The sequence below is a fragment of the Cupressus sempervirens genome, chromosome 6, assembly GCF_028749045.1.
Source record: "Cupressus sempervirens isolate cs-2001-9-10 chromosome 6, ASM2874904v1, whole genome shotgun sequence".
Taxonomy (NCBI): Eukaryota; Viridiplantae; Streptophyta; class Pinopsida; order Cupressales; family Cupressaceae; genus Cupressus; species Cupressus sempervirens.
In genome coordinates, this window is record NC_143123.1 from 49,468,047 (window position 1) to 49,743,708 (window position 275,662).

The following is a 275,662-nucleotide window of genomic DNA, read 5'->3' on the forward strand; positions in this document are numbered from 1 at the left end:
ATTAATCGATTATCCAATATTCTCATTATTGTTATTATGATCATCCATTATTGGTCCATATTGAGCTAACACTTGAGCTTTTTGATCTTGGCGTCATTTTGCCCCAAGGCAAATTCTTACAATATTAATAGAAGAATAATATTAGTTATATATATATATTTATTTATTTAAATTAATTAAAAAAAAGTGAATTAATTTAATATAAAAAATAATTTATTAAAGTTAATAGAAGAAAAATATTAATTAAATATTAAAATTTATAATTAATTGACTTGACAAATTTTAAGTCTATACAATCTCATATTACACATTACATATATATCACATTCACCAACCCAAAAAAAGGAGTTATTCAAACTTGCAAAGTTGAGGTCTCATATTTTTTTCCATTTTCCTTCTTAGTGATACTTATCGAATTCACTTTTTAGGCAAGGATTTCTCACTTTCATAATACCATATGCAATGGGTGTATCACATTCCACACATTAAAGAATCAAACAACAAAATTCCTTTCCTTAACATTCTTATTCTTAAAATATTAGGTAATTTTCATGGCTATCTAGTGTTTCATTAAGCTACTTACACTAACATTTACTTACTCTCCTCCTCAATTACCATCAGGGAAAATTTTAATGGCAAATATTTTCCAATTGGAGAATGTTCCATGTCACCAACCCAAGTTTTGAAAAATAAAAACTATATATTGGGGTTGTTGTGTCACCTGCACATTTTAAAATTTGGGTCCAATGTTTAGGTCAATCACCAATAATTTTATGTAAGTATTTTTCTATCTTGATTTCACCAAGAAATATAAATTTTCAATCCGACAAATTTGAAAATTTTTCCTACAATTTCCAAGGTTAATCTTAATCAACAATCATAATTTGACAATAATATTATAGACATCTATTTGGAGGAGGTCCCAAAATTGTCTGATAATTTGCAAACATGTGTCTCAAATCATTATGATTTTTCATCAACTCTATTATCATATCTAATTGTTGAACACTTTGAATTGCCTCAAAATTACATAAGATGTGTTGTTATTAAGTGGGATTCACCAAATACTTGTGTACCATATAAAATTCCCACCAAATTTACCAAATAAGAATAAGCATAGATACAATGAAATATTAATTTTATTTTACATTGATTGGTTGGTTATGATCTCTCAATTCATATCAATAACAAAGTTTTAGACCATGAACAACTTTTGTTGCTAAGTGATTAGTGACTACTAGCGATGTAAAGGTAGGTAATGGTAGGATTAATGAGACAAATAATAGTTACATACAAATACAACCAATATCAGAAAAAAATTATAAACCACATAGAAGAGAACACAAAAAACAAAGATTTAACGTGGCTCACCCAATCTCTCGGCTACGTGCATCAACAACGTTATTATCCAATTATTACAACTTGATTACAATCTGTAATCTCTTTTAGCTCAATACTACTGCAAGAACCTACAATCTCATCATACATTTTAAAATCCTTAACCCTAAGCCATTTTATACAAGCTTTTTATCACTTATCAAAATTAGGGCTAGAATAAGTCGTCCAATAGAAAATAATAGTCGTCGCCTTTTACAATAATAAATTAGTAATAATTTGGGGGGAAACCATGTTGAATAAAGTGGGGAAAAATAACCTTTGAGTATGATTAGGCTCCACATCATAACACAAAATTATTATTTTAAAGTGCTATAATATTATTATACATTAATCTCTATTAGTCAAAAATTTTGGTTCATTCTTATTAAGAGGGGACCCATTAGTGGTCACCCAAGAGATGTCACACATGATGACATCTAGATTCTAGATTGTAAGTTGTAGGGACAATGAATAATAAAATCTATTACTACTTCAACAAGTTGATAGTCTTACAATCTTTATTTCATTTGAGATGTCAAATAGGAAGAAGGGTAGGACTCCTACATGTACGAAAGGCCAAAAGAGGCCACGAAAATGCACAAACCTTATCACTACACTTTGGTGGTGAAAATTTGTGGTAAAAATTAGGAACATATATCTTCACCAATAAATTTACAAGTATAAGATTCAAAACCTACACGACATATAGAAGAAGGTGGCAAATCTAATATCTTAGATCATGATGAACTTGAAGAAGATTTTTTGGTAGATACCTAGGATCACTAGAATGATATAATAAACATGGGTGAGAATGTCATAAGCACAAATAATGATGATGTACGAAAGCAAAAAAGAAAATCCAATTTAAAAAGGAAAAGGGAATTAAAAAAGGATCAATAATGGGATTTATTGAGGAAATTTCAAATAAAATGGGCATCAAAGTATCCATTTATTCAATTAGTGGACAATACAATTGAAGGTGAGACTCTAATAGAATGCAAGTGTAAGATTTGCATGAGGATAAATAAGAAGGAAAAAAGGTTACTATTGAAAATTGACACTGTAGAAAAGCATATTGGTAAAATTTATGAAAAACAAACCACAGATGGAGTTGACATATTAGTGATAAGATGGAAAACAAAGGAAGAATTTCAACATCTCAAGAATGATGAATTTTATTTTTTTATTGTAAAAGTACAAATGAAGCATGTTGAAGTTAAAGGTTCTATTGAAGATTTTTCTTGGAAAAGCAATGCAAGTAGAATAGTTGGGAAAAGTTTTAAGTGTTATTTTTTATATATTGAGAGGATGGCATACCATGAAAAACTACCCATAAATGAGTGTTTATTACACCTTTTGAAATTTCCTAACTACCTTAACAGCCACTAGACAATAAATAGTGGATGTAAATGGGCAAGGTAACTTGCAGAGGTTGAAAAAGAAGATGTAAAGGAAAACAAATAAAAGAGTCAAACTATATTTTGTCTTTGGATGAAGTTATTGTGGTAGATAATAATTTGTGGGTGCGCATGCATGTTTCTGTGTACACAAACATGTTTTCTAACCTAATCTACTATATGTTGCTAAAATAAAGGATAGTACAACAATTTGTTTATATATATATATATATATATATATATATTTCAACTAGTAAAGAATTCTTTAATTGAATACAAAGGTGGATTACATGACGATTACCAAAATGTTATTTTGTATTAGAGTAATTTGAGCTTTTGTAATGCAATGTCATAGAAACAACCTTTGCACAAAAATGCAAAGTTATTGTAGAACCTATATTATTGGCACTCACCACATGACCCATAAAATCTAACTTTTGGAATTGTGAGCTATTATGCTCCAATAATTTCATCAAAGAGGTATACCAATACTTTTGTCAAAGCCCCAAATTCTTTACAAAATTTGAACACTTTGTCGAAAGTATAACTAATAAGAACAAGGTTATCAAGGATAATGATATGGAATGGATCTCTTTGGATGGACCAGGGCATCAAGTTATTTTATTTTATTTTTTATTTTTTTCTAGAATATCCATCATTGCTTGGATTGACAAACTCAACTCATGATGAAATTTAAAAACCAAAATTTATTGACCTACTTATGAGGTTAACTAATATAGATACGCTTTTAACTTTACCAACTCTTCCCCTCGTGCTAGAGGAAATGAGGAATATCATGAAAAAATCCCAACGAAGAGCTATGTACATTGCAAAGTATGCTAAGTTTCATAAATTGACATGCATGACCCTTGTTAATATCTACCAATCCCAACCAATATTATGTGATGAAATTTTTTGAGGTGGTGGATAATCATAGATTAGAACAATATTCATAGTCTGTTGAAAATGGGAAGGTATGTGCATGTTTACATGGAGTTGAGATATAAATGCACTATTTTTTCAACGTTGAACCTGAGGAACCAAGAAAGCATCCCAAGAAGCTTGACTTTTATGAGATGGAAGAATAATTTATAAAAATCATTGAGTTTATAACTAATTCTACGAAGTGAAATTCCTATAACCTTTCCTTACAAATTATAATAATTCCTTCCTGACAAACAATCTGAATCAATGTCTACTATATTTCCTCAATATTGTAGTCTCAATAATTCAAATGATATTTAATATAAGATACTGATATAAAGAAATCTTGCAAATCTAAAACATTAAATAGAGTAACTATAAATGAATTTTTAAGTAAAACTATTCTTGGAGAGCAATCAAGCCATTTTTCATCCACTATGATGAAATAATATTAAATTATGGAGAACCCCCTTGAAAGGGGTCAACAATAAGGCTTTGGACAAATCACGTTCAGAGAAAAGTGTTGTTTAGTTCAATATCAAAATAGTTCAAGCTTATTGATTCATATCTTAGCATGATATTGCATTCAATGGATGGTGAGAGAATATTTAGAGCTTTTTGGGTTCCTAAATTCAAAGCTAAGAAAAAACTAGACAAGAAATCATAAAATTGCTTGAGACTCTATACATCTAGGTATGATGTCCACACTTTTCCTTATGATAGAGCACTACAAATTTGGAGGTCTGAATATGAAAGAAGAGGTTTGAAACACTTCAAACCAATTTTTTAGTGTGAAAATTGATTTTGGTATCATTGAGATGCAATTGAATGAAGATGTGAAGACTTCAAGTGAATAATATATAGACAATAATAAAGGAAACTCTGAATTTGTTGAGGAGGAATGACAACTTCAAGGAATTTAGCACTATTAGTTCATAGGTTTTTATTAAATTTTTTACTACATTTCATCATTCATATTATGACAACAGATCACCGTGATTGAAGCTAGTTAATACATTGATTATATTTATGTATCTATCAACTTTTGCAATCAATTAATATTTATTTTCAATTGCACTTTTCAACTTTCTATCTTCAAATAGAAAATAGCAGGATAAAAGAATGTAACATGTTTGTTGGTATAGTGATGTTTATTTAGGCATGTTGAGATTTTCATTAAATCTTTCAAAATATAGAAATTCATATAGCTTATGGTATAATTCATAGATATTTTCATTACTTTACTTAGACATATGATAGAATTCATATGATTCTCCGTGCAAAAGTCAATAATTTTTTTTAGAACCCTTAGCAAATGACCTTGAATTCCCTTTTATAGAAATAAGGGGCAACAATAGCTTCAAGTCAATTTGCAAAATGTGAAGAGTGGAGGGACAACATCAAAACTAGAGTTACAACTTGAGTACAATTGTACAATCCTAAATGTATCAATGACCATCATAGGCCAAATTAGAAAATTAGCAACTTCAACATTTTTCCTATTCAAATATGAGTTATGACTTAATTCAAGACATCACCATGACAATTTGAATATAGAGAATATCATTATAGAATAAACATTGAAATTAATTTTACATACTATGGTTTATGAGATGTTTGTGCTAGTTTTTATAGCATTCTCCACTCCATGCCTAATGGAAGTTCAATTTCTTTTAAATTATGGTAGTCACCTATAGTTTTGTCAATAATCCATATTTGGAAGATTGACTTGAAACCACTATTTGATTCAATGCTACATTCAATTTTGTCAATGGTTTGATGTGATTCACCAAGCTAAGATGAGTTTTATCCTTGGGGAGCTTGTCTAATTTAGACTTCATTTTTATCCTCCAACCTTTTTTTGGGAAGCTTCTCTTACAATGAATTTCAATGATGTCTCAATAACATTCGAGAAACCAAGATTTAACAAATTGATTTGTACTTTTATTCAACTTATTGATCTCTTTATTAGTTTTAACTAAATTTCCCATCCTTCCCTTAGTTTCTCACATTATTGAAAGATAGATGATGCCTGTGTGGATGTTAAATCCCTTGGATGCCAAAAGGTTATTACTGGTTCTATAGACTTTTTGCAAAATATGGTTTTCAATATCCTCTTTTGAATAAAGATGTGTGTTCTTCTCAATGTTCTCTACGAGCTTCCCAAAAATTTATCTTAGACTATCATTAAATTTAAACCATTTATACAACCTTTCACTCCTCTATATTATTTGCACCCCAAAATGTCTTATTTTATTTGCTTTATTTTATCTTCCTAGTTGTCTTGGGAAGTTTAAATTGTATTATTTATATTTTTTAGTTATTGTCTTAATTATGACACAAGTTGTTCACTACTTTTCCTCACTTCCTCTACTTTCTCTTTCCACTATTTTGTGTTTTCTCCCTATTGTCACTATTTTGGTCCCCTATCCTTTTTTCATATCATAGCATGCTAATTCTGAGTCCAAAAATCTTAAGCTTGGGTTGTGAAAATAAGTCAAGCCATTTCTCATTAGGTCTTTGGGTTTTCCCTTCTGCCCTTGCATTTCTAATCATGTTGTGCGAGTTTAGTTTATAGTCAATGCACACAAGCCACATTGGGCATTTCATGTGTTTAGGTGGACAGGACAAGTTATTAGAGAGACCCCTAATGAGAAACAAAGTTTAAGTTAAAAGTATGTCACTCCATGGTTCATGATTTCAAACTTCTCTAGTCTGAGCTACTACTTTGATGGGAAAGTAGAGGAGCAGTTTCACACCCACAAGTGAGCATATTTACATTTCTAGTGGGAGTAGTTTCACCCCCACAGGTGAGCATATTTACATTTTCCACAGTTAAGTCAATTGGTGCATGGGAATATTCTCATGGAGATACCCCACATGCACTTTGTTGTTCAAAAAATATATCAAACAGGTGCACCTCCACAAGCAACGAGTAAAGAAAATGTCATGGGAAGTTGAGTGTGGTGAAGAAAAATATGTCTTTGAAGATTCTCTAAAGAAGCTTCTCAGAAAAGTACCTCTCCTTCTACAACACCATAAGCAAAGAAAAAGTGATGATATCTAAAACTTGTTGAAAAGTGGAAAATAACTTCTCCAAGGCTAACACTTCATTTGAAGGGCTTTAAAAGCATGATTTAGATTTCATCCCAACTAAAGGAGATCCCAAATTATAACCTAAACATAAGGATCAAAAAAGTGAGAAATTCACTAGTGTAATGTTGAAAAAGGAAAGTAAGAGGAAATCCAAATTTCTGAGATATGAAGTGTAAAGTGATGGAACACACTAATGTCATTTTCTAGTCTTTAACCACTAAGAATTAAATTCAAATTTGATTATTAACATAAAAGGGTCACTTCTAATTAAATGCAACACTCCTCATAATGTCGCATGAAGGTCTAGATCCTTAAATCACATAGAAAATCCATATAAGTAGATCTTCTGAGAGTTTTCTTCATCATTGTTTTCAAACAGATATCTTCGATTTCCACAACTAAATAGAGTTGTATTTCTCAACATAAGAAATAGAGATGAAATTTTTAGGCTATGATAATTTGAACAGAATTGATAGTGAGTGGAAGGGGCTAAGTGATACTCAACTCAAGTTTTATACCTGAGAGACCTACATAGGAGGTTGAGGTCCGAGCCCATCCACTCAATTACTCCAAAGTTGAAAGAAAGTGGTCTTATGGAAGCAATAGGATTCTCAATGAGAATCCAAGCTCCTTAGTTGATCCTAAAGTGCATTACACTCATTACGAGCCATCCACACACCAAATCAAGATGCCCAACAATGAAGTGCTACTTGCTATTGACAAAAACACTATGCATTGTTTTATATTGCCTACCCATGAAGTATTTAATGAAATAGAATTTTGTGATTTTGTAGCCAGCTTAGTGAGGAAAGGGGACATGTTGGAAACATGGTTTCTAACACACAAGAGTAGTAAGAGAAAGTTTCTAAAGATGCTCTATGACACTAACTTGAAAAGAGAGATAATGGACATCCTAGTACTACTACACCAGTTGAAAGGGAATGAGGATGCCCTAAATTTTGTTGAACAATATTGCTACCTGGTAAAAGTGGTGTGTGCAGAAGGTGAGCACATAGATTGGGTTCAAATCATGAGCGAACAATTGGTCACATGATTACATACTTCTAAGGTCCAAAGGAAGTTCTTCATGTTATTATTTTTTATTTGTGCATTAGCCACAATTCAGCTATGGCACGAGCTTGCACACATAGAAGACTTCAATAAATACATCTAGGTCTACAATTTCTATCGTTGCCTCCAACTACATAATAGCTATGCAAAATTCATGAAAGTGAATAATACCTTTACCATGAGGTTGTGTTAGGAACTCCAAGAGTGGATAGAGAGAAAACTATCTCTTGAAGCCATCTCCATTGTTACCTAGTTCAGTAGCTACTTCATCTAGTTCCCCTCTTTTACCTACATCAAAATTTATAGGTTTGATGAGTTCCCACGGAAGTTTCCAAGGTACCCTAATGACAGGACCATCTTGATTGAACTTTGCTAACAATTACTGGAGTAAATACCATATGTGCAAATGTAGGGAAGGCAGGGATCCCATTTCCAATTATAGTAGGAGCTTACTCATGTCCATCACGTTTCAACATGAAAAATATGTTAGAACCCTTCGACAAGAAGTATAAAATGGAATCCTATGAAGTGTTGAGACTAAAGTTTGATCTCATGAATTATATTAGGGTTAACTTGCTAGTGGGCTCAATTTTTAGGCATGTCCCCATGCTGAAGGATTACTAGGTCAATTGCACATATGAATTAGTGAGTAGAGAGAGGTTCTACTCAAGACTAGTTGTTCTACAAATAAAGTTGTATGGTGTGAACATCAATATTGAAGAGATTGAAGATAATGGGAAACATGTGCAACCATCCACATATCTGAAGGATTACTAGGCCGATTGCATAGATGAATTGGTGAGTAGAGAGAGGTTCTACTCAAGATTAATTGTTCTACAAATAAAGTTGTATGGTGTCAACATAAATATTGATGGGATTGAAGATAATGAGAAACATATGCAACCATCCACATATCTGAAGGAAATCAAGGGTACTCTGATTGATTCTACCCTGACTTTGGGGTCTAAAACTCAAAATTTGGATGAGCTATTGGCTGACATTATTAAGAGAACGTATAAATGGGTAGAATGGACTAAGGTGAGATGTAGGAGAACGATGCCTCACCTTCAACTTCCAATCACACATAGGCATCCTCTTCCATTGCCACTACCAACTCTACAACCACCATGTCTCTCACATGGAGCCTTGAATAAACTACTAGTAGAGGAGACCAAACCCTAGAAAAGCACATTCCTATCCAACTAACTTGAAGAGGTGTTCTTGTCACAAATATTGGAACAAAAAAGGAAGTGAAGGACAAGGAAGGGGATAAAGGGAAGGAACAAGAGCCATAGAAAGATCTAACCATATATGTGATTAAATCTAGATGACTTTGATAACAACCAACCTTATGATGGAGTTGATGAGAGCTCACAATAAAAAGGAAATGTCATAGAGCCATGGAGACCAAGGTACAGTTCCCATTGCTAGTGTTTTTGCTAAAATCGTTGTTTTTCCTTTCTCTTCCAAACAAAAGCAAACTCCCTTGGTGGTAAGGAAGTTCTTTGATGCAGAATCTCTCTAATCCTCATTTAATGTCCGAGAAACAAAATCATGGTTGAAAAATATGCTAGATAATAAAAGAAAGAGAGTAGAAAAGAGTGCTCCTGCAAAGGACCTAATCAGTTAGGTAACTAATCCACCTCCCCCTATCCAGAAGACTAAGAAGCCACACACTTTGGATGCTCTAAGAAAAGATACTACTAGTCATGTTGTCATGGATATAGACTAGGGCCCAAGGAGGAGACATAACATCCCTCTCCTCCTCGTATTTCAACTTCCAGACACATGATATGGACTCTTCTCAACATGATACCATGGTGGAGATGTAGAAGTTCACCAATTAATAAGTGGAAGAGGAGCTTGAAGAATTAAAGATATCTAAAGCTCGTATAAAGACCTCCAACAAAGAGCTCTCAGAATACATCAGGCAGTTACTCACTCCACTTGCAATCCTCCTGGGAGAATCCTCTACTTTTGAACCATTCAATCCACTAACGGAGGAGAAAAAATATTTGGTTACTAGGTTGCAGGAGGAGAGGCACTTTGGATAGATAGAGTTGTTGGAAGTGGGCCAGCATCCCTCACAGGATTCATGACATGGCTTAACCACTTCCTATGGTTCTATAAAACTATTGGTTGTAACGAGCATTGACAGGTCAATCTTTTGGTGCAACAACAACCCTGGCCTCTCTAACAATTAGTATCAGAGCTTGGTAATAGGTTTGAATCCTACTAGCCACAATGAGTGACGCTAGGAGGGGGATTGTTGGTAGTGGGCCAGCATCCCTCATAGGATTTGTGACATGGCTTAACCACCTCCTATGGTTCTATAAGACTATTGGTTGTATCAAGCATTGATAGGTTGATCTTTTGGTGCAACGACAACCCTAGCCTTTCTAACAAGGGCTAGGTGGAAGACATGAAAGTTTGAGGTTTTCCTATAATTGAAAACTTGGAAATCTCTACAAAGAAGTCCTAAAACTACATGAAGAGATATTCACAAACCACAAGGCCATGAAGATGAGTCTTGACTAATATAAATAATGCACAATTTTGTTGTAGGAGGTCATAAGTTTGAAGGTTGAGAATGCAGACAACCTCAAAATTCTAAAGACATTATAGGAGTCCTTAATGGATGCATTCTCTCGAGTTCAAGAAGGAGAACCTACCCAGGGTTGAGAAGCATTTGAAGAAAGTGTGTGAGATGGTGAAGAAAGAGAAAGGAAAAATGTATAGATACCTCAGTAGTTTGTACACAGAGTCTCATACTAGTAAAAGTGGAGAGGTCATCGACATTAAACATATAAAGATATTGTATCAAGACTACATCAATGATCTAGTACATCCCTTCAATTATCAAGTTTTTAAAATCCACAAGTTAACTACTTTGGATGAGATGTTAGCTAAGGCATCGAATAAGATGCAAGCATGGTCTGATGCACTTGGAAAGATGGCACAAGACCACTAATACTGGATGATTCTCTCAAACAACCTACTCATCCTAAATACAACCAACCTAGCAGCTATCTTGGAGGCTATGAAAGAACATCTGACAAACCAAGAAAAATCCAAAGGATAAGGTGAAGAGAATGTTGGTGATTCAATTTTTTGAATTTTTTAATCATTCCTCTTCCAAGAATGCCAAGTGTCTCCTCTTTCTACTCTCTTTTCTTCTTCCCCGAATTGTAATTTTATAACAATTGAAAGTTAAAGGACCTATATGTATCATTTTAAAATCTAGTAGAAAGGATTAACAAAAGTTTTGGTGTGAACTCTATTAGAAATATAGATGGAGTAACTGAGAGGGGGGTTGAATTAGTTACCGCAAATTTTTTTTAGATCCCTTGGATGTTAACAATAAAATTGATTGCTGTTGTTATTTGGTAAACACATAGAAATGTTGAACTTAGTAAAAGCAGAGTGTGATTTACTTTTAACTGATCTTAAACATTCATAGTGATTAACATGCAAGCATAAAAGAAATAACATGAACACATGAGACACCAAAATTTAACGTGGAAACCCAATATGGGGAAAAACCACCAATGTAACTAGTTATTGTTTTTCACTCTTCTAAAATGAACCCTATTAGGAGCCAACCTAGTTAAAGGTTACAAAATACATTGTTAGGTGTGACCTTATTAGAGGATTTAATCACCCTATTAGGAGTGGCCTTACAAGAGGTCTTAAAATAATTCAATGGAACTGTCACCTTGTTAGAGGATTTACAACTGGCTATTAAACCAACTATGTTAAGATATTTTGGAATCACTGCTACAATGATAAGAAAGTAACAATGAAATGACCTGAATGAGATTCAACTGAATTGCTTATTATAGATCTTTGTTCTGCTTCATACTAGATCCTTCTTGATCAAATGTTACTTTGCTGCTCCACAAGGATATCTGACCATCCTTCAAGTTCACTCACACACTTTCCTTCTCAATCAATCAATACACTTGCATACTTGCACACACACTAGAATCTCAACTTGAGCTTATATTTATACCATCTAGATTATCAAGTCGGCTTAATTACAAATTACAATGACCAATAAACATCACCATAGTCAGCTAGAATCAATACTTGAAATAATTAAACTTCATATCCTAAATCAACAAAATCCTTCATTGGCCAACCCTGCTCAGCAAACACTGGCCCTGACATGATTTCTTGTGTTAACCAGCAAAAGCTTGGTTAACACTACGAACTTGCAAAATCCTTTGGCAACTGAGTGAACTTGGTGAATACTAACTCTGACCAACTTTCCTTCATTAACCATGAGAACTCAGTTAACACTGCTTCCCGCCATAATTTCCTTCAACACCCGAGTGAGCTTGGTAGACACTATCTTCGCAGAGTAATCTCCAAGAATGCTCTGTAGACACAAAAAACTATCTTGCTGACCAGGTGAGCTAGGTAAGCATATGCTAACAACTGATATGACATTTGTGTAACATCAAAGACAATACACAATTAGACAATTGCATCCAACAATCTCCCTCTTTGGCATTGATGGCAACACAACATGTCATAGCACAATGAAATTTGAAAAACAAGACTTTCTCTGATAGAAAGTTTCTCCCTCTTAGATTTTATACCACATGCTTCTCATGCAGTAATCTCCCTGTATGAAAGAATTACATAACTTATTCTCAAAACAAAATTCAAAAAGATATGATAGTAAACTCTCCCTCCTTGATAACACATGCCAAAGACAACACATACCAAATGAGTATCAATGTACCTTGAGTACTGATTCATATGCAATGTTCTCTTGACTGTGCTACATCAACTAATAGATCTTCAACTTGGTTCCTGTTGATGCATCACTAAAACTTTATTTAGTGAGCTTCAGATAGGGGAATGACCCCTAACTTACCTCTTAGATACAAGAATGCATCCGTAGGTAATGACTTGGTAAATATGTCTGCAATCTGTTCTTTTGTATGGACATATTCCAATCTAATTTCTTTGTCCTGCACCAATTCTTTGACAAAATGATATTTTATAGCAATATGTTTGGTTTTGGAATGCATCACTAGATTCTTTGATATGTTAATTTCACTTGTATTATCACAAAACATGACAACTATTTCGTTGATCTCAACCTTCATGCCTTCCAACAACTGTTTAAACCAAACAATGTTAGAACAATTTACTGATGTTGCAACATAATCTGCCTCTTCTATAAATTGGGATGTGTAATTTTTCTTTTTACTTGTCCAACATACCAACCTTTTACCAAGAAAGAATGCTCCACCACTCGTACTTTTTCTGTCATCAACATTTCCTACCCAATCAGCATTAGTAAATACTTTTAGGTCTAGATTTCCTCCAAATTTATACCATAAGCCATAGTCTTCAATACCTTTCAAATATCTGAAGATTCTTTTGATTGCCATCATATGATTTTCTCTGGGTTTTGCCAAGAATCTTGCCACTATACCAACTTCAAGAGCTATATCAGGCCTTGTATGAACTACATACTATAATTTTTCAATCATTGGTCTATATAAGGTCTGATCTACCTCTTTTGAGTCATCATCTTTGGTAAGTTTTAATCCAGTACACATGGGGGTTCCAATTGGTTTTGAATCTTCCATACCAAACTTTTTGAGTATCTCATTGATATACTTAGATTGAGTGATGTAGATACCATTCTTGCTCTTCTATATCTCAAGTCCAACTAAGAACTTAATCTCACCAAATATAGACATTAAAAATTCTTTGTTCATTTGCTCTAAAAATTCTTTGCATAAATCATCATTCTCTGTAAATAAAGTGTCATCCACAAATTTTTTGCCAATACAATCTTGTTATATGGTCCTTCCTTGATATACAAACTACTATTATCATTAGTTCTTTGGAAACCAATCTGTATAAGGTAGTTATGTAACCTCTCATACCATGCTCTAGGAGCTTGTTTTAGACCATACAATGCTTTGTGTAATTTGCAGACCATGTCCCTTTTGTCTGGATCAACAAAATCTTCTGGTTGTTCAATGTAGACTTCATCAAGAATACCATTGAGAAATGCAAATTTAACATCCATCTAATATACCTTAAATCCTTTATGTGTTGCATATGCAAGTAAGGTCCTGACACCTTCCAATCTTGCAACAGGAGCAAAAGTTTCACCATAATCAATGCCTTCTTCTTGAGAGTAGCCTTTACATACCAATCTAGCTTTGTTTGTTGATACCTTACCATCTTCGTTCACTTATTCCTGAATACCCATTTTGTTCCAATCACATTTTTATCTTTAGGCCTAGGTACAAGAGTCCAGGTCTTGTTCTTCTCTATTTCTTCATTCATAGCCTCAATCCAACTTTCATTTTCCAATGCATCTTTAACATTTCTAGGATCAAAATTAGTAAGTAAACATGTACCTTTTAGCTTAATTCTTGTCATAGTACCTTTTGATTTATCTCCAATAATCTAATCTAGTGCATGATGCCTCCTGATAGACTTGGCCAATACAGGTTCCTTGCCTTTTGAATGAATTGCATTGTCATCCTCTTGAACTTCAACTTTTGGTTCTGGTTGCTTAGACTTGGTAGGCATTAGCTCCGTAGCTTTAGAATGTGACTCAGGTCCTTGTGACTCGGTTTGAACTTCTTGCAACTCAGTGACTAAGGAAGACTCAGGAGTAGAAGTCTCCTTATTGATAGATGTGTCTGGCAATGTATCAGGTTTGACGTAAACAAATCTCCTATAATCTTCCGGTTCCTTTTTGCTTTCTTCTTCAGTCCTTTTTGCAAACTCATCAATTCTCACATGTGCACTTTCTATGATTTTGTGAGTAGACAAATTCAAACATCTATATGCCTTACTTTTGCAAGAATAACCTAAGAATATACCTTCATCACCTTTCACATCAAATTTTCCTTTCTAGATTCTTTCAAGATATAACATTTACTTCCAAATACTTTTAGGTAACTTACATTGGGTTTACAACCATACCATAACTCATAGGGAATTTTATATGAGTCCTTCAATTGTACTCGATTTAAGGTATGAACTACAGTGCTGATAGCTTCCTTCTAGTATTTGATATCAATGTTCTTTTCAATCATTAGAGTCCTTGCGCAATCTATGATAGATATGTTTCTCCTTTTAGCTATTCCATTCTACTTGGGAGTACCAAGGGCTAATATCTGTCTTTTGATTCCTCTTTCAATGCAAAAGTTATTGAATTCATTGGAGATGAATTCACCACCTCTGTTTGATCTTAAGCATTTTAGTCTTTTCCCTGTTTCTTTCTCTACTCTTGCTAGATACCATCTGAATTTCTCAAATGCTTTTGAGTTTTCTCTAAGATACATAACAATCATCATTCTTGAATAGTCATCAACAAAAAGAATAAAGAATTTTTCTCCACTATAGCTTTCTATTCCAATGGGTCCACATAAACCAGTATGCACAATTATCAAGATATCTTCAAATTGATAGTTTTTGCTTTTAAAACTAGTCTTTCCCATTTTGCCAATCTGACAATTCTTGCATAGACCAACATTTGGTTTGCCTCTTTCCTAAATTTTCTTATTTTCACCATGTTATCAAAATTTACATGACATAACCTTCTATTCCATAACCAACTTTCTTCAACTTGAGCAATAAAACATGAGCAATCACCAAGATCAAGATAAAACAAGTTACCTTTTGTTTGTTTGCCTAATCCAATCAGTTTTCCTTTGTCATCCAGCAATCTTGCCTTGCCATGCATGAATTCTATCTTGAATCCAATGTTGATTAGTTGTGACACACTTAGTAGATTATGTTTTAGTCCTTCACCCAGAGGGGGTGGGGGAGTTGGGTCACTTTGCCAATCATATGACCTGGACGAATGATCAAGTGTCGGGTCAAGGGTAGGTAGGTCACTCACAATAATCTACCTCGGCATTAATGTACCATAGAATTGATAGGGAGCCCTCCTCTACAAATTATATGGGGCTAACCCCAAACAACTATAGATAGTTGTTGTTATCTACAAATTGTCACATACAAGTTCTTTGGTTAATGAGATTTGGCCTTTCCCTTTTATGCAACAAGGTTCATTGTTTCCAAACCTTACATTACCACCATCATAGTCTTCAAAGTGTTCAAACTCATATTCTTCATCATTAGATTCATCTTTCACAGCAATGTGGACTATTTCATCTTCACAATTATCAGAATCTTTAGCCGTAAAACATGTCTTCTTACCTTTGTCCTTGAATGATTTGTGATTTTTGAAATCCTTTTTGTCATTGCACTTGTGGGTTTTCTTCTCATCCTTGCTTTCTTTATTTGGGCACCTGGCAGCAATATGACCAATTTCTTCACATGAAAAATAGATTAGGGGAACTTTACCTTTATATTTTTCTCTGCCTCTAGAATATTTTCTTGCAAGTAGAGCTTCAACAACTTCAAGATCATTGTCAGAACTTTCCTCTGATTCTTCTTCACTTTGTAATTGAATGTCTTTTATTTTCTTGCCTTTCTCCTTAAGTGAAAGCTTGGCCTCAAATGCAAATTCAATATTCTTGGAAGCTAGAACATAATTGTCAAAGTTATCTAGCTCAAATGCTATCAATCTTCCTACTAAGGTATCCAAAGTTATCTTATGATTTATTTTACAACTTCTTTCTTGAATAGTAGATACTCTAATTGCATAGATAGGAAGCAATGTTCTAAGAACTTTACTTACAACAATTTCTTCCTTGATATCTCCTCTAGAAGCTTTAATTGCACTGACACTTGCTTTGATTCTTTCCACATATTTGGAAATATTTTCATCTTCTCTCATTCTCATCTAATCAAATTGTCCTCTAAGGCTTTCTGCTTTGGCTCTCCTCACATTGTCATCACCACCATTATTGTCCTTTAGCTTATTTCACATTTCAAAAGTGGTTTTACAATCCTTGATATCATCAAATTCCTCATAGCTAAGTGCAGATGCAATATCTATCATCATGGTGTTCTAGTTCTTTTTCTCAGCAATGTCTCCAACAGATAATGTACCAGTGCGAGTTGTGTATTCTTCGTCAAGGTATTTCAATCCTAAATCACCAATGGAAGCCAGATGAAGTCTCATGAGTCCCTACCATGCTAAAAAGTTATCTCTATTAAGCTTTGGAATTTCTCTCTTGTAAGACATCCTGATCTTTAGCTTAGGTCCTTGAAACCTTTCCTGCAAGCACCAAAAGCTCTGACACCAATTGCTGGAAATATAGATGGAGTAATTGAGGGGGGGTTGAATTAGTTATCGCAAAAATATTTCAGATCCCTTGGATGTTAACAATAAAATTGATTGATGTTGTTATTCGATAAACACACAAAAAATGTTGTAACTCGATAAAAGTAGAGTGTGATTTACTTTTAACTAATCTTAAACATTCACAGTAATTAACATGCAAGCATAAAAGAAATAACATGAACAAATGAGACACCAGAATTTGACATGGAAACCCAATATGGGAAAAACCATCAATGTAACTAGTTATTATTTTTCACTCTTCTGAAGTGAGCCCTGTTAGGAGCCAACCTGGTTAAAGGTTACAAAACACATTGTTAGGTGTGCCCTTGTTAGAGGATTTAATCACCCTATTAGGATTGGCCTTGCAAGAGGTCTTAAAACAATTCAATGGAACTGTCACCTTGTTAGAGGATTTACAACTGGCTGTTAAACCAACTATGTTAAGATATTTTGGAATCACTGCTACAATGCTAAGAAAGTAACAATGAAATGACCTGAATGAGATTCAACTGAATTGCTGATTACAGATCTTTGTTCTGCTTCATACTAGATCCTTCCTGATCGAATGTTACTTTGTTGCTCCACAAGGATATCTGACCATCCTTCAAGTTCACTTACACACTTTCCTTCTCAATCAATCAATACACTTGCATACTTGCACATACACCAGAATCTCAACTTGAACTTATATTTATACCATCCAGATTATCAAGTCGGCTTAATTACAAATTACAATGACCAATAAACATCACCATAGTTAGCTAGAATCAACACTTGAAATAATTAAACTTCATATCCCAAATTAACAAAATCCTTCATTGGCTGACCCTATTCGGTAAACACTGGTCTTGACATGATTTCCTATGTTAACCAACAGAAGCTTGGTTAACACTGCGAACTTGCAAAATCCTTTGGCAACAAAGTGAACTCGGTGAATACTGACTCTGACCAACTTTCCTTCGTTAACCATGTGAACTTAGTTAACACTGCTTCCTGCCATAATTTCCTTCGACGCCCAAGTGAGCTCGGTAGACACTATCTTCGCAAAGTAATCTCTAGGAATGCTTGGTAGACATAAAAAACTATCTTGCTGACCAAGTGAGCTTGGTAAGCACAGAATGACAACTGATATGACATTTGTGTAACATCAAAGACAACACACAATTAAACAATGGTATCCAACAAAATCTCCCTCTATTGTTGAGACAACTAAGCAAGTCTTCAGAGTTTTATCAAAAAAAATTGTTCGCTAGTTTAGATATTATTTCATTTTGCATGTGATGAATGGAATGCTAATTGAATTGAATGGTATCAAATTTTGGGTAAATTTGAAGCTTTCTTTAAATCTATAAATTAAGAATTAATCTAATTGTTGTTGTGATTTATTTATCTTTCTATCATTGTCTTGTTGCATATTTAGGATCAATCAATCATGCTATGTGAATCATGTGTGTAGGATCATAATAGTTGCATGTAAAAGTTAGAAAGGGGAATTTAAAGATTTAACTCATTTACAGTTGTGGGTGGGATTTAATTTAGTTGCAAACCAATTTTATGCCTAAGCCTTTTACATATATGGAAGGTTCAATTATTGCCTCTTCTTTTCTTGGGTCAAGAGTACACCTCTGCTAATTAGGAATTGAAACAAATTTGTTGCAAATCATATATTATAAGGGAGTTGTACCTTACAATTTAGAGGGAAGTTAACAATAGCATGGCTAAGGCTTTCCAACTATTGGGAGCATTTGTTTTCTATAATTTGGACATTAGAGTGAAACATAAGCATCTAACAAAGATAATCTATTGACCAACACTCTCTCATTTTTGTAATTTTTTATTTGCCCCAAGAGTATACTCCATGCTTTTGTATATAATTTTTGAAGTAGTTTTTTCATCCTTAATTTTTTTATTACTTTGATATTTTTTTCCCTTAGTTTCTTCATTTCTTCCTCCATTTGTTCTTGTTGTGCAATTGCTTCTATAGAGACAAAAATATATATATCCTTTTTTGTAATTCATTGCAATTTTTATTTATTGCTCTCCTCCTTGATTTTTTATTTTCTAGACCTCACTATAACTTTCTCCAGATTACTTTTTTGTCTCTCCACCTTAAGTAGTGAACTTTAGATCACTTGGTTGGTCCTTTTTACTACATTGATTTTGTCCACATTTTTTACTTCCAAAAAATCCATTTCCACTTTGTAAACAATAAATTCAGAGGGATATATCTGACTCTCCAGTGGATTATTATCTTTAACAGGGGGCATAATAGCCACAAACTCCACCATTTATTTATTTGGGTCATGTGAGAAATATGTTATTGGATGAAGGTTCTTCATTACAAGATTTAAGTGCACTCTTCTTCAATACCTTCTTGTTTTTTCTATTCAATTTTCATTTTTCTTTTCAACTATTATTAAAATCATTGTAATAAAAACCTAGGGTTGTTGAGATAATTAAATGTTTAAAAAGTGAAATGACACTTACAATGATACGCATGCCTCCACCTATACCTATGGATCTAACTAACGCATCTTGAGGACTACAAACACCATTCTCAAGCCTTTTCCACTATCACTAGTAAGTAGAGTTTTTTGGGTTGTTCTAGGGGTTTTATTTTGAATATGTAAATAAAAGATTTGCTATGAAATTGATATAGTTAAAGTTGTACTCACCATTGACATTATTGTACTCATGATTATCATAAATTATTTCTATTTTACAATGCCTTGATTACTCAGATTCTATATAGTATCTACTAATATTGGCATTTTGTGAGAGATATCTTGTTGTTGCAGTTGCACTTGTTGCACTTCTTTGCAACATTGAATATGAGTGATATGTCCATATCCTCCAATAATTCAACAACATAAGCATTCCTTGAACCAAATTTCTTTAAGATCCTACAAGGTCTTGTAATGAATAAAAAGGGATAGACACACAAATATAGGAGGAATACCAAGATTCCTCCATAAGGGAAATCTAATTAGTACAAAGAAGAGTACTAATGCATGATCTTCTCTATTGAAATCTGATTGAAAAAGAGATTGTTAAGAAGGAGATTGTTGAAGAAGATTATGTGTTTCAATCATTGTTTTGTCACTGACGTCAAACCTGCTATTTGCTGGTAAGACAATTCCTTATAAGATTCAAGTACTATCACTTAGTTGATTGATGAGAAGGATTTGATCAATAAGATATAACAAAAGCACCTAGAGGAAAGATTGAGTTATGATTATGTAATGAAGTACAAGGATCAGTTAAGACAATGATGACATGATGAATTTATAACCTACTTAAGGTTACAAATATTGGCTACACTTAGAAAGTTTAGAAGAATAAGTTAAACAAAGTTTGTCTTCCAAGAATGACCGAGTGGATAGTAGGTTCCAAGCAAAGTCAGTGCAAGCCAAGTAGGAAGTTAGTTGGAGCCAAGTAAAAGCAAATTCTAGTGGATGCCAAGCAAAATAGTTGATGCCGAGTAAAGTTTAGTTGATGTCGAGCACTAGTAAACTTTAGTTGATGCTGAGTGATTTCACAGTTGATGTCGAGCAATGCAGTATGTGTCGAGCATCAAAAAATTGATAATGTCAAGCTACAACATTATGATAAAGATCGAAGATTCATTGAATCTAAGCTAACAAGTTTGTTTTCTTGAAACTTGTGAACTAGAAGGAAGATAAGGTTGATGAGCTGGTGGCACAGAATTTGATGTAAACTATTTTTAGGCAAATTCAAAAGGATTCTAGGAGAAGTTTCTAGAAAAGACAAGATATGGGGTAGATACATTTTATCCTACCTAATCCATCTAAAACCCTAATTTGGACAATGGATAATGAGCGGGAAAATATTCTAATTTCCTATTTATAGGAATGTCTGGTCATGAAGCAAAAGGAGGTTTGTGTCATGTGTAAGAACCTAAGGAGGAGAGGAGTTAAGGGTTTTGCTTCATCAAGTGACCCAAGAGAAGAGTCTGCAATGGCATGTTAAGCAAGAAGGCTTAAGGAGATGAATGCTTGATGGGTAAACAAGCCGTCAGAGCTGCAAAGTATGAAAGCCAAGCAAAATTGAAGACTGAACAAAGATTTGTAATCTGTAAGAGAAATTGTAAATTGTATCAGATCAAAGCTCTACTGTTACTCTTTAACAATTGTATCAGTCTAGGGTAAATCCTTTGGAGTAAGGTTGACCTAACAGTCATTTAAAAACCCTTTAACAGGGTGGCATTCCAAGTGAATGACGCAAAATCCTCTAGTAAGGCTCACTTCTAACAGGGTGATTGAAATCCTTTGTCTGGGTCACATTTAACAGTGTGTATTGTAACCTTTAATAGGGTTGGCCTTTCATAGGGCATCACTTCAGAAGAGTGAAAAAGGAGTAGTATGTTACTAGTGGTTTTTCCCAAATTGGGTTTCCACATTAAATCATTATGTCAAGTGTGTTGATGAATGTGTTGTGTTTCATGCTTTACACTTCTACAAATCGATTTGATAGTAACATACAAGTTTTAGTAAATACACAATTGATGCATGCATGGGTATAAATGTTTTATGGGTTCACTGAATTGTGAAAAGTTTTATTTATATATATGGACCTTAGATAACTAATTCACCCCCCCCACCCTCTCAGTTATTCTAAAGTAATTCCAACAATTGGTATCAGAGTCTTATTGCTTAAGAGGACTAGTTTTAAGGTACTAGAAGGAAAAAGATCGAGATATCTAAAAGAGAGGTACCCAAGTTCAATAGAGATAAATTTCCTACATGGAAAAGTTTGATGAAGCTACACCTTGGAGGACTTGTAGATCGTGCACAATCTACCATTACAGTGGAACATGTTGATCTAGTTGGAGCCCTAACTATTGAAGATATGAAGAAGAAGAAAGAACACAATCAGGCGATGTTGGAGATTGCCTCTGCCCTAAGCTATGCCAAATTTGATGATATCAAAAGCTGTGACATTGCAAAGAAAATGTTGGATGCCCTATACACCATCTATGGAGAAGACAAAAATGTTCAAAGAGCCAAATCTAAGAGCCTTGGAGGTAAGTTTGATGATATGAGAATGGAAGGAGGTGAAAATATTGTTCAATATGTTGCTAGGATAAAAGAAGTTGTTAGTGCAATAAGAAGAGCTACTAGCCATATAGATGATGATACTGTGTTGAGTAAAGTCTTGAGAACATTACTGCTTGTTTATGCTATTAGATTTTTTGTAATTCAAGGGTTGAGATGTATTATAGGAAATGATCTAACCCTTGAAGGTTTGGTAGGTAGACTCATTGCTTTTGAGCTATCTAACTTTGACAATTACAAACTAGAGAGTCTTGAGTCTGCTTTCAAAGCTAAGTTGTTATTGAAGAATTATGATGAGGTGAAGTAGAAGAAGAAGAAAAGAAAGATAAATTATGTATCCAGTGACAGTGATACAGATGAGGAAGATGTTGAACAATTGGAAGCATTATGGCAAGAAGATTTCACAGAGGTAAAGGTAAGTTACCTATCATTTGTTTCAATTGCAATGAAGCTGGTCATATTGTTGCAAGATGTACATAGAAGAAGAACTACATAGAAGAAAACAAGTATAAAAATAGAAGAGAAGATGACAATAGAGATTATAAAGACAGAGGCAAGAAGTCATGCTACATTGTTGAAGAAGAAAGTAGGCATGATTCTGATGAACATGATGATGAAGTGGTATATGTTGCAATGAAGGACGAATCTGATGAAGATGAGGGAACTACACTTGTGATTTGTGTGAACAAAAAAGATAGATGGATCATTGACAGTGGATGCTCACATCACATGACTGGAGACAAAAGTAAGTTCATAACCTTAACTTGTTGTGATGGAAATAGTGTAAGATTTGGTAATGATGCACCATGTTTGACAAGAGGAAAAGGTTCTATCAAACTCATAGACAAGATTTCATGTCACAATGCTTACTATGTTGAAGGACTAAATTATAACTTTTTAATTGTGTCACAATTGAATAATCTAGGATGCAAGGTTGAATTTGGAAACAAAACTGCCAAGATATATGACACAAATGGGAAATTGATTGGAAAAGGTGATCAAACTAGAAGTAATATGTTCTATCTAGATATAGAGGATGTTACTTGTTTTGTTGTAAAATTTGATGATGTATGGCTTTGGCACAAGAGATTATGTCATGTTAATTTTGATAACTTGGTTAGTATCAGTAACATGAAGAAAGTTAGAGGCTTGCCTAAGTTGAAGAAACTTGACAATGTAGTATGTAAACAATGTCAGCTGGGCAAAATGACAAAATCAAACTTTAAGAGGAAAGCTTATACCTCTAAAGAAATACTAGAGATTGTTCATATTGACTTTTGTGGACCAACTAAAGTGCAAAGCTATAGAGTAGATAAGTACATAATGTTATTTGTTGATGATTACTCTAGAATGATGATAGTCATGTTTCTAAAATAAAAATTTGATGCTTTTCAAATGTTTAAGTGGTATTCGGCAAGACTTGAGAAAGAGACAAGTAAGAGTCTGAAATGTTTGATATCAAATAGAGGAGAATTCATTTCAAATGAGTTTGAGATGTTATGTAATGATAGAGCAATCAAAAGACAAAACATTTGCACCTAGGACCCCTCCACAAAATGGAATTGCTGAAAGGAGAAACAAATCTATAATGGATTGTGCCAGAACACTCATGATGGAAAAGAATGTTGCTCTAAAATACTCGAGAGAAGCTGTAAGTATTGTTGTATATACCTTGAACCGTGTGCAAATCAAGAAAGGTACTCATTCAACACCTTTTGAACTATGGTATAGATATCCACCCAATGTAAAATAGTTTAAGGTATTTAGGAGTAAATGTTACATTCTTAAAGATGTTAGGAATGAAAAGTTTGATGCAAAAAGTGAAGAAGGTATATTCCTTGGGTACTCCACAAAAAGCAAAGCTCATAAGTGTTTAAATACTAACACTAACAAAATTGTGAAAAGTGCAAATATGAACTTTAATGAATTTATAGAAGTACATAGGCTGAGCCTATGAAAGAACCAGAAGAATACAAATCATTTGTATACTTTAATGAAGGAATGCCTACTGAAGAGGATGCTACAAATCAAGTTAAAAATCAACAACAAGTATCAGTAACTGCTAAGTCACACCCTATGAATGTCGAGTTGCATTCAAGAACCGAGTTGCATTCAAATGTTGAGTTACATAGTGAAGAAGATGGACATTCTAATTTTGAGATTAGTACACATGAAAGAGATGTTGAGAAACCTAAAAAAGATGTACATAGTGACTCTAAAGCTAACAGACAAAATGTAGAAACAAGAGCTGAGCCACGATTGTCTAAATTTGTCAAAAGACATCATCCTGCTAATCAAATCATTGGAAACAAAGATGTTAGGCCAATGACAATAAGTAGATTCATAAGTGAATCATGTTTGTTAAGCATGAAGGAGCCCAAATCAGTAAAAGATGCATTAAAGGATGATGACTAGTATAAGGCCATGGAAGAAGAGATTGAATAGATAGAGAAGAACAACACATGGAGTCTAGTTTCTAGACTAGAAGACAAGAATGTGATTGGCACCAAGTGGGTATTTAGAAACAAGTTAGATGAGAATGGTGAAGTCATAAGAAACAAAGCAAGATTGGTTTGCAAGGGATATGCACAAGAAGAAGGAATTGACTATGGAGAGACTTTTTCTCCTGTTGTAAGAATGGAAGGAGTAAGAACTCTACTTGCTTATGTTTTATACAAAGGTTTCAAAATATATCAGATAGATGTTAAATCTACATTTCTAAATGACATACTAGAAGAAGAAGTTTACATAGAATAGCCAGAAGGATTTGTTGATGATAAAAATAAGAACATCATATGTAGACTACACAGAGCCCTATATGGATTAAAGCAAGCACCAAGAGCATGGTATGAGAGACTTCATACTTATCTTGTGAAGATTGGATTTGAAAGGATTGATGATAACAACAATCTATACATAAAGATAGAAAAGGCAAAGGTATTTTGCTATCTGAAATATTTGTTGATGATATCATATTTGGAGGACAAGATGCTTTATGTAAGGACTTTGCAAATTAGATGAAGCAAGAATTTGAAATGTCTATGTTTGGAGAAATCATTTTTTTGTGGGATTGCAAGTATATCAGATGAAGTATGGTATATACTCACTCAGTCAAAGTATGTCAAAGAGATATTGAAGACATTCAGATTAAAGGATTCTAAACCAATAAAGTACACCTATGGTGATAGGACACAAGCTGTCAAAGAATGATGATTTGGCTGAGGTGAATCAAACATTATACAGGTTTATGATTGACAAATTGCAATATGTAGTATATAGCAGACCTAATATTACATTATCTGCAGGGATAGTCGCAAGATTCTCTACTAACCCTAGGGAGAATCACTTGATGGTTGTGAAGATAATAATGAGATACTTGAAAGGAACATAAGAGTTTGGTCTATACTACAAGAAGAATGAAAGGTTTGGCTTAAGAGTCTGCACTGATGCTGACTGGGTTGGAAACATTGATGATAGAAAGAGCACCAGTGGAGGAGCATTTTTCTTAGGCAAGAGACTAGTTACATGGATAAGCAAGAAACAAAGTTGTACTTCACAATCTATTGCTGAAACAAAATATGTTGTTGCTATTATAAATTGCACAAACATTGTATGGATCAAACAACTACTCAAAGGAATGGAGGAAGAAATTACAGAACCAGTGATACTTTATTGTGATAATACAAGTGCTATCAATATATCAAAGAATCCAGTGATGCACACAAAGACAAAGCACATTGCAATCAAATATCATTATGTAAGAAAATTAGTTCAAGACAAAGAGGTGAAGATGGAATATGTTATCTCAAAGGAGCAAATTGCTGATATCTTCTCAAAACCATTACCTAAGGATGCTCATGAGTATCTAAGAGGTAAATTAAGGGTGATACCCCTATCAAAGGCTATTTAAGAAACATAAGGAGTGCCCTACATCAAACAAGTTGATGTTCATATATTACAAATTGATGCAGTGGATCTTACTTTAGGAACTACCTAAAGTAGTCACGAAGTTGAAAATTCAAATTAGTCACAAGCAAGGTGATAGAGGGAGAAACTAAAGAAATTGTAAATGCTTATATCTGCATTCTTTAAGATGACAATTTTTTTGGTATAGGTCTTTGACATTGTTGTCAAAGAAGGAGAAAATACATTAAACTAATCATCATTAGAAGAAGAGTTTTACTGATCAAGTTTAAGAGATAAGAGGGAGAAAGTTCTAAAGTGATCTGTTGATCAGAGAGGAAACATTGATCAAAGAATTAAGTCAGAACAAAGAGGGAGACATTGATTAGAGAGCTAGAAAGATCATCATTAGAGGCACGTACTCTGCTGATCAATCTAGTATAAAAGAAAGAGGGAGAAATCCTAATCTACCTAGTAAAAGGGAGATATAAGAAGGAACTCAAAGGGAGTTATAAGAAAGAGTTTTTGTAACCTAATTAGAAGATGGAAGTTGCTAATAAAGGGAGAAGTTTCAATACAATTTTTTTTTTGGTATTGTCTTACTATTTTAACATAGTCAGTTTGGTTGAAAAAGATGTTCATCATTTGATTGACTTAGTTGATCAGTATGATTTGCCATCAATGCCAAAGAGGGAGATTGTTGAAATTTGATTGAAAAAGAGATTGTTAAGAAGGAGATTGTTGAAGAAGATTATGTGTTTCAATCATTATTTTGTCACTAATGTCAAACCTACTATTTGCTAGTAAGACAATTGCTTATAAGATTCAAGTACTATCACTTAGTTGATTGATGAGAAGGATTTGATCAATAAGATGTAACAAAAGCACCTAGAGGAAATATTGAGTTATGATTATGTAATGAAGTACAAGGATCAATTAAGATAGTGATAACATGATTAATTAATAATTTACTTAAGGTTACAAATATTGACTAGACTTAGAAAGTTTAAAAGAATAAGTTAAACAAAGTTTGTCTACCAAGCTTGACTGAGTGGATAGTAGGTGCCAAGAAAAGTTAGTGCAAACTGAGCAGAATGTTAGTTGGAGCCAAGTAAAAGAAAATTATAGTGGATGTCGAGAAAAATAGTTGATGCCGATAAAAGTTTAGTTGATATCAAGCACAAGTAAACTATAGTTGATGCTGAGTGATTTCATTGTTGATGCCAAGCAACTCAGTATGTGCCGAGCATCAGAAGATTGATAATGTTGAGCTACTGCATTATGATAAAGATCAAAGATTTGTCAAATCTAAGCTGACAAGTTTATTTTCTTGAAACTTGTGAACTAAGAGGAAGATAACGTTGATGAGCTGGTGGTACAAATTTTGATGTAAACTATTTTTAGGAAAATTCAAAAGGATTCTAGAAGAAGTTTTTAGAAAAGACAAGATATGGGGTAGATACATTGTATCCTACCTAATCCATTAAAAAACCCTAACTTGGATGATGGATAATGAGTGGGACAATATTCTAATTTCCTATTTATAGGAATTTTGGTCATGAAGCAAAAGAAGGTTGGTGTCATGTGCGAGAACCTAATGAGGAGAAGGAATTAAGGGTTTTGCTTCATCAAGTGACCCAAGAGAAGAGTCTGCAATGGCATGTTAAGCAAGAAGGCTTAAGGAGATGAATGCTTGAAGAGTAAACAAGCTATCAGAGCTGCAAAGTATGAAAGCAAAGCAAAATTGAAGACTAAACAGAGATCTATAATCTGCAAGAGAAGTTGTAAGTTGTATTAGATCAAATCTCTACTGTTACTCTAACAATTGTATCAGTCTAGGGTAAATCCTTTGGAGTAAGGTTGATCTAACAGTCATTAAAAAATCCTTTAATAGGGTGGCATTCTAAGTGAATGGCCTAAAGTCCTCTAATAAGGCTCACTTCTAACAAAGTGATTGAAATCCCTTAACCAGGTCACATTTAATAGTGTGTATTGCAACCTTTAACAAGGTTGGCCTTTCACAGGGCATGACTTCAGAAGAGTGAAAAAGGAGTAGCATGTTACTAGTGGTTTTCCCCAAATTGGGTTTCCACGTTAAATCATTGTGTCAAGTGTGCTGATGAATGTGTTGTATTTCATGCTTTACACTTCTACAAATTCTCTTAGGTTTTGTTCCTCTTATAACTATTAGTAGTTATCATTGTACTTCATAAGCATATGAATTTGCTATGTCAAATTTTGGCATTACTATAGTCATTATTGTATGTCAATTATTTTTCAAAATGTCAGTTGGCTGTAGGTATGCATTTCATATCTAGTTTCCATGTATTTGATTGAAAATACAAAAAGAATTGCACTTGCATATTAGTTCCTTGTAAGAGGATATTACATTGGTATCAGAGCTAAATCCTACCATCCTAAGGGTTTAGCAATCACAAGCCACCTGGGGTTGGCTCTCGCAGATCTCTCACTATTAGGCGAGCTTTGTTTGTTAGGGAACAAGATTTTATTAGGCAGCCAGACACCATGGGTGACAAGCAAGAGCATAAACCACCAAGAGACAATAGGAATGAGGATCAGGAAATAAAAGAATTTTTTAGAGCAATAGTTACAAGACAAGAGCGAATGGCTTAGGCTTTGTAGGCACTCACCGCTATGGTTGAGTGCATGAATCCACAAGACGTACAAAATTTGGAACAAGAGAATAACAAGAGTGCAGTGGGATCACCTAGAACTCATTGAACTCTTTCCAGAATAGCAGACAGACCCACACGTCCTACCTTTGTTAGAGAAGAACTAGTACAAGAACCAATGGAGGAAGTTGAGGATGAGACATTTGCAGATATCCTTATGGCTGCAAATGATGAATGGGAATTATTAGCACCAGAGGTTTGAGAGAGGATGACCTTTGAACGCTTTGTAAATTAGAGAAGAGAAAATTACAGGTCACTCAGATAAGATAGGAGGCCTAGGGGTCAAAATAATGAGCTAAAGAGGGCTACATGCAAGCTTACTATGCCTATATTTGATGGGAATGGTAAGATGACAGCTCAAGTTTGGATTCATAAGCTTGACACATTTTTGGCGCTAAGGCTAGTGATACAGATTGAAGCTATCAAATATGCCACTTTGCATTTGGAGGTAGTGGCACATGATTGGTGGTACCATGGTATGATAACAATTTAGCATAATCAGGTGACAAAGTACTAGGACTTTGTGGATAGGTTGGTTGAAAGATTTGACAAGAAAGATCTAGAGGTTTACTTTCAAGAATTAACATAGCTGAAACAAACAGGCAACTTGGAGTATTTCATTGGTGAATTTCAGCAGTTGGCAGTCATGGTGCCAAATATTTCAGGGCATAGATTGATAGTTCTTTTCATTGAAGGCCTATCTAAACCACTAAGAGGTTGGATAAAAGCATTTGATCCTATTTCTTTACAGAAAGCTATGAAAAAGGCATGAAGTATGGAACTTGCAGTCCCAACAAACAAATTTTATTCCAAAGGAGCATCTTCTAGTAAGGATAACACTTTTATAAAAAACCAGAGAGGACTAATTTTAAAAATGATTCTAAAGATAAAACTCTAGCACCTTTTGACAAGGAAACATTAAATGATTTGAGAAAGAAAAAAAAAAGTTTCTATTATAAGGGACCCTATGATGCAAACCATGACTATCCTCTTAGACCAAAGGGCAAAGCTAACAAAGTTATATGGGCATACTATGAGGAATCAAAATTAGATAATTTAGACTAGCAATCTGATATAGAGGAAATAGATGGTGAAAAAAAGGAAGACAAGGCTGAAAACTTGTCTAAAGTGAAGTTCAAGGATGGGGAAGGAGATGGGAAACATAAGGAAGCTCGTCTCACTAGTATTAATCAAGAAGGATCATTTTGAATGAGAGGAGTACTTTTTGGACAACAAGTTATAACTCTGGTTGATACTGGTACTACTCATAATTTTATTCATGCTAGGTTGGTGGGAAGGCGTGGCATACAAATAGAGGAGTTTGGGGGAATTAGAGCGAGGGTAGTTGATGGCTATGTCCTCAATTGTGATCGCAAGATCACTAGACTCCCATTGGAAGTTAATAATTATGCCTTTAAGGCAGATTTATATGTTATGCCTATGGGAGATATAGATATAGTCCTTGGGATGAGTTGATTGCACAATATTGGTGAGCTCACTCTTAATCTCAAGGAGATGGAGATGAGGTTTAAAGTAAATGGGAAGACATAGATTCTTAAGGCAATTAGGAACAATGATTTTAGAATGGTCTCTTTCCAGAGGATGGGTAGATTGATTTGACATGATCAAGTAGAGTGGGCAGCAAAGTGCATGTTAATGCCATCACAGGAGGGGCAACAGAAGACGGAATATCCTCCTGATATTCAAAAGCTTAGAGTTAAACAAGCAAAGGTTTTCAGTGACATTCCACCAGGTAGACCACTAGACAAGGGTATTGACCACATAATTGAGTTAGAGGAGGGGGCTAAGCCCATCATGATTACACCTTACAGGCATCCGAAGAGGTTGAAGGATGAAATTGAAAAAACCATAAAGGAGTTACTTACTATGGGCCACATTAGACCAAGTAAGTCTCCTTTCACTTCTTCAGTGGTGTTGGTAAAGAAGAAAGCTGGAACATTAAGGATGTGCATTGATTATAGGGTGCTTAATAGGAAGACAATTAAAAATAGGTACCCCATTCCTAGGATCGATGAGTTGATAGATGAGCTTCATGGAGCTTGCTTCTTCTCAAAAATAGATTTGAGATTAAGTTATCACAAGATCAAAGTTAGAGAGTAAGACATCGAGAAGACAACCTTTAGATGTCATTATGGTTATTTTGAGTTTGTAGTTATGCCATGTGGACTAACTAATGCACCTGCTACTTTTCAGGCAACAACGAATAGGGTTTTTAATCCTTAGTTGAAAAAAATTGTACTTGTCTTCTTCGATGATATCTTGGTGTACAATAGATCTTGGGAGGAGCACTTGGTTCACCTTGACACAGTGTTGGATATATTGGGAAGAGATTCCTTGTATGCAAAGGAGTCGAAATGTGATTTGGGTATGATATAGTTGTTGTATTTGGGTCACATCATCAGTGTCAAAGGCATAATCATTTATCTTGAAAAGATTTGTGCCATTTTGGAGTGGTCTTCACTGGTGAACCTTACACAATTGAGGGGCTTTCTTGGATTATGTGGTTTGTGGACGGGTATTCCAGGCATGCAACACCCTTGACATATTTGATGAGAAAGGGAGCTTTCTTGTGGACTCCTGAGGCATAGGAGTGTTTTGAGAAATTTAAGGAGTTGATGACTTCCTGTCCAGTGTTAGCATTACCAGATTTCAATAAACCTTTTGAGCTATAATGTGATGCTTCTAGAGAGGGCATTGGAGCAATGCTTATGTAGGAGAAGCACCCTATTTCTTATGAGAGTAGGAAATTAGGAAGGCCAGAGTGGAGCTTTAGCATATATGATAAAGAGATGTTAGCCATTATGCATGCTTTGGCTAAATTCAAGCAAGATGTTAGGAACCTGTGTGTTCCTTCTGTTTATTTTGTTAGAGTAGTGTTGTTGGACGCATATGCTTTGCAAGTCGTCCCGTGAGTATATTTTATTATCCCACATGCATAGGTAGTATTACTTTTCTAGATCGTACCCAGTATATAAGAATAGGTTGAGGCCCTTGATGGGGACGGACGAATTTATTGTATTGAGCTTGCTCAAAGGAGGTTACCCCCTCGAAGTGGCCTGCGATCAGTAGATTCATTCTGAGTTCTGCTATCACTTTGTATTCTGTTATTTCGAGCATTCTCACGATATTGCTATAAGGAGGTTCTTCATATCTGGTATCAGAGCACTCTCTTGGGCTCGCTGGGTGGAAATTACATCAAATTTTTTTTTTTCTGTCATGGCCTTCAGGTTCCTCTCACTTCTAATATCTCTTGTTATTGCAATAACTCTTTTCAGTTGTTCTGTCTGTGAGTGAATTTTCCTAAGTCGACTGTTCAAAAAAAAAAAAAAAAAAAAAAAAAAGAGTAAAAATTTTTCTGTTTTTTAGTCGTAGCTTCCTTGTTTGCTTTCTGTTTCTGCTCATACCTCCGCAGAACGTCTGCAATATCATTTCGCATACTTCCTTCCTTGGCGACCCAACCCCAAATTTTACATATCAAAGCCCTAAATCCCTCATTTATCTAATTTTAGGGTTTGCCCTATCTTTTTCACCTCTCATCCAATCGCCACCAAACTGAGCCACAAGATTCAATTCCTCATTTTGCTCCCTTATCCCTCTTAGACTGTTCGCCTCATTTCACCTCCCTACCCTTGAAACCCTCATTTTTCTTTTTCCCTTGTCCCCAGATAGTCTCCCACCACCCGTCGAACACCCATTTCCTATATGAGTTTTACCCAAATCCAAGTTTGCCGTAACTAAAAAAGTTTTTGTTTCTCATCTTCTACCCATTCCAAAAATTTAAAAAAAAAAAAAAAAAAAAAAAAAAAAAAAAAAAAAAAAAAACCTTGTTTTATGGTTGTTACGCGTACAGGAGCAAAAATCATGGAAGAGGAAATTGCATCCCTCAAAACCAAACTTCAAGATCTGGATGACAAAATTCTGGGTCTTAACTTTCAGCAGTCAGCCATGAGCCGAAACCATTCAGGAGATACTGGGTCCTCTTCTGGCAATTTTCGTGGACCAAAGCTTGATTTTCCACGCTTCGATGGTTCTGATCCGACTGGATGGATCTATAGGGCAGAGCAGTATTTCAGCTTGCATAATACTTTGGATAACCACAAAGTCCCCCTTGCATCTTTTCATTTGGAACATGAAGCTCTTCAATGGTTCCGTTGGTACATCAAGGCTAATGTAGGCCCAACGTGGAGAGAATTGTGCACCCTCATTTTGGAGCGCTTTGGCCCTAGTTCCTTTGATGATTTCACAGGAGCACTCACTAAACTGCGTCAAACAGGCACTGTAAGAGAATACCAGACAGAGTTTGAAAAATTAGCTAATTACACAGAGGGCTTGTCTGATAAATTCTTCCGTAGTTGTTTTGTCAGTGGTCTGAAGGATGCACTTCGCTCAGAAGTCAAAATGTTTCGACCTACTACAATGATGGAAGCCCTTGGGTTGGCTAAGTTAGCAGAAGACAAGATTAGTGCTCTACAACGCTGCAGATCTAATTTTGTTCCACTCAGAAATACAGGTTCTCACAACCCTCCAGTCATACCAGCTCCCAGAACTACTCCGATCAAGCACTTGTCTGAAACAGAGATGCGAGTCAGGCGAGACAAAGGGCTTTGTTATAATTGTGATGAGAAATGGTCTCGGGGCCATAGATGTGTTCAGCAAAAGCTCTATCTCTTGGATGTGGATTCTCCACCGGAACTGGAAGAATATGTAGATGCTCAGGAAACAGTGGATGATGAGGTTGAGCCTCACCAGCCTGAACCTCCTTCACCAGAAGCTCCACCAGAGATATCTGTCCATGCTTTGGCAGGAGTCACTACTCCACAAACCATGCAGGTCCAGGGTTTCTTCAAGAAGATCCCTCTTACTATACTCATTGATTCTGGTAGCACTCATAACTTCATTGATCCACGAATAGCCAAACAGGCTGATTGCTTTATCCATCCCTGCTCTAGCTTTGAAGTCATGATTGCCAATGGGGGCACTTTACCTTGTAAAGGGAAATGTCGCAATGTGCGTCTCTCTATTGGAGATTATAACATGCGCTCTGACATGTTTGCCTTACCCTTAGGTGGCTGTGATGTGGTTTTGGGTGCCCAATGGTTACGCACTCTTGGCCCCATTCTCTGGGATTTTGCTGAACTTTGGATGCAGTTTTCAGCCGAGGGGCACCAACACACTTTGAAAGGCTTACAACCAAGGTCTCTCAGCATCATCAGTTCACACCGTATGGAAAAACTTCTTAAGAAGAATTCACATGGTGTCATCGCTCAGCTCCATTCCATTCAGATGCAGCCATCAGCAGTCTCTAGCACTCCTGCCGATCTCCAACACATTTTGGACAAGTATTCTGGTATATTTGCTGAACCTGTGGGATTACCTCCTTCTCGTCCAGAGGACCACCGTATTCAGCTCCTTCCTGGCAGTGTTCCGCCCAACATCAGGCCCTACCGCTACCCATTTCATCAGAAGACCGAAATCGAGATACTTGTCCGTGACTTACTGAAGCAAGGTATTATTCGCCCTAGTACCAGTTCCTTTTCTTCTCTAGTTCTGCTTGTTCGCAAAAAAGATGGGTCATGGCGACTCTGCATTGATTTCCGAGCACTTAATCATCTCACTATAAAGGACAAGTTTCCCATTCCAGTTGTTGATGAACTTCTTGATGAACTTCATGGGGCTCATTTTTTCTCCAAGTTAGATCTTCGTTCTGGGTATCATCAAATTCGGGTTAATGAGGAGGATATACCTAAAACTGCCTTCCGCACACATGATGGTCACTATGAATTTTTAGTCATGCCCTTTGGCCTCACGAATGCTCCTTCAACATTTCAGGCAGTGATGAATAACATATTTCGACCATACCTCCGGAAATTCATTCTGGTCTTCTTTGATGATATCCTCATATATAGCAAAACTTGGGCTGAGCATCTCCATCATCTGGAGCTTGTCTTGCAACTTCTCTCTGATCATCAACTCTGTGCAAAACTATCTAAATGTGTGTTTGGCCAGGAGGAAGTGGAGTATCTCGGGCATATTGTTGCACACCATGGAGTGCAGGTGGATCCTACAAAAATAGATGCCATGAAAACTTGGCTGCATCCTAAAACTCTCAAGAGCCTTCGGGGTTTTTTGGGGTTGGCTGGCTACTACCGCAAGTTTGTCAAAGATTACGGGAAAATTGCAGCACCATTGACAGCTCTGTTAAAAAAGGATGCCTTCTCCTGGACCCCTGTTGCTGAGACTGCATTTGAACAACTGAAACAGGCTATGTGCAGTACACCTGTTCTCGCGATGCCAGATTTTTCCAAACCCTTCACTATTGAGAGTGATGCTTGCGGCAATGGATTGGGTGCTGTTCTCCTGCAAGATGACCATCCTATTGCGTTCACTAGCAAAGCCCTCTCTGGTAAGAATCTAGCCCTCTCTACTTATGAAAAAGAAATGATGGCTATTTTGCATGCTGTACAGAAGTGGCGGCCATACCTCTTAGGGAGTCATTTTTGCATCAGAACCGATCACCAAAGTCTGAAATACTTCCTGGAACAACGGGTATCCTCTCCTACACAACAGAAATGGGTCAGCAAACTCATGGGGTATGATTATGAGATCACCTACAAGAAGGGTAAGGAGAATATTGTGGCAGATGCTCTTTCTCGCACATTTGATAATCAAGCTTCCCTTTCCGCTATTTCTATGCCCATTCCCAATTGGTTAGCGTCTGTTCAGCAGGGCTATGACAGTGACTCTTCTTTATCTCAAATCATTCACCAGCTCATTCATTCTGAGTTCTGCTATCACTTTGTATTCTGTTATTTCGAGCATTCTCACGATATTGCTATAAGGAGGTTCTTCACACAATATTTGGTAGGAAGCAAATTTTGTATCAAAATTGACCATAACTGTTAGTTTGTGGCGACTAATCAGGAAAGTACTATACATCATAAATTCTTTGGGGCTCGAGGCATCGCCCCAAATTTTTTTTTTGGGTAGTATTCGTAGATTCGCCACTAAAATAATGGCTAATATTTTTCAATTTATGGCCGATATGTAGTAAACCTAAAGCGGTTTAATACTTGTATAAAAGGGCTTAGGTTTAGGGTTGTTTTATAGTGGTGACTGGAAATAGGTTCTTGCAACGATATTGAGTTGTAAGGGATTATGGATTGTAATCAAGTTGTAATCACTGGACTATAATAATATTAGACTTGTTGTTTGGTGGATGTAGCCCAGGGATTGGGTGAACCACGTTAAATCTTGGTGCCTTGTGTTCTTTTCTATGTGCTATGTTATTTTCTATTATTGGTTTTATTTGCATGTAATTGTTATTTTCTATCTGTGGCTTAATCCTAAAAAGTGGTATCAAAGTGAGGTTGTTTTTTCAGTTATCCTCTGCAAGAAAGTCTCACGATTGAGTGGGAGTCTCATGGTTAAGTGGGAGCGATGACAGATGAGGGTAAGCTAAGGGTTGACAAGTTTAATGGGCAAAACTTCCAGTTATGGAAGATGCAAATGGAAGACTATCTTTATTAGAAGGATTTATGAAAGCCGTTAGAAGGAAAAGCCAAGAATCGGGGATCTATGTCAAATGACAAATGAGACCTTTTAGATAGAAAGGCACTCGGAAGCATTTGGTTATGCCAAGCACCATCAGTGACATTTAATATTACAAAAGTGAAGCCGACAAAAGAATTGATGCAAACCCTAGTGAAACTTTATGAAAAGCCCTCTGCTTCAAACAAGGTATTTCTCAAGAAGCGTTTATTCAGTATGAAAATGGCAGAAGGTGGATCTGTTGCAAATCATTTAAATGAGTTTAATACTATTACTAGTCAGTTATCTTCTGTGAGTATTAATTTTGATGAAGAAATTAGGGCTCTCTTGATTTTGTGTTCTTTGCCTGAAAGCTAGAATGGCTTGGTAATGGCTGTAAGTAATTTCGTTCCTGGATCTAGTACCCTAAAATGTGAAGATGTGATTGGTGTTGTTTTGAGTGAGGAAACTCATAGGAAAACCTTAGGTGGATCTACATCAGGAAGTGCCTTGAATGCACAAAGCAAGGGCAAAATGACTGAGAGAGGAAGTAACTCTGGAAATCGTGGGAAATCAAGAGGAAAGTCAAAGGGGAGGAGGTCTCAATTGAGAGGACCCAATGATTGTTGCTATTGTGGGAAACCGGGTCATAAAAATAAAGATTTTTGGAATCGAAAGAAAAATGAAGGAGATAAATCAGATGGAGACAAGAAAGCAAATGTGGTAAATAACAAATCCAAAGAGGATGCTTTGCTTCTATCTTTAGAAAGCGTTGATGATTATGGGTTTTAGATTCCAGTGCTTCATTTCATGCTACACCTCATAGAGGTTATTTTATTGATTATGTATGAGAGGATTTTGGACTTGTTTATTTGAGGGATAGTGAACCTTGTCAGATTATTGGAAAGAGAAAAATTAAGATTAAGTTGCAGAATGGGAATCATTGGCTACTACATGAGGTAAGACATGTTCCAAGGCTGAGTAGGGATTTAATCTCGGTAGGGCAACTTGGTGATGAGGGTTGTGTAGTTACTTTTAATGATAAAAATTGGAAGGTTTCAAAAGGTTCCCTTGTAGTAGAAAAAGGTGTGAAAGTAGGCACCTTATATCTTTGTACAGGTCATATTGTTCCTTCTACTTTAATTGTTTCAGAGAAAAATGAATGTTTACAAACAATTGCTACAGTTAAGCAGGGAGAACAAATAGTTGTTGTAGATTCTGATACAACGTTGTGGCACAATAGACTTGAGCACATGAGTGAGAAAGGTATGAAATTACTTCATTCAAATAAAGTTTTACCAGGTCTGAAATGTGTTAATATGAATTTCTGTGAAAGTTGTGTGTATGGAAAACAAAAGAGAGTGAGTTTTGTGAAGATTGGAAAGGAAAACAAAAAGGAGAAATTAGAGCTTGTGCATACCGATGTATGGGGACTGGCTCAGGTATCTTCCCTTGGTGGCTCTCATTATTATGTTACATTTATTGATGATGCAACTAGAAAAGTATGGGTTTATTTCCTTAGGTAGAAATTTGATGTATTTCAAACTTTTAAGAAATGGAAATGCTTGGTTGAAAATGAGATTGGTAAGAAATTAAAATGTCTTAGATCTGATAATGGTGGTGAGTATTGCAGTCATGAATTTGAAGATTATTGCTCCACTAATGGTATTCATAGATAGAAAACTATTCCAAGGACTCCACAAGAAAATGGAGTAGTTGAACGCATGAATAGGACTATAATGGAACATTAGGTTACATGTTGGGTTGCCCTTACACATGTGGGCGGAGGTTATCAATACTATTGTATATTTGATTAATAAAGGTCCCTCTACTCCTTTGGGTTGTGGTATTCCAGAGGAAGCATGGACTAGTAAGAAGGTGAGTTATTCTTTTCTCAAAACCTTCGGTTGTGAAGCATTTGCTCACATAGATTATGAAAATAGAACCAAGCTAGAAGCTAAGTCAAAGAAATGTGTATTTGTTGGATACAACATTAATGAATTTGGTTATAGGCTTTGGGATTTTGAAAATAAGAAAATTGTAAGAAGCAGGGATGTCATACTCAATGAGAAAGTGTTGTACAAAGATCTATTGTAGCAACATGAGAAGAAAGAAGATGATTATGTAGTGTTGAATGATACTCCAAAAGTTTATGTTCCAGCCATTCCTCATGATGTGCAATAATCACAACAAAAAATACCACACACACTGGTGAATGTTAGATGGTCAACAAGGCAAATTAGACCTTCACAAAGATTTTCTCCCACTTTGTGTTCTATTTTATTTACTGATACTGGTGAACCTGAAAGCTATGATGAAGCTGTGTAGGTGGATACTAAGATTCAGTGGGAGACTACAATGAAAGATGAAATTGACTCTTTGCTGAAGAATAAGACATGGGATTTGTGCAAGTTGCTTGCAGGTAAAAAGGCTTTATAGAATAAGTGGGTTTACCGGTTAAAAGAAGAGGAACGAGGTAAGAAAAGATTTAAAGCTAGGTTAGTTGTAAAAGGATTTGCACAGAAAAAAGGAATTGATTTTGATGAGATATTTTCTCCTGTTGTTAAGATGACTTCTATTCATACTGTCTTAAGTCTTATGACTACTAAAGATTTGCATTTGGAGCAGCTTGATGTTAAAACAACCTTCCTTCATGGTGATTTGGATGAGGAGATATATATGGCTTAGCCACAGGGATTTGCGGTCAAAGGTAAGGAGAACTTAGTGTGCAAATTGAAATTTTTTTTATATGGCTTGAAGCAAGCACCTCGGCAATGGTATCTGAAATTTGACAATTTTATGCATGAGAATAGTTACAGTAGGTGTCATTCAGATCATTGTGTCTACTTTAAGAGGTTGGATGATGATAGCTACATTATTTTATGTTTATATGTTGATGATATGGTTGTAGTTGGGTCTAACATGGATCGCATTAAGGGGATGAAACGCTAATTAGCACATGCATTTTCTATGAAGGATTTGGGGGTAGGAAAACAAATCCTTGGTATGAAGATTTTCTTAGATAAGAAGAATAGAACATTGACGCTATCTCAGGTTGATTATGTTGAAAAGGTGTTGCAACATTTCTCTACGGAGAATGCTAAAGATGTCAACACACCTTTACCTGGTCATTTGAAGTTGACAAAGGAGATGTGTCCTAAGACACAAGAAGAGGAGGATAAGATGTCCAGGGTACCCTATGGTTTAGTTGTAGGAAGCTTGATGTATGCTATCGTATGTACCAAGCCAGATATTGCACATGCAGTGGGAGTTGTTAGCAAGTATATGAGTCATCCAAGAATTGAGCATTGGAATGCAGTCAAATGGATTCTCAGATATTTGAGACAAACATCCAATAAGTGTTTACACTTTGGGGGCTCTACTATTGATTTACAAGGCTATGTTGACTCAGATTTGGCAAGGGATATTGATACTAGGCAGAGTACTACAGGTTATGTCTTTAATGTTGGTGGGGGCAATCGTGAGCTGGGTTTCTAAGTTACAGAAGGTTAATGCTTTATCCACTACAGAGGCAGAGTATGTAGCTACTACAAAGACAACCAAGGAGATGATATGGCTTCAGTTCTTCTTAGAAGAACTGGGACATCCTCAGAAAGATAACTATTTGTTCACAGATAGTTAGAGTGTCATTCATCTTGCAAAGAATTCAGCTCTACATTCAAAGACCAAATACATACAGTTGTGGTACCATTTCATTCAGTCAGTTTTGGAGGATGGACAATTAAAGCTGGAGAAGATACATAAAAATGACAATCCAACAGATATGTTGACAAAGGTCACTAACAAGGGAGAAGTTGAACTCCTCTTCAACTTTGGTTGGTCTTCTAAACTGAACATGAATAAAAGAACAATAGAGTCTAGGGTGGTTTGATCCAGTGGGAGCCTCATGGAGTAGCAAAATTGCTACAGGATCAGTCTCCAAGTGGGAGATTGTTGTTTAGTGTGGTGCTTGATCAATCCCTAAGTGGGAGATTATTAGTTTGTGGTGATTGATTATGAAAGTACTGCACATACTTCATAAATTCTTTGAGGCTTTTTTTGGTACTATTCGTAGACTCGCCACTATAGTAATGGTTAATATTCACCAATTTATGGCTGACATGTAGTAACCCTAAAGTAGTTTAATACTTATATAAAAGGGTTTAGGGTTAGGGTTGTTTTATAGTGGTGATGCAAAATAGGTTCTTGCGGCGGTATTGAGCTGTAAGGGATTACAGATTGTAATAAGGTTGTAATCATTGGACTGTAATAATATCAGACTTGTTATTGGGTGGATGTAGCCCAGGGATTGTGTGAACTACGTTAAATCTTGGTGCCTTGTGTTATTTTCTATGTGATCTATTATTTTATGTTATTGGTTATATTTGCATGTAATTGTTATTTTCTATCTGTTGTTTAATCCTAACAATAATAACCTAAAACACTTTTTGGGGCAGCGAAATCTCAATGATAGGCAACAGAAGTGGGTGAGCAAGTTACAGTCTTATGACTTTGATATTACATATTTTAAAAGGACATAGAATGTAGTTGCTGATACTTTATCACGTAAGCTTCATTTGAGCTTATTGACAGATATATCAGAGGATTGGAGACACCTAATCCTTGTAGAGTATGCAAAGGATGCGTGGACTGCCAGATTCATGGATGGAACTATTTAGGACAATAGATAAACCCTTGTGAATGAGCTCATCATTTACAAAGGGTGAATATTTTTGGTTCTAGGCTCAATAGTGAGGAGGATGGTTCTGAAATCTTTTCATGATTCACCTATGGTAGGACATCTTGGTTTCTACAAGACATACCAACAAATTAGAGAGCACTTCACATGGAAAGGACTCAAAGCAGTACTTCAGTATATTAGGGAGTGTCCCACCTGTCAGTAGAATAAGTAGGAACACTCCTATCAATGTAGTTTACTTTAGCCACTTTCGATTCCTGATAGGAAGTGGGAGTGTTTATCTTCATCATAGGACTGCCTAGAGCCCAAGACAAGGATTGCATATATGTGGTTGTGGATTGCCTTATGAAGTTTGCACACTTCTTTCTGATCACCATTACATACATTGCTACACAGGTAGCAGAGTTGTTCTTCAAGGAGATATTTAGACTACATGGCTTACCTTGGAGCACTACGAGTGATAGAGACAACAGGTTTATGAGTCATTTTTGGCAAGAGCTATTCAGGTTGTGTGTGAAAGAGCTCACTCTAAGTACTAGCTACCACCCTCAAACAGATGCTCAGATAGAAATAGTGAATAAATGGGCAGAGGGGTATCTTAGAAATTATATACCAAGGTAACAGAAGGCGTGGGTAAAGTGGATTTATCTTTGTGAGTATTGCTACTATACCACTTATCACATGTCTATTTAGATGTCACCCTTTATGGCCCTGTATGGGTATGAGGCACCCAATTTTATGGATCTTCTTTTGAGTGACAGTAGAGTGCCTAGTGCAAGTGATTTGTTACAGGAGAGTCAAGACATTGTTAAGACTCTCAAGGATAATATAACTAAGGCACAAAATTAATAGAAGCAGTATGCAGACCAGAAGAGGACAAAGCAAAATTTTGAGGTTGGAGATATGGTGTATCCTATGTTGTAGCCTTACCATCAATTCACTCTCAAGAAGAGTGGTGCCGAGAAAATTAAGCCACGATACTATGGTCCATTCAAGATTATTAGGAAAGTGGGAGAGGTGGCTTATGAGTTAGATTTTCCAGTAGAGAGCAAGGTGCACAACATTTTTCATGTGTCACGCCTTAAGAAGGCACTAGGACATCATATTGTTCCTTCTACAATGCTCCCACCCTTGGATGATGAGGGAAAATTGATATTGGTGCTAGAGGCTATCACTGATTTCAGGGAAAGGAACTTGAGGTGGCACACTATAAGGGAGTATTTGGTGAAATGGAAGGACTTGCTAGTAGAGGATGCGACATGGGAGAATGAGGAGATTTTGCAGCATCTGGACTTGAAGTTGCTTGAGGACAAGCAATTTCAAGGAGGGCAGACTGTAATGTCCCCATCTTTTTAGCATCTTAGTGGAGTTCTTAGCCTTGACATTCTCCGAAAACTAAGTGGAGAAATAAGAAGAATTTGATTAAATTAATTTCTTATAAAGTCATTAAATAAATTAAAATAAAAAGGTGACTTTATATTTAATTAATTTAATTAATTGAGAGTGCATTAATTATTGGAAGTGGAAAACTTCTAGTAATTTAATTTCCTAAAAGCACATTAATTATTGGAAAGGGAGAAACTTCTAGAGAATGCAATTATTAAATATTTTATTTCCTTCTAGAATGGTGAAGGAAAAGTAAAAATAGAGGTGAGGGCTTCATTGTTTATCATCTGATTATTGTGAATTGCATTTGATATTAAGTTGGGAGAAGAAACCAAGGTTTTTGATTTCAGTCAACCATTGGAGAACGTCAACTCTTCAGTGTTGCAACCATTTGAGGTGTTGAAATATCCATTGAATTTGGTATTAAGGAGAGCTTCAATTCAGAAGTTCTATTGTGCTTAAATTGGAGAATAGATTTTGGTTGCTACAGTACACATACATGATGCCGTGCTGCAGTATCTATGTTTGATTCATTTCCATTCTTGGGCATCACTATTATCAAGTTCCTCATGTAACTATTAGTAGTTATCATTGTACTTCATAAGCATATGATTTTGCTATGTCAAATTTTGGCATTACTATAGTCATTATTGTATGTCAATTGTTTGTCAAAATGTCAGTTGGTTGTAGGTATGCATTTCATATCTAGTTTCCATGTATTTGCATTAAAAATACCAAAAGAATTGCACTTGCATATTAGTTCCTTATAAGAGGATATTGCATTAGTATCAAAGCTTACTTGCAAAGAGTTTGACGAAATGTCAAACAATTGAAGTATAAAAGATTTTGGTGTTTGAAGAAGTTATAACCTATTGAGGTTATTACAAATAAGCAGTGAACCTTTTTTTGTAAGCCACCTTAACTAGTGCTCATATATTTGAGAATTAATCTTCTCTGCGATTTTTCTCATAATATGGATTTTCACATAATATGGTATTTCATGTGTTTGATGGTTACTACGCTATTCATGTGTACATCTTTTAGTTATTAAAGAATTAAGTTTTGTAAAATTGATTCAAAGATTTAAGAGTTTAATAAGTTGTACACAAGTGATTCACCCCCTCTCTTAGTTGTCTTACACATTCAAAAAATTATATATGAGATTAAGATTTATGTTTGATATGAGTAAATTTATAAAATATTAAATTTAGCATTGAGATTACAATTAAGCATTTAACTCAATTAACATAAACATTAAGATGAGTTAAAACTAGAATTCAATTAAGATCATTAAGATCTAAAATGAATCAAGATTCAATTATAATTAAAGTTATAAGAATATACATATAAAGCTAAGATTCTAATGGAATTATCTATGACACATAATAATTTTCACTATTTTTTAATACATCTTTAAAAATTTACACTTTTGAGAAATAAACCTACTAAAAGTACGAGCAACATATTCTTAAACCTACTAAAAGTACGAGAAACATATTCATTACACATTAAATACAATTTATAAGTTGAATTCCATTTATTAAGTCTATCACCTAACTGTGGGAAAATGCATATAAACGAAAGCCACCTAATATTCCTGATCACGTGATTTTGATCGAAGCAATTTCATTTCATTTGAAGGGAAAACAAACGGATTCCCATTTTATGCATAGATACGAATTTTCCTAAGAATGCGTACCATTTAAGATCCGAACTTATTCTCAGATAATCAGAGCGGGCGACGTAAATGGCTACGGCGTTTCGTCTCCTCCTCCTCCTCGGCATTTCAGCGTTATTTTCTCCAGTCCTCTCAATTCCCTTTATCGTCTTGCACGGTAAATTACAAATTAAAAAATCCTTTTCAACTATCTAATCTATGTTAAAATTACGCTATAATTTTCACAGAAAGATTGTTCAATGCGTTCATTTTGATCCTTTCCATGTTTGATTTTTGTCCTGCTACCACATTTAGCACAAGAGCTGTCTCAAATTTAGGGTAATCGTTCATAACGGGCTTTGAATATTGTTTTTTGTTTTGAATAAAAGGTGGATAGTCGTTCATTAACGGGCTTTCAAGTTTGTGGTTAATCATGTTTAGTTTGAGTATTGCTGATAATAAGTTGGGTTGGGTTGAGTGTCTGTGTGGATGCTGCTTAGTGATTAGTTTGGCCCTCCACAGAACAGCATATTGAAACATTTCTTAAAATACCCTTCAGTTGTTTACATGTCGATCATTGCTCGTGAACAATTGTGAGAAAGAGATGCGAAATGTTTGGAAAAAGTAGGCTTTAGGGGCATGTCTCGGGTTTATGTTGGAGAATACGAACATCACCCATGATCCTTGTGATGGAATTCTTTCCACATTAATACTGTTCCACTAACTGTATCTAGATTCTAGAAGGGATTTCTTGTCTATCACCACTGAGTTCGGTGTTATTCGTCAACTGATAGCAATTGGGTTTTATTAGAGCGCACACAATGATAAAGGCGATGGTGCCATAGAAGGGAGGCTGTATAATTTATCAGCATGCTAAGGGCATAATACCTCAAGGGCTAAACATTTGGATTCTCTTCGCAAGTAAGGCCCTGGGAAAAGGAAGAAAAATTTGGTTCAAAATCCTTAGAATAATTACAAGCGATTTTCAATATGATTCTTAATTCTGTATCTGTCTTTGCTAATCGGTCTACCATCTATTCTATGCATAGCATATACAATTTATTTTGAACAGCTGAAAATGTAATGTTATCACAGGCATTTCCTCCAAAATCTATTTTGAATTTTTGTTTTTGTTTTGTATAAAAAGTCGGATTCATGTCTTTTAAGTTTGTGGTTAATCATGTTTAATTTAAGTTTTGCTGATAATAAGTTGGGTTGGGTTGAGTGCCTGTGTGGATGTTGCTCAGTGGTTATTTTAGCCCTCCATAGAACAGCATATTGAAGCATTTTCTAAAATACCCTTTAGTTGTTTACACGTTGATCATTGCTTATGGACCAAAGTAATGAGAATCAGAATCAACAAGGCCGAATCGAATCGTGAATCAGCGATGAATCGCCCATGAATTGGTGATGAATCGGCAAATTTGAAAAAACCCTTTAAATTTAGAGATTCTAACAATTTAAAACTTATTTCACGGACTTTTTATTGAATATAACTTAAACACACTATAACATCATCAAATAGAAGTTAGATCTTAACATACATAAACATGGAAGTTTGTGTTTACCGCATGGGGTAAAGAGTTTTTATAAGACAATTGCCTTAGTTATTATAAGACAGCTTCATGTCCAACACCTACTCCAAGTGCTTCAAAGCGTATCACCCCTCTCGAAAGGCTTGCTCTGTTGTTCTCTCCACCACAGACACTCCATGCCTCTAGTAGCTTCAGGTCTCATCAACTGACCAAACTTCCCATGAGTGATACCCGCAGCGACTGGGGGTCTAGGGGGCAACGCCCCCAACGAGGTTGAGGGGTAGCGCCCTACACCAAGACCAAATTAGCACTTTGAAACCCCCACAAAACTGCATGGAACACAGTATTTTTGTGATTTTCTTCTGATCCCACACTCTTTCTGGCAACTGCTGATGTTTTACTACTTGATTATGTCTTTTCCTTCCCTTGGGCATCGTCCGTTATGCATTCTGAACATTTTTTATTTGTTGTCGTTTTTTCTTTTAACTCCCGCTTCCTCAGTATCTTTCTGCTGTACAGATACAACATTTCGTTGCTGAATTACTATGCCGCCAAGATGATGCAAGTCAACTTCCTAGCTGCTGCGGCCGATTCACGACAAAGATTTTGGCGATTAATAATTTTCAAGTCAACTTCCTAGCTACCACAGCCAATTCACAACAAAGATTTTGGCGATTTTTTCCATGAATCGCCTGAATTTTCGATTCACCCAAAAAAATCGGCTCTAACATTTCACGATTCAGAAAAAATCGCCAGGCATGAATCTTATCGCAATTTGGGTGATTTGGACAATTTTTAGGTGATTCTGGGAACTATGTCATGGTCTATTGTGAGAAAGAGGTGCCAAATGGTTTGGAAAACATAGGCTTTTAGGGGCATGTCTTGGGTTTATGTCGGAGTATCCTTGCACATATGTACGAACATCACCCCATTTTTGTATTGGTTTTAATTTTTAAGTGTCATGACCAGTGTGACCTCTCTAGCTTGTTATTGCAATAATGTAAGAGCTATTTACTAGATTGACATATCCTTAGTGATGGAATTCTTTCCACATCAATATTGTCCCACTAACTGTATCTAGACTCTAAAAGGGATTTCTTGTCTATCACCACTCAATTTGGTGTTAATCATCAATTGATAGCAATTGAGTTTTATTAGAGCATACACAATGATAAAGGCAATGGAGCCATAGAAGGTAGGCTGTATAATTTTACCAGCATGCTAAGGGCATAGTACCACAAGGGCTAAACATTTAGACGCTCGTCGCAATAAGGCCTTGGGTAAAGGAAGAAAGATTTGGTTCCAAGTCCTTAGAATTATTACAAACGACTTTCAATACAATTCTTAGTTCTGTATCTGTCTTTGCTAATTAGTCTACCATCTTTTCTTTGCATAGCGTGTACAATTTATTTTGAACAAGTGAAAATATAATGTTATCATGGGCATTTCCTTCACAAGAGCTTCCATTTTCCAATCTCTTGGAATGGCATGAATTTCAGGCTGTAGTAGTTTGCCAAGATTGGAGGAGCACTTTCAATCCAAACAAAGGGAAGCTTTTCTTTCTTTCTCTTGGGCGTTGCTTCATATTAACAGCTTGTGCCAAATTATTTGTTTGACAACCAATCTTTGATAAATCAACTAACCACCTGATATTCTGATTTTTATGATATTGAACAATGCTTCCAGCCTTAGAGCAGTGTAACACGGGGACTCACACCCCCCTTTCAAACTTCAAAGTACCCGTCCCCAAGATGTCCCCACACTAGGAACTTGAGCACCCAAGTACCCCCACCTCTGCCATTTTGCAACCATGCCACCATTGTGATGGGTACTTGAATTTATATTTGAATTTTGATTTTTGATTTTTACTATTGGGTATGTAATATGTTGCTATGTTGAATGTTCAATGGCACTAGTTCATGTTGCCATTTTGCTATGCTCAAGTATTTTAATTTGTTATGTTCTACTGGAACATGATTTCATCACTAGGATTTCAAGTTCTATATGTATGCTATACAACACCCCTTCCTACCCTGTCCTCCCCTTGCTGCGATCCCCCTATCATCCTAAAAACGAGGCCCAGATTCCTCATGTCTTGGAAACTTGTTCGGGTGTCCGAGCATCCCGACATACCCCAATACTAGTGTTACACTGCTTTAGAACCACCATCATTGTTTATTCTATCGTTTAACCTAACCTTCATCTTGTGTATTTTGTTTGTATTGTAAATCAACCTTCTTTGTACTATTTGCAGGGTTCCTGAAAATTTAAGGCACATATTCTTTACTTGTCAATTTGCTAGGATTATATGGAAGTTTTTTGGAATTTCTATAGCTGATCGTGTTCCTGTTTTAGATACCATTCTTGGCAACTTATTTGGTCTTAAAAAGGATGCTAATTTTTTCTGGAACATTCTATCCTCTCACATTCTTTGGTTTATTTGGAAATGTAGAAATGAGGACAAATTTCAAGATATTGGTAGATCCCTTACTTTGTTTCATTTGAAACTCATCCGTTTTAAGATTGTCTCGCAGATTTGTTGCATTATGAAGCTCGAGATGAACAAGCTAAAAAGATTCCTCCATGATGGGCTCGCTAAGATATTCATTTATGAGATGAAGCATGGGATGGAATTGGCCAGCATTCTTGATAACCAGACTGCTTTTGGAAAAGCTCTTAAGGAGCTGCTCAAGGAAATACATGAGAACAAAGGCCCCTTTTCTAATAAACATGACTTCTTTGCTCACACTCTCGAGCGGAAAAAAGTCGTGTGGATGGAAGGAGAGCTGGGATGGACAACTTGGTTCGATGATCATAATGATGTTTTGGAATAGCTTTTCTATCTACTCTTTTTGTTATCTCGCTAGAACTGCTACTTAATGTGTTAGTTGGCTATTTCTAGCTAATTGTTGGACTTTGATCTAGGTGGTTGAGGCTTGCCTCCTCCCCTCTTTTGATACTGTACCTCTTTTTTGTTCTCTCGATTATTTAATTTAAAAAAACCTTCTTTGCTTTCTTCTTATTTGAGAACTGAACTTTCTAGAACAATTATTGAGTTTCTGATAGCACGATTCTAAAGGTTGAATGTTTTACTATTGGGTATGTAATATGTTGCTATGTTGAATGTTCAATGGCACTAGTTCATGTTGCCATTTTGCTATGCTCAAGTATTTTAATTTGTTATGTTCTACTGGAACATGATTTCATCACTAGGATTTCAAGTTCTATATGTATGCTATACAACACCCCTTCCTACCCTATCCTACCCTTGCCGCGATCCCCCTATCGTCCTGAAAATGAGGCCCAGATCCTCATGTCTTGGAAACTTGTCCGGGTGTCCGGGCATCCCGACATACCCCAATACTAGTGTTACACTGCTTTAGAACCGCCATCATTGTTTATTCTATCGTTTAACCTAACCTTCATCTTGTGTATTTTGTTTGTATTGTAAATCAACCTTCTTTGCTTTCTTCTTATTTGAGAACTGAACTTTCTAGAACAATTATTGAGTTTCTGATAGCACGATTCTAAAGGTTTTTTTGGAGACCTCTGATATTGTTTCCAATGTTTCAACTGCCTCAGTAATGTTTTCTATGGCTTCCTTTTTTCTGGTTGTTTCTTAATAAGTTTATACCAATGTTTGTAACATTCTTGAACTGGCCCTTTTCACATTGATACAAATCTGATTGAGGCTTCAGTTGATCATATTCAACCTTTAAAAGTATCATTGAGAGAAAATTTCAAACTTATATGTGAGGCCAAAAGACTAAATAAAACTCACCATCAATTTTGTTGAGTGAAATATCCTCTTCATCATAAAGCCAGTGTAAAACTTGACGTTAATACATTCAGAAGATTAAAGATGCTCAATACGAGCGGGTATTAAATTTTATCTACTTTAACAATTTATCAATGTGCGGGTATCAAATTTTATCTACTTTAACAATTTATCAATGTGCTTGTTTATTTGTTGTGAATCTGGGCTTTTAAAACAGGTAAAACATGAACAACTCGTAAAATGAAGGATCAGTATTTTTCCTTGTGGTGTTACCTCCTTTTGCATTTTAGGGTGCAAGTGCAAGCATTGGTGATAACTTTAGGAAGAAAGGTATACAACTAAAGCATGCCATAAATATTGTTCTAGTTCACATGACATTGTAATGCAAAAACTGGAGTAAACCTTGTATTAGTACATTTATCAGGTTCAGAGATGCTCACTAACAGTGGGTACTAAATCTCTTTATTTAACCGCTAACAAGCATGCTTACTTTCTAAACTGAAGGCTCTCTATTTTTCCTCATAATTTCCCCTACCATGTAATTTTAAGTTGGAAGGAAATTTGCAGGCATTGGTGATAAATGTAGGAACAAAGGTGTTAAAGAATTCACTGAGCTGCTAAGCAATTGGTCTAGCTCTGAAGGAACATGCTTGTAAGTTATCTCTTAGCTGTGGGGAGTTTCATTTGAATGTTACAGCATAACTTGTTTGTCAGGTTTTTATTAGAAAATAAATTATATAAATATTCATTTCTGCCCACTATTTACATGTTAGTGATGTTATATTTGATACCTAGAGAAATTGGAGAGGGGTCAGTGACTTCCTGGATTATGCCTCTAATGGAACAGGTGAAATCAAATACCACATATATGTTATGTGATTATAATAGTATGAGGTGATAAGATGTGTCTGGTGGCAAAATATATAGAATTGGATAAAAAGAATCTGCATGTTTGTTGTAATGTGGACAGATACCTAATTGATTGCCTTGTTTTGTTGCAGACTGAAATTGCATGTGAGAAGGTGAGAAAATGATTGTTGTTTGTGTTTAATCACTTTTTATTTACTAGTGTTTAAGTGTGAAACCAAACCATATACTTCTCACATTGATTAATATTGTCAGGTCAAATCAATGCCAGAATTGGAGGATGGGTACAACATTGTTGGTTTATCTCAGGTGGTTAATAATTTCGGCTTTTACAGTTGGCATAAGTTCCATAGCAGCAAAAACATTCCAGGGGAAGAAATGGCGAACTAAATGTATAAGATTTTTTTGAAAAAGGGGATTTAAACCGGGAAAACTGGATTTAAAAAAAAATGTAGAAAGAGTGTTGAAAGTACTTTTTTTTTTTGAAATTTAAAGGCATTTCCATGGTATAAAGATATAGATAACAAATAAAATAAAGAGTATAGGCCATGAATTGACTAAACAGAAAAATTGTCCAAAATAGCAAAATAGTGTAGCATGTTTAAGCTTTTGCTAATAAATGATTCTTTGGCATTGATTAAGCATTTTCAAAGCTTCAAGATACAATACCAAGTCACATTTAAAAGCTTTTCTATTTAAACCAAACCTTCAGATTTAGTCAATTTACCAACTCATATAAAGTAGAAGTAGAAGATACACACGAAACACATTTTTGTATAGATATGCATAGTTTCAAAATAAGCATACAAAATCACAACGACCAAGATTGAACATCTTGGTGCAATAATGGGTTACATATAAACATCATGCTGATGTTTTCGCGCAGCCAAGGGAATTGTAGAAGGATCAAATCTTATGACTACAAAGACGATGTACACATAATATTACCTCTTCACTTCTAGTAATTGCCAATTGGACTAGGTAAAATACCAAAACTATAGCATTGCCATATTCATCAAGAAAAAAATGATATGAAAAAGAGCCTAAAGTGACATTAAATTCAAGTCACCTAGGAATATGAATCACGTCTTTCTAGAGAACTGATTTCAAGGCCACACTGTAGAAAAAGATAAAGCATCAAATGTTGTTTCCACCAAAAGACCAACCAATCTTTGTATCAACAATTTAGTGGTGCAGAAAATCAAGAATGACGAGGACATTCAATATAGATAAAAAGATGCAAAATTAAACCATATTTGATGGGGTATTGGTACATCTCCCAGCATTTGAATATAACTAAAATTAAACCGTGAAGAAGTAGACACAAAATATGAAGTACGAACAACTAGATGAAATAAGTAAAATACTTTCTCTTTGGATGGAATTCCAATGAAAATAAAATAGATTTAACATTTTTTTAGTAAAGATCCTTTTGATGTGCACGATGATTATTTAATTTAATAGACTATTCATCTATTTGAAAGTATTGGTTGAAGTTTTTGTAAGTACTATTTATTTGCTGTGAAGTTGTAGAATGTATTAGCAGCATTATTACATAAAAATCACCTATTGTTGGCTCAAATTTGTTGCCTCTCAACTCTTATAACAAATTTAGAATTAGTTATGCCCTCTATGCATGTATTGACAGGCACCCACTTTTATGTAAGTCACGCCATAAAAATGTTGCGCGACTGCATTATTTATAATTGGAATATAAAATTGGTTTAAGTTGTCATGTCCCTGTCTTGAACTAGGATTAAATAATAAACAATAATAATTAAATTAATTTTTTTAAAGAATAAAATTAAAAATAATTAAAATCTAGTTATGTTAAACAAATGGTCAAAAGGCATGAATGGAAAAGTTGTGTCTCCCTCAAACATGAGATATAAAAGGGAGAGAAGAGAACTTCATTCGTAATGGAATAAGGAGAAAAGAAGAAGAAAGAAGGGAGCATGGGAACTACAAAAGGATTAATGGAAGAAGATTGGAATAGGAAGACTTGATTATGGGTTGTGACTCTTTCAAAGGTTAGTTACTAAGAAAGTTTGACTCTTTCAAAGGACATGAATGATGAAAGCTTGTGACTTTGTCAAAGGGTGGTTATTAAGAAAGGTTGACTTTTTCATAGGGCATATCCAATGGAGGGTTGTGACTCTCTCAAAAAGCAATGATTGTGAAAGGGTGTGACCATTGCAAAGGGAAGGTGTCATAAAGAGGTGTGACTCTCTCTTCCATTGGAAGATATAAAAGGGAAGAAACATTCATTTGAGGACATCCGAGGGGGATATTTGGAGACTTTATTATTATTTTCAATTGCAAAAATGAGAAGTGGCGACTCAAATTGTATGAAATGTGGTGACCCTTTAACCAAGCAGATATAAAGAACTCATTCCAAGTATTAAAGGATTACTTATCAATCATCACTCATGAATCTAGCAATTATTAGTCCCTCGTGATATCAATCAATCAGCAAGGTCAAGCAAACAATCATTAAACCATATCAATCATGGCTTCATCTTGGGATCAAGGACAGTTCATCAATCAAGCATCAATCTATAGAATCAACAATTACCTAATCGTCACTCACCAAAACCTCAAATCATCAAATCAAAGGAATTCATTCATTCACTCAATCAATTATCAAATTGGAATATGATATTTGTATATAATCTCTCATATATTAAATGTCATGAACCCGCCAAGATTCTGATCAGAAATTGTCTCACAATGTGAGACTTCATAATTTGTGCCATAATAAAACATGCCTTCACATCCCACATCAAGAATCTGAAATTGATTGAAGTATTAATTGCATTGTGAAACTTACCTCATTTCTCACGATCTGTATTGATCAAGTTCACCGACAGAGGGAGTGAGGTTCTGAGATAGACAACAGATATGAGAGGATAAAATCAGATTTATATTTCTACAGATTGTCTTATTAATCATCAAACCTGCACTATAAAACTTTTAGGATCAGAAAACACCACCCATGAGTAGCAGCTGAGTAATAATTTAACAGTGATAAAAGCAATAACAAACATTCATTAATATGTAGCAATTAAGTGCTCTTGAATAAACAGCAGTATTAAGTAAACAAAACACTGAGTGTTTAATACATGCAAACCTTCCTAGAGGTGCCTCAGACTAGGATAACTAGCAATCAGCACAGGACCCCCAATGAAGAGACTCAACTTTTCATAGAAGGACAGCACTCCAAAGGTTACATACATTGAGAAGGATGATAAGATATAAAAACAAGATGGAGAAGACAGCAAGGATCTCCAAAAGGGAAGATAAGACAGCAAGGATCAGCAAAAGGGAAGGAAAGACAGCAAGAAGAAAGAGAAGATTATAATATGAGATGACCCTGACAGGTTATTGCTTACTCCAGCACCAAAAATAACTCTTTATTCTTCAAGGGTTTGACATTTCGTCAAACAATTAGCAATCGAGCTCAGATACCACTGAAATGATCCTAGCTATAAAGGTCACTAAAAAAACCTCTAAAACTGAAGTGTGTAATTACGTCGAACACTTAGCATACTACTGCTGGAGATCAATATGAACTTAAGATATGGTTGTGTAACAACAAGCTGATGTAAAGATACCAAACATGTACTTCAGCCAATACATGAAATCTGTAAGTTTGAATTGCCTCAGCAAGAAAGATACAAGCTAGATTCGGCACTGTTAAAATCTTTCCTACAACATTTAATTCAAACTGAAAACTATCCTCTTTAAATCCAATTGATTAGCAATGACAAAACCTGGGAATGCTGAAGCCAAAAATGACAGTGAATGTCCAAACTGAAGTTCGAACTGCTTGTGAAGAATGCTGGAGTTGATAGCCAAATGTCCCTTCCACCCGAGCGATGCAGTCCTGTAACTGTCAGTGCCAGACCTGCCAAGAAGTGCTGCCACCAAACTGGGCTGTACAGACCAGAGACCAAACCTTCCAGGACACACTTTTTCCCAATCCAGTCTCGGGATCAATTTGGTCGCTGCTGACAAGCTGAAGAGAAACTTTTCTCCCAATCAATTCAGAAAATTCGTCAGCCACAGTTGCACAGTAGTCTGTGAGGTTGAGAAATGCCACCTTCTGCAGTACTACTTCACCATTGATTTCATATTCCTTGAAGGGCTTTTCCGTGACACTCTCAGGCTCAGCAATTCTTGTTTTGGAAATAAGTTTTGTGGCAGCTTTCCTTGAACTCGAAACCCCTCTACGCAGTGAAGGGAGAGAAGAATAACCAGTCTGTGAGATGACCCTTGCGCGGCGGTCTCTGCATTTGCGCGTTCCTCAGTCGTAGTTTGTTATGAATTGAATTCCGCCCGCTGTTAAGAGAGGTAAACCCTTATTGGACTCCAGCCCGTCAATTTAAAGCAATGATGCGCTCAATCGTGAGCTCTAGTAGAGTATCGGGTTGTCTTCTTGCTGGGGTCGTTGTTCGAAATCATGCGGCAGATTATTCCTTTGTCCTGGCCTGAATCTCGCCTTTAGTTCTCCACAATACAGGTTTCAGCAATTCTGTAACCTTGCGATATTGGCTAGGCTTCCATCAATAATGACAATACCATAAGGAAGGACGTTCGGCTCCAAAGGCTCGAAAATCTGCTTGCTTGGAAATAATCGTTGCTCACTTCAAAATTAAACCCCACTGTCTTGTGATCTGAATCGAGTTTTCATCTGATCCCCATTAATTTCTTTCCCTAGCTTCTCTCCTATTATTCTTATAATTCTGCAATAATTTGATGGATAACGACTTATTCTCTTCAATCAATTTATAATGTAAGAATCTCCCATTTTGCAAATAACTTAATCTTCAAATCTCAATCTTCAGAATGGACCTCCAAAATTCGGCCTTAGACCACCCGATTCTGCCCCTGATGAAATGACTGAATGTCACCTCCAATCTGCAATAATTCAGATGATATTTCACACCCTCAAAATTGCGTACCAATTGAGAGTTATCGTTCTCAATGGCCAACTGTGACAATTGCCGAAACCCTAGGTTTCCACAATGCACCTGTGATTGAATCACAATCTGAAAACAAGAGAGATAACACAACTGCTTGATTCGAATGGAGCCCCGGGGTGCCTATTTATTCTTTTTCCTCCATCCTCTCCAGAGACTTCTAGAACCTTTTTGATCTTATCCCTCTAGTGACTTTATTAAATACTCCAAGTCACTTTATTAAATATAAAGTTACTTATTTAATAATTATTTATTTAATTAAAATAACTAATTAGTCGTCCTTGGACAACCATTAATTAAATTAATTAAATCGAACTGTCACCAGAAAATTGGGGACATGACATAATAATTATTAATAATATCCAGATCTGTGATCTTGGGTATGAATATCATGTGATATATGCATTGCATCAGAAATTTATTGATGAGTGTTCTTTATTGAACTATATATGCAGTTCAGGATTATGATATTAGTATGTGATTGTTTATATATAGATAATATATACAGGCGTATGCACAAATAATCTGCACAGCTTTGATTTAATATGCATTTCATTGTTGACTCAGGAATATTTTAATATAGGATTTATTGTGAAATACAATCTATGTTTTGTGACTGCTGTAACCAGCCATGTAGGGGCAATGAGGGATCACAAGTGGGAAAACGGTGATGAGGTCACCTTCTAAGCACCCCACCTCATGGTTTATCACTAGGGAATACAATGGGGCGAAAAGGGGGCATAGGGGATTCCATTTGGGTTTAGAAAGGATGGACTATTTGGGCACGATGTTGTGAATGTTTATCATGATCTCTTTCATGGTAAACAAATGCACAAGGATGCAAGTCATCAGAGTATGATAGAAGTGGCAAGATTTAGGAAAACAGTGATGGGACACCACACTATGTAGTCTACCTCATATGGATGGCATGGGTCACATGAGGCCAAGAGGGATGGTATATCCGCTCTTGGGCCTAGGGTAAGGGGTCAGTAGGGCACCTTATCAAGTTGCCCTACTTTATCACTTGTATGCTTGAGACATCTTAAAATTGATTCAAGTGATCTATTGATTTGATCTACATTTCCAAGGTCTAATTATGAATTATGATTATAAATGATTCCTAACTCGTTCTTAGGGTCTCAATCAAAGTGAAAAGATATCTCTAAACCCTACTTGTTTTGATTAAAAAATTGTAACCTAGGGCACATTTTTTGGTAGTCTAATCCGAGATATTACATAAGCATAATATACCTTATAGATAGTTCATAGTACAATCTTAATAAGCTGAAATCTGAGTGATGCAGAGAGGTTATAGGATCCCTTAACTTATGAGTACTCCTTTCATCTCTTTGTAGGTTTGAATGACAAGTCCTTCATTCCTCAAAATCCAGTTACTCCCTTATAATCCAATCTCCACAACCCCTCTACAATACAAGGATCTTCTTAAGATCATTGACAAGCAAATCAAGCTGTCAGTTTTTCTTATTCCCTAATGAACCGACTAATGTGTAGTTCGTGTAGTTCCAAAATGAGATTTTGCACACCATACTCCTTACCCCTCCAAATGGTAGACCAGACTTGTATTGAACATCTCCATCATGATTGTGTGACATAGAGACCCTTAAATAACAAAAAAATTGGCCCAATCAATCCTTCTGTATTCATACCAATTTACTGCACTCTATCATTTCTAAACCAATTGGACCTGGTTTCTCTGTTTTTTCCCTTCAACATAACAATTTCCCAAACAACCCAATGATCAAAACAGACCACTCACCTGAGTAAGCCTAATAGGAATAATTATGCTTGTTTTACAAAGGAACCCTACTGAATTTTGTTCGTCTATCAAAATTGACATTTGGAACAGTTTTGTCTCTATGTCAAATCTCCAATTCCACCTTTGCTCCTTGTCCAAAACAAGCTTAGACATCTTTGTTATACCAATTTGCATACTTTGTTAACCAGTCACATCCACATGCTTGTTTAGGGCTCAAGCATTCTTCCAATTTCTTCAACCTCCTGTTCTAAAACCAAATGCATTCTAAAGTACATTCAAGATACCCGCTTTCCACCAAAGGCCATAAAATTCCTATGGTCGAAAGTGTACATAATTAGATTTCAAGTTCAAACCCGGGATATGACAGGGTTTTGGAGTTTGAGAGACAAAAATTGCAAAACTTGAAACAGAGATTGATTAGAGCTTCAAACGAATTGCATTAGAGAGCCAACTCACAAATCTAGCAATCCATATGTAATGATCTGGTCTTAACGTGATCAAAATAATTAAGTTTTAACCTGAGGTATTTTGTCAAGTACTTGGCATGTAACCCTGATATTAAGTTCTAACACTGCTGAGAATGGTTCACCCCAGAATATATAACAATATGAGTACGGAGCTTGCATACAATGTAAACAAATTCAGTAAATATGAATCCTGCATTTATATTAATCTTCACATACAGCAGGTACAAACACTACTGGGACTATCTCTGATTATGAATAAAGGTGTACTGAATGAGTTCATACATTTAATTTATGTTTCCAAAACACTAACACATAGCCTTATAGAACGCAGAAATAAAATGAATGAACCTGTTTATGGTAGCTGCTTAGTAACTGGTGTACTCTTTACTGTCCTCCGTCCTGGAACTACCAATGTCAGTCACACCTCTTCCTGTGCTAGCTGCTGACGGCCTGGGTCTCTGCAGAAGAAGTCAGACTGTTTACGGGACCTGGTATCTGCAATGTTGCTGCTGGCTACTCCCTTCAGTGATAGTCACAACCCAAGATCCTCTATCCTTGATGTGTAGCCCAGATAACTACTACAGTGGATGGCATAAAACCCTGTGACCACTGCTGCTGCTGGTGGAACTCCTGTAACGTATTAATCTCAGCCCACAAGTTACACCATTCGTGAATATCTCGATCAATCTTCAAGGACGAGAGGGGAAGAATGCCGGTCATAGCGAGAGCATGAGGTGAGGTTCTGACTGAGATTTAATCCCGACAATCCCTCACTTGGCTGTATGTTATCTCATGTTTGCTGTTGGAAAGTCACACTAGTCCATCCTTCCAGTCTATTCTGGTTGCTCCCATAATCCCTTGGCCGACATAGTTACTGCTCACTGTCCACAGAAGAAAAAAAACAATATGTCTGATTACTAACCTTGATGTACACTTCAACCAATGACTTCTTCCAACCCTGAAATTAATGTCACAGATCTCCTTGTCAATTTCTGCCCGAAACTGCCTTTTGAATCAAGATGAGTTATTGGGGTGACGTCCAACTTCCTCACACAACTCCAGGGGTTTTGTCCTCAGAGTTACCAGTCACATTAAAGTAACCGCTTGAAACAATCTTTAATTCTTATCATATATTCGTTGTAACAATCCCAATGCAAATGCTTTCCTTTATAACTTTGAAATGAGGAGAGACTCGAACAACTTAGCAATGTGGGATAAAAGACTATTTTGTCATTTAGTCACTTAAGTAACCTTATAACTTTATAATATTAAAATATTTAAATAAATCACTTAAGTCACTTGAACTTTAATATTTCTTGAAATACTTGTCTGATTGCCGTGCTGTCTGAAATAGGAATTTCTTCTCATAATTCCCCATGTGACCAAATACACTTTCTAAAAATAGAAAGGGTCCATCTCTATTACCCCTGACTTACTATACATAGTAAGTATGGCAAATGGAGTCCAAATGACATCGAGCGAAGGTCATATCCATAAAGCGCTGAATGTTGGAGATGAATATCCTCAGAAGACCCTCTAACCATTCCTCATTAGCCTACAAGGATCCAATATTTTAGGCTAATTCCTGAAATTCTGATGCTGGCAACCAATGGGGACATTACACCATATCAATTGGATTTGCTGTTAATCTGTAGTATGTACAACTCTGTATAAACACAAAACATTGCTTTTTGAATAGGAAAACTGAATGATTTTATTGCTCTTTTGCCTTCACAAACTTCCAACAACCACTGGAATCCATCCCAAATGGCTTATATTACCATTCCCCAACTATTCCATTTGAAACTAACTGATATCCAACTGGTTAGCTGTTGGATTTCAAAAATGCATCTTTTGAGCAATTTTTTTGCTAAGCAACTTTTGCAATTTCGCAAAGTTGCTCAACTGCTTTTACAACATTTTGACAACATCACATGCCCATTGTCCTAGTGACCCAAACCACCCCAAAATAGATATTATTATATGAATTGAGTCTAAAAACATCAAAAACATCAAAATAGCCCATCCCTTGCCCCTTTGACCAATGTTGACCCAATGGCTTCTTATAGTCGATTGAGGACATTGACCTTACAAAATGGGTCATGATTGATTACAATATATCGTGTTTATTGAATCTACCCAAACAAGACCCTATGGCTCAAGGTGCCCCTGCACCACAGAGGTATATGATGAACTCTTGTTAATCCTATTGAAAATTGAAATATTTGGAAAAAGATCCAAGAGTTTTTGACCATAGTCATTTATCAAAAACATGTAATAGAGGAAATAACTTTCATGGTGGTGATCTACATGCTTAATAGCTTATAAATATGATAATATGTAATCAAATCTTCTCACAGGGCACAATTTAGTTCCAAAAGTAAGTATGGAGTTGTTTTCATCCAAGCTAATGATTGAGGAATTAGGTGGTGTCTATAAAAATGTACTCAATCTTTACTTCTTTTAGGGCAATGTTTAGGTTTCCCTATGCCATTTCTATCACTTGTGTGTGAGGGAAGGGAGGGGGATGGATGTTGTGGAGGAGGGATGTGTGTGTGGTTTTTTTTGGATTTGAGCACGAGCTAGGATGCAATGTCGCCTTTTTATGCTATGACAATAGATTTTTATTATACAAGTAATGGATGATAATCTATGGAATTAGATCAATATAATAACAGGCATTTCTTTCAAAAAACAGATAATTCAATCTGATTCTTGTATTGCACATGTCTAATTATAATGCTGCTATGTAATATAATTGAAGATAGTCCTATGTTGTATCTGATATAACAATATTACTATGCAATGATGAAATCTGTGTGTATAGGTAATTCTTGCAATCTCTCAAGAAGGTAAGTATCTACAATCTCTTGGTAAGGGACTTGATTGCTCGAAGACTGAAGATGCTGTATCTAATGTATTCTTCAATATTATGCAATTATTGACTTCAGTGTATAACTGCTGTTTCTGGACGGTGCAACTATTGACTTCGGTGTATAATGCAATGTTGTTTCTAATATTACAATATATCCTTGCTGTTTGGTGTCGTTTTTTATTAGTCAATTTATGCTTGCAACCTATAGATAGCCTATACAGCTTGTCCATGATTTGAGAAATTCCAATAAGGAAGAAAAATATATAAAATAAAAAGTCTTTGATGATGCTTGAGAGAGTGAATCAACCTCATATTATACTTGTGACCCAAGGATGAGAAGATGTGATGAATAGACATCTTTCTCAAACCGATTCGATTCGTAATTGGTCTAGTTAATATCTTAACTAATTGTTATGGTTAATTTTCTCATGGCAAATAATGGATCTTTGTCTTTGTCCAATTAATATAATAATCAATCTCCATCTTTAATTAATTATTATTAAGCGGTTCATAATTAGCCGATTAATAAAGTAATCAATTCATAGCATTTTATAAGTGCATTTATGAGAAATGGAATGTTGCAAACTTGATTGTGCTTCTCTCTCTCTTTTTATCTCCTTTTGAGTGTTGAAACTTTTTCACACCTGTTAATTTCTATCCAGAAATAAAGATAAACAGTATAAGGAGAGCAAAAGAGACACAAGATTATCCTAGGAAAACCCTTCCTAGAAGGGAAAAACCCAATGACACAATAAAAAAATCACTTTTATTGATAATGAAATGTTCAAGTGTACAATGCTTTTAGCTTGATACAATATAATTATATAAATAAGGAATAGAGATACTTTTCATACATAATTGAAGGTTTCTTCAATTTCAAAATATACAACTCTTCATATCTCCACATGCATGTCTGAACGCATGTCATATGATACATGTCTCATTATATAATATTATTAATTTATTTCTAAGTTACTGATTCAGGTTCGGGGACGGGTTTGGGTTTGGGGTTCGGTTCGTGGGTTCGAGCAATTTTTTTTTTCCCCATTTGGGTTCGTGGGTATATATATATATATATATATATATATATATATGCAAAAAAAAAAAAAACTCACATAGTTGTAAAAGTAAAACTAAGTCATTCCATAGAATGAATATATCAATGTTACTTGATTATTGATCAATGCCAAATGTCAAAGATAAACATTAAATACTCACTCATTAATCTATGCTAATGTTGTAAATAAAATCATACATTGAATACTAAAATGCAAAATGGAATTTCAAAACATAGACTACTTCATCAAATTGATAGATAATAAATTATGACTTAATAAAGTTTGAAACTGTGAAACATAGTGATAAATCATAAAGGACTCAATGAGTCAATGACAAATGTTTAAACATAGTTTATCAAAGATGCAAATGCCCTCCAAGGGTCAAATGGGTCATCAAAATATGAGGGATCAATGTCTTCATCCTCATCTATATCATTGACATTTTCCACATCATTGGAATCCAAACCGGTTCCACTAGCCCCAGATGCAGCCACATCCTCCTCCTCGTCCTCCTCAACATCTAGCAAGGCAATTCTAGATATATCTTGGACAGTCATATCCAAGTCAGAAGTCTCAGGTAGTACATCCCACAACTTCTCTGGTCCCTTCTTATATCCTGGATCCTTGCGTGATAGGAGGTGCCAGTTGTTGTGAATAAATACCAAGTCCTCTGCTTTCTTTGAACCCAATCGGTTACGCTTCACTGAGTGGATAAAGGAGTATGTACTCCAATTCCACTCAGCAGCAGAAGAGCTCGCAACCTAGAGAGACAACCAACAAATTTAAAAAAATTAGCTAAGTAATTTTACAATACAATAGGAATTTAAAAGTGCTAATTCGACAAGCTAAGTGGCCATAAGAAAAGGAAAAAAAACTTAAATACGTACTTGTGACAAGATCTTAATGGCATGAGGTTGGAGGTACATGTAACTTTCCCCATGTAAGTACCACCATCCAATGGCATCCAATCTACTTTGGTCATTGATTGCATTAGGCTCTGCATTTTTGCTTGAGACAAAATCAACAAACTCTCTCCTAGCATTTGATGCCACATTAGGATCACTAAAGAGCCTGTTAAGTGCCCTCTTATACCCAGCAGCAACTTTAGGATCTCTATATGGTGCCACTCTACCAGGAATAGCAAGTATCTCACTGCTATAATATTTAGGAGAAAGTGCATATGCCAGTAGGTGTAAAGGTGTAGTTATCTTGTTCCAACGATGTAGAACAATTTTCTCCACCTTAGTGTACAAAGTATCAAGATCTTGCTCTCTCCTCTGAATGACCTGGGATGTCAAATGATGTACATGTAAGTTATCTTGATGTAGTGTTAATAACTTAATTAAAATCAAAAATCAAAATCTCTCAATAAACAAGGATAAAGTATTGTATACAAATTTAAACTCACTGATTTCATTCTTTCTAGCATGGAGTCCATGGCATCATATCTGTTCCCCAAACAAGGCTCATCCGTGTCGGCATACCGAAGCATAGACATGATGGGCTCGGTGAGTTCTAATGCATATTCCACCCTATTCCAAAAATTATCACTCAAGATCAAATCCTTTCCAATTTTGGCCTTTTCTGTATCAGCTTGCTTCCATCCACCCCATTTGTTGCTAATAACCATTTGACCCAATGCCTCTTTCACCCTCACAAGTCGTCTAAGGACGATCGTGTGTGAAGCAAACCTTGTTTCAGCAACCTATTACCATGTTAATTCAAATTGTAAGTTAATATGATAAGTTGATAATACAAAAATTTAAGAATATGTATTAAATTTTGTAAAGTATGACACAAAAATTAAAATGATAAATGAAGTTAAATAAAGTTTAAAATTTACCTTCAATAATTCCAAGCGGGAGAAAGTTCTGAAAATTGCTTGTGACATATGGTGGTTTGTCACAAACATTTGGATCTGCTCACCCTCCATATACACATTTTTCATCCATTCAATTTGGCTGCCCATTGTTTTCATCACCAAGTTCAAGGTGTGGACAGTGCATGGTGTCCAAAAGATATGCTTATATCGTGCCTCTACCAAAGCACCTGCAGCCTTACAAACTTTAGCATTGTCCGTTATTACTTGGACAACATTGTCAACTCCCACGGACTCTATGGATTCAATGAGAAGTTGGGCAATAAAATTTGCATCCTTTACTTGCCCTTCACAATCAACCACCTTCAAAAACATTGCCCCCTTGGGGCAAACAGAAATCACATTTATTAATGGACGGTTTTTGCAATCTTTCCATCCATCAGAGACAATGCTCACCCCCGTTTGGATCCAAGAATCTCTTATTGGTTTGAGGAGGTTTTCTACATTCTCTCTCCTTATGCAATATGGTGGTTCTCAACTTTTCATATCCAGGGGATTGGTAACCATGAGGTGCATCATTTATTGCTTTCACCATCTCTCACCAATAAGGGAATCTCACTAGATTGAATGAAACACCATTTGTAATGAGGCAATGCCCAAGCTTTATGTCAGCAATTTCTCTCTTGTCATTTTCAAATGCTGTATCTAATGGGCCTCTCTTGCGGGATGCAGGTGTTTCTATTTCATCTTCATCCATAGATGGGGTAGGTAGGAAGGGATGTGGTTTACTAATTGTTTGAGAGGGTGGTGCTGGTGGTATTTGCTTTGACTTATCTTTTTTTGCCTTTGACACCAACCTATCAGCCTCTTCTTGTTCTTTTAACATGCCTGCTATTTGGGGAGCCAACAACTCTTTTTTACCTCCCTCTGGGGGCCCCTCACACATGGAAATCCCTTGACCTGGTGGACCTATCAAATGATGTTTAACCTGGAAATAGGAGCTTCTATATTGGTTTTGGCAAAAATTGCATTTCCATATATACCCTCCCCCACCAGCACATTGCTCAATTCTTGTTGTATACTTCCACAAAGGAGAGTCTTTATCAATTTTAAATCTTTGGGATCCCACCCCACCCATTGAACCCTGACTACTCATTCTTGGATTCTTGCAATCTATAAAAACAAATTTAAAAAAATATTTCAAAACTTATACAAAACTTGATAAAAATTTAGAACAATAAATATAATTTAAAAAAAAAACTAAAAATAAACTATGAAAGAAGCAAAAGGAAGGATCAAATGCATACCAAGAACACTTAGCACTGATTATTTGAAGGATTTGAGACTCCACAAACAATCTCTACAACCTTCTCTTCAAACTTGCAAAATGGCCACACCAAAATGAGAGAGCAAAATGACAAAGCAAATGAGAGATTAGATGAATGAAATGCATCTAATAGGCCTTACTTTAGGGTTTGGCAAAAAAAAAAATGAAAAAACATAATTTTAATGCTTTTTTGGGCCACTTTTTGGCCTCACCTACCGTAGGTCCACCCGGATTCACCTGGGTCCGCGACGGGTCTGGGCAGGGTCCGCATTTTGGCCTGCGGGTCCTCTCGGGTCCCTAGAAGGACCCGTAGGCCAAAATGCGGACCCTGTCGGACCCGTCACGGACCCGAGCTCGAATTTGGACCCGGATGAATCTGGACTCGGACTCGAGCTCCAGGGTGCGAATCCGGCAACATAGATTTATTTCAAATACTGTTACAAATGTCTTCTTTAGCTAAAGATAACCATAACAGTCATAACAATCATAATTCTATTTCATAAAATTAGAGATACAGATCTCTATCATAGCTATAGTCTTCAACACTCCCTCTTAGCAAGAGAGAGATCTTTAGTAAAGCAGGCACACATATTTGCAACCAAAGCTGTTAATGATAATTTTTCCATCATATAGATTCTCATTAAATCATGTTATCATAGCATAACATAATTCACCATTGTTACTTTATAAGCACATAAGATTAAAGTCATGACTTCCACCATGCCTACTTGCAGAGGGTGGTCCAAGGGCTTTCCCTCTTAGCAAATATGAAATTAACTAAATTTATCAGTCATGGACACTCTCAACATGACAATAAACTTATTAATATTCAAGACACATGGAATCACTCAACATGATAGGTTTGCAAGGATCACAACTAACTTACATCATAGACCCTTTCAAAGTGATGCTATCATGGAATTCTCAACATGATAGGTCTGCAAGGATCACAACTAGCTTACATCACATACTCGCTTAACGTGATGCTGTCATGGAATCTCTCAACATGACAAGCCTGCAAGGATCACAACCAACTTACATCACAGACTCTCTCAATGTGATGCTGTCATGGAATCTCTCAACATAACATTCAATTCTCATCACAAATTCTCTCAACATGATGACATCATCGAATCTCTCTACATGATGCTCGCTATGATTTCCCTCATAAGTGAGAGTAATCATAGTTGTCCTTATAACTTTATTAAAATTCATATGAATAAGAACTCATAATCAACAAGAAACAAAATCATAGCTGAGAAAGAGACTCCCAACAAAGACTCCCTCTTAGCAGGGACAACCTTGATCATCAGACTAAGATAGTTGATGTAACCTCCCTCTGGAGCTGAAATATCTCGCTCTGAATATGTATCATCAAGGTAACATTCATCTCTTTGCTTCTTGTTACATCCTGCAACCAAGGGAGATATTAATAAAAATTAGCCTCTCATAAAGAAATATATAGGATCAATACTAAAAAGCATACATTATTTTTAATGGTATAACAACAATCAATGTTCAAGAATAAAAGAAAACTTATCTCATGATTGTCTTTTCAGATTTTGATCTCCATAGAAAATGGCAGGATACTATGTCATGACCCAATATTTCAACTCGCATCCTATATTATGCATATGTTGTAATCGCCTTACAATAACAAACACATTATGTGCATCTTCTATATGCTCGCACTTGGTGTAGCGATTAATAGGAGCATTCTTCTGCAAATGAATTAGAGGTTAATCCAGTCTTTCGTGCTTGGGCATGAACCTTCTTCTCAAATTTTAATTACTTCAGCGAGAAACATGCTGCAAGACCATATTGCTTCCCTTTTTGTAGATATATAAGGACACTAGTCAATGAGCTTGATGTAGGCACGCATACGCCTCTATCTCAACGCATGATTTCTCTAGAGTATCATCTAGAGTCAATAGGTATCTGTACCCTTTCATTTCTCATAAAAAATAGACCTAATGATAATTTGCATTCGCCTGCAAGAAATATGTGTTTCCAATACAAACACTTTAATATCTAAAAGCATAGAAACATAACAAAGAATGGGTTCAATCTCCAATGGAACACCTAAAGTTGCTGCTGAGGCGATTATTGAGAAGGGTGGAGTTTCTTGCAAATGTGTGAAACTAAATTCCATTTGCACGCCCAATCAACCCACACATGTAGTGGGATAGTATCCGGCCTCCCAAGACTTGTCTTTGTATCTTCCAGTTATAGATGAAGTCCGTGGTTATAACGATATCACAAAGATCATGCAAGGGCTAAGAAAAAACAAGGTTCATCACAAAACACTACCAAAGGAGCTCAAAAGACAACTGTTTATATTTTTTGAGCCTGAAAGCCTACCTCTTTGATTATCACCCGATGAATAGAGTGAACGTCGAAATAATCTTATCCCCTACAAAGCTACTCATTCTCTTGGAAATGAATGTTAAATCTAGAGCCCAAAAATCAATGGTGATAAACAACAATAAGGAGCCAAAACTGAACCAATAAACACTAGAAATATCTTGGAAAACACTTCGAGAAGGAAGGGAAAAACCCAGCCACACAACAAAAATATATCTTTATTGATAATGAAATGTTCAAGTTTACAATGTCATTTGCTAGATGCTATATAAATAACGTATGGAGAGACTCTTCACATTACAACCGAAGGTCTCTTCACTTTCCCAAAACATGACTTTATTTTCAAATATGACTCTTCACATTTCCATGTCTCAATGCATGTTGTATGACACACATCTTAATATTTAATATTACAATCTATCATAAATGTCTTTTTCAGGTGAAGATGACCATAACGATATTAATGCTCAGAGATAAAGATCTCTATTGCAGCAACAATCTTCAATACTCCCTCTTAGCCGGAGAGAGATAAAATGTTAATGATAAAATCTAATCACATGGATCCTATAAAATTTTATGGAATCACTCAACATTAAAACCCTGCAAACAACACAAATAGTTTTCATGGAATCTCTCAACATGACACTAAGAGAACAATTTACTCATTGTTAGTAATCATGAAATCACTCAACATGAAAATCCTAGAGAAAACACAAACAGTTCTCAACATGACACTAAGAGAACAATTTACTCATCGGTAATAATCATAAGATCACTCAACATGACAGATTTGTAAGACTCACAGCTAAGCCTTTAATCATAGACTCTCTCAACGTGAATTGTCATGGAATCTCTCAAGATGACATCTAACTCCCCTCACAAAATCTATTTTCTCAACATGATGTTCATTATCGCATAGTGAAAGAGTTATCATAGCTGATCATACAATCTCATTTACTCACACAATAATAAAAATAGGCATATTAAATAAGACTTAGTTCCACTTAAGTCTCAAATGTTACAAATACCACAAGCATCACAAGCATATATGAGAATGATGGAGATTTCGTAAGTACTTCCTCTTAGCTCTCACAAGAAGATAGCTTATGAAGCCTCCCTCTGAAGTTGAGCCTCTCCCTTTGAATTCAAAGCAACCTCATCTCATTGCTTCATCCTGTAACAAATAGAGATCAACCCAATATAGAAAGATGCAAATACTAGTTTATAATCAATTAAAAAATAAATAAAATACTTATTTTTATGATGTTGCCAAATCATAATCCATTAAACAACCTTTGCAGTCATATCTCCTACCATCATCGACATTTCAAGAGCCAAATGTTTCCCCCATTTTTATTACTTGTTTCCTTAGAGATGCCTCGATGCACACAAAATCATTGTAGATGGAAAAGATGTATTATGAGTAGGATAATTCCAGTTCTTTTGGCACGCGATAACTACTTTCCAAAATAATTGACACCACTATCTTTGATCTCCAAAACATGAAAACCAGCCCACTTGATTTAAATCTGATTTATTTATCTCTAGATCACAATTTTATTTACCAGGAAGAAGAGGGTGAGGGTAATTTCCAAGGCATTGAAGTCAATAGATAAGTAGCATGCAAGTATGATATGACACAAAACACGAACCATCAAAAACTGATGTCATAACAAGAGCTAGATATACCACTGAAACAACTTGCGTTTCAAGACTGGGAGATGAGGAAGCTTTCTTTGCTTACCAATATTCCTTTTACGAGGACAAGATAAGACCAGCTATTGACACAAAAATAATAATCCCGTGTACTATAATAACCCTGCTTCTTCCTTTGATAAAAAATGACACTTCTTAATCCCTCTTTGTCATATTCTTTACAATGAGTGTATACACAAATGCGATCACCAGAGTCTGTTGACGGTTATAGGAAAAATCTATGACGACCAACCACTATCTTCTTTCATCACCTGGGTCAAGGAGTTTCTTTCAAACTACCTTAGATTGGGCATGATTATGTGGTGAATTGAAGTATGAAACACTCATCCCAGTTATTACTAATCACTCCGCAAACATACCTGACTAAATATGGAACAATGGTTCCAAAACAAATGAGAGTATTTGAAAATGTTTACCTGGGGGCATCCAAGATTCAGGCTTGCGCAACTAAATTGCACGTATGTGGTAGTCACTGCTATCTTCTAGCTAGTAATCACAGACGAAATAATCTCGACACACATAGAGCTATCGAAGGGATGAGAACGAAGCAATAGTCGAGAAGCTTTGAGTGATGACAATCTTTTCCCTTTCGTTCGTGATGGTGATAAGGAATGATACTCTTGAGACCCTTGATCAAGTACGCAATCACTTTAACCAACATATGATTAGAAGGATAATCGATAGAAGGTGCATCCACGAGACTATTTTATCTTGACTTGAAAACCCATGGATGCGTTGCCAAGGAGGTGTTGGTTCCTCGATACTCATGCAAAAGCATGTCACAATGAATACGTGAGTGAAGAAATGCATAACACATAATAAGCATATCGAATATAATTAAAGAGTATCAATTCTTTCGTCAAATCGATCAAGGATGAAGCTATGTCTTACAAAAAATCACCTATGAAATGTCTCCGAATAATATCAAGGTTGTCTGTCTTGATTATAGCCTGCACAATTCATAATGAGAGAAAACTGTCTCATAAGAGTCAAAACAGCTCGATACACATTTCTTGATGACGGTTCCTCTTGAGAGCTTGAAAAAAAATGTTGTGATCTTTAATCCTGTAGGGCAATGTTTATTTTGCTTTTCCTTGATGATCATCTCTAGATGAAGAAGCTCCTTTAAAAACTCAAGGAGCTCTCTAACAACATAATCCGATATTTAGTGAAGCTCTTTCACTTTGCTCATTAAATCATTGATGTGCGACCTTCACTGCTAGGTACAACCATGATGATTTCGGTTTGCTACTTGTGGAAAGATTTACTTCCACAGTCCAAAATAGATACTCCAAGAAATAAGACATAACTTTATTGCTATTAATAAAAACTTAAAAACTTAGCTTTGATACCATGTTAAATCTATATCCCAGAAATCAATGGTGATAAACAACAATAAGAAGGAACCAAAACTGAACCAATAAACACTAGAAATATCCTGGGAAACTCTTCGAGAAGGAAGGGAAAAACCCAGCAACATAACAAAAATATATCTTTATTGATAATGAAATGTTCAAGTGTACAATGTCATTCACTAGATGCGATATAAATAACATATAGAGAGACTCTTCGCATTGCAACTGAAGGTCTCTTCACTTTCACAAAACATGACACTTAATTTTCAAATATGACTCTTTACATTTCCATGCCTCAACGCATGTTGTATGACACACAACTAAATATTAAATATTTAATATTACAATCTATCATAAATGTCTTTTTTAGTTGAAGGTGACTATAATGGTATTAACACCCAGAGATAAAGATCTTTATCGCATCTACAATCTTCAAAAATGAATTCGGCCAAAATCATGCAATGACGATGTCTGTAATGGACATTACCAATATCATGCAATGACGACGACTATACTAGACATACCAATATCATGCAATGATGATGTTCGTAATGAACATACCAATTATAGAGTGATGAGAAATATACTACAAAATAGAGGAAAAGAGAGTCTGACAATTACAAGACTGCCAAAGATAATAAAGCAATACCCAACATATCTCTCTGGGTTGTCATGCTCCCTTATCAGAATCACATTCTTGACGGGGCCGAATTGATGGAAAAACTTTGCAATCTCACTCTTCTTAATCTAAGATGGTAAATTCCCAACAAGGATTTTTCCTTTTTTCACGTACTGTAGGAGTTGGTAGAATTTCGTCACTAGATGGAGATTTTGCGCTGAATATGGGGCGATTACAAATATTTTATGGAAGTGTTTCCTGACATGCTCAGAGGTTATGGTTCGAGTCTTGCCTTTCAATCAATTTACGAAAGTTATAAAATATATTTTCATTTCCAAAAGGCATAAAGACCATGCAGGTACAAAGAAGATCAACAAACCATGATTTGAGGAGAACAATAGACAAAAATTGACTAAATCAAGAGGGGTTATTCCGGTGTAAGACTCCGCTGTAAGACCACAACCACAATTGAGAACACCGTACAAAAGCTTTAGACGATTGCTCATACATAGAGCATGCACTACTCATTTACAGAACTGAAAATTTCGCTTGGTTTACATACAGAGCCAAAAGCCACAATCTTGCATACACTAGGCATCCGAGAGGGAAAACATGACATACATAAGACTTTACACATAACAAACTCTCACAAAGGAGAATAGATGAGAAGTGTCACTCAAATTAAAAGATTGATGTCTTCATTAATGGTGATGCCTGATAATAAAAACAGCGTATGAAATAAACAACTGTATCTCATATGAATGAGAAAGAAGCAAACTTAGCAGCGAAGACATGAGCCACAGGGCCAGCACAAGGAATATAATAATAAGACTCAAAATAGATACGATCATGACAATAGCTTGAACAACAACCATTAGAGGTAGACTCCCACATTGCTGATATCAACCTTCGCTTTGATGCCATGTTAAGTTCTACCCATAAATAAAGATAAACAGCAATAAGGAAGTGCAAAGGAGACACACAAGATTATCCCGGGAAAGGGAAAAACCAACCACACAACAAAAAAATCATTTTTATTGATAATGAAATGTTCAAGTGCACAATGCTTTTAGCTTGATACAATATAATTATATAAATAAAGAAAAAAGAAACTCTTCATTACATAACTGAAGGTCTCTTCAATTTCCAAATATACAACTCTTCATCTTTCCATAGGCATGCTTCAACCCATGTTGTATGATGCATGTCTCTTTATATAATATTACTAATTTATTTCAAACATTATCACAAATGTCTTCTTCAGCTGAAGATGACTAGAACTGTCATAATTCTATTTCATAAAATTAGAGATAAAGATCTCTATCACAGTTACAATCTTCAACAGCACCCTTTGGTTATTAGAGGATTTGTCTATTTGACAACAAGTCTAACCCTTTTCAGTTATTATTTAATGCTCAATTATCTCTCACTTCTCAAATCTGTCTTTACTGCTTTTCAAATCTGCATGTATCTTATTTAAGATCTGCATATCTTCTCCTTCTGGATCTACACATCTTATTTTCTTCTTTCCTTCTCAATTCTGATTCAGATCCTTCCTTACACTTCTGTACTGAATCTGTTCTAGATCTTCTCTACCCCCTTTCCTCTATTCCATTTGATCCTTCTTCCACTTTATCTCTTCCAATGCGAGGGAGAGGTCACACTTCTTCATCACATCTTACTTTTGGCAAGATCATGATCCTTCTTAATTACAACTCTTTCAAAGAGTTACAGCCTTTCATAATTACAACCCTTTATAGGAGTTACAACACTTGTTGCCCTTTGAAAGTCACTTCCTTGATTTCTTCACATTCCTTTCTTCTTCCATTAATCCTTTTTAGTTCCTATGCTCTCCTCCTTTTCCTTTCTCCATATCCCTTTTCAAATGAACTCTCATACCTTTTATATCTTATCTTAAGGGAGTCACAACTCGTCATTATGTATCCCTTGACTTTTTGTTAACTTAATCAACTTGTATTTGTATCATATGATTATTTATCTATTTATTCGTTTTTATATTTTAATTTTATTATTATTTATCTATTTTTTTTCTTTTTTTCTTTTTAATTTTATTATTATATCATATTGCAAAAAGGGGACTTTACATGATCCCACTACTTCTTAGGATATGCTAAGACACCAACATAACATTCCTACATATTGCACTAGAGACGACAAGTAGACCAGGACTACAACTTCCCTAAGTACACCATTGATGACTATAGCTCAAAAGCAATTCAATTACATCAATTGGTCAAGCATAAGGTTTAATCACACTAGTTTGCATGATGATGAATCCAACACATTTGAAACTATGAAAGTAATCCATTAACATCCACAAAGTAAGATATGATACGATATTCTATGCATGTTGGGCCCCAAAATTAACGTGTGTCAAAAGCAAAAGTAGTTACCTTTTAAATCAAAATATGGAAAATACAATACAAGATGCTCTGCGCATTCAACACCAAATTTAACATGTGCCAAAAGATGCCTTGCTACTTAAATGACAGATTGCAATTTTATATAGATGGATACATGAATGTAATTCTAACATTTCATTTGCTAAAGCAAACATGCTTTACATACTATGGTTTGACAGTCTTAACTCATGTCAACATCCTCACAAGATGAGGTGTGAAAACATCTCAATTGCTGTCATGAACTGTAATTGACTTATAAACAATATTAAATGTGTATATATATATATTTACTGCATATATAATTTACTTTAAATTCAAATATATAATTAATAGTTTATTTAAAATTTCTTAAATAACAATTAATTTTGTATTTAATGAATAAAATATATTAATCGATATTAAAATAATTAATATTAAATTAATATTAATTAATAATCAATATGACATTAATCAACATTAATAATATTAATACTATTAGTCAATAGTCTTAATTGATATTACTCCTTGAAAAAATGACAAATACCTACTAATAGTCATTAATATCGATAGTCCAAGTCAATGTGGGTCATTGATTGGCTACAATCCAAATTAAATTGCACAATGCATATACTAATGTCTCCGGAGCATTGAAACAACGCGGAGCTATAAATTGGAGATATGGCTTAGAAGATTATTATGAGGAATAAGGGAGTGAGACCTATAAATTGGAGATATGGCTTAGAAGATTATTATGAGGAATAAGGGAGTGAGGAAGACAAGAACAAAGAGTACGAGGAGAACAAATTGTGTCTAAGAGACTCAACTATTACTTCTACTGCGTAGGTCAGTAAAGAATACAAAGTTAGGCTTTGAAACCTAAGTTGCTTGTTCAAATTCGGATAGGGATGCAGGTTTGAGAATTAGGTTAAAAATTTGTCAATTTCTTTTTGGGTTGGATTCGGATTCGTTTTGGATTCATTTGTACAAAAGCATATGTTTAAAAAAAAAGTGTGTATATATGAGCAACAACAAATAAGATCATATACCAACATGCTAATAGTAAAGCAACATAGCAAAATACACCACCATATCTATGTGTCAATTCAATAGGATATTAATTGCATCATTTAGCTATACATACAACATGATACACTTGCTTGGTCACATGTATGGAATGTATCACAGGGGCAATTTGAGAATTAAAGGAATCTTCAAAAGATAAATGTAGTCATTTGAATGTTTATTTGTATCGGTTAGAGGATTTCTAACCAAGCTAGATCAAAAGTTGAGATTTAAATTTTAAGCGTTGGATTCAAAGATATCATTGCTTTTTAAAATAAATTCCTCTATAATCATCAATTTGATTTCTTCTATAAGAAAGTTTTCATTTTCATTCACAAATGCATAAATGACATACAAACCATCCTTTTTGGCTTTTTTAGTGGTCAATTTTAGGCTTGGAGGATCGAATAGACCAAATTAGATAAAAAAAGTACTTTTTAAAAAGACAACAAATTGTTTTTGAGACTAAAGTAGACCTGCATTCGGTCACTAGGTGGTAAATTCTTTTAAATTTGCTCCAAATTCTGCATGCGTTCCTTTGAAAGAATATGCAGTGAATTTGTGGCTCTGTAGGCGAATTGGGTAGAATTTGACAAGGACCAGAATGTGTACAAAATCGAACTAGACAGGTCGAATTAATATAGGAGTTGACTATTCCATTAAGTGTTGCATAATTTAAGGGGAAGATAAGATAATATAAATGTATTTGATACTTTATAGGAGAACACACTCTATTATTTCATCGATAAGGATGATAAGTGTAAAGTTTTTGCTAATTCTTAGTTCTTTGGATCAGACTTTTAGTTCAGTCTTGAATTGCTGAGAATGGTCTTCTAAATATTATGAATATTCAGATTGTTGAGGAAGTTAACACTTAATCTTAAATGTAGATCCAATACTCTATAATCGATCTAGATTGAAATTAGAATATCACTGATTTAGAATTCGCTGGATGTAAAATGCTTAGAGGAGCAGACTGCTGTAACTGAGTGTCCTATAAACTGCATTTACAACCTTACTATATATCCTTTCTAAAGGGTATGTCCCTCAAGGGACATAACCCTTTCTAACTTGGCACTATATTCTTCCTAAGTCGGCGATCAAAAAAAAAAACACAGATTAGTTAATGACTAACTAACTAAGTGTTAGTTTATTCAAGCACCAAACAAATGCATTTCCTAGAAATTGCCGGCACCTATAGGAGAAACACACACACACACACATATATTAAATGCCAACATTAGATATATTGCCATTAAGGGGAAGTACGGTCTGTACTATCAGACCTGTAGGTTTATCTTGGTTAATATTCTTAACACTCCTTCTTAACTTGATAATCCTACAGAGAGATATTATATCTAGCAACATCAATATAGATGAGTAAGCCAGAATTAATACTCTATATCTGTCTGTCTCTTCTTAGTATGTGGTATCATAGAACACATGATACAAAGTCATATTACTAAACCTGTGATATGACAAATCACTGCCCCTAGTGATATTATACAGGATAAATCTGAAGAGTAATCTCTTCATTTATCCGAGTTATGATTTCATAGAAATTGGTATTTCCATATCACAACACGATTCTGAGTTTTAAGATCTACCAAGTTTTAAGATCTACCAGAATATAGGATAAACCCGGAGAATACTAAGATTCTTCCTTTATCCAATTTGTGACCCATGAACACAACAATGTCAACATCACAATATGATCTAAAAACTCATCTAGATCTTACAGTAAAATCTACTATGTAGTACATTATCTAAGAGATCGTCATCTCTCATAATGCATTTTACACAAGCGTTCATTATTTCAAAGATCGTCACCTCTTTAAATAATGATTACACATGGTGGAGCCCATAATAGTCAATAGCTTGACAAAAATAAAATTATTTTATTAATAATCAAAAGACTACAAATTGATTACAACTCAACCATACCAAGTCTCCTCCTGAAATGTTCTATCTTTACTCTAGATAGAGGTTTGGTGAGTATGTTTGTTGTCTGATCTGCAGTACAAATGTATTCCAATTTTACAGAATTCCCGTCTACCATATCTCTTACATAATGGTAAGGAATTTCAATATGTTTGGACCTGTCATAGAAAACTTGATTCACTGAGAGCTTGATGGAACTCTAATTATCACAATGAATAATCATAGGATTCATGACTTGCCCAAATAATCCTACAAGTAACTTCCTCAACCAGATTGCTTCACGAGAGGCCATTGCTGCTGCAATGTATTCGGCTTCTGTGGAGCTTTGAGCTACCGAAGACTACGTTCTGCATATCCAAGATATCATAGCTGATCCTAAACTGAAACATCATCCTGAAGTGCTTTCTCTGTCTTTAACACTTCCGCCCCAATCTGAATCGGTGAATCCATGCAAATCTAAAGCAACTTTTTCATATTTGAGTCCAAAATTAAGAGTGCCTTGTAAGTATCTCATAATGTGTTTAACCGCAACTAGGTGAATCTCCTTTGGTTCACACATAAATTGACTTAAGGCATTAACTGCATAGCAAATATCCGGTCTTGTATTTATTAAGTACATAAGGGACCCAATCATCTATCTATAGAGAGTAGAATCTATGGAAGGTGATTCTACTGCTGCTTCTTTAAGTTTATGTAAATTAGTCTGCATTGGAGAAGACATAGATTTGCAATTCCACATTCAAAATCTCTTCAAAATGTCTGATGTGTACTTCCTTTGATTAAGTATGATACTGTCAGAATTCTATCGTACTTTTGATCTTAGGAAGCAATGGAGAAGCCCCAAGTCTTTCATCTCGAATTCTTTAGTTAGATCTTTCTTGCATTGATCTATAAGATGATCGTCACTTGTGATTAATAAATCATCAACATACAATATCAGAATTACCATATCATCTTTATCTCTTTTATAATATAAGTTTGGATCGACTTCATTCTTGGAGAATCCTAAGCCGGTGAGATATTTATCAATTCTTTCATACCAGGTCCTGGGAGCTTGTTTAAGCCCATAGAGAGCTTTCTCGAGCTGCAAACAAAAACGTTAGGATCATGAGTTTCAAATCCTTCCAGTTGCTCCAGATATACTATTTCTGAAATCTTTCCATTTAGGAATGCTGTTTTTATATCCATTTGATGTACCTTCCATTCCTTTGATGCGAGAATTGCTAAGACTGCTCTTACGGAGGTATATCTGGCAACAGGAGCAAAGGTTTCTTCATAATCAATCCCTTCTTTCTGAGAAAATCCTCTGGCTACAAATTTGGCTTTATACTTCTCAATACTACTATCAACAAGTTTTATTTAAATATCCACTTGGAAGAAACAACAAATTTTCCTTTAGGTCGTGGAACAATTTTCCAAACATCATTTTTCATGATAGATTGGTATTCTTCTATCATAGCTTCTTTCCAAGCTGTATGTCCAATAGCATCAGAGGGATTGGTTGGCTTTGTTTTGGATAAGTCACTTATGTTAGCTGTATAACCGGAGAATCTTTTAGGTCTTTCACTTTCTCTGATTGTTCCAGAGGGTGCAGCAAAGTCTTGGGTTGCTTCAACTGTTTTAATGGCCCAAAGTGGTCTTTTCTTTGAATTTTCTTCAAGGTTCATATTTTGAATTTCATCTTCGATTTCTTCTAAGCTCTCCCTCTGGGACCCAGATTCACTATTTCTTTCAGAACTAGATAAAGGAGAAGGTTCATCAGAACTAGATAAAGGAGAAGGTTCATCAGAACTAGATAAAGGAGAAGGTTCATCAAAACTTATGGCTCTCTTGAATGCAAGATCTTCTTCAAAGATTACATCTCTGCTAAGTTCAATAGTTTTTTGTCTAGGTATGAAAATCTTATATGCTTTAGAAGTTTCACTATACCCTACAAAAATACCTCTCCTCCCAGAGGGTTCTAACTTGGTTCGAGGGTTCTAACTTGGTTCTCTTTTCTTTTGGAACATGGATATATACAGGACATCTAAAAATTCTAAGATGACTTATATTGGGTTTTACTTTAGTAAATACTTCTTCAAGGGTTTTATCTTTAAGATAGGAGTGAGGGCTTCTGTTTTGAATATATATAGCAGTACAAGAGGCTTCTGCCCAAAGATAGTATTCTAGATTTTGGTCAAAAATCAAGCCCTAGCCGCTTCTATAATTGTCCTATTCTTTCTTTCTACTACGTTGTTTTGCTCTGGGTTATAAGGAACAGTGTATTCTCTTAATCCCTGATTCTTTACAAAACCTTTTAAACAAGTTTGAGGTATATTCTCCTCCCTTATCAATTCTAAGGGTTTTAATTTTATGTCCTGAAAATTTTTTAGTTAATGCTTTGAATTCTTTAAATCTTTATAGGATTTCTTCTGATTCCTTGCATAAAAAAAGGTAAATCCATGTTTTCCTAGAGAAGTCATTTATGAACAAAATATAATACCAGAAATCCTCCAAGAGAAGGAACAGACATAGGTCCACATAAATTTGAATGAATTAACTCTAGTACATTATTTGTTTTCCTAGTACTATCATGAAAGGGACTTCTGGTGCTTTTACCCAGAGCACACCCTTTGCAAATACTAGGATGGTCTTTATTTAATTTGGGTAATCTAGTAACCATCTTCTCCATAGTTCATAAGGTTTTAAAAGTTAGATGCCCTAATTTTTTGTGCCATATTTCATTTTTATTTGTAGCTTCGTGGACTAGGGCTTGAATGGATCGACTAGATTCTATATTTGATTCATACAAATATCATTTTCTTTGACTAATTAAATTTGCTTTCTTAATAGAAGAGTTCTTAGCCCAAGTTAATACTTTGCCATCCATGAATGCACCATTGTGTTCATCATCTTCAAGTGCTGTAATTGAGATTAGGTTTCTTTTAATCTCTGGTACATAGAGTACACCTTTAAGAAGAAGAGTATTTCCTGATTTTACCTTCAAAGTACAGTTTCCGATTCCTTCAACGGAATGTGCTGAGTTATCACCAATGGTAACTTCACTGTTAACCTTCTTTGATAAAGAATCTAGAGTTTCTTTGTATCTTGTTATATGTCTAGAAGATCCACTATCAATCACCCATGCTTTATTTGAAATTTCATTTGATAGAGAGGAATACAAAACACAATTCTTAGGATCATAAGTATCTTTTTCTCTAATGACATTTGTACAATTTGCCTCCTGTTTGAAATTTTCAGGACAATTAGATCTATAGTGTCCAAATATTTCACATTCGAAACACTTTATTTTAGATAGATCTTTCTTGGGCTTTCCATTCTTTTGATTTCCCTTTTTCTTCTTGAAATGCTTCTTCATGCCCTTATAGGATTTTGCATTAAGAACATGAAGTTCTTCATCTTCTACTTTTGGATTCCCTCCTTTCTTTAGTTTTCTGGATTCCTCTTGAAGACAATCATTTTTGAGTCTGTTAAAGTTTGGAAGCTGATCTCTGGCACTTATTCCTTGTGCGAATGTCTCCCATGAATCTGGCAATGCATCTATAGCCATAAGTGTTAATTCTGTGTCACTAATGATGGTTCCTATGCTTGATAGTTCATCTCTAATGCCGGCAACTCTTAGGAAATAAGAATTTATCGATTCTTCTTTCTTTATCTGAATGTGATTTAGTTGCCTTTTTAGTGCAAGAACCCTGGTTGCATTGTTTACTTCATATGCATTCATCATATCAAAGGCAGTTTGATGTTTTGTAAGCATAGGTACAATATCGTTTTTAGCTCCATCCAAGATGATTTGAATAGCTTTTCTATTTCCTTTGCTCCATATAGATTTGTGAGGTTCAACTGGGGGTTGTTTGGATGCTCCATTAACATTGTTCTCTTCAAGAATCATCAAGATTCTGAATTTCCAGGCTTCAAAGTGTTCTTTCCCATCAAACCTGTCCTTGGGTCTGATTGTGTATGCCATTGAAGATAGGAGAAAGCTACTAAATATATATGAAGTCTGATAACTGAATTTTGTAGAGCCCTAGATCTAATAACTTGGCTCTGATACCATGTAAAGTTTCTGCTAATTCTTAGTTCTTTGGATCAGACTTTTAGTTCAGTCTTGAATTGCTGAGAATGGTCTTCTAAATATTATGAATATTCAGATTGTTGAGGAAGTTAACACTTATCTTAAATGCAGATCCAATACTCTATAATCAATCTTGATTGAAATTAGAATATCACTGATTTAGAATTTGCTGGATGTAAAATGCTTAGAGGAGCAGACTGCTGTAACTGTGTGTCCTATAAACTGCATTTACAACTTACTATATATACTTTCTAAAGGTTATGTCCCTCAAGGGACATAACCCTTTCTAACTTGGCACTATATTCTTCCTAAGTTGGCGATAAAAAAAAAACACAGATTAGTTAATGACTAACTAAGTGTTAGTTTAGTCAAGCACCAAACAAATGCATTTCCTAGAAATCTCTGGCACCTATAGGAGGGACATAACCCTTTCTATCTTGGCACTATATTCTTCCTAAGTCGGCGATAAAAAAAAAACACAGATTAGTTAATGACTAACTAACTACGTGTTAGTTTAGTCAAGCACCAAACAAATGCATTTCCTAGAAATCTCTGGCACCTATAGGAGAAACACACACACATACACACACACACATATATGAAATGCCAACATTAGATATATTGCCATTAAGAGGAAGTACGGTCTGTACTGTCAGACCTGTAGGTTTATCTTGGTTAATATTTTTAACAATAAGGAGGAATGTGAGTCAGCGTATGAATCATATATTCAATGCTGGAAATGATACAGTGGCAGCGAACAGATCACTAGGTTTGAACAGGGAAGTAATATATTTACTTCCGCATTACTTAAGGAAGCCATCAATGATATTATGCTGTGTCTTTATATTACCTTGACAATATAATACACTTGGAATTTAATAAAGGTATCATAAAGAATTATGATAAATATGATTATGATAAATTAAAAGTTGTCTACTATATATGTATACACTCAGGGGTTTATACATTAAGATATATAAATATATGTATGTATGCATAATAATGGGAGACCTATAAATACACACATACACACACACTCAATCCTATTACTATTTTGAATTTGAGGAAGGGAGGAGGGCATGTATAAATCCAAGCAATGGTTATCTATCCCAAGACAGGTTAGGGACCTTGAGCACCTTGCGAGCATAGTCTCAAGATAGGCTAAGGGCTTGGATTTGTTAACTTTAAGGGAGCCCATTGTAGTTGGTATTTAGGCACCTTGGTTGCATGCCTAATCCTTCCTTCATTGAGTTGTAATAGTAATAAAGCAGGCATGGATGATAATAATTTGCATAGATAACTTAAATCTAATAAGATGAATGACTAATCCTATCAAGGGACATTATAATCCAAATCCCAATTTTTAAGTTAAGATAAATTACCTAAGATCCTAATAGGGGGCATTACAAGAGATATTAGAGCATGGTTTTGCAATCCTGCAAGGTAAATCGTGAACACATAATCATTTTAGTGAATGGAAATGAATCTAAATGTATGCATATATTAATAGAAACAAATTATATTACGAATAGACTATGTTCATGATTGCATTTTTTATAATCTCGTAACCAATTGGATTAAATGGAGGAAACAAGTTTGGAATTGCAGTTTACTGGTTCCCCCAAGTTAAGTAGGCCATCCCAAGGGATGAAATTGTCATAGTGGGAGGATCCTGACTCTTGTAGGCAAGGAGGTGAGTTGTCATAATAGGACGCAGCACACTCTTGGGCTTTGTTGGATTGAGCAATTTACCAACGCCCTCTCAACGCTTTCCTATCAAACTAAATCATGATTGATTATGAAAGACACATTAAGCATTTGTTAGATAATAATGAATCTAACAATATGTATTATGTGTATGGGCCGTGTCTTCATGCATCAATGTGTATACTTCATGTATGCTTTGAGACTTCATGCATTAACGTGTATACTTCATGTATGCTGTGTCTTTATGCATCAATGTGTATACTTACTGGTTTCATGCATTAATGTTCATACAACCATACAATGTATTTCATATTTTCAAATGCATGGCCTTAATTTTGATTTATCTAGAACCATTTAGAGTAACAACACTTGTTAGCATTCAAGCATTCAAATGACGATTTTTTTATAGACGCTTTTAAGAAATAGTTTAGATAAGGTCATAATTCACTTACTATGATAATAATTGCTTGAGGATATGCAAATTTGGGAGGGGCAGTCTGTCATGACTCGTAATTGACTTATAAACAATATATACATATATAATTTACTTTAATTACAAATATATAATTAATTTTTTATTTAAGATTCGTTGAACAATAACTAATTATGTATTTAATGAATAAAAGATATTAATTAGTATTAATGCTAATAATAATCAATATTAAAATAATATTAACTAATAATCAATATAACATTAATCAACGTTAACAATCTTAATACTATTAGTCTTGGGTCCCTGGTTTGAAACTCTCTCCAGATTTAACCGGTGGGACTGTAGTGCGAGCTTGTTGCCCTATCCGCAGAGGATTAATCTCGCCCCAACTCGCCTCTTCTGGGCTCCAACTTGTCCGTTTGTAAGACCAAGGTAAAGGCCGGTTTGGGTGCTGGGCTGGGTCGCGGGGATACCTCTGTAGTTAAAAAAAATGCTATTAGTCAATAGTCTTAATTGATAACACTTCTTGAAAAAATGACAAATACCTAATAATAGTCATATTAATAATCGATAGTCCGAGTCACCATGGGTCGTCAACTGGCTACAATCCAAATTAAGCCACACAATGTGTACGGTAATGTCTCCTGAGCAATTAAATGACGCAGAGATATGATTTATAAGATTATTATGGGGAATAAGGGAGTGAACAAAACAAGAAAGAGCAGGTCAAATTAATATAGGAGGTGACTATTCCATTGAGTGCTATATAATTTATGGGGAAGAGAAGAGTATATAAATATATTTGATACTTAATAGGAGAAGACACTATTATTTCATTGATAAGGATGATAAGGAGGAATGTGGCATATGAAACATATATTCAATGCTGGAAATAGTACAGTGGCAGAAAATAGATCACTAGGTCCGAATAGGGAATTAAGATATTTACTTTGGATTACTTAAGGAAGCCAACAATGATATTATGCAATGTCATTATATTACCTTGACAATATACTACACTTAAAACTAAATAAGATATCCTTATGAAATATGATAAATATGATCATGGTAAATTAAAAGTTATGTCTAATATATATATATATATATATATATATATATATAGTTATGTCTAATATATATATATATATATATATATATATATATATATATATATATATATATATATATATATTAGAGTAATGTGAATCGCCGCGATTCGTCAATTCACGTGATTTTGCGATTTGACTTAAGGCATGCGATTCATGGTGAGTCGGTGGATTGGCTTGCCGATTTTTGTCAAAATTTGCTAGAAATTGGCAAAATCGGCCCCAAAAATCGGCAAGTTGGTAAAAATCGCCAAAAATCACCAATTGTAAAATCTATGAATTTCAAGGCTTTTTTCACCTTGCCAATTCATAGCTGATTCATAGGCGATTCATGATTCGAGTAGGCCGATTCCAATCTGATTCCTATTTTTGGTTCTTTGATATATATATATATATATTCGAGGGTTTATACATTAAGATATATAAATATGTGTATATATCCTATATATATGCATACACACTTATTCCTATTACTATTTTTAATTTGAGAAGGAAAGACAGGGATGTGCCCAAGAAGGGGCTTGTATAAATCCAAGCAATGGCTATCTATCCTGAGATAGGGTAGGGATCAGCGACCCTGACCACCTTGCGGGCATAGTCTCATGATAGGCTAAGGGCTTGGATTTGCAAACTTTAAGGGAGCCCATTGCAGTTGGTATCTAGGCACCTTGGTTGCATGCCTAATCCTTCCTTCATGGATGATTATAATTTGCATAGATAACTTAAATCTAATAAGATGAATCACAGTTCAAAATCTCATTCTCTGCCACTTATCAGCAAGGCAACAAATAAAGTTCTCGGCAACTTCTTAGGAAAATATCAGGAATTTAAAAAATGACTTATGTTTAATTAGAAATGCATTTTTTACAAAATTTAATAAGGATGTGCATTTAAAGAGTTAGTAAATGAGTAAACAAAACAAATAAGCTGATCTAGATATATATAAATGTAATATGTAACAAAATTGCATCCTCATGTGGAATGCCAATGGCTGGCAGCCATATTCAGATACTCTGAACTCTAAAGCAAACTAAGAATAGCAAATTGTCTTTGTTAAAAGATGAGCAAATACAAATGTCAAGTACAATATGAAACTAATCTACATCTTTCTCTTCGTTCCCCACTAAAAAGGAAAAGAATTTAGAAAACTTACTTGTGAATCTAGATTTGCTCAAAAAATCTCTTTGAACTTGCTTTGAATCCACTTGTAATCAATCTACAAGGCTGCGAAAGACTATTTCTCTCCACCAAAACCCTTTTCCTCTCTTCCAAACACTTAAAATTGCTTAAAAAAAAATAATGAATGGGCAAGTCGTTGGGCGTCCTAGTTTTATTGGTGCCGCCCAAGAGAAGTAATTAAGTTATTGCAAGGATTTTGTGATTTATTTCAGCGAAGTGGCCAACTTATGGGCAAGAATTTAAGGTCCTCTTGGCTTGAATTTCTCGCCAGAAAACCTTAAGTTTTCTCGTTTTGCAAAAGTTCTCGCGAAAATTAGAAATATTTGCCACTCCTTGGAGAGATTTTAATCTATGAGATGATTGATTAATCCTATCAAGGCACATTACAGTCCAAAACCCAATTGACAATCAAAGTGTCATTCTTGACATTGAAGATTCATAACTCGAGTAAAATTATACAATAATTTACAGCCAAACTCTTATTACAATGTTCAAAAGGATCCAATTTACAATGTTTACAAGATTACAATAGAGAACTAAATGAAGCATAATATTATGAGAGTCCAACATGCTCTCTAGTGAGCATCATCCTATTCTTTTTAGCCCTAGTGGTGGTCTAACACCACCCAACCATGTGGATCCCTCAAGCCATCTCCACTATTCTAGGAGACATTTGAACTGGGTACAAGGTACACTCACACCAAGAAAGGATGCATTACATTAGTCATGCTAATCCAAAACATACAACATTTGTAGTAACTCAAGCTAGTGCAATGTATACACTAATACGATACATATGTATTATGATTACCCCGATATAATGAATCTGAGAGTATACATAGCAACATACACTAATCCAATACACACAAGAGTAACACCCTTTTGAGCACGAGCATAAAAAGAATGCCAATACTATTCATGCATAAGGCTTCTTCGCACCATCAATGCACACAAAGCAATATATGGATATGGAAACCAAATATACATTCATAAGAGTATCCATACCATCTATGCACATAAATCAACATATAAATAAATGGCAACAACCATGAATGTATACATACTATAAATAAATACTCTGATTTCTAAAATTTCAAGTACACCCTTAAATCTACAAAATGCACACCATAATTCATATCTACATGATTTTTTAGGAGGGTTTAGGATCAAATATATCCGTCTTCAAGGCTATCTATATCACTGATAAAGAAGGATCAAATGTGTACATTAAAACTTCAAGAAGACATCATATTGGGAACTACAGTAAGTAATCCATGAATCAACACTGATCAACTATGATTTACTCAGCAAGATATTGTGGGTCTGCATTTAACATTAAGTAATTAACATTGATCATCAAGACCAACAATAAGTGCTGATTAGGGATATTACACCATCAACATATTTTAACTGCAGCCTTCATTGTGTCGAAGGCTAATAATGAATCAAGTCATCATTGTCACATCCTAAGAAGTATGATATTGCACTAAGTAATCGACTGGTGAAAAGAATAACCATGAGCAACCCCAGAAGTACAAGGTAAGAGTAGTAACTAATCACTGATTAATTAATTTTCATGAGGTGGGATCGGTATAATAAGTCAAGTAACACAAGTAAGAGATGGAACTGTTCATCCTTAAGGTCTATTAATTTGGCATTGATAAAATTCCAGGCAGACATTGAACATTTCTTATTTTTATTTCTTATCCAAGTTTTGATGCTCAAGTTTGAGCAGCAGCCATACAAGGGTAGGACACATACAATTAGCAATAAGGATCAGAAACAGTGCCAAGGAATCGCTACTTCAGACATCTATATCAGACAAGCGATCAGATCAGAATCATCAGATTGACTAGCAGAAGTATAATTCACATACATTATAATGAAGATATCACGAACAGCGTATACTCCCAGATCGGTAACAAATATCCTTTGCATAAACACCAAGTGTTCAGTAACAGATATCCTTTGCATATACCAAGTGGTATCAGACCAAAATCGGAGATAACTTGCATTAAAGCAATATCAGATATAGCAATCATTAAGACATTGCCAACTCACAAGACATAAATCTGATAAGTGATTAGGCAGATCAGCAGAAGATCATTTACATAGATTTCCAGAGATATCAGAGAGAGCAACTTATAGAAATATATTTGTATCAATATAACAAGGGTAATTCATACTGTCCTTATCATATCTGCCTTGTACAATTGTATGTATATTGGCGTATTTGGATATCTCTTCTATATTGTTGTATATTACAATCACATTCCACAATATATATCAGATCTGATATTGTGATCAGTCGAGGAATATACAATTGAAATTGGTTGACTGTTTCATACAAGTATTGTTGAATAAAATCATCAAGATAATTGACATTTTGCCACTTCCCCAATTCATTTTGAGTATGAGTTTAATAGAAAGAATTCTTTTGCAATCGAAATAAAAGAAATTAGTCCCAAACCCTGAAAGATCACATACAGGGACATTAAGCAGTCATCTGTTGAATTGATATGCAGAAGAAAGAAACTAAAATCCAATATTTCTAGGGCTGAAGTGGTCATGTTGCTCTACATAGACATTGTCCATCCCACCAACTGTTCAAATGACAGATGTTTCCTCTGAACTCTCAAGACAAGGACTGATTCCCAACATCAAAAATAGCACCATTGACGTAGGAGTGAAAGAAAGTCTATGGGTTCATCTGCAAAGACCACATCAGTATTGTCTAAGAAGAGTTTGTTTAACATCTGTAAGGGAGAGAGTTGGGTTTGAGTTGGAGCTAGGAGCCTTTGAAGTATCTGTAGCCAAATTTGGGGTCAGAAGGGTAAAGGGTTAGGGCTTGCCAGAATAATCTGTTCCTTGCAAGAGGCACTGCATTCATGGAATGACTTTGTGCTATTCTGGCAAGCCTCAAAGGAGAGAGGGACTGGATGGCACATTGGTGCCATTGGGTCTGTGGCATTTGAAGCATGTAGGGCAAGAGGAGGGAGTTTCTTTTGTGCACCACCCGCTGTTGTCCCAAGAGGATCAAAACCTTGGCTAGAGATCAATGACAGACCCATTGCCTTCTTTGAGCCTTTTTTGTTTCAGATCACTGAATATTGCACTGCCTTTCACCATTTTGCCTTTTCTCACCTCCACTCACTTGTTAAAGCTCCTTGCTTTGTGTGACTGTACAGTTCATGTCACAGATGTTGCTTGATGTATTAAATTTGCCTAAGCTATCTCATTTTTTTGTCTAGATTAGAGCCATATAAAAAATAGACCTTAAACAGATACCAGATGTAGCTCATGAGAAAATGTTAGGTTATATAGGTAAAGCTAGCACTTTGTGAATATGTTAAGATAATTGCTTTAAACCTTCAAAGTTCAAAGATTGTTCAGATACATACACACACGACAACCAGTTGAAGACATCTCTTTGAAAGTCAAAATGAATTGAATTAGAGTAAGCTGTAGCCAGGAATTATGCGATAAGGAACTCAAGTCAGTCAGATAGTACAATTTGCCCACACGTTCATTCAGAGGACATGAAGCAGCTTTGTTAGAGCCCATTCAATAGCCAGTTCTGGATCAAGTTGCAAAGGTGGCAATGCAGCCCCCTTATAATCAGTCTAAAAGGGTGGGATATATAGCATTAATAAAATCAGTCTCACCAGAGCAATGATTAAAGACTTTGTAGTTGACCAATTGATCAGATTAATTAAAGGGGGCAAATCTAGTGCCAGTTGCCCAAACAAAAGTAGCAGCAGTAATAGAGGTAAAAGCAGGAGGGAGATGGTAGCCGCCCATAAGTTTCAGTTTGCATTGTTTTATGGTGCACGTTACATTATAAACCATATATCTGTCCGTATGGCCCAATGTAATGCCATGTTCATCTTCTAAATTTTAAATGTTGGTGTTCTAATTTTTGAGTTGAATGTTTATGTATTGAATTTTATACATTTTAATAAGTTTTATGTGCTGTAGTCCTCTAATTCTGCAGTTCTTTGTTGCTAGTTTGTTTCCACTGTTTAGTTTTTTAAAACTTATTAAAACATGGAACTCTTTTTTTCATTTTTATTCAAAATATTTGAAGTTTAAATGCACTTTTTTGTTTTGTTGTAAGTGAAGTTTCAATTTGCTTAAATTTTGGCATATAATAATCAGGGAAATGTAATAGGCCGTGCACTTATTGAGTTTTGTGATGGAGGTCCTCCTGTAAGTTATTTTTTAACCAAGAATGATTAAGATTCAGTATTTATTAATTGTTTTTCCATAAACCTTGTCTTTATGTATAATGATTATGAAAAGTACGGAGATTTTCTTTTGTTAGACAGTTTTGGATTGTTTCAAAACTTCAAAATTAAGTTTTGAATTTTGTATGCTATACTTAGGTTGTCATAGGGTTACATTTTCTTAGATTTAGTTTGACTTAATGAAATTGATAATTTCAACTAAGCATTGTGTAGAGCAAAGGGGATTTATGCATGGCATTTTCTGCTCATTGCTAATAACTTACATAAATTCATAACTAATGTTTATAAGGTATATATAACGAGTTACATATAATGGATTCTTTTTCTTTCAACCATTCTGACACTGTCTTATATGCATGTTAGCATCATATGACAAAGCATGCATTTGAAATGCCAAAAATAACCTTAAACAAATTTTTTACAGAGACACAATGTTATCGTGGCTTAACTACACAATATAATCTCACAGAAAGTTTCAGATGCTATTCAAAGCTGTTCTTATTGGTTAGAAAAAAATGTTAATAGTAAATCACTGTTAATGTTATAGTTTAGTTGGATAAACATTAAGTGTGAATACAAATGAAATATAATATATATCTCTTTGTTATGTATGTATATGAATTGACATTTATATACAGACATACATACATATATATATATATAAATTTATTTCTACCAATTATATATTCACAATCATTAAAAGAAACTAATTTTACAATAATTATTATAAATGTCAAACTTGGCAATTTATAACTATTAAACTCGAGCAATAGTAATAATTAAAAGTGGCCGACACTTAACTTTGTTTATTATAGGGACTGAAAGTCCCATGCTTTGAATGGGACAGCCCGTCCATGAATGGACGTGTCATCCATGTGGGAGACATGTCAATTCATGGGCGGGCCTTCCCACCATACCATACCCTATTTAAATGAGATTGGGGGGTGCATTTAAAATCACCAATGAATCATGCCTTATAGCAGTCTTCAGACATGGTCAAACTGCCACCCAACAACATGGTACAAATAGCTACCTTGGAACATAGTTGACAGTTTTTTTTAAATTAAATACAAAGTGTTCGAGTGCCATACATATATATACTTATAGTTATATAGATAGAACTCTAAATCAATCTATCTAACAATTTAGTGAATTGGACTTGAAATTATAAATTTAAATTTGATCAATATTTTAACATGGTATCAAAGCAGGTCTGAAAAAAAGATTGAGATCAAATTATTGAAAATTATCATAATTATTATTGGAAAATTACCACACTATTTCAAAATGGTTAATGGCATGAGACTCAAAGACAGACTTGAAGACGCTTCAGATTCTGAAGCTTGGAAATTACGAATGTTGCTAATTCTGAAAAAGCATGACCTAATAACTATAGTGGAAAATTCCCCTAAACCTAAGGAAGACAACGAAAAGAGTTAATGGGAAGAAGACAACACTAGAGCAATGGAGTTATTGGTGGACGGAGTATAAAATCATTTACCTACCTATTATCACAAAGTTAGACTCTGCATATGATATGTTAAAAGTCCCAAAAGACATGTTTAAGATTAACAACGCTAGTAGGCTTCTTACTGTAAAGAATCAACTCGCTAATATAAAGATGAATAAAGGAGAGACCATCACCTCATACTTTATGAGGATAATCATAGTTGAAAATCTCAGTCTCAGCAATATCTTGACCAACCCAAAAAAATCCAAAATCTCAGAATCACCAAAAACTCGGCAATAATTTGGCAATTAAAACAAACATTTTAAAATATATAATTTCTTAAAATAATCTTAGAAAAACACACATATATACAAAATTTATAGAATGTATACGGATTTGAGATATCCATTATATATTAATCAAAGTTTTAACATAAATGCATAACAATTTGTCAATTACAACTTGCATATTAACATAGAAATTAGGAATCATTTACCAAAAAATAAGTGCGACATTTAAATATTGAATAAGCATAAGTTCAGTACATATAAAACTTCATGAAACCACAACTTCTGAATACATATTGAGTTTCAAGGTTGATCAAAACTAGAAATAGAAATCATAAATTGCGTCTATGAGTAAAGCTCAAAAGAGATTGCTGCTGCTGGGTGGGTGCTGCTGAAGTAGTTGGAACATCCTCAATAGGTGCCTAACTGTGCTAATGTTCCTCTTCACGTGCTGCCACTTTTGCATCCCAATCATCTGCCTCCATTTGAAACTCAGCTAGTTGCTCGTCAGTCAACAAAGGATCTCCATGCACATCCGCATCATCACCATCAGGAGGAGCTAACCAATCTCTTGCATATGGATCAATGTCATCCAAGTCAAGTGCTTCATATGAAGCTTGCCCTTGCACCCTCTTTTCATGCAATCGAAGGTTGTACTAAACATAAATTAAGTCATTCAAGCGCTTTTGAGTCAACATATTGCACTTCTTTGTGTGTATGTTCTCAAAAGTGCTCCAATTCCGCTTGCAACCAAAAGCACTACTATTCGAATGGCAAACTTTTGAAGATTCAGTGTTGTGGCAACATATAGTTATATACTAATGAGTGAAATCAATGGTATAATAAAACAAAACACATGTTCTTTTTACTTGGTTGTAATGTGTATCTCCTATGTTTGCAATCAAGAGAAGAAAACAATGGCCCCTCTTCCCTCTTGTAGCTCTGTAATTCATCAAGTACAAGGTCTCAAAGGTCCAAATTAGCAACCAATCTTCGAATGCATGTGTCCAGGCCAACTTGAACCTCTGCATTTGCTCGAAAAGTGTCAGAGAAAAAGAATTGGGGTTCAAATAGCAAGCAATTGCATGAATATGTTGGTGGAGTTGTCGATTCCACCTACGATCTATAATGTTCTATATGAGTCTATATTTGGTCTCATTTGACCTATATAAGTGTTGAATGGCCTCTTTGGCCCTATCCATGGCCTCATGTAGACACCCCACACTGGCTTTATCCCCATCCACAATTCTTAGAACCTTCACCTATTGTTGTGACACCTAGACATAAGAAATTATAAAAAAATCATCAAATTGCAATAGTTGAAAATTAAATAATAAATCATCAATCAAAATTTGAAATCTCACGTTGATGATCTCCTCTATTAGCTTGCCGAATCTAGTATCAAACACAACCTTCACAATCTTCTCTGGTTCATGCTTCTTGGCATAAGGACTCTCCAACCATTTCTTACTCAGAAACATATGCTTTAGGTCTAACAATGTTTCCAATATGCTTTCCAAGTTGAGAAAATTAGTAGCAAAGTGTGTGACCCCTGCTTGCACAAGATCCTTGCCACAAGTGTGCTCTCTCATAAGACTCAGGACCCATGTGTGATTGTAGATATACTTTGCAATATTCCTTCCATCTTCAAGCACCTTCTCCACCCAACTCAGTTTCCCTATGTCCTCAAGGAGTAAGTCAAGACAATGGGCAGCACAAAGGCTCCAAAATAATGTGGGATGCCTTTCCATCAAAAGTCTACCGGTTGCTACATATGCAACTGCATTGTCAGTCACAATCTAGATTACATTAGCCACCCCGACTTCCACTACCACCTCATCCAACATGTTGCATAAAATTTCTGCATTCTTCACTTGATCAGAGGCATCAATTGATTTTATAAATGCCAACTGTTCCCCTAAAACAACTATAAAGTTGATGAGCATCCTATTCCTGCCATCTGTCCACCCATCAGATATAATTGTGCAACCCCTATGTTCCCATATTTTTCTTCTCTCTTCCACAAGTTGATGAATGGTTTTTACCATATTGTCTAATAACAGCCCACTCTTTTCAAAATGAGCTGGGGCCTTGAACCCCTTACCAGACATAGAAATTGAAGAGACCACTTGATCCCAATATGGACTATATAAAGCATTGAAGGGAAGATCATTGTAGATCCAAAATCTTGCAACTGCCACCTTTGTCTTCTCATACATCTCTTTGTTCCATGCTATGCCTTTAAATCCAGGCTGAGCACCAGGAGTGTTACGTGGAACCCAAAAGTCTGAAAGATGACCAATCACATTCTCGGATGATGATCCTCGTATCCGTGGCCCAATGGAAGAAGAAGTCTTTGCACCTGTAGAACTAAAATCTCCCATTGGGGCAGCCATGGCATTCGCTGTTCTCTTTTTTGCTATCTTCTTTTGCTCATATGCATTAAGGCTTGTTATATCCTCCCTAGTAGCCTCTTCAGGACACTTATCACATGGTGTGATATCATGGCCTTTTATCTTTCCAATGTGATATTTTAGTCGAGTTATGCCCCCACCCATCAACTTAGGAAAATGGTTACAATTCACATCTCCTTTTTTGCACTCGGTGTTCCATGTAAAGTTTTATATGTTGAAATCTTCTTATTGGTGTAAATCTCAATTTCAATATATGTAGTAAATGAAGAATTAGTATTATTGTGAGGGACTGTTTACACTATAATCTCTTATTATTGATCTTTGAATGAGTCAATAAATTTAGAAAAGAAAATACTGAAATAATAATAATGTCTGATTTTGAATGGTACTATGCAATGGGAGAGTCTGATTGTCGTGGTTATTGATCAAACTTCCATTGCAGATCATATTATATATATGTGGGCACGGGATAGTAGATAGTCGCTTCAATCAAGGAAACCGACCCCTTGAATAGTCACGACAGTCAAAACTTACGTGATTATATCTTATTGCCAATAATAAACAGCTCATGGTGAATACAAGTTGTTGCCGATTAATCTATTCAATATAATTATTATTAATATTACATGATTTAGTTTCTCAACTTAATTATATATATATATATATATATATATATATATATATATATATATATAAAATATTATATGTATATATATAATGAATGAATCAATCATGTAATATAGAATTTGAGTACAGATCTATAGGCACAAAATTTAGATTCAATTTCTCACATAGCTAACATTCTTAACACTCCCTCTTTAGCAAGGGAAATTGAAATAAATTTACCTTACCCAATAAGGTGTAATCATCATAGTGTTTTAAACTAAGAATTAAAAAAACACAATGGATTTTCATGATTTCCGGCAAAATCTGGCCCGAAGAACTATGAAGGTTATCAATGTGTTATATAATAAAGGAATCCTCCTAGAGATGGTGTGGGCATGGGTCCACAAAGGTCTGAGTGGACTAGTTCCAAAACTGATTTTGACTTGTTTTCACTAGAGGGAAAATGTCGTTTTATGATTTTCCCTAGGGCACACCCTTTGCATGTTCCTATATGAGTTGAGTCTAGTTTAGGAGTACCAGAAGTGATCTTATCTAAATTTGGAAGTGAACTAAACCCAATGTGCCCAAGTCGTCTATGGCACAACTCATTAACATTTGATGTTTCATGACTGAGGGCTTGCATTTGAATATTGCTTAATCTATATAATGTTCCAAATCTGGACCCTATGATAATAACACTTTTCATATTTGAGTTATTAGGCCAGTATAGTACTTTGTCTTTGTTGAAGGTGACTTGATATCCATCATCGGTTAGACTTGAGATAGAAATTAGATTTCTCTTTATACCTGGTACAAACAAAACATCTTTAAGATTAAGTGTAGTTCCATCTTATAATTTGATAGAACAAGTCCCAATACCTATTATAGGATAGGTAGAGTTGTTTCCAATTGTAACTCCTTCAGTGATATAAGTTCCAAATGTATCAAACATATCTCTAAATCCAGAGATGTGACGAGATGCACCACTGTCTACGATCCAAGCTTCTTTATTTGAATTTACTTCACTTGAAAGTGCGGAATAGTATAGTTGATTTTCATTTTCTTTTGTTTCAGTAAGGGAGGCTAAAATTTTCTCTCTCTGTGGACAGTTTCTAAAGGTGTGTCCCATCTTCTCACACTTATAACACTTAACTTGAGAGTAATCTTTATTTCTAAAATTCTTTTTATTATTATTGAATTTCCTTTTATTGAATTTTCTCTTTCGTTTATTCGAGACAGTGTGAAGAGCTTGATTTTCTCCCTCTTGATTTGAAGTGATTCCTCTGGAGATTAACGTTGATTCTTCTGATATGCATTCATTTTTCAATTGATCAAAAGTAGGAATTGAAGGTTTGCTTACCACTTGTATGAAGGTATCCCAAGACAGTGGTAGCCCTCTTAGAGCTATTAATGAAAGTTCTTGATCTTCTATTTTGTTTCCAATGGACGATAATTGTTTCTTCATTTCAGAAATTTTCTCGAAATAAGATTGAATAGAATCTCCTTTTTCTATTTTAGTATTTAGTAATTGAGATTTTAAGGTGATCAGTCTACTTGAATTATTTATCTCAAACGTATTTTTTATGATCTTGAATACCTCATATGCCTTTTTGATATCTGATATAGAAGGAAGAATGTGATCCTTTACTGAATCGACAATGATTTTCCTTGCTTTATTATTTCGTCTTTTCTAGGTGAGTCTTTCTGATTCATTTTGAGGTATTGGGATATCTTCTTCAATGTAGGTTTCTAGTTCCGGTTCTTCCAAAATCATAATAATACGAGTTTTCCAAGAGAAAAAATTTGATGCACCTTCAAGTCTATCTTCCACTCTGACATTATTTGTCATTATTTCTTTCCTTTAATTGAAATTTGAGATTTCTTTACCAATTTGGCTTTGATACCATGTCAAGTTTTATATGTTGAAATCTTCTTATTGGTGTAAATCTCAATTTCAATATATGTAGTAATATGAAGAATTAGTATTACTGTGAGGGACTGTTTACACTAATCTCTTATTATTGATCTTTGGATGAGTCAATAAATTTAGAAAAGAAAATACTGAAATAATAATAATGTCTGATTTCAAATGGTAATCTGCAATGGGAGAGTCTGATTGGCGTGGTTATTGATCAAACTTCCATTGCAGATCATATTATATATATGTGGGCATGGGATAGTAGACAGTCACTTCAATCAAGGAAACCGATCCCTTGAACAGTCATGACAGTCAGAACTTACGTGATTATATCTTATTGCCAATAATAAACAACTCATGGTGAATAAAAGTTGCTGCCGATTAATCTATTCAATATAATTAATATTAATATTACATGATTTAGTTTCTCAACTTAATTTTATTATATGTATATATATAATCAATGAATCAATCATGTAATATAGAATTTGAGTATAGATCTATAGGCACAAAATTTAGATTCAATTTCTCACATAGCTAACATTCTTAACATTCCATGTTTCCAAAAGGGATCCTTGGTTTTGCCATCGGCCATTCTCCAAGTATAGATATTGATTCTGTTACCCGTGACTGTAAGTCTGTAAAAACAAGAATAAAACATAAGTTTTGATTCAAAATATTTCTATATTATTGTATTTTAAATAAGTATTTGATTCAAAAGAAGAAGTCTTTGTATAAGTTTTGATTATATCATTATACACATTTATTTAGAAGTTTAAAAAAGTATAAATTTATATATATTTCAGGTAAATTTATCCAGAAAGTGAGAAATAATATAGAAACTAGTTAACTGTTATATCATAATTAAAATTTACGTATTCAAAATATATAATTTTTTTACATACATATGGAGAAAATGTGATATATCATATTATTATGTGCATAGAATATTGTATATTCTGGAAAATTGGAAATCCAAAATATACAATATGAATATGAATATACATAAATTAATAACACATTATTATATAACACTATATAACAGTGTAAATATAAATATTGGTATACTTCCATATTATTATATAAAATTATAAATCATAAAACAATATATTATTCGACTAACATAATGATAAACCATAAAATAGTATATAAATCATAAAACTGTTGGACTAATTGCTAGCCTTCCCCTTTAGGATTTGTGACATGGCTTAACCGCCCCCTGTGTTGTATAAGTCTAGTGGTTGTACCGGGCATTAATAGATTGATCTTTTGGTGCAATGACAACTCTAGCTTGGAACAAGTGGTATCAGAGCTCGGTCACAGGTTTGAATCTCCTCGGGTAATGTTGAGGGGGGAATTGTTGGACTAACGCCTACCTTCCCCTTCGGAATTCATGACATGGCTTAACCGCCTGTTGTGTTGTATAAGTCTAGTGGTTGTATCAGGCATAATAGGTCGATCTTTTGGTGCAACAACAACTCTAGCTTGTAACAAAAACATTAAAAAAAATAGTGACTAACTTGTGTCTTGTCTCTGAATGGCCATTGACTTATGATTTCTCACTTTAAGGTTTGAATGGATTGCAATTAGATGCCTCTCAATGGTCGACTGTTTGTCTCTGGTTGCAAAACTCTGAAAAATCACTTGCAAAAAGACTTTCCAATGACAATTGTCGGCATTATCAATACTTTCCAATGTTCACACGCATATGATGAAAACAATGATAACTATTTTTGTTTTGGCGTGGGCTTATTTCACCCTAAAATATGACTTTTGCGTTGACATTTTCAACCCTAAAAAGCAACTTTTATTTAGGCATTGCCGTTTCCTACTGACGGGGCATTTTTTTGTTTTTTCTGCTGACTAGAAGTGATATTTGAGAAGGTATATCGCATTTTTTCACCCCATTTTATGCTGTGACAAACTCATTATATCACTCCTGATATAAACTTTGATTTTATCGTTTCCCTTTGCATGTGGCGATATATCGTGCTATGTGCGATATAATTGCGTTATTTTCAACTACGAGGATAATGGAATTAAGAAACCAACTCTTAACAATTGGTCTCATCTATGATAGTAAAGATTTAACCATGGTAGCATTAAATTGACTCCCTATTTCATGGGAAAACTTTAGACAAGGAATATGTGCTCATTCCCAACTCCCCAAATTTGATCGACTAAAGGTTGTCTGCATTCAAGAAGAGTGTAATCTAATATCTAGAGGAATCAACATGGAATCCAGAAAAGGAGACATTCAGATTCTCACCACAATTTAAGAAGGAAAAAGGGCAAGTACACAGAGTAAACAATCGTTCAAGAAACAAAGGGACTACTCTAAAGTGCAATGTTATAGATGCGACAACTATGGGCATGGTGCAACAAAATGTCTTCACAGACTTAAACATCAAGCTTCTTTCGTTGAAGTCAGTAATCTAAACTTGGATTTAGAGAAATTTGCATTCTAAAGAACTTCAAAATATCCATAAAATTTGAGGAATATTGGATTAAGAGGGAGTTCACTTTTTGTTATCATCCTCGCCAAAACCTCTTTCTAAATAAAGGTGAAACACATTCGAGGTAAACTTGATATAAAATTGTAATTATTGAGAAAGAATCTCAACTCATTCGTTTATTATAATAATGAAAATATTTATGTTATTTCATGACTATTTGAACCTTGTGTACATTGTAATGTTCCGATGTCTACCTAAGCTTAGACCAAGGTGTACAAAGGCAGTGAAGTGATTGTACGGCTGAAAGGCAATAGGGAAGTCTGTAGTTTGGAGCCAATAGCCCGTATGGAGGTGGTAGAGTGCCGTACACTAATGGCACATAGTCTGTATAATACACCCAGTGAAGGCTAGTCCCTACGGTGAGGTGAGCAGGTAGTTCCATACGGGATGGAGTGGAGTACAGTGGGATGATGGAGTAGGGTCTGTACGGTGTGCATAGTCAGAGGGGACAATGTCATATGGTAGCAGAATGTGTTCATACGGTAACACCATATGTTTGAATAGGGGTCCCTACAGGCCATACAACATAATGAACTGAGCAAGTATTTGTCTATTAACCATAGGAAAATATAAATAGCAAATGCACAAAATGTATGCCACACACAAGGATCTAGAGTATGCTAAGTAATGAATTGAATGCAATTTTAGCCAAATATATAGAATGCATTCGGATATAGATAATAGCAATTTCAATCACAAATATACTCCAAACAAAGGTGGTGCTCTAGATGTGCCAGACTTGAAGCAAAGTAGAACACAACGGAATAGGATGAGGGTTGAATACCACTGAAATTGAAAGCCAAATAGGGAAGATCTCTCACTTTTGAAATGGTGAACAATACTGAATTTGAACGGGGATTTGTAGTACAAAGAAAATAATCCAAATCGCATACCTAGACAACTCAACCTCACGGACATAAATACTTAGTCGAGGGAGAAACTAAGTGCTGATAGGAGGTACGACAAACAACTACTGAAACAATTAAATAAAGATGGGTTCGAGATATGCTTAATCGATCGACCCATAATAAAGGCTTTGATAATTTATTTATTAAATATTTTATGAAGGGAACATTATAGTCCTCCCATCCCACAATTTGCTTCTCATCAAGCGAATGCAACACCAGATGCTCAAGAATGTGTTCACCTCCCAAGTGGCGTTGTCGAGCGGCAAGTGCTTCTAGCGTACCAAGTATTTCTTGATGGTACGTTTCCGTAGTGTCTTCTCCCATATGTCAATGATTTCAACCGATTCCAGCACAAGTTTCCCTTCTTCATTGAGAGGTGGAAGATCTGTGGTTACGGTGATGCTCTCTCCCACAGCTTCCTTCAGGTAGGATACATGAAAGACATTGTCGATGTGGCTTCCCTTTGGTAGTTCAAGCTCATAGAAAACTTCACCGATGCAACGAGATACACGATAAGGGCAGTAAAAGCGTGGCCTAAATTTTTGCTTTCCTTTTGCCTTTAAGGATGATTGTCTGGAGTCTAAGATAGACCAAGTCACCCACCTCAAAAATTTGTTCGATCTGATATCTGTCGACATAGATCTTTTGCTGATTCTGTGCCCTCTGCAAATTTTCCTTCAAGAATCTCAGAATGTTGTGTCCTTCGTATAGCCAGTCTTTTACTTTAGATGTGCGACTGTCACCCAAAATCATGTCCACAAATGAAAAGGGCTCATACTCGTAGAGTCTTGTGAAGTGTTGTGTCCTTTGTATAGCCAGTCTTTTACTCTAGATGTGCGACTGTCACCCAAAATCATGTCCACAAATGAAAAGGGCTCATACTCGTAGAGTGTTGTGAAGTGAGCCATCCCGATCGACATGTGGTATGTCAACAATATTCTTCAAGGTGCAACCATTTGAGCCATGCCTATTGTTGTGTAGAGACAGTTCTGTAGGTAGCCTTCCAACCATTTGTTTACAATCTCTGTTTGTCCATTAGTTTGGGGGTGGTAGCTGGTACTTGGTGATAATTTTGTTCCCGCTAATCGAAATTGTTTTGTCCAAAAGATATTCAGAAAACGACCATCCTTGTCAATCACAATGTTTTGAGGAAGCCCGTGCAAGCGGATAACTTCTTTGAAGAATAAGTAGGCAACCTATGCGGCTTGGAACTTTGTGGGGATGGTAAAAAAAGTGTGCGTACTTTGTTAACTAATCAACAACCACGAAGATGCAAGCCCTTCCATTTACCCTCCAAAGTTTGGTGATGAAATCCATAGAGGTGCTGCTCCACTTCTCTTCTGGTATTTGCAAGGGTTGTAATAGTCCAGCAACTAAGGTGCGCTCGAATTTGTTTTGCTGGCATATCACACATTCTTGCACGTATTGCAATTCGTCATCCTTGAGTCCTTTCCATGAGAACCTCTCTCCGAGCTATTTCTAGGGTGTTCGACCAATGGTGAGGCATGTATTTCCTTCAGGATTCTCTGCTTCAGTTTGGACTCTGGTACTAAGTAAATCCGGTTCTTGTAGTAGATGATGTCATCAACCACCTTATATTGGTCGTCCTAAACGTCGCCATCCATTAACTCTCATGCAAATGTGTTTTTGGAATATTCCACCATAAGTGTGTTTTCCAATTGGCTGAAATTTGAGATAATGAACAGATGGCCGGTTTTCCTGACAGAGCATCTGCTATCACATTATTGTTTCCCTTCACATATTTAATATCAAAGTCAAAAGCATGAATCTTACTTACCCATATTTGTTGCCTCTCATTCATATCCTGTTGCTTCAAAAAATACCTCAAGCTATTATGATTGGTATGGATGACGAACTTGGCATCCACTAGATATTGCCGAAACTTGGTCAAGGTATGCACAATGGCCAACATCTCTTTGTCATAGATGGAATATAGGCATTCAACTTGTGCAAGTTTTCAACTCTCATAGGCTATAGGGTGCCTTTCCTACATTTGTATAGTGGCAATTCCTTCTCCAGACACATCACACTCCAGGATGAAAGGTTGAGTGAAGTTAGGTAACTGGACAAGTGCTCACACTTCTTTAACTTGTCAAAAGTGTGTTGTGCCTTTTCATTCCATTGGAAAGAACCTTTCTTCATCAGATCGGTTAAAGGTGCGTTGAGCTGAGAGAAACCTCTTACAAACCTCCTGTAGTAGTTGCAGAACCCAAAGAAACCTCGCAACTCGGAGAGTGATCTTGGCTGAGGCCAATCAAGGATAGCTTGAATCTTCTCTTGGTGGACTTGCACTCCATATTTACTAACAACATGTCCTAGGTATTTGCACTCCATATTTACTAACAACATGTCTCAACACTAGATATTTGGGAGTCAATTTACTCTATCTTCACATCCGGATAGATTAATAACATTATTGAACAGGATGCCTATCAGTCACAAAGGGGAGTTTAATTTAATTTAATTTAATTTACTTCACTTCAGAACCTTATAAAGTGAGTGGACTTAAGTCATTTTAATGTTAAAGAGTTATTTACTTTATAAAATGGCTTTAAGTGACTACAGGACGAAAATGAAGTTTAATCCCACATTCATTGCTCCTTGTGTTTTTCCCTCACTTCGAGGCTATAAAGGAGGGCCTGCATTGGGATTAACAACATAAGAATATTTATGAAAAGAAAGCTCTTTAATCCTGGTTGCTTATTGTGACTGGTTTAAGATTGGGAGGACGAAACCCCTCTAAGTTTGGAAACATTCTAATGAGTTGGACGTTACCCCAGCTCCCTTCTTTCAAGTTTTACAGTGGTATTGGGCAGGAAAATCGGCAACTAAGTAAGTGCATTTGTGTTTTTTTTAAGAAATAAGAACATAGTGAATATACAGTGGAAGAAATTTGCCTAGTTGACTGTACAGGCGGATTTGGGCAGAAAAAATACTATTAGTCGGGTTGGGCTCTAAGTTCAGAGATTTTAAGAATACTCTCCCAGTTTGCATGAGTTTTTCAGAACTTACAAAGGCGTCCTTCCATTCGTGCGTTGCCAGAGTTTGCCCTAGCGACTAGTACACAAACGTGTTGTTGGAAGTGGCATCCTAGCCATTCTTACAGTCGGCAGCGAATTGGAAAGGTGAATTGCGTGAAGGGAGGTCTGCACAATTTGACATTAGTGAAATGCATGAACAAAGGTAGGCTGCGACCACACCAGGCTTATTAACTCCAAAACAGGTGTAAACTCCATGCTAGGGTTGTGTTAGGGAACAGTCGGCATTTTCAAAGAGGTCGTGCATCACAGATAAATGAATACCTCAGCCATTGCAAATAACAGAGTTCCTCATCCGCATTGATTTGGGTCTGTTCGCACACCATTCTCTCTTAATACTGAAAACGTGTTTGACTGTTGTTCTTTCAGCATACGTAGGGTTGGTTTACTTAATGTTGTGTTTGCAAAGTTTGGTTCTACCAAGATTTTAATCTCAGAATATTGGTTTGGTTAATTTTTCATATTATTGTACTCCAAGATAGCCCAAAAATCAAAGGTAATAACCAACAAATAGAAAGAGAAAAGCTGAAACAAAGAACACCAGAAATATCCTGGGAAAACCCTTTGAGAATGAAGGGAAAAACCTAGCCACACAACAAAATATATCTTTATTGATAATAAAAGTTCAAGTGTACAATGTCCTTTCCTTGATGCGAATATATAACAATAGGAAAGACTTTTCACATTATAAGGGAAGGATCTCTTGAGATTCCTATAACTCTTATAATTAATTATGACTCTTCGAATATTCATGCCTCAATGCATGAGAATGACACACGTCATTTACATTTAATATTACAAATTAGAACTTAAGTGTCTTTTTCAGCTGAACATAACAATAACGGTAATAACGTTCATATTTCCAAAGATAAAGATCTCTATCACAGCTACCATCTTCAACACTCCCTCTTAGCCAGAGAGAGATCTTTAACTGAACAATCACACAAGATTGCAACCAAAATGTTAATGATGAAATTTTATCCCATATTTCCTATTAGGTTCATGAAAAACTATAACAATCAATCATATTCATGGAATCGCTCAACATGAAACCTTGTAACAATTAATCACATTCATGGAATTTCTCAACGTGAAAACTTGCAACAATTAATCACATTCATGGAATCTCTCAACATGAAAACCTGCAACAATCAATCATATTCATGGAATCACTCAACATGAAAAGATTAGTAAGACTCACAGCTAAGCCTTTATTCACAGACTCTCTCAACATGAATTGTCATGAAATCTCTCAACATGACATCCAACTCCCATCACAGAATCTCTCAACGTGATGACATCATGGACTCTCTCAACATGATGTTCACTATCGCATAGTGAAAGAGTTATCATAGCTGATCTTACAATCTCATTTATTCAGACAAGAATAGAAATATGCATAAAAACAAGACTTAGTTCCATTAAGTCTCAAATTTTACAAATACCACAAGCATCACAAGCATATATGAGAGTGATGGGGATTCCATAAGTACTCCCTCTTAATTATGAAGCCTCCCTTCGAAGCTAAAATCTCCCTCTCAAGCTCAACATCTCCCTCTAAATCACATTTTGGTATATAATCTTTTTCTGAAGCATAATCTGCATAACTTTGCATGTAATATTCACATTGCTTCTCAATAGAATCAACCTATCATAAAGAGAAACATAGAGATAAATGCTAATATTATTCTCATTAACATACTAAAATTCATGATCTATGCTCAAGGTTATAATAATAATGCATAAAATATCATCCACATAAAAAACAATAAAGCTTATCTGATCTAGTTTCTCAATTCAGACCAGTTTTGTCCCATCAGAGCATATGCATAAATCTGCAAACTGTGTACTGACCTGCAAAAAGTTATGAAAACTCATACTTGCCATAAAAGTCAAAATGCTCTTCACAAAAACCAAATGCTCTCAGACTAGTTGTAGAATACACGATACTCTTCATCATTACTCGACATTTCCAGTTTTGAGGCAAGATTTGTGGTGCAACTCAGAATCTGAAAAGTTCTTAGAGCTCTTGACATCTCTGAAATATATTCATGCAATTGCTGCCAGACTAGTCGATGGCAGAGCACGAATAATTCAACTTCTTTTGATTACCACCAATATTGAAAACGAAGAGCAAAGTCGTCGATGACTTGGAATAAAAGAAAAAATAAAGGTTTTCCAACTTTGATGCCACATAGGCATCACTGAAGAAGTCCAAGCAAAGGAAAGAGACGTTAGTTACAAGAATCATCCAATTTTCTTGACAACTTTTACCTAGACCACTTCATGCAAATACGGTAAATAAAAAACTGAACATACGATGTGATGAGCAGTACAAAGAACATCAAATGGAAATTAACAATTTGTCTAGTTGCAGAGTGAGACTGCGTGTGATCACTGCCGGTGACTTTGTCGACAACCTCTCTATTAATGCAAGCACCATGTCTTTGCTCAAATAGATCCCTCCTCGACAACAGTATGGCTGCTAGTTCTCATCTTAGAGATGTCTCGTTGGAACCATGGTGATCTCGATCAAATACCAATCTCTGGAAAGTTGCGCCTTGACACAAAAGGCTCCATCCCATTGACTTTGTAGGGATTGATCATTTAGATCTCTGTAGCAATCGATGTATTGAATGTATCCCGTTGACATCAATGAAGACAGTGTTCGGGTTTCTCTCTAAGATTTCTTCTGTAGCTCCACATCGATTCTCAATCTTGCTGCTTAGACTTTGATCTCAAAAACTCTTTTTTTATTATGCAATCGGTCTTCGTTAACTGCAAATGAACTAAGACAGCGACATCTCTAGATACATATGGCGTCTTTTCGGCTGACCCAACAATGATATATGATTTGGTAGATGGTAGAAGAATAAGGAGTCGATATATTGTAGTCGAGCTATATTTTCGTATGGAATGGACTTACTACAGCCACTAAACTGTAACTACCACAAATTAACTAATGCAAAACAACAGACATGTGATGGTAATATATAGATCTACAACTCATGAAAAGAAAATTATATCCGTTATAATCAAAGAAAAATATATCCTGCAAACTTTAAAGGATAAAAAAAAATGTATCTGAGCATGGCACTGATGCTATTAAATAATGATTGGGAGAAGTATCGACATTATTCTTTTAAACTTCTATACCTTTGATACACAATCCGTGATTGACTCCTGAGACCTCAATCTTTCTGACTCGATTAATTTCGGCATGAGCTTGGGCAATCTGGATCTTCAAATTGGCTTGCACAGTGCCTACAATTATCGGTGATTTTCTTCTCCACTTTGTGTGGTAAATCACGCCAAAGACCAGACATGATCCTTTTCTCGAAGGGAGACAAAGATTAAATCACTGCCTTCATGCATATTCCAAAACCCTTCGCCATTTTCATACCTTCAAATCCAGTGTTCTGGCTTACCCGGATGGTAAAATAATCCCAGAAAGTTTTTCCTCTCACACGATGATTAGATGTATATAATAGGAATCAAGATCGATGGCCAAAACAATGATTACGACAGATAAATCATAATGCCAATAAATGTTCTGAGCAATATATGCACAAAAGATTGCTATTTTTCACCAAGCTCTGATACCATTTTGAAACTATAGCCCAGAAATCAAAGATAATAACCAGCAAATAGAAAGAGAAAAACTGAAACAAAGAACACTAGAAATATCCTGGGAAAACCCTTCGAGAATGAAGGGAAAAAGCCAGCCACACAACAAAATATATCTTTATTGATAATAAAAGTTCAAGTGTACAATGTCCTTTGCTTGATGCGAATATATAACAATAGAAAAGACTCTTCACATTATAATGGAAAGGTCTCTTGAGATTCCTATAACTCCTATAATTAATTATGACCCTTCGAATATACATGCCTCAATGCATGAGAATGACACATCATTTACATTTAATATTACAAATTAAAAATTAAGTATCTTTTTCAGCTAAACATAACAATAACGGTAATAATGTTCATATTTCCAAAGATAAAGATCTCTATCGCAGCTACCATCTTCAACAAATTTATACTGCCATAATTATTCTGAGTTTTCTCTATAACCATTGTTATCAAAATTTTCAAGTGGATTGGATTTTAGAGTTCAGAATTTGGCAAAATCTACATACAGTGGTAATAGGTCTGCTATAGGAAGACAGAGAACTGTTTTACAAAATTACATCATATTCATTCAGTCACACGTGGGTTAAAAAAAAAATCACGTCTCAGCTTATTGTAGTGGTATCAGAGCCACAAGACTTGCCATCTTGTGGGAAACAATTAAATTTTTTTTTTGCAGAACATTTTCATCCTAAAAATGACAGTTAGGAATGAGTAGAAGGCAACATAAATTCAGTCACCTACAACCGGAACAAGCGGATTCCTCAGTACACGTTGACATTGAAGATAGCTTCTCGGTTGATGAGAAAATAATTTTGGAAACAGGTGAACAAGCTGATATTACTCAACAGGTTGATCGTTTGGGACAGGTTGAGCTAGAAAACAATAATCAAATGGCAAATAACGGAGATGAATAGGATAGGGAAGTACGGGAAACTTTACGGGCTATTAGAGATGGACAAAACAACATTGCAAATGCTATTCAATATTTAGCAGGTACTATGCAGCAGTTGCTTCCAGTCCAAAGAAGGACCCCTAGTCATCATAGTGGAGGTGGAAGTATAGCTGGGTCTCCTCGAGCAGCTAGAGCTCCCACACATAATAGAGACAAACCTTTGATGCCGGTTTTTAATGCTGAAGAAGAGGAAGTTGTACCACCTGCAGCCCCAAATTTGTTACTAGATAATGTTATGGCAACCTTTGATGAGTGGAACTTGTTTCCGGATCAAGTTAAACAAAATTTGACCTTTGTGCAGTATTTAAATCAGAGAAGAGAGGCTGATGGGCAGTAGCAAAACCAGAGACCGAGAGCACCTAACAGGGACTTAAAACATGTAATGAACAAGCTTACTCTTCCCACCTTTGATGGTAGTGGTTAGACTTCCGCTAGAGCTTGGATTCACAAGCTAGATACTTATTTGACACTTAAACCCATGGCTGAAGTGGAAGCTATCAGATTTGCGACTATGCATTTAGAGGGAGCCGCATACGATTGGTGGCATCATGGGTTAGTTAAGCAAAATCATGGCCTAATAACTTCATATGAGATTTTCAGCTCTAAGCTGATCATCCGCTTTGACAGGAAGGATGTTGAAGTCTATTACAGGGACTTGGCTCAGTTACGTCAGAGTGGATAATTAGATAAGTACATTCACGAGTTTCAGCGTATATCAGTTATGGTGCCAGACATGACAGAACAATGGAGAGTGATGCTATTCACAAAGGGTTTACATGATAGATTTAGGGGTTTGTTTAAGGTTCTTAAACCAAACACTCTAGATGATGCAATCAAGATAGCTCATGACTTGGATTCACCCTCATCTATATTACAACCTTCGAAAAAACCGTACAGGGGATCTACATCAAGTCAAGGAAATAAAAACCAGTAGAAAACCACTCCTACGAGGTTGGATTTCGAAACACAGAATGAGCTCAGAAGGAAGAAATTGTGCTTTACCTGTAGGGAGCCATGGACCTCAGATTACAGATGCCTTGGGAAAGGCGAGATACATTATGTAGAGGTTCTATTCGAGGATGAAGGGGAGCAACAGGAAGGTGAAGAGGGTGAGGACAGTGAAGAGGAAGAAGTTGAAGAGCAGGCCCTAAAAGATAAGAAGAAGAAGAACGTTATAGAACAGCCTCCAGTCATAGCCACTCTGTCTAGTGATCTGGTATGTCATCCTTTCAGAGTGAAAGGCGTGGTTAAGGGGCAACGCATCATATGTCTTTTGGATACAGGAGCTTCACATAACTTCATCAACACACAGATGGTAGCTAGGAGGAGTTTATCGATAGTTGACATTCCTACGTTTGAGGTGAAGGTAGTAGTCGGTGAAGTTTTGGGGTGTACAGGGAAGGTAGCTGGTCTTTAGATACAATTTGATGATTATCTTTTGGAGATTGATTTCTCCATTGTTGACTTGGATGGGTTGGATGCCATTTTGGGTAGACAGTGGTTAAGGACTCTCCGTAGATACACCTTTGACCATGAGACTATGCAGTTGGAGTTCTTACAGGGTGATCGATTGGTAGTCCTCAAAGCCATACCTGATAGTGGACCCACATTGATTATAGCTCACAGGATGGAGGCCATATTGAGACATGACGATATAGAGTGGACCACCCAGTGTTTCATCTCCTTAAAGGAGACACAGGATCGTGGGCAGCGATATCATTGTGACATTCAAACTGTTATAAATAAGCATAGGAGAGTGTTTGAGGATATATCTCCTGGGAGTCCGCCAGATAGAGGGTTTGAGCATATTATTGAGCTTGAGGAGGAGCCAAACCCGTTATTACTAACCCTTATCGTCACCCCAGGCATTACAAGCAGGAAATAGAGAAGACGATAAAGGAGCTTTTGGATATGGGGCATATCAAGCCCAACTCTAGTCCCTTTGCATCTTCAGTAGTGTTGGTTAAGAAGAAGGATGGCACCCTTCGGATGTGTATCGACTACCGCGCACTGAACAAGAGGACCATCAAGAATAGGTATCCGATTCCCCGCATTGATGAGTTATTGGATGAGCTTCACGGGGTAGTTTATTTCTTGAAGATAGACCTTCGATCAGGATACCACTAGATTCGAGTCCTTGAGGAGGACGCGCACAAGACAACTTTCAGATGCCATTACAGACACTATGAGTTTCTAGTGATGCCATTTGGGCTCACTAACTCACCTGCCAATTTTCAGTTATGCATGAAACATATTTTCAAGAAACAACTAAGGAAAAGTGTACTAGTCTTCTTTGATGACATTTTAGTTTTCAGCAGGACTTGGGAAGAACATTTACAGCATTTGGATGAGGTCCTTAATCTCATGGAGGAGCAGTCCTTATTTGCAAAAGAGTCCAAATGCGAGTTTGGGCTAACAAAGATTCTCTACTTGTGGCATGTGATTGGTGCCAAAGGGGTTAAGGTGCATTACGAGAAGATACAGGAAATTTTGGATTGGCCACCACTGAGGGATGTATCGGAGTTAAAGGGGTTTCCTTGGTCTCTGTTCCTATTATCGACGTTTCACAAAGGGGTTTTCACAGGTAGCAAATCCTCTTACCGATTTGACACAGAAAGGGGCATTTTCTTGGATAGAGGATGCTGAGGCAGCATTTGATTGGCTGAAATAGGTGATGAGTTCGTGTCCAGTGCTAGCACTTCCTGATTTTTTTAGGCCCTTTGTTTTAGAGTGCGATGCTTCAGGAAGCGGGATAGGGGCAGTATTGATGTGGGACTATTATCCCATTGCTTTCGAGAGCAGGAAACTTAAGGGTGGCGAGTTGTTATATTCCACCCATAATAAGGAGATGCTAGCTATCATGCATGCCTTAGCCAAATTTAGGCAGTACTTGTGTAATGACCCTTACTATAAAGGCCACTGAAACCCTCAAACTGGACTTAGGAATTTTGTCAAACAGTTGGCATGTAACCGAATAAGGCTGCAATATTACTAATTGTTGTACAACAAAACCTCAATATATGATGCCAATAATGTATGAAAAACAATTCCAGATTATAACACTACCAATCTAAGAGATAGATGACAATATGAAACTCAAATATGAAGTCCAATGCAATTCTGATTTTATGACAGCAAATAGAACTGATTACAATGAGAGACTGTCACAACTATGCACTTCTAACACATCAAGCTCTTGACAATGCAATGTTATGACATGAACAATAAACCAGTTCAGATTTGGAATGCAAATGACGAAACTTTTACAACAGTTATTAATGATTGGAAATAATTATTTATGCAATGACAGTGCTGACTGTTCTAATCCAGAACATGCAATATTTTGGCAATCAAAACTTTAGTTTGTGCACCTGGAATAGCTTCAATTTTGCCGGATATGAATGCTGAATTAATGCCACACGAAGACCTCACAATCTGCCCCAAACCAACTCACAAAATTGCTGCTGCTGCCTAACTGACAGGGCCGTACAGGTACGGCCTGGTACGGCTGCTAGATAAAAATATTGCAGCGGTTTTTGTCACTCCAAAAGCAATAAATCTGGGTGCCTAGGGTTTCTGAATAACCCCTTAAAATATGAAATTCATCCGTCAAGCCAATTAGGAGTTATGAGCAAAAACGTGGGTCCAAACCCTGGACTGACAGTTTGAAAATAATGCACAACTGTGTCTACAAACCCTGTTAATCAATCTACAAATGCTAGGGCACAATTGAAACCCTTATTCCAACCAAAGTAAACCCTTATAACTGAATCTCAATGAAGTCCAAATGAGATGGCTGAATTACCAACTCCTCAAATGCAACAATTCAGGTGATATTTCACACCCTCAAAGTCGCCAATCCAAGGGAGTGATTCATTCCCAAAGATCAAATAATTTGCAGACCCAAGAGACTACAAATTTGCTCCACAATGGAAGAAGTAGAAGAAATCTCAAATCCAAGCATGTCCAAAATGAGAGGCCCAGCCCTCTATTTATTCACTTTTCTAAGAAGTTGCTAGAACTTCTAGAAACATCCTTTATAAAATCTCATTATAATGCACTTTTTCTAGAACTTCTAGAAACATCATTTATAAAATCTCATTATAATGCACTTTTTATAATAAAATAATTTTATAAAATAAAAAGTGCAACTCAACTTAAAATTATAACATGTAGGCCCCAATAACACATAATAATAAAATATAACCTCTTAACACTTCTTTAAGAGCAAGATATGACCATCTGATCCGCAGAATTGACTCTCTCTCCACACCATTTGCCTACGAGAGTCTGGAATAGGCAAAATCCATGATCAATGTCATGTCGAACTAAAGAGGGGACATTACAGTCCGCCCCTCCTGAAATTGCTTGGCCTCAAGCAATCTCAACGCCGGGTGCTGCAAAATAGCTTCCCTCTCCCAAGTAGCATCCTCAACAGGTAGATCTTTCCACTTAACCAAGTATTCTCTAATCACTCTTCTGCGAAGCTGCTTTTCTCTGCTCTCCAGGATGGATTCTGGCACTAAAATCAATTTTCCCTCATCGTCTAAAGGAGGTAATACTGTGGAAGGTACCACATTCTGACCCAACGCCTTCTTGAGGCGGGACACATGAAACACATTGTGCACCCTGCTGTCTGCCGGAAGCTCCAACTCATAAGCCACCTCACCAACTCCCCTGATAACCCTGAATGGTCCGTAATAGCATGGCTTGAGTTTCTCTGCACCACTCTTCTTAAGAGTAGATTGCCTGTATGGATGCAACATGAGGTAAACCATATCATCCACCTCAAAACTACGCTCAGTCCTCTTCTGGTCGGCATACTGCTTCTGCTGGTTCTGAGCTCTCGCAATATTATCTTTCAGAGTAGCAACTATATCCTTACTCTCCTGTAATAATTCTCCTGCACTGGGTACCCGGCTGTCGCCCAACAACAAATCCAAGAAACTAGGTGCTTCATAACTGTAAAGTGCCATGAAGGGTGTCATCTGTATAGTGATGTGATATGTAGTATTGTAACAATACTCAAAGAGATATATCCATCTGACGCAAGCTCGCTGCTGAGCTGCCACATAATTCCTTAAATACCCTTCCACCCATTTGTTCACAATCTCCGTCTGACCATCGGTTTGTGGGTGATAGCTAGTGCTGGGTGTAAGCTCCGTGCCACATAACCGGAATACCTCCTGCCAAAAATGACTCATGAAACGGCTATCCTTGTCACTCACAATGTTCCGAGGCAATCCGTGCAATCTGAAAACCTCCCGAAAGAAAACCTCTGCCACCTGAGCTGCTGAGTGGGTAGTAGTGATAGGAAAGAAATGAGCATATTTTGTTAATCTATCTACCACCACATAAATACAATCCCGTCCTTGTACCTTGGGCAAACCTGTGATAAAGTCCATGGAGATGCACTCCCACTTCCTGTCAGGGATCGGAAGTGGCTGTAGGAACCCTGCCGGATAGGTGTGTTCTTGTTTGTTTTGCTGGCAAACAAGACACTCTCGAACGTACTGCAAAACATCAGCTTTCAGCCCCTTCCAAGTGAACCGCTCTCGAACTGACCTGTAAGTCTTGAAGTACCCGGGATGGCCTGCTGTCGGTGAGTCGTGAAATGCTCTCAAAATCAGTTGCTTAACCTTCGATCCTGGGACTAGGTAAATCCTGTTCTTGTAAATGATTAAATCATCTACAAGTGTGTATCTGGTATCAATCACTGTTCCCTCCACTATATCGGAGGCCCATGTATCCCTGGCATACTCTGCTATAATCAAGTGTCGCTAATCCTCTGATATTTGAACCATAAGAGTGAGGTGTGGCCTTCGAGAAAGAGCATCTGCAACAACATTCTGAGTTCCCTTGACATATGAGATGTCAAAATCATATGCCTGCAACTTACTTACCCACTTTTGTTGGCGATCATTCAGGTCCCGCTGTCCCAAGAAATGCCTCAAACTATTATGATCAGTTTTAATACAAAACTTGCTACCCACAAGATATTGTCTGAATTTGGCCAAAGCATGCATGATGGCCAACATCTCCTTATCATATATACTGAATGAACGCTCGGGGCCTCTGAGCTTCCTGCTCTCATAAGCTATGGGGTGCTTATTCTGCATAAGTACAGCACCTACTCCCTCTCCAGATGCATCACATTGAAGCTCAAATGGCTTCGTGAAATCAGGTAATGCTAGAATTGGGCACGTAGTCATTATCTCCTTAAATCTCATAAAACAGTCCTGTGCCTTCTGAGTCCACACAAATTCCCCTTTTTTCAGTAGATCTGTCATGGGAGCTGCATGTCGTGAGTAGCCACTGACAAACCTACGATAGAAACCACATAAACCAAGGAACCCCCTCAACTGTGTAAGGTTCTCTGGTGGAGGCCAATCAACAATAGCGCGAATCTTTTCAGGATCCATCCGCACTCCATCTGCACTAATAATGTGTCCCAAATATAACAGCTCGGTCATCCCTAAGTCACATTTGGACTCTCTTGCATACAAGGACTCCTTCTGTAAAATGCTCAACACTGTCTCCAAATGCTCTAGATGCTCCTGCCATGATCGGCTATAGATCAAAATGTCATCAAAAAACACCAGCACGAATTTCCTCAACTGATGGTGGAAAACTCTGTTCATAGTGGACTGGAAAGTGGCAGGTGCATTGGTCAGACCAAAAGGCATGACTACAAACTCAAAGTGCCCACAATGACATCTGAAAGCAGTTTTCTCAATATCTTGTTCACGGACTCTGATCTGGTGATATCCTGTTCTCAAATCAATTTTCGTGAAATAACAAGCCCCATGCAATTCATCTATCAACTCATCAATGCGAGAAATGGGATACCTGTTCTTAATGGTTCTCTTATTTAATTCCCTGTAATCAACACACATCCGAAGAGTTCCATCCTTCTTTTTTACCAAAACAACAGAAGATGCAAAAGGTGACTTACTTGGTCGGATGTGCCCCATAGCTAGCAACTCCTCGATGGTCCTTTCGATCTCATCTTTGAGTCGCTTTGGGTGTCGATATGGTGTGATCATGATAGGCTTAGCACCTTCCTCCAGCTCAATAACATGCTCAATGCCTCTGTCCGGTGGCCTGCCTGGTGGAATCTCACTGAATACCTTTTCGTACTTAATCCTCAATTTTTGAATATCAGGATGATATTCCATCTTATGTTGCTCCTCCTGTGTAGGTGTCAAAGTACAAACTGCTGCCCACTCTATATCATTATGCCTAGTTAATCTCTCCAGCCGCCTAAATGAGATGGTCCTGATGTCTGCATTACGGATAGCCTTAAGCACATGAGTCCTACCATTCACTTCGAATTGTATCTCCATATCCTCTAGTCTCAGGGTAACCACCTTCAATGAATGTAGCCACTGCATTCCAAGTACTATATCCATGTCACCCATGTTGACCACATGATAGTCCGCCTTAAACTCATAGTTGTTCAGGGGCAAAGGTAGGTCTCGTACCATCCTGTTACAACGAAGAGTGTATCCATCAGCTACCTTGACTCTTAGTCCCACGAACTCCTCAGTAATGAGTCCACGCTTCTCCACGAATCGTGCATCAATGAAATTATGTGTGGCACCTGTGTCCAATAATGTAATAACCTTCTGCCCAGCCAAAACTCCCCGAAGTCTGAAAGATCCCTCTCTCTGGATACTAGACAGTCGTGCTTCCTGTAAATGTAGCTCTGTTCCCCGCTGTTTCCCTGCACTGTCTATCTCCTGCTCTCCCTCTGCTTCATCAGGATCCTCATCATGATGTTCTGAACTATCTGAATCTGAACCTTCGTAATAAGCCCACATTGCTCGGTTGGTCTTCCCTTTTGGCCTCATAGGACAGTCATGGCCATACTCATAAGGGCCTTTGCAATAGAAGCATAGCTTCTTCCTACGCAAGTCATTAAGTGTCTCCTTGTCCAACCTCTTACTTTCCTCCTTACGTAGCTGTGTCTCTCTATGAAAGGGTTTCCTGTCCCTATCTTTTCCTGAAGGGAAACTCTTTGCCTGGAATTTATTTTTAGAAGTTGAAGAGGAATCCATGTCACGAGCTTTCTTAATGGCTTCCTGCAAAGTGGGAGGGTTGAGAGCTTTAATCCACCCTCTCAACGGATCAACTAGCCCATCCATAAATAAAACCAATAGCCTCCGTTCAGATACATCTGTTACTAACACTGCAAGTTTCTGAAACTCTGAAATGTATGTTTCCAATGATCCCCATTGTTTAAGCTGAGCTAACTCCTTGAAATGGAGTTCTGGATCCTTCTTATCAAAACGTTCAATCAGTCTCTCCGTAAACTCCACATATGAGGTAATGTGTGCATGACCCATATTGATCATAACATGATGCCACCACTCGTGTGCTAACCCATCCAGGTGAATTGCTGCATACTTAATAGCTTCTTCCTCAGACATAGGGTTCAATTGAAAGTATGTGTCAAGTTTTTGAACCCAAGCTCTTGCTGTAGACTTCCCCGAGCCATCATAATATGGTAACTGAAGTTTTCGTACTTTCTTTCATAACTCATAGCTCTGAGTCCTATCATGTCCATGGGGCATATGCTTCATCCGCACATCCATATACTCTCTAAAGTTGATTGCAGCTGTAAAATCTGGACCTCCTGCTTCCCAATCTCTCCTCAATTGATCCCGTATGTCAATGATCTGGGGTTCTGGTACTGGCTGCTCTGGAGCTCTAGGAAGGAACGTGGGAATCATAGGTCTCGAACTCACTGTCCTAGCTTGCTGGGGTGCATGACCGAAATTGTTCCCAATTTGTTCGCCTCCATTATGTATCCCATCCTGATTATTCCCATTCTGATTGTTACCATTCTGATTATTTCCTCCACCTATGTTAGCGTTCAACCCCATTTGACGAGCCATCATCTACATCATAAGCTCCATTCTCTGATTCTGTTCCTGTGCTCTTTGTTCGGCTAATTGCTGTCCCTGTGCCAAGGTGTCTAATAACTGTAAAAATCTTTCCTCTTGCTGATCTGGACCGGCATTCCCGCCTCTCCATATTGCAGTCGTAGTCTTGATCAAAGAATACCTCCCCTGTGTCTGTATGACTGGATTCTATATCCACCTGTACAGATGAGCTAGACTGTTCGCTCTGCAGGTCTGAAATCCTATCTTGTCTTGCTTTGGTATTGCGGAAATTATAAAGCCTCTGTCGCATGCTCATAAATGTTCTGATTTTAGTGTTTTGACATTTCGTCAAACACTTTCCCTCCTATCCAGCTGTTCCAAATTCCCTATAAGACCTCCACAGGATGGCAGGACTTATAGCTCTGATACCACTGTAATGACCCTTACTATAAAGGCCACTGAAACCCTCAAACTGGACTTAGGAATTTTGTCAAACAGTTGGCATGTAACCGAATAAGGCTGCAATATTACTAATTGTTGTACAACAAAACCTCAACATATGATGACAATAATGTATGAACAACAATTCCAGATTATAACACTACCAATCTAAGAGATAGATGACAATATGAAACTCAAATATGAAGTCCAATGCAATTCTGATTTTATGACAGCAAATAGAACTGATTACAATGAGAGACTGTCACAACTATGCACTTCTAACACATCAAGCTCTTGACAATGCAATGTTATGACATGAACAATAACCCAGTTCAGATTTGGAATGCAAATGACGAAACTTTTACAACAGTTATTACTGACTGGAAATAACTATTTATGCAATGACAGTGCTGACTGTTCTAATCCAGAACATGCAATATTTTGGCAATCAAAACTTCAGTTTGTGCACCTGGAATAGCTCCAATTTTGCCGGATATGAATGCTGAATTAATGCCACACGAAGACCTCACAATCTGCCCCAAACCAACTCACAAAATTGCTGCTGCTGCCTAACTGACAGGGCCGTACAGGTACGGCTGCTAGATAAAAATATTGCAGCATTTTTTGTCACTCCAAAAGCAATAAATCTGGGCGCCTAGGGTTGCTGAATAACCCCTTAAAATATGAAATTCATCCGTCAAGCCAATTAGGAGTTATGAGCAAAAACGTGGGTCCAAACCTTGGACTAGCAGTCTGAAAATAATGCACAACTGTGTCTACAAACCCTGTTAATCAATCCACAAATGCTAGGGCACAATTGAAACCCTTATTCCAACCAAAGTAAACCCTTATAACTGAATCTCAATGAAGTCCAAATGAGATGGTTGAATTACCAACTCCTCAAATGCAACAATTCAGGTGATATTTCACACCCTCAAAGTCGCCAATCCAAGGGAGTGATTCGTTCCCAAAGATCAAATAATTTGCAGACCCAAGAGACTACAAATTTGCTCCACAATGGAAGAAGTAGAAGAAATCTGAAATCCAAGCATGTCCAAAATGAGAGGCCCAGCCCTCTATTTATTCACTTTTCTAAGAAGTTGCTAGAACTTCTAGAAACATCCTTTATAAAATCTCATTATAATGCACTTTTTCTAGAACTTCTAGAAACATCCTTTATAAAATCTCATTATAATGCAATTTTTATAATAAAGTAATTTTATAAAATAAAAAGTGCAACTCAACTTAAAATTATAACATGTAGGCCCCAATAACACATAATAATAAAATATAACCTCTTAACACTTCTTCAAGAGCAAGATATGACCATCTGATCTGCAGAATTGACTCTCTCTCCACACCATTTGCCTACGAGAGTCTGGAATAGGCAAAATCCATGATTAATGTTATGTCGAACTAAAGAGGGGACATTACAACTTGGTGGGAAGTAAATTTATAGTTAAGACGAATCATAACAGTTTGCGTTACTTCCTGGAGCAGGAGGAGTTGAAAAAAAGGCAACAGAAATGGGTCAGTAAGATACAGGCTTCAATTTTGACATTGAATATGCCTTAATTGCGTCAGTTCTTTAAAATTAAGTTCCAGATCTTTTCCATCAAACTGCTCTATCAACCTTTCAGTGAATTTTGCATAAGTGTTTACTTGGTCATGTCCCAACGTAATGATGCCATGATGCAACCATTCATGTGCCTCTCCCTCCAAGTGGAGTGCTGCAAATTTAATTGCTTCCTCTTTTGGCATAGGGTTGAGCTAGAAGTAGGTGTCAACCTTTATTACCAATGCCTGAAGATATGGATCCGGATCCATCAGATGGTGATAGATTCACTTTACTCAACTTCCTTTTGAGATCATTGTTAAAATATCCTTGGTTTCTGCCTCCAAAATATTGCATTCTCAATTTCGTGTAATCTTTGTAGGATATATTCTCTTCTAAGTTTACCTTCTTCCAGTCTTATTTCAATTGTTCTTGAACTTCCTCAAGGGTTTGTTGCCTTCCTTTGTGTGGTACCTCCGTTAGTGGAGGGAAAGTTGGCATAAGGTCAAGAGTGTGTGGGATGAGGATTTGCCTTTCTCGAAACCGAATCGGTGCTATGACCATTTTGTTCACCAGATATCTTATTTTCCGCTAGTTTTTGGAGAGTTTCTTCTATAAGTCGTTGAGTATTGTTGATCTGTGCATGATTCCTTGAAAGATCCCTCACGAGTGCCATGACTTCAGCAGGAGTGGGTTCTTGCGAATCTACCATTCTATCAAATGAGTGGGATCTCTGTCATTTTCGACTATAAACATTCATTCACTGCCCACAAGCTAGCAGGATCACTCGCTCTGATACAATTGTAATATTCCGATGTCTACCTGAGCTTAGACCAAGGTGTATAGAGGTAGTGAAGTGACTGTACGATTGAAAGGCAATAGCCAAGACTGTACGTATGGAGCCAATAGGCTGTATGGTGGTGGTAGAGTGTCGTATGGTGATGGCACACAATCCGTAGAATGCCTCTAGTGAAGGTAAGTCTGTACGCTAAGGTGAGAACGGGTAGTGCTGTATGGGATGGAGTGGAGTACGATGAGGTGATGGAGTAGGGTCAGTACGATGTTTAGAGTCAGAGGGAAAAATGTTGTATGGTAGCAGAATGTGTTCATATGGTTTTCATACGGTGACACCAAATGTTTGGATAGGGGTCCCTACAAGCCGTACGACATAATGAACTGAGCAAGTATTTGTCTATTAACCAAAGGAAAATATAACTAGCGGATGCACATAATGTACACCATGCACAAGGATCCAAAATATACTAAGTAATGAATTGAATGAAAACTTTAGCCAAAAATAAAGATAATTGCAGTTTCAATCACAAATATACTACAAACAAAGATGGTGTTATAGATGTGCCAGATTCGAAGCAAAGTAGAACACAACGAAATAGGGTGAGGGTTGAATCCAAAGTAATGAGACTTGGACCTGACTTTGACTCGGCAAGGGCAATTCGATTCGTGACTCAGCTCGGACTCGGTCATGACTCGGTAGTGACTCGGCGAGTTAGGGTATATTAATAGAAATACCTTAGAGAAATAAAAAATATTTGATGACTTGGCGGGTCAGGGTCACGGGTCATTTTGACGTGATATGGGTAACCTGACTCGCCAACTCGGGTGACTCGCGACAAGTCTCGTTACTATGGTTGAATCCCATCGAAACTAGAAGCTAAACATAGAAGATCTCTCTTCCGAAATTACGAGCAATACTGAACTCCAACAAAAATTTGCAGTACAAAGAAAATAATCCAAATCGCATACCTAAACAACTCAGCCTCACAGACATAAATACCCCATCTAGGGAGAAACTAAGTGCTGATAGGAGACACAACAAACACTTTTGAAACAATTAAATAAAAATGGATCTGAGATATGCTAAATCAATCAACCCATAAACAAAGGATTTGATAGTTTATTTATATTATGATGGGAACATTACTTACATCATGAGGAAGTGACTACTTCAAAATGATTATCTCTTGTATTTGTCAAAGTTATTGGAAGGTGACGGTCTTTTAATCACTTAACCTTCTATTATGATGGACAGCTTATGATGTCCAAACAGATCATGATAGATGATAACTTGCAGGGTGGATTAAGTTCCTTAAATAGACTATGGCCTTCTATTGTGATGCACATCTTATGATGTCTAAGCAGATCCAGTAGATGATAACTTGCGTGGTGGATTAAGTTTCTTAAATAGACCATGGCCTTCTATTGTGATGGACATCTTATGATGTCCAAATAGATCACAATAGATGATAACTTACATGGTGGATTAAGTTCCTTAAATGATAACTTACATGGTGGATTAAGTTCCTTAAAAAGACCATGGCATTCTATTGTGGATATCTTATGATGTGGAAACAAATAACAATAGATGATAACTTGCATGGTGGATTAAGTTCCTTAAATAGACCATGGCCTTCTATTGTGATGGACATCTTATGATGTCTAAACAAATCATGATAGATGATATCTTGCACGGTGGATTAAGTTCCTTAAACAGACCATGGCCATTCCTGATATTACGTTGAGGTAATATCTATTCATGTGTTTATGCTTCTTAACTAAGAGGGAGTGTTAATGCTATAGTTTAGTCAGATAAACATTAACTGTGAATACAAATGAAATATAATATATATGGCTATTTGTTATGTATGTATATGAATTGACATATATATATATAAAATTACTAATTATATATTCACAATCATTAAAAGAATTTAAAAATAATTATTATAAATATCAAACTTGGCACTTTATAAATATTAAACTTGAAGCATTATTAATAATTAAAAGTGGTGGACACTTCACTTTGTTTATTACAGCGACTGAAAGTCACACGCTTTGAATGGGACGACCCGTCCATGAATGGACGTGTCATCCACATGGGAGGCACGTCCATTCATGGGCGGGTCTTCCCACAATACCATACCCTAGCTAAATGAGATCGGTGGGGGGGGGGGGGGGGGGCGCAATTAAAATCACTGATGAATTATACCTTATAGCAGTCTTCGAACGTGGTCAAACTGCCACTCAACAGTATAGTGCAAACGACTGCCTTGCAACATAGTTGACAGTTTTATATATATTAAATACAAAGTGTTATTTCTATTCAAGTGCCATCTAGATAGATAGATAGATAGAACTCTAAATCAATCTATCTAACAATTTAGTGAATTGGACTCGAAATTATAAATTTAAATCTGATGAATATTTTAACAATTACCAACTGTAGAAATGGGAAAAACAAGTGGTTTTAAACCATATTTGACAAGCTCAGCCTAATTCCTCCTCAAAAATTATGTTGCTATTTGTAAACAGATGGATGGTTTGCCCCACTTTCTCACACCAGTATTCTTAGAAATAAAACAGCTAATTTATGCAAACTTTCAGTTTTAAACCAGCAATGTAACAGCAAATAATAATCTCTGAAAACTATTTAGTTCCACTTTCAGCAGTACAAATAAAATACCAGCAGCAATAGTTTTTTCCAAAATGAATATTACCATCAAACCTTTTAGTAAAATAACATTCAGCTCCAGTTGTAATCACATAAAATAACAGTCAGATTGGAGAATAAGAGATAAAATGTAAGCACAAGTGAAAAGCACGAAATGATGTCTCCTACGGGCAATGGGTTCTTGTCCACTGTCTTCTGGCTCAAGGGGTCCTGTCCTCAAAGCTGGTTGAAGTTGAGCTTCCGGTTTTTTAAGAGAAGAAATCTGAAAACAAACCAATATGCAAGCATGCTGAAAGTGAATTAGCTCTCTTCTTTTAATGCTCAAAGATGTGACCCTTCAACTTCCTTCTCCTATCCTTCTTCTTATTCCTCCTGTCTTCGTCTTACCACCCCTTTGTCACCTTTTAGCTCCTTTAATATTAAATTGACCTTTTTTTTCATAAATTTACATTACGCTCTCAAAAAATAAATTTAATATTACATGAATTTGGCCAAAAAATTTCTGATGTCCCAAAAAGGGGACATTACAATCCTCCTTCCTTGAGATTGCTTTCCCTCAAACAATTATGGATCTATAAATCGATACCAAGATCTCATATCAATCTGCAAGCCACTCCAGATCTTGTACTGGTAATCCTGAGACCAGAAAACGTCACGCTGTGAAACCAAAAACAAGGATGTACATCATCCGTCAGTGAGATCCCTGGATCCCAAGTCAACCTGCTGCTTTTGTCTGCTGCGGTACTCTGAGCCAAAGTGCTCCGTGCCTTAAACAGTTAACCAACTCAATCCACAAAATGCAAGATACTCATCCTGTCAACTCCTGGATCCCAAATCAGCCTGTTGACATGATCTTAGTTGTAGGAATAGATGTTTGACAATCGACCAATCTCTTGAATCAGATAACTGAATAAGTAGATGCCAAACAACCCCCCCGATATGTATGAAAATCAACTCATCAGTTCTCCAAATGCCGTTGCTATAACTTAGATCAGCAACAAGAATGTTAATAATGTCGTCATTGTGCGACTGAACTGGAAAGGTAAACATCTCATATGGTATATATTGGAACCTGTGATGTCCCAACGCACCTGCCTGTAGGCCAAACCAAATCTGAAAATGTACTATCACTGATAACTGTAGAAAATCACCAACCGATAGATTAACAATTGCCATATCATAAGGACCTAGGAACAAGTCTCTAAATGAATGGTAAAAGTTTTCATTATGCATTAATGACAACTTCGGAATTTCTGATTGACCATAAATCTTACCTATCAAATCTTCCCCTTCATCCACAAAAAGTTCACCATCAAGTGAAAGTTGTAAACTAATTTCACTTGGTCTCTCTTTAACTTCATGGTGTAGTGAACATCTATCAGTGCTGACGCAAAAATCCAAACTCTAATTTCACTTGGTTCCTCTTTAACTTCATGGTGTAGTGAAGGTATATCAGTGCTGACGCAAAAATCCAAACTCTCGTAGCTAATTTCTTGCTGGTCCTTTAGATCTTCTTTCACATAGTGTGTGTCATATAGATAAGGTGAAGTGTATATACTGTGTTCATCTTCATTTTCACCAAGTTTATGAAGCCCTTTTATAATTTGTATGATCTCCTTAGTCCTAAGTTCATAACCATCATCTTTGTGACTGTCCGTCCTAAAACTCTGATTTTCAGCTTGATGTAATTAGTATTGTGACATACTTAGTTGAAGACATAGCTCATCTATATCCTTCTCCTTATCTTCTGCATGTTTGATAGCCATATCTCTATCTTTGAGCGACTCCAAGTAATCTGATTTCATTCTTTGCAATGCTCTCTTAAGAGTGTGAAGGTATGCACTATTAATTCTATTCATTATTCCCTTCTCCTTTTCATCACTTTTAACTTCACATAAAGTTTCTTCAATGTTTTTATGGGTGTCGTCAAAATGTACTAAGGTTGCAATGATCATATCATCTGATACTTTCAGCTTGTCTTCCAAATTATATGCTCCGAAATCATCACCTTGACGTAGATTTCCTGATTGGTCCTTAAAATCAGCCCTTATAGTAACTTCATCTTGCTCTAGCTCTTGAATTCTAGATCGGGCATCCCCTAGGTTGGAAGAATTTACCTCCATTTTGAAATGCATTGTCTCATCAACTATGAAATCTTTTTTAAAAAAAATAATTCATCGTCTTGGAAGGATTCATTTTCATCTTTGGAAATGTCTTGTAGATAAACACTCTCATGAAAGGACTTGGCAATAACCAATTCTAAGTGACCAAGTAAGATGCTGGAATAATCCTTACTCTCATCCATAGCTAGTTCCTTCTCATGGCTTCCATTATGTTGGAACAGGACTATAGAGTTCTCGACTAACTCAACGCCGATCTGCACTTCTTGGGCTGACTCATCATCCTTGTTGACCTCACAAAGTTGACCAAGTGACCAAGCTTGTTGGCAAGTGAACCAAAGTTTCTCTTTCCTCATTTGATTCTTGCTCATTTTTTGGTGATCCTGCAACCTGTTTGTCCATAGAAATTAGATCACTGCCCGTCATGTGATCCTGAAACTTTTCTATTGTTTTTATGCAAGATCTCACGATGTTTAAAAGATGTTTGCTAAACTCTCTTAAGAAACATTGAAACAATTGTCGAATCATCATTTCACAACCGAGATCCAACATGAGAATAAAGAACTTGGTTTTTGCCATTAGTTATAAGATGTTTATCTTCTTACAAAAAGTAAGGTCCTTGTTATCATGTAGCCCACCTAGGTTATCCACAAGCAGCTGTAATCCCCTTCTTAATATGTTGTCATAGTAAGGCGTGATTGGTGTTCTTATTCTGATAATCTCACTAACACAAGTGGCAACTGTTATTCTCATGTCTTCTCTTGAATATTCTAGTAACTTGTGCTATGCTAAGGCAACCATTGAGGGCTGCAAGGACCAATTTAAGAGCCTCCATTCAGACTGGTCTATTTTGGATAAACATAAATCCAATTCCTCTAGTTTTGCAAGGACACCATCCATGTGTTGCATTGACTCCAACTACCATCCAATGATATACATTTCTGTTCCTATTTCCTTTTCCTTTTGCAAGTCTTGTAGTTGATTACTTTGGAATTTATCATTAAATTCTTTTGAGAAAAGATAAAATTTGAGATTTTCCATTGTCTTTTTATTTTGTCTAATGCCTTGAAAAACCACCCTTGTTTCCATTGGAATTTTGTTGCTATCTACTTTATGGCTGATGTTTCTAAATGCAGTGCCACCACTATGAACACTGGAAGATCCGTGGTTAATCACTCACCTAGTTTTTTTTTCTTTTGAAAATATTTAATGAACCAGCTGAGATTGAGGGATTGAATGGTTAATTTCTAGTGACTCTTAGGAATGTATCATCAAATTCTTTTGAGAAAAGATAAAATTTCAGATTTTGCGTTGTCTTTTTATTTTGTCTAATGCCTTGAAAAACCACCCTTGTTTCCATTGGAATTTTGCTGCAATCTACTTTATGGCTGATGTTTCTAAATGCAGTGTCACCACTATGAACACTGGAATACTTTGGAATAGAAAAGATAAAATTTCAGCTTTTCCATTGTCTTTTTATTTTGTCTAATGCCTTGAAAAACCACCCTTGTTTCCATTGGAATTTTATTGCAATCTACTTTATTGCTGATGTTTCCAAATGCAGTGCCACCACTATGAACACTGGAAGATCCATGGTTAATCACTCAACTAGTGGTTTTTCTCTTGAAAATATTTAATGAACCAGCTGAGATTGAGGGATTGAATGGTTAATTTCTAGTGACTCTTAGGTTCAGAATCACTGAAAAATATTGCCCTCTTCAATATGATCAATTTCTGCTGTTCCTCTACATGCAAGAGATGGTTTGGAAATGTGCTCACAAGTTGTATTCACAACAATAATCAGGTAGTCTAAGTTTCACCCAACAAAATATAAACGAGAGCACTGTGATATTTTAATGAATCTCAACACAGTTCTGAGAAAGATGCAGGCCGAGAGTAGTCACAAATCTCAACAATTTTCTCGTTACAGAATCTACAAGTGGAATTATCTGCATGAAATAAGAAGATGAGCAGTCTGTTAAGGTCACTGCACCTGGTAGTTACTTGACACCATACAAAGATAAACTTGAGCTCAAGTAGTTCAGATTGGTGCAGGAGATGATCCCTGTTACTACCAAATTTCAAAGCTGAAGACCTTGGAGGTTCTTCTGATTATATGATCTGTAAACTAGGATTTACAAGTTCTATAACTTTATCCAAATTACACATTTAATTCCCTGATCCAGGTGGTAATTGTGTGGCTATGTGTTTTTAACCGTTGAAATTGAATCATGCAAATCCTTTTTTAACATCATTGATTGAAGACTTGATTCTGCTTGCACCTGATCCTAACTAGCTGCTGCAAACATGAGAGTCAGTTTACTACTTGCATTTACAATCCTTTTCAAATGTCCCGTTTTTATAATTGATCCTTCATTGTTCATATGATGAGATTTTACAATGGATCCAATTCCATCCTTAAACAAATGATACTTGTTATGTTCCTTGTAGAAGATAGTTTTTCTGTCATATAAGTATGGTCTACCTAACACAATTCGGCATATGTCTAGTGGTACCACATCAAAATCAACCTTATCTATGTACTTAGATGTTATTGCAAATTTTAACTTACATTGTTTTGTTACTCGCAATCTGTTATCATTATGATATTGCTATCAGGATTTAACTATGTGATTTTTGAGTCAAACTCATTGACCCACATTTCATGAGTAGTGGTTCACCGAACCCATCTCTCATGAGAATGAATAGAACACTTAGCACTCATTGGATCTAGGTGATGCTCACAAAGGTCAAGCAACTGGACTTCCCGGAGGAAACTTCGTAGTTAAGCGTGCTCAAGCTGGAGTAGTACTGGGATGGGTGACCTCCCGAGAAGTCCTGGTGCTTCACCTTTGTGAGCATCACCTAGATCCAATGAGTGCGAAGTGTTCCATTCATTCTCATGAGAGATGGGTTGGATGAACCACTACTCATGAAATATGGGTTAATGAGTTTGACTCAAAAATCACATAGTTAAATCTTGATAGCAATATCACAATTTGACTTGCTGTGGAAAATATCTCCTACTTATCATCTGTTATTATTGTACACCTAGCCTAATGGATAAGGTCTCTTATGTGGCTTAGTTTTCAGTCCCAACTGTTTAACAACTTCCTTTGAAATTATATTAGTGTGGGATCCACTATTTATCAGTGTGGTGATTTTTGTGTTCTTTGAGATTACCCTTATATGAAACAATTCATGTCTTTTACTATCTTTAGGAACATCACGTTTGGAAGTAGAACATGAAACATTAGTGGTAGGATCATTACCAATGAAAGCTTTACCTTTCAAACCCATAACTGATATCTTTGTTTCATCTTTAGAATCTGAACCTAGGTCTTGAACAACTACAGTCTTCTGGTTTTCTTTGCGATACTTCTTAAACCAGTTCGGTTTTCATTTCTGGATGCAATTTGCAACATCTTTCATCCTCGTGCCCTTTCTGGTGGCAATGTGAACATGTAGGTTTTTCACCTTCCTCTTTCTTCACCATGGTTGCTTTCTTACCCTTCTTGTTGCCTACAAGAGGAACAAATTCCTTCTTTGAACTAAAACTTGTGTTTCCTCCAAAGTAACGAGAATCGGAATCGGCGAGGCCGAATCGAATCATGAATCGACGATGAATCGACAAATTCGAAAAAACCCTTTAAATTTAGAGATTTTAACAATTTAAAACTTATTTCATGCACCCTTTATTGAATATAACTTGAAACACACTATAACATCCTCAAATAGAAGTTAAAACTTAACATACATAAACATGGAAGTTTGTGTTTACCGCATGGGGTAAAGAGTTTTTATAAGACAATTGCCTTAGTTATTATAAGATAGCTTCATGTCCAACACGTACTCCAAGTGCTTCAAAGCATATCACCCCTCTCGAAAGGCTTGCTCTATTGTTCTCTCCACCACAAACACTCCATGCTTGCAGCAGCTTTAGGTCTCATCAACTAGTCAGACTTCCCACGAGTGATAACCGCAGCGACTGGGGGGCTAGGGGGCAACACCCCGAGCGGGGTCGATGGGTAGCGCCCCCACGAGGTCTGCGCGCTTCCTGTCACGATACAGGGCGGGGTTGAGGGGTAGCGCCCCCACCACCAAGACCAAATTAACACTCTGAAACCCACACAAAATTGCATGGAACACAGTATTTTTGTGATTTTCTTCTGATCCCACACTCTTTCTGGCAACCGCTAATGTTTTACTACCTGATTATGTCTTTCCCTTCCCTTGGGCATTGTCCGTTATGCATTCTAAACATTTTTTATTTGTCGTCATTTTTGTTTTGTTTTTACTCCTGCTTCCTCAATATCTTTCTATTGTACAGATACAACATTTCCTTGCTAAATTACTATGTCGCCAAGATGGTCCAAGTCAACTTCAAAGCTACTGCAGCCGATTCATGGCAAAGATTTTGGCGATCAATAATTTTCAAGTCAACTTCCTATCTGCCGCAGCCGATTCACAGCAAAGATTCTGGCGATTTTTGCCATGAATCGCCTAAATTGTCAATTCACCCAAAAAAATCGGCTCTAACGATTCACGATTCAAAAAAAATCCCCAGGCATGAATCTTATCATGATTTGGATGATTTTTAGGTGATTCTGGGAACTATGGTTTTCTCCACCTGCTTCAATATGGGTTGCTTGAACACATACTTCATCAAAGTTAGAAGGACTAAACATCAATATTGTGTGTTTCAAATATGAGTTCATTCCGCCTAAATACTTTAACAAAGTATCTTGCATATAAAGAGGGTTTCCTAAAGTTAGTGCTTTCTTTCTAAACACCTGTGTACTCTTGCACAAAATGTCCTCTACCTGTGTTGAGATTTTGCCAATCCATAATGGGTTGTTGCATATAACTCGAAGGATAAACTTGTTTCTTAAAAGCAGAAGTAAACTCATACCAAGATGAAATGATTTTACCATGTGTAGCAAGACCATCTTGGATCTTACTCTCTCATAAGACCAACACAACACCTTCCATTCCTAGAGTAGTTAAGTGCGCTTGAGTTGGAGTAGTACTGGGATGGGTGACCTCCCAGGAAGTCTCGGTGCTTCACCTCTGTGAGCATCACCTAGATCCAATGAGTGCTAAGTGTTCCATTCATTCTCATGAGAGATGGGTTCAGTGAACCACTACTCATGAAATATGGGTCAACGAGTTTGACTCAAAAATTGCACAGTTAAATCCTAATAGCAATATCACAATTTGACTTGCTGTGGAAAATATCTCCTTCTTATCATCTGTTATCATTGTACACCTAGCCTAATGGATAAGGTCTCTTATGTGGCTTAGTTTTCAGTGCCAACTGTTTAACAATTTCCTTTGAAATTATATTAGTTTGGGATCCACTATCTATCAGTGTGGCAATTTTTGTGTTCTTTGAGATTACCCTTATATGAAACAATTCACATCTTTTACTATCTTCAGGAACATCACTTTTGGAAGTAGAACATGAAACATTAGTGGTAGGTCATTGAAAGCTTTACCTTTCAGACCCACAATTGATATCTTTGTTTCATCTTTAGAATCCTGTTGCCAACTTTCAGTCTATCCCTTGTAAATTTGTACTGGTTGGTATTCCTTGCAATTTTGTTCAGATTGCTTGTCGAGGTAGCCCTTAGGTGACTCACTTCTCATCGAAGTTCCCAAGACTCCCACTTTGCATCTTTTTTCGGGTCTCCCTTGCTTTATCTTCCTTAATTCCGCCATGTGGGATTCTTGTCATTTCAATTCATTCGAGGCTTAGGTGATTTAGGTTTGGTTGGGATGTGTTTTAAGCGTATTCCCAATGAGAAGTTAGTCCTCCTTGTTTCCGTGACTTCTTTCTTACTCCAACATTCTCATTTTCGTCGGATTCTGAGTAATCCGACTAGCTATTCAACTTGGGGAACTTCATCAAGCATGGGCTTGAAGAACCATTGTAGTATTCACAGATGTACACTTGCTTGACTTATGATCGAAAGATCTAGAAAAGTGCAGGTCAGAGCTAAGAAGGTCTCAAGTCAAAGTTCCAAGGTAAAAATCCATTCCTATGGAGAGAAGTGGGTCTGCGGGTTTTTAGTTGCTTGCCGATGGAAATGAAAGCATTATGTTCTGTTTCCGAATCCAACATGGCCAGTGCTCTATTCAAAGTTTTTATGCATTGACGGGACCCATGCGTGATACTGAAAAAGGACTTAATTTTAGCCCATGATGAGTCCATGCTCGAAATCTCATCTTAAGGTATCTGATCAAAGCAAGGGGAAAATGCTTTAGACTGTTTCTTCTCTCGGAAAGCGTGGCTCTCAGAGGTGTTTTCTGTTCTACGGAAATATAAAATGGCTACTTCCTTGAGAGACTTGAGAAATAAAGAACTACGCGAGTATAGTATGAGAATATTCTATGGAGATGCTTAAAAGATGCTTTCGGCAAAGTCAGTTGTAGAGGTGCAATTCTGATATAAAGGAGATTTAAGTGTTCGAATGCTTGATGCGGGGAAATAGAAAATGAAGTGCCCGAGGTATCGAAGGATCATTTCTCGCACTACGATCCCGAATCAAAGGAAAGATAAGCTTATAGAAAGATGGATCTATGCTCTCCCCTACAGTTAGCGTGTGAATCCTTATTCTGGATGCTAAAGTAAACAAGGGACTTTCCGTTAAACTAAAATCCCTTGGTTCGGTAAGTGGCTTTCCACGATACTATAACACTTTAAGTGAAGTAATATTGGCTTTCGGATTTGTGAATCTTTATATGCATAGAAACAAAAAGTTTTAAATAGCTGTTGATTATCAAATTTATTGCAAATCCTATTGTTATGATCGTTGGTTGCACTTAATTTCATTCGTGTGGTGCCAACTTTCGGATTTCTGCATCTATTTCATCGAGATTGCTTCAAACTTGCTTCCTCATAGTTTTAACAACTATTTATCGAGCAGTTGCCTCCTCTTTGAAGTCATAAGCAAATGGCAATCAAAGCAGCAGGTTATGATCAACTTATAGGCTTGGCAAGTGAATTATAGGATCTCACTAATACTTATTCAAGTTCTACAACTTAGGTGATCTTCACAAAAGGCTTAATTCTCAGCCCATCCACCCGATTATCTAGAAATTGAAAGAAATTGGATTGGTGGAAGTTGTCGGGTTTCTCATGGCTGTGCAGGCTCCAGAGCTAGTTAGGGAATGCATCAAGCGATATAATCTGGAAACACAGCAAATCTTGCTTCCTGATCAGTCTATCCTTCTCTCAATAAATAAGGCCTTAATGCAATCTGCATTCGGCGTGTCAGTAAAGGAAGAATATTGTGATATTGATTTCGGCTCCTCTACATCTATGTTTAATGAAAATAAAACCTTGAGAAGAGAGGGTATGCAAAGAACCTGGTTCCAAGAAGAGCAAAATGCCAAAAACTCTTTTTGGAACCAATTTGAAAAGAGAGATCGTCGACATCCTAGCGCTACTGCTAAGATTAAAAGGAAAGGAAGAAATTCTAGATTTCATTGGGCATCACTTCTTCCTTGTGCAAGCCATATGTGTCGAGGGATTTCAAATCGAGTGGGTTGAAATCAATTCAGCTAGGGGATTCAAGAAGTTTTATATGTCCTCATATTCAATCTATGCCTTAGCCACGCATTACCTATGGCCAGGCCTTCCCAACATTGAAGACTACGATGAGAATATGAGGGTGCATGAGTTCTACCCACACCTTAAGCTATAGCGGAGTTTTGAGGAGTACGTGAAAGTAAATGATGCCTTTACTATGAGATTGTGCTGGGAATTGCAAGGCTTGTTAGAGTAAATAATTAATTTATTAATTATTTATTCTATTTACTTAAGCTTACTTAGGTAAATGTATTTATTTATTAGTTGTAGTCTAGGAGTTAGTTATAAGTTGTTGACAATACGGGAGTTTGTTCTCTCCTAAGTCATACTTATCCTCTCACATTGTTCGAGGACTTTCCACCTCAAGTGGATGTATGCTTAGTTGTCACACTTATCTCCTAGCATCTTCTAGCTTGTTCTAGAAGATTCCTTGAGCTCTTTATATACGGGCTCTCTCTTTGTATATCATATCACTTATTGTATATTGTAAATGCATTTTCTCTTGTGTTTGCGTACTTGTGGTCTCTCATGTCCGTTTAGGGTTTTTCCCTTGCTCCATGCTCTTCCTCTTCTTGGCTTCTCTTTGACAGGTTCTCGCATGCAGGTGATCTTGGGCGTCTTCGGAGTTGGCTTTCATCAACTCCAACATGGTATCAGAGCCTTCTTGCTGTTGCTTCGTTGAAGGATTTTTGAAGCCGTGATTGGAAGTCACAAACCCTAGTTTGTTTGTGCATTTTTTCTTCAAATCAGGGGATCAACGAATTTTCGGAGCATTTTCAGCCCAAACGGACATCACCATTGGATCCAGAAGGTCGTTTGCAGTCACGATTCAAATAAAACTTTTCGATTTTGGAGACAGAGCTCCGGGAGGCAAATTTTTTTTTTAGCCCTAAAGGCTGTCGTACGGACTGTATGGACGCAGGGTTGAAAAAAATTTAAAAAAATATACTGTGCAAAGTGCGCCACCACGGCTCCGCCCCCCGGCCACCGCGGGGCCGCCCGTGCTCTGCTAGCTCCCTGCTTCGCCCAGTAGCGCCTCCTTCCCGGCGGCTCAGTTTCTGGCCGCCGCTCGACACCTCCTCCACAAGCAGCTCTGCTTCTAGTTCTTTGGCCTCGGCTCCTCCTATTTGCACTCCTCCGCCGGGGCAGAGCTTCTTCCCGCCACCTCAGCCTAGCTTTCCGCCGCTCTGCAGAGTCATCAGCCCATGTGGCAGTTTGTGCAGACTCAGCGTGACAGTTTTGCCACTTGGCACCGCGTGGAGGTGACACGTGGCCAGCATGCGATGTGGCATCTTGCCACGTGGCCAGTGCCATGTCATCTTTTCTACCACGTGGCACCTTTTTTTTTTCTGCGACGGCTGACGGGCCGTCAAATTTTTTCCATTGAAATGTTGACGTCAGCACTGCATCAGCCTTGCTTACACTCTCCTTCTAGGTCCTTTTTGACTTACCTTCGGTTTTTTGGCCATAACTTGAGCATACGGAGATATTTTTTCAATCCGAAAGAAGCGTCGGAAAGCTGGTTCCGAGACGGAGACATTGGTGCAGGTATTTTTTTGGTTTTGATGCTTTTTTATAGCCCATTTTTTTAGTTGAAGTCTGAAGTCCTGTTTTTTACTCTGGCAAGCATATCTTTTGCGTCCCATGCCCGTTTTTTGAAAACTTTATATTTTTGGAAAGCTGGTTTTGTCACCTTTTTAGAAATGTGGTCATTTTTCTTAGTTTTTGGCCCATGCTCTTTCTATCATAGTTTTGGCATTTTGCTATATGGTGGATATCTTGAGTGTTTTAGTCCCGAGGATCGTTTTCCTGGCATGGTTTCTCTTGTTTTAGGCTGTACTTTGTTTTGTTGCAGTTTGTTTCTAGTTTTGATTATTGTAGCTATCATTTTGAAGCACTTTTTTGTATCGCACTGAGATAAAGTGCCACTTTTGCATTCCGGGGATCATGAACGTTGTTTTGAGTCAGTTGTACATGCACTATTTTCATAAAGCACCATGGGGGGGATAGTTGTTTGCTGTTTTAGGCATTCTCCCTTTGTTAAGTGAGTGTGCCTTCCATGATATTAGCCCCATGCAGAGTCAGTTTGACGATGTCTTTATAGGTGTCTGTACCTCTCTTCCTCTCTCGTCGTTCTTGGTTCGTTTGTAGGAGACTTTGGCCCACCTTCTTAGTTGCCTGCCATCTCACCCCGTCTGCATTAAGGGGGGGTTATGCTATTGTTCTAATGCATCTGTGGTTCGATGGTTCGTTAGTGTGAACTATGTATTCAGTGGTTGATCCTATGTACAAGGCGATTGCAGTGGCTGGCTACCTATGCATTTCGGTGAGATGGATCATCTACCATATATACATGCTCGGTTCGTGCCTTCTTCTTCAATGGAGGTTTTTTAGATCAGCAGTTTGACAGATTTGCAGCTTCTTCATGTTTCAGTGATGCTCTTCGTGATCACTCCTTGTTCCTGTTTTAGGGGACAATTTCCCTAGTTGGAGGCTTCTTCAGTTCTTCACTAGGTTCTTACCTCTTTTTGGGGGAGGGTTTTTCCCACATGGTTTTCTCTCTTTCCCCGTTTTACAGAGGTTGCATTTTCTTGCATTGTTCATGGGTACCTAACATGGCCTCGTTGCCGGGACCCATTCATGCATTCATCTTAGTTTTGTGAGCTTAAGGCATTTCCCTAAGTTGCACTTAAGGGGGGTTGTTAGAGTAAATAATTAATTTATTAATTATTTATTCTATTTACTTAAGCTTACTTAAGTAAATGCATTTATTTATTAGTTGTAGTCTAGGAGTTAGTTATAAGTTGTTGACAATACAGGAGTTTGTTCTCTCCTAAGTCATACTTATCCTCTCACATTGTTCAAGGAGTTTCCACCTCAAGTGGATGTATGCTTAGTTGTCACACTTATCTCCTAGCATCTTCTAGCTTGTTCTAGAAGATTCCTTGAGCTCTTTATATATGGGCTCTCTCTTTGTATATCATATCACTTATTGTATATTGTAAATACATTTTCTCTTGTGTTTGCATACTTGTGGTCTCTCATGTCTGTTTAGGGTTTTTCCCTTGCTCCATGCTCTTCCTCTTCTTGGCTTCTCTTTGACAGGTTCTCGCATCCAGGTGATCTTGGGCATCTTCGGAGTTGGCTTTCATCAACTCCAACAAGGCTGCCTCAAGCGAAGATTTTCACCTAAGGCTATTTTGGCAATAGGCTAGTCCGAATGCTCTTTCATGCAATTCCCGAGTTTCTCTTGCCTACAGATTAGTGCTTTTGATGGTTTTCCCAAAAGGCTTCCTAGATACCCTGAGGACAAGGTTGTTCTTGTCGAATTGTGTCGACAAATATTAGAAGTCAACACCTTGTGTTCAAATGTAAAGAAGATATCCTGGATTTCCTTCCCAGTAGTGGTTGGACCCTATTCCTGTGCCTCTAGATTTGATGCTCGGAATCTAGTTAGAAGTTTTGAGAGTAAGATCAAGTTGGTTAACTATGAAGTTCTCTAGCCTCGTTACAACCTAGTGAACTTTGTGAGAGATTATTTGAAGTTGGGATATTGTTACAGACATGTTCCAGAAATTGAAGATTTTTGGGTTGAATGTCACAATGAATACCAAATCTGGGAGAGCTATTGATCCAGGATCACAATTGATGAAATTAAGTTGTATAATGGCTCTGTTGATGTTTCTAATCTTGCAGATGATGGCTCCTATATGCATCCTTCATCCTTCGAGCAGATGAAGGGAACTCCCATTGTGTCTTCTCCACCTGAGGGTCCTATTGTAATGACCCCTTTCTCCATCCATGTTTGATAAGATAAATTTGAGTCCGGAATGATATATTTTGTTCCATATGTCCTTGAAATGAATTTGAGTTTCATTTTATATACAGTCCATGGGAGTGGTTACTTCCAAATGGACACATCTCTTCTTTAGTTACACCTCCTCATGATTAATTATAGAAAGTATTATTTCGTTTATTCTTGTATTATATTAGTGTTATAACATATTAATTATGTAACATTAATTATTTTTATATTGTTAGTTAAATATTGAATAACATACATCATATAATTATTCCTCTATTTACTTTTTATTATATTTATCATTCCAATTTTTAAAATTGACTATCTAATTCATTTTTTAATATTTTAATATTATTAACATATTTTAATATAATTATATTATTTAATATATTGTAATTAAATTATTCTTATTTATTTATAGTTTGACAAGGATATCTTAGTCCTCCCTTCTCGAATTTGCTTGTCCTCAAGTAATTGATTTGATTCTCATTAATTCATAGTCTAGGTTCATTTTTTTTCCCTGCATATGTGTTTAACACTTGCAAAGTAAACATGTTAGTATATAATACCCTATACAAGAACATATGAATGAAGACACAAAGTAGACACATTAATGCATGAAGACACAATGCAAACATGAGGTAGACACACGAATGCAAGAAGATACGAAGAAGACACAAAGCAAACACATTGATGCATGAAGACACGATGTAGACACATAGTATACATGTTAGAATCTTGCTTACAAATTGAAATAAGAAAAGGTAAAGAAATGTTTTACCACTTTCATTGTGAATGTCGTGCTCCTTTCTCCTATCTCAAAATCAAAAGTTCTTGAAGATGCATATTTTTTAACAACTTTTCTATAGCTAGTACTATAATAGTGTGTATAATTCCATAGTTGATGGTAGGTTTATTGCTGCTCGAGTTTGGACACGCTTAGCTTGGAGCTCCCTGAGATTTTTATCCATATTGAGATTCTCCTGCCCCAATGCGATCGATTTATTCCTCGCCTTGTGCACACTCCCTACCCACTAGGAACATGTGTAATTTTTATGCGGATGGTAGATTTACTGCTTCTCGAGTTTGAACACACTTAGCTTGGGGCTCCCTCAGATCTTAATCCATATTGAGATTCTATTGCTCCAGCGCGACCGATTTACTCCTCACCCTCTACACACTCCCTACCAACTAGGAACATGTTTAATTTTGATGTGGATGGTAGATTTACTGCTTCTCGAGGTTGGACATGCTGAGCGTGGGGCCTCAGATCTTTATCTATATTGGGATTTTCTTGTCCCAACGCGACTGATTTACTCCTCCCCCGTGCACACTCCCTATCCACTAATACACTAATACCAAAATATATATCATTGACATAAATATGCTTCATATCAAATAACTTTTGAGATAATCTTATTGAACAATTATACTTAATAAGAATATTAGAAAGTTACATCAAATGTGAGAGTTAATTCGACTCTCAATATTAATCTTATTTACATAATTGAATTTAAATATTGAAAATTGCATTTCAAATATTATAAATTATAATAATAATTAGGATTAATTATTTTCCTTTAAGAGACAGTATTGATTTCTATAAAAAAAAGTACCTAATCTCATTTAGATATCATAAATCCACTCTCTATATAAATTACTCATATATATTTCAAATTCATAATATCTATTTCTAGATGTAAATGAAATGGAAGATGAGAATAAGACATACCTTATATGTTTTCTTTCAACATACCTTTCCAAACCACCATCAATCATAAAATATGTTCATACATTATTCATATGGTAAATGTGAGAGTTACTTATCTTTCGTAGTACTTCTCAATATTATGTGTCGCTTCGCATAGTGTTGAGCCAAACCATGCCACAGTGTATGGTATTTGACCTTTTTTATTCAATTATTATCCTTTTGTTCTTTCTTCCCAACATGTTATCCTTGTCTCTTTGTTTCTTATCTTACTGTGGTTATTTTTGTTTGGGTATGTAGCCCCTTAACTTCCGCCAAACTATCCATGCTACGCTTCTGCCAAAATATCCATTCTACACCAGTCATAAATCTTCTAGATTAGTCTCCTATTTTTAGTTTGGCTTGCATGAGCAATATTCTAATGATGCCTTATCCTTGTAACTAAATCTTGACAAATGGTATGATTTGATATTCATATGATTTAGTGTATATTTCACGCATATGAATTGATTGGAACTTCTTCTCCAACCTATGGTAATCGCAACACTTTTCACATGTCTCCCTTTTATATTTGTTTAGCTTCTCCTTAATCATTATCTTATAGTCGCATTAAGGAAAATGATTCCTTACTACACAATGATAGGTGTGAATCCATTTTATTAGTCCCGATGCCTGTTCATTGATGTTATTCTTCTTTGAATGAAGTTTCACCTGTATTAGATGGTGCCTATATGATATACAACCATTGTTAGTGATATTGAGCATAGATCTATGTAACACCTTTGTCAACAGAGGTGACATCGATGGTAGTGGCAATGGGTTGATCTCGAGATATATATTGTTATGATGATACCCTTATAACAATAACTCAATCCTTATACGTTGAAAGGAATACAGCATGATATTCTATAGCACATTAGATGATTGCCTTACATATTAGAGCATCTTCAATGTTTGACCAAAATTTAAAGTATACTTCTAATGATGATTCCTTTTGTATGCTCTTCGGCGCATTGCAACATGTGCTCTTTATCTTTCTTATATTTTTTTCTATGAATGTTGTACATTTTACATATAAGCCATGGTAGATGAATGTAATTGTAGTGATGTAATGTGAAGTTTGCAGTGATGATAATATTTCTTTGTAGTTGATCCCTGGTCATGTTGAGTTGAAGTAATTGGTTGCGATTATTAATACACTACTCCCCTTCATTATTATCATTCTCTATAAATAGTGGCAATGGGTTGATCTCGAGATATATATTGTTATGATGATACCCTTATAACAATAACTCAATCCTTATACGTTGAAAGGAATAAGTCATGATATTCTATAACACATTAGATGATTGCCTTGCATATTAGAGCATCTTCAATGTTTGACCAAAATTTAAAGTATACTTCTAATGATGATTCCTTTTGTATGCTCTTCAGTGCATTGCAACATGTGCTCTTTATCTTTCTTAGATTTTTTTCTATGAATGCTTTACATTTTACATATAAGCCATGGTAGATGAATGTAATTGTAGCGATGTAATGTGAAGTTTGCAGCGATGATAATATTTCTTTGTAGTTGATCCTTGGTCATGTTGAGTTGAAGTAATTGGTTGCGATTATTAATACACTACTCCCCTTCATTATTATCATTCTCTATAAATTTTTTTCTGTAATATAAAAAACGTGCTAAGATTGCACAAATAGTGAAGGTATAAACTCTACATCCTTTTCAACTACGATCAACATAGATCCTTTTATGTTTTCTTCTCATTCGTTAATGATTAATGACCCATGAATATTAATGAAGGATTATACATGCAATCTCAGTGGACTGACTACGACTTTAGAAATGCTTGCTTGATGAGATGTTTTGACAGAAATATTCAGATGGAATCTTCTGAACAAAATCTATGTTACCCGACTCCTTCAATTTATCATAATACTTGTTCAGGCTTATACCTGCCACATCGTTTAGCTATTTCTCTACGTTTGATACAATTATTTGAAATATGATTTTTCTTAATTTTGTCTATTGATGTTCTTCCCATCAGGATGGCAGAAAAATCTGCTTTGATACCAATTGTAATGACCCCTTTCTCCATCTGTGTTTGATAAGATAAATTTGAGTCCAAAATGATATATTTTGTTCCGTATGTCCTTGAAATGAATTTGAGTTTCATTTTATATACAGTCCATGGGAGTGGTTACTTCCAAATGGACACATCTCTTCTTTAATTACACCTCCTTATGATTAATTATAGATAGTATTATTTCATTTATTCTTCTATTATGTTAGTATAGTAACATATTAATTATGCAACATTAATTATTAGTTCCTGCCAAGGCAGGATACTATAGCATTCATTGAAATGCAACTGTTTCATTTAATTGTTCAATAAGATTTGAGTATTTTTTGACAACTTTTTAGATTTCTAAAGTTTTAATATATATTGAAATTTTTAGAATTATAGAGAAAACATTTATCTTCAATATGATTGGCTTCTTTTTGCTACAGTAGTGTTTTTGGCTCACTTAGGAACTTTATACATTCCAATGTGGAAAAAAAGAGAGAAATAAATAAAGTTGAAAAAGCACCATAAATATCTTGTACTTATTCTAAAGACAATAATAAATGAATTTTTAAAAGTATCATAAATAGTTTGTACTCATTTGAGAACAATAACAATCTTGAAATTTATTTATTTATTTATTTTCTACATTCCACAATATTGTTGAAGTATTTTTATTTCAATTTAAAACAAAATTGGCACATAGTGACAAAAATTGTACCACAAGATAGATCAATGTAATTATCCAAACAAAATGAACCTACCTCTACATTATTTTTCAAAAACTATTATTTGTCTTGCTCATCATTAATTGCTTAATACAAAGTAGACATTCTCTTGGTCACATATGATTTAAATGTATTTCTATATTTTTCTTTTACCACAACAAAATCAATATACGTTATGTATCAATGACATTTCATTTTTTAAATTTTGTATTAGCTTATTAGTCAATGTTGTATTTGCATATACAAGTATAATACAATTTATTTTTTAACTCAAATTTTTTTACGAACTAATTGTATGACTAATGCAATAACAAATTATACATCGGCAGGAACTAGACGCTATGCGTCCTTGTTTTTATTGTGAGTTAAATAATGAATAACATACATTATATTTTTATTCCTCTATTTACTTTTTATTATATTTATCATTCCAATTTTTATAATAATTCGTTTTTTTATATTTATTATTATTATTATTATATGATTAACATATTTTAGTATAATTATATTATTTAATATATTGTAGTTAAATTATTCTAATTTTTTAATATTTTGACAGTTATATCACACCTATCATTGATACAATGGAGGTCCTAATGCATGGGATCATTAAAAGAATGGACAAATGGGTGGAGTGGACCAGAGTGAGAAAGAAAAGAATGAGGAGTACAGGCTCTACTGGTGGAGTTGCTTCTGGAATTGCTTAGTCAACTGCAACTACCTCCACCATTGCCGCCACTTCAACATTAGCAGGCCTAGCCTACTCCATCAGCCAAGGAGGAGATCAACCTTCGGAGAAGATTGTTCAGATTACCCCTACTACTGGAGGAGGATCTCTTCCAGATACAGGAAAAGTTGGGAACAAGGAGAAGGATAAAGAGCAAGGGCAAGAGAAGTCGGTGGCCAAGCCTTCCTTCCCTGTCCAAGTCATCAATCTTGATGGTGACACCAATCCCATGGATGGTCAAGAGTAGGATGCATCTCAGTAGGGAGATACCTTGGCGCTCTCAGTTATTAAAGTGACTGCTTTCCTCATTGCTACTTTGAGCAAGCGGACACCCCTAGTGGCAAGGAAGCTCTTCGATCCCACAACCCTTCAATCAATGATCAATGTCCTCTCAACCAAATCATTGTTGGAAGAGACCATTGATTGGAAAAAACAAAGATATGAGGAAGCTGCCTCATCGAAGGACCTCATCACACAAGCAACCTTCTAAGCCACAATCGCAGAAGACAAAGAAGCAGAAGCCTATGGCAGCATTGGCCACTGATCCCTCGACTGGTCCCATGTTAGTGGAGATAGCAGAGCCTCAAAAGGAGGGCAAGTTCCATGACCTCACTGCCAATGACTTTCAGATCAGAACGGTCAACATTGGTATTCTTGTGCATGATTCTATGGTTAATATATGGAAGTCTAGCAATGAAAAGATAGAGGACAAACTAGAGGAGTTGAGGGCGGAAAAAGAGTTACTGAAGGCCTTAAACAAAGAACTGATGGATTACATTAGAACTGCACTTGTAAGCACTTCAGCCAGTACATTTTATCCAAATGCAGAAGAGAAGAAGAACTTGCACTTGAAGTTGCAACAAAAAAGGTAGTTCGGTCAAATTGGCCAATCTTGGATTGATCAAATGAAGACTCAAGATCCCCCACTCATCGAGAATTTGGGGAATTTCCTATTAGATGTTGACAAGCTGAGGGAGGCAGTGTCTAGTCATCAAATCACCATACACAAAGCATCAGATAGATTGACGAAGCAATTGGCATTATTGCAAGAGGTGGTCGATATGAAGACTAACATCACCATCGCCCACGGGATCCTCAAATTAGTTAAAGAGCCATTGTTTCATTGGAAGCAATCTTTAGAGTTCATAGTGGAAAGCTCTGTAAGATTTGCAAACGAGCTTAAATATGTACATGATATAGTGTAGAAGGTCATGGAGAAGATTTTTGCATGCTTAAAAGTGCTACACACAGAATCATATGTATCTAGCAATGGCCGATTGGTGGACATTGAGGGAATGGAAGCCAAATTCATAGCTTTTGTTGGTAAGGCTATTGATCCAGTCAACTTCCAGGTGTCGAAGATCTAGGAGCTTTCATTAGCAGATTCCATCTTGAGATGAGCATTGGAAAAGTTCCAATCAAAGATTGCTAGACTGGAAGAGTTGACAGAGATGCACGGCTACTGGATGATTCGAGCTGATAACATCATAATTCTAGGGGTCGATGAACTGGATAAAGTAACAGATCCAATGAAAGCATATAGAGCTAAGGTCGTGACGCCTAAGAAATCATGATGCTCTGATATTCTTTTAGAGATTTGTCACCCTCTCTTCTTTCTCAATTCTCTTTTGTAGCCATTTTTGGCATTTCCTCAGTAGGCTTAGACTTTGTATGGACGATGATCAGTCAAGTCCTATTTTTAGCTTCCTCTGTTCAAAGATTCTCTGCAATGCAATCATCGAATTTAACCGGCCATTTTGAAGAGGCCTATATATGTAACTTTTTGAGAAATTAATAAGATCGGCAAATTATTTTGTGGGCAAACCCCTGTAGCTGGGACTACTGTGTGTGACTCTGAGTCAACATTTTAATTTTGCTATTCATTTAGTAACTGTATAATACTTGGGATGAATGTGTCGTAACTGAAAATTGAAAGATTGCAAGTAAACTTGATTTTATTTCTTTCATCTCAGCGGATTGTAAGCTTTACTTTCCTTAGCATAAGAATTTTTCTTTTACCTTGTGTTGTGTACGATAGTTCGTGTGTTTTATTGATTGTATGAGAGGTCTGGAATTTGATTAATGAAGTAGCTGAAAAGGGGACAATCTGGGTATTGTCAAATCTCAATTAATTCAGCAATTTGGGAATTGCCCAATTAGTCATTCTTTCTCCTCTCATATTGTCGTAGGTAGGGTTGCATGTTTTTCATGTTATAGAAAAGAAGATTGATATAAGCACTCCCGATGTGAACTAAGCAATCCACCCTGGATCATAAGTATACTAGAAGTGTTCGTGGCAAAGGGAAGACTGGCCCAGTGTTCGAAGAACTAAAGAAAGTAGATTTCCCAATATTGGAAGATCCTCTAAGAAGAGGAAGAACCTGCTCACGGGATCCAGTGTTTCAAGGCATCTGTGGAGCTATGTTTCTGCCACCCCGCTTTGTTTCTTGGAGACGCAGTCATTCCTCTTCCCCTCCTATATTTCGCACTCAGATCCCATCACTGTGTAACGCTCTCACCCGTCACGGAGTGGTAGCCCCTATTGCTGTCACCTTTCAGCCAATACTAGTAATTCTTCCCGCTTTAGTGGTTGTGCCCTGGGGAAATGTTGTTGGCACCCTTCGGCTTGCTACTAATAATGACCTACCAAGAGCTTCTTGAAAGAACTTCCCCAAATTCAATGGCGATGGGAAAACCTTTGCTGATGAGCACATTGCTGCTTTCTTTGCTGCATGTAGCACTATTTGTCCTCAGCATGAGGATATAGCGGTAAGGATGTTCATAGAGGCTTGTTGAAAATGCAGCTGATTGGTTTCAACATCTTCCGGTTTGATGTATTACAACCTTGGACGACATGCAAAATTGATTCGAGGTGCGCTACAAGAGTACAAAAGATGAACATAGTTTGTTGTCTCACCCTACACAAGTTAAGAAGGAACCTAGTATTCCCATGAGAGATCTCATCGCAAGGTTCAATAAATTGGTCAACCGGATTCCTGCTATGAGTAGACCAACTGTAGATAATCAGAAGATGTTTTTCATTAGTTCGATGCCTCTAGATATCAATTTTCAAATCAGAAGAGCACATGTGGCTAACTTGCAAGCTGCTCAGACCTTGCGATAGAATTGGAGGATGACCTTATAGTAGCCGAAAAATGGAAGAGAGAGCTTTAGAGCAGAACTTCAACAAATTTTGCTGCTGGTACAACCAGTAACACAGAAGCAATGCTTCAAAAATTATCAAATGAGATGATTTCCATGAAAAGGCAAATGGGGAAAATAGATCCTTCCTTCCAACAACTTTGCTAGGACATCCCTAGAAGGCAACATGAAGGGAAACCATTACAATTACCATCTGCTCAACATAAGCTTGCCATAGAGGCAGCTTCCAAGAAGCAAAATATGTGCATATTTCATAAGAGCGGATCATGATGATGACTCTTGTTCGAAGATAAATAGATACAAGCAGCTCAGTGCTAGTAATAAGCTAACGGTTGAATATCCTGAAAGCAAAGATGATTCTGCTCCCCCTGGCGACTCTAGAAAGGTGCTTCCTGCATGGATGGTTCCCGAGTTTGTGCAGGTCTTGGAGGAGATATGATCATGACTTCTCCTTCTTCCTCATTTTCTTCCTCCTCAGATTCTTCTTTTGACTCATTATCTTGTTTAGGGGTTTGAGATGATTTAAATCCCTTTCCACCTTTTAATTTGAATGAGGGATTTCTTTATATTAGAGGAAGATGCTCCATCTTTACTGGCAATTTCTAATTGCGACTTTCTTCTAGGAGGACCAAAACCTGCACAAACCAAACCCAGCTTTGGATTGACCCTTTTAAGACCTTTGATTTTCAAGCACTTGTTGGTGTTTGCCAGAATGGATTAAAATCTATCAAGAATAGAAGTATCTTCCTTTTGCTGCCATTGGATAGGGAAAGGGCATCATTTTTCAAAACCAATCCGATGATATTTTGGGTCAAGAATATTACCATCATCTTCAACTTGGAAATCAGATGGGATCTCGAGCATATTAAGATCAATGATCTGCTACAAAGTCATCCTGCAGTAGTCCATTTTCATTATATCCAACTCTGTCCGCATGTCAATCCAAATATCTTTTATACGATGGACATGAGTAAATGCTCTCTTGATTTTTCAATTCATCTTTCTGTAATCAAAATCAAATCTGGCTTTGAACTTCTTCAATGTAACCAACTGAAGTTCTGCTTCCATGACCTTTGCTTTGTGTACATAATCTATCATGTAATGACCAATCACCAAGGGCTTAGCAGAAGAAATACCAAAACTTGGTCTATGTAGAGCATGTTGATCAGATTGAACCTCCATGAGTTGTCTGGCCAATTCCATTAAAATGATCCGATCAGTAGCATACGTAGGTAAGGTATATGGTTATCCTTTGAAGTATCCAACTCTTAAATAAGTAAAAGTTGAAAACTGAATAAAGATGCAACCATACTAATTAACCTTGTCCCAAGCCACATCTGACACTCTTTTGACAAATAACTGCTTATCAAACAAGCACTGAAAATGCCCAAAGAAAGCATCCTGAACTCTTTTGTAATGGTATTTACCATTAGTCAGAGTAATCTGATCATAGTACTCCCAAACTGGAATTTGAAGACGGTCTTCTTTGGTTGAAAGTCCAGAAAAATATCCCATAACAACAACAATATAGACAAGATAGGAATTCATGTAAAACGGTGCCTACGTCCCTACATAGAGCAACTGCTCACAAAGTGCAGTGCTGATTAGTTCTCCCCAAAAGATATGTTCGTTATTATCAATGATTTGGAAAATGAACTTATACATCCATGGTTCAAAATCTCATTAGAATCTTTGAGACTGCATCTTCTGCTAAGAAGGATAATTAGGTCTTTGTATTCCGACTTGAAACTAGATCTGTGAATGGTTTTTGGCCATCTTGAGAAATTGTTAATTTTGGAATCCAACCAATATAGATCAACATACTTCTAATAATTTCCCTTATTTGCATTCCATATCTCCAAAGATGTGTCTTTGGTCAAATCTACACACTCTGCACTTTGCGGCACTTTGAAAATCTGCTCAATAACCTTAGGATTAGGGCTTATAATAACATTACTATCAACATCCTTGATGGTTTTTGATGTCGAACTGAAACACTTTGCACATCTGAGGACAAATTTTGGTTCTAGGTCAGGCAAAGGAAAAGTGGACACCAAATGAATATTACCTTTCTTGATGTGTTTCATTTCATGATTAGCAGGAGCTTCTATCCTTCACAAGAAATTGGTCATATCTACATGCCCGATCTCTGAATCTGAGACACTATCAATAATAGATGTAACCTGGGATGGAGTTGTGTGAGCCAACTCTTTATCATATTTGTATTTCATTTTGCCTTCCGATCTTGCAAATGGGGGCATTCCTTGTGCTTGTACTGCAACATGAAAATCCCAAAATGTGAACACATCATCACATGATATTGCTTCCATAAAAGCGTCGGTTCTTGATTAACAACAAAACTTCGGAGTATGGATTAGACACTTCAAAGATCTAATGTGATGTTCTTGAAAAGAGACATGCATATGTGAAGGCTGGAGTACGGTTTGAGAGGATGAAAATATGAGTTGGAAGTGAGCTTTTATGAATATGCTTTAAGACATGAAAGTGGGATGCATGGGAATGCATGTTAATGGATTTTTTTGACTTCTAAAAAGTGTCTTCAAGTAAAAAATGGGTTTTCCAGATGTCATTGCATGAAAAGTGAATTACATGTATATGTGACATACAATTGGGACTGCAAAGTGAGTTTGGATGTAAATGCGGATGAAATGTGAGTTTACATGTAATTGCATGCAAAAGATGAGATGTAATGTGTTATGACATGAAATGAGAAATTACATGTAGTTGTGCATGAAGTGTAATGGCAGATAAGGAAGGAATAAATACAATTTGCCTTGGCATGTAATGATGGAGGTGGAATGAAAAGATGCACTTGCATTCGTTGATAGAAGATGGAGTGAAACATGATCAAGTTCTTGGGAAAGAACTTGCAACTTTTTCCAAATGAAGAAAAACAAGAAAACAAGCAACCAAACAAGAAAACAAACACGTACCTTCAAACATGTCAATAAGCAAGATACCTCAACATACAAACTCAAATTTGGAATTTGTGAAAAAACTGAAAGAATTAAAATAAGACTTTTCATCATTTTTAAAGAGAAAATGCACTTTTCATGGCATCTATATCAACAAATGTGAAACATCAAGCTAAAACATGCATTAAATCAGCAAGAAGCATGAATTAATCAGCTAAATGGGAAAATGTCCACTTACTCAAAGATTAAAATGCTAAATATGAAGGGAATGAAGTTCCAATTTTGACAAATTCTCAAACAAACTTGGACCTCATTAAACTTTCAATGACAAATAACCAATGAGCAGCAAATGAGGTGTTTTTCATGCCCAATCTGAAAAACGTGGTCAACAATGTTCAATGCATGTAGCTTTTTTGGTAAAATGCATATGCTAAACACCATTTTGGTAAAAATCATGGTTTCCCAAGGGCATCACATGCAATATTTTTGTCTTTGGAATGCAAAAACGTGGCCCACAATGCATCTATTACACCATAGGAAGCCAAAACAACCCTCCTTGGAGCCAAAACGTGGATTCAAATGCCCAAATATGGATTTTTTGGTAAAAAACGTGGTTTCCCAAGCTCAAAACGAAAAATTTTTGGGCAAGAGAAGTCAACGCCTAAAGCATGAGAATGCTTGGATTTGCAAAAATGCCCCTAGAGGAAAAGATTTCAAGACATCTCATGAACAAATCTGGGCAAGATCACCAAAAACCGTGTTCTTGGACATCATAAACATGGATGTTTTGCCCTTGAAATGCAATAACGGGTTCTCAAGATGCAATTGCATGTGTCTTGTAAGAAAATCACACCTTTTTGGTGCAAAGAAATGTTTTAAAAATGACATAAAAGGAAAAACACACATTTTAGGTGCAATGACATGTTTGCAATTAGAGGCATAAGCAAAACGCACCTTTTGGGTGCAATGACATGTTTTGAAAATATATTCTTCAAGGCAAAACACACCTTTTTGGTGCTATTACATGTTTGCAATTACACAAAAATGTGTCTTATGGGCAAAAACACACCTTTTAGGTGCCTTTGCAAATTTAAAAACATAAGTAATTACATGTTTTTTGTGTTTTAGCTTGACATTTCCATTCAAATCTGCACCTTTTAAGTGCAATTGCATATTTTGAATTAAAATGTGCTTGTAGACATGTTTGCACAACTTAAGTGATGATTCTGATGAATTAAGCACATGTCAGTTTAATTTTTGAATAAATATTACTCAAATGGGACATAATAATATTTAAATTTTATACTATATAGTGTATGCAAATATTATATTAAAAGTAATATTTACTAGAGCATTTGATTTAAAACAAAAAAAATAAATCAAACTAAGTTAATATAATTGAAATGATAAAGTAACTTAAAAACATTACATAAAATGAATGTCAACTAAAAAATATAACATGATATTTTTAATTTGTGCAGTTGCACCTCAAAGGTCCACTTTTTGGGCACTAAAACAGTCATATCTTTTGATTGCCAACTCCGATTAAGCCCTAAGATAGATCAAATCGGAGGGAAAATTGAAAACAATGACTTGAGTAAAACCAAAAGACCAAAAGCCAACAAACACACACCCAAAAATGAGAAAAAAGACGTTGAAGGCTTAAAAAATCAAGCATAGGCTTAATAAACAGAAAAACGGAAAAGACTTGACGAAAGCCTTCAGTAAAAGGATTCATTACATCAATTGGAATTGATTGGTTGATCAATACTAACCAATTAAATAACGAACTAAACTTAGAGAAATGGGAAACTAAGTTGAAGAAGTTTCGTAATGTTATCTACATTTTGTGGTGACAAAATGCTAGACAATAGGCATGATCTATTATGTTTGTTATTTTAAAACAAACAAAATCTGCTTTTAATAGTCCATGTATTGGTGGATGGCTCAGGTTCCACATCCTATACGAATGGTTTTTGCCTTATCTGCCCTTGAACATAACAAAACCAAACTGCTGCTATCCATATTTAAAACCCATGTTTGGTACATTTGTAGAGGGGGCAAGTGTGAAGTAACAGGTTATGTGCTCGGACCTCATTGCAGAATTTTGTTTGCAGCACAAACAAGCAATGTCGATAAGAACGCCACCTAAGTGCCAAGTAGGGCGAGGACACATGTCATCACTTGATTTAAGCTGATCAGAGATCTGTATAATACCATGTCACCCAGTCTTGCCCTGTCATCATGACACATGTCCTGCCATGTCATCTGACATGTGTCACATTTAATTGACTGTGCTGATTTCATGTTGATGTCATCCGGTCAACCCTTTTCTTGGATAACTTTGACTGGCCATAACTTTTGCATACGGACTCCATTTTTGAAACCAAAAATAGTTCTGGAATCAGCGCGATGAGCACTACAACTAGGTATAATTTTTACTTGAATTTCGGACAATCCATTTTCACCTTTTTTCAGTCAACCTATGGTTCATCAGTTTGACCAGACCTTTGACCGAGCATAACTTCTGTATATGAGTTCTTCTTGCTCCTGTTCAAATTGGGTTGGGTCCAGTTTTATGAGATCTTTGCAACAATGTTGAATTTGAGAGATCCTAAGATTGGGATTTTTTGGGCTTTTCTAGATCCACCTGGATCATTATATATCTGTGCAATTTACTTCATATGTAATCTGCCTCTGTCTTTTATGACGTTGAATGATACACAAGGAAATCCTTCTGATTATGACAGGCGCAAACTTCCAAAAGTTCACTCCTTGCAATCACAATTGCCCCATATGTTCCTAGAAAGATTCATTTTCCAGGGTATGACATTTGATTTGAATGAATAATATCGAACAATCCTGCTGCTAAATTGGTGCAATCTGGAATCTACTACAGTAACAGAGACTCACATATATTTGGTCTGTTCCAACATGTGATGAATCATCCACTCAAATGTACCTAAGCCTTAAAATTGTCCAAATATGTAGTTCTGATTCTTGTAATTCAATAGCAATAAATAAGTTGTGGTCAATCTCTTTTTGGATTTTCACAATCTCCCACAACAAAGCCAGTAATATACTCCACAGTCAATATGAGTTCCTCTCAAACTAAGTTGCCAAACTTTAAAAAAAGTTCTAGATATTCATACGCTCCAGCAGACATTCCCCGCAAAGATTACTTATTAGAATTGCTTGAATTTCTGCAGCGGCTGCATGTTACGAAATAGAACTCGGTAACACCTTGCTTCAATAGTGCTGTCCGTGCACAAAATAACTCCCTTCCCTGATGGTTCACTTCCCAACAAGAGAAAAAAGATTTCGTTCCCCTTTGCAACTGTCGAACAAAAACTCATGACAGTATCTAATTCCCAACACTTATAAAACTGCCGTTAGTTATAAGAAAACATTATGTCTAAAGAGTCCTTACTTTGGTTCATGCTATAATAAGACAACTTGCCTTGTCTTTATATCAACTCCCATCGGCAATTCCTAGGATTACTCACAAGAGCATAATCAAACCAAATAGGAAAATGACAAAAAAATAATATTTTTTTAATTCAAAGCTTCTGAAACTTTCAAATGTCTCAGTGCAAAGGTTTTTCCTGTTCAGGCATTGACGACTTCCCTTCTTAAGCGATTCAGATGTTACTATGTCACTGCCGTTTCAAGAAATTGTTCCACAAATTGAACTTAAACTCCTAAAACAATATTCTTCACAGAGATATTGCCATCTGCTACGTCCAGGAGAATGTGAACCATTTCTTCTCTTGCATCTGTTTCTAGTAAATACGTCGTTATAATGCTCTCTGTTGTAGTGCACAGTTCCTTAGTCTTTAAATATCCACACTGTTCCAAGCAAATACATGGTCCTATACCAAGTGCTATCTATCTTAACTCTAGCTTTTAGGGTCTGGTGATACATTTATCGACACCAGTGGGCTTGAGTTCTCCACAAGCAACTGTTCACAACAATGCTTCAGAATGTAAAACAGCTTCTTGAAATAACTTCCTGAATGTTTCTTCCTAACTTGACAAGCCTGGATGCCAGACACTGAATCATTGCCGTTATTTTGGAGTGATGTGTTAATATGCAACTTGCAGTGATTAATCCCTTCTGCAATGAAAGTCTGCAATATTTAAGGAAATCCTTTGTTTCTTCCCGAAATATTAAAAAACTTTAAGAATTAGATCTTGTTCTCGACACTTAATTTAATTTCTTTCAAGTGCACCATAAAGTTAGAACCCTGTTAAAAATTAAAATCATCCATTGTGGATTTAAGGAGAGGAATATAACCTGTGCGATCAATAAATCTCCAACCTTATGTTTCTTCAAAATATTTACCCTATCCATAAGTTGAATTATTTAATTGTTGAGACGCACAACAAATATCCCACCCAAACTATAGAGGAACTAATAAAATTCCCCATACTGTATACAAATTAATAATTTCATTCCTCTCCGTAGTTGTTGCTTGAAACCAAATAGTTTGTCTTATAATTTGATCAAATTGGAGCTGCAAGTATGAAATACAACATCTGTAGGAAATATTCTTGAGTGAATTACTTTAAATGAACCAGTAATATATGAATTTCCACTGGAAAAAATAGTCTCTGATTAAAATATTTGACTCAGCTTTTATAGTTTTCAAGACTAATAAAACCAGTGTAACTTGAAGACTCACATCCCCCTCCCAAACCTTGAAGTACTTGTCCCCTAGACGTTCCTGCACCAGGTGCTTGAGTACACAAGCACCCCCACCTCCGTCATTCCGCAACCATGCCGCAGTTGGAATGTGTACTTGAATTTCTATTTGAATTTTGATTTTTGAATGTTACTATTGGGTACGTAATACGTTACTATGTTGAATGTCAATGGTTCTAATTCATGTTGCAATTTTGCTATGTTCGAGTATTTTAATTTGGTATGTTCTAGTGAACTACTGAAATATCATTTCATATTTAGCATTTCAAGTTCTATTTGTATACTATACAACACCCCTCTTTGGTCCGTCCTCCCCTTGCTGCCGTCCCCTGGCTGTCCCCCTGCTGTCCCGAAAATGAGGCCCATTTTCCCTATGTCCTGGAAACCCATCCCGGCGTCCTGCCATCCTGAAGTACCCTCATATTGGTGTAACACTGAATAAAATGCAAAGTATTATAAACTTTATTCTGATGTAGCCATTCTGAATCCTTTCCAAAATTTGTCTTTGGTAAATCTTCAGACTGGCAGGAAAATCACCATACCACTGTAATATCACAGATGGATATTTTTCCCTACTTTCACACACCAGTATTCTCATAAATACAACAGCTAATTTATGCAAACTTTCAGTTTTAAACCAGCAATGTACCAACAAATAATGATCTCTGTAGACTATTTAGTTCCGCTTTCAGCAGTACAAATAAAACACAAGCAGCAATAAGTTTTAAAAAATGAATATTACCATCAAACCTTTCAGTAAAATAACATTCAGCCCCAATTGTTATCGCACAAAATAACAGTCAGATTGGAGAATAAGAGATAAAATGTAAGCACAAGTGAGACACCTGAAATGACGTCTACTACAGACAATGGGTTCTTGTCCACTGTCTTCCGGCTCAGGGGGTTTTGTCCTCAAAGCTAGTTGAAGCAGAGCTTCCAATTGTTTAAAAGAAGAATGTAATGTTCCTGTTATAAAATAAATTATGTATCAAACTATTTTTAATGGGCCGATTGATTTAATATATCTCAGACCCATTTTTATTTTTGTTTCTGTAGTTGTGTTGCCGTTGACTATATTTGTACACCCTCAGAAAGTTTCCCTAACGGGTGTTTAAGCACAACTTGTAGGTAGTCTTTAGGTGTGCAATTTGGATTATTTCATGTACTGCAAATTCCAGTTGGGATTCTCTGTTGTTCGCCATTTTGGAAGTGAAAGATCTTCCCTATCTAGTTTTTTCGGTTTCGGTGGGATTTGACCCTCACCCTATTTCGTCGCCTGTAAAACTTCTCTCGGATCTGGCAAATCGAAGCACCATCATTTTACGAATTGGACAAGTCACTGTGTTTAATTTGATCAATTATCTATTGTGTAAGTGGGTAATTCAATCTTTGTGTTATCTGCATTTTAACTCTCTTTGTTTCACCACCATTACCCCTAATCTATTGCCTTCATTCCATCCATCACCTGTACGACCCAGACATCCTCCTTCAGGTTGTATGACCCCCCTTCCATCATCATACAACCTTGTATCATTGTACGGCCAAGGCTGCCATCGTACGTCATGTGAAATCTCCACCGTACGACATACATTGGCACTAACAACATACTATACAGACTGTCCTATGACCTTCCGCACACCAACATTTGGCACCCATACATATCGTACGACCTTCCATTTGTCATCCGTACGCTGGCAATTGGTAAACGTACACCATCTCACTCCACTATGCCAGGCTCCAGTTCACTATACGTACTCCATCTGGTTGCCAAAAGAATCTCAGGAAAGATTGTTATGCATCATGTTCAGAATCAGAACATTATAGTGGTATCAGAGCTTCGATCCTGCTAGCCTGTGGACAATGAATAAGAGGTTATAGCCGGAAGAGAAGGACACATTCCGTTGATAGAATGGTTGTCGAATCAGAACCAAAAGCTACCAAACTTGTGGCATTACTCAGAGAACTTGCCAAGAACTAGGCCCAGATCACTGATACTCAACGATTCATGGAAGAGACTCTCAAGAAGATGACAGAAAATAAAATATCCGAAGAACAGAATGGTCACATCGCGGACTTGGTGTTGGGTAAATCAAACCCTCATCCAACATGCTCTCGACCTTCCATGCCGTCTTTTCCCCCATGGACGGAGGCACCACGCAGAAGGAAACAACCCACCTTTGAAGAGATGCAAGAACAACTAAGGGAAGATTGGAAGAGTGCAAATTTTGAGGAAGATATATCCTACAAAGATTACACGGATCTGAGAATGAGATATTGGGGAGTCGAAAACCGAGGATATTGTAATGATGATCTCGGAAGAAAGTTAAGTAAATCTGTCTCCATTTGACGGATCCAGATCCAGATCCATATCTGCGCAAGCATGGGTAATGAAGGTCGATACTTACTTCCAACTTAATCCCATGCCAAAAGAAGAAGCAATTAAATTTGTGGTGTTGCATTGGAAGGAGTTGCGCATAAATGGTGGCATCACGACACCATCACACTGGGGCATGATCAAATAAATACTTGTGTAATTCATTGAGAGATTGATAGATCGATTTGATGGTAAAGATCCAGAACTCAATTTCAAAGATTTAGCACAACTGAGACAAACTAGATTGGTCGACCAGTACATTGCGGAATTTCAGAAACTCTCTATTTTGGTCACGGACATTTTTGAAAGAAGACGAGTAGTGCTCTTCATAGATGGATAGACAAAACTATTGAAAAGTTGGGTAAAGGGGTTCAATCCTACCACCTTGTTGAAGGCCATTAAGAAGGCACAGAGTATGGCATCATCATCAATGTCATCCTCTTGAAGTTACATCTCAAACCGCCAACGTTTTTGAGGGACAAAGATAATAAACCTATGCCTAGGAAGTTGTCATTAGACGAAGCTACCAGACAGGAACTCCGAAGGAAGAAATTATGTTTCAACTCAGGGGACCTTGGGAATCTGTTCACAGATGCCTTGGAAAAGAAAAAATACACTACATTGAGGTCGTGTCCGATGATGAGGACGAACAGGAAGAAACTCTCCGAAGACAACCAACATCACGACGACACCAACATGGTTAGTCTGAATTGTACGGAAAGGATTGCAGCATTGGTACGACGCGGAAGGACTATCGCTTTGGCTAGTAGCCTAAGGTGCATAGTTTTTCGTGTACGGGGAACCCTTCAAGGACAAAGCTTCATGGTGATGCTTGACAGCGGAGCCACTCTAAACTTCACAAACTCATCTCTGGTGACGCATAGAGGTCTACCTACGAAGACGCACGTAGGATTTTAGGTCAAGGTTGCTAGAGGGACTCTTCCCTGAACACACCTTGTTTCTCAGCTAAGTATCCCAATGGCGAATCACATGGTGACCGAGGATTTCTTCATAGTGGACCTTGATGACATGGAGATTATTTTGGGCACATAGTGGATGGAGACACTTGATGAATACACTCAAAGCTTCAAACGGATGGATTTCACTTTTGTTGTTGATGGAAAGAAGGTTGTTCTCCGCGGAATGGCAAATGAGTGTCTGAAGGAAGTTTCTGTGCATCGGATGGAGGCAATTTTTTGACGTGATGACGTTGCGTGGGGTGCACATTATTTTGTCTTGGCAGAATCTATAAAAGGGCAACAGACACCTCCATAGGATGATGACCTCCAGGATGTTTTGAGTAAACAGGATAAAGTTTTCATTGACATTCCTCCTGGCAATATGCCTTATCAAGGGTTTGAACATACTACTGAGTTGGAAGTAGGAGCCAAGTTGGTCATAAGCACACCGTATTGCCATCCTAAGAAATTCAAAGATGAGATCGAAAAGACGATTCAGGAACTGCTAGAGAAAGGATGGATCCGTCCTAGTTCTAGCCCTTTCGCGTCATTTGTGGTATTGGTCAAAAAGGAGGACGAGACGATGCGCATGTGTGTGGACTACTGTGTGTTGAACAAAAAAACAATAAAGAATAGATATCCCATTCTAAGGATAGATGAGGAGTTGGATGAATTGCATGGCGCAGTCTATTTTTCGAAAATAGATCCCTGTTCCGGATACCATTAGATCCGCATGAGGGAGGAAGACGTAGAAAAGACGGCCTTCCGTTGTCACTACAGGCATTATGAGTTTCTAGTCATGCCGTTCGGATTGACAAATGCACCTACTACATTCCAATCATGCATGAATCACATTTTCTTATTGGGTTTTTTTGATGATCTTATTTATAGCAGGACATGGAAAGAGCACTTGAAGTATTTGGAGGAAGTCATAAGGATCATGGAGGAACAATCTTTGTTCACCAAGCAATCCAAATGTGAATTCGGTATGACAAAAATATTGTACCTGGGGCGTATTGTCAGTAAATATGGAGTTCAAGTTCATCAGGAGAAGATTTAGGCTATCCTTGATTGGCCTCCTCCAAAATCACTCTTGAAATTGTGAGGATTTTTCAGACTGTGCAGTTATTACCAGAGTTTCGTTAAAGGATTCTCTTAGCTCAGCATGCCCTTAACAGATCTTACAAGGAAGGGTTCTTTCCAGTTGAACAAAAAGGCACAACTCACTTTTGATAAACTGAAAGAGGCAATGAGCACTTGTCTTGTACTTGCATTACTTGATTTCAATCGACAATTCATTTTGGAGTGCGACGCATTTGGAGAAGGCATTGGCACGGTATCGATGCAGGATAGACACCCCATAGCTTATGAAAGCAAGAAGCTTGCACAAACAAAACGCTTATATTCCATCTACAACAAATAAATGTTAGCCATTGCACATGCACTAACCAAGTTTCGGCAGTATCTGGTGGGTGCCAAGTTTGTCGTCCGTACGGATCACAACGGTTCGAGATATTTTCTAGAGCAACAAGACTTGAACGAGAGGCAACAAAAATAGGTAAGCAAGGTTCAAGCTTTTGATTTTGACATTGAATATGTGAAAGGAAAGAACAATGTGGTTGTAGATGCCTTGTCCAGGAAACCCGCCATTTGCTCACTAAATCAGATTTCAACTGACTGGAAGGCACATTTGTTGGTAGAATATTCCAAAAACACATTTTCTTGTGAGCTAATGGATGGCAACACCTAGGATGATCGACACAAAGTGGTGGATGACATTATCTACTATAAGAATCGGATATTTTTAGTGCCGGAATCCAAATTGAAGCAGAAAATCTTGAAGGAAGTACACAACTCACCCTTGGCAGAAAACCTGAGTTTCCTCAAAACTTACAAAACTCTCCGGGAGAGGTTTTCATGGAAAGGACTTAAAGGGGACGTGTTGCAGTATGTAAGAGCGCGGTCTGCCCGCAGAACAAATCCCAACATACTCTACCTATCGGGTTACTGCAACCTTTGCCAATTCCAGAACATAAGTGGGAAAGTATCTCGATGGATTTCATAACAGGGCTTCCCAAGGTGAACGAAAAGGATTATATTTTTTGTGGTGGTTGACAGATTGACAAAGTACGCACATCTCTTCGCTATCTCTTCAAATTTTCAGGCCGCACAAGTTGCCGATCTATTTTTTAGAGAAGTCTTTTGTATGCATAGGTTACCCTGAAAAATTATCCATGATCGGGATGGGCGATTCATCAATATCTTCTGGACAGAACTGTTTCAGATGATAGGGACAGAATTGTCACCAAGTACTAGTTACCACCCGCAGACAGACGGACAAACAAAGATTGTGAAGTGGCTCGAAGGTTACCTTCAAAACTATGTTTTGGCACAACAATGGGCGTGGGTCAAATGGATGCGTCTAGGGGAATATTGCTACAATACCACGTACCACATGTCCATTAGAATGACACCATTCAAAGCTCTGTATGGGTATGAACCCCTTTTCTTCATCGACACAGTTTTGGGTGACAGTCACGCACCAAGGACGAGGGACTAGCTTCAAGAGGGACCACACATATTGAGATGCTTAAAGGAAAACTTACAACGGGCACAAAATCAACAAAAGATGTACGTCGACAGACACAGAATGGAGAAGAGTTTCGACATAGGGGACTTGCTCTATCTTTGGCTCCAGCCATATCGACAATCCTCATTGAAAGAAAAGTGAAAAGAAAAATTGAGGCCACAATTTTATGTCCCTATCATGTAGTTCGTCAAATTGGTGAAGTTGCGTAAGAGCTGGAACTTCCGAAGGGAAGCCGTATTCATAACGTTTTTCATGTTTCATGCTTGAAGGTCGTAGGGCAGAACGTCACTGTAGCTATAGACCTTCCACCACTTAATGAAGAAGGAAAGCTCATATTGAAACCAACTGAGATCATCCAAGTACGTGAGAAGACTTTGCGGAATTGCACGGTGAAGGAATATTTGGTGCATTGGAAACACTTGCCATTGGATGACGTGACGTGGGAGGGCGAGCACATTCTCCAGCACTCGGCATAGCATTTGGTTGAGGACAAGCAAAATTTGGGATGGGAGGACAGTAATGTTCCTGTTATAAAATAAATTATGTATCAAACTATTGTTAATAGGCTGATTGACTTAATATATCTTGGACCCATTTTTATTTTTGTTTTTGTAGTTGTGTCGTTGTCTGCTATCTTTGTACACCCTCAGAAAGTTATCCCACGGGTATTTAAGCACGGCTTGTAGGTAGTCTTTAGGTATGCAATTTGGATTATTTCTTGTACTGCAAATTCCAGTTGGGATTCTCCGTTGTTCGCCATTTTGGAAGTGAAAGATCTTTCCTATTTGGTCTTTTCAGTTTTGGTGGGATTCAGCCTTCACCCTATTCTGTCCCCTGTAAAACTTTGCTCGGATCTAGCAAATCGAAGCACCATCATTTTGCGAATTGGAGAATTCACTATGTTTAATTTGATCAATTATCTATTGTGTAATTGGGTAATTCAATCTCTGTGTTATTTGCATTTTAACTCTCTTTGTTTCACCACCCTCACCCCTAATCCATTGCCTTCATTCTGTCCATCACCCATACGGCCCAGACATCCTCCTTCAGGCACACTACGTACGACCTTCATTAGTGTATGACCAACTCATCAAACCATCGTATGACCCACTTAATATTCATCTCATACGACCTTCTTGTTTAGTTGTACAACCCCCCTTCCATCACCGTACGACCTTGTATCATTGTACAGCCAAGGCTGCCACCGTACGTCATTTGAAATCTCCATCGTACAGCATACATTGGCACCAACAGCATACTGTATGGGCTTCTTTTGTACACCAACATTTGGCACCCATACATACCGTACGACCTTCCATTTGTTGTCCATACATTGGCGATTGGTATACGTACGCCATCTCACTCCACTATGCTAGCCTCCAGTTCACTGTACGTACTCCATCTAGTTGCCAAAAGTATCTGGAGAAAGATTGTTGTGCATCGTGTTCGGAAGCGGAACATTACAAAGAAATCTGAAAACAAACCAATATCTAAGCATGCCAAAAATGAACAAGCTTTTTTTCTTTTAATGCTCAAAGATGTGACCCTTGAACTTCCTTCTCTCGTCCTTTTGTTTTATTCCTCCCTTGTGACCTTTTAACTCCTTTAATATGATATTGACTCTTTTTTATAAATTTACGTTAAGCTCTCAAAAACCAAATTTAATATTACATGAATTTGGCCTTAAATTTCCTAATGTGCTCGAAAGGGGACATTGCACTTTTCTAGTGCATATATTTGAAATAGATTTCCTGATGTCTCTCCAGAGAAATATTAGAGAAGGAGAAGAGGATGCATGGATGACAAACTGATCAAGAACACCAAATACATAATTTCTGTGGGAGGGAACAGGTTTTGGAACCAAATTTGAAAGAAGGATTTTTCTTTTTGAAAGGTTTATTGGTTTAGTGATGTCTCAAGCACTAAATAGTTGATAGAAATGTAATACATTAATACATTGTCCTAATTGAATGTTACTTCAAATTGATAGAGATATAATGTAAATTCTGCTAGAATTACTCTTCTTAAAGTCATTGGAAGGAAACAAGTACTACAATTTCATAAAAAAGATGTGAAAACAACCACGTACAACCACCATACATATGAAATGAAGATTTTAACTTGTACACTCAGCTATAGGGGATGCCATCTAAAAGTGGCTACTCAAACCAAATTTGATCATAAGAATGTTAGTACATTTGACTCACAAAAGCACTGCTTTCTTTCTCTAGTTAAAAAACTAATCAGGTAACTTGAAACATTCTCAAAACAATCTTAATTGTTGATCATAGGAGCTTATGTAAGTATTTACAAAGGTTACATACAGTTGTTTTCATGTCACCTTTTTTATTTATTCGTCATATGAGGACTTACGAGCCCATTTTTCAACTTTCCCAGTGGGCAAGGGGTAAGTGTTAGGGAAATATTTCATAATAAAGAGTGTTTTTGTTATTTTATACCTTAGGTGTATTAGAGTAAAATCTCTCTAATTTTGTTTCTCGCTCTTCTGTAGATTATCTTCTGTTTCTAATGGTCACTCTTCTTCTATGCTTCCATATTCTCTCTTTGTTCATTATGGAAACTCTCTTTCTCTCTTCAGAATGTTTCTATTTCTCTCTTTGTTCGTTATGGAAACATTCTCGTGTGTATTTGTATATATAGATCATTTATGATCTCTATTAATAACACATTCATTATTTTACCATAATATGGTATTAGAGCAAATTCTTGGCCTCTTTGAAAATTTTTAATTTCTTTTTTTTGAAATAATTAGTTCAAAATCTTCGAAATATTTGCTCGAGTGTGTTCAAAATTTGCATCATTTTTTTTTCCTCGAGACCTGACTAGGAATTTGGCGTCCAATTTGTTTTTGCAATTTTCTTTGTGCAAAATCACTGGTTAGTAAAATCGCATTTTTTCCTCAAGATTGTGGGCATCTTCCTCCTGTTGCAGATGCATTGTTGACTTCTAGTCTCATTTTTCTTTTTTCTTATCAACGGCTTAGGTGTTTTCTGGCCTCCTACAACCTCTTTTTATTCACCCATAGTCCCTTTTTTCTGGAAAATGCGTGAGTTTTGTTGCCATTTTTAGTGTTTTTTTGTGACGTTTTTGCTCAAACGCGATGCTTCTTTGACATTTCTCGTGATTTCTACCTCCATCTTTTGCATTCTTCAGCTAACACGACCCATTGCATGGATTAAGATCTGCCTTTTTTTCAAATCTGCCCCTTGTTCAAAAACTCTTGCAAATTTTTTGAAGTTTTTAAAATCCAAGGTTTTTTTGAAAACCCTCGACTCGTGTGTCATATTAATAGTTTTTTTGCTTATTCTTGGTGGGTTTTTGCACATCTCAACTAAGTTAGTCTTGCTTTTTTTGGGTGCATCATTTTTTGTGCCTCGATTTTCAAGCCAGCGGAATCAAATTTGACAGAAGATTCTATTTGCGGTTTTTGAGCTATAATCTGGGTGCCTCTTTGAATTTGTGGTTCTTTTGTCAATTTGCTTCATAGTTCGTGCTATTTATGATATTCACTTTTTTTTGCATCAAAAAATGTGTCATGGCATCTCTCACCAATCTTCTCTTAGAAGGCTCTCAGCGACTCAATGTAAAGAACTACAACCCCTGAAAGCAAAGAATGATGAAAATCTTTGAGTACCATTACCTTGAGGCGCTTCTTGTGGGTATCGAGACTCATCCTACCACAGTTGATGCTACTCAAGAGAAGTTTGATGAGCATAATCGTGAAGTGGTTTTTCTTATTAAGCTTTCAGTTACTGATGATTAGCTGCCTCAAGTGTCGTCTGGCAAGATAGCTGGAGAGATCAGGGAAACATTGAAAAATAAAAGCAGAGCCTTCTTTCTAAAGAATCAACTATTCTCTATTATTATGGATGGGCACATGTCCTTACAGGAAAATCTTCTAAAGATTAAGGATATTAGAGATCAACTTGAGGCCATTGGTCGTATAGTGGAGGAAGAGGATATGGTGGTCATTACTTTGAAAAGTCTACCACCATCCTATGAGCACTTTATTCAGATGCTCAACATTACTGCAACTAATGTTGACCTCACATTTCCAGATTTGTGCACCAAACTTCTATAGTAGGACTGTTGGAAACAACAGTTTGGTAGTAGTACTCCTTCATCCTCCTCAGAACAAGCATTTTCAGCCCAATTATTTCACAAGGATAAAGGCCTTGCTACTCAATTTTTACACATGTTCAAATGGAGTAAAGCATACACGTTTATCACTTTCAAGTTATACTCAGAATTGCAAAAAGAAGCATTTTTAATTCATATTGAAATAATATACAATGTCGTTGTATTATTCACCATGATGGTACAATTGATGTTTACAAGTGTGAATAAAGATGCTGAAAGTAAATATCTTTGACACGAAATGACCTCAACAATAGTCCCTTTGCTGATATACATTCCTAGTCTATAAAAAATTGCATAACATGAAAGAAGAGGATAGATCAGAGGAAACGTCATGGGCACCAGTCATTGCCCTTAATGACTGGTAATGCTACATCCATTTGATTCTGCCCATTCGCTGCTTCACCCCGCATCTTCTCCAAGCTTTCCAACCCTGCATTCAAAAGAAAGATATGTTAGATCCAATGGATCTAGGCGATGCTAGTGTCTCACTTCATCTCAACTTTCATGCTCCTGTCATGCTACATATTTTTTCATAAAACAAGAATATCTACCAGCAAAAGGAAAACAATCACGACATATGTTTTACTATTAACATGTTTGTTTCTTGCTTTAAGCGTGGTCATAACCTGTTGAATTCATGGCTGATTCATAACAAAATAGCAAAGGCAAAACTTTTTATTTTTAATATATCAGAAAAAAGTCAAACATTAAAGGGACAAGTCAAAGAGGCTTGAAACCTTTTGTTTCAAATAGAATAACAGAGCTGAAAGCATCAAGTTGCTGAAAGAGAGCAAATACAAGTGTGCTAAATGAGAGATTGAAAATCAAACAGAGTAGCAAAGTACAACGATGATAGATTCCGACAAGGGTGACTTGGAAAATAGAAGTGTATGAAATCAAGCAATGTGTTGTGTAAATTAGCATCAGAACTATCAGAAATGGAAGGATGAAAGTTCTAGATATCATCAGAAACAAAGTATCACATGAATTCAAGCGTGTACAACAGAAAGTAAAAGGTGTTTGAATCTCAGATTTCATAGCAAAGGAAATCAGAAGAGGGATATATTAAATCATATAGATCTGCTGTTAGTATACCAGAATCTCTACATTTCCTCAATACAACAAGCCTAGAAAGTTTCAGATTTATCGACAATAAAGGAAGAAGCACAAAGGAGTTACAACCAGCTGAAACTCTCAAATTTCTACAAAAAACTGCAGATAGAAACATAAGACGGAAAGCAAAAAGTCATGTTTTACATGAATGTCTCAGATTTTCAAATGCCTAGAGATACTAGTATGCAGCAACATCTATCAAAAGAAACTAGGTAAGGCAGATTTCTTCTCTTATATCAAAACTATAAGAGATTTATTACCCAGTAATGGCAGTATAATGGTACAATAAATTCTCAAATACCAAGAGTATACAATGCTATAAAACCAAATACCCAATTTGGGTTTTGATCTTAGAACAAAGAAGAGCAAAATAGGTGTCATTTTCTATGTTCTTACCTTGTATAGCAGGCTTCCAGCAACTATTAGATTTCAAAGCAAACATGCCCCAAGAAAACCATCAGAAACAACCATCGAAAGTGCAGAAAAAAAGCATCTCTCCAGTCATGGCAAGGCATTTCTAAATGCCAGTAAGAAGACAGCCACAAATTTCTCATGTCATAGCACAACAGCTCCAACAAATGGCTGCAAGATTTTAAAGGAAAACAAAATCTTCCAAGTGGTGGCTGTATAGTAGTAGAGCAAAGACATCAACTACAGCAGTCACTGCAAGAAGGGCAAATAAATACACCAGCAGTCATAGCTTTAAGACCCAGCAAGCCGTAGATATGGTGGCTGAATAACAATGATTTCTCAGCAAATGTGAAGCTGTGGCAGGAAAGAGCAAGTGAAAGAGCACCAATGGTTCATGGCTACAAGTGAATCGTAGCAGTCGTATCCAAAAAAAAAAACTTAGCGAGCTGTAGCCGGCCATGGTTCCTAGCCAAGAGAAGGAGAAAGATAGAAGACATTTCACGGCAGGAGAGCATGAAGATATGAAAACAGAACTATGCAAAAAACCCAGTCACGAACAACAAGGAGAAAGACATTCATGGCACGAAATGAAGTAGAGCCACGAAACGATGAAGTCAAGTCACGGCTATGAACAACAACATAAACAAAGCAATCAAAGAGCCAGGACTGTAGATAAAGAAATACAAAATTCTTCACACCCAACAAGTCTAGTCACGACAACATATTAACCAGATACAAGTCAGGAATGGAGTAACCAACAATAGATAGTCCAAGAAATCGCAGAGAGAAAACCAAAATTTCATGCCTCATGGCTAGGGTTTTCCCAAACCCTCATACTCCTTCCTCTTCATGCAAATCGACAAAGTGCAAATGAAGGAGATATTTTGCCTTTTTTCTTTGTAAAGGATGGCAATGATTATGTTGGAATTTAAAAAATTTCGGGTCCATTCATAAGAGTTTGGAGTTTAAAACATTATAATGATTGATTTATTAACACAGGCTATATGACTTTAATTATATGAATTATGTATATGTTAATAAATAAATTATTACGTTGTTTTAAATTTTGAATATAAACTTATTATTATATTAATTGGTGCTTAACAAAATCAATTAATTAAGAATAATTTTTTATTTAAACAAAATAATTTATTTTTTATTATTGCATTTTGTAAAAAAAGTACAAAATTATTATTTTTAGTTGATAAATTATAAATCAACTAGTTAATAATAATAAATCAAAATGCAATAAATAATTGTAAATGCAAAATTAGATTTGACTAAGGGAAAAGGGAGAGTTTGCATTCATAAATGCCTAAATTCGAGGGTAAGGTTCCAGTTGCTATTTTTAGACTCGCAGATCAGACTCATGACTTTGGAGTCAATTATGGAGCAGTTTTTGACATTTATAGAGTCTTCTTGGAGTTGTCTACATGCGTATTTGGTCAAGGCACAATTTAGAGTGCATGTGGCATTTTTTTGGAGTTTTTAGGCTATTTTTGTAAACAAATTTCCCTAGATTTGGACCCTCACTTCCTATTCTTGTGGGAAAGGTGGTGCTGTTTCGTTATTGTTATATACCCCTCTTTGTTATAAAGAAGGGGTTCAGATTTTTAAAGGAGAGAGATGTGCATGTGGTATTCATCCTTGGCATCTTTTTCTTGAGTTTTTCTGAGGTATTATGCAGAGATATTGTTATTTGGGCCTTTGATCGCAATACAATTTTCATTGGATTCGGCTTTTGGAGTAAAGGATTTGGTTGTATGTGTTGTGGTGATTGATGTTATCTAGTTGTGTTTTATTGATAAACCTGTTGGGTAATGTCTTGTTTTGCATCTTTCATGCCTGATCTCTGTTATTCATAGGTTTTGAGTTGTGTTTCCTTCGTGATATATTCGATTGTGATTTATTTCCTTTCGTATGTTCATATTATAACCTTCTCTTAAAATATTTGTGGATTAATAGTTCTTTCAAGCTGTGTTTTTCGTGATTATCTGTTGAAATCGTTCATTGTGTTGCAAGTATAACAGTAATTTGGATTATTAATTCTGGTGTATCACCTAGTTTTCATCATTTAGGTTTTCCATTTTCAGGTTTACATCTTTACCCTGTTCCATACAAATTTCACGTCTTCATTAGCATAGGTGAGATATCAGATATATCAAATAGGAACCGGCCTAGAATTTGGAGGTTCAATCAGGTCATGGGTTACCCACAACCTCTAGTTAATCCAATGTTTCTCCAAAATTGTTGAGGGTTTTAGGGCTTAGAGCAATTAGGGTGCAAATTTTGGAGATAACAGGCCCATCTCAATCATCTGCTCAGTCTCCAAAAAGCTCCAAGAAGAAAAACTGGTGCAACTATTGCCACAAGTTTGGTCATGTGATCCAAGAATGTAGGACTCGCATTGCTTCTGACCAACGGATGCAGGGAGGGTCTCAGCCATAGGCCAATATTGCAGAACATGCAAAACTTGCTGATCAACCTGAGTCTACCTTTACGCCTTTTAAGGATCCTCTTGCAAATTTTTTGTTTTGAAGTTAGATTGACCATTAAGGGAGGGTATTAGAGTAAAATCTCTCTAATTTTGCTTCTCTCTCTTCCATTGATTTACTACTATTTCTAATGGTCACTCTTCTTCTATGTTTTCATATTCAATCTATTAATGCCTTCTCCACTATATGTTACCATACAATGCCAACATGTCACAACTCCTTTCTTATGCCCAGGAATAACATGTTTCCAAGCCCTATCCCTTGCTACTGCACTAGGGTCAGCATCAAGGTAAGTTGTAGGGCTAGTTTCACTACCCTCAGGTTGAGACATGATGTTGTTGCTGCTGCAATATACAATAAATTATAAAAATAACATTTATAATATAGAAAGTCTAATTTACAAACCCCAGGGATGCTTGGTTTTCAAGTTTTTCATCACCATAAAATGGAACAAATCTAAAGAGCCCCGACTCCAAAGTTCAAACACATGCAAATAAAAAAAGATTCCTGAATGTAAAAGAATTTTGTGAAATAACAAGAAAAAATGTATCTCACCTCAACAAATTTTCTCTAGAAATGGAAATCTAACCCAAGTTTGAAGAAGCCTCTTCCAAATGCTTCTATTAACTCCTCTCAATGCTCAAATATAAGCTACAAAGTGGCACAAATAGTCAACAACCAATAGATGAGAGCCAACCGATTTGCTAATTTATCTCTGAAAACCCCAATAGTCTTCCCTCAACTCTTTGTTCTCTATTCTTTGTATTTGCAAGTGATTGACCTTTTTAGGTCTAACTTATGCTTTAGAATGTTTACATACCAAAAAAAAATAAAAAAATAAAAAACAAATTTTTTTTGGTCCTTTTCAAATGTTGACTACTGGCTGAGTCTGCTTGACAGGACTTGGCAAGTTAGCCTTGACTCGGCTAGGATTTGGCTGAATCCAAGGCAAGAGGCCATTGGCCTTGTTTTGCCTGGCTCGCCTTAGGACTTGCCGAGTCTGGCAAGGACTTGTCGAGTCCTGTAACACTGCTATGTACTCCACCCATAGTTGGACTTGGCAAGTGTTACCTATCTTAAGACTTTGTAGTCGACAAATCAAAAAATGCCAAGAAATTCAGAGATTTTTAAGGATTTAAAACTTGTTTCATCCACCCTATATTAAGTAACCTTAAACATACAATAACATCATCGAATAAAAGCTAATTTGATCACATACACAAGTATACATCAATCATAAATGCAAATTGAGCTTAAGGAAATAGAAACATTAAATATATAAAATTATGAATACTGTCACATGAAATCAAATGTTCTAAAAATTTATCATAAAAAAACAAGTTTGGCTCAAAGGAGCCTGCATCCCTCCTACGAAGGCGTCTAAGGTAGGTCGTGAATGAATCAACAACCATTGCCTTCTCTCATGGCATGCCCATTTATTAACATCAGCTATGCTTGTGTCTATTCGTACTCCATCTTGCTCTTTTGTAATGATCCCCTTGTAACACCTTGATCTATATATCATTAATAGTGCCAATTAGGGTTATCTAGTTAGGAAATCATTTTCAATAGCTAAACATACTAACCATATTATTCAATTAAGAAGTGTAAAACAAGAGTGTCAAATGTATACAAAACTCATGGAATATGAAATCGATAAAATCAAATGCTTATCGTAACAAAACAAGTTTGGCTCAAAGGAGCTTGCGTCCCTCCTATGAAGGCGTCTTAGGTAGGTTGTGAATGAATCAACAACCATTGCTTTTGCTCGTGACATGCCACTCATTAACATCAGCTACGCTCGTGTCTATTCATACTCCATCTTGCTCTTTTGTAATCCCTTTTTTACAGCTTGATCTATATATTATTAATAATGCCAATTAGGGTTATCGAGTTAGGAAATCATTTTCAATAGCTAAACATACTAACCATATTATTCAATTAAGAAGTGTAAAACAAGAGTGTTGTGCTATTAATCATGATTTAATTTAATTTTACCATCTAGAGATCTTTGTTATATGAAATTGCATTGCTTTCCCCATTGCCAAGGTTATTCTTAAGATGGTAGAATTATTGTGCGAAGATTGTGTGAAATAGACTACAAGCAGTGTCCCTGAAGGCGTAACCTTGGTATTGGGATAATCTATCATGTGCCCGAAGTTACTCCACCTCTCTATTCCACAAACTCCCTACCCTAAGATACCCTAGTAATGGCTGGAAGATGGGATTTGATGTCTATACAAATATAATTTCAATTTTTTTAATACATTCACAAATTAAAATTTTGTGAAATACACACATACATACATACATACATACATACATACATACATACATATATATATATATATATATATATATATATATATATATATCTAATTTCTTAATAATATGAATATATTTCATATTCACTATACTAATAAGCCATTTAACTCATGTTTTATCCCTATATATCTTCTCATTGGTGTCTTAGAAAAAAAATGTAAATAATATACACACTAAGAATAAATTGCTCACCTTTTACGAGAAGGAAGATCCCTTCATTAAATAATTTTATTTGCAACCTTACCTCCCATGTGAGCTTTTTTTTTTGGTTCTTATTTCCTTAATGTTTTCACCTTTTCGTAATACTTTTTCCACCATGAGCCTTAGTAATGAAAAAGACATCAAATTCAAATATTTAATGATAGATGATTATTCACCTATGTGGTTCGTAGTCGAATGGTAGGTAGTTTTAAATTTTATTACTTATCACCACTATATCCTCTGAGCCACTGTTTCTATGCAATCACGTTTTGGCTCTATATAGGCATATTAGGGGAATGATTCGGCAAGTCAATCCACCCACAAACATATCAATTATTACATTTTGTTTGTAATTATTTCCATTAACTACTTCCCTTAGTCGATAATATTAAATGGAGGTAATTTATATTGTGTTATGTAGCTCATTTAGGATTATTTTTATATTATATTATATTATATAGAAATTAATTTCATTTAGACCACTTTTATATCCTTCTTAGAATCATATTAACATTTTTTTTGATAGATAAACAGCCTATGCCTTAATAAATCATAAAGTACATAGATACATCCGAATAATCAACTTTAGTCCCAAGGTACATTTTTTCGCATTCCTTCTACATTGTTCCTTGTCCTTCCCTTCTTTTGCCTCCAATCAAGATTTGTATATAATCTAAGCACTACATCTTGCACTTATGTTAAGGATAAAGCTATGAAAAGTCATGAAACATGAATACAAAAAGGGCATAGAAACAAAATGTAAAGTGATAAAACTTTTTTCTTACTCAAAATAAATTATACATCTAATTCATCAAAAAATACGTCCAATAGAGCGAAGTAGTCATTCCTTAGCTGAGAAAACATATCCTAAGCAGTGTGATTATCAGTTTGTTACTGAAGGGTGTTTTGCTAGCTTAGTTACATAAAAATACAATAGTAATAAACCTATGTTACTTTACTAGCATAAAAGGGGGGGAAGAGGCTCCTTGTCATTTTGAATGTCCATCGAGTCCAAACTGGATGATTTCAAAACCTCCAAATTCACCTTAGAGTCATTTTCTCAAGCTCCAACACCTTCCACATTTTCTTAGGCTCCAACACCTTCCACAACGAATTTGTCTATCCAATCATATTGTCTTGGGATGCAAGATGTAGAGAATGGGTAAAAGCTAATGAAAGACCCTTGAATCTTCCCCGAGATAATGAGATGTAAACCATAGTTGAAATTTTAAAAATACTTAACCATCCTTAATTTAGATGGAGTCCCTATTGTGAAATTTTGACTTTTTATGTTTGACCTTAAATACCTATATTAGCTAATTCATTTGCTCTTTGATTGCCCTCCTGGTATATATATGATTGATTGTGATCTTGTCAAAGGTCCTACATAGTGAGAGGGCTTTAGATAAAATTGAGTCAAACCTCCAATTAATGCGGGATCCTTGTTAAGATTATAGCTACAATCGGATTGATTTAATCTTAACATACAATGTTGATATAATATATTATATATATAATATTATAATTATACTATATATATATTGCATATATACTATATAATACATATGTTATATTGTGATTTATATTGTTAGTATATTAACTAACAATGGTTAATTATAGATACATGTCTCCTACTCTTATATTTAGTATCTGCATTTGGAACTCACCTATAACAATGGCAGTGTAAATACATTTGCTGAAACTATACTTACAACATTAACATGGTGGCAGAGCCAAATGCAAATGTATGAAATCCTTACTTAATATCTTACAAATAGAAAATAATAAATTGGGGTGAGAGACATGGAAAAGAGAGAGTGTATCAACTAGAACTTGAAGCAAGCAGATGAGGATATTAGGACATATTCAAAATTGAAATTTCAAGGGTTCTAAATTGTATGACGTTTTTTCAAAATCTAATGAACATTAGTTGTAATTTGACAGAGACGACAATCTACAGGAATCATGTAAATCTGCATTTTGAAAGAAAAATATCATGAATCTCCCTCATTATATAAACCATCTATAATTTATTTTACCGATTTCAGGATCTATCGTGGCAACAAATTTGACTTGGATTTCAGGAAGAAAATATGGGTTGCCAACCGATATCCAATTGTCAGAAAGAGTTGCTCCCGATTTATACAAACAACAAACAAAACTCTGGAAAATTAAAAGTATTCAATCTTCAAAAGAAAATTTGGTCGCCCCATACTATGGCATGGTGAACAAAAGAAGCACTATCCATTCGGTTCTAATTTCAAATCTTTCCACATATTTCCCTCCCAATCATATTCTTGTATTTTAATCCATGTAATCTTTATGAGTTGTCTAATTTCCTGTAGACATATTGTTCAAGATCTTATTCCCTATTGTTGTCCATGCCCTTTTGTTGTGATCAAATCTTTGGCATCCCTGATTAAAAATACCAATGACATAAAATATTCCTTTAATAAAATAAATAAAAAAACCCCGAACAAGAGCTATTTTCTTCATGCATATTAGGAAGAAGCTCCCACTTGTCTTCATCCACTTTATAAATTTCTGCCTCACGTAGGTCATCATCCCTTCCTCCGTGTCTGGGAGATCCTCCAAGAATGTAAATCAATCTTTTGAGTGAGGCACAACATGCAAAGTTAGTTCTGGATCTGGTAGTGGTCTGTTATGGGATCTATTTGGTACAAAATCTGTTTATTTGGGTCAAATAAATAATACCCCTGTTGAGCATTTTACTAATGGTGATTGAGATTGATGAAAGTTTAGAAGATTGATGAAAGTTCAGAATTACCAAAGGCAAGTGTGTGAAATATAATCAAACACAATTGGCTAAAAATGAATTTTTTTGCAGGAGGTAAAATTGACTTAAGAAATACCACATAGTAGCTTTGCTCACTTGTTTGTAATTGTTTGCAAGATGGAATACATGCAAGACAATCGATTTCAGCTTACTTGGATTATCGCTGCAGTATGTAACATCATCATGCCCATTTCTAATGATTTGGAAATTGATTTAACATGGAAATAAAAACATATTGTGGACGGAGAACTTCTTTCCAATCGTGTATGACCTGGACTGTGTATTGTGTCATCCAATGGTGCAATGTCAGGTTGTTCATTTAGATCATTTAATATATGATCGAGGGTGGCTGTGTTTAGACGATTCTTCTTCAGAAACGGAAATGGCTATGGAAAAGATTCGTGCAACATGTAGCAAATGATTGTTTGTTTCTTTTTTCCTTAAAGTGAATGGATTCTCGAAACTATTGGCCATGGAAGTAGTTCCTAATGTGGATAGCGATGAACTAGCAAATTTTAAAGGAAAAGGGAACAAAATCGATAAATTTTGAAAATTGATCATTATTTGTATTCTTGATCAACATATTCGTAAGACAAGCAAATAAGGTTTGTACATTATGAGGTATGGATGGAGGGTAGTGATTTGGATGGAGGCATGTGGTGTCCCTTGTTAAGCATGAGAAAGGCATTTATTCATATTGAAGTGGTTACGACAATTTATCCAACTTTGAATGAATGCAAATATCAAGATGGAGGTCAGTGTTCTGGTTGATATTTACACAGATCCTAGCATACACAAGTCTAGTTCTAGCTGTCATCATGGGATATATAGATAGTAATTCCCCAAAGGATCCATATAACCCTTTTAAGATATCCTCATTCCAGTATTCTAATGGTAGATTAGGGAGTCTAATCCAGATAGGGGCCGACGCAAAGATATGTATTATGAAGGAAGTTTGAATGCAATAATTTCCATGAATAATCATTGTAGAAAATATTAGTAAAACTTTGTTTAATATGGATTGTTGGAGATTTAAATATTTTCTTGAATAGGAAGCTTCTATATTTTACCTGAAGGGATTATGATTGCTATGTGTTGAAATAGAACTCATACTTCACTACAAAGTAATGGTGGTTGAGCATAAATATTATTGAATAGCTCCATGCATACATAGTCTATATGACCCCAAAACAACATCTTGGGTATTCCTGAGCATCTGTAGAAGAATGTGAAAGATAAAATTAAGTGCCTTGATATTACTTGAAAATGAATTAGAGTTGATAGTGGATTGTCAAGATGACTACTTGTAAGAGAATGCAATATTGAGATCAGATATTAATCATATGAAAACTATTGGGTATACAAGTGAACTATATGAAACTATTATTACTTTCCTATGATTATCAGTAACGCCCATTTTGGATTCATAAGATCAATCTCAAGCGGTAATTAAGACGAAGTCTAGAGTGATTGAGATTACAATAATTGTCCCTATCTATGTTAAAGTTGAGTTCTTCTTATAGTGTAAATTATAAAATCATTGAAGTTGGGTGTTTTCTACTTTATCGGAAATTGAGGTTGTGAGTCCCCAAGTGGTTTGAGGAGCTTCATTTCATGTGGAGTCTGAATTATAACATATTTGCCACGACAACAAATGAAATTGTAGGAGGATAAAGGTTTGAAAATCAAAATATTAACCTTGTGAACTCTTGGAGAAAAGGTAGAAGCTAAGATAGGGATTTACATCAAAATGATTTTGGTTGGTCATATCTTGTCCCTCTCAAAGTGCAATTAGACTAAGGTTCTAAGATATATTAAAAAGAATGAAGGTTGCCATATTTGAAGAGATCCAATAAGAGTGGGAATTTTACATTGTGGGGGGGTGAAGAATCATCTTAACCAATGTTTCATTCCCCATTGGAGGCATTTTCTTGTATCAAGAACGTTAATATGCAGATAAGTATTCATTATCTTTGAGTATTATATTTACTTATTATTTGTAATTCTACACATACTATAAGAGTTATTTGCCTTGATCTTTTCCCTTGTGTTTGAGGATGTTCTTGCAAGAAAAGAAGGTTGGTACTTTACCAAATATAGCGTAGACTCAATCGAAGAGGGATAATGACACTTCTTCGAAGGTTGGTACTTTATGAATATCCTTCTACATTAAGAGGGAGTATGACACTTCTTCGAAGGCAATGTAGGAGCTTAGAAGATTAATACTCAGAGGGAGTCTAGAAATACATGTGTGTGACTACATGATTTTGATGGGCCTACTCTTGAGTGCATCATGAGGAAGTATTGACTTATCACTAGAAAATTGAAAGACTGATATCAGATTCAGAGTGAGTGTGACAAGAATCAATGGGGGAAGAGAGCCTCTAAGGAAGTAACTACTAGACTTGACTTCCTAGGATCATTGTTTAGAGGGAGATTTTTTGAGGTGCAATTTTTTGTGAAGGATATCTTCTCTGTGAGGAGAAGTTCTAAGTTAAACTCCGTGTAATGCATTCTTCTTTGTGAGAGAAAATTAAGGTGAAAGCCCTTGTACCACCCTTTGACTGGGTTCATGGTAGTTACTATTTCACATATTGTATGTAATCAAAGGTGATGATCTTTCATTGACATATAAACAGAAGGTAACAATTGTAAGTTGACGATCTTATAAATGGTAGACCTATTATCATGACAAACTTCATTAAGTTGGTGTCCCAGAGAGTTGGAAGTCATTATAACAAACATATCAACTAGAAGGTAACCATTGTAAGGTGATGACCTTATCAATAGTCAGTCTATGTCCTAACACCAAAATGTGTTGGAGCAAGTGTTATCATGGTTCTTCGGGCCAGATTTTTCTGGATACCTTGATAACCAACTCATCATGGTTCTTTGGACCGGATTTTGCCGGACACCATGAAAATCAATTTGTTATGATTCTTCGGGCCGGATCTTGTCGGACACCATAACTTAAATCTATCATAGACCACACTTAAGGTGGTGTTCAAATCTTGTATTATAATTGCTTTAATTCTCTCTTTGCTAAAGAGGGAGTGTTGAGAAATTTAGCCTCATAGTGAATTGAAGCAAATTCCATTTGTAATATATGTTAATATATATATGTGTGTGTGTGTGTTTGTTGATGGATTTATGTTGATATCCTTAAATATACCATTCCAAGAATATCATACTGAGATGATATCTCTTCATATACTTAAGAGCATAGTGCGTTCTATATCAATCCTCTCTAACTAAGAGGGAGTGTTAAGATTATAGCTACAGTCAGATTGATTTAATCTTAACATACAATGTTGATATATATATATATATATATATATATATATATTATATTACATATATTATATTTTACATATATATTACATTTTACATATACTATATATAATACATATGTTATATTGTTATTTATATTGTTAATATATTAACTAATAATGTTAATCATAGAGACATGTCTCCTACTCTTATATTTATAACAGATTGGACCTGCATTTGGAACTCACGTATAACAATGGCAGTGTAAATACATTTGCAGAAACGATCCTTACAACATTAACAATCCTTTCCTTATAACATTTATTATAATTGCAAAATCTCCTTCAATCTCTATATTCTTGCAACCAAGAGATTTACACAGTTCTAGTCCTTCAACTAAAGTCAGTATTCCCGCCCAATTATTAGTTTATGTTACTATATATCTTGCTAACATTGCTATCTCCATGCCTTGTAAGTTATGGATACTACAACCAATGCCAACTCTGCTTGGATTCTCTCTTGAAGCAATGTCAAAATTGAGTTTAAACTATCCCTCCTTGGGTGGTTTCCATTGGCTCGTCTCTCGTTTGCTTTTTGAAGCTCCCCCTTTGTTCCTCTAAAGGGGGGTGATTTTAGACCTATGCACTTGTCTTTCATTTTCTCATCCCAATGATACATTATAACCTTCTTTTGTTTATTCAAAATTTGACTGTTGGTAAGTTCAATGGAAAAAGTCTCAATTTTAGTTAGAAGTTGTTTTTGTTTATTTTATATCATGCAACTCTGATATCATACTGATCTGAATCTGCAGATTGAACAGATCAGTCTATGCATGAAATCCCTTAGGTAAGACAAGCTTGTATAATTGTTATTTCCTTTGACAATGATCGGCGTCTCTTTGAGGCAATATTGTTGATGACTAAATTGATAAACTAGGTTAGTTTAGTTACTAACTAATTGCCATCCATGTATAGCCGCCGATTTCTTGAAATGGAATTAAAGCTGACCTAGAGAGGGACATGTCCTTTCAAGGACATGCCCCTTGGTTGTTATATTTATGTAGGGTGTAAATGTGGATAAAGGACACACATTGAAACACAAGTCTGCTCCTTTAGCATCTATAGCCTCAGACGATTTATAGCAGAAATAAATATTACATTACAAAACTATACATCATAGCAAGAACATTCAATAGACCATTTGGTATTGATAAAAACCATCTTCAGTAAGGATAAAGGCATTATATCAGAATTTACAGAAAACTTTACATCGTACCAAAGCCTCTTTAGTCGAACCTTGGCTCTGCAAATTAGTAATCATATTTAATACATATCTATCATCATTCTTCTACCCTCAATGGTTGCAACAACTAATGCAATCAGACCCGAAGATAGATTTGATGGAAAACACCATTGCATTGCATGAAAATTTAGAATTATGATGGCTCTTGACAAAAATGATGTATCACAGTGCATTGATAAGGAATCCAAGCAACCTAATATTGAACCTAGTCAACCTATTCAAGCCTTAATTCATGAAGCTACTGATGTAAACGGAATATGGCATAGAAGGTTAGGACCTCTAAATTTCAAAACCTTATCTACTATGGAGAAGATGGTTACTGGTTTACCTAAGTTGAATGAAGATCATTCGAGCATATGCAAAGGATGCTTTAGGTAAGAACACCAAAAATCCATTTCAAGATAGCCCTAGAAAAACTAACAATGTTTTAGAATTAGTCCATTCAAATTTATGTGGACCTATGTCTGTTCCTTTCCTTGGAGGATTCTAGTACTATATACTTTTTATAGATGATCTCTCTAGGAAAAAATGGATTTACTTCTTAAAATGTAAAGAATTAGAAGAAATCCTTAAGAGATTCAAAGAATTCAAATTCTTAACTGAAAACCTATCAGAATATAGAATTAAAAATTTTAGGTCTGACAATGGAGGGGAATACACTTCAGATTTGTTTAAAGATTTTTGTAAAGAACCAGGAATTAAGAGGGAGTATACTGTTCATTATAACCCACAACAAAACGAGGTAGCAAAAAGGAAGAATAGAACAATTATAGAAGCAACAAGAGCTATGATGCTTGATCAAAATTTAGAGTATTATCTTTGGGCAAAAGCCTCCTGTATTGCTATCTATATTTAAATAAGAAGTCCTCACTCCTACCTTAGAGATAAAACTCCTGAAGAAGTCTTTTCTAAGATTAAAGCAAATATAAATCGTCTTAGGATATTTGGGTGCCCTATATACATACATGTTCCAAAAAAAAAGAGAACTAAGTTAGAACCCTCGGGAGGAACGGTATTCTTGTCGGGTATAGTGAAACATCTAAAGCATATAGAGTTTACATACCTGGGCAGAAAAACACTGAACTTAATAGGGATGTAATATTTGAAAAAGATTTAGTATTCAAAAGAGCCCTAAGTTTTGAATATCCTACACATACCTAGTTCTGAAGAAAATCATGAGTCTGAGTTTTAGAGGGAGAACATTGAAGAAATTGAAGATGAAATTCAAAATCTTAATCTTGAGGAAACTCAAAATCCTAAGAAAAAACTACTTTGGGCTATTAAGACTATAGAGGAAGCACAAGACTATGTTGCACCATTTGGAACCTTCAGAGAAAGCAAAAGACCCAAAAGATTTTCTAGCTATGCAACAAACATGAGTGATATATTTAAATCAGAACCAACCAATGTTTCAGATGCTATTAAACATACAACTTGGAAGGATGCTATGACAGAAGAATACCAATTTATTATTGAGAATGATGTTTGAGAAATTTTTCCAAGGCCTGAAGGAAAATCTGTTGTTTCTTTTAAGTGGATATTTAAAATCAAGCATGCTGCTGATGGTAGCATTGAAAAATATAAAGCCAGATTCGTAGCCAGAGGTTTCTCTCAGAAGGAGAGAATCGATTATGAAGAAACCTTTGCTCTAGTTGCCAGATACACCTCTATAAGAGTAGTGCTAGCTATTGTAGCATCGAAGGGATGGAAAGTACATCCGATAGATGTGAAAACAACATTTCTGAATGGAAAGATTATAGAAGAGGTATATTTGGAACAACTTGAAAGATTGGAAACTCATAATCCTAAAATCTTTGTCTACAGACTCAAGAAAGCTTTGTATGGGCTTAGACAGGCTCTCAAGGCATGGTATGAAAGAATCGATTCATATCTCACCAGTTTAGGTTTCTCTAAAAATGAAGTTGATCCAAATCTCTATTATAAAAGGAATAAAGATGATATGATAATCTTGATACTATATGTTGATGATTTACTAATAACAGGTGATGATCATCTTATAGATCAATGCAAGAAAGATCTAATCAAAGAATTTGAAATGAAAGATTTAGGACTCCTTCATTACTTCTTAGGACTGGAAGTGTGGTAGAACTCTGATAGCATCATATTTAAACAAGGAAAGTATACATTAGACATCTTGAAAAGATTTGGAATGTGGTACTCCAAACCTATGTCTTCCTCAATAGAGACTAATCTACACAATTTTAAGGAAGTAGTAGCAGAATCACCTTCCATAGATTCTCTTCTTTACAGACAAATGATTGGGTCCCTTATATACTTGGTAAATACAAGACCTGATATTTGCTATGTTGTTAATGTCTCAAGTCAGTTTATGTGTGAGCCAAAAGAGATTCACCTAGTTGCAGTCAAACACATTATGAGATACTTACAAGGCACTCTTAACCTTGGGCTCAAATATGATAAAGTTGACTTGGACTTACATGGATTCACAAACTCAGAGTGGGGTGGAAGTGTTAATGATAGGAAAAACACTTCAGTATGTTGTTTCAGTTTAGGCTCAGCAATGATATCTTGGATATGCAAAAAGCAGGCATCAATTGCACAGAGTTCCACAAAAGTTGAATAGATTACAACAACAATGGCCTCTCGGGAAGCAATTTGGCTTAGAAAGTTACTTGTGGGATTATTTGGTCAACCCATGAATCCCACTATCATTCACTGTGATAATTAGAGTTCCATCAAGCTTTCTATAAATCCAATTTTTTCATGACAGATCCAAGCATATTGAAATTCCTTACCATTATGTAAGAGATATGGTTGACAGGAAAATTGTCAAATTAGAATACGTTTGCACTGTAGATCAGACAACAGATATTCTTACCAAACCTTTCTCTCAAGTGAAGTTAAATCACTTCAGAAAAAGACTTGGTATGACTGAATCATAATACATGTTTATTTTTAATTATTAATGAAATAATTTTGTGTTAAAATTATTATTGTCAGGCTATTGACTGTTATCTAAGAGGTGAAGATCACTGAGATAATGAACACTTGTATAAAAGACATTATGAGAGATGACGATCTCTGAGATAATGTACTAAACAATAGAGAACTACTGTTAGATCTGGATGAGTTCAAGATCACATTGTAATATAGACATTTCTATGCCTATGAATCACAACTTGGATAAAAAGAAGAATTTAATTATTCTCCGTACTTTATCCTGTGTACTGGCAGATCTTAACTCAGGATCATATTGTGATATAGGCCTATCAGTACCTATGAGTCACAACTTGGATAGAGAGAGAATTTAATCACTCTCCGGGTTTTATCCTATATATTGCATTTCATGCAATATTGTTATCACAAGTATAAGTGATAAGTCATATCACAGGTATAGTAATATGACATAGTATCATGTGTTCAATGATACCACATGCTTAGAAGATTCAGATAGATATAGAGTATCAATCTATGCTTATTCATCTTAATTGATGGGACTAGGTATGTTGTCTCTTAGTATGATTATCGAGTTAAGAGGGAGTGTTAATTTTATATCATGAAACTTTAATATCATACTGATCTGAATTTGCAGATTGAATAGATCAGTCTATGCATGAAATCCCTTAGGGCCTGTTTGGTGAGCGGAATAGGAATACGTATTCCAGAATACGTATTCTGGAATAAAACATATTCCTGTTCTCCGTTTGGTTCAGCGAATATTTGATGGGAATTCGCGGACCCAAAAATTTATGTTTTCTAAAATAAAAAAAAATGGAATAGGAATACGTATTCCAATACCACCTATTTTGGTGGAATTGCAAAACCCCATTTTTGGGCCAAAAATGGAATATGTATTCCATTTTGGCTTCGTATTCCAATCCCGTTTTGGTGCATCCAAACAAGGAATTCACAATTTTTGGAATACGTATTCCAGAATACGTATTCCTATTCCGCTCACCAAACGGGCCCTTAGGTAAAACAGGCCTATATAATTGTTATTTGCTTTGACAATGATTGGCGTCTCTTTGAGGCAATATTGTTAATGACTAAATTGGTAAACTAGGTTAGTTTAGTTACTAACTAGTTGTCATCCATGAATAGTCGCCGATTTCTTGAAATTGGAATTAAGGCCGACCTAGAGAGGGACATGTCCTTTGAAGTACATGCCCCTTGGTTGTTATATTTATGTAGGGTGTAAATGTGGATAAAGGACACACATTGAAACACAAGTATGCTCCTTTAGCATCTACAGCCTCATACGATTTATAGTAGAATAAATATTACGTTACAAAACTATACATCATAGCAAGAACATTCAATAGACCATCTGGTATTGATAAAGACCATCTTTAGTAAGGGTAAAGGCTTAATATTTAGAATTGATCAATCAAAATTTGTAGAAAACTTTACAGTTCTACATTCATCTTCTTATCCTAAAAATTTCTTTGGTTGCGTTTCTTCCATAATTTCCATAGCACTATGGAAGGTGTAGATATCCATAGAGAGCTATAGATACTATCCTTTCTAAGGAGGGGCCAAGCGTGCAACATATCCATTATAACTCTATTCTTTCCATTTTAATATTCTTGCTTTTAACCGATTAACAGTTGGCATGATAAATCGATTTAATACTTTGTATTCGAATTGACATATGTTATATAACCAGCGGAAGCCAAGAAGGCACGACCTTCCTTTAACTTAAGCCGTCTATGAAGTTCGGCATTTATTATTTATGCTCGATGGCTTTAACGTTGAGTCTCTTTCATTGAATGATATTCCGCATATCTCAACTTGACTTTTTACTGCATTTCTTATTTTATATTACCATCAGCATTCCATTTCTACTGCGTTCATTGCTCTTTTAACATCTTCAGCATTGAATCCACATAATCCCGTGAGCCGAAATTCCTTTTATTTACTTTCAGTCTATGCATCCAATTGCAATAGTAATTCTGCTGTAAGAACTCAGACCTTGGAGTAAGTCTGCATTAATATGTCAGCAACAAAAGAGGAGTAGATTCCAATTCGAAATTGCAGGGTGTTCAAGCATATCTAGTGATTACATCAGGTCATGTTATGACATTACCATATTATTTTATTACTTTCCAAAGCGGCCAGTTAGGCATCTAAGATATTTATCATTTCAGATTTATTTTCAAGAATCAATATGAGATGCTACTTATTCAATGTCCTTATTATCAGTCCTTTTTCCTTAAACTTTCGTAATAATTAGATACAACCCTTATGGAAGCTTATTTCCAAATGCATTAAAATCTGGAATGAAATATACTATCCAATGATATTTTCCAAATAGTCTCAAGAACATAACCTTTTGGACACAGTTTTGATAAGCATACTAAGCAGCGAATCTATGCATAGAGCAGATTGCAGCAAGTTTCAGTATTTATCATGATGATATCTTGTTTGAATTTATAGATTGAACTTCTTTAAATTAGCCTTGTTCATGGCAGGTGATAACAAGTAACCATAGTATGGATCCTTATGCCAATGGCTATTAAAATTAAACAATCAATTCTGAAATCTTTAAAGAATATAATCTCTCAAATCACAGATTGTGATAAGCTGGGATATATGTTAATTATGAAATAGTTGAGAATCAACAGAAAGAACCGGTTGTTTTGAGAATTTCGAACACTTGGGACTCACTTGGCTTTGTAGCCAAGGAAATGGGTGATGACATGAGAGAAAAGAATCTGCAATAACATGAAACAAAATCAGATATGACATAACAATGTTTATCATTTTTAGTTTGAATTATTTAATAGCTCATGCATGATCTTGTTAATTGTATCCTCCTCCTGTCAAGTCAAATGGTGTGTTTAAATACCAAGATGCTCAGTAGATGACAGATGTTCCAAGTCTAATTCCGAGTAAGGAGGGTCTTTCTCGTTAAAGATTGTGTGGGGATAAGTTATGGTTTGAGGTTGGGTGGTTAAGCCTTTGACAATGTTTCACCTCTCCACAAGTTGTTGGAAGTGCAATAGACAAACATTAAGCGAATTCAAATGTTTGTTGGAAATGGGTAAATTTGCTTTTATGATGTATAGGCAAGACTAAGGTAAGATTAATTGAGGTATGTCATCGTTACAGTTATTTTACATTTAGTTGCGAGAGACAGATTTATCTGATGAATTGTTATATCAACCTTTCATTTATATGAATAATAAATAGAAGAATATCTTCTAATCTTATGTTATTGCCACAGAAGGCATTGGAAGGAAAGGAATGATACACTGGTATCTAGAGCCCTAAATGATACAGTGACATCTGAAGCCCTAAATGATACAGTGACATCTGAAGCCCTAATTGATACAATGGTATCTGATGCCCTAAATGATCCAATGGTAATCAATGCCCTAATTGATACAGTGGTATGAGATGCCCTAATTTTATACAGTGGTATTTAATGATAATTGTCATTTGATTTTTGATATAGGAGTATTGGATGGAAGTCGTTATATGATATTGTTATAGTACTATTTGTGGATTAATTTGGGTGATTGCAGAAGCATCCCTATAATGATTTCTTGGTTCAAATTCCATGGTATGTGGATTTTAAATTCCATAGAAAATTCATTTATGGTATTTCAATTCTTAGTTATGAAATTTTGTTTAATTGATTTTAACTGTCAATCTCTTTCATATGAACGAAACTGATTTAACGGTCTTTCTATGAAAATGAAGTAATATTTGTATTTCTTTGAGTATGTTAGTTGTTAATTAAGACCTAGGAAAATTGGTTGTTACATAAAGGACATCCACTTGGGCCTTGGCATCCCATTTTCTTAAATCTTTCTCAGGTAAGGACCTTTTGATCTCAAACTAGATTGGTGGAAAATCCTACCTTAGGCAAACATGCTTTATTCCAACATATTGTTGTAGGGAGGGAGCACTTTGTGCACATTTGGAGAGATCTGAGGAATTTATGGCCCTCCTTTGAGTTGTATTCCCCGCTCTTGCTTCTATTCCACATCAATTTGTCCTTGCCAAAGTTGAAAGTTACTTTCTTGCTTGATAAGGTTCTTTTTAGATCTTCCACTTCCTTAGGTGGGAGGTTCATGTCCGTAAACTCCTTACATTTCCAACCTTTTCGTCCATCCTCAAAGATCACATAATCTATAAATCCTTTTTTGTGATAGCCCAATTACAATAAATATTGATAAAATTATCTAAATGATTGTAATAAAATAATTATTTAATTATTTATAAATGACTTGATAGAATATATTAGTAATTCAAATAATTACTAAAGAATAAATAATCAATCCATATACTAATGATTTATGAAACTATAAACATATATATCAAACCCAATAATAAATTTAAATATTAAGTAAACTATGTATTTAACCAAACTAAATATAAGAACGCTAAAGGGTGCGATGAATCAAAGGATGCACTCATGTACTAAAAGTACAATCGGGTGTCAAGGCAAAGAGGTACGAAAATGGTCTAAGAATATGGACTTTCATCCTGCTTAATATAATCCACGTAGACCTGTTGATAGGAAGTTTACCGACATCAAAAACAACGAAGGTTTACAAGGGAATCATCAATTTTTAAAAGAATCTTGCGAGCATAGGACAAGTATGGTCTAGTCAGTAGGCCTATAGAGTGTGACGTCGAAGAAGGAAGGAAACGCGTGCATGAAATATGAAGGACAAATCAACATATAATTGGAGGGTTTGCGAATCATAATTACCACTCACGTGGCATCCATTTATCAACGAATACAGTGAGCATTGACACTATCATAAGTTAATAAAGGCAATGACATTAGGGAGGACGTGGACCCCATCAAAGGTGAAGGTATATTTTAAAGATATGTTTATAAATTTAATTATTGTTGTTAATATCAATTTTGTAATTATCATATGTATCATTGTATGTAATTAATTATATAAATTTTCATTTATATAAACTTATGAGAATGGTATTATGTTCGTTGATATATAGAGTTGATATACAATATAATAAATGAATATAATTCTTATGGAAAATAATCGATCCAAACAATGTTTCATTGTGAATGTCATGTAATGATCCAAGTTTATTGCTTCACGTATTTTTGTATTAGAGATGGGTTCGTTCCCATTTGGCAATTACGATGAAGTAAATGGCAAACTCTTAGTGTTAGTATGAGAGATAGGTATTACTCCCTGTTTGGTTGACACAACAGAGATGGATGTAAGTGTTGTTATCAGAGATGGGTGTAACACCCATTTGACCAAACACTACCTAATAGATACAACCTCTATAATGTTGGTATGCGAGAATTATCTCCATCCGACCAACATGCTTGAGTAAGTGTAATGACATGAATATTCTAATGGTGTCAACATATGCATATGTGAACCTTAAAGGGTACACTCTAGAAAAGACAGTTGAATAACTAAGGGTTAGGTAACCCGATCTAGAGATGTCTTTAAGGTTGGGTTAGGATAGAGGGTAGAATAGTGAGATGCATTTTTATTATTGTATATATTCTAACATGGGTTTTGCAGGTATTAATGCCCTAGTTAGTGGGGACATTACATTTTCCCCATCTATCTTCAAGAGTCAACCTTAATTGGGCTAGTTCAGCATCCTTTTCCAAAGCACCATATCCTCCCCAAGAGTCTTGCTAGAAGAGAGCTTCTTTCCCCATCCCCAAGTTAAATGTTAGTCTATCCTAGATGGAGGATCTACAATCCATCATGAAGTTGTAGATTCTTGATCCTCTAGGCAGTGATTTCTCTGTGAAAATGCTGATTGGATCAGTATTGCTCAAATTTTTGTTTAATAGGATCTTTGCTTGCTTGAGGTGTGGATTCTTATACATTCTCCATATTAGTTCAGCTCCTAAAGCTTTACCTTGGATTTTGATATCCCTGATCCCTACACTTCCCTCATCTTTCACTCTACATACCTTGTCCCAAGCTAATAGGGAAATTTTTTCCTTATCCCCTATTCCATACCAAAAGAAAGTCCTAAGGAGACTATTGATTTCTTCCCTATTTTTTTCGAGAAAATCAATACAAGATAATTGATAAATAGGTTGTGCTGAAAGGGCATATTCTATCATCATTGCTCTACCCGCAAAGGAGAGCCATTTTCCTTTCCAAGAATTCATTTTTCTTTTGATCTTTTTTGTTATTTGATCCCATAATTTTGTCGAATGTGCCCCTTTGTCTAAAGGGAGACCCAAGTATTAACAAGGTAAAAGAAAATCCCTCCATTAATTTATTTGATTTCCTGACTTACCTCACATGTGAGCTATTTTTTGGGTTCTTGTTTCCTTAATTTTTGTACTTTTTCCATCGTAAGCCTTAGTAATGAAAAAGACATCAAATTCGAATCTTTAATGATAGTTGACCATTAACCTATGTGGTTTGCAGTCCAATGATAGTTTTAATGTTTATTTCTTATCACTTTCTTATACGCCAAGCCCTTGTTTCTAAGCACTCACATTTTGGCTTTATATAGGTGTTATCCAAATTTTCACCAAGCCTCAATTCAGATGCAAATCACGGAAAGATAGTTTATGAGTGTCATGAGCCCGTGCTTGAACCTCATAAAATGTTCTTTCGAATATTATAGAAAGAGATTACTCAGCATCCAGGGGCTGTTTCAACTTGCTGCAGGAAGTTTTTGACTTGCTGCAGGAAGGTTGTGACATGTTGCAGGAAAGTTACGACTCATTGTAGGAAGGTTTTATGACTTGCTGCAGGAAGGTTATACGTGGAAAGCAAAAACACTTTTTTCACCTTTTGCTCAATACTTAGTGTTTTTTAAATTTTTTTTGCAAAGATTATATTTTTATTTAATTCTTTTAAAGGGTTTAAAATTAAACATTTTTTCTTGCAAAAATAACTTATTATAATATAATTTATTTTTGTTATTTTAAGTAAATATTAATTATTCTGATAAAATGTTAAGTGATTAAATATTATCACTTAATATTTTATATAAAATAATTAATATTTATAAAACAAAAAGAATAAACTATATTATAATAAATTATTATTTAATAAATATTAAATGCCTTATATTTTGTTTACGGAATATAAATCATTTAATAATTATTATTGTGCAAAGAAATAAATGTTTACTTTTCTTTTAAAAGGTTAAAAACAGATATTTTGCAAATCATTATGACTAAGTGTTGAGTCAAAAAGGTTAAAACAGATATTTTGCTGAGTCAAAAAGGTTAAAACAGATATTTTGCTGAGTCAGAAAGTTAAAAGCAGATATTTTGCAAATCATTATGACTGAGTGTTGAGTCATAAGGGTGATGATTTTTGTCTTTAAAGTGGAGTTATTGCAATTTGGAGATCTTTTGGAGTCTGCTGGGAGATGTGATTGCATTTATAAGGGGCAGTTGTGAAGATATTTCAAGCCATGCCTTTTGGGGGATTTTGTACACCTTTTGGAGTCTTTTCAAAGACTGAATTTTGGCCTTTGGGGCTTAATCCGACCCAACATTTATGGCTTTCAAAATGCAGTTGGGTGAAAGGTGGATAAGTATGAGTTGAAGGCTCATTTTGTAGAGGTTCTTCTTTTTCTCTGTCTTGCTGTTTTGTGAGTTTTCAGACTTCCTGACAGTAGTAGAGATCTCTTTGTAACCCATTATTCGGAGAGATATACAGATTTGCAGCACTTTTGGATAGTGATTTTAGCTTGTGCCTTTTTTTTTTCTGTATTTGTGTGTCATGTTGATGCCTTCTACAGGATTTTTTCAGTCTTTTGCAGGTTGAAAGTTGTGTTACAGAGCAGTTTTAGATCGTGAGTAATTTATTCTCCTTTAGAAACTGTTATTTTAGCCTTCTTATCAGTTATTGCTGCAAGGATTCTGATTATTGAGTCGTGCAAAGGAGTTTCGTTGTTACCGTTTTACTATGTGCTGGTTATATGTTAGATCTCAAAGGATACTTTTCTGGTGCATCACCCTTAGGATTTAGAATTTTTATTTACTGTTATCCTTCTTCCCTTTTCCTCCATAAAAAGAATAAATTTCAGGCAGTGTAAAGTGATTTACCAGATAGGAAGCCAGCCTAGAATCCGGAGATTCATTCCATCCACGGTTCACCCACAACCTTGGAATGTTTCCATGTTACTCCAAAAGGTTAAATTTTCTGCAAACTTAACAGGGTGCAATTTTGGTAGATAACAATAGGCATATTAGGGGGATGGTTGGGCAGGCCAATTCACTACGGACATGTCAATTCCTACATTCTATTTTCTAATTCTTTCCATCAACCACTTCCCTTAGTCGATAATATTAAATGGAAGTAATTTATTTTGTGTTATGTAACTTATTTATGATTATTTTCATATTATATTATATAGAAATTAACTTCATTTAGTCCACTTTTAGATTGTCCTTAGAATCATATTAACATTTAATTATTTAGAATGTGTACTATTTAATTTTCATTTATATTTTATTAACAATAATAATCACTGATTATTATTTTTCATTTGTTTATTGAATATTATCAAATATCATTTATTTACTATGTACAGTTGTTTACTAACAATATTGGTTAACATTATTGACTAGTATATATATTTTTAGAGATAGGGAATGTATCCATCTTTTTTATATTAATTCTGGATCATGACATCTTCTGCCACGGCTACCTCAACCTCTCTATTTACTTGGTTGATCAACTCAAGGTCCTGATTACCAAAGACAAGATCTGCAGCCTTAGTGATCCTACCATATTCTGGATTGGCCTTCTCTAGTGTGATTGGAGTGGTGTCACTAGCCAAAATCTGTCTCTGTCTAAAATGAAGGTTGTAGTGAACAAGTACTATGTACAGTTGTTTACTAACAATATTGATTAACATTATTGGCTAGGATATGTATTTTTAGAGATAGGAGATGATTTCAATTCAAGCAGTTCATGTGCATCTATTTTATACTAATTTTGGATCATGACATCTTCTGCCATGGCTATCTCAACCTCTCTATTTACTTGGTTAATCTACTCAAGGTGCTCGTTACTAAAGACAAAATCTGCAGCCTCAGTGATCGAATCATATTCTGGATTGGCCTCCTCTAGTGGGTTGTGGTGGTGTCACTATCCAAAATCCATCTCTATCTAAGATGAAGGTTGTAGTGAACAAATACTAAATTACTCACCTCTCCACAGACAATCTATTGCGCCTCTTGGAGCGTATGTACTCAAACATAGTCGATTTGTGCTTGCAACCCAAAGCATTGCGTGACTGGCTCAATATGCAGATGGCAATCCTCTGAAGGTTTGGTGTTTTAGCGCCAAATATTCGCCACCTTATAGCTAAGATAAGAAAAAGAGAGAAAATCAATCTCATTTCCAACTTTAAGACTTCTAGTTATAAGATTGAATGATGCACTTAAATATAGTTTTGCCTGGTTGCAATTCTGTTTGCTCGGTTTTGCACATTTGATGAGAGGAGCTCCCTGTGTGCATCATCAAAGACCTCTATCCCATGGATGATAGCGCTGATATAAGTATCAGGGACACATCTTCCAATGAAATGAATGACACTTATTATTAACATCATTTTTTGCTGTGTCAAGAAGGAAAAGTGCCTTCTATTATAAATATAACAAATTGGACTTTGTATCTGCTGTTATTTAATTCACGTTGTGCTTCTTCCTTTATTCATTCATATAAGCAATATTTGATGTTGTGACAGGTTATAAATATGATCTCATTGGGTGGACCACATGCTGGAACTGCATCAGTGCCTCTTTGTGGGGTAAGCTTTTTCACATTTGCACTTAACTTTGAATAGTTAGTAAATGCATCGATTGTGTGAAAATTTTGTCTATAGTGATATGTCTATGAGTCAATTCATATCATGGATGTTGAAATGGCTTACTAACATAGTTATTATGACATGTGACATGTAGCCGTTGCACCAACTCACTGGTTGAGAGTTATAAACTGAATAATAATACAATTCCTGTTAAGTTGCTATGGTAGTGGTGGTTTCCAGTGTGCTGATCGATTTTGCTCTATAATGTCTTGCTCATGTACTTGCACATATTTTACATATCTAGGTTCAGAATCTAAGATGTCTCTAAATTAAGTGATTATCATTTTATGTGCTCGTTTTAAGGATAAAAATTATGGGAGTATATATAGTGAGTTTTAATGTGAATTAATTGCCGTGTTTTCCATTATCATTTATTTTTATTGAAATCAATCTATTTCAGAACCAGCTGAAGCTCTCTGTTACAGATCTTTTACAAGCTGTGCATCATGCCTGCAATAATCACATAACAGTGAGCAATATACCATGACAATATCTACGTGAAAAATAACTATCTGCAAAAGAAACTTTGAATGTTGAGAATGAATTTAATTAAAGCAGAAATGTGCTTGGAGTAAAATGCTTTTTTCATTTAGACAACTTTAAGGAATAAATTCTCAAGCAACGACGAGGAAAAAATCTTCTATTTCACTTATGAATTAGCCTTCAGGAATTCAAATCCCAAATTGTACTATTAGTACCATCATCATCAATATGGTCACATAATTAGTAGGTTATACAGACAGAGTTTATGATGATAGGTATGGATATGCAACAAAACTTTGGATCGCTTGTAATGCTAAGTAATTGGTGTATATCTGCATTTAGTATTTATGTCATTTATGTAATTATATCTATATAAATTACAAAAATAAAATTCAATTTTTTTTTTACCAATAATTATAACATGATTAATTTTTGGTCGCTGATTTGCTAGTAGTGTTTGGATTTTCTGGACCTTGGACTAGCTAAAGTTTAAATTTTGTACTATAGGTAACGGCAATTATATTATATCAGGATGTCAGGAGAATATTCTTCCTCATGAAAATACTTGGGCATTTATCAAGCCCAAATGACATCATCATCAGCTCATACAAACTTTCCTTTGTCTTGAATGTAGTCTTCTGCTTATTTCCTTTGGTTTTGAGATGATGATAGCTGCTTTTGAGATCAGCCATTGAAAAGTATGTAGCTCCATTCAAAAAAATTATGAAATCAACCTTTGAAAATATTTGGCTCCATTTGAACAATATACGAGATCATCCATCCATTGAATCAAAAGGGGGTACTCAATGGTAATTTTATCTATTACACTAGAGTTAGTGTACATTTTCCTTTCACCATCTTTCTTCAGTGCATGTATTTCGCAAGGACTTATACTTTCTTTGATCAAACTTCCTTCACTCATGTTTGGGCTTATTCCATACAGTGCCTTATGTGCAAATCGGATTATGGCATCAAATCACTACAATGTAAGATCCTTCATAATGGCTAAAATCCACGACCAATGACCATTGTGTGCTTCTTGAATAATGGCACAATTCTTTGTTCTTTTGAGACGCTTAACAACTTCTGGTTTTGGCTTGAATACTACTACATTGGATTCCACGATCCTTCACTTCATTACTAACTTCTTGTATACCAACATTACCTAACTTCTTGTGAGATTATATTCTACCTTCCCAAGAAATACCTTAAACATTTGCCATCATTTGTAATGGTGAAAGTGTTCTTCCACCCATTATGTCCTGTATTTTTGTTGCATTACCATGGCCTATTAAGCAACTCATGGCATCCATCTATCAGGATTACATTGTACCATACCTCAGTAACATATCTTCCAATGCGGACTGCAACCTTGCATTGTTTTTTTAGAGTGATTTGTTGTTGTTTTGGCAACAAACAGATTATATGGTCTGGGGTGTGTGATAATTTTCTTCCCAGTTTCTAAACTGTTTCTATTAACACCAAGTTATTTGTGCTTCCATCATCAATTATATACTTATAACAATCATTCATTTACTTTTACTTGGTGTGGAAGATGCTCTTTTTAACCTTGTTCAGTCATCTTATTTTTTTGATTTCAGTAATTCTTTGCATGCCATCAGTTTTTCTCCATTCTTTATAGTTGTGCTTTTTACCTCATTCTTCTACCCTACAGCTTCTATAAGTGCACTTTCTATTTTCAGTGACCCTTTTCTCACTCAACTTATAGAAACTCAAATGCCTAATGGCATGTTTATTTGCAGTAGGTCCTTTTGAAGCTACCTCCTTTGTGACCTTCCTCTATGGCTTGAAGTTTGCTCAGATGTAGGGTTCTGCACACATGTTATACAACTTCTTTCTGTGTGTAGATCTATCTTTCAGATCCTTATTTCCCTTTTTCTGTGCTCTGTTGTCTATGGGACAAGCTATCTACTCAGAGCATTGTTTAGTAGGGCTCTTCTATGAATGTATATGAAGAAAAACCCTTTTATCTTGAATGTTTTGACACAATCCATTGATGCTCCAAGAGACCTTTTGTATTTCATTTTCTATGTGACCAACTTAGAAGCTAAGTCTATACAACTCCATATAATCTTTAACATATGTCTCGTTTTGCATAAACTTTGGAGCTTTTGGAATAGATTTGTTGTGTGACTTTGTAGCAAAAGCTTTCCCTTGAGCTTCTTGACCATTGGTCCCAATCTACTATCTTCCTTATATTCAGCTTAATGCATTCATTTTGCACAAAGTCTTAATATGACATGTCCTTTCAACTTTTGTGCTTCTATATTTGGTGCCTTGGGGTTCCTCAATTGATTCAAATTCAAAATGATTTTGAAGCTTTCTATTCCAATCTATCAACTTCTTTGGATTCAAGCTTTTTGAATAGATTTGAGAGACTGAACATTTGCTTTCAATTTTCAATATGGCTCTTGCAAACTTGTTTCTTGTGGTGACTTCCTTCTCAACTTTTTCGGCATTGCCTTTCACCTTTCAAGGAGGGCTTGGTCTTTTTGTGACTCTCTGTTTAGCCCCTTCTGCCGGTGTTGGTGTAAGCTTGCAGCCTCCTGCCAGGAACTTCATTTGTTTGCCGTTGACAGTTTCTGTGAGCTGTGAGAGTGATGTGGAAATCCCTTCAGTTCTTTCCTGCTGCTCGGCTGCTGCTGGTGTCTGTCTGCCTGTAATAGTGCTAGTTTTCTCCTGGTTTGGTCTTCGTTCTATACAAGCCGGCAGTAGTGCGTAGTCTGTGGCACTCATAGCTGCTTTGTCTGAAGGTGGGTCTGGTTTTGAACCAGTCCCACAGCCTCCAACAACTCCTGTTACATACCAGTGCCTTATTGATTGTATTGCTAATCTGGAAAATGAGAACAAAATCTTCAGAGACAGTTCACACTCTTTCTCTATGGTTTTGATAGAGACGAGTTTGCAGTTAGAATCAAATGCACATGTTGTCCAGGTGATCACAGCCAGGATTGAGTTGGCCCTCTCTGACATTGCCTATCTTAAAACTCAAGCAGACAACAACAAAACACAACTGTCAGAAATCCACACACTAAAGGAAAAACAATCTGAATTGGATAACCATCACAGTCCCTCAAGATTGAAACAGAAGAACAACTGAAGTTGTGGGCCTCTGTTTGTGACAACACCAAACCAGCTCCCCTTTCTGGGATGGTAGAGCTGGTCCAGGCAAAGTTGCCAGATGAACATGTTCGACTAGTTTGGTATCTCAACCTGAGGGTCAGGGGTCTCCCTCCACCTCCTTCTGTTAATGTTAATAGCAAATGTCGGATAACATTGATTTTATTAGAAATATATATTGATGTCATAATATATAATAGTATAAGAATAATATATATATTATATATTAAAATATATTATGATACATTAACATACATATTATTTTTATACTATTTTTACAATGTACTTACCTATCGTAATCCGAATCAATTAAATCTTGGACCTACCATGGTTGATCCATGCTAAGTCATTAGGATAGCACTAATAGCACTAACATAGTGCTATCGGCTGCATTGATACAAGCATAGGTTTCTAAACCTGATCACATTTGCCTTTACCGGGCTTGATGGTTATTTTTTGGGTCGGTAATAAGTTTTTTTTATATATATTATTGAAATATCAACATTACGAAATTACATACAAGCTTCAAAAAAGCCAGCCTTTTCACATACTTCTACTTTACTAGAAACCTTTATAATTTACAAGTAACCTATCCTCTACCCCTCAACCTCTTATCATAATAAAACCACCCCAAATACATCTTAGCCATTAATAATTTGGCTTTATCGGATAAATAAAAAAGAAACAAAAACAAAAAGTTCATCATTTGAGATTTCCCAATTTTCGCTTTTTCCCTAGTGTCGCTTGGCCCTTGCCTTGTCACGACCATCTTCCTACATTCACTTCTCTGCTTCAGTTTACCGGTCGTCCACGGCTTGCCATCACACTATCATTTTATTCTTTTAGTTGATCTGCTTCACTGCCTGGTTCCATTGCCATCCTCAAAATTCCCTTAGCCAATTAAAACACGTCTTCGATTTTCTCCACAAAAATGCTAAACAAAATTGCCATTCTTCCCCTTCTGCTTCATCATTCTTCCACCCTCACCAAGAATTTTACCCTGTCCATCCTCCTTATCCTTCTTGCACCAACACTTCTCCTCTTCCTTAGGTGGTTTATGAAAAAACCTCTAACCCTTTGCCCACTCTCCTCCAGGAAGCATTCAATTTTTGCCACCAATTTTGTCCATGCCACCACAGTAAACGCACTCTCCCTCTTTTCATTCCTTCTTCATAGTCTTCATAGCACTCATTTTAGTCAAAGCCTTTTCCCGGCCAAGCTCATTCTAAAAGGGATTCCATTCCCACAATTAAATCAGCAAGCAACAAGTTTTTCATCACCCATTTCACCTCATCCACTAGGCTTGCAATTTCCAGTCCCCACGCCATCATAATTGCTGCAGTGTCCACGTTGATCTTCCAATGATGTGTGGAATTTTGAAAAAGCTCTCCAACTGTCTCTTTCACAGCTTTCATCACTCCTGCCATTGAGCATTTTAACAACAATTTCAGCCATTTGTCCTGCATTGGTCCAAAAAAGGGCTTTTTGCTGTTGATTTGTTCGAAAGGTAAATGTCGCCTCCATCTGCTATTAAATCCGTCACTCTCCCTTCTTCCAGTTTACTGTTTTAGGTGATTAGACTTACTTTCCTATCATCAATTTATAATGCTTTTTGACTGCCTTCCCCTTGAAGCCAACGTCCCATCATTTCTCCGCACATAACAAATAGGCTGGTTGCCATCTTTTGTCATAATGAAGATCATAATTGTCGATCTTCCAAATCTCTTCCTTTTACTAACAGTCCTTTATGATGTCAGTCATCATTCCTTGCTTTCTCCAAACCCTTCGACATGCCTTAAAAAAGGTCATCATTTAATCAAAAACTAAATTTGTACTACCTCTGGAATTTCCCAACGGTTACAAAATTCAAAACTTGGCTTTCCTTCATCTGCTAAACCTACTGCCCACTTTGACAAAGCATCCACCTCTCTATTTGCTTCTCTAAAAACATGACATATTTTAAACTCCTCAAAATCAATTAACTCCTCCATAATAGATTCCAAAAAAATTTCAAGGTGCCATGCATGGATTGAATTCTTACTCATTGCCTGCACCACCACCATTGAGTCTCCTTCTAAATAATTTTTCTCCCTCCACATCTTTTTATACATTTTAAGGCTAACAATGTAGCTTAGAACTTTGCTTCATTATTTATCCCATCTTTTAGTTTTAATGCTCCGTAAGCCACAATATTCCCTAAATTGTCCTTTATAGTGCATCCTGCACCTGAGCTCCCCGGGTTTCCTTTAGAGGCTCCATCAAAATTTACTTTTAACTAGTCCAATTCAGGAGCTACCCACTCTGCCTCCTCCCTTTTCTTGGCTTTGGAATTTGCTATTCCTATATGTCCAGCCTTTCCAATTTTAATCCCTAGCCACTTATCCTGAATTGCCCTATCAGAGTTTATTAACACACAATTTGATAAATTTTTCCTAAAGACTGCTGCATTTACCGCTTCTTCAATAGAATGATCTATTCGTTTTAAAAGCTGATCTATTGTCTCTAATCTATCTTAAAATATCCTCCTATTTCGTTCCTTCCAAACCTCCCATATCACAACTGAGGGGCAAATTCTCCAAATGCATTCTAAACAATTTCTTTTTCCTCCCCTCGGCCATGAAATGAAAAAGGCCTTGAGAGAGGGGCTCCATGGTCCTATCCAACCCAGTTTTCCCTGCAAGTGACTTCAACATTTTGCTGCTATATCACAGTTTAGCAATAAGCGATCCACATTCTCCTCATACTTCCCACACATAAAACATTTGTAGGGCCTTGAAAACCAAATTTTCGTCTTCTCTCCTTTGTTAAGATTCTTCCTTAAATTCAAGCCAAGCAAATGTGCCAGCCTTTGGGAGAATTTCTTTACTCCAACATATATCCCCTGCCTCAAAACATTCATCCATCCTAGAATCCAAAATTTCATATCCCAGCTTAACTAAGTATTTACCTGAGGCTGCTACACACCAACTAATATTATCTTCCTTATTTAGTATGCAAACCTTTCTACCCTTGAAGGTCTCCTTGAGGGAGTGTTGCTGTCCATCCGAAAGACCCTCTACTCACCAATCTTTCCATTGCCATATTTTCCCGAAAACCCCATCATTTTCCACCATATAATTTCTGACATTCCTGCCCCACATCACATAAAGTCCGTTTCAAGTCTTGATCACCACATTCCTCATCTAAAGATTATTTTCCGTTCCAAGAATCCTCCCAAAATTTTGTCCTATTGCCATTTCCTATGACCCAAGAGATATGGTCAGTAATGACATGTCTGCATGAAAGTATAAAATTCCATATTGCAGAGCCTCTTATCGGACTTTGAATAGTTAAAATTTGTAAATTCTCATTAGAATCTAAATATTTTGCTTTCAGAATCCTCATCCACAATTGCTCAACATCATTTGCCAACTGACGCATCAACTTAGCCCCTAAAGCTATATTCATTGCATTCCAATCTCTAATTTCTGCCCCTCCAAACTTCTTAGGCCTGCAAATTTTCTCCCATTTTAATAAAGGCCGCTTTTTTTCCTCCCTTGGCCAACTCAAGAAGAATTTCTTCATCTGCCTTTCCACTAAATTTATCACCTTCGTTGGAATTTTTAAACACATAATTGAGAAAATTGGCACTGCTGAAACCACAGATTTTAACATCAAAATCCTACCTGCTGAAGTTAGCCATTTACCTTTCCAACCTTCCATTCTCCTTAGACATTTCTCAGCTAATCCCTTCCAAACTTATCCTTTATTTTGTCTTTGGAATAAAGGGATTCCCAAATATTTACTTGGGAGAGATCCTTGCATTATATTTAGAATTCTTCCTATAGTTCTTCTAGGAAGAGGGGTGTTAAAGAAGAAAATTTTGGACTTTGCCCAATTTATTTTTTACCCTGAAACTTTCCCATAAATTTTCAGAGTTTTCTTCATAACTTTAGCTTCCCTCTTTGAGGCTTCTCTCGTAAGGAAGGTGTCATTCACAAACTGTAAATGTGAAATTGGGTCTGCAACCCTTGCAACCTTAACCCCTTTCCATTGGCCCTTAACCCTTCTTTCTGTAATTAGTCTCCCCAGAACTTCAGCCAAAATTATAAATAGGAAGGAGACAGAGGAACTCCCTGTCTTATCCCTTTTTCTAATTCGAAAAAACCATGGGGACTTCCATTGACCAACACTGAGAACCTAACTGAATTTAGACAGCCTTTTATCCAACTAATCCAATCCTCTTTGAAACCAAATTTTTTTAAAACTATAAATAAAAAAATTCTATTTACCTCATCGTAAGCTCTTTTTATATCTAGCTTGACCATCATTTTGCATAATTTGTTTGTTCTGACTGAGTGGATCATTTCATGAGCTATAATCACCCCTTCAAAAATTGATCTTCCTGGAACAAATCCACTTTGTTCTTATGCAAAAAATTACTCCAAAACTCTAATCTACTCCTCTTGAAAAACTCCAATCTACTTCAATAATCTCTACCTCTTCCTCCCTGTAAAAACACAAAATTACCAGGCTTGATGTTTTAATATTGTACAGAATGTTTGTTTTGCTAAAACTTACTATTATGTTCACATTGTTATCGAGCCAATGTTTAGTACATCTGCCCAAATGAAGTGACGCCCCTTTTGACTTGGAGGGGTGAAGATTAAAACTCACAACCCCAACTTGTATGAGATATATAAAGGAGTTATAGAACCTCCTTGTGAATACATAAAAATCATTAAATGCTATTTACAAGGAGTTATAAACTTCGATTATATATAGAATAGTAAATTTTGAATCTTAAAATATTTTATAAATCTAATCGAAATTTAACATGGTATAAGAGCCAGGCTAAGAGACGATCTTGATTGGATTTATTTCTCTAGTGCACTCAAACAGTATTAAACCGTACTTACCTAAATGATGAGCGGAATGAGGATCGAAGACAGATTCGAAGGTGCTTCAAATTTTGAAGCTTGCAAACTACATATGATGATGATACTAAGAAAACAAAAGTTAAACAACAATTGTGGAAAATGCTCCTAAAACTAAGAAGATTGATGAATGAGAAACTGACAACACCAAAGCTATGGAGTTACTAGTAGATGGAGTAAAAGATCATCTACTACCTGTTATCACAAAATTAGACTGTGCATATGATATGTTCAAAGCTCTAGAAGATATGTTCGAGATCAACAACACTAGCAGGATTCTCACTCTAAAAACTCAACTCAATAATATAAAGATGAAGAAAGGAGAGACCATTACCTCATACTTTATGAGGATAATAGAGTTGAGAAACCAACTATTAACAATTGGTCACAACTATGATAACAAAGAGTTAATTATGGTATCTTTAAATGGGCTGCCTTTTTCATGGGAAAATTTTAGACAAGGAGTAGGTTCTCGTTCTGAACTCCCCAAATTCGACTGACTTAAAGCTGACTGCATTCAAGACGAGTGTAATCGAAAAACTAGAGGAATCGACGTGGAGTCTACAAATGAAGACATTCAAGCTCTCACCACAAACTTGAAAAGAAAAAGGAGGAAGAATGATAAACAACTATTCATGAAACATAAAGATCTTTCTAATGTACAATGTTTTAGATGTGACAAATATGGTCACACTGCAGCAAGATGTCCTGACAAACTCAAATGTCAAGCTTCCTTCTTTGAAGTTAGCAATTCAAAACTGGATTCAGAGAAAGATCTATTCCAAAGAACTTCAAATCTAAAATTTTCTGAATTTCTAGATTAAGGAGTTACTTATCATCTGCAGCAAGCCTCTTGCAAAATAAAGGTGGATCGCCTCCAAGATAATAGAGTCAAGAAACCAACTATTAATAGTTGGTCACAACAATGATAGCAAAGAGTTAATTATGGTATCATTAAATGGGCTGCCTTTTTCATTGGAAAATTTTAGACAAGGAATAGGTTCTTGTTCTGAACTCCCCAAATTCGACCGACTAAAAGCTGATTGCATTCAAGAAGAGTGTAATTGAAAACTAGAGGAATCAACATGGAGTCCACAAATGAAGACATTCAAGGTCTTACCACAAACTTGAAAAGAAAGAGGAGGAAGAATGATAAACAACTGTTCACGAAATAGAAAGATCTTTCTAATGTGCAATGTTTTAAATGCGACAAATATGGTCACACTGCAGCAAGATGTCTTGACAGAATCAAACATCAAGCTTCCTTCGCTAAAGTCAGTAATTCAAAACTGGATTGAGAGAAAGATCTATTCTAAAGAACTTGAAATCTAAGATTTTGTGAAATTCTAGATTAAGGAGTTCCTTATCATTTGCACCAAGCCTCTTGGAAAATAAAGGTGGATCACTTCTGAGGTAAACTTGGTATGTTGTAATTATTGAGAAGAGTCTCAGGATATTTGATTATTGTATTAAATGAATTACTTATTAATAAAAGTTGTTTAATATTGGCCCTGTGTACATCATGAGGAAGTGATGAATTCTAAATGATTATTACTTGAACTTGCAGAAGTTATTGAAAGCTGACGATCTTACAATAACTTAATGGTGGATATCTTGCGATGTCTATGCAGATCATGATAGATCTTACTTTGCATGGACAATGTTTGTATGGTACACATTATGAGAATGCATGTGCACATACCTTATAAACATTTTGAGTACATGATGAATGTGATGCAACTTGATGTTCAAGAGGCCATCATTCAAGAGTACTTGGTGAATATCATATGACTTGATGTTCAGGAGGCCATTACTTAAGAGTACTTGGTGAATGTTATGCATCTTAACATTCGGGAGGCCATTACTCAAAGACACCTAGTAATGTCAAATGAGTTGACGTTCAAGAAAACATTTTCAATATTACGCTGAGGTAATATGTTATTCATATTGTCTATGAATCTTGTTTTTCCTCCCTAGCTAGGAGGGAGTGTTAATGTTTATAGCTAATGTAGGATAGCATTTCAATATAATTGATTTTATTAGAAATATATATTGATGTCATAATACATAATGTTAATTCTGTAACTTGTAAACATGCTGATCTGAAAACAGATTGGTCTGATCTGATATTGCATGATAAATACTGTTCTAAGTCTTGGCATTATCCTCTTAAGGATATTGGTGCCAATCCTTGTGTGTTAGGTTAAATCTAACTTAAACTCCTTTAATTTAGTTTGTGTTTAAACTTACTAATTTCATGGAAAGTCGCTGACTTCTAGAGATTAGCCAAAGTAGACTTTGGAATAGACATGTCCTTCTCTTGATTTCTATATTTATTAAGGGTATTGTTGAAGTCTAAGAGCACACAAGAAAACAGTAAAATCTCCTCCTTAGTCAATACTGCCCAAATACAACTTGCAGAAGAAAAGATAGTTCCAGATTTATATTTGTAATTTAATTCAAGACAGTACTTTGAAGTTATTTACAGCAAGTTCAAACGAGGAAAAGAAGGTATAATCTAAGCTCTAATTCAGTCAAAGAATTTGCAGAAATTTTACACGGTATTAGAGCTCTAGTAGTCGAGCCTAGGCTCTGCAAATTAAGTAATCAGACCTTATATATATCTAGCATCATCCTCCTATCTTCAATGGCAGGCACAATCAAACCAAGGACAGGTTTGATGAGAAAGAACACTTTGATGCCTAGAAATTTAGAATCATGATGATTCTTGAAGAAAATGATGTAAAACAATTTGTTGATTCAGCATCCAAACAACCTAATGTTGAACCTCATAAAACTATCTCGAGGAAAGGAAATAGAGAAATCATTCAGATCATATTAGATGGAGTAAATAATAATATTGTATCTATGCTAACAAAACATTAGACATCATTTGATATGATGAATGCATTACTAAATGCATATGAGGTCAACAATGCAACTAGAGTTCTTGCACTGAAAAGACAACTAAATCACATACAAATAAAGAAAGGAGAATCAATGAATTCTTACTTCCTAAGGGTTACCAGCATAAGAGATGAACTTTCAAGTATAGGAATCATCATTAGTGACACAAAACTAATACTAATGGCTATAGATGGATTACTAGATTCATGAGAAACTTTTGCACAAGGAATAAGTGCCAGAGATAAACTTCCCGACTTCAACAGACTTAAGGGAAATTGTCTTCAAGAAGAATCCAGAAAACTAAAGAAAGGAGGAAAACTGAAAACAGAAGATGAAGAACTTCATGTTCTTAACACAAACTCCTATAAGAGCAAGAAGAAGCATTTCAAGAAGAAAAGGGGAAATCAAAAGAATGGCAAACCCAAGAAAGATCTATCCAAAATAAAGTGTTTCCGATGTGAAAAGTTTGGACACTATAGATCTAATTGTCCTGAGCTAAACAACATGTGAACTGTACAAATGTTACTAGGGAAAAAGATAACTATGATCCCAAGAATCGTGTATTGTATTTGTCACTATCAAATGAAATCTCAAGTAAAGCATGGGTAATTGATAGTGGATCTTCTAGTCATATAACAAGATACAAAGAAGCACTAGACTCTATATTAGAAAAGGTTAATAGCGATCCAAATTTATATTATAAAAGAGATAAAGATGATATGGTAATTTTGATACTGTATGTTGATGATTTACTTATAACAGGTGATGATCATCTTATAGATCAATGCAAGAAAGATCTAATTAGAGAATTCGAGATTGAAGACTTGGGACTCCTCTATTACTTCCTAGGACTGGAAGTATGGCAGAATTCTGACAGCATTATACTTAATCAAGGGAAGTATATCTCAGATATTTTGAAGAGATTTGGAATGTGGAATTGCAAGTCTATGTCTTCTCCTATGGAGACTAATCTACATAAGCTTAAAGAAGCAGCAACAAAATCACCTTCCATAGATTCTACTCTCTACAGACAGATGATTGGGTCCCTTATGTATTTGGTAAATACAAGACCTGATATTTGCTATGTTGTTAATGCCTTAAGTTAGTTTATGTGTGAACCAAAGGAGATTCACTTAGTTGTAGTAAAACATATTATGAGATACTTACAAGGCACTCTTAATTTTGGGCTCAAATATGAGAAAGTTGATTTATACTTTCATGGATTCACCGACTCAAATTGGGGTGGAAGTGTTAAAGACAAAAAAAGTACTTCAGGATGTTGTTTCAGTTTAGGATCAGCAATGATATCTTGTATATGCAGACAACAATCTTCAGTAACTCAAAGCTCCACAAAAGTTGAATACATTGCAGCAGTGATGGCCTTTTGAGAAGCAATTTGGCTAAGGAAGTTACTTGTTGGATTATTTGGGCAAGCCATGAATCCTACGATTATTCATTGTGATAATCAAAGTTCCATCAAGCTTTTGGTGAATCCAGTTTTTCATGACATGTCCAAGCATATTGAAATTCCTTATCATTATGTAAGAGATATGGTAGACATGAATACTGTAAAATTAGAATACATTTGCATTGCAAATTAGACAACAAATATTCTCACCAAACCTCTCTCTAGAGTGAAGATAGATCACTTTAGGAAAAGACTTGGTATGGTTGAATTGTAATCCATTTGTATTCTTCTAATTATTAATAAAATAATTTTATTGTCAGGCTATCGACTGTTATGGGCTCTGCCATTCGTCTTTATTATTTAAGAGGTGATGACCTTTGAGATAATGAACACTTGTATAAAAGACATTATGAGAGATAACAATCTCTTAGATAATGTGCTAAACAGTAGAGTTCTACTGTAGGCTCTAGATGAGTTCAAGATCACATTGTGATGTAGACATTGCTATATCTATATATCACAATTTGGATAAAGGAAGAAATTTACTATTCTCCGGAGTTTATCATATGTTGTGGTAGATCGTAACTCAGGATCATGTTGTGATATAGGAATACTAGTATCTATGAGTCACAACTTGGATAAATGAAGAACTTAAATTATTCTTCAGATTTATCATGTATATTGTATTCTTTGCAATACTGTTATCACTAGTAGCAGTGATTTGTCATATCATAGGTTTAGTAATATGACATTGTATCATGTGTTCTATGATACCACATGCTAAGAAGATTCAAATAGATATAGAGTATTAATTCTTGCTTGTTCATCTTTATTGATGTTGCTAGATATGATATCTCTTAATATGATTATCAAGTTAAGAGGGAGTGTTAATTTTGTAACTTGTAAACATGCTGATTTCATAACAGATCGGTCTGATCTGATATTGCGTGATAAATACTGATCTAAGTCTTTGCATTATCCTCTTAAGGATATCGGCACCAATCCTTGTTAGTTTAAATCTAACTTAAACTCCTTTGATTTAGTTTGTGTTGATACTTACTAATTTCATGGAAAGACGCCGACTTCTAGAGATTAGGCAAAGTAGACTTTGGAAGATTTCGATATATATTAAGGGTATGGTTGAAATCTAAGAGCACACGAGAACAATAAAGTTTGCTCCTTAGTCAATACTGCCCAAATACAACTTGCAGAAGAAAAGATAGTTCCAGATTTATATTTCTAATTTAATTCAAGACAGTACTTTGAAGTTATTTGCAGTAAGTTCAAAGGAGGAAATGAAGGTATAATCTAAGCTCTGATTCAATCAAAGAATTTGTAGAAACTTTACATATAATAGTGTAAGAATAATGTATATTATATATTAAAATAGATTATGATACATTAACATAAATATTATTCTTATACTATTTATATTATATCTTACAATGTACTTACCTATCCTAATTTGAATCAATTAAATCTTGGACCCACCATGGTTAATCCATGCTAAGTCATTAGGATAGCACATAGTACTATTGGCTGCATTGGTACAAGAGCATGTTTCTAAACCCAATCACATTTGTCTTTACTGGGCATGATGTTTTTATATCGTGCAGAATGCACTATTATGTTGACGTCATTATTAGGCCAATGTTTGGTATGTCCGCCCAAATGAAGTGATGCCTGATTTGACTTGGAGGGGTGAAGATGAAAAGTCATAACCCCAACTTGTACTAGATATATAAAGGAGTTATAGAACCTTCTTGGGAATACATAAAAATCATTAAGTGTTATTTACAAGGAGTTACAAACTTAGATTATATATATATATATATATATATATATATATATATAATTGTAATTTCGAAATTTTAAAATATTTTATAATTCTAATTGAAATTTAACACCTTCTCCCTTCGAGCCACTTTCTATCGGATACTTCTTCCGTAAGGATCAATTTGATATCACAAAACTCGCGCTCGATAGGGCTTCGGTCGGCCAAGACAGCACACTCTTCCTTCGTTTCCTTTCTCTTGCTAGTCACTTTTGGGTTCTCAGAGCAAGGCGAAACCTTTTCCTCTTCCAACCAAGATTTACCTAGATGAGGATCTTACAAAATCTTAGGTGGAGGAATTGAGGCATTCTTCTCAGGCATATCATTAGGTGGCACCAAGGCACTCCCCACAATATTGTTTTGGCTGAGTTTGGGGAACACCCTTTCAAACTTGGTGCAATCTTTGACTTGGTGTGGTTGCTTCATTGGCTTCGGTGCTTTGTTGATTCGGTCGAGTGGGGACATAGGTACTCTTACTTGGCATATCGCTCCTTGAAGGCAATTGCAGGTGTCGACCCCATTGGTCAGGCCCGATGTTGGTTTGCTCAAGCTTATGCTTTACTAAGGTTTGTGGGGATTGAGATGGACCGTCTTTTCCCCCTTTCTAGTACTCTTTGGATGCACTTTCTCACCTCCTCCCTTCTCGTTAGGAGTTGAATGGGCATGTTAGGATGGACATTTACAAACAATATATCCATATGACTTGGGTCGACCCTTCGAGGGGGTTGTGGCCCAAGATGGCCTTCTACGCCAAGCAGTTTCTTGACCTTCATGATGGGGTGATTGGGCTACCTTCTTACCTTTCTTGGCATTGGTTGCACGTGTTGCACATCTCCCTAGGGTCTTTTAGAGTGGGTTCTGATCGAATTTGTATCTAGATAGGTCCCCAGATATATAGAGAGGATAGGATTTGTCGGCTTTGTGACATGGGGGAACTTGAGATGGAGATCCACTTCATTTTCCAACACCCTCATTACTATGAGATTGGAGGGAGGTTTGACTTCCTATTTAGAGATTGGCAGTCTCTTTCCTTCTTCAAGTTTTAAGATCAGGAGTGCCTGACCCTTTACCTTTAGGAGACCATTAGACTTTGCAACCACACTACTCAAATACTGTCTTCTTCAAGACAAGTCACGGACCAGCTCATCACATCCTTCTTTTCAGTGGTCCCCAATTTCAGGCTACCAAGTGGCCTCTTGGTCCTCATACCTCCAAGCAAGACACCAAATCTATGCAACCTCGGAGTTGTTGGGTGGATATTTTGCAACCGATAGTTTATGCAAATTCAGTCGCAAAATAGGTTGACCAACCACAGCATGAGACAGTCTCTCCAACCCAAAGGGAAGGCTCCCCCTTCTCACCGTTCCTTGGATCAACTCAAGGGAAACAAGAAGTTATGAGATATCGTAAACGGGTGTTATCGATATTCTTTCTTCTTATTTCAAGAGAGAATCCACTTACTCATGGAGGGAGAAATGGGCAAGATTTAATCTCTATGGCTACACTTTTATCCAATAGTTGGAAATAGTGATACCAATACCAAACACCAACTTAAAGGCTGATTTAAAGTGTACCAACTTAGATCCATGTATAGTTTTTCTTTTATATAAGAAAAATCTCTACCATTGGGGTGCACAAACTTCCAGAAGTAGAATATTTCTAGGCTATAATTTTAGTCTAACAATTTGCGTGAATATGAGATAGTAACATAAACTATAGTCAAAGCTTCTAGTCTATGTTACCAAAGTTGATCCCAGTCAAAGCTTCGGCTCCAATTGTTTCTTGTACTCACTATGCTCTAGTAAACATGCAATAATAACATGAATTAAAGATAATAGAAACAAATCACAGTCACAACTTCCAATTTGTTCTGTCACAATTGTTTCCAGTCAAAGCTACGAATCATTTGCTTTTTTTATTCACTTTTCTTTCAAATTTGCACTACATAATCAAAGTTATGCTTGCACAAGTTTGGCAGAGCTCTCTTGCATAAATAAAAGATGATTTTTACAATGAGGGGGCACTCCTTTATATAGGCAAAGGAGTGAGAAGGAAGGAGAAAAAGGTGGGAGAAACTCAACCACCTTGACTCAATCAAAAACTAAGATAGAAGATCTATTGGATTACATGATTGCAGGTTCATGTAATCGGATTGCATGCAAGAGGATTACACGTAATCTATCTTTTGCAACTACAATGCTGAAAATGCTAAAAAACTAAAAGAAAAAGCTGGATAAAGTTGAATCAATCTTAAAGATTGTCAACAAAAGCCTTGTGTTTGGCAATACAATCGTGGAGCATTGGAAGATCCAGAATTTTCATCTTCTGCAAAATGGCATCAACCTTGATTGCATTTGCATTACATATTTTTACAGTCCGGTAGTTCTTTGCAGTGGAATCCCACATGTGTTTGAATGCAGACTTGTATGTTGTGAACTTGTTCATTGTATGTTCGCCAAAATCCTATTGATTTGAATTCAACATTGACCATGTCAATGAATTTTGAAGTCATGTCTTCTTCCATGAACAAATTGTCATCCTCTGTGAGCACCTTGCATCCCATCAGCTTTAGATCACCCATGATCTCAATTTATACAACTCGACAATTTTCGAGGGCTTCTTGTATCTTCGTCAACAACTTTTCCATTACTTGTGGTTTGTGACCTGAGTCCCTAATATTCATAGAACATGTCCAGAGATGGAATGATGTTATATGTGATTAAAATGTCCAAATCAGCTTCTAACATTTGGTCCCATGTGCTCATATCTTCTTTCAGAGTGTTGGTCTCTTGATTGAAGGGGGCAAGCATGTCATGAAGCCTTTCTTCAATACCTCTAATACGTTCAAGTACTTTGCGCACATCTTTTACAAATTGGGCTCCCTTTGTGATAATTTCCCTGAACTAGGCCTTAGTCGCTTCAACCCTCCGATTCACCTATACTAAAAGTGATGTGGTGACTACAGGTTGTGAAGATTGTTGGCGAATGATCTTGTGCAAGCGAGCGTTCTCCAACTTCAACTAAGTCTTCTTGTCCTAGAGTTCTTCATTCCTCTTTGAGAAGGTAGAGACCCCATCCTAGGCATCCTATTGACACCCCAACCGTGATTGTTTTCAAAGTTCAATTTTGGTGAACTTGTAATCAGAGCGATTAAGCTCTTTGATTGGTTTACCCACCAGAGGTTCCACAATTTCAGCGTATTTGGTTTTCTTAGAATCAACAAGGATTCTTGAGACACTTTTGCCCTTTGCACGGGAAGCTTAGATTTCTTCTTCTTCGAAGGAAAATCGTCTGGGGGCAGCTCAATCTTTCTCCTCTTCATGGTAATGTTTTCTAACCATGTGGGCTCGCTGAAATTGGTATGGTGGCTATGGCAGAGATTAATCGTGATTGTATCTTTGTCAACATAGTACACGCCTTTGCACAGTTGGAACCATGGTTGTTTTTTGGGATGACTATCATAAACATCTCAAACCCTATAGCTGAGGTATCAAGTTGGGAAATTTGTCCCTTTGGTATAGCAGGAAAGGAAGAAAAAACCTTAAAGATGTTATTCAAGCTTTCACATTGCTCTGAAGTGAGATTAGGAGGGGTCGCCGAAGAGATACGGGCAAAGCTAACATATTCACCTCTGAAATAGGAATGGTAGGCATAAATATTGTGGAAAAGGAATCCATGTCATTGTCGATGGTAGTCAAGAATGCCTACCAAGAATGGTTCCTTTTGGGTAGACGACGACTCTTGGTTGCTTGGCGGCTGTGGAAGAGATATGATCATTACTTCTACCTCTTCTTCCTCTTCATCCAATTCTTGTGCTTGGAGAGGTGCTTGAGAAGAATGTGACAGTGTAATGACACCTTTTTATCTCCACTTGAGATTTCCTTCCAACTGGTCTGAAATGACTTAGCTTGACTCTATTTAAATTCCTACTTTTCAGCCATGTGTTAGCATTCAACAAGATGGATTGGAATCCATCAAAGATAGAAATTGCTTCTTTCTGCTGCCATTGGATGGGAATGGGAAGAAGTTTCTCCAGGTGGCTGTCGTGGAATTCTTTGTCTAGAATCATCCTATCATCCTCAACCCCTTCTGGAATAGGGACCAAGTCAAGATTAATGATTTGTAGTAGAGTGAGCCTGCAGTGGTCCATTCTGATTGTGTCTACCTCTTTGTGCAGATCAAACCATACATCCTCCATGCGATAAACATGCGTAATTGCCCTCTTCATTTTGGAATGCATACCTCTATAATCAAAGTCAGATTTGGCCTTGAACTTCTTCAGTGTAATGAGTTGAAGTTCAGACTCCATGGCTTTGGCTTTGTGCATAGTGGTTAATGCATACTTATCGATCTGCAAAGATTTTGTGGAGGAGATCCCAAATCCAGGCCTGTGTTGGTTGAGTTGATATGTTTGCAATGTCATGAATTGCCTTGCTAACTCCATGAAGATTATCCTGATAGTAGGATATCTTGGCAAAGTGTATGGTTCTCCTTCGAAGTAACCAAGTCTTATGTAAGTGAAAGTTTGAAATTGTAGGAACATGCATCTGTACTTATATATTTTCTCCCATGCCTCATCCGACACTCTCTTTTTTGCTAACCCCTTGTTGAAACAACACTTGAAATACTCGTAGAATGCATCTTGCATCCTTCTTAGTGGTGTTTGCTCTGTGTGAGAGTGAGTTGGTCATAGTAGTTCTAGATGGGAAACAGGGTCCGGTCTCCCTTGGTAGAGAGTCCTGAGAATGTCTTCATAGTTGCAATGATGTATGCTAAGTATGAATTCATGTGTAAGGAGAATGACGTCTACATGAACCAACTACTCTCATAATGTTGTACTTGTAATTTCACCCCACTAGAGGGGTTCTCTGTGTTCAAGAATCTAATAGATGAATTTTTACATCTATATCTCAAAATGATTGGATTCTTTGAGACCACAAATCCTGCTTAGAAGGGTGATCAAATCATTGATCTCTTGGGAGAAATCATATCTGTGCATTGTCCTTGGCCATCTAGAGAAGTTCGACCTTTTTGTGATCAAACACTTGTTGTTAGTATGCCTTTGATAATTTGTTTTGTTTTGATTCCACAACTGCAAGCATCTTTTTGGGACTGTGAAGATTTTCTCAATCACATCCGGATGCAAGCTGAAAACTACCTTCTTGTTTGCATCTTTAACTGTTTTTGACTTGACATCAAAGTGATTTGTGCATTACCACGCGAACTCGGGTTCAAGAGCTGCCATAGGAAAGGTGGATTGATCCTGCTTAGAAGGGTGATTAGATCATTGACCTCTTGGGAGAAATCATATGTGTATTGTCCTTGGCCATCTGGAGAAGTTTGACCTTTTTTTGATCAAACACTTGTTGTTAGTATGCCTCTGATAATCTATTTTGTTTTGATTCCACAACTGCAAGGATCTTTCTAGGAACATGAAGATTTTCTCAATCACATTGGGATGCAAGCTGAAAACTACCTTCTTGTCTGCATCTTTAACTGTTTTTGACTTGACATCAAAGTGATTTGTGCATTACCACACGAACTCGGGTTCGAGAGCTGCTATAGGAAAGGTGGATACCCAATGGATGTGACTTATTTTGATCCATTGCATATCATGACCGGAAGATGTTTCAACCCCTTGTAAGAAATTATCCATGTCAGCATGACCAATCTCTTTGTCGGAGATCTCATCAAAAGAAGATGAAACTTGTGATGGAGTTGTGTTAGCTAGCTCCTTATCGTAATCATACTTCATTTTTCCTTTGGCTTTTGAAGGTCTAGACATATCTTATGTTGCAACATGGACATATCATTTGATGGGATTGGATCCGTGAAGGCTTTGGAATTTGAGTTGCAATGTCGGATCTATGAAGGATAGGTGTTCAAAGTAAGGATTAGATACTTATTGAACACAGAAGGCTGGAAATGAACAGGACAGCTTGTATTTTGGGCAAAGATGACCAAAAGTGGGTTTTGGAAGGTGGATTACATATAGGCAAGATGGGGCTTTTGTTTTGGATGGCTAAGAATGCAAGTTTGAAGCATATCGATGTGTGTAGGATGAGAGTTTTTATGTTTAAAATGTGAGTTTTTTACCAAAATCGGGTTTTGGAGATGCAATTACATGTGATGAAAAACTCATCATTTTTACTTGGTGCAAAAATGTAATCGAATTTTGGAGATGAAAGCATGGAAAGGTACTTGCATCCTTAATGGAAAATCTCCAACTTTTCATAAAAAATAAACCAAAAACAAGCAACAAAGTATATAGAAAACATGAAAAACAAAAAGAAGAACATACCTCTTGCTTTGACTCAAACTTGATAGGTTCTTAAACTTCACTTTGCAATGTGCATGCAGTTTCATTTTTGAGAAAAAATTGCAAAAAAAAATGGAAGTTTCAAACTTATTAAATAACTTGAAGCTAAAAACTAGGAAAGTGATCAAGAAATACAAGCAAAACCAAAATCTTGCACTTACTTGGAGAGCAAAGAGCAAAGTTTGGAAGAAAAAGAAGTTGGAATGAACGTGTTCTCTCCAAAATTAGGTTCTACATGTGTGTTTACATGCAATGACCAAATGCCTTTGAAAGATTCAAACCTTAGCTTCAAATTGTGGTTTAGAGATGCAAATGCATGTGTGAGATGTGTCAATGTTGTTGAAAATGTCTTCCTAAGTGTAGGTCACACTTCTTGGAGAAGTTTGCATGTTTGAAATGCTCCTCAGTGCAAATTGTGGTTAGAGATTAGTGGTACATGTGCATGAAATGGTGAAGAAACTTGTTGCAAATGCCTTTCCTTGTTCTTTGGCAAATTGGGGTTTGAATGCCCTATTACATATAGTGTTTTTGCATTTAAAGACTCAAATCGGGATTCAAGAGTCCAAATGCATGTTTTAGATATGCAATGCAAATGCTTTGAAACAAGTCCAATCAAAATTGGGCTTAGGAGGATACTTTACATGTACATGCAATATTGCAAAATACATTTAAAAGAGCTTTCCTTTCAATGTCAAAGGCAAAATCGAGTTTTAGAGGACAGATTACATGTCATATTTTTACTTGGAAGAGCAAAATCGGGGTTTGTGAGTCCTATTGCACATAACGCCTCTTCTCCAAGACCAAAATCGGGTTCTCCAAACTCAAATTCGTGTTTTAAAATATGCAAGGCAAATGCATGTGAACCATGTTGCAACAAAAATCGTGGTTCTTGGAGAGGATTACATGTAATGTATTTCCATGGAAAACTCAAATCGTGGTTTAGAAGAGTCTTTACATGCTATATATATGCATGTGTTTGATTAGAACTTCATCCCTTTAGCAAATTGGGGTTTGCTGAAGTGATTGCATGTTCAAAATAGGCAATGCATTTGGACGCCCAAGCCAAAATCGGGTTTAGGAGTCATTGCATATTTTTGTGACTTGCATTTACATGTAAATGAAATCCTTCAGCAAATGGTGGTTACAAAATGCCATTACATGTAATGCGTTTATATGCAAAGAGGAAAATCGGGTTTGAAGATTCATTTACATGTTTTAAAGTGCAAGTAAAACCACCCAGCAAGTTGTTTTATTGAGAAACTAGTTGTTTGCAAGCCAAAAAAACATGGTTTGGAGGAGCAATTATATGTATTTTAAACAAAAACATGTATGGACTTACATTACTAAAGTTTTCTATTTAGCACATGTCTATTTGATTTTCTTAAGCAAATCTCACTTAAAGGGGTCAAATACATATTTACACTATATTATACATATAATATGTAAATATGTTCAAAAAGTGATATTTAACTTTAATGTTGTAAATTAAAACATTAAAGTAAATCTCAACATCAAATTAGACTATAAAGTACACTATAATGACTTTAATCACTTAGCATAAAGTAACTTTAAAACATAACATTAAGTTATTCTAAATTATATTTTTCAAAAAGTGCAACTCAACATTAAAATATAAGGTCAATATTTTTTTTTGATGAATAAGAGCTTTTCCATTAATTAAAATATTAAAGATAAATATTCACAAAAAAGGGGCCAGGGGATACTAGATCACCCCGGGAGTTCAAACGGCCCAAGGCCAAAAATCAACTATTCATCAAAAAAAACATATAAAGGAAAAACATGAAACTTCAAGTTGCAAGAGCAGAACCCGAGAAATCCTTAGGGTCATTGGCTGGCTCAAGAGGAGCCCAACCATCAGCATTAGCAGTATCTTTATCAACCTCTTTGTCTTCTTCAGCCCTGAGAGGAGAAATGGCAAGATCCAGCCGGGGGAAAGCCCACTTGGGGTCACGGTGAGCATAAGGCCAACTTGCATCAGCGATAGCAGGGGGAGCCATCGGGGACCAGCCCGAACCTAGCCACCGAGGAGGCGAGGCCAAGCGCTAACGGCCACAAAAGCCGCCATCGGGAGAGCGGTGATGAGGCTGCGACCTAGGGGTCTGTGAGCAGCGAGTAGAACTGCTCCGGCATCGCTGGCAACCACGAGGAGGAGTGCAGTCATTTGAAAAAGTATCCAGAGGTACTCGGGCAACCATACAAGGGGCATTCCCCAGTGAGCAAGTAGCTCCTATAGGTGAGCCACTTCTAGCATGACTTTGTCAGTTTGTACTTGAATCTGCAACATGACATTACATATACGTGCTTTAGAGTACATTGCAATATGAATATCAAGAAAGCTGTGAGAGAATAAAACAACATTGTGATATTTCTAGATTGGAAACAATATCTCCATTTTGAAAGCATGCTAGATTTGGGCATATCTAAAAGGGAGTCTGGGAGCATCACCCAGAACCACCATATAACAAGTGAAGGCCTCTGGATGAAAAGGCCTCAAAAAGTCATAAATTCAAAGCCAATAATTTTGAGCTCTTTTGCAGAACCAAAAAACATGCAAAAAGCTTTCAGGCTAACCACAAAAAGGGCATCTAGGATCTGGGACTCCCAAATGTAGAAGCTGAGGGCCCAAAGGCAAACCCTGGAAAAGGAGACAATAGGTGAAGTGAGCAATCTTTGGCTCCGTGATGGCACGCCAGACAGTGGCAAATCTATGACTCCAAGTCTTATGCGAAGGATGCAAATGCCAACGCTGGTTGAGAGTATCAACCATTGGAAGATGGGGCACTAGCCTCCGATACCCCAACTTGGGTTTATAATTGGTCATTGGAGTGGCAGGGTACCACTTCCAATCTTTCCACCATGGGCGGGATGAGTGAATTCCAAGCTTGTGTAACAAATTGGGAGGAACCGCAAAAACTAGAAGATCAATTATCCGTCGATCTAGACGGATAAGCTTATACTGGACCTGTAGATCCTCCCATGAGCGAAGGCTCATACTAACCCTAGAGAATAAATCTTTGGGTGTTTTAATACCCCTGCGAAATAATCGCAAAGCACTGGCTCCTTGAATCTTGGCTAAAGGCACACCTTGTGTGGCAAACAAGGGCGACTACCAAAGGTTTTGTTGGTTCATTGTCATGTCCCCTTTTCAAATAATTAAAAAATAATAATCTTTGCTAAGCCAGGTAGGCCCAAAAATGTGAAGTTTGGGCAAAAGGGGCTAATCTTTGGAAACCCATGGACTAATAAATAAAAATTATTATTAAAATATGTTTTATTAACCCCTCTTGGACTTGAGTTAGGGTTATGCCCTCTTTTAAGGGTTTTGGAGGCATTTTGGGCTCATTCCACAACTTGATTTTTGCTCATTGCTTTGTTGTTCTTCAAAGGCTGCCAAACCTGTGGAGAAGGAGACCCAAAGACGGGAGTTTGCAGGTTTCTAGGAAGGCTAAGGACGGGAGTTTAAAGCCATTCCATGTGCAAGCTCATGCAGAGCTTGCCCTTGTGCTGAACAATGCAGATTTGTGAGTTTTCGGGTGTGTTTTTTTGTAAGAGTTTGATGTTTTCGGTTGAGTATTTCATATCAGTTTGGGTTGCTGCTATATTTCAGACTTCTAGATGTTAAAATAGAGTTGAATATATGTATTGGGTCGTGGTTAAACTTCTGTGATAGATTATTAGTGTTTTGTGGTGATTTCAGACTATTTTGTGTTATTTTCGGGAGCCCGATGAGCATTGTTTTTGTCCTCCGTTTGGGAGCTGTTGTCTAAATGTTATACAGATCTGGAAATGTCATTTTGTAGGCTGTTATGCTACTGAAATTTCTGTAAAAATGTCCACTTTCAGATTTATTAATAATATGTGAAGTTGTGAAGTTTTTGGCACTATTTCGGGCATACCCGGTTTGGGGTTTATTGAGAAATTGGTGGATCTTTGTAATATTGGTTGTTTGATTTTAAAAATCTGATTAGAGGCTTGAAATATCATATAAAATCAGAAAAAGGGACATTTCAGTGGTATCAGAGCTATGATCTTGCTAGCCTGAGGGTTTGTAGAAGTCTGCATGCAACTAAGTCAAAGAGAAAAGAGATATTTGCAGTGAGAAAAGAATAAAGAAATTTTGATCAAACCTCTAGTTGAAAGTAAAAGTACAAAATCCAAGAAAGGAAAAAGTATGGCTGATTCAGATGAGATGGCAAAGAAATTCTTCCAAGACATCCAAAATACTCAGAAGCAAACAGTGGATAGTTTGGCAGAAACTAGAGAGGCTTTGCGAATATTGATAGAAAAATTGCAAGGAGTTGCATCTATTAATGAGAAAGGGAGCAATTCAGAGGAGCCAAGAAATCTGAAACCCACACCCTCTAAATCAACCAAAACTATTTTCCTGCCTGCAGATGAGCCACCAGTGCCAATTCCAGCCCTTAATCCCGTGGAAGAGGTTACAGGTAACTTGATTGCATTAAGAGCTACTTACAATGGCTTAGATGATGACTTTCGCAGTTCGGTTCCTTTTAGAGAATATGTGGATATAATGAACACTTTGATGTCCAAGAAAGAGTACAAGAGGGAGCATGACATAAGTGGAAGAGAGCTCAAAAATAAAATAAGCAAGTTTACAGCACCTACTTTTCATGGAACAAATAAAATTTCAGCTAGAGCATGGCTACAAAAATTACAGACCTTCTTCACACTTAACCCCATGAAGGAGAGTGATGCTGTTCAATTTGCAAGTCTACACTTGGAAGATGCAGCCTATGATTGGTGGTATCATGGAATGACTACTCAAGGTCATGATCAGGTAACTACATTTGATGATTTTAGTCAAAGAGTGATAGATAGATTTGACCTCAAGGATGATGAAGAGTATTTTAAAGAATTGTCAAAGTTGAAGCAAACCAAATCAGTTAATGAGTATATAGAAGAGTTTCAAAAAGTGGCTGTTATGGTACCTGATATGAGTGAAAAGAGGATTGTTTATCTTTTTCTTGATGGTTTGGAAGATTCTGTTAAGGGTTTGGTTAAGGCTTTCTCACCCTCAACCTTACAGGAAGCTATCAAAAGAAGCTTGCAATTGGAAACTTGCGGGCCTATGAAACCAGTCACTGATCAAAAACCCCCAAATCTTTGGCAACATAAGGGGAATTTTCAAAAAAAGACTTTTCCAACACTACCACCAAAAGATGTGATAAATGTGGCAAAAAAAAGGTAGATGAAGAGACTAGGAGTGAATTACGAAGGAAAAAGCTATGTTTCACTTGTAGAGAACAATGGGTTCCAGGACACAGATGTTTGAGGAAAGGTCAAGTGCATTATATTGAAGTTGCTTCAGAATCTGATTCAGATGAGCATGAGAAATTTCATGACACTAAGGAGGAGGAAGAAGGAGAGAAAGAAAAAGAAATCAGCAAGGATGGCACTTTAGCAGCATTATCAGGAGTCCCAAGATACCATCCCTTTCGAATTCAAGGGGTACTAGCAGGGCAAAGGTTGACAGTTCTTCTTGATAGTGGGGCAACTCACAATTTTATTGATGAGGGATTTGTCATGAAAAGAGGGCTTAAAGCAGAAGATTTTGAGGGATTCAATGTTACTGTAGCTGATGGATTCACTATGCCTTGCACACGGGTGGTGAAACAACTCAAGATGACCTTAGGAGATAATGAGTTATGTGATGACTTCTATGTTGTTGGCATTGGGGAGACAGATCTTGTATTGGGTGTTCAATGGTTGCACTCTATTGGAGGCAATTACATGAACCATCAAACTATGGAGTTTATATTTCATTCCAATGGGAAAGAAGTCTTATTGAGAGGCTTATCGAATGGAGCACTTAAGGTGGTCTTTGCAAAGAGGATGGAGAGGACTTTTCGAAGAGGACAAGTAGCATGGGCAGCCGGAGTCATAATCCATCCAACAAGCTCTCCAAAGAATCAAGGTAATTTCCATTTTGAAATTCAAAATATTCTTGATAAGCATAGTATAGTTTTCAGTGACTTGCCTCTAGGATTACCACTAGATAGAGGTTTTGAGCATGTTATAGAGTTAGAACAGGGTGCCAAACCAGTTATAACAACCCCATACCGCCATCCAAGAGGTTATAAGGAAGAAATTGAAAAAACTATTAAGGAACTCCTGGACATGGGATTCATAAGGCCTAGCTCTAGTCCATTTGCATCATCTGTGGTACTCGTCAAGAAAAAGGATGGTACAATGAGAATGAGTATAGACTACAGGGCTCTAAATAAGAAGACCATAAAAAATAGGTATCCCATATCACGTATAGATGAACTCATTGATGAGTTACATGCTGCTGTATACTTCTCAAAAATTGACTTAAGATCAAGGTACCATCAAATCCGAATGAGTGAAGATGTGGAAAAGACTACTTTCAGATGTTACTGTGGGCACTTTGAATTTCTTGTTATGCCTTTTGGCCTCACTAATGCACCTGCAATTTTCTAATCTTGTATGAATAAGGTATTCAGTCAGCATCTTCGAAAATTTGTTTTGGTATTTTTTGATGATATCTTGATTTACAGTAAAACATGGGAAGAGCATCTAAAGCACATAGACACTGTTTTGGGAATCTTGGAGCAGTAATCCTTTTATGCTAAGCTATCTGAATGTGAGTTTGGGTTGACAGAGATCCTATACTTGGGACATATTATAAGTTCTAAAGGAGTACAGGCTGATCAACAAAAAATCCAGGCAATTTTGGATTGGCCTCCACCCACTAATCTTACACAGTTGAGAGGTTTCTTCGGGTTGTGTAGCTACTATAGGAGATTTGCCAAGGGATTTTCTCAGCTTGCTGCCCCCTTGACTGATTTGACAAAGAAAGGAGCTTTTGTTTGGACAGAAGAGGAACAAAAAACATTTGATAAGCTTAAGGAGGTAATGAGTTCATGCCTGTGCTTGCAATTCTAGATTTCTCTTTACCTTTTGTTGTTGAATGTGCTGCTTCTGGAGAAGGTATAGGGGCTGTCCTAACTCAAAGGGGACATCCAATAGCATTTGAAAGTAGAAAACTAAATCAATCAAAGAAAGGTTACTCCATCTATGATAAGGAAATGTTGGCAATCATGCATGCACTTCATAAGTTTAGACAATATTTGGTATGTGGGAGATTCATTGTAAAGACATACCATAATAACCTCAGGTTCTTCTTGAACCAAAGGGATTTGAATGATCGTCAACAAAAATGGGTAAGCAAATTGCAAGCTTATGATTTTGATATTGAATACATGAAAGGAAAGAATAATGTGGTTGCTAATGCTCTCTCAAGAAAGCCCACTCTGTGTTCCTTAACATCTATCTCTGCTGATTGGAAAGTCTCCATAATTTTAGAGTATGCTAAAGATCCCTTTGCCGCCAATATTTTGGATAAATTAGTGGATGATAACAGGTACAAGGTTGTTGATGAATTGATTTATTACAAGAATAGGATCTTCTTAGTGCCAGGATCAAAAACTAAGGAGAGGATATTGAGGGCCTTTCATGACACACCTTTGGCTGGTCATCAGGGATACTTCAAGACTTACAGGCAAATTCGAGAGCGGTTTTCATGGAAGGGTGTGAAGGAGGATGTCCTTAAACACATTAAGGAATGTATGGTATGCCAACAAAGCAAGAGTGAGCAAAATTTTTCTGCAGGGTTGTTGCAGCCACTTCCTATTCCTGAACAAAAATGGTAAAGTATTTCCATGGACTTCATCACTGGATTGCCCAAGGTTCAAGGTAAGGATTGCATATATGTGGTGGTAGATAGACTAAGTATGCACATTTCTTTCCTATCACATCTGATTTCAAGGCATCACAAGTTGCCGAATTGTTCTTCAAGGAAATTTTTAGATTACATGGCTTGCCTAGAAACATTGTCAGTGACCGGAACAGTAGATTCCTCAGCTCTTTTTGGAAGGAGCTCTTTCATTTGGTAGGAACTGAACTCACTGCCAATACTAGCTATCACCCTCAAACAGATGGACAAACAGAGATAGTTAATAAATGGATAGAGGGATATTTGAGGAACTATGTTTCAAATCAACAACATGCTTGGGTGAAATGGTTGCACCTAGGGGAGTATTGTTATAATACATCTCATCACATGTCTATTGGTATGCCTCCTTTTCGTGCTCTTTATGGTTATGATGCCCTTTCGTTTGTTGATCTAGTACTTTTAGATAGCAGAGTACTTGCAACAAGTGATTTCGTCAAGCAAAGCCAAGACATAATAAGGTCCCTCAAGGATAATCTACAACATGCACAGAACCAACAAAAGTTGTATGCTGATAGGAAAAGGACCGAAAGATCTTTTGAGGTGGGAGATTTAGTATTTGTTAGGTTGTAGCCATATAAGCAAAGCACCTTGAAGAGGAGTGGGGCAGAGAAACTCAAGCCAAGGTTCTATGGGCCTTATAAGATCGCCAAGAAGGTAGGAGAGGTAGCTTATGAATTGGAGCTCCCACCAAACAGCAAATTACATAATGTTTTCCATGTATCTTGCCTGAAGAAGGTTCTAGGCCAGCAAACCATAGTATCCACAGAATTACCACCTTTTGATGATGAAGGGAAATTAGTTTTGATACCAGAAGAGATTTTGGATACAAGCGAGAAAAGATTGAGAAATAGGAGTATCATAGAGTATTTGGTCAAATGGAAAGGATTACCACTAGAGGATGCAACTTGGGAAGGAGCACATATTCTTGAGCATTCCAACCTTCATTGCTTGAGGAAAAGCAATATTTGGGAGGGGCGGACTTGTCATGTCCCCTTTTCAAATAATTAAAAAAAAAAAATCTTTGCTAAGGTAGGCAGGCCCAAAAAGGTGAAGTTTCAGCAAAAGGGGCTAATCTTTGGAAACCCATGGACTAATAAATGAAAATTATCATTAAAATATGTTTTATTAACCCCTCTTGGACGTGAGTTAGGGTTATGCCCTCTTTTAAGGGTTTTGGAGGCATTTTGGGCTCATTCCAAAACTTGATTTTTGCTCATTGCTTTGTTGTTCTTCAGAGGCTGCCAAACCTGTGGAGAAGGAGACCCAAGGACGGGAGTTTGCAGGTTTCCAGGAAGGCTAAGGACGGGAGTTTAAAGCCATTCCATGTGCAAGCTCATGCAGAGCTTGCCCTTGTGCTGAACAGTGCAGATTTGTGGGTTTTCGGGTGTGTTTTTTTGTAAGAGTTTGATGTTTCCAGTTGAGTATTTCATATCAGTTTGGGTTGCTGCTATATTTCAGACTTCTAGATGTTAAAATAGAGTTGAATATATGTATTGGGTCGTTAAACTTCTGTGATAGATTATTAGTGTTTTGTGGTGATTCCGGGCTATTTTGTGTTATTTTCGGGAGCTCGATGAGCATTGTTTTTGTCCTCCGTTTGGGAGCTGTTGTCTAAATGTTATACAGATCTGGAAATGTCATTTTGTAGGCCGTTATGCTGCTGAAATTTCTGTAAAAATGTCCACTTTCAGATTTATTAATAATATGTGAAGTTGTGAAGTTTTTGGCACTATTTCGGGCATACCCGATTTGGGGTTTATTGAGAAATTGGTGGATCTTTGTAATATTGGTTGTTTGATTTTAAAAATCTGATTAGAGGCTTGAAATATCATATAAAATCAGAAAAAGGGACATTTCATTCATTGAGAGCCCATCTTTGAATCCATTACCAGCCCAACGAAGCCAAGGTTTGAGGGCTTCTTAGGATTTCCAAATGCTCTTAGCAACAAAAGTTCCCTGAATCTGAATAGGTTTAGAGGTCACAAGAAGGGTTTGAAGACCAATCCCCTTCTAGGCCGAACGGTTAACCGAAAAGCCTAAAGAAATGCGGTGTTGCAGCAAAATTTTCCAGGCTTCATCTCCGAAGAGAGCTCGTATGACCCACTTGGCACAGAGGGCTATCCCCTACTTATAGGTGGAAAGCAAACCAAGGCCACGAGAATCTTTGGGGAAACAACAGAAGTCCCAGGCAACTCTGTGAAAGCCATGACGCACAGCATCAGAGGCCTAGAGAAAGTCTTGAGAAGATGTTCGAGCTTAAGGTGCGAGGCTTTAAAAGGAGACCAACAAGAAGAATAATACACGAGTAGCAGCAAGTGCTTTGGAGCATATTTGAAACCTTCCCGCAAGTGAGAGGGGCTTAGTGATCCAATACTCCAACTTCTTCTCAATTCAAGTAAGCACAACATTCCACAACTCTAGAAGGGATGCTTGAAAAGCAAATGGAATGCCCGAAAATTAAAAAATTTCACCATGTTGGACCCATTTCTATCTATACTGTTGCAACCAGTGAGGCTTGGGCAAAAAAGATTGGGTGTAGCAGAGGGTTTTGTGCCATTGGATGGCAGACCCTAAAGCAAGGCAAAAAGTATCCAAACATTGCAAAGCATTGGCAATATTCTCCTCATCCTCAATCAAAGTGAGGAAAGAATCATCTGCAAAATGGCCATTGACCAGCTGAGTGGTCAACTTCGGTAAAGAAATACCACCCACTAGACCTCAGGAAATGGCATTGGCCAGCAGATAGCCAAAGCCATTGGCTGCCAAAACATAGACAGAAGGCGCAAGAGGACAACCTTGACGGATAGATCTGAAGAGCCCAAAAGCTTCAAAATAATGACCATTAATGGTGATGCAAGCAGAGACATCCCCAAAAAGCATTTGCACCAACTGATGAAATATTGGGTTGAAGCCTAGAGCTTGAAGCATAGCTAAAATAAAGGGTCATTCAATTTGGTCATATGCTTTGGCAAAATCAATCTTCAAGAATAGGACCTATTGTTTGGAATGTATAGCCCATTCCATCCCTTCCCAGACAGCAATAATGTTGTCCAAGATATACCAAGACTTAATAAAACCAGTTTGTTCAGGTCGAACAATCTGAGGGATCAAATGCTTAATTTTAAGAGAGAGAGCCTTGGCAATGATCTTGTAGGAGACATTCAACAAGGTGATGGGCCGCCAATTACAAATTTCTTCAGGATCACCAGCTTTAGGTATGAATTTAATATTCCCTTTGTTAATGACGTTACCCAATGAATTTGAGTTTTATGCTTCATCATAAACATGAAGGAAATCGAGGCCATTGTCATCCCAAAGTACCTTGTAGAACTCACAGGGGAAGCCATCATATCCAAGGGCTTTGTCATCAGCCATGGAAAGGATAGCTTCCTTTAAATCTGCAAGCATTAGCTTTTGCTCACAAAAGGCATATTGTTCAGGAGCAAGCCTATTAGGACTAACATCAAGGTAGGCTCGCAATGCTTGATCATGCGCAATAGAGGGCCCTTGAGCTATAAAAACCTGCTCATAATGACGCACAAAAGCTTGGAGAATATTCGGCAGGTTGGTGAAAACTTGTTGATCTTCTCGAATGTGTTTAATACCCTCTGCAGAATGCCAAGCCCTCAAAGCACTAAAAAATTCCTTGGAAACCTGATTGCCGACTTTCAACTAGTGGAGACGGGCCTTGATCTGAGCTCCTCAAGCAGCATCGTTATCTGCAACTTGTTTCTGGTGTCTAAGGTTGGCAAGTTGAACTTGGAGATCCTTATCAAACGGATTCATGGCAAGAGCCTTAGAGGCCGTACACAGATCGAGAGTAGTGGCTTCATAAGATCTTCTGCAATACATAGCTAGTTGTCTACCGTAAATGCAAAGAAACCTCACAGTACGGAGCATAGCATCATTCCATTATTGAATCCATCCAACATGGGTGTGGGGCCGAGGCTCAAGATTCCAAACATGTTGAATGTGAGCAACAGTTGGCGGATGAGCCAGCAAAGAAGTGTTGAGGTAAAACTAGGTTTTACTTGGGCAAGGCTGAGCTATTTGCCAAGTGATAGAAAAGAGAATGGGGGAGTGGTCTAACAACGTCACATCAGGTAGGGGAATGACAGGCAAGGCATGCTTTTGAGAAAAGGAAAAAAAGGACTATGCAAAAATCATAGCCTTGTCAAGTCTTTTTAAAACTCTGTCCGACCCAGCTCAAAAATTGGAGCAAGTGTGCCAAATCCCATGTAGGCGGCAATGAGTAACATTAGGATCATAAAGGCCTAATTTGTTCCGCATGTAAAACTAGGCCTCCCATTCGCCAACTGCCCACCTAAAGGGCAGAAGGCCTTCTTTGTTAGAGGCTTGCTCAACCATGTTGAAGTCCCCACAAAAAACCCATGTTGCAGGAAGCAAATGATTCACCAACCAACGCCACAGATGTGAACGCTCAACAACATCATTGGGAGCATAAATGTTAACAATACCAAAAGAATGATTCTAAAAAGACAGCAGGATCCAAATCACCCTGTGAAAAGGGACAGAGCCATGTGAAACAACAGAGGAAATTAAATGAGGGGAAGGGAGAGTAACAACATCACCTCGACCAGCTTCATGTTGAGAAGCAACAACGGCACTATCCGGCCAAATAACAAGACAAGCTAAGTAGAGAAGAAATCCAGCAACTTTAACTTCTTGGAGATAGAGAACATCAAGATCAAACTGACACTTGGTATCACGAACAAAATATTTTCTAGGGAGGTCTGTCAACCCTCGCACATTCCATGAAAGACAATTCATGGTAAACTAGCTTGCATGTCATCCTCATCCTCCAAAGAGGAGAAACTATTAGGCAAAAAAGAGGGAGCCTCAAAAGAGGGGTCATCAATAGTTATGACCCTTCAAAGTTTCTCCCCATTGTCAAAAAACTCCTCGCGGCCATCTGGGCTGCAAGACTGACATAACTTATTGCTTGGCAATCATCGACACCGCTTGCGGCGCGTGAGTCCAAAGAGGACACGGATCCGAGGTAGGAACCCCCACTGTCTCCTAGCCTCCAAGGTTTGAAACAGGAGGCGGAGGGAGCAATGGAACAGAGGAGTCGATTGGTATCTAGCTTGAGATAGGTTTACCATGATCCATAGGCAAAGAGCTTGCCTTAGCTGTAGTCAAACCCTTCCCTTTTTTCACCACCGTAGTCCATTCATCTTTCTTGGCAGTCGGAGCGAGCTTGGTTTCCGAAGCTGAGGGACGGTTACGGTCCAACAAGGGACAATCCCTAATCTTATGCTCAACTGACTGGCACCAATAGCAAGTATTCAGAAGGTTGAGGTATAGCACCTATCTGTATTTCCACTAAATCTTTCAGGTCTTTAGACAGGTCGACCTCAACACAAACCCTACGTTGGGGACAAGCGTTGAAAAACTTGTCCGGTTCAAGGCACACAACCTTGCCAACAATTTGCACTATAGCGGGTAAAAAAGACTAGCAAGGAATGGGAAGCCCAAGAAACTCCATCCAAACGGGCACCTTAAGCTTCCAATCATCGGAAACAGCAAAATCTCGCGACCAACATTGAAAAACCAAGAGGGATGACCTGATAGTCCAGGGCCCTTACACAAAAACATGTTCAGCTTGGCCAGCATTGCCAAAGCGTAAAAGAAAAAAGCCTTTGGTAAGGCTTTGAATGCCTTTAAGGCGAACAACCTAAGGTGTCCAAACCTTGGAAACCCATTCTCATAGCGTGCTTTCAGAAGGAGTACGACCCACAAAATACCCAATAAGGGTTTGCTGCTCTAACCATGTGCATGCAATATCAAATTCCTTAGCACTCAAAATAATATCAGGAGAGGAATTATCTCATGAAACACCTTGGGAAGAAACTTGCGCGAGCGTTTGGTCGGTGGAGCCATTATCTCCAATAGCAATAGCAACTCCAACACCGACATCAACTGCTGGGCTGGAGAAGGCCGAACTCATTATAAATGAAATCTTATTCCTGCAGTAAATGCGGTGTGACAAACAGTGGTAACCAGCAAGGATTCAGACGGAGGTCGTACAAACCTTAGCAGAGCTCATTTCCTTTGGAAAACTCTCTCTATCAAGGTCAATATTTTAAATATGCAATTGAAGCTGCAACCCCACTTTTTGGGCACTTAATCCTTAATATCTTTTGACTAACAACTCCGATTAAGCCCCAAGACATCTCGAATCGAAGGTATGACCGACAAGAGATTGAAGGAAGCAAAAAGATGAAAACAATCAAAACAAACACTTAAAAATGCAAAAGGGACTTGAAGGTCTCAAAAATTAAGTATAGGTTAACAAACTAGGAAAACGAAAATGACTTGATAAAAACCTTCAGTAAAACATTTCATTATATGGACTGGTGACAATTGTTTGATCAATTTTCGCCAATCAAATAATGAGTTATCTCAGAGAAATGTGAAATTTAATTGGAAAAGTAATGTAGTGCTGCCTCCATTTTGTGATGACAAAATGGAGGACAACAAGAGTTACTCTCGACAACTATCCTCCACTTCTACTAGCACTCAGCAGCGTCATAGGGTTTCTTCTCGATCTTGGCTGTATTCCTCAATTTTGGGTTTCTCTCCACTGCTGGGCCTGTTTAGTCAGTTGCGGGTGTCTACCTCTTGGCTTCTTCTTTTGTTTTCTGTTAGTGTTGTTTCTCTTTCCCCAGGCATCATTTGGTGTTCTTGCTGTTAGCTGGCCTCTGTTGTGTGTTGGCAGTCCCTTTGACCCTCTTTGTCATCTCTTGTTGGACATTAATAAATTTATCTTATCTTTATCTCAAATTGAAAGTCTATCGGTTCCTCTATGGCAACATAAATCCTCTCATCCTCACCAAAATCCTTCACCATCACTGTTTTTCTTTTTGTAATCTCCATGTCGTTGAGCCTTAATTGAAGGGCTCTTAAAATGCCATCAGGTTTGACATTTGTTCTGCCATGTGCTTTGTCATTGTTGTTAATTCCTATTCTTGTTTGTTTTTGTTGATCATGGCCCATCTAGTTCATCTGCAATGTGACACACAAATGCACATTTTTATAGAGCTCAAGCAACTCTCATGATACAACTTGGTACAAACTGCAAGTGGTACAAATGAACCAGTGAATAGGTGCCTAGAGTTGCATGGCAAAGGCATAAAATGAACGAAAGAACAGCGAAGAAACAAGAACTCAGAAAATACACTATTTGTTATTGCAAAATAATTATACATCTTATGGGCTATGCCAAAATTGATCCCAATGAGATACTCAACTTACCTCTGTATTCTTTGTAGCATAATCTACCTCCTTTACACATGCCCAACTATGATTAGGAATCACTTTATTCTCTCTTATAGCACAAGCTCTTCCCCTTTCCAAGCTTCCTATCTTCTTCAACCATTAAAACTACTGGTAGGTGTGACTTGGTCTTTCTCTGGTGTGCAAGTAATCAAAGATTTGTTGGGTAAAGAATCGATCTATCCCACTCGAGTGGCTGTAGCTTCAACAAGTGTGATGTCAAAACCAATCAATTGCTTCATCGCCCCTTCTCTAGCAAACCATGTGCTTCCTTCTTGGCAATTAACCATACTCTTCACTCCCTTCATCTGATTGAATGCTTCACTATCTCTAGTCAATTGTATGCTTCACCATCTGTCCAATTGATTGCACACTTACTCTCTCTTACCTGATCATACATCGTGTTTCTCCCAAAATTTCATTACTACTCGTATGCCTCTTCACAATCTCCCTTGACAACATGATTTTACTCCTTGATGGTGTGGTTCTGCTCCTTGAGAATGGGGATAGGCTTTGTCTTGGCCCTGCTCAGGCCATAGGGATAGATGCATATAAGTTGTTTCACTACTATAGGAATTACACCAGCCTTGGATACTAGAAGATATTTTAGAGGGAGTACTTTGTAGTTTGTTTCCTCTTTGTGCCACCATGCCTTGCTCACTGACTCTTGGCACTTTCGTTGATTATTATTACATTATGTACTAGTCTTTTTGAAATGATTGGCAATGGCATGGACAATGGCATGGGCGATTCTTTCCTTCTGCTGATAAAGATATTTAATGAAAGTTGCACCTTATCCTTGTAGTCTTCTTAACCACTTGCTTTGGGTTCCAATGTTACATTTTATTTTTACTGCTATTGTTTATTTATTTTTCTTCCCTAGGGTGCTCTTTTCCTAGAAGTTTCTGTTGTGAACTAATTTATTCTTGAGTACATTCGTGTACCTTTGGTCACTTGTGGACATTTATACAAGTATTTTTATTCTTATTCTCCATCTAACTGTACACTCGACTCTTCTTCGGCAAGCCATACACTTCAGTCTTTGATAGCTTCTCAAGGATTGTCTTTGTGAAAACTTTTGAAAGTGTTTTTTTCAGGTTGTGTGGTTGTATACAGGAGTGAATACATCTCTGATTCTTTGATGATAAAGCTATAGATTGATCTGGCTCTCAAACACAAACATACATTACCACAAACCAAAACACAAAACTCACACATCTAACCAAAAATAGAATGAGGAGTTCATTGTGTGTGTTGCAAAGACTAAGTTATTGTAGGATGCCTCTAAACCACTTTCAGTTCATTGGTCAACACATGATGATAGCATGGGGTCAAAATAATATATTACAAGCAGTATGAGGTGTTTTTTCTTGGATTGAAGCATAGTTTGCGAACTCTGTGAATACTCTCCAATTTCCGAGCTGTGCAAGTTCTTACATACACAGAAAAAACATAGGTAAAAACACTGACGCTGGTAAAGGCCGGTTAAAACACATTCTTCACACATGTTTTTGCTATAAAACTGTGCATTCTCTCTTTCCAGTTGTCAAATTTCCAATACATTTTGTAATTGAATTTTTTTTTAAAAGAAGTTTTTTAAGAATTTCTTTTTTTCAATTCTTTCTAAGTCGGGTTTTTGCGGAGTAGAAAAGGTTGGGCTTGACAATTACTCTTCAAGTCGGAGTCTGCAAACTATGGGTTGAATTTTCACCTACTGCATAGAAGTTATATGAAGATGGTAGCTTCATCTGTTATGTTGAAATACTTTGAGACCTCTATTTTATAAATAGTTAGTTTTTAATATTTATAAAATTTTCTTCATCATTTAGAATCCTTGGATATGTGAAAACTCATGAGACCAAATTAGATTAAGGGATATGCACTAAGAAGAATTCCAAGTATCTGGAAAATGCAACTTGCATCTTTGGAACAAAATTAAGGACATTTTACGAGGATAAAGGGTTTCTTTACATATGTGGAAACTTGTGATAGCAAATTAGATTAAGGTATATGCACTAAGAAGAATTCTAAGTATCTGGAAAGTGCAACTTGCATCTTTGGAACAAAATTAAGGACGCTATATACCGATAAAATAAAAAAGCTAGGACATTATATGAGGATGAAGGGTTTCATTTTATGTGCAATTTTATTACCCACCATTAAATGTGCTTTGAAAAAATGTTTGCTTCATCTTCGGCAGTTTAGGATACATTTTTGACTTGCAATGATGTTTTTTTTGGTAAGGGTAAATTTCTTTGATTTCATTCAGTTTCCTATGAAATACTTATTATGATTACTGATATTTTATTCAGACATCATTTATCTGCGCACTTGTTGATGCCTTGATAAAGGGTGAACTGTATTCCGAATTTGTACAGGTTTGCTCTTCATTCATTTATCTTTACACTTACAATGCATTTTTGTGGCCCAAAGTCTTTTCTTTTCATGATTGGCTGATTTTTCTGGATATTGTGATGAAACAAAAATTTGAAAGCTACCCTAGAAAGATGAGAATAAGGGATTTGAACTGTTTCATACTTCTTAATGTGTGTTTTCTATGCAGGAACACCTAGCTCCAAGTGGTTATCTCAAAATCCCAACGGTATGTCAAAAGTTGCATAACATGAACAGTAAATTCACATCCAACTCTACCTATGGTTAACTACTAAACATTTCATTAAATTTATAAAATAATAATAGTAATTAAATCTTTGTAAATTGGCAAGGAATGGATAAGCTTGCTGCATGCATATTAATGTCATCATTTCTGTTGACTAGAATGCAAGTCCAACATTCTGAAAAGAGGACATATCTTGGTTTCTATTTTGTATGGTGTCTCGGCTGAGAGATGTCAAATGTGCTAACTGTATATTGACTTTGTTTTCAGGATATATCTAATTACTTAAAAGGTTGCAAATTTCTCCCGAAGCTCAATAATGAGTTGCCTGGTCATAGAAATTCCACATATAAGGAGCGCTTCAGTAGTCTTGAAAAGTTGATCCTGGTCATGGTGAGTATCAGATTTGAGTGAGTGGAGAGTTATCATGAAAAAAATGCCTACATTATGGTTAGCTTAAAAATGAATTGAAAGTATAATCAAGTTAGGAATTTTAGGAGGCATTTATAAAATGTTAAGATGATATATTATGTGCTTGTTTTTGTGATAGTTCGAGCATGATACTGTTTTGATCCCACGAGAAACTGCATGGTTTGGATATTATCCGGATGGTAACTTCAGTGTGATATTACCTGCACAGGAGGTAAATCATCATCCGTCTGGAAAATAGATTGAATTTGTGTGCTTTTTAAGATTGCTGCACTAAACAAAGCATTTCTTGCTTGATTAATTTGCAGACTGCACTATATAAAGAAGATTGGATTGGCTTAAAAGCTTTGGATGATGCTGGAAAAGTGAAATATATCAGTACTCCTGGGAATCACCTTGATATCACTCATGATTGCATGCTAAAGTATATTGTTCCGTACTTAGAAGATGCAAGTGCACATGAATTGGTTGAGCAACCAATTCTAGAGCCATATGGACTGAATATGCAAGACCATACAATGTAAAATCATTTTCCTGCATACAGTAAACTCTACGCATCTCTTACAGAGGAAATCTTTTGATAATCAATCTTGAAAATTTGCAGTGGTGTTTTGTTTCTGTTAGGTTTGATCAAATGACAATTTCTATATTTAAACCTTGAAAAAACATTTTATAGTGGGTGGGTGTAAATCGATTCTTGGGACAGGCCAACGTGTAGGTACCGATACCATGGACAGTAAACCTTCTAGCTTATTTTGGCATAAATATATACACAATCGATCAAAGCTGCTTCACTTGGTGTGGTGGAGCATTTTACTAAGTGATAGCTGGTGTAACCTGAGGACAGATATTTGTGAAATTAATTATTTTAATAGTTCTTGCTTGTCAAAAAGGGTTTTGTTAGAAGCTAATGAAGGTTTTGTGAGTGCTACGTACAACATAAGTATTTTGCATCTTATTTGTCCCAATCTGATTCCATTAAGAAAATGATAAGAAATTGACAATGGAGGCTAGCATGATTTATTAGTTCCTGCAGGATGCTTATAGGTTTGTCGTATAGTTTTTAAGAAAAAGTCAATAATGTGTTTTGTTCTTGGCTGTTGGAAAAAAAAGTAAGGAAAAAATTTAAATTTATTTACAAAAAAATATAAAAATTAGAGGGTCGCTGCCACCATCGCCTCTCTCGACCTGCTCTGTATATATGCAAGGACATTGCTTTCTAATTCCTGCTCTCCTTGCTCCTCCAGCTATATGTGACCATTGTTTGAGTCCCTAGTTCTTGAACTGAAGCTTTTGCTATGCCTGAGGTTGTGTTCAGTAAACCCTATAGTCTCAGTTTGGACATTTTGATATTGTCAAGGAAAGGATTCTTTCTCCCCGGTTGATTTTACGATTTTTGTTGTTTCTATTGAGCTATATCTTGCTCGAATTGAGTTAAGAATTGATATGTTTTGTTTTGTTCTTTTACAACCCTAGAAAAAAGGTCGAGACAGACTTGTGGAAAGACATGAATGCTCAATCTTTGAATATGTCAACTCCTCGGCTGAATGTGAATGTTGATTCATATTCATTCAATGTAAATGACATGCCCTTTGCTCTTGTTCAAAACCCTTATTATAATATTTTACCTCCACAATCAGCTCCCAATGCCTTTTATCCAACAAATCCCATGGATGACCTGCAATTTGTAAACCAATAGAATCCTCCAATAGATGCTAGAAATCCTTATGTTGGGTTTGAGCTCGACTCATATGGTTGCAGCCCCAATATGTAGCCTTTGGTTTGCAGTCGCCAACTTTGCTTTACTGCAATGTGAGGTCAGTGCTTTGAAATTGCATAAGGAAAAATTAAAGCAGTCCTAGCCTTGTAGGCATTAAATCATTGTTGCTTAGGAATAAAACCCACAATCTATTCTGAAATTTCATTGATATGCCTCCCCTTTTATCCATCAGTCAATCTAAAATTCTCAAGAGGTCACCCATCTTACTACTACTCCAGCTCAAGCACATTTAACCACAAAGTTTCTTCCAAGGTGAAGCCCACTTTGCATGCAAGACCTTTACAAGTGTTATGAACCATTTCATATAATGCCCCTTATGCTCATTAATTGATAAGGAGATATTTTCCACAGGTCAAATTGTAATATTGCTATAAAAATTCAACTGTGCAATTTTTGAGTAAATGAAATGGGTGATCTCCTAGGAAGTCTCAGTGCTTCCCCTCTATGAGCATCACCTAGATGCAATGAATGGTAAGTGTTCCAGTTATTTTTACAATCAAAACTGGTAAGTTTGTAAAGGTTAAAAATCATTTTATTTTGAGATTAATTTTCAATTGGCAATTCCTCATTTTTGATTGGCCAGGATCAACAATTTTACCAAGGGTAAAATTAAATTTTTAACACCAAAATTAGAGGAAAAATAAACTCTGGAATGTTCTTCTCTTCTACAACCTTCTACAACTTTCCTATGGGCCTCTAGAGCTTGTTTGCCCAAAACTACACCTTCCTTTCATGCAATCACCCCATGCTTTTCAGACTTCAAAAGAAAATTTGTGCAGAAATAGTATGCCTACCCCTTGTAACCCCACAAAAATCTATGCAAACACACTATCAATTACATCCTAAGAACATTGTAACCCTTGTGGCATTTGAGCAACACAATTTGTTGTCTGGTACAACAAATGCCACTGCTTGAGCAACAGTCAGATGCACTAACAACACTGCATCTACTTCTTATGGATAAGCCAATATTCTCCTCCTCCATGTCATTTCCCTGTACCCTATAAACTAGAATAAGTGTAATAGGCACTTCTAAAACCAAACATGCAAGTTTTGAGCAAAACCACCGTGGTTATCCACCTATGGAGGGAAAATCAAGTACCCATAGGCAAGATATTTAGCCCAAGCCAACGGATTTCAGATCCCAGTTGATTTCAAGTGGACTTGTCAACCATTCCCCTGCAGGTGCTTTCTGCTTCTTTCTTAGGTAGTTCTTGCTCTTAACGGTAAAAAGCCATCCCAGCCATTTACACTGCTCTCAAGCTCCATCTCCCGTAGTTTCTCGGGAAGAAAAGAAAATGAAACATGAAAATGAGGAATATAGAGGAGAAGGTATAAAATTGAATGCGTGCTTTTCTTACCGAATAGTTTACTTTTATGTAGTGCCCATTTGCTTAATAAACTGATGACATGCAATATAATATTTCCACAGATTTATAACATCGTGTTCCAGCAAGCAAGAAAATTTTCCATCCACCTTATGTTGTCGCACCCATGTACATTCGATCCACAGTGTGGGACTTCTACAATATGATGTTGTAAATTTGTAATGAATAGTAGGGACCATATTACGTGTCTCTTAAGAATAAGTTAACTAGTACTCGCAGTCAAAGTAGGTGCAAGGGGTACTTCGATAGAGAAAAAGTGCAAGTTCGCATAAGATGGTTTTATATTTTTTTGTATGTTTAAAATTGTGCCTAACATCATGAGTATTTAGTTTACAACAAACATTAAAGGCATTGAAAGGTTTGAAACTATGTAGGCTATAATTTCTATTGCTTAGAAACCATGTTAGAAATGCATACAAATGAAGGATGACGGTTGATTAAGTAAATCATTCAAATAAAATTAGGAAAAGATAGTCATTTTGATTGCATGTTATAAGTAGTTGCCTCCTTCTAGGTTTCCAATAATTTGGTTTGTATATCCTCGACTGCCTTTAGCTTGTGTAAGACAAAAGTCATCCATTTGAAATAAGATTCATTTTCTAGCTATAGGTTCAAAAGAAGTTCAAGAATATTAAATGAAAGATGTATTCTAGGAGTATCCATTCTACATTCTACTCATAAAACCCTATTTTGAGAACTTGTGGATGAACGCCAAAATACAACATAATTTAAAACTGTAGGAAATAACAATTGCTTTTATGTTGTTTGGCATGGTTTCTTCAGACAAAACAAGTTATATTTAATATGTTCTTATAGCTACAAACATGGTAAGGTTTGTGTAATGCACTATTGCCTACTCGAATAATAAACATAGGTATCATGTGTTATTTTAAGTATATTCTATCATAACTTGTTTCCATTTTCATATATATGCAATGTAGACCAAATGGAAGAGCTAATTTATCATTCGAATCAATATAGTTTCAACATATAAACCTCTATAAGAAAGAAATCAAGTCATGTTTCACTTCTTCAAATTTGGTTTACATTGACTCTTAATGAACTACTTGTTTGATTTTCCTTACATTGTTGTTTGATTTGGAAGCATGTGTTGATCCAATTACTGGATAATCTGGTTTGAAGGATTATGAATCTTAGAATTTGATTCTTACTTTCCTCTTTTTTATTTTACATTATCATTAATATTAAATAAAAATTCAAATAAATGATAATATAATTAGAACATAAAATTTCTAAATATTTACTTTGGTACATGTATTGTAGTTTAGGTTTTGTTAGCTATGAATATCTAATATTATCTATATAAATATATAAATATAATCATACTAAGTTGATAATGCTAAGGGATTAAACTATGGAAGATGAAACATTTTTTCTTTTGAATGAGAAAATTCTAGATGCTTCTTATAGTTATATTGATCCATGTCAAGTTATGAAACTGCTATTAAGATTCAATTGTGTAGTTCTCAAGTCAAATTCATTGGCTCTTCTCTTGTAATTAATGGTTGGGATGAACCCATCTCTCATAAGAATGAATGAACACTTAGCAATTATAAATAATGTTCACAAAGGTGAAGAATTGGATCTTCCCAAAATATCACCTATCCCAACACAATATTAAAACATTGGACATTTACAATGACCACCTCAAAATTCTTAACAATAACCAAAATTTATACTTAACAATTAAATTTCTTCTCTAAATAAAAGCGGTCCTCCAAAAGAAAATATATGAATAGCTACCTTAACCCTTGTTTCATCTAAATTGCCTTGTATTAAATGATGGAAATCTAATTTCTAATCTTACTAAATAGAAAATAGATTTAAAAATTCTTAAAAAGTCATTCAAACTACTATTCAATGTTTTATCAAAAATTATAAAATAAAATGTTCAAGTCATAGACATAAGACGATTATGCATTCCTTTTTGTTTTCAATTTTGATGAAGCAATATACTCTTGAAACTTTGTGGTCTTTGTAAAGTTTTATATTAGATGTTAAAAAATGGAATTTTCATTGATTGTGAGGATCATATGTAAAATTTATTTATTTCTCTAAAATATTTGAGGAAGTCATAAGAGGAGATTTGTGAAATGTTCTCCAAAAATACTTGTAACTGACCAACACAACTGTGCTTAGAATGATATCTTGACTTTTACCGATGAGGTGTATGGTAAGCTAGCATTTGGGATAGACTGTGTTTCCATAGTAGGAGATATTTTCCACATCAAGCCAAATTGTGATATTGCCATCATGATTTAACTATCTAGTTTTTGAGTCCAACTTATTGACCCATTTTTCACAAGTAGCGGTTCACATGAACCCATCTCTTATAAAAATGAATGGAACACTTAGCACTCATTGGATCTAGGTGATGCTCACATAGGTGAAGCACTAGGACTTCCCAAGAGGTCACTCATTCCAATACTACCTCGTCTCAAGCACACTTAACTACTCCATTTACTCAATACTTGGTATCACCTAAAAAATTATTAGTTGTTTTAAGAGACGGACTAGTTTTGAGTGAAATCTCCACCTATAATATTCTATCGACTAATAATTAGTAGATTGATTTAAAGTTTGTTTGTAGGAATAGTTTTGTTGAGTTTTAGTTTCTGGATTTGATTGTGTGTAGTTTTTTACCATCAACGTTTCGAATCATACTACATGATCCATCATCAGGATGCCAGAGAACATGAAGAACAAAAACTACACAACTAATAATTAGTAGATTTTTTGTTCTTCATGTTCTCTGGTATCTTGATGATGGATCATGTAGTATGATCTGAAACGTTGATGGTAAAAAACTACGCACAATCAAATCCATAAACTAAAACTCATATTCATGGATTGTGGAAATCTCATAGATCTGAATAGTTTTGTTATCAATCATTTTTCTCAACTCAAGTTGCTTATGACTTATTGTTAAGGGTTTTTTATTATTTAGTATTTTCTTAAAAATATAAATATTTTAGTATATGTATAAATTAGAAATAATAAATAATAAAATAAGAATTGTAATATATTATAATATATTGTTAAATAAAAATTATAGATTATCTTCTACCGTGTGTCATTTTTTAACACGATCTTTATTAAAAAAAATTCATTATGTCAAATTTAGTGGCATTTAAAGCTATGGACAATATCTCAACTCTTTTTACTAATTTAACCTTTTAATAGTTTTAAACTAATAAAAGAATTTTAGTTTGAACATTATTTTTGCTTAAGTTGCATATTAATATTTTAATTTTATTGTACATTACAGTTATATATTTTTATCATCAAAAGCTTACTTTTTTCAATTATAAGATTTTATTTTTTCGCATAGGAGGCTGTGAGTGGAAGATTGTGGAATCTAGTTCTAAAACAATTGACTGCATTTCTTGGGGTTTTTTGAAAAAAGAGAGTATCAAAAGTTTTGAGATTTTTGAAATTTGTGGATGTTGGATTTCCCTGCGAAGGAACTCTGCATACGGGTGAATGAGCGACTAGGGCACGACAACAAGGTTTTTTTGATATTTTTTGGCAGAAAGTTGAGATTGCTTAGATCTTGGTTCAACATTTGTTTGCTGGGCTCTTATGGCCACGAGCAAGGTCTCCAGGAGTCTCATTCTTACCGGAGCCTCTGGTTGTGATGGATCTTCTCCCAAGGCAAGGTCACAGGAGAAAGAGCCATTTTATGTTAGCGAGCGCCAAAAGTCAAATAAAGTTAATGGTTGTTTTCCATGTAGTCAAGATCGGCCTGTGTTGGTTATTCCTCCATAAGTAGTAATGGAAGATGTGGACTATTTGACCACACATGCATTGATATGCAAGTTTCTTGGTATCCGAATTTTCTTGTTAGTTCTAGAAGCCTGGATTCGTCGTTCATGGCAGGTGGAAGGTGATATGGATATTATGTTGGCTAGTAATAGCTACTTTTTAGTGAATTTCTCTTGCATGTTAGATCGAAACCGGGTCTTTGAGGGAGGACCATATTTTTATGACAGTGTAGGTCTTTTTGTCAAACCCTGGCATATGGGATTCAATTCTGCTGAGGATCTTCCTTCGAGGGTTCTTGTTTGGGTCCACCTGCTGCAGCTTCCTTTGGATTTCTGGCACGAGGATATCCTACGATAGATTATTGTTGTGCTTGGAAAGCTGACTGCCATAGCACATCAATCACTGGACAAAAAGGTTATTTCTTATGCCCGTATTTGTGTTGAAATTGATTTAGATAATCCTTTGCTAGATTCTTTAGAAATTTGCCTAGGCTTTTCTTCTTGGATCCAACAACTAGACTATGAATCTACAAGTAAACTGATAGTACAATTAAAGAGAAAGCTCAAATGAACACTTCAAGTCAGAGGCAAGGGTCATCCAGTACTACCAGTCTTGATAAGGATGGTTTTATCCTGGCTCGAAATCATGCTAAGGGGCGAGGTCAGAAGCGGTCTCATCTAGATCGACAAGTGGACTTAGGATTCAATTGTTTTGAGGTTCTTGACAACATGGTCATAGAAGAAGGTATTCCTGCAGAGGCTCAGTGTGCAGCTATTGGCTCAGAGGAGAGGATTTCTATTCTTAGTGGCAATTAGGATGTTGTAGCTCAGCAGATACCAGAGACTTCTATTGGCCCTGAGTCGGGTGCCCTTGTGGTTTCTCCTACTCCATAGGAAAAGGATGTTCTTCTAGCAGATTTGGTTAAAGATGTGTTTGCCTCTAGTAAAGGAAAAGGATCTTCTCTTGCTTTGGGCCAGATGCAAAGACCATTTAAGAAGGTCTCTTTTGCTACTCCCTCAAGGGTTGGGCGAAAGCAGGATCAGGAAAAAATTTAACTTACAGGAGATTTACTGGTAGAGTTTGGGGTTGTCAGGACCTTGGATGAGCATTTTCCCCACTGTACTCAATGATTATTCTCTCATGGAATGTGAGGGGGTTGAATAGCATCCCCAGACAAAAAGTTATTCACGAGTTGGTGGTTGATCATTCTCTGGATATCCTTTGTATCCAGGAGACCAAGCTTTTAGTGGACTCCATGTTTAGATGTACTCCTAAAATTTGGTTTCTTGGCCAATGTCAATGTGTTGGTGTTTTGGGGAGCTCTAGTGGTCTTACCATTTTCTGGGATCCTAGGAAAGTTACGCCACTTTACTAGGTCTCTTGCCTCTCAGTTCTCTCAATGGTTGCATCCTCTCTAGAAATTGGAGAGATGATTCTTGTTACTAATGTTTATGCTCCTGTTGATCTCCCTGGAAAGTTCAAGCTCTGGGAACATATTAGGCATGTCAGAAGCTATCATCCTTTCTTGCCTTGGATTGTGGTAGGAGATTTCAACCCTGTTCTCGGTTTGGAGGAGAAGAGGGGTGGGCTGGCTTGCTTGGGTCCTTCTGAGCTTCTTCGACAAAATATTATTTTTTACATCTCTCTAATGTCAAACCTATCAATGGGCTCTTTACTTGGAACAATCAAAGGGTTGAAAATGATGCTATCTCATAACGCTTGGACGGGTTCCTTGTTTCTTGCTTTTGGAAATGTGGCTCTCTTTTTCTCTCTCTTCTGAAATTCTTGATTGGAGAGGTTCTGACCACTGGTCTATTAAGCTCACAGCTACTTATGTTGTTGTCCCCAAGAAGCCTCCCTTTAAGTTCCAGTTGATGTGGCTTTGAGACTCTTCTCTTCATGACTTAATGGCTCACTGGTGGAGACAGGGAGGCCCTTGCCTATGGCATTGCTATGTTCTCCTTCTCTAAAAAATTGCAATATGTTAAAAGGAAGTTGAAGCATTGGAATAGGAATTGTTTTGGTAATTTCGACGTTATGAAGAAGAGGGCTCAAGATCGTCTTGATGTTATTACTAGGCAGATTCGGGATATGGGTTTTTTTGAAGCTCTTGGCATAGCAGAATCTCGAGCTTCTACTGATTTAGCTAAGTGGGATCTTAGAGAAGATATTTATCGAAAAAAAAAGGCTCGAGTTGACTGGCTTCAGGAAGGGGACAAGAATACCACATTTTTCCATAAATTTGTGCAGGCTCGACATAAAAGGAGTTACATTTCTTCTCTTGTTAATTCTAATGGGACGTTTCTAACCTCTCAAGCTATATCCAGGGAAGTTATTTAGTTTTACTCTGCTCTCTTTTTAGATGATTTACCTCCAGTGGAGATTGAGGAGAATACAATCCTATCCTATATTCCCTTTTTTGTGACTAGGGAGATGAATGACTCTCTTATGAGGCCAAATAGTATGTCTGACTTGGAGGGGGTGGTCTTCAACTTGCGGAAAGGCAAAGTTTCGGGGCCTGATAGCTTCCTTGTTGAATTCTTTCAAGAATTTTGGGATATTATCAATCATGACCTTTTGGATGTGGTTCAGAAGTCCTGTTCTAACAAAGAAATGCTTTGGGCCTTGAATGCTACTTTCTTAGTCCTTATTCTGAAGAAGGAAGAGACTAATTAGCTGGATTTCTTTAGGTCCATTGCTCTTTGTAATGTGGTCTATAAAATCATTACTGAGCTCCTAGTAGAGAGGCTTAAAGTTTGGCTTCCCATGGTTATCTCTCAAGAACAAGGGGGTTTTGTGGCAGGAAAACAAATTTTGGATGGGGTGGTTATTGCTTCCGAAGCTATTCACTCTATGTGTACTTCCAGGGAATGTGCCATGTTCATTAAGCTTGATATGGCGAAGGCTTATGACAGAGTCAATTGAGATTTCTTGCAGAAAGTTCTTCTGGCATTTGGCTTTAGTCAAGAATGGGTTAGATGGGTTCTTAGTTGTGTTACTACTCCTTCCTTCTTGGTCCTTAATGGTGAACCGTCGGAGCTTTTTGGGGCATCTAGGGGTCTTGGCCAGGGAGATCCCCTCTCTCCTTATTTGTTTATCATTATGGCTAAGGGACTTGGTAGACTTATCAAGTTTCATGTCTCCCAAAATCTAATTCAAGAATGGCAATGGGGAAATGGTTTGTCCACTCTTTCCCACCTCTAGTTTGTTAATGATACAACCCTTGTTGGGAGAGCTCGGATTTGAGAAGCTAAAGCCTTTTGGCTCACCTTGGATACAATTAGTTTAAATAGTGAAATTGTCACTAACATTAGGTAGTAGCTTATGTCATAATAAATCAAGCCTATCTCTCTTGGACATTAGGGTTATATCAAGACAAATATTTAAGAGGACTCTAGCTCCGTCAGAGCTCTTGTTATAGTAAGGTTTTATAAGGTACACTTAATTATGGTATTTATTCATCTTGCATCAAGAATAAAATTCATTTGGATGTCAAAGTACTAATTTCTTTTGATTATGGTATTGATAAGAGATCCATCTCTAACAATGCCTTCAAATATAATATAGGTGTCATCATGGACATGGAGTGATCATGGTACTTTCACCTACAACTATTGAATGTGAAAGTGTGATAAATGTAACAAACGAAACAATATATCAATATATCTCAAGAGCTTATTGTGTGAACCTCATGTGGGTACTAATTAAGCTACCCACACGAGGTGCCTCATGTGAATTCTAATGAACTTCATGTTCGTGCTTATTGGATGAACCTCATGTGGGTACTAATTAAACTACCCACACGAGGTTCCTCAAGTGAGTTCTAATGAACTTCATGTTTGTACTAATTAAGGTACCACTTTATTATGTGATAGGAAAGTTGTATTTCTCTTATGATTATTTAAAACTCACATAATCACATAATAAACTCACATGGATGATCTTTCAAAATAATATTTTCAATTTTATTTTGTAAAAAATATTTCTATTTTTTATTTATATTATTAATTATCTAAGAGAATAAATTATTTTAAGAAACTATTAATATAAAAGTTTCCCTACTGCATGCAAGGAGTTTGTAAAATTAATTCAAATTATTTATTTGAGTGAAAACTTAAGATGCACAGATTGAGATATGCATTTTCCAATTGTTTTACGCAAGTATAATTAAATGTTAATAAACAACTAATCGAAATGAAATGATACGATTTTAATTGTGTATTTAAGATATATGATATATAGAAGGCTGATCCTAATTCATTATAATCTAAATTTCCTCATTTAATTGATATCTCTATATGTTAACAAATAACCCTTAGAAAAGAACTGCTTATTGATATCTCTATATTTAATGAAAGCTACCTTTTAGAAAAATAACTGATTACCAAATAGGAAGAAATATTGTCCAAAGAAGAAATCTTTTCGAGACAAAAGTCTCGAGAACGATGGTTAGGAGAGGGTGATCAGAACACTAAATTTTTTCATAACTCGACTCTTTATAATAGAGCTAAAAGTAAAATAGGAAGCATCAGGAATCATGAGGGCATCATAACTGACAAACCAATTGAAATTGCGGAAATTTTCAAAGAACATTTTCAAAAAACACTAAATAATTATGAAGCGTCTAATAGAGCAACTCGAACTAAATTTCTTGAGGTAATTCCCAAACTGGTCACTATGGAGGATAATAAAGCACTAAACAAACCAATAACTCTAGAAGAAGTTAGAGCGGTGGTCTTCAATATAATTGGTGTAAATAAGTATTTACTATTTACACTTACTTAAGTTTACTTAGGTTAATGCATTATTTTATTATTTATTTAGGTGTGACACTTAGGAGTTTGTGTACTCTCATGAGTTGTCATGTTGACAGCACAGAAGTATGCAACTCTATTTCAGCACATGGTGTCTACAACACTAGAGTTTGCATCATTCACTGAGTTGTCATGTAGGCAACAAAGTTATTTGCACTCTTAATTTAGCACATGTTGTCTACACCACTAATTTGCATGCTACACCATTGTAGGCTTATTCTCACATCATCACACTTCATTCTTAATGGAGAATAACCCATATCTGGTGGACATCTGCCTAGTTGCATGACTTATCATGATGCTGACTTCTATGCATTCTAGAAGCTATTCAAAGGCCTTTATATACAAGCACTCCTAGTGTACTCTAATATAGCATATATGGCATATTGAATGAATATATCGTCATTCTGATCATACTCTCTCTTTGGTCTACTATTGTGCTTGTGTTTGAGTTCCTTAGTCTTGGGTGAATTCTAGCCTAAGCTAAATTCTTACATGGTATCAAAGTTGAGGGAGATTCTCTACACACATTCGTTTGAGATCGTTCATGCTTCAGCACCTCGACCCGAATCTGGAGCATCCACAGAAATTGGGAATGTCTAGAGCCAAATCTGACCTCACCATTGTTTCTGGAACGTCAATTCAATGAAGATCAACTATAAATTTTCCTATACTAGGCTAAAGTTGATCGTGAGGCAAAAAAAATTGCAAATCAGCACCCGGAGGCCCTGATTTGCAATTCGGTTATGGTCATTTAATTGATCTGATTATTTAATTTTCAGATCTGCATTATTTTTATCTCTGCAATTTCTCTACATTTTTCAAATTTATATTTTCGAAAAATTATTCTGCTATTTTCCCCAGGCAGAGAAATTTTTTTTAGCAGAACCAGGCAGTGACACCCCGGCTCTACAATTTCGGAGATTATTTATTATTAATTGTAGGGATTATTTGAATATTAGCAAGCATATAATATCAATTTTTGGCCTCTGCAAATTCCAGCTATACAACACGAAAATTCAACATATATACCTCCATGACCAATTTCCACCGGTGGATCAAGCCTAGCCCTCATCCTCTTTATAATCCGTAGGCTTCTTTATTTACATACTCGCGGCACTGTCTTTTAAACAGTTCGCAGCCCTTTTCACCCACAAATGTGGGATATTTGTATATAAAATTTGGTTGTGTTGTGCAATCATTTTGGCCACCGTTTGGAGAATCCTGACATTCGCTTGATAATCTCCAATGAGTGCTGATTTAAATGCCAAAATCTTCGACGTATGCAAAGGAACCCAACCCACAAAAGGTTTTATCAGCACTCACTGCAAACTCTGGTGCTCGTGTTCTACAGTTTCTTGGCAAAAGCATACACAATGCCCACGCTGAATATTCCTACCATGCGTCATCATTGCCAGGAGCCAAGTGTTGCGACTGCAAGTGACACGTCATACGACAGCACCTGCGACAGTACAGTCAGTGCAGTGACCAATCAGCTCCCCGTTGACAAATAAACTTTTGCCACATGACATTGCCAACTCTGCCCAACTTTTGCCACATCACATATTGATCATACGCCATGTCAGGAACACATAGACTGCCACCTCAACTTATGGTCACTAGTAAATTTAGGCCTAAATTTTGATGCGAAAAGGTCAAAATTTTGACAAGAGTAGGTCGATAAGGCGACCAAGCTTGTTGTCGATCTTTTTTGGTCAATTTTTTGCCACATACATTCTACGTCAAAATTTTGACTTCATAAAGGTGGACTTATCGACGTGAATTTTGTCGATTTCCCTAGTCCAAGTTGAATTGTTATTTCCTCATTTGTGAGTGTCGTTGGTTAAAATTTTGACGTAAACCTACACCAATTTGGCGTCGAAATTGCGACAAAAACACCTTACTTTTCTACGTCGGTGCCATACAAGCGATGTCAAAGGCGACCAATTTGGTGTTGAAATTGCGACCAAAATGCCAATTCTTATTTGCATTTGTGTCGAAATTGAGACCAAGATATGTAGAAATTTCGACGAGCTATTCCAGTTATTTTAAAAGCTTTTCTCTCATACGAGCCTTCTAAACTGCACAAAACTTGATTCTAAAGCGTAATTGCTCGGTGCATGAGAGTCAAGGTATCGTGCACATTTCTACCTCCACACCATTGTTTTGTTCGTCACATGATTTATTTCATACAAAACAATGGGAAGGAGGAAGAAATGTGCACGATATCCTGAGTCTCCACCGAGCAATTATGCTTTACAACTTAAATTTTGTGCAGTTTAAAAGGCTCCTATGAGAGCAAAGCCTTTGCAATAATTGGCACAGTGCGTCTAAATTTTGGTTCCTGCAAGGAAGAATAAAATTAGGAAAGAATTATTTATGAGGAATGAAAGCCAATAATTTCATCTATTTTTCAAATAGATAAACGTGACAAAAAAACTTACAGTCCCAATCACATCATCATAAGAGCACATATATAACTATAACTATAACTATGTCTAAAACCAACATAATTTACAAATATCCACAATTCAAATATTATCCCTTGATGTTTTCTTTAATGCAAAGTTTTAAGTCAACTATGTTATCGCCCTAGATGTAATACCAAACTGTCATTAGGCTAAAGACTGCAACAAGATTTACGATTTACAAATGCAAGGAGAACTACCCAACCAAAGTAGAAAATGACATGAAAAGTTAACAATCTATCAATTAACAATCTAGATTGAACTGTACATTATAGAAACAAAAAATTGCCTTAAAATTGACACCTCACCAGTTGTTCATTTGCATCTGTAATGGCTTCAAAAAAGTTGAAAGCTTACGATTTGTCAAGAACACAAAAGGCACTCGTAGTTCAGTTGCATCAATAAAACTAAAGTAGTTCAGTTGCACGGTGAGGGCAAGAGACTGTCAATATCGATTGTGGAGTTGCAGATAGGTAAGCAATAAACATAAAAAGGTAGTACAAGATTTTAATAGCAATTGTGGCCTTCACAATTTTTCTTAGTAGTTTTGGGTCATTAAATTGGATAGAAAATTGATAGTAAAATGTGAAAGAGAACACACATAATGTCACATCAAAATAAGTTTGCATCCTATGAGTATGCATCAAAACTGAATTTTTACCTCCTCAATCTATCTATATCAATAAAGAAATAAGACGTTTTTGTAATACAAAATTCTTGAACCCTATTCCACTGTAATCTTTCAAACCTGCAAAATAAAACAAAAGCCATAATAACTAAAATAAAAGAATTTATTTCTAACAAACTATCACAGATACCTTAGGACATGATACAAGCTATTTCACAAGCAACACTTAACATTCCAATTTTTTTCTCGTTTACTAAAGTGATGATAAACTATATGCAAAGTAGAAATAGTGTAGCATAATAGATGATTAGTATCTACAATTTTTAATACTGAAAATTATAAAGAATTTAATACCCACAAGTATCGTTGCCTAAGAGAATGCAAACCAAGTTTATCATGATCTCTGCTTCATTCATTGCATTGGGAATATCCTACTTATTTGCAAACACCAGTAACACTACATCTCATAGTTCATCTTGCAAGAACAAGAAACTTAAATGATAAAAAAAATTCTACTGATAACATGAAAATAATTGTTAAAAGAATGAGGCCAATTTTACACATAATAACCAAAGTTGCCATGAGAAAGACATGAAATCTTCTTGATCCATTTTCCAATTGTGTTTATACAATCCTAAAAATTCACTTTGATAGTTCTGACTAATTATTGTTGGAAGGATTTTATTTGCTTCATCAAACGAGTGTATATTGTAGTCTTGGCTTCTTGTATTTTTCAAGATAGTATCATTACTCGTCTAGTATTGTTCAATCTGAAAGGATAATATTGATATGTCATTTTTCTATAACAGTCAAAACAAGGGGTTGTTGACCTTTACAAAAACAAGGGATGAAATCATAAACATAGGGCATCAACAACACAACAAAAAAAACCTCTTCCTATGCACTTGGACAAAAGTCTAAGCAACGCTATTGTTAGGATTGCAACAAAGGAAACCCCACTACAACCTGTCAACAAGGCCCAAGAGTGATTATTTAAGAGTCAACATTATCAATAGAATTTTGTTCAAAATAGAAGTGGGAGCAGTAACTTCAACAACATAGGTCACAAGGCTAGTGGGCATCGCACCTGAAATACGGTCTAACATCCAAAATTGTGACAAGAATAGAAGCGATAGAAGTCTAGTTCAGACCAATAGCATGAGAAGCATCAATATAATCAAAAAAAGTTTCTTCTTAATTAGAAAACAAGTCCTCAAAAGGAAAATCTAAAACATAATCAGAAGCTCTAATTGTCAAATGGTCATTTTTCATGGCCCTCCATCAAGTGACAACACCTATCCAACACAAAATGGCAATCATTAGGCATGTATCCTATAGAGATGCAATCTCTACAACAAAATAGAAAACCCTCATATTCAATGCTTCATCCATGGCCTCTCATCAACCATGATTGAAGTGGAGAGATCTCTATTTCAACTAGAATACAAACATAGAATAGCCCAAAATTGTACTAGATCCATCCAATTTTAGGAACTAGCAAAGGGAATTTCCAATGGCCTCGGGCAAAACAACTCACAAAAGTGAAATGAAGATGAGGAAGGAAAACCCAAACATAACTCACATAGGTATAGCTCAATGTCACCAAACATTAGGGACTTCAAAGAATTAGTCACCCAACAGTGTAAATCTTAGAGGCACTAGAGACTCTAAGAATTTATAGATCATACTTCTGCACTGATAAAAGTCCATGTTATCACCACAAAATAGGACAAACTTTGCATAAGACTTGATAGCCCAAGCATAGCTCCTTCAACCAAGATTTGACAGATAGTTATCTAGAGCATTCAGGGGGTCTAGAACCACCAATAAGAGCAAATATCCTAGCACCTAGAAGCCTAGCTTAGCACTACACCAGGAGAGTCAAACCCCAACAAAAACCATCCAATGGATCTCTTCTGATGGGGTGTGTTACGAGTATATTAAGTTCCCCTCTTTCTCCAGAGTGGAAAACATCATGGATTTTGAGTTTAGATCTACGTTATGTAATACTGCTTTACTCATGTTTAGAGATCCTTACAATATATTTAGAGATACTTATTATATCTACTCTATAATAAATGGCAGTGTAATAGCATACTAGCATCAGAGTTCATAACCCACATCAAAAGTGGTTAGTTAAACAAGAAGAAGCATCCAACATGGGACATGAGAAACAAATTCAATTTGATTTCTCCTCTATTATCAGAGGATCATAGTAAGGCACAACACAAATTCTCAAATATAAATAATAGTCAACTATCATTTTACTTAGATGCCTATGAAAATGTAGCACCGAAATACAATATAAATTGGAATTAGGAATTTGGTTGACAACCAAAATCAATTGAATTGAAATAAGAAACTTCACCAAAGAATCAACTAAATATGTAATTTTAAGCATATTTTGCTACTCAAAATGTTACGACTTCTTCCTTCTTGACCTTAAACTCGTGACATTTTCTAGTTTTACAGGGGGGAACACGATCTCTCCAACTATTAGTTCTAAATGGCCACCTTAGGTGCATAGAGTCTTTGAACTAGATAGATAAAATACACAACCATGCTGAAGACAATGGAAATAGAGGATAACATGGAAAATACCAAACAACAAGTTGGATGATGATGAAGACTATAGTGAAGGTAGAAGATCCTAGACATCATCAAATAATACCAAACTACCAAATGGAGTATACAAACTTGAAAAGATAAGACACACCTTACAACTAAATGAAACTCTAGAAGCTACCATCAAATGGCATGACATTGAATCATTACCAATAAATGAATACAACATAGAGAAGCTACTAGATATGGTATTTCTATTCATTTTTCAAACGAAAGAGTGTAGTAGGTATGCAACCAAAACTAAGGAAAGTGCAATTTCACATTGTTTGCCATGTTGATGTTGAGATACAGACCTGTGCAATCCAATCTCCCAAGGAATAGACAACACCACGTATCGCCATCTTTGCCAAAACAGGATTTATCATAAAGTGATGTTAGAATAGTTACTAAAATGGTCATAAATAATGTTGTTATAGTAAAAGAATACTTTAACTTAAGGAAAAAAATATACAATATTAAGACATGATATCGTGCTTTAAAAACTAAAAAGGTACCTGTAACGAAGAACTTCATTTCGACTTGCTAATTGGTTGTCACTATTAACTATAAGCTTATCTTTAAAGTTTGAGCTTCACTTGGTTTCGAGAATAGTTAAATATTCTCTACTTAACAGGGCCAACCACGTGAAGGTGGAAGCTCATTTTTAAAATATAACATTCAATCATTATAATCACATGATAACATTCATTAACACATAAAATTCATAAACACACAACATTCATAAATAATTCAAGAGTAAGTCATTCATGAATAATTCATTAACACAATATTCATTAACACCCAACATTAATGAATAATATTCATTAACACAATATTCATTAACAATATTCAAGAGTAAGTCATTCATGAATAATCATTTTTTTTTTTTTCTTTCTTGCCGTTTCTTTTTTTCATAAAATTTCTAAGAGGAATATCAATGTCCTCGTCATCCCCATTAACATTTAATAACATTCAATTCATCCATTTTTGAAATATAACATTCAATCATTATAATCACATGATAACATTCATTAACACATAAAATTCATAAACACACAACATTCGTGAATAATTCATTAACACACAACATTCAAGAGTAAGTCATTCATGAATAATTCATTAACACAATATTCATTAACACCCAACATTAATGAATAATATTCAATAACAATATTCATCAACACAATATTCAAGAGTAAGTCATTCATGAATAATCATATCTTTTTTGCTTTCTAGCCGTTTCTTCTTTTCATAAAATTTCTAAGAGGAATATCAATGTCCTCGTCATCCCCCTCCTCTACTGGTTCTAACACATGTCTCCTCCTCATCCGTTCAGGAACATCATGAGGTTGTTGCACCAAAGGGGGGTCCGCTGCAATAAAAAGTACTTCATAAGTTAAATTCACACCATTTTATATTAGTGAATTACGAATTTTTATTTAAGTAAAAGAACTATAAATCAAAAAATTAATTTAAAAGAACAAAACATAGATTTTCTTTACCTGAATGTGTGACATGATCTACCTGCTAATCAGTTTGAACATCCTCCGGCACTCGTTCAACAAAAAGGTTACACCAAGTTCAATTAAAGATGTTAAATTGTATTAATAATTATATAATTAGTGTTAAATAACAAATGAGCACCTCCATCGATAGTACAATGCACATCAGGGGCTTCATGATGCTGCGTATGATCTGTGTCACGATTAACAGGTTGCATTGCAATGTCATGCACATTATTATCAAATAAATTGTTGCTCAAGTATTCAATTTCTAATATATATTTTGGCATATTTACCTGTGCACATGATGCAGGAGACTGTTCGGTTGGGGCAATAGAAGTTTGTTGTAGGCATTCAGCCACCACTGCATAGCCTTGCTTGAAGGCAATTTTTTTGTGTTCTTTTGTGGCCTCCAGATTAAAATCAGTGCCCTACATTTTTTTATTAATTAACAAAATTATTTGCATTTTATAAATAATTTTTCTTTGCAATTCATTTATTGCTACTTACAACGTGTGCTTTGATTTTCGAATATCCCCTAGAGCCAAGTCTGTGCTGCCTAACATTTTTCAGCCTCACCTTTGTTCCCTTTGATGTGTCCTACAACCTATGAAAAGTTTGAAATATGTTAGATGATATAGATATAAAGATTAGTACTAAATAGTGGATTATTATATATTGGTATGAAGGTTTTAGCATAAAGTAGCATGTTCCACCAAAAATATGAAAAAAGAGAAGAAATTATAGCATCATACCTTTAATTGACATGTGTAATCATGTTATTTATCCATGGAGTTCATGCTATTTATCCATATTCTGACATGCCTCTCCATAAAATTACACATCAATTTTGATAGTCTATATTATCCATTGTCACACAAAGTAAACGATAAGCTAAAAGTTCAAACAGCTAGTAGATTTTATAGATCAAATTTTTTTTCCATCAAAGATAAGTCAATTTAGTTGAATGGGATGTGAACATATTTGGTAAATTGTGGGGGGGGGGTGCACTTCATGGAGGAACCACTGGTTCAAACTATAGTTTAGAGTCTATACGCTTAGTGGAAAGGCATGAGTTTGGTAGCATTACCTTGGTATCATTACCTGCTACTTCTTGATGTCCTGCAGAGTATCCATAGGTTCCACACTCAAAGTGTTTTTATCCCCAAGGCTACAACAGGTATAAACTTGAGGGCAAATGTCAGATTTCATATTGTTTTAGTAGCATTCCTTTTTAACCGTAGCTGAAAAGTAAGTATTTTTTTGTTTCCAATTTAAAAGACATCACCTTTGTGCATCAAGTACTTCTTTAGCCTCCACACTGCATGGAACTGATTTTATAAATGGTGGTTGTAACTGAAACAAAATCCCCACTGATTTGCTAAGATAACTAGCAACTAACAAGAACTACCTAGCATTGTTCCAATAGAAGACTCATGACTTAAGACTTGTCTTGATCTATGTTTATTTTGATTGCTTCTAGCAGTGGAGCACCATTCAGAATGTTTGAGAAGATCATAAATGTTACATCATAGTTTGGAGGATGTTTCGTATAGTCTACATCCACAACAAATGATTTCAAAGCTGGCAGTTGGATAGAAAAATGTTTAGATAAGCTTCAACTATTCTTAAAAGTCACACAGTAAAAGAAGAATTAAGGAGGATAGAAAAAAATTAAAAAGTCAACTTTAACACTTTTACTATAGAAATTACAAAGATTAGTATGTGATCATGTTTAAACCATTTGCTTTAATAATGCCACATAATTTTGATCCTATAAATAAGGTCTAAGAATTTAAGAAATAGTAAATTTCATAGAGTGGAAAGAAATAGTAGAAATTATCAGCATTATTTATAAGAATGAAATTTGGTTTAGAGTTTTCCAAAAAAAAAAATCATAACTTTAAATGCTTGCAAACAAATTTTTTCATGCAGATTAAAATAACATAAATGCTTACATTTGTAGGGGACACAGCCAATAATGGAGAATGCACGCACAACTCCTCCAAATAAGGAAAGCATTGTACAACTTTGACATTAGCAAAATCTTCATCATCAGAACAGGTGATTTTCCTGATTGATTTCACTTGTGCAAAATGTTTTAGAAGTTGAGTGTCAGTTTCCAAATAGAGACATTTAGGTAAACAGAAGCTCACCGTTATCTTACTAGGAAAACTGCAATCAATAATTCTAATGCTTTCTAAGAGTGGAAAATTCACATCCAGTGTCATATATATATCATTGACATGTCGGAGGGGTGATACAATCAAAAGATCAAAACTAAGTGCTAATCAGAGCACTATCAATATCTCAAGTCTCAAAATGATACATCAAATATACAATGAATCTCATGATCAATATAAAGATACAAAAGATAGCATGGACCTAACTACAGCCTTCCCCCTCATCACCAAGAGGAGGAGGAGTAACATCTGCACGTGCAGGAGGCACTACACCATTAGAAGCTCAAGCATAATCAAAGAACCTTGAGACATGTTGAGCTAGAGGTACTGCATTTTCATATACTACATAATAATGAGAAGCCTGAGAGGTATGATGACAGGTCTCATCTCGCTCTAACTCTATCTATCTCTTTAGCTCTATGATCTCAGACCATAGATCTACTATCTCACAGTTCCCCTTTTCTAGCTAGTCATGCATCTCTAACTATAACTTGCACCTGTAACTTGCCCACCTACCTCTGAGAAGTCTTCAATCTCTCCCTCACATGTCATAGAGAATCTTGAGTTTGTGCTAATACATCTCCTATGGGTGAAACCTGTGGAGGCTAATTTGGCATGTCATCATCCCCTCCTCCACCCACATCCTATTGTGGTGGCTCCTCTACCCTATGTCTACTGGCATCACCTCCTACTACACCCATGGTGCTCATCTCTTTGTGAGTTCTCATATGAGTATGCCTATGTGCCTATTCATTGTTGCTCGATCTAAGATCCAATCTAACAGTATGAGAAGGAATTGTCACAAGAACTACTAGTGGCCATTATAATGGTCTCTCCTCCCTCAAAGGATGTTCTTGTGGTTGTTGAACATCAGGGTGTGGTGTCTTACTAACTACCCCTATAGGATCAGTTATATGAGGAAATGAATGTGTGGCCAAATGCTCTATGTACTAGGGAGTGACACCATCATTCACTACATCTAGAAAGTAGTCCCACCTATAAATGGTAAGGCCACTAACATCTTCCATACATCTAATTGGGTCCAATCTAGGAGAACAACCTTTCTTTATGTCCTTGGTGAAGCAGGTGTAACTACAGTACTCCTATGATATATTGTATTGATAGTCGAACTGTCTCTAGACATGGGTTAGCGGAAATCTCTCTATCTTCAATGAAGAATGGCCATTTAGTGGCTAAGATACCAACATGAATCCTAGCTAAGAGAAGACATCATCTTATGGCTCTATGCCTAGCCATGGTCTATAGGTAACATACATCATGTCATCCAAATGAAGTCTCAAATAGTTTGTCTTACCTAGTGTAGGCTGGATCATCTCTCCACAATACCAATAAATATAAATCTACAAGGGTTGTTGTCAGTCCTCAAAGATAGGAACGTGATTCTTGTCATTAACTTGTGTTTCTGGCATTGAACGTGATGCTTATTACTTTTAGGAGACTGACCATTAGTAAAATTCTTGCAAAGTTTTTCAAAAAAATTGTACTTGTCATTACAATTACTGAATATCATTTATCACCTATACTGCTAACACATACAACTATGGTACATGTAGTTGAGCATTACTATATTTTCAAGACATAATATAGCTATATGTGAAGTTATAAGTGCACTATTTATATCTTATGTAGGATTTATGCCTAGATTGAGATATATACAGTTGTGTCAGCATTGAGATTGAGATTTACAATTGTGTCAGCATATGAATTTAGGATTTATAAGCAGTTGTGTCAGTTATATCTTATGTAGGATTTATGCCCAGATTGAGATTGAGATTTATAAGCAATTATGTCAGCATATGAATTACATACCTTTCATCAATAGATAGATTAAATTGAGCTAGTTGAAATTGTTGATACTGAAGTTGAACCCTAAATTTTCTCATTAATGTACTAGTAGTTAATACTATTGCATACTTTTTCAAATTTGTTGGTGTACTTTCTTTTGGATGTTCCCCTTTCTCCTTTGCATCCAAAATGAACTCGTTCCAGTCCCTCACTAAAACAAAGGGAGGACACTTGTACTTCGAGTTTAGGACGAGGCTTTTTCTATATGTGTCCCTCACAACCTTAAGATGTCTGGAAACTTTTTGTAACAATTTTTTATGATAAAAAATATTACTACCAAACTTATGCTCTATATCTTTGATGATCTCATCTTTTAATTTTTGATCTTGGTAGTTACACCTTTTAAGAAAAAACATAAAATTGTTAGATATAGCTAGTATAAGAAAAGACCCGAATGAAAGGAAAAATGTTGCACCAATTAATGATATGAAAAAAATAGTGGGATAAAATTAGTTCAGTTATGATGTTCCATCTTTTACGTATGGTGGGCCCGAATCTTCGTAGCGTGAGGTCATAAAGCCTCCTATAAAATGTATCGTTTCCTGCAAAAAATGTCATGGGATAATTAATAGTAAGAACCATTAAAATGAATCATGCAAAGAATACTTTTCATAGTGAATAACAAATACATAAAATGAGATACATTTCATCTTTTTAGTGATTTATTTCAGGGTTGGAGGATCAACTTGACCAAAATTGACCAAAAAAGAAGTTAGTATCTTCTACTGAAAGCATGAAATTGCAATGTACCGAATTACTAAACTAGAGAATTACTAGTATAGACAAAAGGTCATTGATAATTCAGATGATCCTACCAAACCCCTAATAAAAAAGGAATTCCAAAATAATTAAACAACTTGCACAATACGACATACTAAAGAAGGTCATGAGGCATCACTCCACATCAAAAGCCCTTGCATTCACCACTTCCTATCATGTTTACGTCTTGCAAGAAAATCCTTATTACAATATAAAAAATAATTATTTAAAGTACCTGGAATCTTAGGACATTTCAAAGGCATTGATTCATTATCGTCAATCAACAACAATGTCTGCATAGCTCTCGTGCTAGAAATACGGGTAGCTCCAGGAAATGACAGTGAATTATCACCAATACATGTGCTATGATCCGCATTTGGCAGTGTACCAGATGGTGCATCTCCTACCACAAAAAAAAAAATACACTATGTGATGCACCCAAGATTAAAGTACATATTAGCAACTCATAATTAACACAAAACCAAATATAGAAAAACAAGGATTTACCAGCTAGACATCCCCTTGTTGCCGACATTGCAGTCGGCAATTTCGTACGGGCGTCCGTCAACCTCGTAGGAGTCTCCTGCACTGGATGACTTGAACAATACATTGTTAGCAAAGACATTCTGAAATAATAAAAGTAAGAGTTAAGAAGTTTTGAATGTTCGAAATAAAAAATTCCTTTCTAACTTGTCAACTAAAAGATTATTTTACCAGTGGCATTCGAAGATCTGCTACTACCGGCCTCACCACATTGTCCTTGACCAAGTTGTGGATCAGTTGCCAAAGATTCCTATATAACAAGAATTTAGTAGTTAAATTTTCTTACAATTCTTTAAAAAATTTGCATCAATAAAGTATTTTTGAACATATTACATATTTTACTTCACAACATAAGATTATAAAATATAAATATTTATTGAACATTTTTTATAACTAAATATTCATTGGAGCTTACTTCATAACGACGAGCTTGCGCTCTCAAATCTAATAGCCTCTTCATCATCTCCTCGGATTCCATATTTGCCTCATCCAAAATTTTCATTGCTTCTAAATTAATTTTTTTTAAAAATTTCAACATTTTTATGAAATTGGGAGTTACAACAATATCCTCATCAGAAGGCATAGCTAGTGGCTCGGTACTTACTAATGTTGCTTTACCCTTATCCTGGACATCAAATTGTGAGAGGAATATCAATAAAACTATCATAAAAACTAAAAAATTGTAAATAAAATAACGTAATAATATAACATTTTTCAACTATCTAATTTGTACAATTTCAAAAAGGTTTACCCTCACTTAAGAAGGGGTGGGAGTAGCATCCTAGTGACCTCTATCATCTGTCGGATCCATATCGTCCTATCACAAAGATTAAACATAAAAAATTCAGCTAACTGAAAGCAGTAGACAGCAAAAAAAAACTTATTAACAAAATGATAAATAGTACTTACACCGTAAATAAAATAACATAATACTATAACATTTTTCAACTATCTAATTTGTACAATTTCAAAAAGGTTTACCCTCGCTAAAGAAGGGGTGGGAGTAGCATCCTGGTGACCTCTATCATCTGTTGGATCCATATCGTTCTGTCACAAAGATTAAACATAAAAAATTCGGCTAACTGAAAGCAATAGACAGCAAAAAAAAACTTATTAACAAAATGGTAAATAGTACTTACAGCCCTCATGATAGTAACTTTGTTTGTATCTATGTGATTTAAATGGTAATCGATTAGCAGTTCTTCCCCTACACTTATTGATTTTATTGCACAAACAAAAACTTCATTCCCCTCATGCGCCTCAAATATGCAATTGGGTTGCTTACTAGTTGAAGAAGGTCGCGTACTATTTATAAAACCTACAATATTACCTATTGCATTTGGTCTCCCATCAATGTACATAGCAAATATTTTACTTTGATCATTTTCTTTCCATTGTATATAATTAGCTAATACCCCATACCTATGCATACTTTTTTTATATCGAACAATTCACATCCAATTATTGTAATTGTAACATGGACCAACATACTTGAACAATTTGACAACTTTGTTGTAACATACCTTTATCCCATCCATGGAAAATAGGCCCAAACCATGTAATGAGGATGGAGCAATGCGATATATCCTCTCATTAACACAAAAATTTGTGTTAATTGGAGGTAGTTCATTGGGTACCCATTTTTTCTCAATGTGTGAGTACCGAAAGGGCACCTTGATGTCGCCTTTGATCTCATCATCATAAGAACATGACCCCCCATTAGCAAGAAAAAATTGCATGCGTTTATCAAATTTTCTTCTATTCTTTTGACCTCTAGTTGATCTCCCTATTTTAGTCGTACTACATGTAGATCTTTCATCTATTAGTTCCTTATTTCCCTCATTCGATGTAGATAGATCTGACAAGTACCTATTTGGTGGGTCCTGCAATCCATCAAATGGAAAGTGAAAGTGACAAATATAAAATGTAGTAAGTTGAAAGTGATTATACAATTATATTTCTATACGGACCTTCTTTGTCTATATATACATTATATGATTATATAATATGTCTATTTATAACATACGTGCTCAATGATAAACAAGAAGAATATAAGAAAATTATGTCTATTTATTGACTTATACCTGCTGATCCATGTCACTATGCACAATCCATGCCAAATGGGTCAAATTTCATGTAGTCAATTGACTGTTTGCAAAAAGGGTGACAAATAGACGCAATATAAACATTGGTAATTATAAATAACATATGTTGTAATCATTAGAAATGAACACAATAAATATGTAATCAAATTTCCTAAATATGTTAATCATTTACCTTAAGTTAGTTAAAAATTACATGATACACGTTTGCTACAAATAACTTAAAAGACAACATGAACAATAGGCAACATCGCAAACATGAACAAATTTCCCTTATATATGGAATGCAAGATCGTCAACAGAAAGGGTGACGATGTACTTGTAGTCAATTGACTGTTTGCAAAAAGGGTCATAATCAAACACAACATAAACATTAGTAACTATAAATAACATATGTTGTAATCATTAGAAATGAACACAATAAATATGTAATCAAATTTCTTGCATATGTTAATCATTTATCTTAAGTTAGCTAAAAATTACATGATACATGTATGCTACAAATAACTTAGAAGACAACATGAACAATATGCAACATCGTAAACATGAACAAATTTACCTTATATATGGAATGCAAGATCATCAATATAAGGGATGACGACGTTTGTAGTCATTGATTATCTTGTTCTTCTTCATTATCATCATCATCATCATCGTCATCATCACCATCATCATCGCCATCATCATCGCCATCATTGCCATCATCACCATCATCATCGCCATCATCATCGCCATCATCGCCATCATCACCATCGCCATCATCATCATCATCACCATCATCATCATCATCACCATCACCATCATCGTCATCACCATCATCTTGATCTTCATCATCTGCTTCTTCATCATCTTCAATATCTTCTTCTTCCATAACATTATACTTTATCGGCCTTCCTCTTACATCATGTCTAACAACAAATGACCAACCCTATTTATGTGGAACCTCTAAGTAAAACACTTGCTCACATTGGCTTGGAAGAACATAGGGCTCATCTCCAACTAGCTCAAACGACCTTGTATTGATCATTGTAAATCCATTATCATGTTGAATAACCGTTCTATCTGGATCATTTTGATTTAGTCGTAACCTGTACCATTTGACAACGAATAGAACTAATTTGAAGGTGTTAAATTCACACTCAATTATATCATCCAAGATGCCATAGTATTGATTTTGAGATTGTTGAGGATGTATGTCGTTTCTAGATGATATATTGGTGACCTTGAAAACTGCAATTATCCCATAATCACAAGTTTATTTTGTGTCATCCAACCTTTTTATGCGAAATTTGTGGCCATGATAGTACATAGCTTTGTGGTGCTTGACCTACAATTTTTGAAGTTTGTGTAAATTATTTGCATCGTGAGTTGATATGAAACATACGTCGAGTTATGATCATTAATAAATTTCTACGTACCTCTCCACCTCTTAAACCCTTTACTAGATCAACTACCATCGGCATAACATTGGAATCTCCATTATGATGAGCTTCTGTAACCAATGAAGCAACACCTCCCCATGTTAATGAGCAACCATTTTGTTGACATCGTTCAATCCATTCCATCATCCAATCAAGATTGTTCACAATATACAAATGTATTGCATCCCACTCTCGACCACCTGTTTCAAAAAAATACACCAATTAAAAATAACTTATATTGAAGATTTATAAGAATTGATTAACTACAATAACATCTTAGATTTACCTCTCACTTTCCTCGATCTACCTTTTCCCATCAAGTACTCCCCTTCGAATTTGTTAATTGAGTTGGGATCCCAAATACGATCTACATGGATCTTTGCTACAAACTTAGGAAGATATTCGCTAATGTACACCATGGTCTGGTATACCATATATCCCACCACCATAGAACCCTCGGGATGTGCTCTCTGTTGAACCAAGCCTTTCAAAAATTTCAAGTGCCTCTCAACCATCCACATTGACCTGATTGGTACAGGTCCACACAATTCAATCTCCTCAACTTGATGTATGAGGAAGTGTTCTTGTGCAATGGAAAAACTTGGAGGTGACACTTTTGCATTTCATACATCAGAAGAGGAATTTTCTCTTCCAATATTTTATATCTTCTTTATTGATTTCTTTAGATGACATCCACCTCATGTATTTTCCAAGATCATATATAACCTGTTTAACATTGTTGGTGAAGTGGCGTGGGAGAGATAGAGGTAGAACGTACTGCAATATTTGTAAAATGATTTTGTCAATATTTTATAAAAGAATGCAATTGAAACTACATGCAATATATAAATATATAGTGAATACAAAATAACATGAATTACCTTAACAAATGTATGTCAATCGTGTGTTTTCAACCTTGGCCCAAATTCACTTTTATTTGATATGACATTGTTTATGTTCACAGCAAATTTTGTGGGAAATCGTATTTTGTTATGACTTCTTTTATAGCATTGCTCTGCTGCTCTGACAATAACCAAGGGCACTTGTATCAATCTGGTCTCCATTGTTATTTGATTGAATGTCATTTTTCATTGCATGGTTGGATTCTTCAATGTCACTGCAAGTTTTGACAATTTGATCTTTGTCACGCCTTCCATCCAAGATTTTCCATAATGTCTCTGCTACATTCTTTCTAATATGCATAGGATCAAACAAATGCAAAATTGGGAGTTTCTCGTAGTACGACAACCTAGTAAATTGCGTAGGATAAATTTTTAGTCCTTTTGAAATTTGGTCATTGATGTCTTGACGACCTTCACAAGTATCAATCACATCATCAATAAACAAAACACAATATCGAAATATAAATTTGAAACAAAAACCATCAAATGGAATGACATTACCTGGATGATTTATTTTATTGTATGCCAACTTCCATAGGCGAGGTGTCATTCTTTGTGGCTTTGACGTAGTCTCTTCTAGACCATTGAAAAGATATTTTTCGATAATTCGGTACTTATGATTTCTGTGTAGAAAGTGTTTATTCTCATCAAACACCTGCTTTCTTAAACTTTTTGAATGAGGAGATTTCATGTTTGGACCAAAAATTGGACATGCAAATTTACCCTTTGTTTGAAGACCTACGAGATCGTGTATAATTGGATTAAATGTGTTAAATTTGACATACCAAAAAAGAGGTGTCAAGAAGAGAACATACCACAAAAATGTGTTAGCCCAGGGGCATCATGTATTTTCCATACAAGCATTGCATGAAATTGAAATTGTCTTTGTCCTATTGGTCTACAAATGCCATACATAGTAACCCCATTCCATTACACCACCAACTCGTCGATAAGGGGTTCAATATATATGTTGATATCTTTAACTTGGTACTTACATAGTTGAATGAGCAAAAACATTACATAATTATTTTGACCATTTGATGGATTAGCAATAATAAATTAATTTAGATGACCACTAAATCAAAAAATACCTAGAATAATCAGTGTCAGCATTATGTGCTCTCTCTTTATGGACAACCAAGGAGGTATGTTATTGTTGATAACAAAAACAGGCCACATTGAGTAAGTAGATCTCATCTCTCCATAAGGATTGACACCGTTTGCTGCCAATGAAAGCTTGAGATTACAAGGTTCTTCTTTAAAGTGTGGCCATTTTTCTTCTATTTCCCTAAATGCCGAACCATCTGCAGGCATTCGCATAATGTCATCTTGACTTCTATTGTGTGCATGGTAATCCATAAATTGTGCCACGCTATTGCACTTGAATAATCATTGCGGACGTGGAATAATGGGAATATGCCGAAGAACCTTGCGAGGCACCTTTTTTGTTAATCGATCTGATTGATATCTACTGATATGACAAGTAGGGCATTGTGTTGCAAATTCATGTTGTTTATGATATATAATATGATCGTTTGGACATGCATGTATTGTTTGATACTCCATTCCAATATCTTTCATGATGGCAAATAATTCTTAGTATGAGCGAGGTAGAATGTTTGATGGTGGTAACAAACACTCAACTATCAACCTACAACCAAAAAAATAATTTCTTAAGTTAAAGAATATTAATTGCTACACGAACCCAATGTTAATTGTAAGGGAACTACGAGTAAAATAATGAAAGAAGATGGCATACCTTAACATACGTGTCATTGCTACGTTGGATAAACCATTCATAACCTTCAAGTTCACCAATAGCAATACAACAGAAAGAAGAGTTATTTTGGAGCCTTCATATAGGGATTAGTGTGCCTTCTCAAGTAAAGGTACATCAAGCTCTGCATCATCATCATCATCATCATCATCATCATCATCATCATCTTGATCATCATGATCATCTGGATCATCGTGATCTTCATCATCCTAGTCTTCTTCCATGGTATCATTACCTTCTACTTCAATATTCACACCTCCATGTTCCCTCGTTTGGAAATCTGCATTCTCTAAATCGTCATGGTCCATAACATGAAACTCAGGGATGTTGACCTATATGAAAATGATGACCTTATATTAACCATGACCATGATTTCATCATCAAATCATGTCTTATGTAATTTATAAACTATTAAAATACATACCAATGGGCGATACTCATTTCCCCCTTCAATGTGACCATGTTGCCTACAATGTTGCTCAGTTGTTGTGATTAGATATCTTCGAGTATTTAAGCCCTTACACATTTTGCAAGGACAATAACATTTTCCATAACCTTTTCTTTTTAAGTTAGACCATAGTCTAGCAATTGTCTCCCTATTTTTTTGTGCGTTGATATCGTCAGACATGGTCTTTCTTGAATGGAATGACTTGTTTGTGGAAGAAGGATGATTTTTTTGCAACCTGCAGATGGAATAGTAAGAGGAAGACACATATAAAAAGGAGTTAGGTCTCTGAACCAAGTAGGAGTTAGGACATGCTGGAGTGGGTCAGCCCAAGATATTTTGGAATCTTGGTAAAGGGTATCTGGAAAGGTGAAAATAAACAAGTATTTTTACAGCTACAAAGGAGGAATCAAGAGGATTATAAATAATGAAGAAGAAACTTAAATCCATACAACTTCACCTCTATTTACAATTTGACCTTTCTGCAAGTGAAATATGACAATATAAAAAATTTCCAATCACATTTTCACTTTAAAAAGAACACCAAATATACCTTTGCTACAATATCTTCTTCAAATTCTTCGCTATCAGATTCTTCAGAACTGCAAGCTCCTATGCAGAAAAAAGATGAGATGTACTAAGTAATTTTTAATGGGCAATATTTAAACAAATCAACTATCAAAAAAACAATTTATGAAATTCAGTTGCTTTAGTATGTACTGAAGACTTGGCAAGATGTTCCCAAGTCTATCTATAGAATGCCTATCTGCATGGTTGTTTGCAAATAGTCTAGTATGGTGCCGCTTTTGAAAAACAAAAAATGTCACTGGGGCTGGTAATTTGGCTCAAGAGATGCACAAGCCTATTGACACCACATAACTTTTAGTTCATATAGCATTTAGCTATCTTCTTTAACAAAATCCAAACAAAATACAAACAAACTAATGAGCCGTGTCTATCTCAATTGAATAGCAAGTACTATAGTGACTATTAGAAAACTGACCTTGCAAATAGCATCCAGTTCATAAAGTATTAGGAAAGTGACCTTGCTGATTAGTTTAACATAGATTGGTGAACAGAAAATTCATAATAAAGATCTGATTTTTTCCACACTTGTTCAAACCATATAATGAAATGACAAAAAATGAATTGTATACGAGTCACTCCAAATCCTTATCTTTTAATACGCTTCCTAGATGATATTGCATTATATGTTTTGAACAAGATGTGGAAAAAAATCAAATGACATAGATATAAGCATTCTCACACCATGAGTGAAACAACAATTGCATAAAGCTTTATTGCAAAAAAATCGTCAATATTATTTACATTGTACATACTTGTTTATATAATGCTTCAATTCCTAAACTAAGAAACTATAGCTAGTGTTCTAACCATGCATAAAAATAAAATTACAGTGCAAATGTATAAAATTATATGCATAACTACTCCTATACTAGTTTATAACTACTATGGAAGCACAACACTGCAATCACAATACCAAATCCAACTCCATAACTTTATCCCAATCCCACTGCCCACCATCGACTCTCCACTATATCTTTGCTACTACCAACTATAGTCTTATTCCATTCTGCTTGATGCTCTCTGCAACCTGAACCACAACCCAGTGTCGTATTTTCAAGAGGAAACCCATGAAGGTTGGGGTTTCCTAAAAAGGAGGAAGCCTCAAATGTTGTGAATTGTTTTCCCTGTGGTATTAATCCTGACAACATGTTGTTTGAAAGATTCAATACTTCGAGGAAGGTTAGATTTGAAAATTTGAAAGGAATTTTTCCTAACAACTTGTTTTCTGAAAGATCTAGAGACTCCAAATGAGCCATGTTTGCCAAGGATTCAGGAATTGAACCACATAGCTGATTATTTGAGAAGTTGAGAGAAGTAAAACGTTGGAGGACTCCCAATGTTGGAGGAATATTGCTTGAGAGGTTGTTATGTGAGAGATCCATGAACTTATCTCCATAGATTATCTTCTCATATGTTTGAACCCTTCCTTTTATCCAAATTGTTACTTCATCCTCGAACTTTGATTCATAAGGAGAGTCTAGATGTAAATCAGTGACATAAGAGAAGGTAAGTCGTTCATCAATAATTTGAGATTGATTGACCATAGCATATAGATTACTTAGATCTTGAGGGAAACTTTCTGATAAACAATTACTCAATAAGTCTAGAATTTGGAGATTCTGCAACCTCATAAGTTGGGATGGAATTTTACCTTCAAAATTATTAGAGGTTAAGCTCAAAATTTTCAAATCTTTCAGCTTTTCAATCCAAACTGGAATTTTACCTGCAAATTTATTATTTCCCAAATCAAATATTTTGAGACCTGTGCAATTTGAAAGGGATAGAGGAATATTACCTTGAAACCTATTGCCATTGAAATTTAGTGCATGAAGAGCTGTGAGATTTCCCAACTCCTCTGGAATCTCCCCTTCCAAATCATTGTGAGCCAATTTTAAAACCACTAATTGAGAACACGACCTGATAGTTGCAGTGATCTTGCCTGTTAGCTTGTTATTTGACAAGTCCAAAATACCCACTCTATCTGAATTTGTGCAAGTAGAACTTGGAATTTCTCCAGAGAGGTTATTTCCTGACAATGACAGAAAGATCGATGCCCAAATATCTGATGGAGGTCTAATGTTTGGAATCGAGCCGTTAAACATATTATCTGACAAATCTAATAGGAATGAAATAAAATCTAGAGTAGCAAGTGTGCCATACAATCTATTCCCTTGCAAATCCACCACAGAAAATCGATGGGATATCTGCCAGGGTAGAGAACCTTCCAGATTGTTATCTGAAAGAATGAGCGTATCAAGATTAGGAAGATCCCACAACCATGAAGGAATATTTCCCACAATGTTGTTACTTGAAAGATCTAGTTCCTTCAATTGATATTGTTGGGACAAAAATGCAGGGAAAGCACCTTCTATATTGCAAGACCTCAATGCCAAGTACTCCAAATGGTCAAACTGTGGAATCCAACTTGCAGAAATAGTAATAGATAACTGATTTTCAGAAAGGTCCAATCCTCATAAGCAAGTCAGATTTTTGAGCATCTGAAATAAAATGTTGCCTCTTAATCTGTTGGAAGCAAGTGCCAACACTTTCAAACTGGCCATCTTCAAAAGAGAATTTGGAATTGTTCCTGACAGCTGGTTATCGCCCAGATGCAGCTCACTTAATGTTGAAAGCTCACATAGAGAGGGTGGAATCTAGCTAGTCAGATGATTATGGCTGAGTAACAATACTCTTAAACTTGCCAGCTTTGAATTGGAGTCTGGGATTCTTCCTGACAGCTAGTTGTTACTAAGGTCCAGATGTGCAAGGGATAACAAGCTGTCAAAAGAGGACGGCATAGTTCCCTCCAAATTATTATGGGATAGATCCATGGTCTCAAGTTTTGAATAGTTTGCAACAAAGTGGGGAAACTCTCCACTTAAATTGCAGCTAGAAAGAGATAGAGCAACAAGTGAGTTGGAATGGCCTAAAATGAAAGAAAGGTTTCCCTTCAAGTCATTATTACCACTAAGGTCAAGATTTCTCAATTTCGAATGGGGCATGAAATTGGAAGGGATGGAGCCATTTAGATTACTGTAGCTGAGATCAAGTGAAACCAACGAAGACACATTCTCAATCCAAGATGGTAGTTTGGACGGGAATGAATTCCATGATAAATGCAGATGGGACAAAGAGGTTAGATTTGATAGATCTAGAATATTACCTGACAGCCCACAACTAGATAGTTGAATCTGGGTGAGATTGTGAAGACCACTGAGGGCCTCACCCTAGCGCTTCGAGCCCATTGTTAGGTTCGCTTCATTCATTCCTAAGAATTCAAGGCTTCTCAGACCTCTAGCCCATACATCAAACTTACCACCCTTAAATTCCCAATTATATGAAAGATCTAGATGACGCAAGCTTGACATATTTCCCAACACTAGACGAACCTCACCGCCAAATCCAGCATTTGACAAGCTAAGAAATGAAAGCCTCTGCAGTTTTGAGAACTGTGGAGGAATAGAAATACCTTGAAAGTAATTCCAGCTGAAATCCAAGTGCTGCAGGTGCTGCAGATCAAACAGTGATGGATGAATTTCACCACTCAATTGATTGCTTAGATCAAGGGTAATCACATGCGATGTATGATAATCGCAGCCAACACCCTCCCACTGGCAACAATTCAATCCACGCCAAGAGGATAACTAACCCGAGGAAAGATAAAGGCCACCCTTGAAATCTAACAGAGAACTTCTCTCATCTTCAATACATGTTGTTGAAATTGACATATTAAGTTATGGAGTTGGATTTGGTATTGTGATTGCAGTGTTGTGCTTCCACATTTCTGAAAATTACAATGCAGATGTATGAAATTATATGCATAACTACTCCTATACTAGTTTATAACTCCTATATTGTGATTGTTTAACTCCATCACCCAAGAGGATGCCAAACAAGATTAAGTTTTACCAGAGATGTCAAAAAATTACATTTAGAAAAATCTAATTTATAGAAATAACTGCAGCAGGTAAAGCACATTTGAAATATAAAAATAGACAACTTATGTATATAAATCCCAAAATCGTTATGATTCAAAATATTACTTAACTTATAATTAATAATTATGGAAGGTTTTGTTTTCACTGCAGTCAAAATTCGTTAACAGAATGGGTGAAGGTAAGGTAGAGATATACCAAACTCGCACTGTAACGTGGTTCCACATTTATAAAACACAACAAAAATTGGTTCCACATTTATATGACACTTTTGAAATATTAAAAATATATAAGTAGTTCACCATAGTTTTTAACTCTCAAAATATTAAAGAAATGATATTCTATGATGCCAATGTTTTTCCTAAATGCTAGACAAACTACATTAGAGATGTATAGTATTCCATATACTACTACTCAAGAGTTCTAATCATTTCAAATTGTAATAGAATAATTACTATATATTAAATGTACATTTATCTCACATGGCCTTTACCTTATTGTTCACTTGTTGTAATGCTTATTTATGGATCATGTACAAATGTGTTATGAGTTTTGGAAGATATTACCTTATCTCATAGACATCCTTGGTATCAAGACTAGCTTAGTTGTATATATGGAAAGCATATTTTCAACATTTCCATTTAAAAGGATACTTCTACATTTTCCATTATCTCCTCACTAAAACACAAAACACTAATTCTGAGTCATAAGTTTCCATCAATAAAATACATATGTATTGATAAGACACAGATCAATGCAAAACAAAAGAAGAAAAGCTTGGTGAGATAAGGCCACATAATAGAAGGAAAGAAATATAGGAGAAAATTGTTAAATAGGCACACTAAATTGCTCGTGGAGAACATTAAAATAAAGTCAATGAATTGAACTTCTATGATGCCCCCAATCCAGCCAGTCAATGCACCACTATAAGTGATAAACGTGACATTTTTAATTACCCTTACAAATACCCATAACTAGTTGAAAAAGCTAAGATTTGTCCATCTCAAATGCAACTAGAAATTTTTTGCTGACACTATTTTGTAACCCTGCAAATAACATGCAATTAGCGAAAGCACCAAACTTCCATTAAGTTTCAAGCAGATTCCAGTTAATGTAGAAGAAAAGAAATCTCAAACCAGTCAGCATATTAGTTTCCTGATTTCCACCAGTTCTAGAGGGGGCCTATAAGCAAATGAGAGGGAAATTCTCTTAGTGATGTAACATAAACAATTATTGTTCTTGGCTCTCAGTTGAAGAGGTTTCAGTACAAGGCTCGCACTCCCATACCAAGTAACAAAGACGATTGGTGTTCTTCACTACCAATTAAGAATATCCCAATCTAAGGTTTGTGCTCTCATATCAAGTAACAAAAACAATTATGGTTCTTGGTTCTTATCAAAGAGGTTTTTCAAGCTAGGTTGCAGGCTTCCATACCAAGTAGCAAAAATAATTATTGTCCTTGGCACTCAACTGAAAAGGTTTCAGTTTAAGGTTCTTGCTCCCATACAGACTAGAACAAAAACAATTATTGCTCTTAGCTTACAATTGAAGAAGCTCTAATCTAAGACTCATGCTCTCATATCAAACAATAAAAAATTATTATTATTCTTGATTATTTGTCCAATAAATATTATTCTACAACTCATACTCTTATATCCAATAAAAAAAAAAATATCATTCTCAACTGTCAATCCAAAAAGTTTCACTCTAAGAATTCTACTTCCATATCAAATAACAAATATAATTACTGTGTTGCTCCCAATATAAAAAGTTCCAATCTAAAGCTCATGACCCTATATAAAATATTATTAAACAAGCTAAGATTTCTTCAATCCATAATAACTTCTCCAAATACAGAATATTATTCATCAGTTTTACCAATAACCAAAGTAATTGATAGAAAAAAGGTCACAGGCTGCAGATTCAAACCATTGGAGTGTCTAAAAGAAATTGCATTGTACAGCTGACACAAAACGTGAGCCAAATTTTTGCATGAAGCTTAAAATAGTGAAATAGTTGAAGTCAATGAAGTCAATTATAAGGTAGGTTCATAAAATCTAAATGTTTTTGGTAGAACTTGCTCAACACACTGAATTAAGATCTGAATTGTCACTTTTTCAGCTCCCCAAAAATAGGATGCCACAGCAAAAAAATTGCCTTGTCAGGACAGCGTAAATGAATATCTCACCAAGCCACTTTCCACATGAAATCAAAGATTATCTTGGTTAATTTCTTTGTTCAATTCAATGGGCTCAATATAACTTCAATCTCTTTTCATAAGTATTGTTGTTTTCAGCTGTTATATGGTACATAGTATTACAGTTGTTTGAAAGTTTTTGTAATGCACATTCAAAGCCCTTCCAATGGACAGTTTGATGGACCAGAAGTTCCACAAGATGAATACAACACGTGGTTGCAGAAGATCGAGATGCATTAAGCAGTCAGTACTGGAAAAGTAGCACAAGATTAATGCATGGAGTGCTCAAACCACTGATTTTGGAGAAAATGCCGCCAACATGGAGTCCCCAAGCACATTCTTATGAAACCCCTTATAGTGTGGTTGAATTGACACCACATGGCGTAGAAGGGAACACTTTCTACTATTGAATATAGGAGGATAATAAATCATGTAAATCATGTACCAACTAACAATACATAAACAAGGGCTTGAATGCAGAAAAAGGCACGATCCAAGGCTTGATCGTGCATGAGGAGTTGAGTGCTTGGAAGAGGGGACGAAGCCATTCATGGTGAATCTGTGTGGAGTCTGGACAAGATAGAGGGCGAAAAAACTAGACTATGGGAGTTACCACCAAAATTTTATATATTACAACCCTACACAATGTCGTGGTAAAGAAAACCATATAGTGCTAAACTCTTACATGTTACAATGGTCCCTACACAATGTCGAGTCCTCTCTTCCGAAACCCACCCTTGAAAATCTATGCCCTCCTACGAGCGAAATGTTGGAAGTGAAAGAGTTGAAGTGGTGGGTCAATGGAGGTCGACCACCGGCACATCAAGAAGCAACCCTCACGCCAAATGAAATGTGTTATATTTTTGCCCCCTTTTTTTTTTGTTTTATGTTGCGGTGTGTGTCGCAATTGCGACAAAAATAATTTGTCGCAATTGCGACCAACACGGGCATGTTATAAAAAAAAAACAAAAAATTGTTTTATAACTCGACCAACCAACCCATTTAAAATACTTGGTCGCAATTTTTGGTCGCAATTTAGGGTAAAATGCACTAGTGGGTGGACACGCAAGCATCTGACACAGCAGTTCGTACAACATTTTTTTGTCATTTATGTATGTACGATTTCATAGATGCTGACATCATCACAAGGGTGGAAGGTCATTGACGTCATCATTTCACGTGCCTAAATTTGATGGTCATCTAACCATCATTCTAGGGAAAAATAGAACTGATGAGACGGTCGTATGACCATCAAATTTAACCCCATCTTTTGCTAATGCAACCCCTCTCCAGATTGATTTTGAATTTTGTAGTTCGACTTTGGGAGGCCATAACTTGAACATCCGGACTCCAAATCAAGTGCAATTTTTTTTTAAATTGGGTAGAATTTCCTAAAAAATTTAGTGGTGCAGCTCTTTTCTGGTTTGGTGCACAGATTTGTCAAAATTTGCATTTTTTTGCGACTGTACCTACATAATCTTGCATTTTGCAACTTCAAACGCTTCGTATGGGCACATCTGGAGTAAAAAACAAGTTCCATTTTTTTTAAAGTGCATTATTTTTGGTCTACTTTCCAGATCTACTATCAGATTGTAGGGTTATATGAAAAAAAGTGTCACTTTCAGCAATAGGGTCTTTCTTTGCTTTGTAATACTTCAGAATTGTAGCACATGGTAAAGTTCCAGATTTGTAATCCATTAAGAAGTTGTAACAAGCAAAATCAAAAGTCCATGAAGGCCAAAATTGGCAAGTGGCCATGCACTACTAATAAAGTGCCAGAAGCATCTCTTTTGGGGGGGTTTCTTGATTTAATGAAGGTGGGGGGGTGTGTTCTTGGTGTTGTGTTCTCTCTTTTCTGCACTCTTCTTTCATTTTATGCATTATGAAAAATTTTAAGTTTCCAAAATTAACTCCTCATAACTATGCAACATGGTCCATTAAATTGTGGTATCACTTAATGCATAATGGAGTTTCACATTATGTAGATGGTACTCTTCCTAAACCAACAAGTGATAAGGTATCAGAAAGTGATATTTCAGCTTGGGTAGCAATGGATAGGAAAGCCCTAGGTGATATATGTTTGGAGGTTGATGATAAGATCATGTATCAAATTAAGAAGTGTTCTACATCCAAAGAAGCTTGGGATACCCTCGAAAGCCTATATGGTAAAGTGTTTGAAGAGGGTGTGTTCAAAATTGAAGATGAGCTTGTCTCCTTAGATCCTAAGTCATTTGATTCTATACAGGATTTCATCATTAAGGTGAATGAACTAAGGACAAAGCTTACTGATGGTGGGAGTTCTATCAAAGATGGCAGATTGATCTATCTCATACATAACAAGTTGTCATCGGAGTATTCCACATTTGTATCTTCTTTTAACACCTCAAAGACTACCTTAGGGTCTGCCTATAAGAAAGTCACTTTTGATGAATATGTTGATCTGTTGGATACTGAAGAAAAGAAGTTGAAATCAATGGGGATTCTCAAATCACATAAGTCTAAAGCATTGGTGGCCAACAATGAGTGTTCTCAAAATTCAGCTAGACAGTCTTCAAATAAAGGAAAGGGTAAGAAGAAGTGAAAGAACAAATCAGAGGATGCAGAAAAGACAACACCACAATCCAATCAACAAGGCAAGTCCTCGAATTCCAACAAGAAGGGGGACAACAATAAGGAGAATAAAAAGTGTGCCTATTGCAAGAAAATGGGTCATGAAGAACATGAGTGTTATCTTAAAAAGATTGATGAGTTGACCAACATCATGAAGAAACATAATGTTCCATTGCCTAATGCGTATAAGGATAAAGGGTCTTCTTCTGATTCAAAGGGCAAAGGGCAAGCACTCATGGCTAATTCAAATTCTTCAAAGGAATGGATATTTGACTCAGGTGCCTCATATCACATGGGATCTTCAAAGGAGGATTTTTCTTCAATGAAGCAATCCAAGATACCACACATCTTTGTGGGAGATGATACAAAAATGGAAGTTGAAGGAAAAGGCTAAGTTCAAATCTCCTCTCAATTTACCAAATCACTCACCTTGGAGATGGACATAGAGTTGAGTTCCTTCCAGACTCAATACAGGTGCATAATCTTAAAGACGACTCATTGATTGCAGTGGGGAAAGTGAATCATAACAAAAGGTTATACTCTTTCTCTCATTTTGTGCCCAAGTCTCCTTCAAATGCCTTTTTATCTCAATCCAATTATGGCATCAACAGTTTGGTCATCTTGACTTTCGCTACCTTCAGTAACTTTGCACAAACAAAATGGTCAAAGGTCTAACTCAAATCAACTTTTCTCACAGTGAATGTCAAACAAAATTGGTGGATATGCATCTAGAGGGGAAGTTACACATAGGGAAGTCTTCAAGAGCACTTGGTGTTCTACAAATGGTTCACATGGTATTAGTAGGTCTTTTTGTAGTAAGCCAGGGTCGCTACATACTGACTTTTGTTGATGACTTTTCAAGATACACTTGGGTCTACTTTCTTCATAATAAGAATGAAGTGTTGGACAAGTTTCTAGCCTTCAAGACTCATGTAGAACAAAAATCCAGGAAAGCCATCAAAGTTCTAAGAATGGACAATGGAAGCATGTATATGAACAGAAGACTAAAAGATTTTTGCAGACTCGAGGGCATTGATCTTTAGACTCCACCAGCATTTAGTCTGCATAAGACAGATGTTGCAGCTTTGAAGATCCGAACTCTTAAGTCTATGGCAATTTGCATGATACAAGCCAAGTCTCTAGATCCATCACTTGAAGTCAAAGCAATTAGTAGTGCCACTCACATTCTCAACAGGTCTCCTCATCTAGCCTTAGATGGAAAGACTCCTTTTGAGGCATGGTGCGGCAAAAAACCTATTGTGACACACTTCAGAGTCTTTGGTTGTCTTGCATGGGCAAAGATATCTTCCAGGGGTTGCCAGGCACAGTCACCTCAACCTTGTACTTTCATTGGTTATGAGGATGGTGTGAAGGCATACAAACTATTGGATCCTGAGACATATCAGATTTTTGTGGAGAAGGATGTATACTTTGAAGAAAGTTCACCTAGCTTGTCCTCTAATCCTCTCTGCACATCATATCGAGTGGAAACTAATAGTGACACCAGCGATAGTTCTTCAACAAATTCAGACACATGGGGTTCTATCGACAGTTGCAGCGAGAGGTCACTACATCAATTCAGTCCACATGCATATATAGCCACAATGATAAGTCCAGCACAGCAGGGTACATCCAATCTTCCAGGTCCAGCTTCAGTGACAGATTTGGGGGATAGTATTGATGATCTGCCTCTTCTTCTTGATGCAGAATCACCTTCTTCAATTGTCACGAGGGCTCCATTCGACACTCTTGTTCATTCTCTACATGATCGATCGTCACAGGTTGAAGTGATTGTGGATACTTATGATCAGCAGTTGCAGAGGGATTCTTCATTAGTTGAGCAGACAGACAGTTCTTTGAGATAGGTTCTTCAGCCAATTGAGTAGCTTTCAAATACATCAATGGAATTCTTTTCACGCACAACGGAAGCATCTCATTTGTACCTTTGGCATTGTTTCTTCCTAAGGGAAGGAACACCATTCTGCAATCTTGGATCAACTTCTTCATCAGAGCAGTCACTGGTAGGCATTCTTCTTTGGGGGGGGAGCCTATCCTGTCTCTCTTCCTCTTCTCATCATTCTCTTATGTATATATTGGATGTATGTCGTAATGGGGGGGTCTTGATTACTCCATCTATCCATGCATCCTTATTTATCTCTCTTTTTGGGGGGGGGGTTTTTCCATGAGGTTTTCCCTCTTTCTCTGCTTTATGAGAGATTGCATTTGCATTATGTACATGGGTACCTAACATGGCCTAGTAGCTAGGACCTATCATGCATTTCATCCTAGTTCTCGTAAGCTTAAGGGCATTCCCCTAAGTTGCACTTAAGGGGGGGTGTTGGTGTAAATAAGTATTTACTATTTACACTTACTTAAGTTTACTTAGGTTAATGCATTATTTTATTATTTTACATTATTTTATTATTTATTTAGGTGAGACACATAGGATTTTGTGTACTCTCATGACTTGTCATGTTGACAACACAGAAGTATGGAACTCTATTTCAGCACATGGTGTTTATAACATTGGAGTTTGCATCATTCACTGAGTTGTCATGTAGACAACACAGTTATTCGCACTCCTAGTGTAGCACATGTTGTCTACACCACTGATTTGCGTGCTACACCATTGTAGGCTTATCCTCACATCATTGTGTTTACTTCTGTGCTTAATGGAGGATAACCCATATCTAGTGGACATGTGCCTAGTTGTATGACTTATCATGATGTTGACTTCTATGCATTCTAGAAGCTATCTAGAGGCTTTTATATACAGGAACTCCTAGTGTACTCTGATATGGCATATATGGCATATTGAATGAATATATCATCATTCTGATCATACTCTCTCTTTGGTCTACTGTTGTGCTTGTGTTTGAGTTCCTCAATCTTAGGTGAATTCTGGCCTAAGCCAAATTCTTACAAATATGAATCCAGACAAATCACCAGGCTTGGACCGATCCCAGGCCTTTTTCTACCAGAAATGTTGGGATATCATTGGTACAAATCTCTGGGAGGTTATTGAAGCATCAAGGAGAGGTGGATCTTTGTTATTCGAAATTGATTATTCCTTTCTCACTCTAATTCCCAAAAAGTCAGAGCCTGAGGGCCCAGGATATTTTAGGCCTATCGTATTATGTAATACCATTTACCAAATATTCTCAAAAATATTAGCAAATAAACTCAAACCAATTCTTCCAAAGATTATCTCCGAACAAATGGGTTTCATTCCAGGAAGATCTATAATGGATGGGATTCTAATCATTCAAGAGACGATTCATTTGGCCCTAAAGAATAAAGAGGCTTGTATGTTTATGAAAATTGACATCCAAAAAGCCTACAACATGGTAGATTGGTGATTTCTATGCAAGACATTGGAAGCCTTTGGCTTCTCGCATCAGTGGATTAATCTCATTTTCAAATGCATCTCATCTACTAAGATTTTGATCCTTGTCAATGGATCTCCTGAGGGCTTCTTTGAGATCTCTAGGGGTATAAGGCAAGGTGATCCTTTATCACATTTCTTGTATATTATTATGGTTGAAGCCTTCGGGAGAGCTATAACTGAGGCATATAACAGAAGAGAAATCAAAGGAATAACTATCACCAGTAATATCTTGAACATTACCCATCAACAATATGCTAATGATACAATTTTGCCAGCTGAAAGTTCCAATAAAGAGGCAATCAAATTAAAATCCATCATAGAACTATACATGAATGCCTCTGGCCAGAAAGTGAATGAATTAAAATCAGAGATATTTTTCATCAATACAGATGTTGAAGTGGAAAAGCAGATATGTCATATCATGGAATTTAACAAAGGTTCATTCCCATGTAAGTATCTTTGCATTGAGTTAGAAAAGGGAAAGAAATCTGGCAAGGTTTGGAGTAATATTTTGAAAAAAGTGGAAGCTAGGATCAGATGTTGGAAAGATAAGTGGCTCACCAAAGCGGGAAAGAGTATTAAGATAGGTTTGGTTTTATCAGCCATCCCTACTTATCTACTCTCTTGCCTCCCCCTCCTTAGCCATCTCCATCATAAGCTTGAATCTAAGCTTCAAAGTTTCCTTTGGAATGACTGTGAGGAGATAAAAAAATAAGCTCTAGTCAAATGGAATGACATATGCAAACCCAAGGAATTTGGAGGATTAGGTATCAAGAATCTTCTTTGGAAAAATGAAGTGCTAGGGGAAAATTTAATTTGGCGCCTATACATGGAAAGTGAGCATAAATAGGCCAAGATTTTATATAACAAGTATCTAAAGACAGAAGACTCCATTTCAATTTTTAGGATGCAGACGCTTCCTAAAGGATCGAAAAGCTGGAATTTCATGGTTAAATATTGCCACCTAGTTAGTAACTATTTAACGTGGGATGTTGGTAACGAAGATGATGCCCTTTTCTAGGAAGACTCATGGGATGGGCTTCCACCATTAGATAACAACTTGATTCCAAGCAAATTAAAAGAAAAATTAACTAAACGATGGGGCAAGAAAGTAAGTGATTATAAAACAATGATTAGTATGGAAGACCACTCTGTATGGATATGGAAATCCCTGGAAGATGCAGAGCTGCATAAAGTTGAGATTAAGGCATATGAAAAGATAATATGAGATAGGAAAGTTAAACAGGTTGAAAGGAAGGATAAGCTCATTTGGGTGGCATCAAATGATGGTAAATATAGTGTGAAAAATGGCTACAAAGCGTTGCTAAACTCTAAAAGATGGTTGGAGGTGGAAATCCCACTCAAACTATGTTGGGACCCTGCTTGCTTGCTGAAGGTAGGTTTTTTCTTATGGCTAGCATTCCAAAATAGGATCTTGACAGCTGATAGACTCCACAAAATTGGTATGGTAGATTAGTCAAGGTGTGTCTTCTGCAACCATGATATAGAAGATGTAGATCATCTCCTATATAGCTATCCATATTCCCGAACTTGTTGGGAATGGCTAAGTCAAAGTGTTTGCTGGAGCTCAACATTTCCTAAATCCTTTAGGGATTTTCTCATTGGGTGACCTTCTAACCTCTGCAAAGGTATCTATAGTAAGCTCTAGAACATATGTTCTTCCATTCTCATATGGGAAGTTTGGAAGGAAAGGAACAGAAGAATTTTTAGTAATATGGAGATGAAAGCAGAAGAGCTAACTCAAAAGATAGAAGCTAGTATAATTGAAATAGTTAATTCCTATCTTAGGAAAACAAAAATGGAAGAAGGCTCCTTTTCTATCTGGGATGGTCAAATCAAAAAGACTTGGCCCAATTCGATAAACCTTCTGCTCATTTACTTTAAGGAAAACAAGGATGCAAGGAAAAGTTGTAAATGGATCCCCTCCTCTCCCCCCCCCACCCTCGAAGGGATGGGCAAAGCTTAATTTTGATGGTGCAACCAAAGGTAATCCAGGGCTAGCTGGCATTGGATGCATCATCAATAATAATACAGGTCAGTGGATTGCTAAAAAAGCTATGGCTATTAGTCCTACATCTAATAACCTGGCAGAGCTTGAAGCTCTAGAAGTAGGGCTAAGCTTAAGTCTTCAGTTAGGTTTAACTAAACTTATCATTGAAGGTGATTCGTAAATCATTCTAAATGCAATTAGAAAGAAAACTACTCCAAATTGGGTTCTCACTTGAAGTTAGAAGTAGTCATACATATTTTAGATAGGTTTGAGGATATCAGAATATGTCACATTTACCGAGAAGGTAATCAAAAGGCAGACCATTTAGCTAATAAAGGTGTGAATGGTGTCAACTTTATAGGAATCAGAAAAGGGCTATGATTTCTAAGCTTTTGATCTCGATAAGTTTTTATTTTTCAAAAATATAATTGGTATTTGCTATAAACTTTTATTGGTTAGCTAGATTATGTTAGTCATTTTTTATGAGGGAGTTCACAAGATAGCTCGATAAGGCTAGTTATAGTATCCTTAGAGTCTTGTTTCTTAGTCCACTCCATTTCATCATCACCCAATAGGGTAATTAGTATCTAGGTATCGAATAGTCGGTAAAGTAAGATTTCGAGACAAGTAGGGTGAGCCTGGGACGCATGGTATTGATCTCCAGCTAAGAAATAACAAATTTTAAGTTGGTTTAAACAGACCTCTAGAATTATGTCGATACTATTATGAGGCACATAATTTGGAGAAGCTTGTATGCACAATCATTTTTAGGTGATAGTTCTGCTTCTCTGAAAAGCCAGGGTATTTGAGGAGTTTCCAGAGGCTACATCCTCGGATATATTTATCGTGATAGAGATTCTTGCTCATAGTATTTAGACCAAGAGTTTTGGAAATGAAAACGAACATTTGCGTTTTTCACACCACCGAGATTCGTACAATGGCGTTTCATGGGAATATCAAGCCAGAGCGATGGAACCAAATCCTTAGGGTCGTTGACGGTATGACCCGCATTGCAGTCAGCAGAGCCATCGGTGAAGGAGTGTTTAAGTATGAATATACCTGGAGGACTAATAGTGATAGTATAGGTGTCTTCATCGACTGTATGGTGAAAGCAGGGATTAGTAAGTGGGCAATGGTAAGACTCCACCTCAACATTTTTAACTCAACCTGGTGCCAAGGCATAGTGGAAGCAATAACGGGTCTAGATGAAGACCAGTGTGTGCCTCTACCGGAAATGTATATGGATCACCCCCCGGGGAGTCTCATTGTGCCAAACATCCCTAGGAGACCAGCCTTAATAATTAAAGACAGGGTGGCTTTCAATATGGCTTGGCCTAAGATGGAGGCGTGTTTTCATTTCCTTTTGGGATGGAGAAAGATTTCAGTGGTTGCAAGACAAAATTGGCTCAGAAATTACCTAGATCTACACAAAGCTTACATACATCCGGGTGTGGATCTCGCAAATCTGGATAGGTCGAAATTTTGTACTCCAAACATCGAGAAGACCAATAGAGAGAAATCGTCCTTCGAATTTCACCCCAATTTCCAGGCAGAAAATTTGAATGACATTGTGGAGGTAATTATGATATTCTGGAAGAAGTGAGGTGTTACAAGGAGGTGTTGATAATAGGTTTTTTGAGCGTTTTAGATAACAAGGGCATAAAACATAGTCTTCGGCTTGTAATGAGAACAATGTAAGGTCCATTGTGTTCTCTATTAGTTCTTAGTACCTTAGTAGATATTCATGTTAAACCCTAGTTAGCTCCTATCTCTTCACGATAGGGTTTTGGTTTTGTAAATGTAAATATAGCAGTTTGAAAAAGGCATGTAATTGTGTGATGGGCACTTTAGTTGCCTTCGAATGTAAGCGTCTTGGTGTTAAATGTTATGTCTCTATTCATAGTTTAAAGAGAGAATTTATTAATATAAGATCTATTTTAAAATTTGGAGAGGGATTCAATGATTGGTGTAATGTTTATTGAATTTGCATTCGATCATTATAGTAATGTACCTTAATTTAAACATGAAAAATTCAGTCTGTAATTTGAGGTTAGACAGTATAGTTATGAAGATCTGTCTTTTGAATCTCACTCTAATCCAATATTTTAGAGACTCGTAGTTTTCGCAATAAGTTTATTTTGGGTCTTCTTTCTGTTTAGCAGGTCATGATAGTTTAAGATTCAGATCCTTTGGTTAGTGCAATTGCTAAACAGCCTGAATATGGTTTGGGATCGAGGAACCTGAAGTCCCAAGGCATAAGTAGTATTGTATATAACTATATGGTATTTCTAAGTTTCTCTTTGAAATCTTTAAGGGTGGTCTGTTTTTTCTGAAAAAATTAAGATTTCTGATGGGGTAAATCTCAGGGTGTGATGGTTTAAAACTCAAACTCATTACCAACCCTATGTCAGATGATTTAGTACCCGAATTTGAGGTATTAAGTCCAGTGGATATGATCGGTGATTAGTAGTATTTATTTTGTTTATGTCTTCAGTGATAATCTTTCTAATCGAGACTAATTAAAGACGCTCAGATAGTAGATTCTAAGCACCTCTTGTGACATGTACACTTTGCATTTCTTTTCATGAAAGTTGTATCCTTACATAGATATGGAAAGTAATTATAAAAATGTAAATTGAAAAATTAGTTCTCTAATGCTTATTTCAGCATCTGCATCATAGAAAAGCTCTCTATTTTCTTATGCCTTCCAAACAAGGTACGAGGGATTAGGATTTAGATTCATTGTTAGTCCAAGGATGGATGATTAAGTACCCTAGTCTGAGGTGTAGAGTTTAGAGGTGATGACTGATGCCAATAATCATTTATTTAGTTTATGTTAATTTAGATTTGTGGAATTAGTTAGAGACCATTTAATGATGCTCTATGTTTTCTGGCAGATTGAAACTAACTGTATTAAACTTGTTGAGAAAATATAGATTATTGGGTTTCTATTTGCATATTATAGGTATTGGCTTGAGGTTTCTAAACTAATATATCAAAGTCTAGATTTATCGTCAAAATACAAAATATTAGGCATTGCGAGGAAGCTATCCAACATCAATATCATCGAATTTTTAAGGAGTTAATGAAGGTATGAATATATTTATCATGTTGGAATTTTTTTAAATAATTAAGGAACTATTAGAAACATTCGTCTATCTTTTTCAAGGTGATCATTAACTAATAAAGATGTTTGTAGTTTTTTCACTAACAATGTTGATTGATAAGCCAAGGAGGAGGGATGAGTGTATCGCTTAATATGGGAGGAGCGTGAAGCATAATGACAAGATGGCTCCCACTAAAATGGTCAAATGTTTTTCATGTACTCTTGACGACCTTACCAATCAATTTTGTAGTCATCTTTGTTGTAACAATAATATATGATTTGACTGAGGTATGCCCTTTTATGATGTAACAATAAACAACGTTAATCTTGGACTAGACTAGAGGTTTTTTTTTCATTCTTTCCTACCAGTGCCCATTTGAACGGAGATATGCTGTTGTAATTTATTATTTTGATTTAACAAATATAATCAAGGCCTTGGCCGTTTACCAATTTTTTGGAAAAAAAAAAAACCTAACCCTGCAAACAAATTTTTCTCATTCAATTGATATC

General features: G+C 36.1%; 1 protein-coding gene and 1 pseudogene across 2 annotated transcripts; one reads left to right on the forward strand and one right to left on the reverse strand.

Moving 5' to 3' along the window:
* The first annotated feature begins 44,016 nt into the window (after nucleotides 1-44,016).
* Nucleotides 44,017-227,241, forward strand: LOC149551071 (uncharacterized). 2 transcript variants are annotated; one of them, XM_089786652.1, is made up of 12 exons: nucleotides 44,017-44,248; nucleotides 49,951-50,035; nucleotides 50,179-50,230; nucleotides 50,385-50,405; nucleotides 50,506-50,559; nucleotides 88,673-88,723; nucleotides 187,076-187,138; nucleotides 225,616-225,681; nucleotides 225,867-225,905; nucleotides 226,191-226,313; nucleotides 226,471-226,563; nucleotides 226,658-227,241. In XM_089786652.1, the coding sequence occupies exons 1-12, from the start codon at nucleotides 44,161-44,163 to the stop codon at nucleotides 226,871-226,873; spliced, it is 951 nt and encodes a 316-aa protein (XP_089642778.1). In that variant the 5' UTR covers nucleotides 44,017-44,160; the 3' UTR covers nucleotides 226,874-227,241. The 2 variants fall into 2 exon arrangements, with proteins under 2 accessions (XP_089642778.1, XP_089642779.1); XM_089786653.1 differs by lacking the exon at nucleotides 88,673-88,723.
* A 31,527-nt stretch (nucleotides 227,242-258,768) lies between these two features.
* Nucleotides 258,769-261,633, reverse strand: LOC149551072 (uncharacterized; annotated as a pseudogene).
* Nucleotides 261,634-275,662: the final 14,029 nt, after the last annotated feature.

Bases quoted from the DNA above. Each gene is read 5' to 3' on its own strand.
- LOC149551071 (XM_089786652.1), top strand. From the start codon at position 44,161: ATGGCTACGGCGTTTCGTCTCCTCCTCCTCCTCGGCATTTCAGCGTTA. The intron at 187,139-225,615 runs GTAAGCTTTTTC...TATTTTATTCAG, and splicing joins CATCAGTGCCTCTTTGTGGG to ACATCATTTATCTGCGCACT. The intron at 225,682-225,866 runs GTTTGCTCTTCA...TTTTCTATGCAG, and splicing joins TGTATTCCGAATTTGTACAG to GAACACCTAGCTCCAAGTGG.